The sequence below is a fragment of the Triturus cristatus genome, chromosome 7 (assembly GCF_964204655.1).
Source record: "Triturus cristatus chromosome 7, aTriCri1.1, whole genome shotgun sequence".
NCBI classification, from domain to species: Eukaryota; Metazoa; Chordata; class Amphibia; order Caudata; family Salamandridae; genus Triturus; species Triturus cristatus.
In genome coordinates this window covers 283,220,303-283,504,367 of record NC_140590.1, presented here as the reverse complement: position 1 = coordinate 283,504,367, position 284,065 = coordinate 283,220,303, and the positions used below count along the sequence as shown (strand labels likewise).

The window sequence follows — 284,065 nt, the reverse complement described above, 5'->3', positions numbered from 1 at the left end:
AGATGAAAGTTAATAGCTCACTGTTCTTTGTTAGGATTTTAACTTATAAACTGCAAGTAGCAAAAGGATCTCACTGACAAAAGCAATAACCCACTGACCTATTTACAATATGTGCACTTTGTGATGGGCACGGTACATGTTCTTAGCAGCAGGCACATTAACCCTATCTTTCCATGAGTCAAACCTGCCACTAGACAAAACTCCGATCTCGCTCTAGATAGACGTTTATTCACCGGAGTTATCATGACATTTTTATTATTGCCGAAAATTGCTGTAGGCCAGGAAGGAGGCAGCAAGTGCTTTTAAACCCATAATATACAACGCCCCCACTCAAAGTCAGCACCCGTTACGGTCACACCGGTCGCACTGCCCTAGAGCCAGCTCTTCTCAGGGGTCCTGTGACCTCAGTGACAGAGTCACTGTTGCTCTAGAGTCTGCTATTTTGTAGGCCTGCCTGCAAGACTGGAGGTGAACTTCAGCATAGATTGTGGTGGGCAGGCCTTCAAGGTTATCCCATACTTGCCACTGCTAGGGTCCACCTGCTGGTGTTAAGACACCAGGGCTTTTCCGGATTTGCGGGGCCTTCTAAGGTCTAGCATGGGAATGTGCTCCCTCAGGAGAATGGTCTGGGGGACTGTTCATGAAAGCTGAACCTGGTTCCCCAGTTCTAAATTCGGCAGCTCTGCCCCCAGTGATACATCCGCTCCCTCACTGAACACTATACCGCCCCACCGAGAGAAATTCACACTGCCTTCAACTACAATCCAATTTGACCTGCTATAAACAACTGGATGCGACTCAATTCAAATTACGCACTAGGCAAGAGCAATATGCTGCCTAAAGGAAAAAGTAACAACATCCTGGAAAATCACTCATAGGCAATGAAAGATTAAATAAAGCATGTGAAATGTAAGCAGGAACAACATGGTGAACTTAACGCTTTTACACTCACGATTCAGAAATCAGTGAGTGCTTCTGCCTGAAACCTACAGGGCCCAGAAAGGACCCTTTTCAATGTCCACTGCTTACAAAACGTAAGCAGTATGGTTTAAAAAGACCACATTTGTGAACACAAAGCCGCCCTGCACATTTTGTTTTCCAATCCACCCATCAACCAGGTATTGCAGTACCTCCAGGTTTGGCGCACTTCCCCACCGGGGGAAAACAGCTCTTCACTGGCAAACTGAGTAAAGTGACGCTAATGTTTTTGGGGTTTGAATAAAACCGATCTGCACACTTTCAGAGAACTCCATCTTGCTTTACTTAGTTATTGATTTTTCATATGTTGAACCTTTTATATCCGTGGCTGCACTTTGGAATAGAAAATGGCAAAACGGCAATTCCAGCAAAAGTGGTTTTCTTTCTTGCATCCATTTCACAGGGGAACAAATGAACGACAGGAAGAAAGAGAGGGTGAGAACCATTTCTTGAGTGACGGTTTTCGGTAAGTGAGGAGGAGTTAGACAGACAGAGAGGGAATAAGAGTAAGAAAGAGATGGAGGGGGGCAGCTGCCAGCGGCTGAGCAGAAGCGGACACCTTCCTTGTCTTGTATGGGCAGGAAGCAAGAGACGCAGACCTTTTCGTTCTCAGCTCCCCGCCCGTCCCCGAACAGCCACTAATGCTGAGCCTTCTCTGCAGGCCTTGGATGTTTCTTACGTCCAGGGACGCATGTTCAAAATAAAAAAGTAGGGGAACGGAATGTATAGAATTAAAGAAGTAGGGGCACGCCGTGCCCTGCCGTTCCCGCCCACTTCGACCACTGGAAACACACCATAGGAAGTAGACTCTGTGAAGGGTCTAGAGCTTTCCATCGTCCACAACAGGCAGTCCTCTTTTGCGCAGGACCAACATGGGAAGGTCTCTGCACATCTCTTGTAGTAGATGCACTTTCGACGTTGCACTTTCCATATTGTGCCCCCAAGTGGAAATAGGCAGGTCACTGTGATCTGTTCAGGTGTGGACACACACCTCAGGGGCATTCACCGATGCGAATAAGGGGTCCCAAACAGTCTTCAGTGCACAAAATAAAGTTAATAGTGCCGCTTGATGGTGTCACTGGCTCCGTTAAAGCACTGCCTCAAATACAGATACAGTTGGTGCCCGCGGCAGTATAAACACTGTTAGTCTCTGTTCAGGCGAATTCCAGCTCCAGATAGATCGGTAGTTTGCCAGTCTTTATTGTCGTTGCCAATGCTAGGTTGGCACCAGACAGGAGTTTGAATATTCACAGCAAGCTGGTTAACTTAAATTCATGGAAGGAACGTGAAGCGCCCAGGGCAGGCTGTCCAGTTGGTGGAGGACACTGGTGGGGCTGGGATGGGCGTTCTTTTCCTTGATTTTGAAGTAGTTTCACTTGAAGTAGTTTCCAGTATACATCGTTTGTTTCCTGTTTGAAGTTTCTTCATCTCATGTAGATTTGTAGCCAGTCACGTAGGGTCTTTTCTTCCAGATCGTCGCCTAGGGGATTTAATCCGAAATGAGTCTATAAAATCCCTTGGACCCCCTATAACCTTTCTGTTTGTTATTGAGCAACAGGGAATCTAGGTACAACACCGTCCTGCATTTATACATTTAACACATATAAGGGCTGCAAACCCGTCAATGTGTTCCTAAGAAGCAGAAGGGAAGGGTCCGGAGAGAAGCACAGGGATCCTTTAATGGCATTATTTGCATCCTCTATATATGAAACCAAAAAGAAGACTAACAGGGCCTCGAATAAAACTATGGCATAGCCTTAACATTATGGCAACATCTGTTACAAGTCAAACAAAAACAGTTCAAATATAGTTTAAAAAAAAATAAATAACACATCGTCATCGTCCATGCTATATTGAATCCCAGAGGAAGATTTAATCTGAGCCAGTCAAGTGGCTTTAGAATTGGAACGATGTGATCAGTGTTTTTTGTGTTACAGTTGTCTCTCACTGTTGGATTTGGGACCGCTTTCAGGGGGTGAAAGGCTAGAATTGAGAACGTTTGTGAGAAGTTCAATTTTATAGCCTCGTCTAGGTACAGCTGGAGACTCTATTTATCCTCACCGGGGAGTTCTCTGGTTATTACTCCTGAATTGCCTTTTTCTGGTTCCCCACTTTCTCCCACTAGTAGTTCCTGCTCTGTTTCCCATCTTCACTCCCCCCCTCCCCCCCCCCCCCCCGCTCAAGCCTCTTTTTTACTTACCTTGGCTGCATTTCTCTCTTCTACCTGCTTTCTTCCGGGATTTCAGTTCTCCTGACTTGTGCAGATGACATAGTTGATCCTTGTTGGCCTTCAGGCAGGTGCAGGTATGAAACAGCTTCTAAGCTTGAGCGAAAGGAACAGACAGTTATGGCCCATGTGTCATAATGACGAGATGTAGCTTGGCACTAGGTGCGGCTCCTCTATTAGGGTGGAGGAGCATCGCCCCACTGCTTTCTCGCAGTGCGAGAAACAGAAATATGAAATGGTAAAACTACCATTTTATGTTTCTGCTTCTCGCACTGCGAGAAAGCAGGAGGGTTTGGTTGGGGGCGGGTGGGTGGGCGGGTCTGGTCTAGGGCAGGGGAGGAGTGGCTTGCCCACTGTTGAGGGTGCTGACTGTTTGGCCAACCAAACCAGTCATGCACACTCTGCCCTTTCTCCATGTAGGCAGCCTAAATGGAGAAATTGGCCACCCCATAGGCGCCTGGCTGGTTGGCGTCCTGACCAATCACAGCGCTGCTATTGCAGCCTTGTGATTGGCTGAGGGGAGGGGAGTGTCGTGGATGCATCAGAGTGTCAGCAGTATTACAACAACCCACTAACCTGAGCCGGCCAGCAGGAACGATGCGTGTGTTGACTGTCCCCCTTCTTCCCCCTTCCGCTAGCGCTCACCACGGTAGAAAACTTGAGCAGTGCGAGGAAGCAGGTGGGGGAGAAAAGGGGGGGAACAAGGTTCACGGCAGGAGTAGTGGAGCAGGTAAAATCCGTCGGGACTGCTGGTCAGGGACATGTTTATGGGTTTTCTTGTGCAGGGCACTATGAGCAAGAAAACAGGAGACTTGTAACAAGGCACCAGTTTTACAGGAAATCTTACCCACCCTAACTCCCCTATCTTGAACTCACTGTTATCAGAGTGTAGGTCCCCACAGCCAAGAGGCAGAGGTAATCAGCCGTTGCTGACAGTCAGGATCCTCGTTTTGTATCCAGCCCCGATGACCCTCTAATGCGTGGCAAAATCATAAAGGGTGGAAGTCCAAACACGAATACCCCGGTAATTACGAGGTAGGGAAAAATGAAAGAAGAGAGGACAAGGGAGGGCACTCCGGCCCCTTACAATCCTGCGTCTTGTCCCTCTCTTTGCAGTATGTTCCTACTTCTTGTAGGAGATGATGTGCTCGACCGCTGTTCCTTCACAGCGGGAGCACCCAAGGATACGAGGAGCTCTGGCGCTCCCCCATAAGTGCTCGACCGCTGTTCCTGCACTGCAGGAGCTCTCTAGCACTCAAGGAGCTACTAGCGCTTTCTCAATTGCACTCCTCCGCTGTTCCAGCACAGCGGGAGCACTCCAGTACCTGTGGATTCAGGGTTCTCTTTCCTGCAACCATGCGGGTTACCTGTAAATGTCGTGCAGTCTCCGTTGCCTGCCTGTCTCCACACGGTTCCTTCCTTCGGTGGCAGTCTCGGGGGAAAGGCGTCTGGTTTCTCCGTTGCTTCGAAGTCGGTGGTCGAACGCACACACGGCGCTCGCGGCGGGTTTTTCGTCGTAGGCAACACGGAAATGGGCTCAAGATTGCCAAGCGCCTCCTCTAGGAGGAGGCGGTCCTTTATGGAGCCGGTGAATGCACACATAGATGACGCGTGTCCTTCCGGCTCGCCCCAGGGTTTTCTGGGTAATGTAGTTTTTGGGCAGTGTCCTCGTGATCGCGACAGAACCCCCTCTCGAGGACTGCCGTCCCGGCGGTCGTCCCGGTTTCCCAGGATGTGCCCTGTGGAATAAGTCTAATAAGGCAGGGCAGTGGAGATTGTGTGCTGGTTCCAGGTCCTGTCCTCGACCCCAAACCGTTTCCAATCCACTAAGTACTGGACTCGACCTCTTACTGTTCGGGAATCCAGTAGTTCCTGTACTTCATACTCTTCCTGGCCCTCTATGTCTATGGGACGCGGCCTGTCTGGGAGCCTCATGCTGACAGGGCAGGGTTGTAGCAATGACACATGGAATATGGGATGTATGCACCAAGCAATGGGTAGGGACAATTTCATTGCCACAGGGTTCACGATTCTTTCTATGCTGTAGGGTCCAATGTATCTGGGCTTTAGCTTATCCACCCCTTTTAGCTAGAGATTTCGCGTAGACAGCCATACCTTGTCTCCCACTTTATACTTAGGTTCCTCCTCCCTCCTCCGGCCTGCCCATTTTTTGTGAGCTGCCTGGGCAGAAGCCAAACTATGTTTGGCATCAATCAACACTGCTCGGAGGTGAGCATTATGCTCCTGGATGCTGGGAAGCCTGGAGTGCACGGGTCAGTCAAAAGGGAGCATGTTGGGATGAGATCCGTATAGGCAAAAGAACGGTGAACAACTCAACGTGAAATGTTCAGCATTATTATACACGAATTCTGCCATCCATAGTAAGGGAAACCAATGTGTGGGGTTTTGCAATGTGAAACAACGCAAGTACTGCTCAAGAGTCTGGTTTAAGCGTTCTGTTTTTCCATCGGTTTGCGGATGGAAACTTGTAGATGTTCGTGCCTCGATGGAGAGTGATTCACAGAGAGCCTTCCTGAACCGGGAAGTGAATTGGGATCCCCTGTCCGTGATTAGTACACTAGGGATTCCATGGGCCCTGACAACGTGCTGAAGAAAAACGAGAGCTAGTTCCGCCGAAGAGGGGTGTTTTTTCAAAGGGATGAAATGCCCCATTTTCGTCAAATGATCCACCAGTACCAATACCACTGTATACCCTTCACAGGGGGGCATTTCGACTATGAAATCCATCAAGATAGTGTACCATGGTCGAGGGGGGATAGGAATAGTCCGTAGGAACCCCGCGGGTCTTCTATGAAGTGCCTTACTTTGAGCGCAGATTGAACAGGTCGTCACGTACTCATGGGTGTCTTTTCTCAACGTAGGCCACCAATAGGAGCGCTCTAGGCTCGAGATAGTTTTGTAAATACCCACATGACCCCCCAAAGGTGTATCGTGCGTCCAGGTAAGCACTCTTTGTTGGAAAAGAGGGTCTGGAATATACAAAGCGTGGGAGTGATACAGAAGACAGTCCTTTTCTTTTCTAATTTCGGGGTGTTCTGAGATCCATGCCTGTGCGTCTATTTCTGCCACTGCTACTCTCAGGTCTTCCAAGAAGTCTTGCGGGGCGATCTGTGCGATTGTCTTGACGGATACCGGCTTGTCTGGGAGGATAAAAGGAGGTTCCTTCTCTTCCGTCTCAGTGTCGCATCCTGGCTCATCAACCCTTGACAGTGCATCTGCCTTCCCATGCTGAGTTCCAGGGCGGTATTTGATGATGAAATCATAATCATCAAAAAAAAGCATCCATCTCAGTTGTCTGGGCGTCAGGGCTTTTGCAGTTTTAAGGAATAAGAGATTACGATGGTCCGTGAAGATCTCAACCGTGTGGTGGGCTCCCAAAAGGTAATGTCTCCATTCCTCACAAGCATGTTTAATCGCCAACAACTCCTTGTCAGTGATGGAATAATTGATCTCGCAAGAGGTTAGTTTTTTAGAATAATATGCCATGGGATGGAGCTGTCCTGTTTCAGGATGTCGTTGGGATAGCACCCCTCCTATGGCGTATTGTGATGCATCCGTCTCAACAATAAACGGGAGTTGAATATCCGGGTGCCTTAAGATAGGGGCTTGTGTAAACCTGTCTTTCAGAGCCTGGAAGGCTTGTTCAGCTTCCGTTCCCCACTGAAAGGGCATATGTTTTCTCAGTAACCTCGATATGGGGGTTAGGATTCTCGAGAAGTCATTGATAAATCGTCGGTAATAATTAGCGAATCCTAGGAATCTCTGTACTGCCTTGACATTGTGGGGTGCTTTCCACTCTGTGATAGCATGCACTTCGCCATGATCCATCTGAAACCCCCGGGAGTTGATGATATAACCTAGAAAGGCGACCTCTTCTGTGTGGAACAAACATTTTTCCAATTTTGCAAACAATGAATGTTGTCGTAGTCTGTCCAATACCGCCGTTACGTGCTGCACATGGTCTTCTAGTGTGGTGGAATACACCTGAATATCGTCGATGTATACCACACAAAACGTTTCCAGGATGCCTCGTAGTACCTCGTCCATAAAATACTGAAAGGCTGCCGGTCGTTACACAGCCCGAACGGCATCACCAGGTACTCATATAAACCAAACTTGGTTCTAAAGGCTGTTTTCCATTTGTCTCCCTTTTTTACTCGGACCAGGTGATAGGCCCCTCTTAAATCGAGTTTGGTAAACCATCTTGCTCCCTTGAGTTGGTCCAACAGTACTGGTATCAATGGCAGTGGGTATTGGTTTTTGATGGTGACTCGGTTTATTGCTCTGAAGTCGATACACGGACGGAGCTCCTGGCAGTCCTTCTTCGGTATAAAAAAAAGCGGGGACAAAGCGGGCGAAGAAGAGTGCCTTATTAATCCGGAGGCCAGGTTTTCAGCAAGGTATTGTTGTAAATACTTCGTTTCAGGCTCCGTGAGAGCGTATACCCTACTACACGGTATTGCGGCTCCGGGAATTAGGTCGATTCGACAATCATAGGAGCGATGCGGAGGGAGTTGCGTGGCCGTCTTTTTATCAAACACTTGGAGGTAGTCGTGGTAGACGTCAGGTAAGGTGATTGTTAGATCTGGGGGTCTCTAGTTGGCAGGGTAGGTACCACTGTCCAAGTAGGGACCCTTGCTTCTAGTCAGGGAAAGGGGGATACACTGTTAAGATAACCCCTGCTCACCCTCTAGGTAGCTTGGCCTGAGCAGTCTAGGCTATCAAAGGCAATGTGTAAAGTATTTGTACCAACACTCACAGTAACACAGTGAAAACACCACAGATTTACTCCACACCAGTTTTAGAAAAATAAGGTATCTTTACTAAAAACTTCACAAGACCAAATATTACAGACAAACCAACATATAATTCAAAAAGGTTACTTTAAGGATAGTTCAAGAGTTTGCAGAAAGTACTCCAGGATGTCAAAGTCAGTGTCCTGCACAATGCGGCTCTCAATGCACAAAATGCGACACTTTCGTGCCCAACAGTACCTGTAGTTGCGATAAGGTTCCCAAAAGCTATAACAAGGAAGATGGCAAAGGCGATGCGATGCTCCTGAGATCCTGGGGAGGCTTTGCAGCAGCCCTGCTTCACGCAGCAGAGGTGGATGCGCCGGCTCCGATCTGTAGGGGGAGGATGCGATACCTTTGGCTTTCGTTGCGTAGGTTTCTTAGGGGGAAGCTTCACGCACAGGTTCGATGCGACACTCTTCGATGTGGTGCGATGCGTGGCGCAGTGTTGCCTTCCGGCGCCGCAACTCTCGATGCGCCACGGAACGGGACTCTGCGTCGACGCACGCAGCGATTGGAGACTTTTCACGCACCGGCAGTGGTGCGGCCCGCAAACTGGTTCTGCGACAACCCTCGCAATGGCAGGAAGCTTCACGCTTCGGGACGATGCTCGACGCACTCGGCGATGCGGAGACCCTGCGTGTTGCGATGGTGCCGCGATGAAATTTTCCACGCACTCTCGTCTTGCGACACGCAATCGGATGATGCGTTGGGTACCAGTCACTCTTGTTCACGCTTCTGCTTCCCAGCTCCCTCAACACAGCCAAAACGACCTCCTGAAGCCCCAAGACTGGGCAAGCACTCCAAGGCAGGTCAGAACTCTCTCAGCAGAGTTCCAGGGGAGCTGGTGGTGAAGTCCTTTTGTTCCTGGGACTTCTTAACAGGGAGCCAGCTCTACTCAGGCCCTTGGAGATCAGAATCAAAAGAAGGGGACACAGAAAAGTCCTTCCCCTCTCCTTGGCAGCAAAGCAAAACAGCAAGCAGGCAGTCTTCTCCTCTTCAGTTTCTTCCAGCTTTCTCCTTGGCAGAGGTTTCTTCTTAGTTCCAAAGTGATCTAAAGTTTAGGTGTCTGGGGTCCTCTTCTTATACCCCTCCAAGCCTTTGTCTCTCTTTGTTCCAGTGGGGGGATTCCCCTGCTCAAACCGGTTCCTGGGTGTGCTCTGCTCTGGAGCACCTGGTTCCTTTCAGAGTGAGGGGCAGGGTCGTTAGACGCTCAGCAGGAGGTGGAGCCTTCTTTGTGCCAGCAGAGGCAGAGTCCTCAGCCTGGCCAGCAGGGGGTGGAGCCAGCTTTGTGTTTGGCAGGGACAGCCCTATTCAGACCCAGGGACTACTCCTCCCACCCATCTAAAGCAGATCTCCCTATTCACCCTGCTGCTGACTCATCCAGGCTCCTGGAGCCACCTAGCACGTCACCTGACACCAGTCAGCCAACCAGCACACAGGCACACAGGAAGGTTAAACAGGAGAATAGCTACTTTCTAAAAAGTGCTATTCTCACACAGTGAATTTAAAAACCATCTTGCTAAAAAGATGTATGATTAAATTCTGAACACAGAGATACCAAACTTGGATTTTCTATCTTGCCCTTATGGGAAGATAGGCATGTAAACAGCCTTCCCCATTCTATCCTATGGGCAAGATAGCCTCTCAGCAGTGAAAAACGAAAATGGCTGTAATTCACTACCAGGGCATGTTACACACCTCAGTACATGCCCTACCTTTCAGATACACTGCACCCAGCCCAGGGGGGTACCTAGGGCCACCATAGGGATGCCTGACATGTACAGAAAGGGAAGGATAAGGCCTGGTCAGTGGGTGCACTGGCCAGGTCGACATGGCAGTCCTGGGCTGCACATAGGCACTGCAGGCAGGCCTAAGACATCATTTTAGCGCTACTCCTGTGGGTGGCACAATCAGTGCTGCAGCCCACTAGTAGCATTTGAATCACCAGCCCTGGCACATGCAGTGCACTTTACTAGGGGCTAACAGGTGAAACAAATATATCAATCATGGATAACCAATCAATATAACAATTTATACAGAGAGCATATGCACTTTAGCACTGGTCAGCAGTGGTAAAGTGCCCAGAGTCCTATTGCCAACAACCACGGGTCAGAAAAAATAAAGGAGGAAGAAGCAAAAAGTTTGGGGATAACCCTGCAAAAAGGGCCGTTTCCAACACAACCCCCTTCCAGCCTAAAGCCAGGGTAGACCAAACGATACCTCAATGGGATTCCCTGCTTAGGGCGATAGAACACGGAAACTGGCCCAAACAGCAGGGCACTATTCCTGTTCTATGCCTTCCTGAACCCGGTTGGATCTCTCCATCCATACTCTCAGGGTCCACCACGCCAACCCATGTGGAACCCTTCTCCTCACCTGTGGACACCACCTGTGCAGCACCTAGCCTTAACTTGCTCACAGATGTGTCCCAACAGACAGACAGCAAGCCACAGTGACCACTGACAGTGGTCAGGGATGAGACCCAGGACTTATTCCTCTCAGTGCCCTCAAACCCCTGTGGCGTCAGAGGGTGGGGGGCGGTAGCCCCAGGTGCTTGGCACCCTTTGTCCACTCCCTTCCCTGTCAGGTCGGGTCTGACAACCTGGCACTGACCGACCAGCTCCGGGCCTGTATCCGGTGGCTGGACAGGAGGCTGGGGTAGGCTTTTCCATACCCAGTCCTCCTCTTCCTTGGGGCTTTGTACCCTCCCACCTGGAGCGGTACCCCCTTCTAGAATAGTCAGGGCACCTGTGGCAGGTGTCCTGCACCATTCACCCACCAGTTCAGGGGTTCTATCCTGCAACTGGGATCCCAGGTCAGGGGGGACACCCCGGACCTGGCCTTCCAACCTAGGGTCTACACCCTCCAGGTGAACCGGGGTCAGAGGCGAGGACTCCCTCCCTCTGCACCCCCTTCCAGAATTCTGCACCCTCCTACTCGGAGCGGTACACCTCAAAGACAAACTGGTAGAGACACTGCTTACAAATGTCCCTCCCTCCAGTTCAGGACCTCTCTCCAGCAACTGGTCTCCCAACCTAGGGTCTAAACCCTCAGGTTGCACCGGGGTCAGAGGCGAAGACTCTCCCCTTCTGCACCCCCTTCCAGAGAGCTGCACCCTCCCCACTGGAGGGGTACCCCTGGAAGCCAAACCGGTCAGGACACAGCTTACAGATGTCCTTCCCCCCAGGTCAGGCAGATCCTGAACCTGGCCTCCCAACCCAGGGACTAAACCCTGCGGTTGCACATCTGCCTGGCATGCCAGGACTTCTGGGGACTCACACAGTATCTCCCCGAGGGTGACATATGACCCATGTGTCTCGTGACAGTCTGCCTGGCGCAGATCTCCCGGCCCCTGTCCACCTGACAGTGCGCGAAGATCCCCCAGGACAGAAGCGGTGTCACCATGGTCACTCCTAGGGGACTCAGCCCTTCTGGCTGGTCCCTGACCCACTGGTTCTCCCACTGGGAAACACATCCCCCTCTCACCCCTCAGTCTGGACTTTTGCACCCTCCCAACTGGAGCGGTACCGCCAGACACCAGAACCACTGGAGCTCTGTTTACAGAGGCTCCGGGTTCTCCTGACACTAGGAGATCCTCCTCAAATGGCCTACTAGCACTGTCTAGGCCCCCAACCTGGTGTTCCCTTAAGAAACCCTCCAGGCCCTGAGACTGGGTTTCGGGCACCTTGGGACCCACAGTCCCACACTCACCCCTTCTCCACTGAGACAGGACGTGAGCCCCTACACCCCTCCCACTACACTGGGACCTAACTGGGCTACACTGAACCTCTTCCACCTCACAGGTCTGGAAGATGTCCGGGCCACTCCTTTTGGGATCACTCCCCAATGCCTCTCCAGACCTTCTGGCATCCAACCAAAGGTCTGCCTCCAACGCAAGCTCTCTGGAACCAGAGAACTCACACTCCACCGGGTGTTGGCATAGCTCTGGAAAACAGGGACTTAAAATATGCTCTCCAACAAATGAATCACACAGCCCCCCACAGTTGTTAACCAAGCTACCGTTTGCCTCACCCTCCAGTGCCTAACACAAGTACCTCACACCACTCTCCTGAGATTGGCAAGACAGTACCTGACTGTCTCTGTCACACAACTCACACTCTTCTGGGTGGTCTTCACACTCACACACCAAGGTTTCTACCCGGGGGGAACCCCTCTCCCTGTACCTCTCATCTAGGGTCAGTAGAGTGTCCCTCCCACCACTAGGAATATGGTCCCCTGTGCCAGTTCCCCAATCCACTTCAGGGATACTGCACTCCACTGGAACTACATCATAAACCTGAACCCCCTGGTGTATGTCAACCCCCTCCCTCAAGTTAGGCGCCACATCTCTGGGTGTTTGTACCTCTCCCTCAGCACTAGAAACTACAATCTTGCTGCCACCATCTGAGCTGGACTCCACCTCCAACTCAGCAAAGCTCACTTCCTGAGCTAACCTTTCTTCTTCAGCTGAGACACTCATGGCCTCAAGCCTCTCGAGCTCCATATCAAGCTCCCTCATTCTTAATTCATGTGCCAAGGTCAATTTCAATTCTTCCAAGGCACACATCTTCTTGCTCTCTTCTATTTTGTTTTGGGTTTCCATTTCCATCAGCTTCAACTCAAGCCTCATGACTTCTAACTCATGATCTCTGGCCCTTTGATTCTCCTCCAACTCCTCTGGAGTGAGACTCCTACTGGAATGGGAGCTGCCAGCCCTTGAGACTGGTCCGACCACGGGCAGAGCTTGGGGAACAAAACCATTCTCTTCATCTGCATCATCTTCCTCTTGAGCCTCCCACCAGGCCTTCAAGACTCTTTGTAGCACATCCCTTCTAGATCCGCTTTTCACAGGGCAACCAAGGTCTTTGCAGAATTGCTTGAGCTCCTCAACTTTGTACGAATACAGATCCTCCATGGAAAACTCCAATTCTGCCCTCTCACTTGTTGCCACCTGAGACATGATGCTCTTGAAGAGTTACTCCAAAATAGAATCAAACATAATACAGTATGTGGTTGTCTATTGGTCTGCACTTAAACTAGTGATGTACACCAATTACTGTGGGTCAAGTACAAATACAAGTTCAATCCTCACCGCTGACCACCAATGTTAGATCTGGGGGTCTCTAGTTGGCAGGGTAGGTACCACTGTCCAAGTAGGGACCCTTGCTTCTAGTCAGGGAAAGGGGGATACACTGTTAAGATAACCCCTGCTCACCCTCTAGGTAGCTTGGCCTGAGCAGTCTAGGCTATCAAAGGCAATGTGTAAAGTATTTGTACCAACACTCACAGTAACACAGTGAAAACACCACAGATTTACTCCACACCAGTTTTAGAAAAATAAGGTATCTTTACTAAAAACTTCACAAGACCAAATATTACAGACAAACCAACATATAATTCAAAAAGGTTACTTTAAGGATAGTTCAAGAGTTTGCAGAAAGTACTCCAGGATGTCAAAGTCAGTGTCCTGCACAATGCGGCTCTCAATGCACAAAATGCGACACTTTCGTGCCCAACAGTACCTGTAGTTGCGATAAGGTTCCCAAAAGCTATAACAAGGAAGATGGCAAAGGCGATGCGATGCTCCTGAGATCCTGGGGAGGCTTTGCAGCAGCCCTGCTTCACGCAGCAGAGGTGGATGCGCCGGCTCCGATCTGTAGGGGGAGGATGCGATACCTTTGGCTTTCGTTGCGTAGGTTTCTTAGGGGGAAGCTTCACGCACAGGTTCGATGCGACACTCTTCGATGTGGTGCGATGCGTGGCGCAGTGTTGCCTTCCGGCGCCGCAACTCTCGATGCGCCACGGAACGGGACTCTGCGTCGACGCACGCAGCGATTGGAGACTTTTCACGCACCGGCAGTGGTGCGGCCCGCAAACTGGTTCTGCGACAACCCTCGCAATGGCAGGAAGCTTCACGCTTCGGGACGATGCTCGACGCACTCGGCGATGCGGAGACCCTGCGTGTTGCGATGGTGCCGCGATGAAATTTTCCACGCACTCTCGTCTTGCGACACGCAATCGGATGATGCGTTGGGTACCAGTCACTCTTGTTAACGCTTCTGCTTCCCAGCTCCCTCAACACAGCCAAAACGACCTCCTGAGGCCCCAAGACTGGGCAAGCACTCCAAGGCAGGTCAGAACTCTCTCAGCAGAGTTCCAGGGGAGCTGGTGGTGAAGTCCTTTTGTTCCTGGGACTTCTTAACAGGGAGCCAGCTCTACTCAGGCCCTTGGAGATCAGAATCAAAAGAAGGGGACACAGAAAAGTCCTTCCCCTCTCCTTGGCAGCAAAGCAAAACAGCAAGCAGGCAGTCTTCTCCTCTTCAGTTTCTTCCAGCTTTCTCCTTGGCAGAGGTTTCTTCTTAGTTCCAAAGTGATCTAAAGTTTAGGTGTCTGGGGTCCTCTTCTTATACCCCTCCAAGCCTTTGTCTCTCTTTGTTCCAGTGGGGGGATTCCCCTGCTCAAACCGGTTCCTGGGTGTGCTCTGCTCTGGAGCACCTGGTTCCTTTCAGAGTGAGGGGCAGGGTCGTTAGACGCTCAGCAGGAGGTGGAGCCTTCTTTGTGCCAGCAGAGGCAGAGTCCTCAGCCTGGCCAGCAGGGGGTGGAGCCAGCTTTGTGTTTGGCAGGGACAGCCCTATTCAGACCCAGGGACTACTCCTCCCACCCATCTAAAGCAGATCTCCCTATTCACCCTGCTGCTGACTCATCCAGGCTCCTGGAGCCACCTAGCACGTCACCTGACACCAGTCAGCCAACCAGCACACAGGCACACAGGAAGGTTAAACAGGAGAATAGCTACTTTCTAAAAAGTGCTATTCTCACACAGTCAATTTAAAAACCATCTTGCTAAAAAGATGTATGATTAAATTCTGAACACAGAGATACCAAACTTGGATTTTCTATCTTGCCCTTATGGGAAGATAGGCATGTAAACAGCCTTCCCCATTCTATCCTATGGGCAAGATAGCCTCTCAGCAGTGAAAAACGAAAATGGCTGTAATTCACTACCAGGGCATGTTACACACCTCAGTACATGCCCTACCTTTCAGATACACTGCACCCAGCCCAGGGGGGTACCTAGGGCCACCATAGGGATGCCTGACATGTACAGAAAGGGAAGGATAAGGCCTGGTCAGTGGGTGCACTGGCCAGGTCGACATGGCAGTCCTGGGCTGCACATAGGCACTGCAGGCAGGCCTAAGACATCATTTTAGCGCTACTCCTGTGGGTGGCACAATCAGTGCTGCAGCCCACTAGTAGCATTTGAATCACCAGCCCTGGCACACGCAGTGCACTTTACTAGGGGCTAACAGGTGAAACAAATATATCAATCATGGATAACCAATCAATATAACAACTTATACAGAGAGCATATGCACTTTAGCACTGATCAGCAGTGGTAAAGTGCCCAGAGTCCTATTGCCAACAACCACGGGTCAGAAAAAATAAAGGAGGAAGAAGCAAAAAGTTTGGGGATAACCCTGCAAAAAGGGCCGTTTCCAACAGTGATGGAACAGCAGAAACCTGTCTCTGCGCAACCGGACGCCAGAAGGTGAGCTTGTGTCTTTTCATTCTCCACCTGACAAGCGACTTGGTTAGTGCAATGTTCCTTGCAATAGGCGAATTGCAAGGAGACGGTACGTGCAGCCCAATGAATGACGGGATCATGCAAGGTCAGCCAGGGCATACCTAATATGAGCCTGAAGTGAGGTGCGTCAATGAGATCAAAACAAATGTATTCATAGTGGTCACTACCGAATCTCATGAGAAGAGGTGGCGTATGATATAAGACTGGTCCAGAGGACAGTGCAGTGCCGTCCACGGCCTTGACTTCCTCTGGGCGTTTCTTCTTTTCTTGTGGGACCCCAATGGTATTGGCATATTTCAGGTCCATGTAATTTCCTGTTGCACCCAAATCCAACATTGCAGGGATGCCCAATGGGGTATCAGGGTAAATCCAGAGGGTAATCCCCACGTTGAGATGTGCTACCGCAGGTTGGATAGTATTAGCGACGGCGGGGGAGATCACTGCTTGTTTCCCACCCGGCCCAGGGATCTCCTCCTGACTCGGGTGTGCTAGTTTTCCGACGTCTCCTCCTGGTGCACAGAGGACACTTGCATTCTTGGGTTGCTGGTTTTCTCAGGGAGTCGTGTTCTTGTTCGGCATTCCCGTATAAAATGCTCGCTCTTACCGCAGTAGAGGCAAAGTCTCATCTTCCGTCTTCTTTCGCGTTCTTCTGTGGTTAAGGGTCCCTTGATCGCTCCAATCTGCATAGGGTCCGAGGTATCCGTAGGTTTATGAGAGTCATCTGAGGATAGCTTAGGTCGGACGTAAGGAAGGCGGTTTTCACCCCTACTTCTGTCTCCCTTCCGTTCTTGGAGCCGATGCTCCAATTGGACCGTGAGCGTGATGAATTCCTCACAGGTTGGAGGGAGTTGCACCACCTTGGAAAGAACGTCTTTTAACTTCCCTCTCAACCCTTGATAAAAAAGGGAGGTGCGCTTTTCCTGAGGCCAATCCGTCTCAACCACTAGACGATTGAAAGTGGTGATGTAAGTAAGGAGATCCTGAGATCCCTGCTTCAGCGTCATCAATTCCTTGTCCAGTGTAAGCATGTGTGACTTTCGATCAAACAGCTTTCTCATCTCTACGCAAAAGTCTGAGAAGCGATGTAACACTGGGTCTTTCCTTTCCATTAGGGGTATGGTCCAACTGGCTCCGTTCCCTCCCATGTAGGACATCGTGAACGCTGTTTTTGCCGCTTCATCCTGGAAAACCGCAGGTTTACAAAGACAATGCAATCTACACTGATTGAGGAATGTCTCAAACTTCTTCGGATCTCTGTAGAACCTTTCAGGGGGTGCCAGTGGTATACTAGTGTTCTGTAACACATGTACAGTGGGGACGGTTTCAGGGACGGGATTAAGGCCCTGAGGGGAAAAGACTCCACTCTCTTTTGGCTGTTCCTGTTTGTGTCCCATACCAGGAGGGAGCGTCCATTCCTTTATGTAACCACTCGCTCCTCTTGATTCGGGTTTGCCTTGGCGGGATAAACCCGCTACTTCTCTACGTAGGGTACCTAGTTCGTTTTTTAGGTCTCGGTTTTCAGAGCGGGAGGCCTGTACCTCTACCTGAAGAGCAGCTAGGCTCTCCAGAAGGGAAGCGAGAACAACGTTGGTATCCATCTTTCGGGCTGGGATGCAATCTTGGACTTGGCAATCTGTCGTGGATGTCAGAGTGTCAGCAGTATTACAACAACCCACTAACCTGAGCCGGCCAGCAGGAACGATGCGTGTGTTGACTGTCCCCCTTCTTCCCCTTTCCGCTAGCACTCACCACGGTAGAAAACCTGAGCAGTGCGAGGAAGCAGGTGGGGGAGAAAAGGGGGGGGAACAAGGTTCACGGCAGGAGTAGTGGAGCAGGTAAAATCCGTCGGGACTGCAGGTCAGGGACGTGTTCATGGGTTTTCTTGTGCAGGGCACTATGAGCACCAGTTTTACAGGAAATCTTACCCACCCTAACTCCCCTATCTTGAACTCACTGTTATCAGAGTGTAGGTCCCCACAGCCAAGAGGCAGAGGTAATCAGCCATTGCTGACAGTCAGGATCCTCGTTTTGTATCCAGCCCCGATGACCCTCAAATGCGTGGCAAAATCATAAAGGGTGGAAGTCCAAACACGAATACCCCGGTAATTACGAGGTAGGGAAAAATGAAAGAAGAGAGGACAAGGGAGGGCACTCCGGCCCCCTACAATCCTGCGTCTTGTCCCTCTCTTTGCAGTATGTTCCTACTTCTTGTAGGAGATGATGTGCTCGACCGCTGTTCCTTCACAGCGGGAGCACCCAAGGATACGAGGAGCTCTGGCGCTCCCCCAAAAGTGCTCGACCGCTGTTCCTGCACTGCGGGAGCTCTCTAGCACTCAAGGAGCTAATAGCGCTTTCTCAATTGCGCTCCTCCGCTGTTCCAGCACAGCGGGAGCACTCCAGTACCTGTGGGGTCAGGCTTCTCTTTCCCGCAACCATGCGGGTTACCTGTAAATGTCGTGCAGCCTCCGTTGCCAGCCTGTCTCCACACGGTTCCTTCCTTCGGTGGCAGTCTCGGGGGAAAGGCGTCTGGTTTCTCCGTTGGTTTCTCCGTTGCTTCGAAGTCGGTGGTCGAACGCACACACGGCGCTCGCGGCGGGTTTTTCGTCGTAGGCAACACGGAAATGGGCTCAAGATTGCCAAGCGCCTCCTCTAGGAGGAGGCGGTCCTTTATGGAACCGGTGAATGCACACATAGATGACGCGTGTCCTTCCGGCTCGCCCCAGGGTTTTCTGGGTAATGTAGTTTTTGGGCAGTGTCCTCGTGATCGCGACAGGGAGGGAGGCTGCCTGCTTCCTGTTCCTGCCAGAGGCAGGAGAGCAGGAAAACGCGGGACCCGGCGAAAGGTAGGTGTTTTAAATTTATTAACTCCCCCTGCTCCGCCCGACCGTCCCACATGACCCCTCCGCCCGCCCCCTCACCACACGAGATTAATGCCGGCCTCAACTGACTAGAACCCTGGACACACTGAACTGCAAGGGATGGGTATTCCCAGACGTGGGACCCGTGCTCACTACGCCACTGGAGTCAAGCTATCCTGGCTGATGACGGCTGATAGCCAGAAACCGGTCCTAGGATGCTTGATTCCGGTCCAGGGAAGACATGGCTTGGCAGTTCGGGCTGGACTGTTCCCATGAGGCACAGGGTCAAGACTGATTTGCATATGGCCATGTCTAAACTGGGGTGGTGTAGTGGGCAAAAGAACGATGCATTTAACCCAGATCTCTTGACTGGGGGAGAATGTCTGCATTGTCAGCATTCCGTCCATCATTTGTTTGTTGTAACACAGACTGCAAAACAGCGTGGTCTCAAGAGCCTACCCTGACCATGCTGGAGTGTCACCACTGCTGAGTCCTGCAATCGGTAAGTGCCGCAGCGTTCTTTGCCCTGTTCAAGTCTCCTGTGCATTGATCTCTTTGCACAACCACATCTCATGAGAGCGTGACCATCTGGCGGTAATTTTAAAGTAAGGCGAATAGGCCTATTAGCTTAGTGGGAGCCCCGGCAGCCATCTTAAAGTCAGGTGCCATGACTAATTGCTTTTTACTGAAGCTGCACTCTTTGTATTTGGAAGTATAAGTTAATGGGCACTGTGCTTGCAAAGGGTACCTACAAGCATATCAGCAACAAGCACTGCACACTGCCTCACGTGCTTGCAAACTGCTTGCTACTGCTATGGTTGACGAACGCAATGAGAGCATGACCCTGAGCTCGATCTTCCAATGTCCTCTGCCTTTTGATCTCTCTGACTCTCAAATGAAGGGTGCCCTATGGGGGAAATGGATCAGGCACTTCGAACACTATCTGCGCATCACCTGCAAAAACTACACAGAAGGCCAGGGATATGTTCTTAAAGGACACGACACCATGCCTCTCCTGAAGCGTATCTGAAGATCATGCATATTGGTCACATAAAAACAGCAGCCCCACTGTCAGGCATATCAATTTACCGTTGTGAGTTTTAGCAACTTTTTGTGACAAGTGAAAACACAGGGCTTTACAATGTGACGCATCTCCCTAGATGCGTCAAGTTGTAAATATGTTGCATAGTGCCGCATTGTTTATGATGCCGCTGCGTCACAGAAGTGACGCAACAATGTCGTAAAGATGTCGCAAGGGGCTTGTAAATCTGCCCCCCAGTTTCTCAGTAGGAGTAAGCAGGGAGTGTGTCAATGTATCGCAAAGCAAGTTAAGATCTGTTTGAATCCAATTTCTAGAAGAGATCCCCGAACATGAAGCGGATTTCAGCCAGGAAAAGGCTTTCAAAATGTGATGGGGAGACAGAAGGATTGGAAATAGTTAAAATGTAAGACCAGACCTGGTCTAAGTAGTGTCCTTTAATATGTATGGGTACATACACAGGTTGATCAAAGTTAAGACTGGTAAGTGTGTCAGTCAAATCTAGGGCCGTTTGGCTGTCAGTATCCTCATTTGCCCAGTAATTGGAATTTCCAAGAAATAGGATTTTTGCATGATAAATAAAGAGGCTAGTGAATCTGCCAAAAGTTGAGGGAATAGATGCATATGTCCCCAGGGGTCTATAGTTGAGGACAAATAGCGGAGGGACGGTGGAGGAATTTAATTTAATCAAAATATTTTCAACCATAGGCATCTATATATGGGTGAGTTTGTAAAAGATGAGATTTTTTTAAAACAACAGCAACCCCTCCTCCTTTTTTTCTATGCACCTATTAGTGTAGAGTAGATAAACATTTTCAGGGAGGGCTGCTAGGATATCTGGCACAGATTCATCTGTTAGCCAGATTTCTGTCATGAGCAACATATCTGGAGATTCTGAGGTACGCAAGTCAAATATCTCTAGTTGGTGCTTAACCAACGAATGCGTATTGAGGTAGATCATTGTAAGGTGGTCAGTGTTCTGATTATTCAGCGCAGAAGCAGGTTTATTGATAGGCGTCAGGATACACTTATTCTCAACATAGGAGACGACAGTTGTTGTCTGATTAGGAGATGAAATCACCGGTGAGTTCTGATTGAGTATGCCTAGTTTTCTCTGTTTAAGCAATAGAGGAAGGTCCAGTTGATGGCTTCCAGAAGAGAAGATACATTTCTAAGGTCCCCAGATGTGTAGACCACTTTACGGGCATAGTGGCTGGCCACTGGACCCGGACGGTCGCAGACTGGCTTGCCTTTGGCGTGCCCGCGGCACGCAAGCATTGCACCTGCACTGCAGCCAGTGTTTTGTTGGGCAGGAGCTCTAACTGACTGCGTCTACCTAATATCTGATGGGTTTACCTCAGCCAATGAGAAACGCAACCAGTATGTACTAACCAGCATCAGCAAGGCTCAGCGGCAATTTTAAAACAATTTTCAGGTATTCTGACGTGATAAACAATAATGATTGAAAAGCGTTATTCTAGCGATATTTTATGGTGCAAGCTGCATACAGAAATAGTGTGAACGCAGCCAGAATATTACGTGGCACATTGTCAAGGAGAACTTCTTGTCTTAGTCTTAAAGGGTTTTGAACTGGAACAAAGTGGGATAGTACAGGTTCCACTTTTATACACAGCTTCCAGACAGGGGATCAGGATGCATTGCCTCAAACTGCAGAAACAATTTCAGGTGGTTCTTTTTTCATGTATCCTTTCCAGGCTATTCTCCAGACACACCCTTTATAAAGTGAGTCACAGCAGGTAGCACTGGGCCATTCTCCATCCTGGAGCACCCATATAAGAAGCACAAAGAGCTTTCTGCACCTTACTGTCACTGGTCCAACTGAAAGAGTAATCGGGGAAAGACAAGCGAGCAGGCCTCGCCTAGACACTTCCTTACCTGCCACAACCCAGTCTGAAGTCCCCCCCCCCCCCTCACCCCTTTCAACCACCAAATGGCAGTGCTCAGGAAGACTAATCAGCAGCTTCTTGCTAACAAAAGGCTCATAGAATTTCCAAAGGCAGCTTTGTCTCCTTATCCCACATCATTAGCAAGATAAACATGTCCTTAACTCACCCACAACATGAGAAATGAGTTTTGAAAATATAGGTAGCGTTGTCTTGAAGACCATCGTAAGAGGGATTAACACATTCAGGTGCAGCAAGTAACTTGCAAGCAAGGCCAGGCTTCTGAAAGCCACTTAAGTCATGTGGGCTATGTTAGTGTCACTTACCAGTAATTGCCCCAGAGTATAAATACATGAAGATTTACTGAAAAGGAAAGGAGCCTCCTTACATGACCAATGAAATTGATCCCAGCAATGTAGAAGGTATGTTTCATATATTGGTTCATAACACTCCATAGAAGTGTGCCATGTACGGCCTTAAAAGTGAGATATAGCAACTGCCAGTGAAACAGCCCCATGTATCAACTACATTAGATTAGTATCATCAACTGGGGGAAAAGGTGTCCCTTCTCTTGAAGAGACAACGATTACAGAATGCTAGGAAGCACTGACACGAAGGTGGGTTGTATGGTTCAAAGAGCGCAGGGGCATTAAACAGGGCAGCCTATGTGACTTATGAGTTTGAAAAGCCCATCACAACAGTGTAATTGCATGTCTGAACTTGTTCTTGATGTAGTATGTATGCTTTCTTTAATCAACTTTAAGGCGGATGATGAAATAGTAGAGATTGAATAAATATGTTTCGATAGTGTACTAAAACTATCATCTAGGTCAAAAACAGACCCTGCAGCACTTCTATATCCATACCCCTGAAACGGATAACTGCCTCCTTCTCAGAATAAGCAGCACTCTCCTGTATCAAACAATAAATTAAATAAGAAAGGAAGCTACTCCTTCTCATTAGAGCTGGACTTAAAACAAAATCAGTAAAATGTATGTCATCATGCATTTTTAACATGTACTTTTTCACCAAATTAAGATCACATTTTGATGACCATTGTTGGCAGTGCTTGCCAAAATTATAGGTGGGAACTGTAACAGGTGAGTAGCTGTAATAAGGCCTGCTTGCTGAATGAACAGAGGTTTTCGACAAAAACTTTTTGTATACACTGGTTTGTATAGTCTGGCTATGATGTTGCTCCATTTGAAGCCTATGATGACATAATAAATGTCCATGTTTAATTACCTAATTAATTTTATTATTAGACAGTGCTCTACCCCATTTCCAATCTGTAAAGTGTGTGTAATTAGATTGTCGAGCTAATGGAATTTTTAAATCTTTCTATAAGGCAAAACCCAGGTTTGTAGATTCCAAACATTTAATTGAGAAAAATAAAATTCCTTGGCTATAAAAACCAAGCAAATAATTTGTCAAATCCCTAAAGGATCCAGGATTGAGCGCCCAAAATACTTACACTGAAATGGGTTTATTCCGATTTGTATGGGCTTGTTTTAAACATTCAGCATAATATATGACTTTATGCTGTGTTTCCAAAATTATTGGCAATAATTCAGGATATAAAAATAATCAGGTTGTCAGAAACCCTTTCAGAGGGCCATGGGGCATGCAGGGATTACTGGGTTGAGGCCTTTTACTTGTAATGTCCCATGGCACGACCTACTGTGGATCCAGAGCTACTGGGCCAAATACACCCTCTCAGTGGTACCTGAGGTCGAGCAGTAAAGCCTCCCTCGGGGGGAGTGTAGATACTGGTTGCTGAAAACGACTCATAACTCAAAGGGCACACAGTACGACAATAAAATATTTGCTTTTACATATTAACAAAACAAGAATTTTATTTATAACCCTACATATGGAAAGGTATGTAATATTCAGAAGGAACAACACAATCTCCCTTGAGGTCAGGGCTTTAGAATTTGTCAGAAAAATCCCTGTCCCACCAGCCTTCATGTAACATTTTTGGGGTTATTCCTCATTGACTAGTGGCCAGATCTGGAGAATGCACACTATTAGGCCACTGTTCAGGATTTTAGTAAAAATGTCTATGGTGCTGTTGCACCATAAACAGCGAGTCCCCAGGGATACGGAGGAGTTTGGCGAATCAGCAGGTGCCCATGGAGTGAGCCCCCATGAATTCTGCTCAATTTTAGAGAAGTCAAGCTGCTCGCAGCCCATGCGGCAGTATCCGGCGGTGCAGGGTCTCTCTCCTGAGCAGCACTGCCCGAGTCTTTCTCTTGTCAGAGCAGCTCCCAGCTCGTGAAGATGCAATAAGTTAGTTTTATCCAGCAGGGGGGTTGTGGGGGATCCTTCCTTTGCTCCCAACTAGAGCACAGTGAGTGTTCGATGTTGTCCATGGCATTTTTGGTACCTCTCCGGTCAGTCAGGTGCAGTTTGCTCGTAGTGCGGGTCCAACTCGCAGAACATAGCCTCAGTCTAGCCTTCGGGTAACAACACAAATCCTTTGCCATTTTAGTAACGTCAGCTCCTCCTGGTATACCGGGTTGGTGCGGCACTTGGAACAACATGAGCATAGATTTTCTTGGTGCAAATGCCCACACCGAGCCGACCATGGGTCCCAGCAATTCTTCAGTGATAACTTTACCGGTGGCCTCCTGTGGCATACGGGGTCACAGTAGCACAGCAGTACGAGTTCGCCAGGCCTGCACATCCCTTTACTTTTGGCTCAGTCTCTCACGGCCCTCTCCTGGCATATAGGGGTTGCAGTGCCGACATAAGACATGGGCAACACCTAGATTGGTGCACAGGCTCTCAGCTCACTCAGGGAATCTTCTTGCAGGGTTCACCATTTGGTCTCGCTCCCTGCGACACTCTCCTCTTCCTCAAAGGGCACACTGGTCTTGGCAAACAGGTAGGCGTTGGTGCTTCAAGCTCCTGGGCAGTTGATCTTGGTGTTCTGAGTGATGCCCCCTCACCTAGCAGGCCTTTGCCACCAGTCCCGGTCACAGGCAGAAGTTTTGCAGAGCTTTCCCTTCTCACACAGCTCATCTGGCTACTTGGCAGAGAAAAGAGTTTGGGGTCTCAACCTCCCCTTCTTAAAGTCCATTTCCAGACACTAAAATGTAATTGAGAGTCTGAATCTTTGATATTTTATGTTGAGATTCCGCTTCTTTTGAATTGGACACTTCTCATTTTCTTCTCCCCTTATAAAAGACTATCACAGCAGGAATGACTCTGAAGCTGCACAGCACAATTCATGGTAATGACCAGAGTACATACCTGGAAGTGAGCCACAGTGATATGTGCATCAAAAGGTTAATCACAGACCCCGCCCTACTCTTTATGATTCCCTTATCAGCCTCATCTCCCATCCTGAGATATGTCCAGGCCCCTTTCTTGTGATCTGTCACTGAATCAAGGAGTAGTCTTTTGTATTGCAAAGGGAGTTTCTTCCTTTTTCCCTCCAGTGTTTGTGTCCCACGCAGCTCACAGGAATGCAGCAATATACAAATGTGTCTGGGGGGGATTCTCCTCCTCCTCGTGTCTTTATCAGACAGACCAAGGCTTCCCAAAATGGAACCAAGAGCCCTCCATGTAATGTATCATTGCAGGCACACTTACTCGGTGGACATTCACAGCACACTTACCCTCTAGCACAGTTACCTTCATACATTGTACCCTTTCATGTAGACATGCATTCAGTACACACACTCAGTTTGCACACACTGTTCAGCGCTGAAGCTCTTCTATATTTATCCAGGGTGTGCTGTGCGTTTGGATAACATGAACTGTGCATTTGGTGGCAGATTGATTCCGAGCACCCCCACCGCGTATGTTAGCCTGTTTACATTAGCTAGCTCACAGTGCCACTAGAATCTCCTCTTATAGGGGAGAGAATAGTTTCTGGCAACCTTAGAACATGACAACCCTGATCCCCCAGGATCGTGGAAACAATTTACTACTTTTCGCTCAATCACCCGTGCTCACTTATTCGGTCTCAGAGAGGCACACAGAAGAAACAGTCGGGCGTGTTACAATAAATATTTATTGCTCAGTTGTTCTTCTGGGGTATAATATATATGAGCTGCGACAACCGTTAGACAGTAGCAGATATATATGATCAGCAGTACAGTGAATATAAAATGATAGTACAGTTCTACCATTTTGCAATAGTCATGAACACATACATGGATATAAAATGCATGATAAAAGAAAGTGCGTACTCCTATGATGCCTATCTAGATGTACCTATGTGTACCTAGCATGTGAGTAGGTGTGAAGCCAAGAATCCCTCTAGGTTTAGTCTTACCCCATTACCTGAAGCAAGAGAGTGTGGAACCCCATCCTGGTCTCGAGTTGGACAACCCGCAAGGGATGTTTATACCACTGTCAGCTGGAGCGTCTGCATGCAGGAGCTTCAGCGTCTCTGGTCAGTGTGTCGGCCTGGAAGTCTCGGTTCCCTCTGCCTAATACTTAGCAAGAGGTGCTGTATTTATACAGAAAAGTATTCTAGGGTGCCTTTGTCCCTTGTTTCATGTATTAGCCATTGTTGGGTATGAGGATGAGGTATGGGATGAACCTTGTACGTAGATATTATGCAGGTGGATGTAGCCCCTGCCTGGTTTCCAAGAACCCTTATGAATTTTCATTCATACTGTGTCATTCTAAAGATGAAGTCATAGAACGTTATTGTTCAGGGAAACCCTCCTTCTGCGCCCAGGACTATAACTAGGTAAAGATTCAATCCTAAAAGGCCCACTACTGTGTAGTGTAGGGGAGGTGATGTAAGTGAAAGGGTATGATGTTACCCGGGTCTATATTAGGGTACCTATATGAAACATAACACCCACTCCTCTTCCGAATAGTCAACAATAATAAAATGCTAGCGAACCACTCATTTTTTACTAGGTAGCAGCAAATAAAATTATCAGTGAGCCACATAAAAACATTTTTAAAACTTTAAAATCCATTTTAAAAATAGTTTCAGAGGGGAAAAAGTTTTCTGAAAATTAGTTCTTGAATTGTTCAGTAAGTCAAAGTACTAGTCGAGTTCGTTTATGTAATTCAAACCCTTACAAGCGTTTAGAAGGCCATGCTCTTCTAGTGAAAATGTCAATTTTAGGAAATGTTCCAATTTTAGTCAAGTTTGAAATGAAAAGGAAAATCCGAATTCTTTCCCAGCACACGATGAGCCAATTATAGATTAAGTGTCCTGGCTGGGAGACGCAACATCGTCGTTGCTTGCTGCCTCAGGGGCGGACCTTGTAGCATCTCGCAGAGCACAGATGATATTCAGACCTGTCGATAGCTGGTGCAGAAGCAGCTGGTGCTGTAGTCAATTCATGAGTGCTAGTGGAAGAGCTAATGCTCAATCCCGTTGTAGCAAAAGGCACCTGAGGGTTCTCTAGGAATGCAGGTATCAGTATAGGAATACGCTGGGGACATTGCCGATCATGGGACCTCAAGGGTTCCAGCGCGGTATTCAAATCCGCAGGCGTGTCCAATGCAAGTGTCAGACATAGATCCAACATGCATTCTTCACTGCAAAACAGTCATCGAAGAACAGGTAAGATGCAGTCCATCCAGACTGGTCTAAAGGATAGGAACCAAGAGGCACTCAGTTCCCGTAGGTGAGGTGTGCCCAGATGTTGTACCATGCGTTCACGGTATTTCCGCTCCAGGAGCGCTTTTGCCATCTCGTTGGTGATTGGGCCGTCCATTGCATAGCAAATAAATGACAATCAGGATTCCTGCTATTGAGAGCAGGATTAGAGGTAGACCTCCAAAAATGCTTCCAAATAAGGAGTGTATAAAATTTGGAATAACTCAGAGGATTGTCTGAAAGGTGCTTAGAAATCCTGACCCTATGGTCTTAATAAGGTGTACAATACTACTCGTGTCAGACATATTAAAGATACGACCCACCATTTCTGTGAATTGAAAGGGGCAGTTTGTACGTATAAGTGCCTGTATCTCAGTCCAGGTCCTTGCGATTTGAAGGTCAAAGGTCTCTCGAGCGGAGGTTAAGGGTACGGTTTGCTGTAAAAGCATGGCTTTCAGTCTGCTCAAAGTATCAAACTGTATAAAGGAAACATTCAACGAAGGCCATAACAGTGCCTCCCTGACTGTACTTGTTGGGGGAATCAATTCTTGCATATAGCAAGTAACCCTGGAGTTCACAGTGACCAGATAGGCAATGCCCGGAAGCATCGGACAGCAACCTTGTTTGTTCAGCATCAAGTAACTCCCATTCGAGAGCAGCTCGAATACCGGTGTAATCACGGCAGCTGGAGTCCCTTTCATTGGGCAAGACAAATTCGCTGCCGAACCATTACATGCTCCGTGCAGTGAAATGTCCTGGCACATGAGAGAACCGCTTAAAGCGTTCTTGCAGTTTGTACCACTTAGAAACACTTCTCGATCCCCACTACGGCATCAAAATCTATATGGTAATTCCCAGGATTCCTTAATGTATTCCTTACCCATTTTTTCATATTTGCCTGCCTTTGCTCAAGGCAATATTGAAACTGAAAAGTAGTGACTGGTAGAGTTATGTGGCCATGGATTAGCCATTCTGTAGATGGTGATTCTGCCACTGTAAGTGGTAGTCTATCCAGTTTTTCAATACGCAGCATTGTATATTGAGCTCCCCTTTGTGCCATTTCAATATTGAGCTCCCCTTTGTGCCATTTCAACTTGTTTATCTGTTAGATTATATTCAGAACACAGAGACGTACTGTTGATAAAACGCCAAGGCACATAGCCTTCATGCAAAGATTGCAGCGTCCAGTTTAATAACATAATAGAACGTAACTGAGATTGCCCGTGTTTTAATATGGCCAAATCTTGTTCTAGTATGTCTATTGCAGAAAACACAATGTTGCCTAAAGAATATATCTTGGAGGTCAAAGTTTTTAACCCATTGTCTACCACAGCTAACGATTTTTCTAAGTTAATACGGTCTATTTCATGCATTCTCTCTGCGGCCTCTTGTTGGGATATTTTCCAAATTTCATTGTAGGCAGCATAAATACCAGCATATATGAAACGTTTCTGACAAGGTTTCCAGGGACCTTGAAAGAATCCTTAAGATCCATGTCTTGTGAGAGTAAGGATAAGAGTTGTTTCACCTCTGTGAGTGTTGAGGTTTCTAGCCAATCAAGGCACAACTTCCCAACACTGTAGGATATCACTAACCCTGGGTGTTCTCTTTGTACATAACGTGGGTCTGGCCTATGGATACTGTACCCTTTGGTGATATCCAAGAATCTTTTATGACATCTGTTTGTGTCTAAGGGTCAAACGAACCATTCTTTCCAATTAGGGTCTGTTTTATTGTACTGTAAAATGTCCTCTACTGTTGCCCCTTCCTTTGCCGTCGAATTTTGCTACCCCTGTGATGGTGTTGGAAACCGAGGTGTGTTAAGGTCCTTGTTCTTGTCTAATCCAAGACAGGATGTCTGTTGCACAGTGTCATTTAGAAATATAATCTGCTGTGGAATGAGGTATCCTCTAAATGGTGCTTTTGTTCTCTGGACTTGCCAGTCCCCAGATCCCCAGACCAATTTTAAGCTTATTGTGTCCTTCCATACGTCAAAACCCTGTTCAGGCAATTCGGCAATAAAGGAAGCAAAGTAAATCTTTTTGGTGTTAGACAGCATAATTTTCAGTGCCGATGTTGGTGTAACCTTATAATAATAAGAGGCCGGGTCAGTGGTGTTAAACCCTGAAAAATATGAAAATTTCTGTGCAAATGTTTGCGAACTACTTTTTGGTGGTGCAGGGCAATGTTCCCATTGGTGATACTCAAAAACATTTCTAGGTGTTATAGATTTGTGCAAAAAATTATGACATAATGTTGGTAACAGTACAAAGCAACATAGTCTGAAGTACCTTCTAGCATATCAGTCTTCGGAAATGCGGCAGTTTTCACTAAATCAGACATCATGTTATTAACAGTTTCAGTGTCCCAATCATCAGATAATGTACTGGAGGTAATTATATCATTAATGAAATTTCAAATACATGAGCAATTTTTAAAAGTTCAGTCGGACCAAATATATTTAAATCAACCTAGTCCCAATCTATACCATCCGGTATAGGAACTGCTGTGATGTTCGCTGATGACAAGTCTCTTTGTTCACGATGTGACGACTGATTTGGCTTCAGAATCAGGCTAACCTTTTGGGCTCTAGAGCTTTGTTGAAGGTATCACCCATTAATAAGTATGCTAAAAGTTATAACTAAGCCTAGCCAGAAAAGAAAAACCAGTATCCCAGTAATTACCAAGAGTTCTACCCAAGGCGATACCAGGTATGTCTTTTTGAGAAAGTGCAGAAAGTTCTTGATTTGCTGCTTGCGTGTTTGTTGGGCTGGCATAGTTTCCGGTTCACTTGGATCCAAGGAAAACATATCAAAGTTCATGGAGTAGCCAGAGGCAGTTCGATCAGTTGTTGGAATTACAGCGGGATTTGTTGAAATGCTTTTTCTTCTTGTCGAGGCATGTTGACGTAGACGTCTGCATTAGGTCTAATTGCAACCTAGTTATTATTTTGAGTTTAATTTTGAAGTTGAACTTCGGGTTCAAGAGGAACGAGTTCTATTGCATTGTTGCATAGTCCTTCATTCCGTACAGGAGGCTCTTCAAACGTGATGAGTCTTTCTGTTTGAACTTCTTGGATTGTAGCGAGAGAAGGGCGTCTGCTACTTGAGAGTCCACGAGGCCTACTGCTTGGTATTGGCCACATAGTGTGGTTTGATTAAGTCAATTGAGACAAATCTTTTCTCCTATTTCCCGGCAAGAGGCGGCCAAAGTACAGTTCTTGTTCCTTGAATTGCTAGGACAGGTACAGGCTTTCTGTATGATGGCCCAAATTCTTTTTTGTCCGCTATTTTCTCTCTGACCAGATCCCTGATTTTTGGGATCCAGACAGGTCTTGCCGTGACTGCCTTGACTTCCCCAGTGGCGGTCTGTTTCATGGCGCTGGTTGCCTGTGTGAAGCTGTGTTCAATGCTCGCCAGGAGAGGACCATTGATTGTTACTTGAGTGATCTTAACTAATTTTACAGTTTTTATCACAGTTTTCTGCTGCTAAACTTGCTGCTTACTTTGCCATTTTGCACAAGGGAAGGTGAAGGGAGGGAGGAGGATCGAACCGGCGAGCTGCCATCTTGACTGTTAGCGGTCTAATCGCCGGACGCTAGGCTATTTAACCTGCACGCTGACGCGGACACGCAGCTGATGCGCACAGCGGGCGTGCTGCTGGTGCGCCAAAGGCGCGCCTGAGGCAAGCCCGTCTGCGCCCATCCGCACTCGGACCGGGGTCAGGGCCAGTCACCCTGGCTTTTTACCCACAAATATCAAGAGCTATACCAAAGAAGAGCTATGCAGGCTGAATCCTGGTAAGGGAATGCAAAGCTGCCCCCCTATCTCCCTAAAGGCCGCTTACAAAGGCATGGAAAGCACTTGCCCCAGTTGCCGGCTATACCTCCCCCATGTCCTTGACTTGCCGGCCACTGGTCCAGGTGTTAGACTAGTCAAAAATGCTAATGCAGCCGATGCAGGACCCTTAAAATGCATTCTACTAAACGCCAGATCATTAATCAAACATAGCTCAGAATGTGCGCTATTACTGGAGGAACTTGAGATAAAGCTGGCCTTTGTTACTGAGTCATGGACAGATAGTGCGTCTTGAGCAGATTTATTGAAGGCAACTCCTCCATGTTTCAACTGCTACACACTGGATAGGCCACACAAAAAAGGGGGAGAGCTGGCAGTTATCTACCATGACTCAGTGGAGCCTATTTGTCATACTGCCTCCAATACTTCCTGTGAGGCCTCAGCCTTTAGTATTCACACGGCGCATTATAGGACCTTTAATGGTATACTGCTTTACCATCCACCTGGCCCTAAAAGCGGATTTCTGGACACATTAGGCACCCTGCTTGAGGAAGGGCTATGCCTAGACACCTACATAGTGTTGGGAGATTTGAACTTCTATCTGGAGGCCCCCCAGGATCCAGATACCACTCGACTGGAGCAAATTATGGGGCAGGAGATCTCAAGCAATTGGTGAAGGTCTCAACCCATGAAAAAGGGCACACCCAGGATGGGATATATTCCAATAACCGTCACTTAGTCTGCACCTCAGTTCTCCCTCTTTCGTGGTCTGATCACTGTGCCAATCAATTTGAATTGAAGTCATGGGGGCCATTTGGCCAGTACAAAATCAACCCAGGAAATTGCAATTAGGGCCTGGGGAAGAGTGGACACTAAGAAACTTGGAGATACCCTGAGGTGTTCAATGTGTCCTCTTCCTCTGGATGAGGAAGAGGCCACACTAGCCTATACACAATGGCTAGGCAGATCTTGCAACCATTTAGCCCCTGAAAAAAGCGGACTACCAAACGGACTCAACCCTCAGCACCCTGGAACTCTTAGGAACTCCGAGCTAAAAAACTGGCCTGTAAGCAATTGGAACGGGCTTGGCGCAAAAGGTACACAGAAGCGGATAAGGAAAGGTATAAACACAGTATTACCATCTATAAACAGCTACTACTAGAAGCCCCAAAAAGTTTTTCACAACACAAATAGCACTAACCAAATCGAATTCTAAGGAACTTTTTAAAACTATCAAAAAACTTGCCACCCCAAACGTCCCAAAGACTCAGAGTAATCCTGAACTTTGTGATAAACTAGCCGACTTTTTTAAACAAAAAGTAGAAATAATTTTTACTTTGTTCACTCTAGCTGACAATAAGGGGCATGTACACCTGTATACGGATGGATTGAACAGTTCCTGCCTTCCACCGGTGTTAGAACAATTTAAACCCCTAGGGATACCAGAAACAACCAAACTTCTGAATTCTATCCGCCCTGGAGCCCCCACCGATCCTTGCCCAGTGTGGATTGTCAAGCGAATTCCAGAAGTTATTGGAACAACACTTACACCCCTGCTGAATGCTATATTCAGATCAGGCATATTCCCTAAAATATGGAAAAAGGCCTCTGTCCTTCCTTTATTGAAAAAACAGAGATCCTAACTACTATAGGCCAATCTCACGGCTCCCATTCCCTGCCAAAATTTTGGAAAAGGCCATGAACACCCAACTCAGTGCGTTCCTTCAGTCCAACAACTCTCTTGACCCATCTCAATATGGGTTTAGAGCAGAGCACAGCACGGAGTAGGGTTTACCTAAATCCACAGAGGACATTAGAGAGGCCTTGGGTGGCAATGCTGTGCTGATCCTGCTGGATCTGTCGGCGGCCTTTGACACGGTCCATCATGAAGTGCTGATGGACCGATTGTCTGATATAGGAGTAGAAGGGCGAGCATGGAAACTCCTGCAATCATTTCTAGCTGACGGATCACAAACTGTGGATCTGGATGGCAACAGGTCCAAACCTTTTTCCCTTCTATGTGGGGTGCCACAGGGCTCGTCACTAAGCCCAACACTTTTCAATATCTATGTGGCACCCCTAGCAGGAGTCATTATTTAATTTGGCTTCCAACTTACTTCTTATGCCAACGACACTCAAATAGTGTTGTCATTGACTGAGGGAATGGAAAAGGAAACGGGGACACGTTTCCATGGCTGTATGGGTGCCATCTCGGGCTGGATGTCCTCCAACTGCCTAAAATTAAATTCCAGCAAGACCGACGTCATAAAGTTTGGAAACAATCCACGTGTATGGACACCCGAATGGTGGCCAGAAGATCTTGGTTCTTGCACCCTACCTACTAAGAAAGCAAAACACTTGGGGGTACTGATGGACAACATGCTCACTATGGGTGGCCAAATAAACATGGTGATCTCTGCCTTCTTTCTGGCCCTAAGAATTATAAGAAAAATTAAGTTCTTCCTGTCTGAAAGCAGCCTCAAGACAGTGACAACGGCCCTCATAATGTCGTGCTTGGACTATTGCAATGGCCTATATCTTAATGCTCAAAAGCAGCATATAAATCAGCTCCAACTAGCCCAAAACGCTGCAGCCAGATTGCTGTCAGGAACTCTGAAATCTGTCTCTGTAAAAGAGGAGCTGAGGCAACTTCATTGGCTCCCGGTGAAACAAAGAGTACATGTTAAGGCACTTTGCTCCGTCTTTAAGGCCATTAATGGAGCAGAACCCGACTTCCTTAGGCGTACATTCCAATGGTACGTCCCTGGAAGAATGTTACGCTCCACAGGAGCTAAACAAGTTCAAGTCCCCCCTTTTAAAAGAGTCAATTGGGGAGGCAGGAGCTTCATCAATTGTGCTTCCAGGGCAGGGAACAAGCTCCCTTTTCATCTCAGGAACGCCCCGGATCTCCTCTTCTTTAGAAAGGGGTTGAAGACATGGCTCTTCTCCCAGTAGTACACATCCTTTTGCTCCATAGCAACCAGTGCTTAGCGCCAGGACACCCAAGGTTAACAGTGCGCTCTACAAGTGCGATTAACATAACATAACATGTGGACGTTACTTTGTTGTGTCCTGGATTCATTTAAATCCTGTAAAACAGCCAACCCATCATGGATATCAAATGATTTTTCATCCGCCACCTCGCCTTCACAAGCAAGATCAGGTACCCACATTCTCGTCCCAAATAAGACTTCGTATGGAGTGACACCCCCTAGAGAACTTCTTGGCTGGTTGTTGAGGGCTCTCTGTACCCCATATAAGTGATTGGCCCAACTACCGCCCTTGCCTAATACCCTAGCTGTTAAAGATTGCTTTAAGTCTCAGTTTTTCCTCACAACAACCAAATTTCCCTCACGATGGTACGGAGAGGAGTACCGCAATGTTACGCCCATACTTTCCTTGGCCTCTTTGTACGCCTGAAATCTAAACGCCAGGCCACCGTCAGAATTTAACATGCCAAATGTGAATGTCCCTATAAAGACTCGCAAATCTTTGATAACAGTTCGAGCGTCAGCTGAGCGCTGAGGCCAAACCCATAGGAATCTTGAGCATGAATCCACTGCCACCAAGATATACTTGTAAGCCCCATTGGATTGTAAGGGGCCGCAGTGGTCCAGATACACACAAGCGAAAGGTTTGTCTGATTTTAATAACGGTGTCTGTGCCGGGCGTGTTATGGTGGAGCCATTCATCTGCTGGCAGATGTCACATTTCAAGACATAGTCTTTAGTTTGCTTTGTTAGACCTGGCCAAAAATAGCACTGTTTCAACAATGAAATAGTCGCTGTAACACCTGTATGCGCAGAGCCCAAACCCTCGTGTACTGCAACAATCAAACTTTGTCTACGATCCATATTTGGTATTACTCTATCCCCCACTCCAGGAATCGGAGCATATGGAATATTGTTTGCATCTAACTTGTAGGAGTACTTGCGTGGCAATTTCTTTGGTACAGCTGAGCTGCCCCTGTGTGAAGCAATGACAGCAACCTTAATATCACCGTCTATCCTCGTTTTTGAACGAGCGATTGAAGCTACAGAAGCTGTGCGTACAGCCCCCTTCACGGCTTCATCAGCCAAGGAATTGCCTTCAACGTGAACGCCATCAGTTGATGACTCAGTGTATGAATCACGTGAGCCCGTGATAATTTGTTTTTCAACTCAACTACCTGTTCCCATAGCATTTTATGCTTCATTGTGCCACCTTTTGCGTCTTTGAACCCATTCTGTTCCCAATGATGTAAATTATTATTGGATGATTGCACACAGTAAAAAGAATCAAACACTATCAGTGTGCGGAATTCGTGATCCGTATTCTCCAGTGCCAGTATCAATGCTTTTAATTCTGCCAGTTGTGCCGTACTGTCCCCTAGAGACTGTGTTTTCGTGCAACTTGGATAGAACTTTCCATCCCGCATACAACCTTTAACAATTGTGCATGCCGCACTGTATTACTGCTTACTCCATATGGCCGGCTGAGCAGATCCGTCAGTGTCAATGATATATTCATACTGATCGAGAGGCATGATTTCATTTGGTAGAGAATATTCTTGTTCGTATTGCAGGAATGGTTGTGTTTTTAGATTTGGATCAAATCTGTATTCAACATCCGTTGCAGCAAGAGAATTAGCCCATTGTATCCATCTAAGATGTAATACTTTTGCATTCGGAATGCTAGCCTTTGTAACAGCTTGTAAAGCCAGTACTGGGGTTACGACAATTATGCGTTTCCCCTGAGCCAGTGCTCTTTCTCTTGCTACAGCGGTCTGAACTGCTGTCAGGATTTTCTCTGTTGAAGTGTAACACATTCTGTGATTGTGTACAGGTGTGATTTGTATGCGATTGGTACTGTTTCCCCTACATTAAAGGTTAAGTAGGTGTACCTGCATTGACCCACTATTACACGGATAACCAAGTGGCGTACGTTTATGCGTGTTTGTAAGTGTTTTGAAGCTATCATGTCTTCTTGTAGTGAACGTGGGATGTTTGTATGCTCCTGTGTCCAATGTCTAACTGAAAAGTCAGGTTTTATTAAGTCGTAGAAAGGTTTTACTCTTTCTGTGTAATCCATGTATGTTCTGCCAAAATTTAGGAATCCCAGTATTGATTGTTCATTTTTTGATGATTTTGGAGGTTGGAGCAGCGCCCACTTTTCTTAGTTAGCTGCCAGACTTTTCACTTCACTTGACAGCTCATATCCCACAAACAGGACATTGAGGTGGGTGATTTTTTATTTTTTAAAGTTAAATTTGTAGCCCTCAGAGGCGATTCCCATACGTATGGTGTTCACCCTGGTCAAGTGCCTCTCTTAGTCATCGTCCGTCAGATAAATGGCATTAACATAGGACAATGCTTCTTCATCAAATTTTTGGAGTAACTCAGTTACCCTTGCTGAAAATACCCCAGGGCTGTTCTTATACCCCCTAATGCTGAGAATGGGGTCAAATACCTGCTTTCAGGTGCTATATTTTGACAGAAAAATCCATTTGAGATATCAAGTGTAGTTTTGTATTTTTTCCGCACAATGTTATTCATTAATGCGGCACTGTGTGCATTCTGAACTGCAAATGTCTCAGTGCAAGTGTTTAAATGTCTGTAATCTAAAACTAAACGATATGTATTGTCCGGTTTTGATACGGGAAGCAAAGGTTTGTTCATTGGTGAGGTGCATGTTTCAATGACCCCTTGATATTCAAGTTGATCTAAGATCTCCCTGACCTGTTTTTTAGCTCCTTGCTTTATTGGATATTGCCTTTCTGCATTTGATGAAACTTTTAATGGGATCACGTGGTGGGTTGAATTCTCATCCCTTCCGGCGTGATTTTTGTATAATGCTGGAGCTTGGGCTACTGCCCACTCCCGTGCATATATGTGTTTAAGATGAATGGGAACAAGGTCGGAGAAGGCTGGAAAAATTATATTTTCTCCCCTAGGGCACTCCATAACGAATGCTGGCGGCCAATCATGTTCAGCGAACAGGATGTCATAACCAGATGACAGGTTCTTCCAAAAGAGACGTTTTATTTTTCTGGGCTTGTCCCCCTCCATTTGGAGTGTTATTTCATGTAACTTATGTGGGATGCTCACCCTTTTATCTGGTGTTTCTACTGTGATGTAATCATTCAAGTCCACAGGTTCTGGCGAGCTATTGTTACCTCTGCCACACTGTTGATCATCGTCAGAGCCCATTCCCCGTTCAGAAGTTGTGTCCTCAGAATTATGGGCATGTCTGATCTTCAGGCCTGCAACTTTCTTCTTTTTAAACTGAGGTTTTGATTTTGGCTTTTCTTCTTTTTTGGAAGTATAGTCTTGAGTGTGCTGCTTGTCTCTGGACTTAGTACGCTCTTGTTTGTGTTCTGACTGTCCTCTCTCTGAGTTTTTCGTTGAACCCTGAAAGGAATGAGAGGATGTGTATCAGTATCCTGATACCTGTCAGTTTTCCTAATATTATCCCTATTCCTAAGGTTGAACCTCTTTTCAGAGTGCTCCTGTGGAGGAGATCTACCTCCCGATTGAGATCTCTTTTCTGTAAAGTTTTGTTGTTTTTTTATTATCCCACTTCTTTTTAGAAGAAGCAGGTATCTGCTTAGAAGTGTCCTTTTCAGGACTGCCCATCAGTTGTGGCTTAAAGCTTTCCCACCCAAACTGTCTCTGCCTAATTCTGCATACGCAGTATTAATTATTTTGGGTAGTTCGTGTGGTTGGTCTAACGGACTGAACTCCCTTAGGCATTGGCGGATTGCCACTGACGATGCTTCCCCTTTAATATTAGCTAGTATTATGGCTGATACCTGGTCATAGTTATTTAGTAACTTCATCCCTAAGTTCAGAGCAGGCTCTGCTCCGTACTCATTCTGTATTTGTCTTAATACATCCGGTATCACCGCTAATGAAGGAATACCATGTGTCCTAGTATATCTTGCAGCAAAGACTGTACCCCAAGTGGTACAATCCTCTAATTGTGATGTTATCCCCATGGGCAAGCAGATTGTTAGCATTCTGTGTTTTTCAAATGGGGTAGTATTCAGGAATACTGCCTCTAACTGTGTTACTTTCTGAGCTACCCAGAATGGCATTTGTTCGCATTTCATGGGCATTTTGCCCATTACTGCATGAAATGTTTGTCAAGTGATTTTAGTTGCTGTACCCTGAGATTGAATTCCATTTGTTGAAACTGTAGCTGGTTGGACTGTGAAAGTCCTCATGATGAATTGCGTCATGTTTCTGTACGTTTAATTAAATCTTTGTGTTGAATGAGTAAGTCTCCTTGTGGCATTGTTTCAATGTCAGAATGAGGTGTGCAGGCTGCTAATATCGTCCATGTTGCTCCTGGTCTTCCTAACGTTCCAAGCCTTTCTCTTCCTCTTATGTGAGGTAGGGCGCCTTTAAACCAGTATTGGTGTTCCTGGTACGTGAGTGGAATCTCTATGTCCTCGAACGGACAATATTCCAATTGTGCATCTGTATAGTAGTGAAATGTCTGTGTTTGTGCATCTGCTGCTGGGAATGTAACCCACAAATAGAACACCTCTGTTTTGTTTGATTTCTGTGCCTCAATCACAAAAGCTACTAAACCTCCCCTAGGTTGTAAACCATTGTCTAATAGTTTCAGGGTGATAGTATGTCTGAGTTTAGGTGCAATTTGAATTGTGTTCAAATCTTCTTCTCCTGAGAGGTGCAGATTCACAACTGTGTCATCTACGCCCTCAGTCATTTTTGTAACAAAGACCTTTGTTCAAGGGAACTAGGATAAGGTTTTATTGCACAATTTTAGGAACTTAGGGCCATATGTAGGAAGCCCAATACCGATCGGTAACGGCCGATTTTCGGTAAAAATCCCGTTACCGACCGGTATTCAGGCTATTGGTATGTAGGGGGCACATTTCAGGATTCGGTAATTTACCGAATCGGTAAGTTTACCGATTCGGTAAATACCGAATCCTGAAATGAGATGTAGGGGGAGTGTGTGGGTGTTGTGTGGATTCGTTATTTACCACCAACTAAAAGTTGGTGGTAAATGACGATTGGCTTTGAAAATGCATTTTTTTGCACTTAGAAGTGTGCAATGTGGCAGACATATATGCCCTTAGGGCATGTATGTGTGCCACATGTGCACACATGCAGGAATCAGGGGTGCAACAGGGTGTCACTGTGAAACCCTGCCACCCTTGATTGTGCTCCCCCCATTACCGAATCGGTATTTACCGATTCGGTAATGGTAACTGGCTTCCCATTGAGGCCCATAGGAATCAATGGGAAGCCAGTTACCATTACCGAATCGGTAAATACCGATTCTAAAATACCGACCCATTCCGAATCGGTAAATATTACCGATGGATTATCTACATAGCATTTACCACTTCATAAATACCGAATCGGTAAAATTCGGTATTTATGAAGTGGTAAATGTTAGGCCACCTACATATGGCCAATGTGTCCTTCAAGCTTGATTAACCAACAGCTAATAAATAGGATTTTTCACCTACTCAGCTGTGGCGCAGTTTGTGCCCACCCACTCCAGACGTCTCTGTCGTTTTGTGAGTAGGGGTCTCTGAGAATAGCACAACTGAACTACTCAGATTCTACTGTTAAATAAGTACCCAACCAAAGTTGTGAGCCATGTCGTGTAGTTCCTATATTGCCCATGCAGGACCAGCGCATTTGGATAACATAAACTATGGGTTTGGTCGCAGACAGATTCTGAGCACCCCCACTGCGTATGTTAGCCTGTTTGCATTAGCTAGCTCACAGTGCCACTAGAATCTCCTCTTATCAGGGAGAGAATAGTTTCTGGCAACCTTAGAACATGGCAATCCCGATCCCCCAGGATCGTGGAAACAATGTACTACTTTTCGCTCAGTCACCCGTGCTCACTTATTCGGTCTCAGAGAGGTACACAGAAGAAACAGTCAGGCGTGGTATAATAAGTATTTATTGCACAGTTGTTCTTCTAGTGTATAATATATGTGTGCTGCGACAACTGTTAGACAGTAGCAGATATATATGATCAGCAGTACAGTGAATATAAAAGGATAGTACAGTTCTACCAGTTTGTAATAGTCATGAACACAAACATGGATATAAAATACATGATAAAAGAAAGCGTGTACACTAAGATGGGTCGACAAGATCATAGCGACTGATCAATCGTGCTCTTCAAAAGGGGTTGCTGTAATATTTTTAAAAAACTCAGGAGTAGAAGTAGTCAAGACTCAAGTTGATAAGGAAGGGCGGTGGGTCATAGTAGCAATCAAATAGCGGGGGGCTAAATATACAATAGTCAGCTATTATTGGCCTAATGATGACGACATCATCCCCCTGAACAATCTATGTCTTGCATTAGCGGATTTCGATTCAGCTTTGATTTTATGGGGTGACTTCAATATACTTCTGAATAATAAACTTGATAGGTCTACCCCCAGAAACCAAGTAGCATTGCCGCGGGTTAAAACCCTTCTTTTGACGATGTTGAAAAACTTTAACCTTATAGACAAATGGCGGAATAAAATGGGCGAGAAGAGAGAATACTCCTTCCATAGCAAGAAGAACTCCCACTATTCAAGGATAGACTACATGTTTATGGAGCATTCCGACCTGGAAAAAATACGCACAATGGAATATCTCCCTATACATTTATCCGACCATGGTGCTATACTTCTGAAATTGGCACTCCCTACAGAAGTACTTCCGACAAGGTGGACTTTAAATAGAAGATTCCTTTTACAGCCCTCAACTCCGGGCTTTTTAAAGTTAGAATCTGCCCGTTTTTTCCAGTAGAATGTAGGCTCAACTAAATTACATGTGGTGTGAGACACTTTTAAAGCCTGCCTGAGGGGGATATTAAAAGGCGCGGAAGTGGGCTGGGATCGGGCTGAGAAAAAAGATTTAGCCGATCTAGAAACGGACTGAGCGGGGGAAGAGACCGATCTAAAAGCTAGTGTTTCCTCTGGAGCGGATAATATAATCTTAATCAAGAAAGTTGAAGAATTACAGCTGAGGTTTAAACTGAGGTCGGAGGAAATCCTACGTCAAAAGTGGGAGATAAGTAAAATGAGGGACTTCGAACAGGGGGAGAATTGTGGCAAACTCCTGGCAATGAAAAGTAGGGTTGACAGAGCCAATAACTATATCACTAAGATTAAAAGCGGCTCTCCATTCCTGGAGGATAAGGGTAGTATAGCATCTGCTTTTACGCACTTTTTTCAGGAACTTTATGAGGATCACCTCCAGGTGTCAGAAGATCATATGGACAGATGGCTTAGAGACAAACATCTCCCTACATTACCCGCCGATAGCCATGGAATTCTCACATCAGCAATAACAAGCCTAGAGATATCAACTATCTTAGATGCTGGGAGGAAGGGGAAAGCAGCAGGTCCGGATGCAATTCCGACTGAGGTTTATATAACTTTGAGAGAGGAGATTGTGCCGGTATGGTTGGAATTGTTTAATAGCATCCTACATGGTACTTCCCCTTTGCCTGATTCCTGGAGCAATGCAGTTATTGCATTGATCTTAAAGCAAGGGAAGAATCCAGCTCAGTGTCAGTCATATCGACCAATCTTGTTGCGTAATGTGGACTATAAAGTCTTTGCTGGGGTTTTAAATGCTCGGCTCAGCAAAGTTGTTGGGTCGGTAATCCATCAAGACCAAAAGGGCTTCATGCCTGGCCGCCAGATGTCAGATTTAACACAGACCCTAATAGGTTCCATCAACCTCGCTTCGACATTGGGCTTTCCCCTTTCAATCATCACGGTTGACGCAGCCAAGGCCTTTGATCGTGTGAATTGGCTATTTTTAGATAGGGCTTTGAAGGTTTTTGGCTTCCCGGATAGTTTCAGGCTAGTGCTGAAAGAAATATATAAATCCCCACGGGCTCAGATTCTGATCAATGATCTTTCCCCGTAGTTAAGATCGGGCGGGGAACTAGGCAGGGCTGTCCCCTTTCCCCCATTTTATTTGACCTATATATCGAACCATTAGCTCAGAGCATAAGGCTAAACAAGAAGATTGCTCCCTTCGAGATTAACGGGTATACACGAAAGGTAGCATTGTATGCGGATGACTTGATCCTCCTATCATCTAATGTTAGCACTACACTCCCAGAGCTTGAGGTAGAAGCCCAAACCTTTGGTAACCTGTCAGGCTACGAGGTAAATAATGAGAAAACCGAGATCATGGCCTGGAACATCAATGATCCGACTGGGATTTTTGCTAAAGAACTCAGATACCTAGGAGTCATAATTACTCAAGACCTCGCCAAAATCTCCAAGACTAACCTAGATAGTCTCAAAAGAAGTGGATATGTTACTTAAAAGATGGCAAAGTATCCCACTATCGTTGTATGGACGAGTCAACCTAATCAAGATGTGTGTACTCCCCAAGTTTACGTATCTCTTTAATAACATCCCATTGGAGTTTCTTAAATCAGATATTCTCAAAATCCAGAGCAAGATTTCCTCCTTCATTTGGGACAATAAAGCGATCCGGTTATCTTGGAAAAAACTCAGGCGCAAGCTTCAGCGAGGGGGGGTGGCCCTCCCAGATTTCCAGTTGTATTGCTGGGCTTATCAATTAAAGAACTGTAGAATGCTATTGCTCTCCCCCGACAGTTCACCGACTGGCTGCATGTTTAAAGCTATGCTAGTAGGGGAAGAGGAGTCAGGTTTTATGTATAAATTTGGCTCTCCAAAATTTTTCACAAAAATTCGCTTAAAGACTCTGCGTTTGGCTGCTAGGCTTTGGTCAGACTGTCGAAAGTGCTTGGGACTATCGTATTATAGCGAATGGGCGCCGGTCTGGGACTCTCCTGGCACACCCGAGTGTCTTATGGATTCCCTCGCCCGTCCATTAAAAGAGGCAGGGGTTGTACTTTGGAGAGATTTGGTTCTGGGCGATAAATGCCACCCTTGGGAATACTGGAACCACATCACCAATTGTACTCTGTCTAGGTTCAAGTTTTACCAGCTTTCTTCTTGGTGTAACTCTCAATCCTGGCCAATCGTGCAGGATAACAACATAGAATGCGAGTTACAGGACCTAACTCCAAGAAAAAGAGAGGTGGCACAATGGTATAACCATCTCCTGGCAGCTACAGAGAAGAAGATGAACCAACCCTATAGAATTTGGGAGAGTGACTTGCCGAATGAAGATCTGGAAACTTTATGGCAAGTATCTTTAGACATTCTTTACCCCTTGATTAAATCTGCCGCACTCAGGAAAAAACACCTTTTTACACTTCATAGAATCTACTGGTCCCCTCTCAAGCTTTCCAAGATAAAGGGCGGCGGAGAAGCCAGCTGTACAAGATGTGGCCATCAGAACGCGGATGATATCCATATATTTGCATCTTGTCCCAAGATACAAGAATTTTGGGTAGATGTGGGTAAGACTATCTCCGGAGCCTTGGGTTGCAATATAGAGGTAAGTCTACCTCTTATATTATTTGGTCTTACTACAGCATTGGGGGGAGTGTTGGCCCCGATAGGGCCTAAACAAAGGTTGGTGTTTTATCTGATCCTATTGGCTAGGAGGGAGATTTGTAAGTTGTGGCGCCAGAAGACTCCCCCTACTTGGTCTGTTTGGTGGAGCTCTGTTAGATATTTTAGAGCATTGCACCAAAGAGTAAATGCCCATAGGGAAAGCGTAGAGAAGGGACGGTTCTGGGATTTTTTGGATCTCCTGGATAGCGGAACACCGGGTTGAGTATAGGGAGGGGACAATGACCCAATGATTAAAAACCTCTGGTCAGCTCAAGTGGTGTGTTATGGGTTCACTCCTTATAAAGAACACCAGCTGAGAGTGAATTTACCAAGCTATTGGCATAAGAAGGGTCCGGATCGAATGGGTGCCATACCTGCGGAGGTCATATGAGAAGAGTCTAATATAAAAAAAAAGCGTGTACTCCTACGATACCTAACTAGATGTACCTAAGTTTACTTAGCATGTGAGTAGGTGTGAAGCCTTAAATCCCTCTAGGTTTAGTCTAACCCCATTACCTGAAGCAAGAGAGTGTGGGACCCCATCCTGGTCTCGAGTTGGACACCCAGCAAGGGATGTTTAGACCACTGTCAGCTGGAGCATCTGCATGCAGGAGCCTCAGCGTCTCTGGTCAGTGTGTCGGCCTCTATTTTACTTCACGCAAGCACACCTACACCCAGCACATGCTATCTTTGGAGTGGGAATAGTAATTTTTACCCCTACGCTATCCAACGTTTTCCCTACTGTTGCACTCACTGGAGTGGGAATAGTAATTTTTACCCCTATGCTATCCAGCGCTTTCCCTACTGTTGCACTCACTGGAGTGGGAATAGTAATGTTTCCCTTCCCGCTATCCAATGCTTTCCCTACTGTTACAGTCTCTGGAGTGGGAATAGTAATTTTTACCTTCCCGCTATCCAACGCTTTCCCTATTGTTGCACTATTTGGAGTGGGAATAGTAATTTTTACCCCTACGCTATCCAACGTTTTCCCTACTGTTGCACTCACTGGAGTGGGAATAGTAATTTTTACGCTCTCACTATCCAACAACATCTCTACTTTCTGTACATTAATTTTAATATGTTTACATTTTAAGCTTTTTTATATTACATTATGTATGTTTTATTTAATTGTTGTTATTATTTAATTACTTTTATATTATTTTTAATACATTTAAAAAATTCGATATTATAGCTAACTATATTTTAACATTCTATATTTTGGAATCGCTATTTTAGTACTTACCTGTTTGTAGATAGGGAGTCGATATTCTGTCCTTCTATATTTTGGCGTCGATATTTTGGGCATTCTATATTATGTCCCGCGATATTTAGTCACTGAACCTATCAGCATGCTTAGAAAGATAGTATATTAACCGTGGAGAGAAATAGTTGCGCCGGAACCCTAGGTTGTCAATTAACGCATGCAGTGCTCGGCATAGAACCACGCTTTAGTCAAAACGGAGACCCTTACCTGTCCGTCGGTACCCCGGGCTCCAACTGAGCCGTGTGTGGCAGTACCTACTACAGGGCGAGTCCGTCCTTTAAGGTGGAGTCTTTCACAGGTGTAGAGCATTCTGCCTTGAATTGCGCTCAGAAATGACGTCAGTTATCTGAAAACTACAAACTGACGTCATGTATAATGGGGATTGTAGTTTTCAGTAAGATTGTCTTCCTTAAAGCTCAACGTATCGCGCATGATTTCACATAGTCTATTCAGCTCTTCTGTGTTTCGTTCTATAATGTGAACCTAAAACTAACATAATTGTCCCTCATTATTATTGGGAATCTTGACAATGGACCATTACAATTATACTGATGATAGAGATGACGTCCGCTGTCTAAAAACTACAAACTGGCGACGCGTGTAGTGGGGATTGTAGTTTACGGTAACACTGTCTTCTTTAAAGCACAGTTTATTGCGCATGATTTTACGTAGTCTATTCCGCGCTATTGTGTCTTACTCTCTAATGTGAACCAACAACGAACATAATAATCCCTCAGTGTTAGTATGAATCTTAACAATGGGACTGATTTAGTTTTACGACCTCACAGAGGCATTTTAAAGTTAGTGGCTTTGTAGAAATTATAATCTCTTGTTAAAAAATGTAACAGAATGTACTTGAATATACATAAGACGACTGGATTGACATAAAGGGAATTCAAAAGCAATGACAAATGACGCGGGAAACTCTCGCATCAATAACATTTCCAGGTGTATAGCTCAAATAAGTTGATGAAGTCATGCAGAAGTATGTTTGGATCAAATTCATTTTTTTACTTTGACGAGTGAACCCAATATATTGCTGAGAAACCAATTGTGATTCATAATGTGGTCCATGGTATCGCGTTGTTAAGCCCTTGTTTATCGCTTTGCAATTTGAAGACCCACTTCTGCTCTTTGATAAACAAGAATTAAAACACATCACTACTGTGGTTCGGTATAAATGGTTTTTCAAGGACTGTCTATGTAAATTCTTCAGCTTTGTGGTCACGGTCTACGAAGTGTTTCGTCAATCTAGTAGTCTGCTTCTTGCACCTGATAGTGCTCTTATGTTCCAATAGTCTCGATTTGACCTTACGGGTGGTCATTCCTACATATTGATATTTGCAGGGGCACGTTATCAAATAGATCAGTTTGTTACTGTTGCAGTTTGTGAGGCTCTTCTGCACCCATGGTCTATTTTTGCCAATATCTATTGTTTTAGAATGTTGAGTTTGTGGACAAACCGCACACGACACGCATGGAAAGTGTCCTTGGACCGCTGGGAGGTCCCACAGCATCCCCAAAGGTCGAGCCGGTTGTGTTTTTGGCCTGGTATGAACCAATTTGTCGCACAAATTTGTACTTCTCCTAAAAGAGAGTAGAGATAACGGGATTTTATCTCTGTCAATGTTCAGAATGCGCCAATGTTTGCAGATGCTTCGTTGGATCCCGTTGGACAGTGTACTGAAGGTATTGATGAAAGTAAGTCTACTCATTGGAGGTTTTGATGCTGGTGGATCTAGCAGTGCTTCACGGTTGTTATTTGTAGCTCGTTCCAAGGAGCGTTGTACAAATCTCTTCGGATATTTCCTAGCTTGGAGTTGTTTGGATAGTGTTCTCGCATGGTCCTCATATTTCTCCTTTATAGAACAATTCCTCCGTAACCGAAGGAATTGACCATACTGTAAATTGTCACGAAGTGACTTGGGGTGATGGCTGTCGTAACAAAGAAGGGAGTTTCTAGCCATCGGCTTCCGGTACAGTTCGCTCTCCAGGCCCGTAGGTGTAGAGAAAATTGATAAATCAAGAAACGGTAACCTGTTTTTATCAAACTCTACTGTAAACCTAAGGAAATTATTCCTAGTGTTAAGGCAAGTTTGAAACCGGAGGATGGAATCAGGGTCACCTCGCCATACGACCAGCACGTCGTCGATATAATGCTTCCATAAGCGAATGGAATCATGGAAGGGATTGTCGTCAGTCAGAATGTGTTCCTGTTCAATTGCATGCACATACAGGTTCGCCAAACTAGGCATGAAAACGCTGCCCATGCTGGTGCCCAAGACTTGGAGGTAGATGGTCTCCTCAAATCTAAAGTGATTTTCTTTCATGGCTAATTGGGCGCAAGCCATGATGAAGTGCACAGGGGTCATAGAATTGAGGTCTCTGATAGTCAGTAGTGTAGCAATGGTATCTAGAGTCTCATCTTGAGGGATGGAGGTGTAGAGTGATTCAACATCAAATGAGAGTAGGTAATCTGTATCCATGTCGAATTCTACTTGCGGAAGCAAGCGTAGGATATCTTTCGTATCTTGGAGATACGTTGGCATCTCTTTGACCATTGGCCTAAGAAAATAGTCCACAAAGGTGGACAGAGGTTCAAGAATGGAGCCTAGGCCAGATATAATGGGCCTTCCAGGTGGTGGTCTCTGTTGTTTGTGCACCTTCGGTAGTGCATAGAAGTATGGCATCACAGGGTGTGTCGTCTGCAGGAAGGCGGCCTCATGAGTGGTGATCCATCCTTCATTAGTGGCTTCCTCGACTATATCGGAGATCGCTCTTTTGATCCTCTCTGTGGAATCCTCTTTAAGGGGGAGGTAGAACCTCTTGTCCTCTAACTGTCATAGGCATTCTATACGGTACGTATTAGAATCCAAAATAACAATGGCACCACCTTTGTCCGCCGGTTTCATTGTTATTTGGTCATCCATTGTCAAGGTACGAAATGCCTGTTCTTGGGAGATTGTTATATGACCTCTTCACCATAGCACATAATGTGGTCACATCTTCCAACACTGCTTTCTCAAAGGTTAAGACCTGAGACGGCACTGTGTGCATGGGTGGATTAAAGTTCAAACGTTTTTTCAGGCCAGTATTGACATCCTCGGTTGCTGGCAATGCTTGTTCTTTATCCTTAAAAAAGTACCGTCAACTTGAGAACAAAATACATTTCATTTTTCAGGAGCTAGCACCAACCCATTTTTTCCAAGCATTCACAAACCTTTTTGTAGAACATAACGATGTTCCCCCATGATTTTAGTGAGCACAAGAATATCATCTTGGAAACACTTAACTGAATCGTCCATGTCCTTAAATCTGTAGTGCATTACCCTTTGAAATACGAATAAGGCTGATGTGAGTCCAAATGGCATACGCTTAAACCTATATAGGCTCAATAGTGTCACAGATGTTGTCAACGCTTTGAACTCTTTTGATACTTCAATTTGATTATATGCCTGCGGCAGGTCCAGAGTCAAAAACCCAGTAGCCCTATCTGACATTAAAAGTAACTCATTTATTTTTGTCAAGGGATGCATATCAATTACATTATTGGTGTTAAGAGCCCTTAAATCAACACATGGGGCTGATTCCGGTGCGGTTAGGAACGGCTCTGACACTTGGTTGGAGCCATCCTAACCGCATCGGAGTCACCAGTTTGGATTCCTTTCCGACCGAGCCATTCCAATGGGCTCGGTCGGAAAGGAATCCGACTCGGTTTTCCGGCAGGCTTCTGACGAGCTCGGAGAGCCCGTCTGCCATCCGGAAACCCTTCAGTACTCCCTCGGCTGGCTCTTTCCTGCCGAGAGAGTACGATGGCAGTTTCCCACTGCCTTTCTGTGCCGGCCTTTCCGACACAGAAAGGCAGTGGGAAACTGTCATTGAGGGCCCCCAGCAGGGCCCCCATGGATGTGAGTCCACCAAAAGGTGGCCTAGGGGCACCTATGGTGCCCCCCTGTTGATCCCTGTACCCGGTGGCAGGCACCTTAGGGTGCCTGCCACCGGGTGCAGGGATGAACGGCATCTCTGCTCTTTCAATGGGAGCATGCATTCCGTTCGGAATGCATGCTCCCATTGAAAGGTATCGGCATGTGACCGAACAGGGTTCGGTCGCATCCTACTTGCAGGTCTGGAACCAACGACAAGAGGTCATTCGGTTCCGGTTCCTGACCGATGTTGGACGGACCGGAGTCCGTCCGACATCAGAATCGAGCCCTTAGTCGCAGACTTCCATTGGTTTATATTTTGCTAGGGCTACCAGGACTATCCATTCAGATGCCTCAGTCTCCTCAATAATGTCGTCTTTGCTCAGTGACTCAAGTAGATCTTGCAACTTCTTAATGAGTACCCAATTGGTCCCAGTTTAGCTTGACCTGCCATTAAAGAAATTAAGAAAAAAGGTTGAGTGTAAAATGTTGACATATTTTGCTCGGGCTTTGATCTTCCCCAGCCCTCGAATTCTATAAGGAAGGCCTAAGAGAGTTATTGGTGCCAGGGAAGGCTACGAAAATCCCATGGCTCAAATTTATAAAAAACCTTTTGGGTAAACTGGGCCTGAAGAGATTGTGGTTAAACCCAAATTATCTGATTTCAGTGTCTAAAGCCAGTCTATAAAGCATTTAATGAGAGGGAATGGCAGTACAAAGGATCACTAGAAATATTGGCAGGCTAACCAAGGAACTTTTGTATTTTAAACCTCTTCCATGCTAGTGCCATGAGCCACGTAAACTGTATATACAGTTTAGATATAAGTCACTACAAAGGCTTTTTGTAGTAAGTGGACTTTTTGTAGCAGTCAAAGATGACTTATGTCATGTGTGCATGGAAGTCTCAGGGATGTCTACTTATGATTACGCAAGATCAAATCAGCAGACTTATCTTTACTACCAAGTCTGGCTCCCCCTTAGACCCCTGCCCTCCTTTAGTGATGGCTAACCTTAGCGAGGTGATCTCTTATCCACTTATGAAAATCTGTGACACCGCATTTCAAACTGGTCACTATCCAGATCTTTGGAAGAAGGCCGTGATCAAACCTCTCCTGAAGAAACCCTCCCTGGACCCCACAGCTCTGGCCAGCTATAGACCAATAGCGTGGCTCCCCTTTCCTGCCAAAATATGCGAATCTCTGATGAATAAACAACTCTCAGAGTTCATCGATACTCACCAACTTCTCGACGAAACGCAGTTTGGCTTTAGGAAAGGTCACGGAACTGAGACCGCTTTAATAAAAGCTTCAGATGAGATTAGAGCCATTATGGACCAGGGAGGTGCGGCTGTCCTGATTCTGCTGGATTTGTCCGCAGCCTTTGACACGGTCGACCATGATATTCTGGTCGACCGTGTCACAGCCCTGGGGATAAACGGTATGGCTAGAAATCTCATCTCATCTTTTCTTGCCTACCGTACCCAGACAGTGAAGTTGGGTAACTTTTATTCTCCTATCTCTGCACTCCCCTGTGGAGTCCCACAGGGCTCCTCGCTAAGTCCAACGCTATTTAATATCTATGTAGCAGACTTAGCGAGGGTAATAAAGGCCCATGGGCTGCGACTTACATCCTACGCAGATGACACCCAACTGGTTCTGGCAATACACAAGGACGGCCCAGCGGTGGCAGCTAATTTCCAAAGCGCCATGCTTGCTGTCAGTACCTGGATGTCCTCCAACTGTCTGAGGCTTAACTCGGACAAAACCGAGGTCATGACCTTTGGTAATCTCTCCCCGGTTTGGTCTTCTGCCTGGTGGCCTGACCAGCTGGGCTCCCCTCCTGTCCCAGTTGATAAGGCCAGAAACCTGTGAGTCATTTTTGACAGCAAACTGTCATTCAACCTTCATGTCAACAAGGTTGTGTCATCTGCGTTCTTTATTCTAAAGAAAATTAGGAAAATACTGCCTTACCTTCCCATCTCAGCTGGGAAGATCCTGGTCTCTACCCTAGTGTTTTCCAAAATCGACTATGGGAACGCCCTCTTCCTTAATACTCAGAAACTCGTTCTATCTAAGTTGCAGTCCATACAAAATGCTGCTGCAAGAATTCTTCTTGACATCCCCCGCCGCCAGCCAACTACTCCAGCCATTCGTCACCTGCATTGGCCAAGAGTAGAGGGCCGCATTAAATTCAAGGCCTTCTGCATTGCCTATAAGGCAGTGCATGGTGTCGGTCCAAAGTTTCTGATTGAAGCATTCCAGTTGTATAGCCCCAAGAGACAGCTGAGATCCGCCAACTCCTGCCTGCTTCCGGTACCTCGCACGAGAACGGCAACCTGGGGAGACAGGCGCTTCCTGGTTGCCACACCTAAACTCTGGAACATTTTGCCACTCACCATAAAAACTGCCCCCAATTTGATAAGCTTTTGTAGGCTCTTAAAGACATGGCTGTTCAATTAGTAATCCTGCGGCTCGGTCTCTCGTTTTTGTCACATGCGCCGAGACACCTTCGGGTATTTGTTTGCGCAATAAAAATCGCGAAATAAATAAATAAATAAATAAATACTTATGTATTTTTCTTAAGTCCAACTTATGTTACCCAAATAAAGAAATGGATATTACGCCTATGAGGGTCTCTGGGAACTAGAAGGTACCTGGAGGTTTTCAGAATACTTAGCAGAGACACAGCGCGAGTTATAGTGTTTGCTATTGCCAAATTATTACTGTCTATTTGGATTTGGTGCAGTAAGTGTATTTAGGTAAACAGCTAAAGTGGTCCCTCGATATGGGAAAGGTGTGCTTTTCCTTTTTACCCGCAATCCTGAGTTGGAAACCCAGTGGTTATGATGTTATTTATCATGTAATCTGGACCTTTTTAAAATATTTTAATTATAATTTTTATAATTTTTAATAGTTATACTTTGTTGAGTTTTCGCCATTATTCATTTAGAAGTACATGGTTGTTTGTAATGTACAAATAGACAACAATAGGGCTAATATCCTACACTTTATAAAAATGGCTTGTCGAAATTTTGCACCTGTTTTCTAATGAGTAACATACTTTTATGTATGTATTTATCGAACCAGGTGGTAGTATGTTAATTGCGTTTGCAGTGGCACTTTGTATTAATTGTTTACATTTTGAATTTGTATGTTAATTGCACTTGAAGGTAGCATGTTGACTGTGCTCGCACTGGTATTTTATAAAAATTGTTTACATATGGAAATGATTTAAGAGTAGTAGATATGCTTAGTCCCAATATGTGTTGGGAGGATGACAAATTGGTCTTTCAGGCATATGTAAGTGTGTGTATTTATACTTGTGTTTTGTACAATGTATGTTTTTTTTTCTATCAATCAAGCAACTCCTTATGCACACATAAAGGAACTCCTCTTACTTTTTGCGTCAGAGGTACGCAATATCCCTTTAAAATTATTTTGTGCACAAAATACTTCACTCTTCCTAAGTTCTTGTTGAATACCAGGGGACATGTTTTAACAATGTATTCCTTCATGTTCAATTCATTTACGGACAAAGCAGGCTCCAGAGAGGATGGATCAAGTATGATTTTCAAAAGTCCCTGGTCGCGTCAGCCTAACACACACACACCATGTTTGATGATGTCTATTTTAATTTCCACCACCGGCCCTTTACATTTTGCCTGTGCGAAGAAACATCCAATGAAGGCAATCATGTTTCCTTTCAATGAAACAGCTTGTATATCAGGATCTTTAAAAGAAATATCTCTGTTTGCAAACAGAGATTCAAACCTTTCCATGGTGATGAATGTGGAAGGTGATCCAGAGTCCACAAGAACTTCACAGTCTACATCAAAGATCTTCTACTCACACATGGGTGATTTAATTTTCGATTCATGACACTCTACCTTCTCATCTTGCACGACCAAAACCATGTTAGTAACAAGCTGATCATCAGACTGGCCACTGTTGTCGTGTACATGTGTAACATCATCCACCTGTGCAACCCTAGGAGCCTTATTTACATACTTTAGAGAAATGGCCAACTTTGCAACATGAATTGCAATTTCTATTTCAGGCCGGGCATCCCTTATGATTAAGATGCATTGTGAGAAAAACTGCCACAATGGAAACAATTTTATTTAGAGTTTGCCTTTTGAGTTTTAAATCCTCATGCATTTTGCTAAGGGCGCACAACTCACCAATTTTCCTGTCATCTTTGTCAGATGATACTTCCTTCATCCATGACATGGACTGTTTGATGGCTTTAGCTGAATTTACACACCTCGTATAAACTGGGATTTACCAACACCCATAGCTTCTCTTGGATTTTCTTATTGCCAGTGTTCACCATAAGTCAGTCTCCAATAATTTTGTTCGTTGCTACATCAAATTCACAGGTGATTGACAAACCTCTCAAGGCTGTCAAAAAGTCAATGGACTCATTTTTTTCTTTGCCTGCATGCATAAAAATTGAATCTTTCCGAAGTGATACTTATGGTAGGTTTGAAATACTTTTCTAAGAGTAATAATGATTCCTCTTATACATTAAACTCCTCATCACCATCAGGCATTCCCACCTTAAGAAGGGTTCTAAAAACATCTGGAACTTCTGATCCAAGACAGTGCAACAGTATGCTATACGGCGTTCCACAGACATTCTTTCTGCATCATAGTTCAAAAACTGTTCTTTCTATTTTTTCCAGGGCAGAGGTGGGTGAGCCTTATTTTGCAAAAATTTCTGATTGTGGTTCGATTGCATGTTTTAAGGGCAGATGTTTAAGAATATTACAACAACATAGCACTGGACTAAAATTGAGAAATAGGAGTTCACATGGATTCACTTAATGCACTAAGTGATGGTAAGGATACAAGAGTTCTTTCTATTCCCTCTCAATATGTTGTTTATGCTTAATTTATTATATAATACAATAATATTTTTCCTTTTGAATCCAGACTAGCACGACGTCACATCAGCAATATAATATTTTACATGTCAAGAATGAATCAACCCCCACCCCCATGATGGCCGCCAGACGAAAACGAAGCGTGAAACGTTGCTGCAGTTGTAGTGGAGACGGATTTTTAGATACACACATTGCTATGTTAGCATAAGCGTCTTAGAAGTTGGAAACGCCATCTTGCCACTTTTGCTGCCTTTGCACACGACACTGCAGAATAGATGTTATTATATGAAAACCGCTTGCCTGCTTTTTCTTCACATGAGAACTGTCTGTTGTTCACATCCCTAGACGTGCACCGCGACCTTGGTCTGAACATTGTGTGCAGAAACAGTCAGGGCCATCAAACAATGTATGCTTTTGAATTCAGGTTGATCGACCCACGCTCTAGCCATAACACGCACACAGCTGCAAATATCTGAAACTCGAGCGCCTTTATTTTGCAGTTTGCATGCATTAGACACACATTCTGGAGAAGAACTTTTCCAGGCACAGAGCAAGGCTGATCCTGTGATGTGATTCACCTAGCTGATATTTACGGTATGGGGTTCCCCATTCAAACCTAGAGACCTTCTATTAGTCTAATAATACTAGCTTACTAGCGAAGGGAGGGTGGTTGTATTCCACTGTCATTTGTAATATGATTTCTCCCTACATTTTCTATGGTATTGTAACAATGCTGATGGTTTCAATTTTAATCAGTTGTCTGCTTATGTTAGCCAAAGTACTGCATCTTAGGACACGTAGTTTATAAAATAAACGTTTTAAACTTTACTGTGTCTCTGATTACTCTTGTTGTGGACTGATATGAGAATAATAACGAACAGGTATTTCTGATTCCCACCATTCCTGAGAGTACTCTAAGTCGCATGTTCTGGGTTGTCTAATCATTGGTAGCTTGGAAATGATATGAAGAGCGAATGTGACACTGATGCTAGTCAGATAGGGGTTCTGGGTACTGAGGCGAGTTTTTGGTACACCGCAATTCACTGAGGTCCTGGTTTCCTGCGCATAGTTCTGTGCATGAGCAGAATCCCTGCAAAATGGCGCACCTAACGTTTGGTCTTACGATTGAGATGCCTTAGTAGTGCTTATATTAGTCCACGATGCCCTCACTCTTGTTTCCGGATAGCGGGAGTGACGGTTTTATCCTACCTATTCGTTCAATAGGTTCAGTCAAGCTTGTCAATCAAAAAGGTTTTTATATTTTTGAACCGTTCTGCTACTATGATATAGATTGTTTTTCTTCTCTGTGTCCTTATGGCTGCGGTCGATATTGCGGCGCATAGCCGGGCACCTCTCCGGCGTCATTTGACATAGTTCGGGATACCGGACGATGGGATGGCTGTTATTTTTGTGGTGAGTGCCGATACATCATATCCCTACGAGTTGTTTTACTCTTGGGTTACTGTGCCTGCGGTGAATGCGGACGACAGTACGTTTCACTCCTATACTCCCACGCGGGTCCCAATGAATTATACGCCATATAGGACGCAGGAGATTCCTATTTCGGCTGGCAGCATCGCATTTGGTTTAATGGTGCCCTTCCCCATACGGTTACAACGGTTCGTTTGGGCCCTTTATCAATTCCAGGGGCCACTTGGCCGGTAATGGCCGGATTTACACCTCATCCTCGTTATTTGAATGCTACGGTGGATGAGTTACGTGTCCTCCATACAGCCCTGATTACAGTAAATCGGGCTTTAGTGCAATAAGTTTCACGCAACGTCCAGGTGGGGGCACCTGTTGTTGCGGGGCAGCCCGCTGGCCCAGCCGGGATTGTCATTAGTCCCGTCATGGTTAATTCGGTAATGGGCAAGCGCCCCCAGAATAAGGACGATTTACCTTATTGGCTTGCTGAGAAATTTGACCAGCTGGAAGCAGTATTTCCGCACTCTACTCCTGTGGAGAAACATAGGATACTCACCATTAGTTTGCAGAAAGACTTAGTCCCAGAGGTGGCCAATTGTGACAACTGGGGTAAAGTTTTTGCAGCGGTCTACTCAAAGTGCTTCGGCACCCCATCTATGGCCGTGCTTCCCTCCGGTGTGTTCGACGTAGTTGCCACTCTCATCCTTGGTAACCTCAAGGGAGATGCGGTTCACTTTCAAGTGGTGAATGGTTATGCCCTCGTTGACGAACTCGATAAGCCCCGAGAGTTACCTAATATTTTTGCGGAGGCTTATAGAACTATTGGCCGCAGTAGTTTGGGGATTATGCCTACTATTGTCATTCCAGATGTACAGCAGCAAACTAAGGCGAACTCGTCTATCAAAGACGATCGTACAACTTTTCCTAAACAGAATTGGGGAACTAAGAAACAATGAAAGCAGCAACAGAAACCGGGGTCTCGTCCTGCTTCTCCGGTACAGACGTCTAGTGAACGCACATATGATTTACGAGATCGCACTAGGATTAGGTCACCTGGCAGATTTCAGGTTACTGAACAACGTTCTCCTCGTTCTTCACAGGAAACTTCGGCCTCACAGTCCGGTGGCGGAGAACGTGGCAACCCCGTCAGTCTGACGGTAAGAGCAAGCAGGACGAATTTGCACGTCAACGTCCCCCGTTTCAAAAGAAGAAGGTTGCTGCGCTAACAGCGAGGTATGCCACAGATAGTGAGAATGCAGCTTCGGACCCTGACATGGGCACTAACGCTGCTCGACATCGCAGCGGAGGTTACAGTAGTGCGGCAAGCACTGCGTCCATATCTGGAGGCGACAGCAACTGACACGTTCATTACTGTAGAAACTGCAGATACTAGAGTGGCTCCCCCTGACAGACTATATGACATAGTCCTTTTGATTGAAGGTGACATACAACGTACGATACAAGGGATTTTTTGGGATAATCTGACCTCTACATATGATATTCTATTAGCAGAGGCGGACTGGACCCCAGCTTTCATTTTGGCTGCTCCTAGAGGGGAGGAGGTAATCCTCCCGTCCTTCGCGCACACAGTGCCAAAGGATCACGCTCAACGATTTGCAGAAGAGTGGGCCCAGGTGCTTGCTTCGGCTCCGTACTGTACTCAGGTTGGGTGGGATAAATTGTCGCCAAGCCATGAGATTCATTTACGGTCTATGCCCCAGCCGCAGCCCCAATATCCCATGCACCGCGAAGCTAGATCTCACGTCGCAGAAATCCTTGAGCAATTGGAATATCAAGGTGTTATTGAAACTTGTGTGTCACCAATGAATAATCCTCTATTCACTGTAACTAAACCTGATGGGTCGTAACGCATTGTTTTGGATTAGCGGCATTTGAACTCTCATTGTCGGACTTGTGCTGTACAGAATACCCACAGTTCTGCCCTCGTTGATAGTCTCGTGAGAAAAAGGTTTAAGACCACACTTGACATATCCAATCGCTTTTTCAGCCATAATCTGTCCTCTATTAGTAGTCAGTGGACAGCGTTTACTTCTGGCGGCAAACAAAAACAGTTTAAGAAATTGGCCATGGGCTATAAAAACAGCCCTGGTGTCTTTGCCGCACGTGTAGTCTCTCTGTTAGAGAGCATTGACCCTGATGCGTACTCGTATGTTGACGATATCTATCTCACAGACGACGAATTATGGCCGCATCTGTGTCGCATTGATCGCATCATTGTTATGTTTGCGGATTTCGGTTACAAATTCAACTTTGCGAAGTCACACATCGCAGAGTATACAGTGTTGTTTTTGGGGTACGAGCTCAACAGTGAAGCTCGAGGTTTAGCCCCTCACTTCTTGGAGAAGTGCGCATGTTTGCGTGCTCCGACAACGCTGAAAAAAAATTACAGTCTTTGCTGGGTTTTCTGAATTTTGGGCGTACTTACATTCCCGATTATGCTCAGCGTATCAAGCCGCTATATGCCTTGGTACAACCTACTTTTTCCAAATCGAGCTGGCTGCCAGAGCATTCGGCTATCTTGCAATCTTTGCAGGCTGATCTTCTTGCTTCGAAATACTTACTGACATCTGATAACCACACTAACCTGGTGATAAGAATTGTGCCTGGCGCAGTGGGTTTCACGTACTTAACGTTCAATGAGGGCGACGCAGTCCCCATTGCTTACAAATCACACCTGTACACTTCGGCTGAAATGCGTTTTTCCACGGTCGAAAAAGTTTTGACTGCAGTGCAGATGGCGATTCTTAAAGAGCGAGCACTGTCACAAGGGAAACACATGTTGGTTGTCACACCGTATCCTGCTCTAGAGGCAGTGACGAAGGCCAGTGTACCGAATTCTAAAGCTTTGCATCCACGTTGGATACAATGGGCCACTTCCTTGACATCACCGGATGTCACCTATATCTTTGATGCCTCATTACAGACTCAGGAGTACTTGCAGTATGAATTTGTTCATCCAGCTCCTCTGTCTTTGCGCCCGCTTGAAGATTACCATTGTGTCATTTATACTGATGGTTCGGCGCAACCGGCGACGGAATCGAAGCATGCTTATTCAGCCACCTGCGCAATTGTAGCTGGTACTTTCGTGAATGGTGAATTCAAGTCTGATGTCGTGCATACGCAGTCATTGGGTGATTGTACCGCACAATTGTCGGAGCTACGTGCTCTAGTGCTTGCACTGGAGTTTGCTGATACTCGTGTTACTACTCTTATAGTGAGTGACTCATTTTACTGTGTTCAGTCTTTTAATGACAATTTATTCTTTTGGTCTCAGCATGAATATCGCGATTCCAAAGGTAGCACAATCAAGCATAAAATGCTTTGGGTTCGGGTGGCAGAACACAAACAGAATCTGCCTCTCGTGAATGTAATTCACACTCTTGGGCACCAGCGAGTTGGTGTCCACGCTGTCGGGAACAGCTTAGCTGACGAAGCAGCGAAAACAGCAGTGGCAACGTATCTAGTAGCAGCAGTTACAAGATCCAAAAGTAAGATTGATGATGACATCTTGGCAGCTATTGTTGCTACAGAGAAGGGAGGTAATTACCCTAGGGGTTTCCCTTCTCGGTACTCTTATCATTTAAGTCCTGATAAAGTCCCCTATGTGAGAATTAATGACGTTGGTGACAGATTGATTCCCAACGCGGACTGCAGACCTTCCTTGATAACAGCGGCTCACGAAGGTATGGCCTCTGCCCGTGCCGGCATTTCAGCGACTGTTACTCTCTAACAACAACGTTACTGGTGGCGCGGGTTGTATAAACAGACTCGTACTTATGTTCTTGATTGTGACATTTGCCAGCAGATTAAACCTTCGACTGCTGCGCGCCCACCACAAACTCAGTTGTACATATCTAATAAACCACTTGGGTGTGTTTATCTAGATCACTGCGGTCCTTTCTCCTCCGATACTGCGTACAAGTACATCCTAGTTGCAGTGGATTCGTGCACACGTTTTCTTTGGGTGTGGCCACAAAGGAGTGCTGATGCTCGAACTGTCATCAGGGATTTGCGTGTCTTTGTGGGAATTTTCACATGTGGTACCCTTCATTCTGACCAAGGCCCTGCGTTCGCCTTTAAGGCGTATAAAGAAGCCATGAGATCTTTGGGGGTCCAAGTCAAATTTTCATCTCCATACCGGCCTAAGGGCAATAGTGTTGTGGAACGAATGAACCGTGACTTAAACCAATCCCTGACAGCTAGGGTTTTAGGCACTGGCAGGAATTGGTTAGCCCATCTGTATAACTTACAATGTGCACTTAATAATCTCCCTAAAAGGTCTCTGGGTGGGCGGACCCCATACAAAATGCTCTTTGGCATAAAAATGTTTGTCCCGGACCTTGATGGTCTAGACATGGCGGCGTCAGCCGCACCCTTTGACGTAGATGATCACTGTGCTGTATTACAGAATCTACAAGAGACCAGAGACAGTCTTGCAAAGGAACACTTGCCCTCCACAACTGATTCTGCGCTTCAGATTCCGGTAGTCGGCTGGCTACCTCGAGTTGGTGACCTGGTCCGTGAGAAGGTGGAGAACAAGAAGGAGTTCGGCCCCTCTTATCGTGTACCAGTACCAGTGCTTGGCGTGCAGGGTACAAGAACAGCAATTTTACCTCCACTTCCTGGTCGCAAGGATAACAGGTACATCTCCATTGACAATGTCAAACTACAGCGAGTGGCCGATTCTTCTTAGTATGACTCCAGAGGTCTCTTGCCCTGCGATGCTGAGAAATTCTGTTTTGGCTCCGGCTTCTACCACCAGGCCTGATATTGCCATCTCATACAGTTACTAATCCTTTGTTGCCACCACCGGCTGGTGGTCCACTTGAAGATACTGAGTATACTTATCCCACAAATGTGTCGTTGCCTGTTTTAGAATCAACTGCAGTTGACCAGTCACGTTTTTCATTTGACACTAACACTATGACTTTGAATGCCCCATCGAAAATTTCTATTTTTGCTGTTTGGTTTAAAAGACATTTTTTAATTCCCCCTTGGACTTACATTTTGCTGATGCTCATAAGTATTTTTTTGTTTATGTCCATTGGATATGTGGTGGTATTTTTTCATCATGTAAATGGACACTATCTCAATGAAAGATCTACAATTAGACTAATTGATGGAACTTTGGCCCCCCACTCCTCATCACACATCATGAAAAGGGGCCAGACTTTTGTGAATATTACTGCCTGGCCTGTGTTGGATGGGATTGTGTGGGATGCTGTAAAATTTCAAATTCATGGACCCAAAGAGGTTATTAATGTCCCCAATGTACTTCGTGTTTCTATGGGTGATGTTGTGAAACAAAACATCCGCTCTGATGATTGGGACGTTCAGGCCATAGAGGCACTATTTTCTGATTTAAAATATTATGCTGCCTTTGATGCTGAAGATTTGTATTTAGACACTGCTAATTATGGGGAGCTATTTTGCTACCAAAATTATGGCAATCATTTCCTACATAAAGCCAATACCTTTAGGATTTTTGTAAATTATACGCAATGGGAACATTGTCCGGCACCAATGGAAGGCAGCTCCAGCACATTAGTGAACACATTTACATATTTTACTGATTTCAGCGTTTCGAAGCCTGAGGCCTTTTATTTTAAAGTGGCGGCAGAGTCAGCTTCAAAGGTTAGGCTGACCCACACTAAATTATTGTATTCCAAGTCCTTTATGGATGAATTGGCTGTCGGGGGTTATGAGCTGTGGAAAGATACTATTGATCTTAAATCTGTTTGGGGTTCTAAGAAATGGCAGGTGCAAGGGACTGAAGCTCTGCATCGTGCTTGCCTTATCCCAAACCACATGTTATTTTTGAATTCTACTATTTTTCGAACCACCTGTTTTGGATTGGCTACTACTAAAAAGATGAATTCCCCATCTGTTCCTGATCTGGGTGCTTATCCTAATTGGGATAATCATACAGATCTGTCCCTTGAAGAGTTGCAGTCGTACATTACTAATACATCCTTCAACATTTCCGATTTAGATCGTGAAGGATGGTTGATATGGCAGAAGAGCTCAGACTCCTGTCAACATCGGTTTCTGGGTCTACACCCTGGGTATACCCAGGTTTGAGTGGACCCCCGCTTTGAATCTTCCCATTCAGTTACTACCTACTCTGTAGGGAAGTTATGTCAGAACTGGCTGCAACATTCCACCTTGGCATCTGTTAAACTTCATTTATCAAAATTACACGACAAAATAGATTTGAATGATTTTGTTAAGGGTCCTGTGGGTGGCATGTCCAAAAGGTGGGTGTATGCTATTTATAATGAGGTTTGGAAATTATCGCAAATTGAGGCTGCTTCCAGATTGAGAGCCATTGATCAAACCAATTTGGAAAAAGTACTAGCTGTTATCGATAATAGCATTAACACCCTTTCTTCTAGAATTTACACATTAGATAATATTGTTTCATCTGTTGTGGATATTTTGCAGGATCATCTGTCTGTGTTATATCATGGTCACAATCAATTGCGTTCTATAATGCAGTTTGCATGGACTTTGCAAACATTAAAGGCTGGGAAAGTTCCCTGGGACTACATGAACACATCGTCTTTGTTCCTTCCATTTAATTTGACTGCGAAACAACAGTTTATGTCCATGAAAGATGCAACATATTCATTACTGCATATTGAAAAGTTAGAACCTTTGCCTTTCTCTGTGGCCGAATTGAACTCCGCTGTGTGGCTTATCCACGGGTTAATCACATTACCATTTCCTTTGTTTAATTTCAGTTTGAGCATGAAACATTATGCTCTAGGCAGATATGAACCGTTGGGTACTGCTTTCCTGCATGAAGTCTGGTCACTCCCATTTACATACAGGTGCATGAGAGACGGTAAAGAAGTTTATCTGAAAGGTGAGGAATGCACTTTCACACCTGATCACTCAGTAGTCTATAGGCACATCCAATTGCATGGTGCATGTAACATTCAGGCACCGAATTTAGCTTGCGTCCTGAAAGGGGTTCCAGTGCCAGCTATTACGCCCTCTTTTACATTGTTAGCTAACAGTAGTTATTTGCTTTTAAATAATGAGGCTTGCTGCGGGATGCTAGTGGGAATTCCCTACATTGTGACTGTATCGCAATGAGTAGTCTGCTGTAAAAATGTCCATTTCCCACCCCCGCATGGGCGGCTAGATGTCTCCATCTGGCCTTCCATCCCAACCTTGAAAGCAGAGTTCAACAAGATGAGCAGAATAAGGGCTCTATTGTCTCAAAAAGAAGTCGCTTTGACTTCCTCCTGTGAGACATTTGTCCTTCACGTAGCTAACACCCGCACCGAGGTGCATGCGCTTTTAAATACTGATCTCCCCCTTCATTTCGGTGCTCTGAGTCACACAATATTTAATGCCTCGTCAACAACTGGCTTGGTACATTTTTTCACAGTTGTGGGCTCCGGCCTCGTGACCTCCTTCCAAACTATTTTTGGTGTGATACCGGAATTCTTTCATTCTATTTTTTCCAGCGTCTTTGGCAGGCTCCCGTTGATTCTCACCCTCACGGCTGGTGTGCTGCTGTTGGTCTGCTTACTGCGCAATGGCTGCACAATTTGTGTCACGCGACAGCCTGTCACGGCTACACCATCTTCGTAACCGGATGCTTGAATATTATGGAACATTACCACTGGCCACCTTAAGCATAGCCTATGGATTGTCCTTCCGGTTTTCCTACTTTACTTGCGTGCAACCTGTTTTTCATTGCCTAGATTGTCCTTTCAAATGGGCTTTGGATTTGTGCTTGTCGAACTCGGTGTCTCCTGCCCCGGATTATGATTGACTGATGGGTCCCTTAGTGGCTCATGAGTTGGACTGTTCTGGTATCAGGATTATGGCCTGTGGAGCGGCACATGGAGTCCTAGGGAATTGGGACATCTCTATGGCAGCGTATGACTTCTTGACAAGAAGTTATCTTGAAGAACACGCCAGTTGTCCTCTGATTGTGCTAGAGGCTCCAGTTATGTTTGTTAACCTTGTTAGACTGGATGGCGGAAACTTTTACAGACCATTCTAATGACTTCCTCTTGGAGGCTGTCGCTACTTATTGTGCTTACACGTTGATGGATTAACTTGGATGTCGTCCAATTTTCCTTGTACAAACAACACATTTTCTTTTTTTTTGTTCGTCATTTAGGCTCGGCTGAGCTTTTGCGGGATGTTACGTATTTTGCTTTTTCTTTTTTCTCTTCATTTTTTACGCGTTTTTTTCGAACTTTCACTCCCATTTATATGGATTTACAATACATGCACTTGGTTCTGTCTCTGTCTCTGTCGATCTTGAACTCTGCGTTCCTCAATTGTATCCCTATTTGCTCGTGGTCCGATCAAGGGAGGGTGTAGTGGAGACGGAGTTTTAGATACACACATTGCTATGTTAGCATAAGCGTCTTAGAAGTTCTGAAACGCCATCTTGCCACTTTTGCTGATTTTGCACACGACACTGCAGAATAGATGTTATTATATGAAAACTGCTTGCCCGCTTTTTCTTCACATGAGAACTGTCTCTTGTTCACATCCCTAGACGTGCACCGCGACCTTGGCCTGAACATTGTGTGCAGAAACAGTCAGGGCCAACAAACAATGTATGCTTTTGAATTCAGGTTGATCGGCCCACGCTCTAGCTATAACACGCACACAGCTGCAAATATCTGAAACTCAAGCGCCTTTAATATTGCAGTTTGCATGCATTAGACACACATTCTGGAGAAGAACTTTTCCAGGCACAGAGCAAAGCTGATCCTGTGATGTGATTCACCTAAGCTGATATTTACGGTATGGGGTTCCCCAGTCAAACCTAGAGACCTTCTATTAGTCTAACAATACTAGCTTACTAGCGAAGGGAGGGTGGTTGTATTCCATTGTCATTTGTAATATGATTTCTCCCTTCATTTTCTATGGTATTGTAAAAATGCTGATGGTTTTAATTTTAATCATTTATCTGCTTATGTTAGCCAAAGTACTGCATCTTAGGACACGTAGTTTATAAAATAAACGTTTAAAACTTTATTGTGTCTCTGATTACTCTTGTTGTGGACTGATATGAGAATAATAACGAACAGGTAGTTCTGATTCCCAGCATTCCTGAGAGTACTCCAAGTCGCATGTTCTGGGTTGTCTAATCATTGGTAGCTTCGAGATGATATGAAGAGCGAATGAGACACTGATGCTAGTCGGATAGGGGTTCTGGGTACTGAGGCGAGTTTTTGGTACATCGCAATTCACTGAGGTCCTGGTTTCCTGCGCATAGTTCTGTGCATGAGCAGAATCTCTGCAACATGGCGCACCTAACGTTTGGTCTTACGATTTGAGACGCCTTAGTAGTGCTTATATTAGTCCACAAGGCCTCACTCGTTTCCGGATAGCGGGAGTGACGGTTTTATCCTACCTATTAGTTCAATAGGTTCAGTCAAGCTTGTCAATTAAAAAGGTTTTTATATTTTTGAACCCTCGTGCTACTATAATGTAGATTGGTTTTCTTCTCTGTGTCCTTATTGCTGCGGTCGATATTGCGGCGCATAGCCGGGCACCTCTCCGGCGTCATTTGACGCAGTTCGGGGCACCGGAGGATGGGATGGCTGTTATTTTTGTAGTGAGTGCCGATGCATCATATCCCTATGAGTTGTTTTACTCTCGGGTTACTATGCCGGCGGTGAATGCGGACGACAGTACGTTTCACTCCTATACTCCCACGCTGGTCCCAGTGAATTATATGCCATATAGGACGCAGGAGATTCCTCCTTCGGCTTGGCGGCATCGCATTTGGTTTAATGGCACCCTTCCCCATACAGTTACACCGGTTTGTTTGGGCCCTTTATCAATTCCAGGGGCCACTTGGCCGGTGCTGGCCAGATTTACACCTCATCCTCTTTATTTGAATTCTACGGTGGATGAGTTACGTGTCCTCCATACAGCCCTCATTACAGTACATCGGGCTTTAGTGCAATACGTTTCACGCAACATACAGGTGGGGGCACCTGTTGTTGCGGGGCAGCCAGCTGGCCCAGCCGGGATTGTCATTATTCCCGTCATGGTTAATTTGGTAATGGGCAAGCGCCCCCAGAATAAGGACGATTTACCTTATTGGCTTGCTGAGAAATTTGACCAGCTGGAAGCAGTATTTCCGCACTCTACTCCTGTGGAGAAACACAGGATACTCACCATTAGTTTGCAGAAAGACTTAGTCCCAGAGGTGGCCGATTGTGACAACTGGGGTAAAGTTTTTGCAGCGGTCTACTCAAAGTGCTTCGGCACCCCATCTATGGCCGTGCTTCCCTCCGTCATCAAACGTGTTCAAGATCAACACAGGCTGGAGGCGGCGGTCGAGTTGGGAATGAGGCTTGTCGGTGTGTTCGACATAGTTTCCACTCTCATCCTTGGTAACCTCAAGGGAGATGCGGTTCACTTTCAAGTGGTGAATGGTTTAGCCCTCGTTGACGAACTCGATAAGCTTATAGAACTATTGGCCGCAGTAGTTTGGGGATTAAGCCTACTGTTGTAATTCCAGATGTACAACAGCAAACTAAGGCAAACTCGTCTGTCAAAGACGATCGTCCAACTTTTCCTAAACAGAATTGGGGAACTAAGAAACAAGGAAAGCAGCAACAGAAACAGGGGTCTCGTCCTGTGTCCCCGGTACAGGCATCTAGTGAATGCACATAATCTCCACACAAGGAAAGCCGGACCAGTGAAGAAAACCACACCTGCAAGAGGCGGACACTTCCTCACCTCAAGTTCATAAGCATGGTCAGAGGCACGGCATGATATCACCTATAGTTGGTGAGGAGCGGGACAGTTTCGTTCACAGAAGAAATTCTTTCAACGATAAAAACAGGTGATAGCAGTCCTCTCACAATCAGTTCCGATAACGCATGGCAGGCTGTCAAGGAAGACGGCGCGTTATCATGTGATCAACCGGGCAGTATCAGTAGTCTCTATCCTGTTCCTCATCGCCAAGATTAGTTTGTAGTAATTAAAGTGAACCTCTTGGGTAATTTTGACAGGGTTATTGAGAACTGAAATATGCAAGTACAACCAGTTAGTGAACCTTGGGCATATTCTCAAGAACGTGTGATAACCATTGCAAAAGTTACTTAACGCAACCTCCAACAACGCAGTCTTTAGCGGGAAACTTATGCCTTGTTAACCAAGTATTCACAACACGGCGGTACAATGCAATGGTCACCAGATAACGTGTCAAATTGCTGCGTTAAAATCAATGCCATGCTGCAAAAATGCGAAACACGAACGCAAATTAAAGCTGCGATGAGGCCAAGCATGATACCAAAAGCTGCGCAAACCGGCCAAAGGCCTGCAATTTCCACGCGTCTGGTGGGAAAATGCACTAAAAAAGCAGAACAAGAAAAACACACCAGAAACAATCAAAAGTGCGTATCAACATGGATGTCCCCTGACTGAGTGCAGATGCCAACACGAAACCCACAAGCCCCACAGATCACCCGCAAGGTACAACGGGTTCGGGGAAGGCCAGGGAGAAGAGGGAGAGGAAGATGGGTGCAGTCCGCAGGAAAACAAGACCAGCGTCACTGACGTGACAGAACATTACCAGCATCTGACCCACAATCAGACTACCTGGAATGCAGCCGGAGTGTCGTGAAGGCCAATGGAGGAGGCAAAGAAGTGCTGGCATGACCTGAAAACCCAAACCAGGTACCAAGACGCCGCCAACAGGAAAGCAGCAACGGTGACAGGAGGTGGGAGTCTTGCGCCACAGAAGGAGCAGGAGGAAATGAGGCCAGTCATCAGTGTGGAGACGGTGCAAGGAGGTGGTAGTACGGACACAGCCAAGAGGCCCTGACAACAACAACAGGGTGAGTAATGACCAGGGACTGAGGGGACGGGGGAGATGGGCACAATGGCACACATGCACGATGATGTGTAGCTCACTGCACAACCACAATGACCCTGGATCATGTCCCTGAACCCCGTGGCACACCGAGGCACACACATAGCAATCACAGCACATCCCATGACAATGTGGCACCAAGTGCAACACCGACACTGCAAAACAGGGGACACAACTGGGTCTGCACATGCGCAGAAACAGGCCACTCACATTGAACATATCAGGAAACTGTGAGATGCATATGTACGTGTACAACTTCACATCCGTCACGTAGTCCAAATGTCCACTGTCCCACCTCAAATTGCCATCACCGCTCAAACAGTCACAATGTACATTGTCACACAGTCTGCATGTCAAACAGAACAATGCGCCAACATACATGTCAACATGCATCTCCCCTTCACATTGCAGAGGGACAAAAAATACCTCCAGCAGGTCAGACCAGACAACCCAGCAGTGATGCCCAAGACAACCACCACACCTTCGACACCGACGCCCTACAACAGCTCATGGACATCACAAGCAAACCACCACCAGGAGCAGGGCAGCCAAGCGACATCGAGAAGACCCCAGCCCCTGTACAGACCACACAGCAGGAAGCACCCGCCACCACGGCTGGCTCCCAACACTTCACCTAGGGACACATCACATTCCAATGCCAGATGTCAGAATGCCAAAAGGAGGTGGCCGAACAGGTGCAGGTGGGCTCAGAGCACATGGAAGCCGAAGTAGATCACATACGTGGGTGTTCAAGTCCCATCAGGGACCACCTACACCCCACAAAGGAGACCCACACTGTGACATAGACACATGCAGATGCACATTCCCAGCACAGAACCACGCCCAGGGGCATGTACATATCAGTCGCACACCCACATTGGCTCTGCGTACGACAGCCAATCCACTCCCCTTACGAATTGAGTGGGTGACGACAAAGTGACATTTCTAAGCTCCGACCCGCTGCCTGTGGTGACATGTCTGCGTCCGCTGTTCACAGCACAATGTAATGTTGTAGGGCCTTCATGCAAATAACAAGACCATAGGTACACACGCATATATCAAGTAGAACTGGCTACGGGCACGTGAGCCCGGCCCCTTTATTGGCAAGGCCACATGTACAGTGACGCCTGTGCTGGATGTGTGTGGGGTCCGTATAAGCCAGCCCGCACGGAGTGCTTGGTGCTGGCAACAACTTGAACAGTGGACACCAGTGCAATGGAAACAGAAAACACCTGCATAATAAGAGTCAACTGCTGAGCAACATGGAGGGAGCCAGAGCAAGGACAGAGGTCACCTAACATGTAAACAGAAGTGTCCGTGGGTTGCAGTGCACTGAGGTCGGGGCACCAGAGATGAGCGCGCTCATGTGAAAAAACTGCCAGTATTGTGTCCCTTTGGGTTGTTCCTGCTGCAGCTGTGTGTGGGGGGGGGGGTCACACCTGCATCATCGTCCTTGGTCTCCCACACTGCCTGAGGTGACATTGCCGTGTGAGCTCTCCACAGCACATAACCAAAACAGTAATGGAAGATGATTCGTGGTGCACTGAGTTAGTGGCACCTGGAGTGCTGAGCAGGGGAACAGGCAGGAGATGGCATCCACAACATGTGCGAGCAACTCCATCAGTCTGCCATTACGACTGTTTTGGCACTGGCAGTTGGCGTTTGGAGTTGGTCCTGGCGGTGGTGACGTGTTCCTCCTGCGGTGATGCGATGGCCGGTCAGGACTCAATTTGATGTGTGGGCCCTGGTGTGCCACAGTTGAGGCCGGAGGCAGCGGACAGCACAGGGCCACAGACACATGGAGTTGATGAGCCCTTGGCCAGCGCCTCAGAGACCATCCAATATCTCAGAAGAAGGGGTCCCAGACCTGACCAGCACAGAGTTAGTGGCCTCGGATGCACAGCAGCCGGCACAGGCACCCCGCCACGGGACGGTGTCTTGCGGTGCAGTCAGATGGGCCACGTGAGCTGAGCGGGTCCTCATCAATGTCGGCAGTGTGTGTGGTGGTGGGTTGCGGGGGACAGTGGAAGGTGTCCTCCAGGGCATGATGCAGTGGTTTGATGTTATCCGGAAGCAGCAAATGGGGGAGTGGAAAGCGACAGCCTCGTTGCCAACACCAATTAGGCATCAGCCACATGAGGATGAAAACTAACCCCTAGTCCATGGACTCAGACACCACCAAAGTTCAACCAGAGAGTGTCCATGAATGTCAGGAAACAGACTTAGTGGCACCGGTGCTGGGAGGAGATGCAGTCTGCGATGACGCCGGTACACTGATTTGAACTCCGCCATTGCTAAATCAAGACTCTGTGACCTACTGGACCGCAGTTTAGGCCAGAGGCAGTGGTCAGCAGTGGCCCACAGCCACGTGTCTTTGGCTCGCGATGCACAGAGTTAGTGACACCAGGGCAGTTGTCGGTAGTGTTCAATCACCTCCGTAACGATGATCCTATTCCCTCCGGACTGCAATGCGTCATCCTCTTACGCCTCTCCTTGCATGCAATGACATGTATTCTGCCTTTGAATAGTCAATGTTCAGTTCCAATTCTGTGACCTACTCGTACACAGCGTAGGCCGAGAGCAGTAGTCCGCGTAGGCCCACAGACACATGTGGTTGTAATGCTATGCACAGACTTGGTGGCACCACATCGAAGTGAGTATAGTGACATAACTTCTGCCTTAAATAGTGTTCACTGCCATGGTGTGATCAAGACTCAGTTCCAAATGTGTGACCTACTTGTCCGTAGTGTAGGACGAAGGCAGTAGTCAGCAGGGGACAACAGACATGTGGCGTAGGAATGCCATGCACAGAGTTGGTGGCACCACATTGAAGGTAGTACACTCACATAAGATCTGCAATGAACATATGTACTCTGCCATAGTGTAATCAAGACTTAGTTCCAAATGTGTGACCTACTTGACCGTAGTGTAGCCCGGGTGCAGCAGTAGAGTACGTCAATGAAAAAGAAGTAAAGCGGCCTGTGTCTTGGAGGCCGTGATGGTCTGAGAGGCTGCCAGGGTCGCGGGCCTCAGATTGGAGCTTGTGCCGGCACGGGTGGGCCCTCCTTGCAACACGCCTGTGTTGGCAGGTGATCAGTGTGGTCTGGCTGCGCAGGGATGGGCCTGACGGGTTCGGGGTCTAGCGGGCCGCTTTACGGCAGGCACACAGGATCGCAGGCAACTCCGCTCAGGAGGACGGTGTCGGCCTCGTGGTGGGGTGAGAGGCGCCGCCCTGGCAGAGATGTTGGGCATTCCAGAAGAGGACCACGCCCAGGGCTACGTGCTTTTTATTCACACCCCTACTCTGGCCTGGCATACGCCAGGCCATCCCACTCCGCTCACGCTTACGGGGGGGACGTAACAGGCCACAGTTCCGCGTACTCCCCCACTGGCTGGGGTGACATGGTTGCGTCCTCTGTCCACTACACTCCATACACCAGCGGTGTGTGTCGCCATGGATATGGGTGTGTTCTGCATACTGCGGTCTGTCCAGCACATCGCCGCTACTCTCGGCATTGTGTACTTTCACAATCATGGTTCTCCTGCCTCCTTCGCACAATGCTGGTTCCCACCTCTCCCCACATTCCGCTATTGTGTGGTTGGGGTGCCATGCCATTGATGTCTCATGTTCACAGCTTGCCCAGGTTAACATTGTAAGTTGTTCTGTCGTGTCTGGTGGGTGGGGATGTTGTTTTGCATGTTGTATGTGATTTTGTGATGTGTGCATTGCCAGAGTTGTGAGTTGCATGGTTGTGGAGTTGAGGTGTGTGGGGTATTCATTTGGAACTTGCCAAGTGGCTGTGCATTTCCCCTGGTGCCATCCTGGTAGCGCTGGTTGATGATGGACTGTTGGAGGATGAAGGAATCATGCACACTGGCTGGGTAGTTGGCGGCGACATTGGTGAAGAGTCCACTATTGCCTGTACATTGATGGGATGCTTGTACTTTCTGTTGTGGTGATTGTGTGCTGTGTCACCAGGGGGCACAAGTACGACATGTGTGCTGTGGATTGCCCCCAAACCGTGTGTGCATCCAGCTATGGTGTATGGTCCTTGCTTGGTCTCCAGCGGATCCTGCGCATTGTGGTGGACGTATAGATACTGGGGTACCAAGCTGATGAGGGCATCCATGACAGGTGTGAGGAGGGACTTGGATGCGGCAGGCTGTGAGACTCCTACGACTCTGGCGGGTGTTGGTTGGGGATACCAGAGGCCAACAGGTACATCACAGCCAGCAGCTGTCCGCTGTGTTGGTGCCATTGGACTATTGGATGATGATGGTCAGGATGCGGAGGATGGTTGTCCTTTTGAGCCTGTAGTGGACCAAAATGGCATTCTCTGGTGTTGAGTCCGTGAGGCTGGTGCGTTTCCTGTGGGTCTTTGTCCGTGCTGCCTCTGTGGTGGTCCATAGGGGGAGGGTTCCAGGGGGGGTGGGGTCTAGGGTATGGCGACGGTGGGTGTTGTTGCCCTATTGGGGCTCCGGGCTGCATGTTCAGTTGCCCGGGTGCATCTGTTGTTCTTCATGTTTGGCTTTGGGCTGTGCTCCCTTGTCTGGTGCCAGTTGTCGTCCGACTTTACACCAGGTCAGAGCAGGAGTTAGTTTCCTGGTGCTACCGTGCCTTATCGCCTGTTTTGTGATCATATCACCGATGTGGCTGGTAGTTGAGAATGTTGTGGAGTGGTGTTGTCACTGGATTTTGCTCGGGAACGCCTACTCTGCATCTCATTAGCGATAATTGCCGGGGTCATCCTTGGCAATGTTTTTTGCGGCTGCTATTGCCGGAAAACTGGGTTTATGGGCTGTTTGCACCAGCTTGTGAATGGGGTGGTAAGTTTATTGCAAATTTGGCTGCGTTAAGGTGCCGATAACTCGGCGATAGCTCCTTGAGAATATGGCCCCTCCTCTGCAATAATTTTCAACCTCTGCAAACCGAACGTTCGGAGCCCAACATTCTAGATCAAACCTAGAACAGTGAAAAAAGGTAGCTAAGAAAATCAGGGAAAGGATAAATGAGTGTAAGAAATGCATAAAGAGAAGAAAGATACAATACACCAGTCACCAACAATGAGTGCCTGTGGGCCCCACGGGCAACTACCGGCTCAAATCAAGCACTGTACATGACTGACTAAAAAAGCCACAAGTTAAACCTCTGCTGCCCCTAGAAGATACTGAGACATACAGATTCAAGAACACCTAACCACTACACATAGTCAAGAACCATTCCTCCTATATGACAACCATAAGAGCGAAAAAAGAATAATTATATTTAAAACGGAAAATAATCTCCTAACTAATGCTCAATGTGAAATGTGGATGATGGACTGAACTTTTAAAATGTGACCGCCACCATTCACACAGCTATACACCATACATGGTGAATTAGATAACACTCACATACCCTTTGTTTATGCACTGCTGCCCAACAAACAAACTGCAAATGAATATAAACTTTTAAACCACATCAAAATTAAAACTAACAACTACTCTACATGTAAAAGTATAATAGACTTTGAAGACGCAATGATACAAACAATACTTAACTATACGCGCACACAGCTATAGAAGGCTGCAGTTACCATTTCAACCAAAGCATTCAGAAACCTCTGCGAAAATCTTCACAAAGTGCACCCAGTTTGCCTTTGAAATTAAATGATTAATAGCTCTAGCATATGTACTTGTAACAGACATAGCTAACCACGACAATATGCTAATAGGATCCCAATTTTACCAAAGAAGTAAACAATAACTACTTCCATTAATGGACTTCTTCGAAGACACTTGTGTTGGCAGACTGCTACGCTCTGGACAAGACAGAAACCCAAATTTCAAATACCATAGTGGAATGTCTATGAGAGCACCGTGGCTCAACAAGACAAAACAATCAATGCACAAGTCACACTTGGAAGAACCCAACCAACAATCTACAAACTCATAGAAGCCTTACAAAATTAACAAAGCTACCAAACACTAAGGATAACTCAGTCAGTAAACCAAATCAAACCTAACATAACCAAACAAACCAGTAAAATATAAGAAATTCAATTCAAAGTCACACTCTTTGTAAATAACAAAGGAGTTCACTAACTAGAAATGTTAACTAAATCGGTATTATAGACCACCTACCTTCAAATATACTCACAACTAAAATAAAACAAAACCTAACACCCGTTCCATTTCCACTACCGAAATCCATTTCCTCGACCTCACCATTACTTCACGGGATGGCACTCTGTCCACTCACACCTATAAGAAACCAACGGATCGCAATAACTAATTTCTCTATGGGAGCCATCATCCGAAAGCCCTGAGGGATAACTTACCCTTCGGGCAGTTCCTGCGTCTCCGCAGGAATTGCAAGAAGACCACTGACTACAAGAAGTAAGCCACCGCCCTAAGCATTAACCTTACAGCACGAAACTACCCACAAACCATCATTAAAAGATCCAATAAAAGAGCACTCAACAACAACCGAGATGCTCTATTAGAACCTAAAAAAAGAAATACGGAAGAGCTAATGACGTGTGTCACCACATACACACCAGAATCTAATAAGGTGCAAAGAATCATCTGCAAAAACTGGAAAATTCTTTCCACAGGAAAGCTATTTATACCTAAACCGAGGTTTTCTAACAAACGTACTAGCAACCTACGTGACATTCTGGATGCACACTCGCCCAAGAACTACCAAGATAATCACGCAGGGGACCCTGTGGGATACTACACCGGCCAGAGGACATTACCCATGTGGCCTATGTGGAGTATGTGATCTCACCAAGGCGACTAAAGATCTTATCCTAGAAGTAGGCAAAGTCTGGACCCAAAAGAGCCATACGAACTGTAACTCAAGAAATTGCGTTTACCTCATTATATGTCCATGCAATCTAAGATATATTGGCATGACCACACGTCCTGTCAAAACAAGAATCATGAAGCACCGCAGCAATATACGATGCGGAAGATCCACTACAAAAATGAGTACACACTACCTCTCGCACCCACATGGGCTGAACGAAATGTACTGGACAGTGATCGAAAGTAATACCACCTGGTCCTCCCAAAAACTTTTCGAAACAGAACAAAGATGGATTTTTCATCTGTCCACACAACAGAGGGGCCTCAACGACGACATCCCATGGTCAGAACTAACATAAAAAATACTCCACAGTCTGGACCACAGATACATCTACATACCCTAAGTCCTTACCTATGTGACCCTTGCACCCTGGCAAAAATCCTTGACATACACCTATATTTACCAACCCGGAACATTAGGTAAATGCCCCCTTTTCACTTACAGAAACCTTTACCTAATAATCGGTGACATAGTGATTGCCCCACTGTTTTCATCCTCACTGATCCTTACAAACAATACACACTACACTTAGCCAAATCTACCCTGTTTGTCAGACCACAAGACACTGTCTGCCTTGGCAATTATAGTGGGGGTACCAGGTTACACCCCTTTGTGGGGCTCACCACCCAGGATATCTTATAGGTTTAGCGCCTATATCATTTGGATAGTTTTTTCAATGTTACATTATTTATTGCCACCCAGACCCCTTATCTTAGTCTTTCTTCGAGGAGTCAGGCACCTTCAATCGAGACAAGATGGCGCCCTTTTGGGTAATATCGTGCGATGCGCGATACTCAATGTTAGGTACTTTCTGGTTAAAAGCGTGATCGCCCGCCGATACGGTAATATTCAGGTGACGAAGAGACACCTTCAAACTCCGGCAAGCCCGCACCTACACTAGGTTTGCCCGTTCCAGTGGTCGGGCCGCTCTTCCTTCACCTATGAAGCCTCTCTCCCAACTCTACTGAGGTAAGACTTAGCTGTGATATCCCCCCGTCTTATCAATTCTCTCTGACGGGTCAGGGGTGATACTGTTGGTCCTTAGAGGACCTTTTTTACTCTCTGCGTTAGTTTATATATATATTTAATTTGCTCTTACCAACTTTCTCCTAATTTATGTTGACATTCTAGGCAGGGGACTTGGTTTTCCTCCTAGCTCAGTAATTAAGCCCTCTAATACGTATGCTTGGATCTATATTTAGATATCCTCCTCCAGCTGTTGACGTCACGTTCTTGTTTGTCCTCTCTATTTTTGCCTCCCTTTATATAGGCGGAGACTCCCTACAAGATCCCGAATTAGGAACTTGTTTACATATGGTGTAGATCCCCCCTACTTAGGTTAGCACACACAGGTCCACCACGCCTGGGGACCCCACACCTCCCAGACAGCTCGTAGGCTGGTCTCAAGTACCGACGGACAGAGCGGTGCCTCCATCTCCGAGCGGTCAGCCGGGTGAGGTGAGGCGTTTCTCCTACAAAAGGCTGGGAAAGAAGACACAGTTCTTACGTCTAAGTATGAGAGTGCCTGTCCGGTAAGGTGGCTATCGCCACATAATTACCTGACGATTGCACCTACACTGTTTAATTTTGTTGTTTCACAATTCACACATTTATGTCTATCCTGCAGTAGCTTGTATTTTTCCACCGTATGTTTTGGTCCTGAAGAAAGCCGGGTCAGCTGACCATTTCGGCTGAAACATGTCGACCCTTTAAAACTGAGTCAGGAAATAGTCTATTTTTTCAAGACTATAGGTCTTTTTAGATATGGCACCTGGACAATTCCTATTAAACATTTTTTTGCCCAGGTATTCATTTTTAATTCACACCCACACTAGAGCACTGCACATTACTGGAGTCCTCAGGGTTTGAACATACACCTTGGCAGGAGCTTGTTTTTCTTGGGAAGCATTAGGCTGTGCACCCAGCAGAGCCTTCTGGCTTGATATTGCGGGCCCAGACTTTGATTCCCTAGAGTTCCAGATGACGAAGTTCCGCCAGTAAGGGTGGGCTGATGGACTCTTAACTCCAGCCAGGTGATGTACTAACTATCTGATAAGTCTCTTGCACTCTTTCACAGTTCACAGTGGCTTGCTGTTTTCCATTAATGGACTTTGCACCTTCTGGTAGTTTTCATAGACCCCACAGATCTACCCTTGGTCCTGAAGAAGTGTCGCTCAATATTGGAGCACTGACAACACGAAACATGTTGACCTTATTCAGCTAAAGGCTACCCAAATACCTTGAATCGTTGCAGTAGCCCCACTGGTTTTACCTAGTCCCAGCCCCGACACCCGAATTAAATAAATTCATAGGGCCAAGGCCTATTTTAATCACCCTTTGATTTACAACACATATTAAGATTCACTCAATCTTCACTCACACACACTCTTCACATACGGCGATCTCAGATCAAAAGAACTCCGCTAAAGATGCCACCAGGCCTGTTGGACATTGCAGCGCCGGTCTGACGAGGTGCGCCCAATGATGAAGCATGACACCCTAACAGGTGTGTGAGGGAATTAAGATCTGAAATACAGATCCCCCGAGACCATAAACAGCAGGCAGATAGTGATCTCTATCACCTCGGCCAAAAGAGAGGAACTGTTTCCTTCGGATGAATCAGATACATACACATAGGAGCATAGGAACAGGACCTCTTTAAACAATCAGCCCTTTTGTCCCTCTGTTGATTATACGTACTTTCCCTGTTCTCCATGCAGGCTGCATTACAGCCAGCATGGAGAACAAGCCCAGGCTCCCATTCCCGAATTGAGCATCCCACCAGGATACTCAAAACCAATCACAACGCTGCATCGCAGCATTGTGATTGGTCAGGGGAGCTTTGGTGCCTACCAATCACAACGCTGCATTACAGCGTTGTGATTGGTAAGGGGAGGCTGGCTTCCTGTCCCATCACGAGAGGAGGAGCAAGGAGCAGAGACTTGGCGGTGGGACCAGAAGCAAGGTAAGTGTTGTAATTTTTTTATATTTCTTTGGGTATTTCATTGCGCTACATCATGACCGCGGCACCCCCTTCCCACGCCCGCCCTGCCACCCACGAATCATGCCGGCCGCCCCTGTATCGAGGCAAATCCTTCTCAGCTATGATGATATCACAGGATTCCGCCAAGTATGACCCATAAAGTACGTTTATCGGGCACAATATTTCAATCTCAATTTGTATTTCTACATGATGAGCTTTATCAGTAGAATTAATGTGACCATCCCGTGTTTCATTTGATTGTTTTCATCAGTAGGAGCCGTGACTAGATGCTCTTGGAGAGTCTGACAAACAATTGTTATTTCCACATTGCTAACCATAGGTGCCACTGCCCATGTCACATTCTCCAGAAAGACTCTTGTTCTCCAAGACATGTTTTTACTTTTTAGTGATTAAAGTTTTGAATCAAAACCTTATCTTCCTTCTTTACACTGTGTTCGGTATCGCAAGACTCTCTATTTTTATCTTTCTTGTCTCTTCTAAGATACTCAGTTCAGCTGCTGTCTCTCAAATTATATCCATCTCCACTGAACTCCTGGTGTCTGTGATTTCTGTTGGGTCTTCTGTTTCTTTTTTACGTTCGGCATTTTACCTATAGGCTCTCCTTCTACCTCAGCCTCAGGCTTGAATTCAGATTTTAAAAGATGAGTACCTAAGGCATCTCACCTATAGAAGTATATATTTTTAAAATAATTTTAGGCAAGTCTTGTTCCTGCTCATGTAGTGCTGTGGTAGCAAGACGCTTGTGTTTGGCCAAAAAATAGCTTTCCATGTAAGTTACTAACAATTATTGAGGAGACTGCCTCAGAGTTCCTCAACCATTTCATACCCAAAACTACCTACAGAGCAACCCCATGTTTATTTTGTACTTGTTTTAGAGCATCTCCTAATACTCCAATTGATTGTCTATATACTAGTAAAACACAAAGTCAATGCTCTATGTTTGTTTTTGGGCAATGTGTGAGGGTGGACTGCTTTCAACATAGGGCTTTATTACAATGTCGGGCGGTCGGACTGCCGATCGCTATCGCAGTGGTCAGGAAACAGCCTGACAAGCATGCGGCGGTCCGACTGCCGTATTATGATTTGACCGCCGTACTGGTGGTTGGAAAGTGCTCCATACCACGGCGGCTTGCGCTGCAGTCAAGGAAAAGGGCAGCAGCACAAGCCACCATGGTATGGAGCTCCTCCTGCACATCCATGCACCGTGTGCCATGCACCACGTCGTGCATGGCACATGGTGCATTGAGGTGAGTGGGGGCACTGCATGTGCCCCCGGGGCCACTTTACAGTTGTCCACAATGGACTGGGCCCTGTTTGGGGCCCCCAAATCCCGTTTCTGACAGCCTTTTCATGGCAGTCTTCCCGAAAAAATGCTGTCAGAAAGGGATATCGAAATCCCGATGGCGGTGCCTGGCTCAGCACCGCCCTATTCAGGAATATGATTCCAACTGCCATCCCGTCTGGATCACTGATTCTGGCAGAGGCAGCAGTCTTTCCCCCAACAGTTATGGGTCTGACCACCGGCATTGTAATCCGGCAGTCGGATCAAAGGGCTGTTGGCAGTCGGAACGACACCAACGGCCTATCGGTGTGCGGCCCGACCGCCATCGCAATAATGTCCTTATTTGTTTCGTTGGCAATCCAAAATAGTATTTTGTCTTGCTTTGCGGGCACTTTGCCCATTGCAGAATTTATATTTTGCTCACAAATTAACTGTCAAGGAGGTCCATGTGCAACTACTACAGTCTCAGCAGTTATTGCAAAATACGTTAATTCAATATTCCCAAATTCATCCCTGGCATCAAAGCGCTGCAGTCTCACAGAGTTCCTGGAATCAGAGAGTAGTGTTGGATTGAGCAGAAACCACCTGCATATTTTTTAGTAAATGGATCAGTTTATGTTCTATTAATTTGAAATAACTCTGAGGTTGAGCTAGGACTAGAATTTTCAAAGTGCAGGTCACCATGAGTGTGGGCCTCCTGGAAGCTCACATCTCGATCCCTATATTTAAATATTCTGGCTATTATAGTGTGTGGAGGGGCACCTGAGTCCTGGATAGTCTCATTAGTCTCATTAGAAAGAGGGTGTTAAGGATCAGATCCTCCAGGAAGAGACCCACACTAGGCCCCTCCCCCTCGAGGATCCCCACTACTCTGATGCTGTTTCTTCTGGCCCGTACCTCCTGATGTTCCAGTCTGGCAGTGATAATTGCGTTCTGCTTTGTCAGAGTTTGTACCTGCTCCTCCAGTCTCATGATCATTGAGTGTAGGGCGTTGATTTGGAGCTCCACCGTTTTATCTTTCTCAGATATGTTGCGGAAATCTGATTGTAGGAGATTAACATCAATCATGACGGCATCTAATTTTGGCTCTATACCACCATTCACACTCCGAGTTGCTTGGCTGGGGGCGACCATCACTGTGGCGTACTCATCGAGGTTATTAATTTTCATAGTTTTGGGACCGCAATTCCTGACCATGACTCATGGCTCCCAACCCCGTACTTCTACACAGCAGCTGCCACTGTCCTAACATTTCCACTTGTACAACTGTCTGTGGGAGCCTCCCGAGGCTACAACGTCTGTCTGCAGGTACGGTGCACAAAGTTGCCACAGGGTGCAAGTACTTTTGCCCCACTAGGAACTTTCCGGATCCCGGTGGACGTCAGCACCAGACAGGTCCCTTGATCTATGGGGATGCCTCAGTTCCTGTCCCCTTTCACCTCTGCCTGCAACATTTGTTTGTAGGCCCACCCGCCTCGCTACCCTGGGTCCTCACCGCTGCCAGTGAGAGTAGATCGGGAGGGCCCCGTGTATGTTTATGCGGGGGTCGCGAGCCTCATTGTCATACTGTGTAGGATGCTAACCCTTGGGCTCTCCAATGCTTGACCCCTGTGGGGGGTAGGGAGGGGGCTATTACCTCTCCATATGCTGGTCCCCCCTATGCCTGATGCTGGCCTATATCACCCAACAATGAAAAAAAGGATGGGCCTGCACACCTGTATTAAATTAGTTAACAAGATCAATTAATGTATGTGGTAATTGTGTTTTTTAGTGTGCTATCACGTATGAAGGAGTCTGAGCCCTGGCTCCTTAAACATGAATATGAGTACAAAGGAGGGTCGGAGTTATCCAAACCTGTGTGATGCACAACACTGGACCATTGGTCTTCATAAAAAGTTAATAAACAAATGTTGAATAAAATAAGCAACAGTGTTCTTGTAAACAAAAAGGTTGACTTATATTTAACAACAAGGTCAGTCACATAGTTCAAAACAGAAACGTTAATAATGCGTTTTTTGTTGTTGCATTATAAAATGCTAAAATCCATTTCACAATTTGAGAATGTGATGAAAACAAAAAGTCCCAATTTTTAAACAAGATCCCAATGCATTTCGGGTTAACCAACCCTTCTTCAGGGATAGATGTCATCAAAGAAGGTTATCTTAGTGGAAATCCACCACAGGGAACTACAACGAAAAGATCATGAATCAATATCCAGTGTAACTGTATACATTTATAGTAATAGGATTTGCACTCAATGCGTGAGGTGGACCTGTGTCTTAGCCCATAGTGTGCTGGATTCTACAACATGCACAATCAAAGTACAAAGAGTGACCATTCAACGGACATGCTAATTCGTGTGGGAACTGAACATAAAAAGGAAAAGGTGCACTTAAACAATTCCAAACAACTGCGGTGCAAAATAACGGTAACTGCACAAAAGATCAGTCGAGTAGAGAATTGGTGCCAGATGCAAACGATAAAAGAAAGAGGAAGAGAGAGTAAGTGCCGCGTTAAAAGAAACGTGCTTAGATGAAGGCATCAAACAAGTTCAAGGCTTACCCGGCTGTACATGGGGTGTTACCCCACCACAATATTCCACTGAAAGATGACATAAAAGAACTCAGAGTGAACAACTCTAATCAATGCGAAATGTGCAAACCCAACGTTCAATGTATCAACAGGCAAGCTTACCGACACGCCAAAATCAAAGTTGTTAAATGTGCTACAACTGGCTCACTAAAAGCTAGAAACGATAAACAAAATCAGTCCTCCGTCAGTGTCACAGAATCAACGTGTACAAAAGTAAAAATAAGAAAATAAAACGTAAAAACAACCATTCCTCACCTGTGTGGGACTATGTAAGCGTCTTTACGGGAGGCTCCAACTACAACCGCCGTGGGGCGGAACAGAATCGCGCTCAGTAATCCTCACTGACTGTGGGCCAATGTATAACGTCAGTGCGTACAAGCGTCACTGCTGTAGCCAATGGGGTAAGGTGTAGAACGGAAAGGCAGCGTCACACGACTAAAGCTGAGAGATTTTTTCTAGACAAAACTTTAGTGAAACTAAAATCCGTGACAAATGTGAATGCCCGATTCTGCGTCCAGAATCTTATGTAGGACTGTGAAATACACACGGGTTCCAGGCAATCCGTAATTATGCATCGTGAAAACGTGAAATATATATATATATAAAATAAAAAAAAATGGAAACCACTTTAACGAAACGAGTCAAAACATAAAATCTGTGGCCAGAACCAACCCAACAAAATAGTTGTGAATTGAGGGAAAAACGTATACACTGAAACATTAAATGTGAAGGCAGTAAAAATGCGCTGTCTTATATCCTCAATAGAATGTCACGTGGTGAGAGTCTAGCTTGCAAGAAAATAGGATTAAAACCAAACGCAAGTTGAGTGCAAATCCTGTACAATTGGGAATTGACAGGAGAGTATTCATAAACACACAAGAAATATTATAAAAAAGCATGCTAATTTGTAATGATCATTGAGGCCACCGGGAATAATTGTTCCTACATATTTTATCCAAATGGTCTCCTTCCGTGCTAGAGTGGTATGTGAATCTATGCCAGGTATGGTGTTTACTTTTTCTAGAATGGTATACCTCAATTGGGGTATGGTATGTGTGAATTGAATCCAATGTGCTGCTAAGCAAGATTTTAAGTTGCTATTGCGTATAGTGCTTTTGTGTTCTATTATACGGGGTTTGATTTTTCTAGACGTTCTGCCTACGTATACTAGCCCACAAGGGCCTTTTATAGCATAAATGACATACTCAGTGTTGCAATCAGAAGTGTGCCGAAGTGTGATCTTTCTGCCAGTATGAGGATGAACAAAAGTGTTCCCAAGGATAACGTTGCCACATTGACCACAGTTGTGGCATTTTCTCATTCCCTTGAAGCTAGGCTTGCTAGAACTGGGTTTGACCTTAAGAAGTTCTCTGAGGTTTTTAGACCTGTTGTGTGCAAATAGTGGGGGGTCGGGGAACAAGTCTCTAAAATCCACTTCTTATGCTAGGATCTCCCAGCGTCTTCTGATGATGGATTTGATACGTGATGATTGTGTTGAATGTTTAAGTACAAATACTTCACGTTTGGTGGACGTTTTCTTGAATTGGAGTAAAAGATCCTCACGTTTCTTCTGAGTAACTGTCATGCATGCTTTTGATAACACTTCTTCGGGGTAACCCCGCTCCTTATATCAATGGTCCATTGTTGTGCATCACACAGGTTTGGATAACTCCGACCCTCCTTTGTACCTATATCACTCAACGCCAGGGAGAAGCAAGGTTTGAGTACGTCTACCTTGCTTGTCATGTGATGGGAAGGAAGACTCCACAGTCTCCCCCTGCTGATTCCAGCGAGTCTGTGGCCCCAAAAGGGTAAGGCCTAATTTCCCAAGGACAAGGCCTCAGTGCCATCGCGTGACTGCTGCCGGCTTCTTCCCAATCTCCCTCATGCACCGGACCTCTCAGCGCCCCAACACAGCGCATCGGCTACTTCGCTGCTGGTCGGCTTCTGTTACGCCACCCGGGGTGTATTGCTGCAGGCCCCCTTTTCCCCAGGCCTGTCCTGGCCCATCACCAGGCCTCACTGTCTTCCCGCCGCAGTCTCCGGCAGTCTTATCGCCCGCACTGGTATGCATGCAACTTTTCCCCACAGAGCGCTCTCACCTCCATATCATAGCGGGCACCAGGTGGGCGAGTATAGTTGCTGGTGAGAAACCATGGGTTCCGCTGTCACAGTTCAGATCTCCACTCTGCCGTCCACCATTTTACGGCACTCCGTGAGGCTCCCAAGCCCCAGATTTTGGCTGCCACACGTCGGGGGCATCTGGACCCTCAGCAAGTCTTAAATCAACTGGCACTAGTTGGATTGTGAATGGATGATGGGGGATTCAATCACTGGCAGCTACGGAGTGTCTCAGTGTGCGGCCATCTTGGTTGGCAGTTAGTCACACCCCCATGTAAATTGTGTATAAACAGCGTTCTGCTTCGTATATTTTTCTGTACATTTTTCCACTGTTTTCCATTTTTTTAATACATTATTACAGTTTTAAAAGTATTTTTACACATAATTTTTGCACATATTGTGTAGTATATAATAAATAATTGTATATTTTTAAATTTTATTAGTTAATTTACGCTTTTCATTTCACATATTTTTGCAAACATCTTTTACATGTTTTACATTTTTTAAACATTTAGAAAAATGCTTCACATTTTAAAAACTTTTTTCATACATTTCTATTGTTTTGTATGAGGAGATAGTCTTGTTTTTTAGTTTCATTTAGTGGCCATTTCTTTACCACTGCTTTTCATTTTTTCATTGATTTCTCTACTTTTTAGTCTATTTTCCTGGAAGGATGCAGCGGTAAGGTGCTGCTGTTTGTCAGAACAGGTAGCACTTTTTTAAAGGTTTTTTGATAGTTTTGAGAGTAGGGGTATATAAGATTTATGATTGAGTTGTAGACTTTAGTTATAGTGGTGTTTTTTGGGGGGGGTGTAAATTTAGTTTTATTTGTTGTGTTGCCCTGAGTGTAGGTAGAGTTTGTTAGCAATATTCTATCAGGTTATATTATATTATGTTGCGGTATTTGATTTTTGATGAGTAAGTGTGATGTATATACTATTTTTAAAGTTACTGATATTTTGCAGGTCGGTAGTGTGTTTTACTTTGCAGGTCATCGATTGCCAATGTTTTTATGGACATTTAAAGTTAGCGTTTTCTTTCCTAAAGGAAATCAAATTGAATTTGTGGTAAAGAAATATTTTTTTTAACTTTGATTTCCTTTATTTTTTTTAGTTTTCCAAGAGTGTTTCTTTTTTAAATACTATTTCTGTTTTTTTATGGTTCATGAAGACTTTGGACAGCTTCAATGGATCGCTGTTGGATTAGTTTATTTTTGCATTTTGTGGGCTTTTTTGGAGTTTCTTTCTCCATTTTTGATCGATTATACTTTTTGATTAAATGACTATGTAGGTAGATTTCTCAGAACAGTAAGTACTGTTTAACATTTTTTTTCTGGCTAAGAAACATTATAATTTGTGAATTGTGTTACTTTTATGTGATTGATATTTGTTCAAATATATTTATGTGTTGCAATACATTTTTATTATGAGATTCCTATTTTTAATATAAACAGTATGTATAATATTATATTTATCAGTCTTATTTGAAATTATATTTTTGTTTATTTTTGGGCTGGTGTTAAAAATATGTATATTATTTACTTAAAAATAATTTTGTTATGCTGGTTTGAAGTATGTTTTTCGTTTTTGGGCTTTTTGTAGGCTATTGTTTATTTTATGATGGGGTTTTAGATATTGTTTTGAAAAAGTGTACTCCTTTTTTGTTTATAAAAAGTGTTGTTTTATATTAAAGCATGTTGTACATTCTTTTGCTTTGTTTGCAAAGTTTTGGTTTAATTTGTGTTACTAATTGTTCCATTCATAGATGTTGGTAACTTTTTTTTTTGTAGGGCTTCTATTAATTTATAGAGTGTGGGTTGGGTTCTGCCTAGTGTAGATTGGAAAACACACACCATAACATATGGGGTTACCCTTAGGGTTGGCAGAACGTGCAGAATTTCAGTTACAAAAAAACTCTTTAAGAAGATAGGCATGACGCTCTGCTCACACAGGGATTTAGTGCTAGGACTGCATTCCAAGCTGAAAAATAAGCACAAACTGCACCATGTGGAGCGCCAGAGGGTGCAGCTACTCAAGTTGATTTTGCTCCCACTCGAGTTGGTTTTCTACTTTAGTGCATTCTAATGTGACTAGTCACGACTGCCCGGATTGGGAAAATCTGCCCAGATGTCCTCCTAGGGACCGAAAATTGCACTTGGGGATGGCAAATCTAACTTAGGCTCACCAACTTACCACAGCAATTGGTGGAATTTGGCCAGCACTCCGAGTTACATGAGTAACGTGGAGTCACCAATATTCCACCAATTCCAAAATTAGAATGATATACTCTGCCCACCCCTAGTTACCCTGTGTTCCTCAGAACTTGGATCAAGTACAGTACATCATACAATGGTTCTGTCGGATTAATTTACAAAATAACTTTTACATTATCAGGGAGTGCAACTAATAGATCTTCCCATAAGGTCAAGCAGAAGTACCAATGAAAACAAATATGCTCACAGGTAACAGTATAATAAATACAGGTAAGAGTATAATTTGTCCAGTTTCAACACATTTCAATATACTTCTTCAGTATAATGCAGAGCGAAAAGACAGGTGCTCCATGTGAAGTGAATCAAAAGTGCTTGTGTGAATAGTGTTTGTGTTATTTATGAATGGTAAAATACAGATGATTTTAACATTATTCAATACACTGCCATATCATGATTTCTGAAGCAGTAGTGGCTGTATCTTCACAAATACAATAGTCAATAATAGACAGTGTTGTCAAAGGTACAACAGAAAAATAAATCATCATCGTTTTGACCCCAAACATCCAAGTCTGACCACATCCACCAGGGTCTTCATCAGGACAGCAAAGGAAAAAACATAGCAAGGCCACCTAAATAAAATGAACCAGACAACATTACTCCTATCTGCATCGGAAAACTGATATGGACAAACCAGTGTCTAGGATCAAACACTCACCACGTCTTCTGAGAGTCTCCAAGAACTAAGGTGCTTGAGGGTCATCGAAGGCGGAAATAATTACTGGCCTAAATCGACATAAACAAGTGTAATAACAACTTTTAGCTACTTCATGATTGTAGGAAAGTGCCCCTTTTTGCATGGTTGCCCCCCACTTTTTGCACGATGATGATGCTCTTTGACCAAGTGTACCCTGGCTTCCTGCCAACCAGGTACCCAGGGCCTACGTTCTTTCCCTAAAACTGTACTGTTGCAAACCTAATTATCAACTCTCTGGACACATGTAAGTCCCTTGTAAAAGGTACCATGGGTACCTAGGGTACTGTGACCAGGGCAGGCCTCTACGGACTGCATCACATATTGTGCCACCCTTAGAGGCTCTGTACCTCAAAACATACTCACTGCCATTGCAGGCTGCATGTTTTGCTGCAGAGCAAAGTGAAGAGTTGACATGGCACGCATCCCTGTGTGCCATGCCTACAGTCGATTGGTAAGCCACCCCTCTAGCTGGGTGCCCTATGCCACTGTTGAGGGTACAGGTCCACGAGCCCTGTACCCCTACAATGTCTAAGTCCATTCTTAGACATTGTAAGTGCAGTAAAGTCATAAAGAGTATATGGTCTGGGAAATCTGGGAAATTTGATACCCAACTTCTCAGCACATTAAACCCACACTGATGCCAGTGTGGGATTTAATAACAGATGCACTCAGAGGGAATCTTAGAGATGCCCCTGAAAAACAACATAACTCTAGTGTCCTGGCTGACTGACTGCTCGTCAGCTGCAACCCCCAGACATGTTTCTGAACCCCTGGGTCGAGAGCCTCCCGCTCTCAGGGTCCTGAAACAAAGTATATCCTGGGCAGAGGTGCTAAACCTCCTCCCCCAGGAGGGCAGGGTCAAGGAAGGGAAAGCTTGCCGCCTTTGTGAGCTGACCCAACCATTTGCTTCTCCCAGAAATGGACCCCCACCAGTTCTGACCCCCAATTTGGGTGGGACAATCAGCGAGAAAACCAAGAATTGAGGAAAAGAGTGCACCACTCTGCACCCGACACCCACAGCCCGAGTGGCCCAACACCACGAGGAGGTCTCCCAGGCAATCCTGACCTGGGATCTGGTAATACCTGACCTACCTCAAGCCCCCCGACGACGCCTGCAGCTTCTATCTGGAGGATCCCCCCGCCCGCGACTAGAGCTGGTAAGGAAAACCCGATGCCAAAGACACCTCTGCACCCGTTGGTCCACGACCTTGGGTGGCCCAACCAACGGTGTCCTGGCATCCCCCTACATCCCAACTTACCTCTCCAACCGGCGGTCAACTCCAGAAGATCTTCGTGCCAGAGTCTGCAGTGTTTGTTCTGACGGAGCTTCCCTATTGAAACCAAAAGGCCGCCCTTGTGCTGCTGTGGGTGCACCTTGTATGCTAACTTGGATCCCCCTTTGCCCTGAGCTTAACCCTAGGAACTTTGCCCCTCAACATTGTGGCCTGCACGTAAGAAGCCATCAACCAATGGCTTTGTAGCCCCATAGGCTAACCTTGGGCCTCCTCACTCTGCACCTGGCCGCCCCAGTGCGGCTGAGGGTCCTTTTGAGTACATCCTTGGCCCTGGCAGAACCCTTGTTTTAACCCCAGAATCTCAACCCTCAATACCGTTTACTTACCTGCAAAACGATAACCTAATTTTCCTCCATAGGATTTCATGGACTGTTATCCTCTAAAACACTTTCGAGTGTTGAGAGTATTTTGTATGGAAACCTAAGAAACTGTGTTTTGATAAAAACAGTTTTACTCACCTTTTATCTCGGAGATGTCCCAGTGTGATATCTAGGCATCGCACAGTGAGTAGAAAAAGTAATCTGAAAAGTGATCTAATAAGTAATCAAAGTAATCCAAAAGTAATTTCAACTGTAATTGAGTCTTTGCACAAACCTGTAACAAAAGTCATTCTCATCCAGCTTGCTTGTTGATCAATCTGCCTGGAAAATTACAAATCTATTAAACCTGTTCTAAACCAGCTTGGTTTTACAAATAAAATACAACAAAGAAACTTTTTTGTTACAAACAATTGATCTGAGTTCAGTCTTTGAATGTGTGACATCATTTCTTGCCTGAGTGTGTACAATAAATACTCAACACTACCCTCTGAAAAAGCCTTACTGCTCACCCACACTGCCACAAATAGAGAGTAAGGTATTATCTACTTTTACCTCTGTAAGCCTTTCGGGGGTCCACTGGACTCACTATACCTTACTTTGCTATAGTATATACAGAGCCAGCTTCCTGCAATGATAATATTTCATACAATTACTAGAGCCAAAAAAGAATGAATAGCACTAACCTTGCGTAGAGGTGAAGTTGGACATCTACACCAGGTAGCGGCTTTATAATGTGTCTGAAAAGATATGACATGTCAATATTCCAGTGCAAGTCAAGCAAACAGAAGCCCAAAACTCTGAAATACCAATGATGAACTCTAGTGAAGCAAAGTAAGGCTATAACTGGTGATAACCCTGGAGAGTAAGTAAAACTCTGTACATTCTAGAAAGATACAAAAAAGTTGAAAAATACCCACTTTACACGTTAAAGCCCAGGGTGCGGTCAGACACCAACACCTCTGATGCTGTGAGGCATCATACTGATGCCATATAAGTACATTTGCTGAATATTACAAAAAGCTCAAAGAGAGCATACAGAATTGATATATCCATCATGCTAGTGATCAATATATACTATTTTAGTTACTACAGAGATGAGAAACACATCAGCTGTACATAAATAAATATCTTAGGAGAACGTGCATGATATTACAACAAGCACCAGGAGAGCATATATGCTTGATATCTCCGTGGTAATAGTAATGAAAAAATACGATTTTAAATTACTATAAATCATGACGACACAAGCTCAGCCTTCATTAATATCTTAAAAGGACGCGCATGGTCTGAGAGATGGAATGATCTGCAGCACATATGAATAGCGCTTAAAACAAAGTGAAAACAGATTTAGCCCTCAAAAAGTATTATCTGCTATTGAAATGTGCCACTTGTCTATTCACTTAAAATCCATTAAGGCCATTTTTAAGAGAATCCAGTGTGTGTATCCATTACACTTCTTATAATTAAGAGTGACAGTCAGATTCCCTCACCTAGGAATGGATTTCACTTTCTCTAGAACCGGCCACCTTATGTCCTCCAACTGATGTTTTTCATTCACAAAATGTTCCACCAATGGAGATCCCTGAGTTCCACAACGCATCTGACTACAATGTTTTAGAATTCTGGTCTTGACTTTCTGTCGGGTCTCGCCCACGTAGATCAAGGCACATGGGCCCTTCGCCATATGGATAACATCAACAGTGTTGCAATTGGTAATATCGTTGAGGTGGAAAATCATAACCGTGTGCCTGAGTTCTTTAACCTCTTCCATCATGTCACTGGCTTTGCAATTACATCTGAAATGTCCTACAATGGGGGCCAAACCAAAACAGCTCAAGAAATCAGAACAACAAGGAGATGGGAATAGCGCCTCAAAAGCCTGTTCCCTGATATTTTTACCCCTCTTGTGGTTTATCAGAGGTGTCTAGTACATCTTGTACAAGGGTCCAACGTTGATTAATCACTTTCTGAATCTCATTGCTACAGGTGTGAAATATGCTGACACATACTAATCTGTTATTGCTGGTATTACTCACCTTCAGCTCCTAAAGGCACTCTCTGGGATAATACCAGGCCTTCTTCCTGGCCCTCTTTAACAAGCCTTTCGGATAACCCTTTTCTAGGAACTTGTTAATAAGCACATCTGACGCAGTGAAATAGTAAGTCCTAAGAGCACAATTCCTATGGATGTGTAAAAACCGCCTGAACTGCTGGGTGTCTCTCCGACGTCTGGGGTGATGGTCAGAATATCTGAGAAGTGTATTCCTCTCTGTAGGCTTACGATACATGGTAGTATATAGTTCATTGTAACTGACTATGATTGTAATATCTAATTTTTTTATCTCAGATCTATTGTACGTCACACTAAACTGAATATCAGTGCATCGATTATTAGGCCAATTTACAAAGGAATCAAGCATCATATCATCATGCGCACGTCGTATTTACCCACGCCCAAGGATAATCCTTTTCAAATGGGGTTTGCTCGGTGTATGTGTTCTCAAGATCATTTATAAACAGATTTGCCAAATCCAGAGAAAACCCTGCCCCCATTGCTACATGTTTGGACTGATAATAAAACACAATTAAAAAAATGTTTCAATCCTGGCTAATGCAATCTCCAGTAATCCTATAATAAAATCAGTAGGCACTCAAATGTGTCTTTCCTTGTGATCACAAACATTTCTGATTAACTCTAATGCTTCTTTCTGAGTGATATTTGTGTGTAATGATGATAAGTCCATCATCGCGAGAATGTGATGATTGGGATCATAAGGGTGTCCCTCTATATGTCTGATAATATCCATCACATACGTAGGGCTAGTTTGTTCTACAAGTGGTTTGATGAAAACATCAATGTATTTGTATAGAGATTCCAAACAAGACCGACATCCAGATATGATGAGGCGTCCAGGTGGTTTTTGTAAGTGTTTATGAATTTTCGGTAGTGTGTAAATAGTAGGAGTACATGGAAACTTCTTGTTAAGGAAAGTGTGTTCAGATTCACTTATATATCCTTCAGGCAAACCCATATCCGTAATGGATTTTATAAGGTAACAAACCTCCTGGGATTACTTGCAAGCTTGATGTAATGTACTTGAAAACTCAATTGTAAAAAGATCTCCTATCTGTAGTCAACACGGCTCCTCCCTTATCGGCAGGCTTAACCACTATGGTTTTGTTGTTTCTGCAAATTCAGCAGCAAAGTCTCTTCTTTTTTAATATTGTATTTCACATATTGTTTTTTGCTAATTAGTTATTAACCCTCTCTCAATACCACCTGCTAAAAAGCTTGAATCATGTGAGAGAGTAGAGTGAGCGAAGATGGGAGTCTGAGTCCACTAGCTTCACATGGAGCACCTGTCTTTTCACTCTGTATTATATTGATATATATTGAATTGTGTTGAACCTGGACAAATGTATTTATAATACTTGTACCTATGTGCATATTTGTTTTAGTATAGGTAAGAAGGCATTGTGCCTCCCTTCCACTGGGTTGTTTGTTTTGGCGTCCTGTGCCATGGTGCTGTCATAGACATTCCACCATGGTATTTGGGATTTTGGTTGATGTCTATGTCCAGAGTGATGCAGTCTGCCAATCCATTAGGGGGCTTACTTTGTGTTAATTTTGTTGATAGTAAGGATTTTCTATAAGTAAATAGCTACCTCTGTGTTGGTTGCATAAGCTAGTGCAATCATGTTTTTAAATGTAAAGGCAAATTGACTATCTGTAGCCTACGCTACACTTAGTAGCCTTATTAAGAGTACGGTGGTCCTGGGACTGTCATACTCGTGGTGGCAGTACAACCACCACCACCCATCCGCCCTATTACGAGTGTGATGACGGAACCACCACAAGATAGCCGCCTTTGCCAGGATCAAGGATCCCGCTGCGGCAGGGGTCTTCAAAGGGGCTGAATCTGCTGGTGGTGCCGATGCCAGCACTGCCGATCATATTACTACCTGCATTTTCACCGCCCATTTTATGGCAGGGACCCTGCCATGAAAAGGGTGGCAGAAATGCAGGTAAGACATCCCTACATCCCTATCTGGTCACGTTGTAATTGCACCTTCATTCCTGCACAGTTTGGTATGCATGACATGGTTCATGCCACACCGCGCAGGAACGTGCTGCAGGGTCTCTCACAGTGGAAGTATGCTTGTTAGAATCTACTATGAGCCTAACATACCGCCGCCATGAGACCGCCGCAGCCCCACCTGCCCACCCAGGATTAAACTCATAATTCGGCTGTCGGGTGCACCATGGAAAGACCGCCACACTTGTAATAAGGCTCTTGGTGCTGATTGTTGAAGATGTCTCCGAATGCTTTGAAATGGTAGTAACAGCCTTGTATTGATGTGTGTGAGTAAAGTTTTAAATTGGTTTGAAACATGACTTGTTCAAAATCTATTACTATTTTATGTGGGCAGTAGTTGTTTGTTTTAATTTGAATGTGGTTTAATAGCGAGTAGTAAGTGCTACTTTCTTTTATTAGGCAGTAGGGCATATATGAATGCTATATATGTGCTTTGATATTTACCATGTATGGGGAATATCTGAGTAAATAGATTGGGGCACATTTTGAAGATCTCATCCATCATCCATATTTGACAATAGCTTAGTTTTAGTAGTTTATCTGTTGTAGAAAATATTAGGATTTGTTTATCATTGTTAAGGTTATCATGTAAGAGGAAGGTTTCCTCATTATGTGTGATTATTAATATTTTAGGTATTTGGATATTTTGGAATCTTCCAGGGGCAAGAGGGCTGTCACAGGTGGCTTTTCTAGTTCATGCAATTAAGCATTTTAAGGTGGATATAACTGGTAGTTGGCCTGTGATGTGTTCCAGGACTTTAGGGAGTATGGGGCACGTGCATCAAGCTAATTACGGGCCGCAAACGGGCCATTTCGCAGAATCGGCCCCTTTGCGACTGGTAATTAGCCTTTTGGGATGCATCAAGCCCAAAGCCATTCGCAAAATAGATAATCGCAAAATATGCGATTACCTATTTTGCAAATGCAGTTAGGGAATCACAATTTGCGATTCCCTAAATGCAATGCAAGAAGCATTCTCAGAATGCGACTTTGCATTAAGGAATAGCAAATTGCCATCAATTTCAAGTTGATGGTCATTTGCAATTCCGATTTGGATATGGCTGAGTCTAAACTGAGGTGGTGAAGTGAGTCAAATAACGATGATGGATTCAACCCAGATCTGTGACTGGGGGTGAGTGTCTGAAAGGTTTCAGCACTCCACCCATCATCTGCTTGTGTTTGCTTTATTTGCCCTAAGTTGGCAGGGTATGCCCAGACGTGGGTCCCTTGCTCACTTTGCCACTAGATTCAAGCTAGCCTGGCTGATGAGGGGTGTTACTCTGAAACCGGTCCCAGGATGCTTGTTTCCGGTTCAGGGAAGACCTGGCTTGGCAGTTCGGCTGGACTGTTCCCATGAGGCAGAGGGTCAATACTGATTTGCATATGGCTGGGTCTGAACTGAGGTGGCGAAGTGAGCTAAAGAACGATGATGAATTCAACCCAGATCTGTGACTGGGGGTGAGGATCTGAAAAGTTCAGCGCTCCGTCCATCATCTCCTTGTGTGTGCTGTATTTACAAACAGCACATTTTCCATTGAAATGACCACTATATTTTTAAGGACATTGAGTTTTACTGATAAAACTATTTAGTGCACAAACATCATATGTAGAAATCTGCTTTCAGCAAATATCTATCATTTGCACATGACCGAGAAAAATGTATAGAATTGATTTGCTCCTATTAAAATCTTTGTTTCCATCACAATTCAGAATTACATAAAACAAATGTGCCCCTTTATGCTTTCCTAATGACTGATATATTTTTGAATATTGTACAGTTCATTTATAGGTATTAAATGTTGGGTGTTAGAATAAAATTGGCATCCGCCACTCTTTCCTTTCACACTCCCCATACCACAGCAAGACTGTCATATAGTTCACTTTACAAAGTCTTCACACTTTGCAGTCAGAGAAAGAAAGGTAAACACCAATCTCCAAGTTGAATGAATAAGCAGCAATTTGTTAGATGAAACAGCCTGACATTTGACCTCTCTTTCATTGCACAACAAATGCGAACTCCAACATGATTATTTGGGGGTTCTGCTTCACCCACACTTCTACTTCAGTGCTTATGGTGGTGGTATGTGGTACTACAACAAAGCAGTTTGTGCCACACTCTACCAAAAATCAGGTTGTTGCCAAATCCAAGGACCCAATATGGAATGCTGGGGTGAAATATGATCTAGCAGTAATCCTATTTTCCCTTTCTTTGTCCAACTCCGAGTAAATAAATCTTTTCAATTAAGGGCACAGCTGATTAAGATCCCATTACTGAACTCCAGAATAGTAGTCCCTTCATTTCAATTCCCATTGAAAGAGACTGTCAATAAGAGCTGCATTACTTCGGGGAAGGAAAGGCTGGCGGTACACTAGGAGCACAGGTGCATCTTGGTTAGTGGCCTCGCGTTGTGGGAAATATGTTGCACTTATGGTGCAGGAGCTTCTAGAGTCAGTGGTTACTACGCCTAATATTAAACCACATAGTGATGCAGCATAAGGTACAAATAAAATCTAATATCATGTACGTTCATAAACAATATGCTATTGAGTAATTAAAAAACTGTACTGTTTTGGTTTCTGAAACCCAATAAAGAAATATGAACTTCTAAAGTCAGAATTACATTTTCCATGAAGCCACAGGAACTCTCACGAGAATTGGAAATCGTGGCTGCCATTTTGGAAATCCCTAGTATATGGTAACACCATTCAGGGGGTCTTTACTAGACAATCGAGTAACTGTTGCTGTTGCTGCAGCCAAGACTATTTGCTTCCGGAGATACTTGCTGCATATTCTTGGAACTTGCTTTTCTTGGAGACTCATAGGCTTTGAAGCATTTACAGAGAAGTGCCAGAGGAATCAAATTGTGAATTATGAACTTATTTATTATTAATTTAGAATTTTATGCTATTCTTGAGACATAATTGAGGTGCAAGAAGGAGTCTTTATGAAGGCAGACATGTATTACAGAAAAAACGTATTTATGTCTCAGCTCGAAGTAGTTTGAATACCTGTAGAATGCAAATAGAAAACATTAACTAGAATCCAATGCGTGTTTGTCTAGAGAGTTGATTTAATTAGATGAAACTTGTTAAGTGATTATAAGTGTATATGTTTTCAGTTTCAAGACATTGCTCAATACTACCCTGAAGCATTGGACAGTGTGAGACATAAAGATACTGTGGATCTACATATGTTTACTAAAGGAAATGTCTTTAATATGTATATATTCATAACATGTCAGAAGGAATGCTATCTCTTTTCTTTAAGGTTAGTCACCAGCGTCAGTATACACAAAGATTCAATCAGAAGCTGAGGAGTTTGAAGAGGTGGTAACCAGTGTCTCAGTTTTCTCTCTTGTCCATTTTTGTGAACATGAAAACATACATCGCTCCTGGTGGCCCTGGGATTTAGGCTACTGCATTCTGAGAAAGAACAGTGCAACCCCCAGCACCCTCTGTTGACACTCGTCCCAGCACAAGGATCAAGCTCGTGGCTCTGGTGCCAGTGTCACTGTACCTGCTGCACCACTGGTAGCTCCGCCTCTGCAATCACTGACCAACAAAGCCTGATGTGCTCAAAGTAGCATAGCCTGGAAGTCAATGTGATTTTTTGTTACATGAACTGCTTTGCTGCCTGACTTTCATTTCGTGCTGTGACTGATACGCTCCGCCCAAAATGGCTATTCTACAGGGCTCTCAGACTCCTGTCCTGTTAATGATATTCAGGCTTCTGTTCGCGTGTATTAATGCTCTTAGATGCAATATAGAGTCCTCCAAAGGACAGCTGAGAGTCGTGTCTGCAGTGTGCAAACACACGGGCTGCTGCCTTCGGGCACACACAGTGCCCGCTGATGAGCTGGGCTTCATCGACCACTCGACATCACAAGCCAGGAGACCTCCTCCCCTGCAGTCACATCCACAGAGCCCCTACCTTTTACTCTAGCCACTTTCCCCTAAAGGGAAAGGGTCTAAAATCATGCAATAAAATAGACATTTTGAATGACTATTGAGCGATTATGCAGTGCTCCGCTGGACCGCAGTCTTCTGCTCTCAATTAACCCTGGGCGGATAACTACGCTACGCTCGCGAAGTTTGCGTAGCTTGTGCTACTTCGCGCTACGCGAATTGCACATAGCACAGTGCAAAATCGCGTAGCATAGCATTTTTTGCTCGCTCGCGGTCCTCAACGTCAAGTTGGCAACCGCGAGCGAGCAAAATGACATCCCGGCGAGACTTTTTCCTCGTCGTGATCAGCAACATCAAGTTGCCGATCGCGAGCGTGGAAAATAAACCTCCCGGCGAGATTCTCAATGCGGGGAGGTCAGGTTTCTCATTGCAAGTGGTCGCGTATGCTCGCGACCGCTCGTGATGAGAAACTACCAGTCCTCGTTGAGAAAGCTGCCGCTCGAGTAAAAATCTACACGAGTGGCAGAAAACGACCGCTTGCATTGTGCAAGATGTCGTTTGCAATGATTGCACAGTGTGGACAAGCATCCAGCACTGTGCAATCATCGCGAACAGCGTACTACGCAGTTCGCGTAGCGCTAAGCGTATCTCACGTAGTGCGAAGTGCACTTGCGTAGCTATGCGGAGCGCTACTACGCAAACTACGCCCAGGGTTACTCGCAATGCTGACAACCCAGTATGGCTTTCCTGTTGCCAAAGGATGCCACCCCCTTCAATGGCTTCTGACCTCCACTCTAGTCACAAACCACTGATGCGTTGCATTGCCATTTTCACTCCTTGGGAATTGCAATGAGTGAGAAAGTGTACATTGTGAGTCAAAGGGGCATTTCCGAGATGCAGTCTATCTGTTGTAGATTGCCAGTTGCCCTTTTGTAAGTTTTGCGGTTGCAAGAAGGCTTGGAGCACCAGGCCCTAAATGTCAGGCAAAGTGAATGGGGCGCAGCCTAGATCAGATTCTCATACATGCATGTATTACAACCTATTCAGCATTCACAACACATGCGGCTCTGTTTGAGGCTTGCCAGAGGGATACACTCTGGGAGGGTGAAAAGAGTCCATGACTATTGAAGAACTTTGAGACAAAGTCACTTTCATAAAATTAACATGTCATTCCGAGCATCCCCTGAAATCATTTTAGCTAAAAAAAAAAAAAAAAGAAATAAAAAAAGAACCTTCCTACAAACAGTTTCGTCTACCTCTTTCATTCTAAAGTAATAAAACCTTTTTTTTTTTGAAGGACTGCGATTGGACGGCTAGTGTTGGTAATCAGGAAGATAAGGGAGATGTTTACTTTCTACTGCCCTCAATCGTGGTCGAATTCCCTTTGTTTTCATTTGATCACACTTCATTTTTTCAGTCGAATTTGGTCTGCTGTGCTGCCATGCGACCACTAGGAGGCGGATGCACTCCGTGATGTAAAGTAGATGCACTCCAAGTGGGAAGACAGGAGCTGTTTGTAGGGATATCTGATAGTCTACAACATTGTTACCTTGTCTCCATTACTTGTCATTGTATCTCTGGTTTACAGTGGCCTAAAAGACAGGGCTGGAAACTAAGAAGTATCTCCAGTGCTGCAACAAGCATAAAAAACGTAACATTGGCAAAGTGATCAGGGCTGACTTTTTTTTAAATGAAAGTACTTTTTCACTGAATGACGATTTTGTTTCTGTCGTTGTGCGATTTGTTGAGTGGGTGAATGCGAAAATGAGTCAAAATGTAGATGAATGGATGAGTGACGGGTTGCATGGATGGATATTGTCTGCATATATGAATAGGTGAATGCATATTTGGATGAATGGATAAGTGAATACAAGGACATATCACTGGATAAATAGATGAGTAAATGCAAGGATGAATAGGTGAGTCCATGGATGGGTAATGGGTAAGGCGATATGTTAGTGGGCGAACGGCTACAGTCATGTTTGTGGTAAGAGCCTATAGAGGCGGCTGCCGCCTATCTAGGGTGGCAGGGCAGGCGGGGGGAAAAGGGTTGGGATCGGGTGATAATATCAAATAAAAGAAGACTTACCTACCTCTCCGCTCCCGCTGATGCTCCCGGCTGTCTTGCTGCTCTCTCATCCGGCCCGATATGGATGGGCCTCAGGGGCAGGCTCCGCACCCAATTCAGACGCTGATCTCATAGCATGAGAGCAGTGTCAGGATTGGACAGAGTGGCCTCGTTTGTCACTCAGACAGTGCCTTGGAGCCCGTGCCTTTTCTCTAACCTGGCTGTGCAAAGCATAAGTGTGCATGTCTGTTTGGCCGGCCATCCTAGGCACACTTTATAAGTGCATATGTTATGTTATGATATTTTTTAAGCGCAAACTGCTACCCGAAGGTGTCCTGGCGCTGTCTACAAAATCTCCCAAAGAGACCCACATATGAGGCCACGGATTAAACGCCAAAGAGCCAGGTTTTTAAGGCTTTCCTGAATGGCAGTAGATCCGTACTATTTCTAAGATGGAATGGGAGGGAGTTCCATGCCTTGGCTACCCCTGTCAAAAAACTCCTACCTCCCCAGCTGGCTTTTTTAGAGATAGGGACTGTTACCAATTTTGGTCCCAGAGAGCGAAGTGGTCCATTGGGGACATACCTCTGAAACTGCTGCTTCAGATGCTCTGGACCGGTCCCATGAAGAGCTCTGTAAACAGTACAGAGTGATTTGAACTGCACCCGTTTCTTAATGGGTAACCAGTGAAGTCTTGTTATGTCACCGGAGACAGAGGCAAATTTAGCTGTCCCTGTTAGCAGTCTCGCGGCCAAGTTCTGTAGAAGTTGGAGTCTATGCAGCAATCGCTCCTGAATGTTAAGGTAAAGGCTGTTCCAAAAGTCCAGACTCGTCATAGTTAATGCAGTCACTACTGTACATTGATTTTCCTTAGGTAGAAACTGTATGATTTTAAGTGGTAGCCGAGACAACTGAATTAACTTGGTCCTCAAAATTGAGTTTATCCTCAATCAGGACTCCCAAGTTTTTTACTTTCCTAGTGGGGATCGGAAGCACGGCCAGCGAATCTGGCCACCAACTTGGGGTATAGAGATTGGGGTCATTGCCAAACAGAATAACTTCTGTCTTACCAGAGTTAAGCTTTAAATAGTTTTGGGACATCCATTTACCCACTGCTTCCATGCAGTCGTGAAATAGTTTTGCTGTCCCCATCTCTTGCCCTGGTAGCAGGGACACCACAATCTGAGTGTCATCTGCGTACAATGTCAGAGCAAATCCAAAGGATTTGATCAAGGGGGCCAGAGAGGAAACATAAACATTAAAAAGCGTAGGGCTAAGAGAGGAACCCTGCGGAACTCTGCAGGGCAATGAGAAGGGTTTAGAACAGAATGTGCCGAGTGACACTGTTTGCATTCTGTCCGAGAGGAAGGACTTCAGGAGTTCCCACGTTTTACCTTGGACTCCACACCCCCACAACCGGTCCATCAGCAAGTCATGATGGACCGTGTTGAAGGCCGTGGACAGGTCCAACATAATCATTGCGGCCTTTCCTCCCTGGTCCAGTACGGCCCTGGTTTCCTCTGTGGATTTTAAAAGAACGGGCTCCATACTGTGCCCCGCTCTGAACCCGTATTGTGTTGGATCCATTACTTGCGCTTCTCGTAGGTATGTGCTTAGTTGTGCATTCATACTTTTCTCTACCAGTTTAGCTGGCAGAGGAATACACGAGATAGGTCGAAAGTTATTAGGATCCTTCGGGTCTAGGTTAGGCTCCTTGAGTAGAGGTAAAATTGATGCGGTTTTCCAGGCTTTAGGAAAATGTCCTTCCTTGAACATCTCGTTCATCATAGCGGTAAGCGTTATAACAATGGGTTCTGGGGCTAGTTTTAAAACCGCCACGGACATGGATCATAAGGGGAGCCTGATTTGGTTGACATCAGCAACTTATGAATCTCCTCGATGGATAAAGATGCGAACTCTTCAAAACTCGGATGGAGACCCGACCGAGATTTGTACCTCTTCCTGACGCCCAGTGTTCCATCTGTTGTTGGACCATTGAATGTGGTGAAGATGGCCTCCACCTTACTACAAAATAATCTGGCTATTTCATCACAGAGCTCCTGAAACGAGGGAACACTGGGTATACCAGGGTACGCTAGGCTTGTGACTATTTTGAAGAGTTCTTTAGCTGAATTTATGGCAGAATTAATTCGGTTGGCGAAGAATTCTTTCTTAGTTGTACGGAGTAGGTGTTTATAAGCCACCAGGCTTTGTTTATATGCTTCTTTTTCTGCAGCATTATATCCGTTCCTCCACTTCCTCTCTAACAATTTACACTTCAGTTTTTGATCTTTCAGTTCCTGAGCGTACCATGGGGCAGAGGGCCGTACTCTATTGGAGTATAAGACCTTTTTTGGCGCTAACTTATTGCCGGCTGCCTCGAGCCAGTTGGATTATTGAGTAGTCATCTCTTCTATGTCTACAGGCAAACAAAATGAGGTAGAGTCCAGTAAATCTTCTAACTCTTTAGCCTCAATTACTACTCCTCCTCCCTGCCATGCCGGGCCGGCCCCACCCTATACCTAATGCACTGCTCAGACAGCAATAAATAAAAGGATAATAACATTGTATTATTATCATTTTATTTATGATCTGCTGGCTCTGGGCAGTGGAGAGACGCTCCTCGGCCCTTACAGCAGAGCCGCCACAGGGAAGCTATTATCCATTTCTGCAGCTGCTGCTCACTGCCCCATGCCCTTATCTCTTTATATAGCCATGCACCTAGTCACTAAGGGGCATATCAACAACAACCGGCGATAATTATCGCTAAGCGCACTTAGCGCTAGGATAATTATCGCCGGCTAGCGTTGATTTTTATCGCTGAGATAGCGTGCTATTAGCAACGCTTATCTCAATAGCGATAACAATCATCACGCTAAGTGGCTAATGTGAGATTATCGCTGGAAACCCAGCGATAATCTCACGTTAGCTTGTTGATAGGGACAGACAAACTTAGCCATGATATCCTCCTTCCATAGGATATCATGGCTAAGTCAGAAAAATACCAGACGTAAAAAAGCAGCGTTAACCGCGGTTAGCGCTGCTTTTTTGTCTCTAACAGGGTTAGCGATATTCTTGATAATAGGAGAAATGTCGCTTAGCGACATTTCTCCTATTATTTTACTCTGGAACGCCCCCTTTGCATCTCATTAGAGATGCAAGGGGAAGCGTAGAGTAAATGGGTGCTAACATGCAAATTTGCATGTTAGCACCCTGTTGTTGATAGGGTGCTAGTTTTATCTCTGCTTTTTTGGCTTTTAAAGCCAAAAAAGCAGAGATAAAGCCCTTGTTGATATGCCCCCAAGTAATGCATCCATCCTCCCATAAAAAACCTCACATTATATGATGCACCCATTCATACAATCCAGCACAGACACACTCAACACCCCATTATTTACCAGACGCTTGCAGCAACAAATGAGTGTGCTACAGGCTTGCTCATGGGTGTTTTTTCATGATGTTCATGACAAAAACTCGGGCTGAACTAGACATAAAAGAAACAAGTCTTTACTGCTGCAAGAGAAGGCACTGCTCACTCAAGCACGTTTTTTGTATACCAAAAGCAGTCTCTCCAGCATGGCAGTAACCTGCTATTGCTGGCTGTGGTCAATATGAATCAAAGCCATCCTCCCTTGTGCATGCTTACTGGTGACTGTGCATTGTAAACTGAATTCAATTTTTGTATGAGAGGCACTAATTAACACATAGTCAATGCATTTCTATCACTATTTCAGGTTACTCTGCCAAGTTAAAGATTGACATAAATATGAAAATACAACACACACTATAGAAATAGATCAGGGGCGAGACACTAACCATCAACCAGTGTTTAAAGTATGTGCTAAAGGCAACGCTGGCCAAGCCTTTATAGAAACTGTTAGAAATGGGATTTCTGGCTGGCTAAGGTGTGCGCCAAAGCCAGGCAGAAACCACCACTCTAGTCAGGGCAAGGAAGTTACACGCCAAAGATAACCCCTGCTCACCCCCTTGGTAGCTTAGCACGAGCAGTCAGGCTTATCCCGGAGGCAATGTGTAAAGCATTTGCGCATGCACACAGCAACAACATCCCAGGCCCACCACAAAAGAAACTCCACACAAGGTTATATATAGACATAGCCTTTGTATTATCATAACACATTGGAATAGTAAGCACATATTATACAGGGTGCCACCTGGCACTAGGTCATATTTACAAGGGATTATTTACACCTGACAGGGCCCACTGGACCACTGTCAGTAACATCACAAAGTGAACTTCGTAAATGTGGAACTTATCATAAACATAGAACACCACCAGTGACTACTGGTAATCACTGTACTTAGCATTGGCCTGTAACATAAACTACATTATACACAGCATCACACCAGGCGCGAATTACCTTCTGCACCAACCCCACCATCATAAACACATGAGGCAATCATCTCACCAGTCAAAACGCGTTGGACCCTAACCTCCTAAGTATAACTACATTAGGGAATAAATCTCACTAGCATAAACCATAATATGCGAACCAACCTCATAATCATAAAACACATTTAGAGGTATCAACATAGGTGCGTAAATCATTCTACAGGAATCACATTTCCTAGCACCCAAAATCACAGTAGGACCTGGCGCCCTATAAACCTAACAATCCCCGTGGCCAACTGGCCATCCCAAAAGGGGCTCACCTGCCCTCTGTCCAAAAGTCAGGGCTGCTGCCAATGCAGCGACAGTCAAGGGTGCGCACTTTGCGCAGGCCTAAACGTAGCAGCTGGCACTAAGTGCTGCGCAGCTGTGTAGGAAGAGATGGGGGCGAAGGAGTGCGTCGCCCTCCTGACTTCAGCATGTCCCCTAAAATGAAAGACCTAAACGGTGCAGCCTCCCCCTACTTGCGGGGCAGCTGGAAATAGTCAAATGGGGCTTGGGCTCGCAATGGCCCTTTATATCAATATGCAAACTGTGGGAGCCACACGGAGCTCTGAAAGTAAATAATACCCCCAAGCACTGTGGAGCGCACTGGCGCTCAGAAACAGATCATGCCCACTGTGGGAGCCACTCGGGGCTCTTGAAGCAAATGTGCCCAACAATAAAAGCATGGCCCCTCTGGGCCTTCCTAAAATAATTATGGCCATCGTTGGAGCCAACTGGGCTCTAAAAATAAATATGCCAAACGTTGGAGCGGCCCGCTGCCATCTGGGGCCGCTCTGACTCGGGACGGTCGGAAAGGGGGCCGCGATCGGCACAAACATTGTGCCCCACTCACTGGACTGGCCTGGAGGCGCTCCTCACGTTCTCCTCTTCACCCGGTCCCTCTTCTGGGACCGGGGCTTTTGCCAGCGCCGCACATCTCGCCCTTCCCCCGGGGCTCCCGCGGCTCTCAGCTGCTCAAGGGAACCCTGCTGGGACGCGAGGCAACTTCCGGCTACCGGATTGGCTTCACCCTGTCCCCCGTCTCGGGAATGGGACTTTAGGATGGGGCCAGCGAGGCCCCAGGCTGCCTCCTTCTCTGCCGCGCTTCCACTCGTGCGGCGGGGGCAGGCACCGACAATGTGCCTCAGGCCCCCTCCACCTCCATTACCACGGGCCTCTCACTGTGGGGTGGGCTCCCGCCTGCAGCACTCCTCCTGCGGCGCGGGGCTTCCCTCTCACTCTTGGGAGCCCCGTGCTGCCATCGGCGGCCTCTGCCGCCTTTTTACTTCACCCGGGCCCCCTCCTGGGACCCGGGACTTCTGCCGCGGTGCTCGGGGAGGCGGGGTAGGCTCCCGTCCTCCCCTCGGTCTCTGCTTCTTCCGTTTTCGCCGTCGGCCCTGCCCAGAAGCAGGCGAACTCTGCCTGGCTTCCGGGTCGGCGGCCATTACTCACTCGGGCTGCGGCGGTGAAACGCGGGGTGGGCTCCCGCTTCAATCCAGGCACAGAGCGGGGTGGGCACCCGCATAAATTGAAGTATAAGTGGGGTGGGCACCCGCATGAAAATAAAATAATCGTGGCATCAAGTGGGGTGGGCACCCGCGAAATAAAGCAAAATGCGGGGTAGGCACCCGCCATTAAGGCATAATGGGGGGAATCCCTCGGCAGTGATCGCAGCCCAGCGCTGCCATGGGGAGACAGAAGCACTTCCAAAATAAACAAAGCGCTCTTCATCAGCTGGGCCCCTTCAGAGACAACGCTCCTCAGCTATCACAAAGGTGCTTCACAAAGTAAAGCCAAGCGCTCCTTCCTCCTAGGGGAAACACAACCAAAGCGCCCCTCAGATTCAGGAGCCACAGCTCCACAGCAACAGTCCAGGAGAGATTCAGGCATCCAGGGGCAGGGCAGGACCCAGGGAGGCAAGCCTTCTACTGAGCCCCAGCAGCAGCACGCCCCTGGTAGATTCAAGTCCAGAACAAGAACAATTTCATGGGGTCACAGCCCCTTCTTTTATACAGCATTTTCCTTTGTTCTGCAACTGTAGGGCAAGGGGAGAACCAGATACAACTGGTTCAGGAGCACTTTGTTTTGCTCAGCTCCCCTCTCCATTCACAGGACAGGCCAGGGACATCAGACGCACCACAGGAGGTGGAGCCAGCATTGTGAAGGGAAGGCCCAGTTCCATTCAGGTCCCAGGTGCAACTCCTCCCTCCCATCTACATGCAGATCTCTCCATTCACCACCGGGTAGACTCACCCTGGCTCCTGGAATTCCCCAGCCCTCTCAGCTCCTGTCAATCACAACCCAGACATGCAATTCACATCACACAGCACACAGAAATGCCAACTTCTAGAAGTGGCACTTCCCCACCAGTCACAATAAATCTGCGCACACCATTGCGCAGCATTTATTCTCATGAGTTCGCACATACCAAACTTGCCCCTGCACTCCTCTCACATCAGGAACTACTATGGACACACATATCCCCCATGCATTCCTATGGGAGGGCAGGCCAGTCTCACTAAATGTAACACAGAGCGCACGCACTTTACACTGGGACACAGTGCTAAAGTGCCTAGAGGCCTAAAACTACTAACACTACATAGGGAAAAAGGCCAGGATAAATGCAAAAATGTTTAGGGGTGAACCTGCCAAAAGGGCCAGGTCCAACAGAAACAGACTACACAATGAGAGTATGATAAGAAGAACAAAATGTTATAAAATGTTCAGAGGAGAAATGGGAAGTTCCAGAACCTGTTCTGGGCAGAATTTAAGCTTTAAACATGAGCAGCTAATGAGAATAACCAGAAAACTTATATTGTCTTATACTTGTCTTTTATATGTGGGCATGGCACAAATCTTGCCACACAATAGGTGGACTCAAGGCGCTGCATTTCTAGTGCTATTCCCCTTTACACTGTCATGACAGACATCGATTAATCAATAGACTAAATGTAGTACAAACAGCTCATTACCATATGCTCAGAGAAGAGATATTAAACATCAGCATGTCATTAAAATATGTGATCCAAGCAGTTCGGCCCAGGCCAAAATAACTAGCAGCTGACATCAGTCTCAAAGGACACATAACATAAGGAACCTACGACTACACATTCAGGTGGGAAATGCTGATCATCACCAGTGCCTGCTCAGAGAAAAACATAAGCAGTGCCCATGAACAGCCCTAGTGTTTACACGTAATTTAATTCTGTTTTGTGAGCATGCTCTTTCATGATGCATTCTTTTGTGAACAGTGTCTGTGTGCTGTTCATGCACATGCACTCATCAATTTAATCAGTAGCAATGAAAGCTCTTCATAGGCAGACTCACTCAACATGTGCCACTAATCACTGGATGGGCACAGATGCAGAATTTCAATTATTTTTTCTCTATACTCTGCCATGCTAATGACACAGGCAAATAAATCATTACCACAGTGGTGGTGGTATTGATGGTTTATTGGTACCACTCATGATTCTTGTATTTGTTGTTTTGGTATCACTAGTGATACTAGGTTGGTGATATTGGCGGTGGTATTGTGGCATGGTGTTGACAGTGCTAGTATTAGTTGTGGTGGTACTGGTAGTTGTTGTATTGGTTTATTAGTATTTGTGTATGTGGCAATGGTATTGTGGTATTGGGTGTGGTTCCATTGGTGATATTGGTGGTAGTTGTGGTAGTGATGGTGGTATTGGTGGTGGTATTGGTGGTGATATTGATGGTGGCATTGGTGATGTGTGTTTCATTATATGTCTCACCTGTTTAGGTGAGTATTCAATGGAGAAGTTAATCAAAGTAGTCGGACATGCTCAGTATGTTATTTTAGTTAACTCCACTCAGATCCATTTAAAGAAGAACCCTTCCTGGCAAAAATACAATATTTTGTCTGCTAGTTCAGAGATGGCAGATAGTATTGGCTTTGAATTGGAGTAAAAAAAATATATATATTTCACAGCTCAATATGGTGGGCATTTCTAAGTGAGATTTTAAGTCTTGCTAGAAGCAAATGTGCCTTGGGTTGTAGCATCCATTTAACTTTTGGTATAACAAGACGAAAACCACAGGCCTCCATGCTTCCCAATAGTTTATGATCCTGCTTGGCCAGTGTTGCTCAGGTGACGGGCATATTGTTACATTTGTTTTTAGACTTCAGGGATACTCTCTCTGGCATTTTATTATTATGTCTTCCTCTTCGTCATCTCTACTGTTTGTTGAGAAACACTAGTACTGCTTGATTATGGGTAAAATGGATTGTGATTCAAATTTGGTTATTGTGAACTATTCTTACCTTTGCACGTATGTCCACTGGGTGTTTGCTTTAAATAGCAAGGGAGAAGACATCTGCAGGGCGCCAGGAAAGGATCCATGTTTCCAGGAATTTCTCTGGTGATGTGCTCTCTACTCCCTCTGGGAAGCCCACAAATCTCAGATCTTCCATGTGAACCTCTAGTGTTTAATCATAGAGGTGAGCCGGGCAGTCGTCAAACGGAGCTCCCCAGAGGGGTCCTCCAGGGCAGAGATGTGGCACTCAGCCTCTGACACTCAATATTGTGTAGGTCTTGGTGCACAAGGGCTACATCCATGCTCAACTCTCCAATGTTGCACTCAAGTGCAATTCGGGATGCATCTATGGCCTGTAGTAGGCTCCTGGGGAGGGGGCCTGTGGGTGGCAGGTAAGCCACTCCATTTTTGTTTGGGTATGTTAGGAGGCGTGGTGTTTCTTCCCCATGGTCACTGGCTAGTCCAGGCCCAGTTGCATGCTTGACCCTCTTACACGGCTGGGCCATAACTGCTCACACGTAGCACAAGCAGTCGTCGGGAGGCCTAAGTCTACAATCAAGCTGATAGCACCATATATAGCTGAGCCCTGGTCCCCCAGAGGTCAAGCACCCCACCACAGTTTGCCCCCTCAAGAGGGGCTCCAAGGGCATCACAAGCTAGGTGGGTCGTCCCATGCTGGTGGGACGCTCCTCCAGCCTTGTCAGGGTGTGGGGGGTTAGAAAGAGGTAATTTCTGTCTATTCAGGCCCCCATCCAACAAGTCCCAGCCATGGCTCCAGCGAATGCCGACGGCCGGAGCGAGGCCCGGGGCCCTCGAGGGCAGGGCCAGCTGGGTCCAGGGAAAGCTGCCCCACAAACCAAAAGGGCAGAGCAGAAAGTGAGACACTCCCCTGTGCTAGTACCTGAAGTCGGGCTGGGGGATGCTCTGCTGTTGAAGGTGGACCCTGGGCCTCCCACAAGATCCAACCAGGCTGCCAGGCTCGCCCCGCCTCATTCCGCAGTTGCACCTGTCCCAGCCTTTCATTGGCGGTGTCCTGCAGGGTCCAGGGCAGAGCCAGGGGGCACTGCCTTGGGAAGAAGAGGATGGGGGTAACATTCAGGCACTCCCCATCAACGCTGCCAGGGGAGGCTTGTGGCTACCATCTTTGGTTTTACGCTGTGGTCCACCAGGGCCCCAGAACAGTCGACCAGTAGCTGTGGGCAAGCTGGAGCCAGGACCGCTCCTTCCTCTGCTCGATGCGAAGCGCCAGCAGCAGGATCTGGGCAGATGGCGAGGTGGGCAGAGCTTGTTAATGGGCAGGTGCCATTTTGGTTGTCGTGGCCACTCCCCTCACTTACTTGATATTTTTAAATATTAAACGGTTCAACAGCTCTCTATCTACCATTATTTCCCTGTTGACAACACTGGATGTCTCTTTACTTAAGTATCCTCCAAGTAGTTTATCCAGGCTCCTTCTCATCATCTCATCTATGGTAGGTGGTTTGTTTCTCATACCATACCCAATCTCCAGAATTTCCTTACATCTTTTGTGATGATTACATCTAGCATTTCTTCCCAGTTGCCATTAAAGTATTCCCTTTTGTACTCTTTAATAGTTTCCTTATATTTTTGCAGTAATTTACATATGTTTCCTGCCATATCACAAATCTGTACTTTCTTCATGGACCTGTTCATCTCCCTTAACTGACTCTTCAGTTTCTGACATTCTGAGTCAAACCAATGAGTCTGACCCTTGATTTTCTGCTGATTATTATCCTATTCCTTACTTTTACTGTGTTTCACTTTTATGCAATGAATCGCTTTTCCCATTATCTTGGCATACCAATTAATTAACTCCAAGAGTTCGGGCTTTTGTGGAACTTCTATGGAATCTAGTTGAATTTTTGCAAGCATTTCCATCTCTATTTCTTCTAGTCTGGTGTTTAACTTTTTTGGGAATGTAATATCTGCAATCATAATCCTTACTCCACCTATCCTGAACTTCAATTGACAATGGGCTTGCAATTGAAGATGTTCATTGCTCTCTACACACAACACCCTGAATTCTGTAATTAGATAAAAATACCAAGCTGGGACAAGTACATAATCAATTGGGAATTCCTGTGACCCAGTATGAAAGGTTGGAAGTCTGGTGCATCGCTTGGAAAAGAGCCATTTAAACAAATTTAACCTAAATTATGCAACATTCCAGTCCACGTCTCATTTTTCTTGTTACAAGTTTTGTCTGTGAAAATTGCTTCAGGGATATTGTATGCATTAAGCAGCTCATTACCACGCTGTACCTGATTTTCCAGTTTGATCCTGGCATTAAAATCATCCATTACTAGTAACAAACCCTTTGAGTGGGCATATATACCTTCCTCAATATCCTCTATAAACATATCTGCTGATTTTTGTTAGGGATCTTATCTGCCCTTTGCACGTACACATTCACCACTATGAAGTAATTGATGTCCGTGGAGTTTTGATAAAGATCTATTTTACATATTTGCAACCAAACACATTTCACTGGCTGTAGTTTTAAATATTTCAATGTCTTTACAGAAGCAAAAGTTAGTAGCCCACCTGAGGGACACCCCTGTCCATTTTCTTTAGCCTCTGCGTTAATTTGTAAGAAGTTCTCAAATTTAAACTCCACACAGCCAAGTTTCTTGCATGCAGATCACTTCATTTGCTTCTAGGATCTGATTTAGATTTCCTATATTCATTAGCCTTTCCAGTCCATGAGCATTCTAGTTCATCACTCTAAAGCTATGTAGGAGGAAGACATGCCTGGAATGTTACAGTTAAAGTGATTGTTGAACTTTTCAAGGCCTGGGAAAGAAGAGGGGGAGATATGGGCACACTCTTGCAGTCTATGTCCAGAATGAAAACGCCGCAGGTAGGTGTCATTAAAACTGCTTGGCCCTCTGGTCAAAGGGATACTATCTCCTACATAGACAGGCATGTGCGTGCAAATTCTGCAGGACAATGAGATAATGGTCTGGCTGTATATTTCCAACAGTATAAGGCAGGAGTTACCTCTGTAGGTGAGTGGCACCGTTGTACCAGGAAAGTTTCAGTACAGTTCAGTCTTGGAAACATTTCCCAATTTCGCAGCAGGGACATACCGCACTACCAGCCAGATGCTCAAGGCAGCAAGTAAAACAGTAGACCAGACACAAAGAGGAATCAGTACCAAGAAGAAAGAGTCTACCTGCAGTGGCCGGAGGCATTAATGATGAGAGGCTATTGGAGCATCATCATGTGGGGGTGGAGAAGGCAAAGGACATGGGCATGGAGACTTCAACCCACCACCACTTGAAGAGGTTGCAGTAGACACAATGCCAGTAGTCACTTTGGGAACAGGCCCAGACCCTGGATCAGTGGCAGGAGCACTGACGTCTTGAGGATGACCAACTCCTTTGCAATGAGAGGAGTGGATCTAAGTCTTTGCCTTGGTATTTAACAGCAGTGTTTGTGACAAACAAGATCTCATAAGATCCTGGCCAGCGAGGCTGTAGAGCAATCTTTCTCATCAATACGCGTATGTATAACCAATTGCCCATCTTGAACAAATGGCCAACCAGTCAGACACTCACATAACGTATCTCACACCTGAGAACGGAAACTTTAGAGATATTTATAAGCTTTCTGTATTATTGTAACACAGCATCATCATATAACTACAGATCCAGCTCTGCAGAAAACACGGGGATTTGAAGGGAGCCTCATGGGTCAGCCAATGATTATTTCATTCTGACTTAGATTAGTCTTTTGGAAAGTGACCGCTCTCAAACACAACAGGGCTGGTGGAAAGCATCAGGTCATTTTTGCTGTGTTTTTTTTTAATATATGTTAGTTATCCTTCCAGCTCCCATTACTCCTTTGCACTTTAACTACTGACTCTGATTGATAGACACAATGATAGTGCTGGTCTACTCCTAGCACCTTACAAACTGCCTGTACTACAGTAGATACGAATTGTGTTCCTTGATCGCTACTAATTGGGCTTCATATCTCAAACCAAAGGATGAAATCCCTGAGTAATCACTTAGCAACAGTATTGGCATCCATGCTGACTCAGAGGTATGTCTCCACCCATCCTGAAAACATGCACACCATGACAAGTATGTAGGAATAATTTGCACACATAGTTGATATCCAGCATTGAATGACAGGCATGTGGCACAGCACTGGCAATACCTTTGCATCCATAGGCGGCCAGTCATACATTACGTCAAGCTCATACTTTGAGTCTATGTACATAGGAACAGTCTTTTCTTTAGCTAGGATGCAGAGCCCGGTGAGTGCACTGAACTCCGCCCCTTACCAGTGCAAACAGCATAACCAGGAGCCAACACCACTCAGACATGTTATGGGTGCCCCAGGTGGGCACCCACTTTGAAAAATAAATTGCCAGCTCCTGCCAGCACCCTTTAAGGTTGCTGGCTGGGGAGCAGGCAAGGGCCACAGGGCCCTTGGGGCCCCTCGCCTCCCACAACATTTGGGTGTATGTTGTGGAGGCCCTGAGTAGGCACCGGGGCACCCACTTTATTAAACAATTGTCAGTTCCTACTGGCACCCAGTATTGGTGCTGGCTGGGGGGCCAGCAGGGGCTGCCACGGTCCCGGTTGGCCACCATTTTAAGATTTTTTTTTTTTAAAGAATAATAAATTAGTGGCATGTGAGCTGCTCATGTATTATTCGCTGCTGCATGCAAGGAGCACCCCATTATGTCCTAGGGCTTTTTTCAATTATATTTTTTATTCTCATAGGTGCCCCTAGAAGGGACACGGGCATCACCAACTCTTTTTCTTACTATTTTGGGGGAGAGCAGAGAGTGCAGCAGCCCCCGAACAACATTAAAAAATCACAGTAAGTCTCCTGGGTCATTGAATCCATGATCCCAGGAGATATTACAATTCTTTAAAGCACTCCAAGCTGGAACTGTAATCTCTTCAGCTGGACTGCAAGGACCTCTAGTGGTTGGTTCTGTGGCTGCACTTTGTGGCCTGAAAACTGATTAACAAAAAGACTCAAAGATATATTGATGCTTTTTGTTTATAAGGTTTTATTGTTATTGGAGACTTTTTAACATAATGGTGTTTTTGTATAAGGTTCTATTAAAATATTTTATGACAATCACTTTTATTAAAAATTGCAATGAGTGAATTTTATAAATATACATTTGATTTAGTTAGGGGAGACTTTTTGACAAAGACAATAAGTCTACTTTATATACGTTGATGTGCTGACCCCTTGATAAAGCCAATAGGCCAGCATCTTATATTTTGGTATTCAGACCCTTTGACAGAGTCAGTGGGTCTGCCTTACTTAAACTGACACTCTTTAAATTGTTGCATCACATAGTCAGCTGTGTGCCTGTGGCTAGGCCCTGCACTCACTGAAAAAAAAACAAAGGTTAAAGCTATGTTACAGTTAGGTGAAAATGTCAGGTCAAACATACCATTTTAAACTAACAAAACTACTGAAATTCACCAGTTATAGTTATCTCATGCAACTATAACTCATGCCCTAAAGTAACTTTGACAGGTGGCCTTGCGGGTCTGTACTGGTAGTATTGCTTTCCCTTTGGCATTTGTAGGTGCATCCTGTGCTCCTCCACTAGACCCAAGTGGAAATTAGCATCCTAAGGGTTCATCGGGCACCGTCTGATATTTCCTACAGCTGAGCCAAAGTTAGCATTTTGAAAATATGCGGGAAGAGTAATGGTTCTGATCATATATATCTATGATGGGGCTGCTCTATTCTTCCAGGGATATTTCCTATACCGTTTTTGTTTTATGACCAGCTCAATTGTTCTTAAAAGGTGAAGCCTCTCTTACATGCCCATACATTCTTGGGATGCTAAGTCAGCCAGGGTGGTTGGGGCGATGGCAACTGAAGAGCATAGCCATTTTTCACCAATGCAAAGTACCCTAGAATGTGTCTTGTCTGTCTGTTTCTGCCTAGTCCAGTTGCGGTAGTGGTTGGAATTTGGAGTGGCAGTCCACGATGACGTCATTGAGACTACTTGGCATCTGCTGAGCAATGGTTGAGGCAATTCCCAGATAATATTGGATTGTCCTTGGGTGCTTGATACTTGGAGCCACATTTAGGACTGAATTGTGTTGCCCTTGCGGCACGCATAATGGCGCGAGGGCAATGCAATCCTTAAGTCAGAGTTACCAAGCAACACAAGGCCACCTCACATGGCCTAGCTTTGCTTGGGGTAAATCTGGAGTAACATAAGCCAAAGCAAGTCACTGCCTTGCGTTACTCTGCCCGGGCAAGGCATTCCATGGTTGAGGCATTAGTGTTCCCACGCATCCATGCACGAATTCTGGTGCATTCCCAGATTCCCCAACATCGATAAACCTGGGAATGCATCAAAATGGTACACCTGCTTGATAAAGGTGTAACGAGGAGAAATATTTTTATCTCTCCTCGTTGTTTCCTCTTTCTAACTGGGCTGCTTTCTGCAGCCCACTTAGAATGAGGAAAACACCTCTAAGGATTGTTTTTATGCAGGAAGTCCCTTCGTGCACAGTAACAATCCTGCCTGCAACGCAGGCACCCTTGCACCATGATGCAAGGGTGCCTACATCGACACTCGGCTGCACTGTGTGTGCCAGTACAAGGAGAGAACAGCAAAGCACCATATCTTGATAGATATCGGGCATTCCTGCCCTCTCCAGTTGACACAGCACAGCAAGTTGTCTTGATGCCTATCGCTGCATCAATGTTTGATAAATGTAGTCCTTGCTGTTCAGTGACTGCTTGAAATCCCAGGAGGCCCTGGAAGACTCTAGTGGTCTCTACAGTGGCTGCACCAGTCTCTCAATAGCCTCTAAAACGCAGGCCATGGCAGCATGGTAGTGCCTACCTGGGTGCATATCCCCATGATCAGCAGTCCTGGCCTGCAGATGGTTTCTGGAGCAGCGCTCTGCTCCTCATGATGAGCCCTCTTAATCATGGGTACTGGTTGGATGAGATGGAAACCACTCTGGCTGGTTCTCTGATCTCTGGAGCTCCATGGGTACCTTTGGATGCTGCATAGGGAATGATGGGAGCTGCACCGCGTCAGCCTAGAGCTACACAGGGTAGGGAGCTACATAGCCTCCCTAGCCTTTTAGTTCATGCTCAAAGCATCCTGAAAGGAGCCTTAGCTGAGGATTGTAGACAGCATATGGTGCAGCGGGATGTGAATGCTTAAAGGGGGGTTAAGTAACTCCTGATGCAGATGGTTTTGGATGAATCCGATTTGACTGATATGACGTACACAAGCCCTGAGGGAGAATCTGCCAGGGGGAGTCTCCACGGAGCTGAATTCTGAAGAGATGAGCCACTGGTGCCAGGGTGCACCGATAGAATCCTATGGATGCGATTGAGTTTCCGGTGCCAATTCTTGCTTCTCAGTGAACTAGACTGGCAACCAGCGTGGGGTTATATACACCTGGTTGGGGTGCAGAACTATGTTCCGGCTGATCTCCGAGCAGAACTGGGGTGGTTTAGAGTCTGAAGAGGTTATTAGGGCAGAGAGTGGTCCCTCATGGTGCGTCTGCATTATCTTGTGCTTTTTGGGCTTTAGGGGCGAATAAGGGCATGCTCAAACACAAGGCGAGGTCTGCCACTTTCGCTTCTTTGAGTACCACAAATCCCTACTACAAACATCACACCATCGCCACATTACAGCATCCCAATTCTCATCACACTAAACCAGACCCTGCAGCACCGCACAGCAACAGACTATATAAAATCAAATCAGACCATGTAATACCACATGGACCAAGTAACACTGAATCATACCAGATAATCCCATTTAGCAGTCTCGCATCACATCTGCCAGTACACCATCCATCATCACATCATGCTGCACTGCATCACACAACACTAAACTGTAACCTGTAGAGCACCATATAATACTGTACAATGCTACAGCATGACTTACCAAACCATAGAAACCAATACCACAACACATCACAAGATACCACGTTACAATAACATGTCATACCATTTCATAGCACACAATGTAACACAGTACAGCACACCTCCCATATCACACATCATACAAATCTGCACCCACAGTCTACAAGACTGTACCACATCCTACCACACCATACAACACTCCCACCCTATCACACCACACACCTTTTCATGCTACACATGTAACCAGGGCTTTAAGTGGGAGGAAAAAACTAAGGGGTCTCCCAAAGGGGCGTGGTCAATGTAATTAAGGGCGTGGCTTAAAAACACGTAAGCTAAAAATCTGTGTTTAGCATAGTGTGCTGCCCGACTTGTATTTTGCTGTTTCTGTCATTGCGTCCAGATATATGATACAAGTCACATCATACCTACGTGTCAGGACTATTGGCTTTGTCAGTGGTTGTTAATTGCATAAGTTAAATAAGCAGCAACTATAGCTTGTATATAATATTGAAAAAGTGACACCACGACAATTTTGCTGCTCCTGAGTTTCAAAAACAGAAGGGAAATCCATAGAGAAAAAGACTCTCTTTAAAGGATTTCCCTTTCTCTACAAGGCTCACCACGCCAGGCGCGCAACACCCATTGAAATCAAAGGGCTTCAGCCCCCCCCCCCCCCCCCCCCCCCCCCCCCCTCGTGTGTGGCAGCCCGGGATGAGACCGCTTCCCGGGCAGGCACAAAGCCGCGCCCGAGCACTTCACAGGTCTTTAAAAAGACCATTTGCATGTTAATGAGGCATCGCTGTTGTTTCACCCCTTCTAAGAGCCCCTGCAGCTCCACTCTGCCTAGATTGAGCCCCCCCACCCCCCGAAATCAGCTCCACTCTGCCTACTGTTTAAAGATTCAGCCCCCCCCCGAAATTTTTGGTTAGCCCCCCCCCCCCCCCCCCCCCCCCCATATTTGGCTCTAGTTGCGCCTCTGCACCACGCGCACATCGAAGTGCTGCTGTCACTGCAGTCCGGAAAAAAAAGCGGGCCGCCTGTGCCAGGACACAAAAGAGAGCCCGATAGAGACCCGTTTCCAGGCCCCCTTAAAAAAACTGCCGGTGCTGAGACCCGGTGAGACCCGGCCCACTTAAAGCCCTGCATGTAACACTATCCTGCAGAGCACACCACACTCATTAACGCTACATATCCACCACAGTTAATAACGCTCTAATAACGCCACTCTTTTGGAATCACGAATTGGATCAGGGTGAAAGGCTGATGGTTAATGTCCTGGGTACAACAGGGCAAGCCAAGACTAGAAGCTGCTGCCAACTCTACCCCACCTCTCCATCCACATAAACAGCTCAAGCAGGGGCTGCCTTTGGTCCTCATGAGCTACATAAAACGTTAATTGGTTGATTATGGATGTCTTCTTAGGGAACACCATGATAGAGCATTGTGAACCGTAGACTGAAAAACGAGAAATTACACTTATGAGCAAAACAGAAAGGGACAAATAGAACAAGTGAGCACAAGAGAGAAAGATAAGAAAGAAAAGGTAAGGATGAGAGACAAAAATGGGTAGATAGCAAGAGCCGGAGGAGGAAGGAAAGGGGAATGGAACGGCAGAAAAAAAATAGGATGGATTCATTGAAGGAAGGGTGGGAGAATCAATGAATGGAAGAGTGCAGGTTTTATAGATGGAAGAATGAAAGCTAAATCGGAGTGTGAAAGGATCAGTAGATGAAAGCGTGAATTGATGGAAGGACGATGAGTAGACAGATACGGGAAGAGTAAACAGAAGGATGATGAAAGGGCAGAGAGATAAATGTATGTTTTGATGGGCAGGTGGGGCAAATGTGTATTAAAAAGGTTGAATGAATGGATGGGAGGATGGATGGATGGAAAGATAAAGGGATGGGCAACTAAATTGACGAGTGGATGGAACTGTGAAAGGATGATGGATAGATGGAGGAAAAGCTGATGAAGGTGAATGGAACTCTCTTGAAGAGGGTTGGCTGGGTTTGATCGCTTCGCACAGTCGGTGTGATTTGGGTATGGTCCAAGATGCGGAATTTTAATTTTCAGGCTTCTCTCTTGCCTGCCACGTTTAGTTAACACGGCGCTGGGACGAAAACCAAGAAGATAGTGAAGAACAAGTGCAGGTCGTTGTCTTTTACTGCCCTCTAGCGGACATTTGAGAAGTGCTTTTCTTTATGAAAAGAGAATGTCCGGTTCAGTGAAATTACAAAAATTAAATGGACAACTCGCGCTAAATCAACGCCCATTTCACGCGTTGCATTTTTCATTGCAGAGGAGCTTGCGACACCTCTTACTGGAGAGAGAGAGAATCTATCACTAAGTGAGAGAGATCCTCTCGGACAGGGCACAAGTCCTAAAACAAGAAGTGGGGGGACGCTGTCACCGGAAGTGACGTCACAACAGGAATCTCATGAAAAGAAGTGGGGGGGGGGGGCTGTCACCGGAAGTGACGTCACAACAGGAATCTCATGAGTATTCATATGCCTTTAGATGACGGGGCATTTCACAGCACTGCTACCCCTGGTCTGTTCCTCGATGTCCTTTGCAACCCCCCCACTCCCCCGAGGGGGTGCCCCAGTTGCACAACGAAGTGCTCAAAAGTGCACAAGATACAGAAGGACACACATTCCAAGCGTTAACCGCCAACGCCTGCTCGCTCCGCCTCCCAATCACTCCAGCCTGCACACACCACCGGTGCCTCTTAAAGTCTCCAATTACAAATTACGGGAAACTTCCCTCCCACCCGGGCTCTCTGCTCACACAATGCTGTCCAGCTTTTGGGCAGGGGGGACGGCGTCCACCCGGAAAAACCTGGTAAAATAAGTGGGGGGACGCCGTCCACCCGCGTGGTACCCCGACTCGAGCCCTGCTCTCGGATGACTCCAGGAAGAATTGAGGAGGAGAGGCCAGCGGGTCTATGGAAGATAAGGTTCACTATCTGGCCGGAAGTGGCAGGTCAGACTCTGACTGAAGAGTGGATCTATCGCAGCTCAAAATCTACAACTCGCTTATGTGGCACTGGTAAACCTTGGTATTATTGCATAGTTGTGTATACTAGTTAGTTGAGAGAATAGAGTTTCGAACTGAACTGATGGACACTGTAATCTGGCAGGGCATAAAGACAGCGAGGTAGGCGGCCGCATCGTAAAAAAGACAAGCATTAGCAAACCCAACAGGTCTCGCCTATTCGAGAGCTGTTGGCTTTGCCAATGTGTCTTAGACATGTTGTACACCTGCGTAGCTGCTGTTCAGCATGGCTAAAAGTTAGTGGGGTAAAGGAGAGCAGGTTGGAGGGGCGTGGAGTGGAGCGCCATAGAGTAGTGGTTAGTGGAGGAGAGTGGAGTAGGGTGTTGGAGAGTGGAGTGGCGTAGAATGGAATAGTGTTGTGTCGAAGAATGGAGTAGAGTGTCGTAGAGTGGAGTGACATAGACTGGAGTAAAGTGGCGTGGAGTGTCTTCTAGTGGGGTGGCATAGAATGGAGTAGTTTTGAAGAGTGGAGTGACGTAGAATGGAGTAGGGTTTCATGGTGTGGAGTAGAGTGGAGTAGTATGTTGCAGAGTGGAGTGGCCTGGAGTGTTATACAATGGAGGGGTATAGAGTGGAGTGGCTTAGAGTGGCATAGAGTGGAGTGTTATAGAGTGGAGTGGCGCATAGTGGAGTTGCATAGAGTGGAGTAAAAGTCATGGAGTGGAGTGGCATAGGGCCCGATTCACAGAACTAACTTAAAAAAAATCCTAAACTTACTACCATTTTGGTATTCACAGAAGGCACTTACTGCTTTTGGTATTCACAGAATGCACTTACTACTTTTGGTATTCACAGAATGGATTTACGACTACTAACTTTACGTCCGCACTCGGGCCGGAAATTCCGGCCTAGAGGCGGAGCTTCCGGCCCGGAGGCAGAGCTTCCGGCCCAGAGGCAGAGCTTCCGGCCCGGAAGCAGAGCTTCCGGCCCAAAGGTGGAGATTTTGGCCATGGCTAAATCTCCGCCACTGGCCGGAATCCCCACCTCCGTGCCGGAAGCTCCGCCTCTGGCCCGGAAGCTCCGCCTCTGGGTCGGAAGTTCCGCCTCCGGGTCGGAATTTCCGGCCCGAGTGCGGACGTTAAGTTAGTAGTCGTAAATCCATTCTGTGAATACCAAAAGTAGTAAGTGCATTCTGTGAATACCAAAAGTAGTAAGTGCAGTCTGTGAATACCAAAAGTAGTAAGTTTAGGATTTTGTCTTAAGTTAATTCTGTGAATCGGGCCCCATAGAGTCTAGCTTTGTAGATTGGTGGCGTGGAGTGTAGTGGAGTGTAGTGTCACATCATGAAATGGAGTGGCTCAGAATTGAATTGAGTGGCATAGAGTGATTTAAAGTGGCGTATTGTGGAGTGGTGTAGAGTGGCGTAGAGTGAAGTAGAGTGGATTTACGACTACTAACTTTACGTCCGCACTCGGGCCGGAAATTCCGGCCCGGAGGCGGAGCTTCCGGCCCGGAGGCGGAGCTTCCGGCCCAAAGGTAGAGATTTTGGCCATGGCTAAATCTCCGCCACTGGACGGAATCCCCACCTCCGGGCCGGAAGCTCCGCCTCCGGCCCTGAAGCCCCGCCTCCGGCCCGGAAGCCCCGCCTCCGGGCCGGAAGCTTCGCCTCCGGGCCGGAAGTTCCGCCTCCGGGCCGGAAGTTCCGCCTCCGGGCCGGAATTTCTGGCCCGAGTGCGGACGTAAAGTTAGTAGTCGTAAATCCATTCTGTGAATACCAAAAGTAGTAAGTGCATTCTGTGAATACCAAAAGTAGTAAGTGCAGTCTGTGAATACCAAAAGTAGTAAGTTTAGGATTTTGTCTTAAGTTAATTCTGTGAATCGGGCCCCATAGAGTCTAGCTTTGTAGATTGGTGGCGTGGAGTGTAGTGGAGTGTAGTGTCACATCATGAAATGGAGTGGCTCAGAATTGAATTGAGTGGCATAGAGTGATTTAAAGTGGCTTATTGTGGAGTGGTGTAGAGTGGCGTAGAGTGAAGTAGAGTGGAGTAAAGTTACTGATAAAACTATATAGCGCAAACCATAATGTGTGGAAATTGGCATCACTGAGTTTGTTGATTTGTTTTGATCTTTGTAAGATATTTGTTTCCACCACACTTCCGAATTACATTAAATTGCTAATTATACTATATTCTGAAATATTTGTACAGTTAATTTACAGGCATTTACATTGTGGTGTGTGCTAGATAAAAATATAACATCCTTCAGCCTTTCCATTCACAATCCTAGTACCCAGCAAGATTGTCCTTTCACTTTGCAGTCAAAGAAAGAAAGAACAGTAGAGCCTAACATTTGACCTCTGTCTTTGAGCGTACAGTAAATGTGACAAGATGAAAAAACATGTAAAGACCTGTTTATTGCTCATTCATTTCTGAACTCCAGCATGGTTATTTTGGGAGTTCATCCCCTCACTCTCCTACTTCCAGCATGGGCTTGAAATTGAGGAAGAGGATTGTTTAAGTTATGCTGTTTGTAAAGAGTACTACCGAAAAAAGAAAAGCTCGTAGACAGAACATTGTCCCTTACGAGCATGCAAGATTGATGAACTAGTAGTGGCAGAGATAAGTAGAATCAGTCCAGCACAAAGATGGGGACAGGAAAACTTTTCAAAGAAATACAGCATGTTTACTTCTTCCTGAACTAGTATACAAGGAAGACAACTGAAAATAGAGGTACTCTTGTGGAGTGCCTCACGGAAAAGAAAAAAAGAGTTCCCAGAAAGCTAGCACTGGTAGAAGAATACAAGGAGGCAGCCAGAGAGGTGGTAAATGGGCTATGCTCCTTGGGAGGCACAAAGTCATAATGGACAGCCTAAAACAAATAAAGCCAGCAAATAGAAAGCAAGCAAATATGAGTTACAATACACAAAGTCAGTGGTAAGCAATGGGCAGATCACAATGGTCTTAATGGGAAGAGGGAAGAAGGGCTCTTTGCGTTGTTTTGAAGACATAGGTAAAAGATTATTAATGAAACTGTGGGCATATTTATAAGCCCCTATCGCCACAGGTCACGTTTCCTATTGTTCTGTGACAATAGAAGCTTTGCCTTATTTGCAAGGTGGTGTTAAGCAACTTAACATGGCATAACACCGCCCTGTAAATAAGGCACCCTTTCACGCTATACTTAGCAATGGGTGTTGCAGTGGGTGTTCCACCGCAACACCCCATGATTTTGATGCTGCACCTTATTTACAAGGGTGGCGTAAATAGGAGGCAACGCCAAAATTAAGACCAAGGAAAACCTGGTTTTAACCCTTTCGACAAAGCGCAAATTCTCCCGCTGTGCGGGAGAAATAATGAGTGGTCATGTTTTGGACGGCCTTCGGCGGTCCTCCGCACACGCCCACCGTGACGTCGGACGGCTGGGGGCCGTCCTGAGCACCAAAGAGGTTAACATGGCGAAATTAGGACAAATGCTTTATTTCGCCTTATTTTTGCTGTTTATGTGTGCTGCATTGTGCAGCACACATAGAAACAGCAAAACACCATGAATGAGCACATAAACAATCACAATGCAGCACACATAGAAGTTGCAAATCGCCATTCTAGATTGTTTATGTGCAGGAAGGAACACCTTCCTGCACATAAACAATCATTCCCTCAATGCAGGCACTCATGCACTATGGGGCACTATGGGCTAAGCAGCTGAGTTCAGCCCCAGCGTTAGGTAAAATGCAGGGATGCACAGTATTGTTGTAAATATGCTGCATTTTCAGAATGAAGGAGCGCGCCGTTAGCTATTTTGGCTTAACGCTGCACTCTGCCATTCTTTTGTAAATAAGCCCCTACATGCGTTAGACTGAAAGGCATGTTGGCAGGCAGATGAACAAGTGTATGAATGATAAAGATCATTATTTTTGGACAACTATGGGAATTGTGAAGAAGTGGAGTTTACTTGTAATTTGTCAGGGGTTTAGCAGTATGGACTGGGTGGTGTGGGTGGCTTTTCTGAATATTCAGTGGCTGTAACCTGAGTGTGATGGTGATGGGGATAATACAAAAACCCAGCCTCAAACTGCAGGGGCTCCTGTTCCTGGTGGAGGAAGGTGGTGTTCAGAGAGAAGGTGGAGAATGCCAGGGGAGGGCGGAGAGAATGGCTACAATAAATTGATATATTTCGGTAAGTTAACATTAGAGATAGTGGAGGTCCAGCGAAGTAGAAGAATTCTGGGTGTTATCAGTGAAGAAATGGTAAGAAAAGCCATGGATGAAAATGATGTCATTGAGGTAGACAGTGTAGATATAGAACTGCCTCAAAGTCAACACGTTATTTAAGGCCATGGGTAAGAGCTTCGGCAACAAGGCAGCAAGAGGAAGAAGCAGAAATATCCAGGCCAAGGAGGCAATATAAGCCATCATGGCTGGGTGGTCAACTTTGCCAGATGCTTTTCAATCAATCAATCAATCAATCAATCAATCAGGGGGTTTAAAGCGCTACTCACCCGTGAGAGTCTCAAGGCGCTAGGCAGGGGGGGGGGGGTTTCAGCCGAAGAGCCAGGTCTTGAGTCTCTTCCTGAAGGTGTGCAGAGTAGGGGAGTGCCCGATGTTGACTGGGAGCTCGTTCCAGGCTTTGGCTGCGATGTAGGAGAAGGCTCTTCCACCCATTCTGGTTTTGCGGATGTACGGGGTTTCTGCAAGGGCGAGGTCGGTGGAGCTGAGGTTCCTTTTGGGTACGTGGACGGAGGCTCTTTCACTGAGGTATTTGGGTCTGATGTTGTGGAGGGATTTCTAGGTGTGGGTGAGTAGCTTGAAGGTTTCTCTGTTCTTGACAGGGAGCCAGTGGAGGTCTCGCAGGTGTTGGGTGATGTGCTCATTCAGTGGGATGCAGAGGACGAACCTGGCCATAGTGTTCTTGATGGTCTGGAGTTTGCGTAGCAGGGATTTGTTGATTCCAGCGTAGAGGGCGTTTCTGTAGTCCAGTCTGCTGGTTATGAGTGCGTGGGTGATGGTCTTTCAGGCTTCGGGGGGATACACTTGAAGGTCTTGCGGAAGATGCGAAGGGTGTTGAAGCAGGTGGAGGTGACGGTGTTGATCTGTCGGGTCATGGTGAGGGAGGAGTTGAGTATGATGCTGAGGTACCGGAAGTGGTCCGTGGGGATGGAGGGGCCGAGGGCAGAGGGCCACCAGGAGTTGTCCCACGCAGAGGAGGAGGGTCCGAGGACTAGGACTTCTGTCTTCTCCGAGTTGAGTTTCACACAGCTGCTGCTCATCCAAGCTGCTACGCCTTTCATTCCTTCTTGGAAGCTGAGTCTGGTGGTTTCGAGGTCCTTCATGAGGGAGAGGATGAGCTGGGTGTCATCGGCATATGATACAATGCTGAGTCCAAGCTTTTTGACGATGGCGGTGAGGGGGGCCATGTAGCTGTTTAAGAGCGTGGGACTAAGCAATGATCCTTGTGGTACTTCGCAGTTGATCACTGTAGGTTCGGAGAGGAAAGGCGGGAGTCTGAGCCTTTGGATTCTGCCGTCAAGGTAGGAGCAGAGCAAGTCAAGGGCGGTTCCCTATATTCCGGCATCGTGGAGTCTGGCTGCGAGAGTGTGGAGGGAGACAGTGTCAAAGGCTGCAGAGAGGTCGAGTAGGATGAGGGCTGTGGTGTGGCCTTGGTCGAGGAGCGTGCAAATGTCACCAGTGGCGGTGAGGAGGGCGGTCTCGGTGCTCTGGTTGCTGTGGAATCCAGATTGGGAGGAGTCGAGGATGGAGCTCTCTTCGACAAAGTATGTCAGCTGGGCGTTGACAATCTTCTCAGTGATTTTGGCTGCGTAGGGAAGGAGGGAGCTGGGTCGGTAGTTCTTCAGGTCTGTCTGGTCTGCAGAATGTTTCTTGAGGAGGGGCTTGACGTCTGCGCATTTCCAGTCATCGGAGAAAGTGCCGGATTCAAAGATGGCGTTGATGGGCATCGTAGCTGGGGCACTGTGGCAGTGGCGGCTCTGTGGAAGATGTACGGAGGGCTTTGATTTTCAGGTGGAAGTAGGAGCCAAGCTTGTTGCAGAGATGTTTGGAGGGGTGACAACTGTGGCTTCGCTGTGGGGCTTGGTGAGTTGCTGGATGATGTTGAAGAGTTCCTTTGAGTTGCTGGAGTTGGTGAGGATTTTGTTCCAGATGAAGGTCTTCTTTGTGGAACTTATGCATTGGTGGTAGTCTGTCATGGCGTTCTTGGAGATAGTCAGGTCTTCCATGGTTTTGCTGTTTCTCCATTGTTTTTCGAGATCTCTTTAGGAGCGCCTGGCTTCTTGGAGGTCGGTGGCCTTGAGGGGGCGTTATCTATCGGTGGTGCAGAGGGGTGCAGGGTTGTTTGCGCAGTTGGTGATCCAGTGGTGTAGTTCCTTGGCTGCGGAGTTGGCGTCAGTTGAGGTGGGGGGCTCGTGGCTGAGGGTGGAGTTGAGGGGCTCCTATGTGACCTTGCCCCAGTTCCTCCTTGGAGAGCGAGGAGAGGGATTGAGAGTGGTGGCGTTGTTGAAAGAGAAGTATACACAATGGTGGTCCGTCCAGAGGGGCTGCGTGGTGTGGCTGAAGCAGATGTTGTTCCCAACTGGGTAGATGGGGTCGAGCGCATGTCTTGCCTTGTGGGTAGGGGTGGTGATGAGCTGTTTCAGTCTGATGTTGGCAATGCTATCCAGGAGGGCGGTGGAGTTGGGGTTGCTGAGGTTGTCGAGGTGGAAGTTCAGGTCTGCGATGAACATGTAGTCCATGGAGGTGATGGCGTGGGGTGCGATGAGGTCAGCAGTAGTAGCGGTGAACAAAGCGCGGGGTCTGGGAGGTCTGTAGGTGAGGATGCCACGAAGAGTGGTTCTAGGGCTAGTCTGGATCTGGAATGAAGGTGTTCGGTGGTAGCGGAGGAGTCGCTCGTGCTGGAGGTGGAGAGTTGGAGGGAGCTCTTGTGTGGGATGGCAAGTCCTCCTCCTGGGCAGTTGGGGTGGTCCTTTCTCTGGATCTTGTAGCTGTCGGGAATGGCTGTGGTGATGTTGGTGCGGAGGAGGCATTGGTCCAGGTTTCCATGAAGAAGGCGACGTCTGGTGAGAGGGTGTCGAGGAGGTCCCAGATTTCTTCAGGATGTCTGTGCAGGGAGCGCACGTTGAGGAGGATGCACTTCAGGGCTCCGGTGGTGTTGGCGTCTGGCATGGGGGCGGCTGTGCGGAGGCTGGTGAAGGTTCAGCGGCATTTGCAGCAGGAGAACTGGCCATGGGTGGTGTTCAGCATGGACAGCTGGCAGTTATTGTTCCTTCTGGGGTTGAGTGCGAGGAGGGCAGATAAGTCGTAGCGGTGGGTGGTAGGAGAACCAGGGTCGCTGGCACTGGTCGCGGTCGGGTCTTGGACTGGCTTGCCTTTGGCGTGAGCAGCGCGCCTGCTGAGCACGTTTGCTGCATGGCCGCACAGCGGCCGTCATTAAATAGGGAAGGAGGAGGGAAGCGCAGCTGGGAGGCGGGAGCAGGAACCGGCAGGGGGGAGGGGCCGCAGGAGTGGTGGGAAAGGGAAACGGGCAGAGTAAACAGACCAAAAACAGAGAGAGACAAGGCAAACAAAATAAAAATACAGAGGCACAATACCTAAAGACAGAAAAACAGGCACAATAACAAAGACAGAGAACAAACGAAAAACGGGCACAATAGCAAGACAGAAAAACAGGCACAAAACAGCACAGACAGCAGTGGAACCAGCAGAAGAGCAATCTTACATTCTATATTCAGTGTTGTCATAGTGAGAGAATTGGGGTTCACCTTATTGTTTGAAGCCTGGACACCCAGACTCACTGAAGTAGGATTTTGTGTGAGTAAACCAGGGTCTCCAGGTGCCGGTCTGTGATAACTGGCCACCTACCTAATCACCGGTGGGTAGGAGCAAGGCTTTGGCCAGGTGCCTATTAAGGAGTCAGTAAAGGGGACTTTATATAGGAGGAATGGATCAGGCATGGCTGGCCCGATCTGTAAGATTTCTATAAGGACATTTGTCTTAACCTTGATAGAGAGTAGTTGTAGGTCCAAGACCTTAGCTGCACATCAAATTAATACTGCAAATGAAGCCACACTCCTATTTGAGGTCCAAGTTGTGAGTTTAACACTGTATCAGCTCACTCTCCCCTTTTAATTCATGTCGAAATTGCCATAGTCATAATGAGGGGCTAAATTATTCCCATCCCCAATATCATTATCTCTGGGTGGTGGCAAGGTTTGGTCAGAATCAGAGCCAATAAGGTAATGGGGCCTCTAAGGGTGCATCATCTTTAGTAGGGCCATAGAATTAGAATCAGGCAGTATGGTGACCAGTTGCAGATCCTTTGGGCTTAAGGAAAATTAAAGCGTGCCAAATAGCTACCACCTGGCCTTCTTAAATGCTTTGATCAGCTGTGGCATACTGATGACCCGGGATATATATTGTGCACCAGGACAAACTGAGGAATTGGTTCTGCAAGCAGAGATAGGAAGGGAGGCTGACTGACACCATTACACCCTGGTGCCTTCTTTTTGGATAGAGCGTCGAGTCCCACTTTACCTTTTAGTGCTTATGTTTGGACTTTGACTGGAAAGCTGACTTCTTGGAGGAGTGACCCTCAGAGCGAGCGCAAGTCCTCGCCGTCAACTTGTAGCGGGAGTGGGACTAATGCGAGGCCTGGGATTTCTTCTTGTGTTCCTGGCCCCAGTTCACCTTCAGGTGCATAAGGGTGATCTTCTCACACAATGTCGAGTCACACAAGACACACCTCATACAGATATCTGAACGATATCTGTTTTCTACAGTTGAGACATGGTTTGAAACCTGTAGTCTTAGGAGGAGGCATCTTTCCTAAGAGACTGGATTTTCTTGTATTTAAGAGTTGTTGGAAATCCAATTAAATTGGGAGCAAAGCTCCAGATCTCTATCAGAAGGCATGGAAAGAAAGTAACTGACATCAGCTTGCAGCGGTGCAACTATATGCTGCTATGGGGCATTTCTGCCATTTCTGTGGCAGCACGGAGCCAGAACAGAGCCACACGGCACTACCTAGCAGCACACAGGAGTATTTTGAAAAAGCTTCTGGATCTAGTCAGGCTCCTGTGGAATATTCTAAATCTGTGGTTTGAATTAGCCATCAAAATCAGTGCTACTTGAGAACAACATTTAACATGAAACAACCTTTGACATGTCTAACCTTTTCGTCCCCACTCTAAGAGGAGACCAGGGACACTACAGAACATATTGTAGAAAATGAGGATGTACCGGCGGCATTTAGGGATTATTCTGATGTGTTGGCAAGAAGAGGTGAATACGTTGCCGCCTCAGCGAGAGTATATGATTGCTATGTTGATCTAATGCTGGGTGGTGCCATTCCGCATGAATGAATTTATCCTCTGACCGTAAAAGAAGGATGAAATTCTAAGATACTATTTGCTAAGACATTCCATTTCACCAGCAGGCATGCCAGTAATTTTTATACCAAAGGTCCGGGATGATTGCAGATTGTGTATTGATTATCAAGAGCTAAACAAAGTTACTATTCAAAATTGATATCCTCTCACCCTCATATGATTATAACTGGATCACATTAAGTCAGCCAAGATATTGTCCAAACTAGATATATGAGGTGAATTTGAAATCGGGTCCCTTAATCATGAGGGGGTTGAGTGGAAAACAACTTTTAATACATGGAATGGACATACTGTGCATGGTTCACAAACTGCACTTTATAGTACATTTTGTCATACTAAAAATCGCAATTCACAAACTACGTGCAGAGTTTTATGACATTGCACTACTTACCACTGTGTGCAGAGATCTTCACCCCAACTGCAGAGTGTCCTGCAAATTTAAGTATACATTTTAGTAGTAAATGTGGGCGGGACTGACGGGAGTGGGTTGGAAAAGGGGCAGACGTACAACTAAAGTAGATGGGCTTTGGGACGGGTAAGAGAAGTTTAGGTAGGATGACGGAGGGGTTTAGAGACGGTCGTCACCAACACAAGTGTAATCCAACTGCATTACTCTGGGCGTGGAGACCCTTTTGTAGTCAGTTTACACTCAGAGTTTGTGAACACCGAAAGTGGTAAACTTACTACAAAGGGTAAACTTACTCAAACGTGTAACTTACCTTTGTGAATCAGGCCCTATGTGTACTTGATAATGCTCTTTCTGATGTGTAACTCTCTATTGGCTACGTTGCCGCCTCAGCAAGGGTATATGATTGCTATGTTGATCTAATGCTGGGTGGTGCCATTCCGCATGAATGAATTTATCCTCTGACCATAAAAGAAGGATGAAATTCTAAGATACTATTTGCTAAGACATTCCATTTCACCAGCAGGCATGCCAGTAATTTTTATACCAAAGGTCCGGGATGATTGCAGATTGTGTATTGATTATCAAGAGCTAAACAAAGTTACTATTCAAAATTGATATCCTCTCACCCTCATATCACTATTACTGGATCACATTAAGACAGCCAAGAAATTGTCCAAACTAGATATATGAGAGCAGTTCGTAAACTGGTCCCTTAATCATGAGGGGGTTGAGTGGAAAACAACGTTTAATACATGGAATGGACATACTGTGCCTCGTTCACAAACTGCACTTTACAGTACATTTTGTCATATTAAAAATTGCAATTCACAAACTACGTGCAAAGTTTTATGACATTGCACTACTTACCACTATGTGCAGAGATCTTCATGCCAACTGCAGAGTTTCCTGCAAATTTAAGTATACATTTTAGTAGTAAATGTGGGCGGGACTGAAGGGAGTGGGTTGGAAAAGGGGCAGACTTACAACTAAAGTCGATGGGCTTTGGGACGAGTAAGAGAAGTTTAGGTAGGATGACGGAGGGGTTTAGAGACGGTTGTCACCAACACAAGTGTAATCCAACTGCATTACTCTGGGCGTGGAGACACTTCTGTAGTCAGTTTACACTCAGACTTTGTGAACACCAAAAGTGGTAAACTTACTACAAAGGGTAAACTTACTCAAACGTGTAACTTACCTTTGTGAATCAGGCCCTATGTGCACTTGATAATGCTCTGTAGGTTGTGTAACTCTCCATTGGCATTCCAGCATTTTTTCACGTATATTCTTTATGATCTCCTGGATACCTACTTGGTGATATGCCTAGATGATATTTTGATTAGTTGCTAACTCTTTGCAACACCATAAAGCTCATGTAAGTGAAGTCTTGGCCTGCCTTCAGCAACACTCCCTCTATGCCAAGCTCAAAAAGAATGTCTTAAAGGTATCTTATAGTACCTCCTTATCATTTCAAATTTCTAGAGAGAGCACCATTATTGATACTACTATAGTGAAGACAGTCCTCGATTGGACAAGACCATATAACAAAAAAGAAATACAGGGATTAATTGGATCTGCTAACATTTATCACCACTTCATTCAACACGTTATCTGCATTGTAAACCTGATAACCCAACTCATCATAGATTAACAGCCATTTTGAGGTGGTGAGGAACAAAAGCAGCCTTTAAGACTATGAAAGCTGCCTTTATGTCTGCACCAATCCTCAGGCATCCTGACGCCCATTCATCTTTCATCACAGAAACTGATTCTTCATCTTATAGCACCGGAGCAGTTTCATCTCAATGGAATCCTTAAACTGGAGGCCTTCACCCAGAGCCCTCTCTAGCATGAAATACATTAAACTGTTTATAAGCAAGACCTACTGGCCATTAAGGACACTTTTACACACTGGCAATACTAACTTGAGGGAGTAATTCATGAAATTACTGTATGGACCAATCATAAGAATTTCTAATACCTGACATCCGTGAAGTGAGCCCATGCGTGCCATGCCTGTTGATTCTTCTTCTTCTCCCACTTCCATTACAAGATCACTTACAGCCCTGGAAATTGTCATGAGAAGGCGAATGCCCTATCTCGACATGTGGATGAGGATAGAAAGATCTCAACTCACCACTACGACGAATCAGGTTCTGGACATTTTCCTCAAAAAACTTAATCAGTGCCATCAAGGAATAGATCCAGCTGCATGGATAAAGGAAGATCCAACAAACTGATGCCGTGAAGTATCTCTCCTTATTTACCAGAATGTTTTATACATCATGGTTGAATATCTGCAATGAAAGGTTATTGGTTGCTGTCATCATGATCCAAAACCCGGGCATCTTGGACAAAGGAAAATTAAAGACTTGGAAGACTAATATTTTTCGTTGCCAAAAGTTGCTCAGCCAATACATTTTTTTACTTTTCAATGCACTATATGTGCTCAGGTCACAAGTTCCCAGATGAACAAAATTATTACAACCTCTTCTAACTCCACAACAGCCATGGGCTACGATTTCCATGGATTTCATAGTAGAACTCCCCGATTTGTTTGTCTACCTTACTCTGTTGCTGGCAGTGGATCATTTCACCAGGCTGGGACATTCTATTTCCCTTAAGAATTTACTGCAGACTAAGAAGTCTAAAAAAGAAAAAAAAGGCATCAAGGTACCCTGGATTTGGAACACCATCTCCATATCCATCAGGACCTCCCTAATGCTACTCTAATTTAGGATATAGTTGAAGACTCATCTCCTTAAAGAATACTACATCAGAATGAAGTAATAGCCCACAAACCAGCTACATCTCCTATCACTCATTTACTTTAGGCTTGACTTTGACCCTGTATAGCGCCCCACTAGCTTCTTGTTATAGAAATACCAAATACATATACATACTTGAGATGCTTTTTAATGAATCAATCATGAGAGTGGGGCAGTTGGATTCTGTTGGCAGAATTTCCCTATAACAATTCTTTACATAACTTGCTAGGCACTTCTAGATGCTATTAAAGTTTTGGGTGTCATCCACATATATTACCTTGAAGTCTAGCCCCCTCTCAGGTACATCCCATATCATAACTGTTACATCACATTCAGACTGCTGGATAGTGACTGTCTGCATAGATGCACATTTCGCTGGAAAATCGGTTCCCTCCGTTCATTAGAGAGCTTTATGCAAGATAGCCAAATAAATCAAAACACTTGACAACACTCAACAACAACATGGAGGGAGTTTCTGAGGGGGCAGGTAGAGTAAGGAATTCAGGTGAGAGCTCGACAGGTGGAGAGTGTGTGAAACATTGAGTGGAAAGTAATTAAAGAAATTGGGGGCATATTATCAAGAAGCAGCGTTAAAATTATCGCCGCTTTAGCGGCAGAAAACTGCCGCTAAAGCGACAATAATGGGCTAGATAATATGCACTTGAGAATACCCATAGAAGCACATGTTCTGGTGTCAACATGGGCTTCTATTGGAATTCTCTGAGGCTTATTATCAAGCCCATTATCGCCGCTTTAGCTGTAGTTTTCTGCCGCTAAAGTGGCGATAATTTTAACGCCGTGCTTGATAATATGCCCCTTGGTGAGGAACCAGAGTAGACTAGATTCCTATATTCTTTGGCACATACTGGGAGAACTGACTATAAGTGGAGTGGGAACTGTGGAAAACTGGGTTGTGGAAAGTGAGATCAAGAACTGGCTGCTAACCAACCTGTGTACTCACATCTGGGAAAGTAATTCTATGTTTTTGCAGCATAGGTAATGGGTACATGCTTTGGTAATGGGACTACTTAAGCCTGAAGAAAGTATGCAGTAACTACCTAGTAACTTTTCTGTTGCATGACTTCCCATTCTGGTTGGTTCTGCACCATATGATGTTTCCCCCTTTGTTATTTTATGCTATGCTATGCTAGTGATTTGTAAAGCGCATTGTTACCAGACATGCCTCCCAGCGCTAAGAGTCAAGTGCATTACATAGTGGCTAAACATGAGGCATATCATTCAAAAAGTTGTGTTTTAAGAAGTTTCCTGAATTTAATTTCTTCTTTAATCGTTCTCAAAGATAAAGCAACGAGTCCCAAAGTTTCTGGGCCAAGTAGGTAAAAGAGCACCCACCACATTTGGCTTGCTTGATTTTGGGCACAGTGAGGAGTCTCTGATCAGCAGAGCGTAGTGATCTTTTGGGATTGTACAGGGTTAGCAACTGCTATATTAGAAGAGAGCTTTTGTTACATATTGCCCAGTGGGCCAGGCAGCGATATTTAAATGTAATTCTCTTGAATACTGGGAGTCAATGCAGTGCTGCAAGGGATGAGGAGGGCCAATGATGCATAGAAATCGCTAACAGGATGTGCGCTGCAGCATTCTGAACTACTTGTATACACTTACTAGCACATGTATCAAAAATGCCATTTGCGATTCCTTATTAGCGAAAAATAAGGATTCGCTAATAAGGAATCGCAAAAGCCTATGCGTGTAGAAATCGCTTACAAAATAGCGATATCTAAATATTTCTTAATTGCGAGTCGCAAATTGCGAGTCGCAATTAAGGAATACCTCCCCATTCATTCCTATGGGCCTAGAGGCCCATAGGAATGAATGGGAGGAAGTTCTCAATTTGCGATTCTCAATTACAGAATCGCAAATTGAGAATGCAATTTCAAGGGTGCAAGGGTGTCAAAACGACACCCTGTTGCACCTCTGAAATTGATCTGTGTACAAATGTTGCGCACACACATGTCCAAAGGACACGTGTGTGTGTAACCTACCACTTTGAAAAATGCACTTTCGTGCATTTTTCAAAGTTTTTGCAAATTACCATGAAGTTCAACTTCATGGTAATTTGCGCCCCCTATCAGCGAAATCGCTAATTATTTTACTTTAATGCATTGCATTTAAGGAATCTCAATTTGCGATTCCTTAAATGCAATCGCAATTTGAGAACTCGCAATTAATTGCGAATTCTCAAATTGCGAGTGCCTTGACCCTTCATGCATCGGAAATGCTCTTTTTGCGAGCGCAAAAATAGTTGATGCATGTGCCCCTTAATCATTTACAAAGGGCTTTCCAGACACACTGAGTTACGGTAGTCAAGACAGGACAGCACTAAACCTTGGACGTCGGTTCTTCAAGTGGGTTGGGGGAGCCAGCTCAGAACCTTCCTTATTGTCCTAAGTAGGCCAAAACAACACAGGCCATATTACACACTGCTGCGCCAGCGATAGTTTTCGCTGTGCACCAGAGTATGCGCCCGATTGGTCTGTAATGCGCTGTGATGTTGGTCCAGACTTTGAACTCTGTGTTTATGTGCGTTTGCGGCTGTGTGCGCATTGTATTAGTGCACAGATGCAAACGCACATAAACACAAACCTACTCTGGCGCACAGTGACAATTAGCGCCGGCGCAGCCGTGTGTAATACGGCCCCAGGTTGCTAGTTTTTAGGTTTCGCCTGCACAGCGCTTGAGAAATCTATTGTCATTCATATAAATTTAAAAGGTACTTACATCCTGCCTCCTCTCTTTCCTGGTTTCTCATTGGTTCCTGTGCGTGGCACTTACCTTTCCTTCATTTCTATCATCAAAGGAACCCATGATGGGGTGGGGGGAGGGGCGGCCGTATTGGTCATGTTCGACCTGTCAGCAGCCTTTGATACCATGACAGGACGTGCTTTGGACTGGCTAACATCAATTCTAGCAGACAGCAGCCAGCAAGTTTGGATTCTGCCCTGTACGGCTAGCCCAAGGAAAGCGGACACAGGTGTTCCTCAAGGCTCGGCCCTAAGTCCAACACTTTTCAACCTATACCTAACACCCGTAGCATTTCTAGCAGAAGAACTGGGAGCAAAAGTGCTGTCTTATTTAGACGACACTCAATTGCTTTTCTCCTGGAGTAAGGGATCCGAGCCCAATGGCACCCAAATTAAGATCTGCCTTACCACAGTTTTTTACTGGCCAGGCAAAGCTCAACTCAAATGTAATGAAGATAAGACAAAAATTTGCTTCTTTGGGACTTTCCCACCTGACTTCCCGTCAACTATTGGGCCCGATGATGTTTCCCCACCTGGTCCCCAAAAGGACTCGATTAAAAATATGGGAATAACCTTTGATAATAAACTCTCCTTTTGTCCACAGGTCAAAAAGCTTGTGGGTAGTGGTACATGCTTTGGAATTTTGAGGTCTCTAAAGAAATTTCTGCCCCTGCTCTCCTTTTCTACTAGGAAAACAGTTATTCAGTCACTAGTCACACCTAGACTGGATTACAGTAATGCTCTTTATCTGGGGATACCAGAATCTCTTATGGGCAAATTGCAGTTGATACAGATTGCGACATCTCACCTTCTGTTGAATGTGCCAAAAAGACAACACATTAGCCCTCATCTACGGGGACTTCACAGGTTGCCCATTAGGGAGAGGATTACATTTAAGGCTCTGATACTGGCACATGATTTGAACCGGGATCCCCAGCTCTCAAGTCAGCAGTTTTGGCCGCTGTGCCACTCCCATCTTATCTGTGAGAGAGCCCTTTCCTTCTCCCGGATGATGATTGAGGAGAACAGCTCTTTATTCATTGCATAGGCAAAACCGATGCATTACTAATGCTTGTTTACTTGGGCCTCCTTGGTAAGGTGGCAGCCGATCAATAAAACCCAAACTTTCTATGTTCGTTTTACGAGGGGGTTAGTCGCCTAGATAGTCGGGCCACTGTAATTCATTCTATATGGTGGAGTTGCTACTGACAACCAACACCTCAGTTATATCTCCATTGAATTTCAGATTACTGCTAGACATTCAATCAGTGACATCTCTTAGACAGGCGTTGAGCTGGGTAGAGAGTGCTGCTGTATCTGCTGTTAGGGAGATGATTATTTGAGTATCATTGGCGTATGATACCATTGAAAATCCATGTCCCGTTATGATGTCCACCAAAGGTTGAACATAGTCATTGAACAGGGTGGGGCTCAATGATGAACTCTTTGGCACGTATATCTGTATTCCATAGCCAGCATGTTTGAGCAGATTGATTCCTCACAAACTTGAAAACTTCTGTTTCTTAGGAATGAGGTCAACCATTTGAGAGCCTGGCCGGTGAGACCTGCTACTTCCAATCTCCTATTGAGTATCAGATGCAATACTGAATCGAACGCAGTGCTTAGGTCCAGGAATATAACTGCTGCAGACCCATTTGAATCAAGGATCCCTTTAAGCTCATCAGTCACTGCTAACTAGGCTGCTTCCATACTATTACCTGCTCTGAAACCGGTTTGAGTGGGGTGGAGACCGCCCTAATTCTCCAGAAATGAGGAAAGGTTTTTATTAATGAATTTCTCCACAATTTTACTGATAACTGGAAGCAGGAAAACCGGTCTGTAGCTTACAGGTAATGAGGGGTCTAAGGTATTTTTTTTAAGTGGTTTCAGCATGGTGTGTTTCCACTTCTGGGGTACTTCATCAGTCTCTAGTGAATGATTGATTATATTGGCCAGGACTTTCAGGAAAATATTAGGGGTTGCAGAGTCCAGAGGAGATCCTGACTTGATTGACGTGAATAGGCTTTCAATATCTTCCGTATTGATCTTAGCGAAGGAAGAAAGATACTCCTTCACTTTCTCTACCTGGGGCCACATTATGGAAAGTTCCCTGGAGGTGCAATGAGCATGTGTGCCCGCTTTGCACTACCCGAGGCACTTTAGAGTTACACAAGCTTGTGCAGCCCGTTCTGTAACACACATAGCACTGGTGCACATATAGTGCAGGCGCTATCACCAGAGGGTGTTCCCTCAATTGAAAGGGAGCATTGCCCCATGTAAATGAGGGAAACCCTTTGCCTTTGCACCTACGCCCTATTATAGATGCAGGCGAAGAGGCAAAGAATTTGTTAGTAGGTGCACTGACCGTGCACCACCAAAAAGGTGGTGCACTGTCAGTGCGCCACCTGATAGGAGACCTCTGGAGGGGGGACCAGACATCCCCATGCAGGTGGGTGCAGTCACTCACTGCACCCGCCTGCAAGGGGATCTCTAATTCCCCTTAAAAGTGCAGGCGGATTCCCGCCTGCACAGTGAAACACGGAGCAGCTTCTTCAGAGCCACTCCGTATTTCACGTGAATAAGCTACTCCCAGGCAGCACGGCTTTGTGGCTACTCTGGGGGCAGCACATTCAATATAATAAGGCGCACTCTACTTGTATGCACAGGGCTCACCATTAGAAAGTTGTGCCCTGTGCAAACAAGAGAGCATGCCGTAATGGCCCCTAGTGTGTTAATGTGACGTTAGAATTCTGGGGTACAGCCCTAGGCAGGGTTGCACAGATATTGACTTTCTCCAGAAAGTACGTAGCCAGCATGCTATTGGGCCTGCTTGTGGAGTGGGCAGCGTCATAAATGAGTTGAAGGTTTTGAAAGGCTCTTTTGCTGCATTAGCAGCATTTTTAGTCTTTGTACTAAGGGACATATGTATGAAACCCATTTCCCGTTCGCAAACGGGCCGATTCTCAGAATCGGCCCGTTTGTGAATGGGAAAAAGCATTTTGGGATGTATCATCCCAAAAGTCCCTCTCAAAATAGGGAATCGCAAAACTTGCTAATATAATTTTGCTGAATGCAGATGATGCCTTGGTCTACCTCCACCAGCCTGAAGTTTTGGTCCCAATCCTTCTGTGAGTGAAGCGTAAATTCTGGTAGATCTAGGGACTTTGAGTAAATGCTCAAAAATCAACATTATTCCCGCTGTGCCTTTTAGCTAACCATCCAGTAGAATTGCTGCCACATCTTGGGCGCCGATGGGAAATAGTCAGCATTAAATACTTAGGTATTAATTTTGCACATTATGAAAAGCAATATTTTGACCTCAATATGGGGAGGGTTATTGCCAGGTTAAAATCATCCATACAATTTTGGAACTCCCTACAATTATCCCGAATGGCGAAAAAAGCACTTCTCGAAATAGTTGTACTCCCACACGGTCTGTACGTAATGCAGGACAACTTCTATGAGCTCCAGTGAACAGTATTTGATGAGCTAGACAAATGTACTATGTCACTTCTTTGGCAGGGTAGGAGATGTACGATGAGTCTAGCTACCTTGAGGTCAGAGTGGGAGAAGAGGGGCATCGAAGTTCCGGACTTTGAATTATATTATTATGCAGCACAACTACAATATGTGGTTCATTGGCTCGACAGCGATCCAAACTGGGAACGAAACCTGCTGGAGGAAACCCATCCCGGATACCTACTGGGGGAGATCCTAATGAAGGGTGCTAGGACTCCGCTGACACGCCCCCATGTGATATGACACATGGGGAGAATATGGGAGAGAGTGGTCAGACTCATACTTAGAAGAGCCCCGTCCGCCTCAGACATGGATATATAGTTGCTGGTACCCTTTGCAGAAATCACACACACAATGGCTATAGATAAAGTACAAAAGGGTGGCTGCTTAATGTTATCTGACTTATACCCTGGGAATTGCTTCATCTCCTTGCAAGAGGCCCTAGAACCATTTAACTTGGGTACAAGCCAATTCCTACAATACGCAAAGATTGCAGCAACTGCGGACAAATTTGGGCCACCTTTCCGGAGGCACCAGAGTGCACACACACACTGGTTACATTGCTAGAGATGGCAGGGGGTTGTAAATTAATAATGCATTTATACCGGGTGTGAGAAGTTGGCCTGATGTATGATGTCACTAGTTATAGTGTACACCTTATATCAGTCCAAATACCCTTATGGTGATTGGTTGTAAAGTCAACCTTATAGACCAGCTATCCTAGTGGTAGCATGGACAAGAGCAGTCTTAGGCTAAACTCTGAATGGCATGTGAAGCCAGCTGTGATACCATATATAATCCCTTGAATACCAAATGAAAGGACACCACAACAGATATATATATAAAATAAAGTGTATTTATTCTAAGCAAACCCTCAGCACTCTTTATGAGTTTAGAGGTAAGTACAACACAGTCTTATTAATGCATACAGTAAGTCACACAGGTAAGTAATACAGTTAGGCCCTAGGGGCCACGCAAACCATATACTAAATAAGTGGTATAAGAACCACTGTCACGGAAATAGAATAGGCCTAGGCCTAGGGAATCGCTGGGGCTACACTACACTAGCGTTAGTTAGGAAGTGGGAGGCCCACGGGATTCGTGTGCAGAGTGGAAACACTCACGCGTAATGCGTAAAAGTCAATAGCAATGTTACAGTTTAGAAATAGATAGATTTAGGACACTTCCGGAGTAGCTAGGAAGTTGAGACTTGAAAACTAGACACTAGGATAGTCACTATCCTGATGAGCACCGGAGTACCCAAGTTACCTAGCCCACAGGCTGCGGGTGCATAGGGGTGAAGATGCGTCGTTTTCGTCGTCGACTCCTATGGATGCCTGAAGAAAGATGCTGACAGGCAGTCAGGGGAGAGTGTCCGGTGGATCCCAAGCCTGGGATCAAGAAGAGAAGAAACCTGCAAGCAGAAGGGACAGAGTCAAGGTCACTAGCCAGTGACCACGTGGAACCAGGAAGGAACCAGGCGATGTCGTGAAGAGTTGCAGGTGAAGGTGAAGCTTGTCGCTGCAGCCAGGAGGACCAGGAAGCGTCGAGGGCGACCAGGACCAGGAGGCGAGCTGTCCCACGAAGGCTCTTGCTGTCGGCGGCGTCGAAGTTGGACTAGGACTCACCAAGCCTTGGCAAGCGGAACCCACGAAGAACAAGGGACTTGCTTCTGGTGCAGACCAGGAAGGTCTGGGGTGCTTCTTCTTTGCAGAGAAGCGGGAGCCAGTCTGGAGGAGCCAAACCAGCGCAGAAGATTTCAGGGGGGCGTCGTCACAGAGGCCACTAGCCAGCGGGCAAGCAACCGGACAGACGCGGCAAGCAGGAAAATGCTGAAGGGCCCCACGCAGGACTCGTGGAGTGTGGGGGGCTGGTCTTCGGTGCAGATGGTGCTTGGGGTTGGGGCTTCTCAATCCCCGGTGCACAACTTCGAGGGTACCTCAGAAGCTGCGCTGTAAGTTACTAGCCACTTTTCCCAGGTAGCCGGTCCCACGTCGCTCGTCGCCTCCACGGATCTCAGCTCTGCTGCAGATGTGGATGAGGGTCGGAGAAGTCTGGAAATCAAGGCTCTGGTCGGGCTCTGCAGTCGGTTCCTCGTCGAACGTTTCACAAAGCAAAGGGTAGTCACTTGATGGTGCCTGTTTGCACAGGGTAGCCACTCCTTGGCTACAAGGGAGATTCTTCAGTCTTCTTCTTTCGTCGAATGTCGAAGGTCCAGAGTTTCTGTTCAGTTTTGCAGGTTCAGGATAATCTAAAGTCTTGAGGCCCAACTCCCACTCTTATACTAATCTGGGGGGCTGGGATACCTGCTAGGTCACGCCTTATGGGTGGGACCTGGGAGGGGGTGGTTACACCCACTTCCCTTTGTCCAGTTTCGCGCCAGAGCTGGGGCTGGAGTGCCCCAGCGCCGGTTTGAACTGGACTATGCAAGGAACACCTTGTGTGCCCCAGGCATGTCTCATTCCTTTCAGCCCACCCTGCCCCAATACACTAAAGGCTGTCTGGGGAGGTGCTAGCACCTCCCCAAGCAGGAAACCTATTGTCCAGGCCTCCCTGGCTGGGATCACTCCCAGCAGCAGGAGGTCAGACTTGTGTCTGTGGCAGCAGCATCCATTTTGTGATGCTGAGGCTTTGGTTAGAGTTAAACAGCAAAGTAGGATTTTAACATGTCTCTCCCTCTAGAAGGGAGGAATAATATTCTCATCACCAGAAATGGTATGGGGGTATTATTCCAAAGTGTTAGACACCTTACACGACATGTTTTGATAAAGCCAAACCATAGTTACCATAACCGTTTAAGATTATAAGGCACTTTAAGAGTATATGGTAGGCTATATCATAGAACAGCTATAAGGACATGGTTCCGAAAGCTGCAGACAGGCTCAGCTCATGCTAGAGCACCATCTCACATGTTACCAAGCACTCTGCCTCCAGGATTGTTAAGGCCTGCCATAGGAGTGACTGATAGGTACACATGTGTCTATATATAAGGGTAGATATAGGCATACTATATCTAAGCAAGGGGTGATTACACAACCTTGCCCCAGCTGAGTGATCAGCCAGTTGTGTCTGATTGGAAGGCCAGACCAGGGGTGGCATAATACATGCTACAGCCCCTGGGAGGCCTAGGGTACACCTATGCCCTGGGTACCTAGGGTACACTGTACAGGGTCCAATAAGGTGATCCTTACCAATTGGTTATGTACCTAGGGTACATGGAGTCCATTTTACAGAGAGAGCAGACAGCCTGAGACCCTGAATGGCAGGATCTCAGGCCAACTAAGTCGAAAAACCAGCTAGACACTAGGCAAAAAGTTGGGGGTAACCATAGTCAGATATCCACCTTCCTACACAACCCCCCCCCAAACGAAAGGAGATAAGGCTGGCCTTGACAAGGTAAGCCTCTATTGCCTGAGTGGCCATATAAGGAAGAACCAGCACTGGCATGGTTACCCCCTGTCTCATGGTCCACTAAGCAATCCCTCATCCTAAAGATATCATAGGGTCTCCACCATAGGGAATCTCTACCTTTGGTGTGTCTTTGCAAAGTAAAAGGCTGGTGTTGAGATGGAGCACTGAAGTGAGTGTCCCCAAAGTGAGGCCTCAGCTTCCTCCAATCATCCTCCACCATGGATGCCTTTCTTTCTCTAACTGAGTTGCACTGTGCTCTCAGGGTCAGCCTCTGGCTACCTAAAGCTGGAGGCTGGGTCCCTTTTGTGGGCTTACTGGAGGGACAGGTCAGGTTTGGGGCCCTAAGGTCCCATGTTTGCCTGTGCCCAACAGAATCCCTCTGGGGGAGGTCCCTAACTACCTGTGAAGGGGATCCCTCAGGAATGTTTTTACCCATCACCTGGCTAGGGCAACTAACCAGGCAATCCTCATTCTTTTGAAGGGGGGGTTCTTGTGGACAGGGGCCCTCTTGGGGTCCACTGGCCTCCCTGACCTCTGCAGCCCTGGGCTGACTGAGGCAGGGTAGAGAGAGGCAGGCTACCTGCACCAGACTGGGTCCCACCTTGGAAGGGGCCACTGACATCAGAGGCTCTGCCAGGCCAGGCCTGACTACCTCTGGGGCAGTTCCTTCACAAGGGGTGAGGTCAGATCCCTGAGGAGGCTGACCTTTTCCTAATGTCTGGGGGGAGGGAGACTTTTCTTCCTCCCCACTACTCTCTGTTTGTGTGGAGTGATCCATAGTTTCAGGCTTCACTACCTCTATATCAGTCTGAGTGTGGGCTGAGACCATTACAGCCTTGCCAACCTTTTCAGGAAGGCACTCAGTTTGTGTTTGAGCTGTGACTGTCACAGCTCTGCCAATTTCTACAGGGAAGTCTGTCTGTGCCTGGGCTGTGGCTACCACTGCCCTTCCAACCTTTTCAGGGAGGAAAGCTACTTGGACAGGGGTTGTGACTGCCACAACCCCACTACCCTTTTTGGAAAGGCCTACCATTTTAGAATGGGTGTCTTGTTCAACTCCAGCCCAAGCTGAGAGTTCTAAGTCATTCCCCAGCAAGCAGTCCACAGGCAAGGTTGGAGACACTGCCACCCTTTTAGGGCCAGTGACACCTCCCCAGCTGAGACATACCTCTGCCATGGGATGACTGTTCTGTTTGCCATCAATGTTAGTTACCTGGTATGAGAAACCAGGCAAAAGCTGCTCAGAGGGAACTAGCCTATGGGCCACCATAGTGATGCTAGCTCCAGTGTCTCTGTAGGCCTCAGCTTTTCTACCATTGATGTAGGGTTCCTGTCTGTACCTACCCAAAGTGTTGGGACAGGCAGTGAAGTTGGCAAACCCCATGCCACCATCACAGACAAGAGTAGCTGCTGCAGGGGAATTGGCTAAGCCAGGATCCCCCTGTGTTCCCCAAGAAAACCCAACCAAATTTTTGGGGGCACTCCCACCACCTGGGGGATTACTGCTGACAGTAATAGGTGGTGTGACAGGAGTAGTTGGAGGAACAGTTTTGTTTTTAGCCTGTGGACAACTGCTGTCAGTTTTCCAATGCCCAGGTGTTTTACACACATGGCAGTAAGGCTTTTTAACTGTGGTAGAGGAGGGAGCTTGGGACCCACCACCCTGTGTGGAGTTTTGGGGCCCTGAGGAAGATTTCTCTTTTGCTTTATCCCCACCCTTCTCTTGAGGCTTGGTGGTATCTTTCTTTTGGTCACCACCCTGGTTTTTAGGCCTAATCCTGGTCCTGACCCATTTATCTGCCCTCTTTCCCAATTCTTGGGGAGAGGTCAAATCTGAGTCTACCAGGTGTTGATGGAGAAGCTGGTTCTGACAATTACTAAGGATCTGCTCCCTCATAATCAAGTTGTACAATCCTGTATAGTCCTGCACCTTGCTGCCAGTTAACCAACCTTCCAAAGCCTTAGTGGCACAATCCACAAAATCAGACCAGTCCTGTGTCTGTGTCTTCTGGGTGTCTCTGAACAACAACCTATATTGCTCAGTGGTTAAGCCAAACCCATCTATCAGAGCACTCTTCAGGACTTTGTAATTGTTTGCATCCTCATCACTGACTGTGAGGAGCTTGTCTCTACCTTTGTCAGAAAAGGAGAGCCACAAGATAGCTGCCCACTGACTTTGGGGTACCTGCTGTACTTTGCAGGCCCTCTCCAAAGCAGTCATCCATTTGTGGATGTCATCCCCATTCTGATATGGGGGGACTATCTTGCTTAGGTTTCTATGGTCATAAGACCTATCCCTATCTCTAGGAATGCTGCTGCCACCAGTGGGTTCTGACCCACACAATTTTTGCTCTCTAGCCAGAGCAAGCTTCTCTTTGGCAAGGGCAATTTCTTCCCTCTGAATCCTCAGATTAGCTTCCCTCATTCTGGCTTTATGCTCCTTTCTCTCAGGTGAAGTCATTCCCCTGTGAGAGGAAGCATTAGAGATGCTAGAGACATGGGAGTGGATGGATTCCCCTGAAGGGGATCTGTCCCTCCTGTTTCTCTGTGAATGCCTACTTGTGGGTCTGTATGGGGGGACCCCATGCAAACTCCCATGTAAGCTTAAGTTAGCCTGGCTAAGTCTCCTTACTTGGCTCTGGCTGTCTACCTCTTCCTCTGAAGTCCCATCTGACTCATCTGTGGTGGGTAGACCCTTATCTACAGCTATGGCACCATCCCTGGCAGCTCTTTCAGCATCATAGGCCTCCAGAAGCTCCACTAGCTGTCTAAGGGTAGGGTTTGCACCCTGTTTTATTCCTCTGGAGGTACACAATTGTCTCATCTCCTGGAATGTGAATGCATCATACCTAGAGGGAACCTGTCTAGGATTCTCCTCTCCTGAGGGAGTATCAGTGTGATCTCCATCCAGGGGCATGATTCTAGTGAGGGTGTGGTGTGTGCACCTACCTACACTAGTTGTATCTACTAAACCTTTCTAGTAGTTGTAGTCAGGGTGTGTTACTCCCTTCAACCTACAACTACAAAGTCCAGTAGGACTTAAGTATAATAATCTATGTTATATGTACCTAGACAATATCTGTGTGATCTTTCAATTTAGTATCTCAAGATTACAATGGTATTACAACAGCAAGCTCAGATCCCAACCGCTGCTCACCAATGTGAGAAGTTGGCCTGATGTATGATGTCACTAGTTATAGTGTACACCTTATATCAGTCCAAATACCCTTATGGTGATTGGTTGTAAAGTCAACCTTATAGACCAGCTATCCTAGTGGTAGCATGGACAAGAGCAGTCTTAGGCTAAACTCTGAATGGCATGTGAAGCCAGCTGTGATACCATATATAATCCCTTGAATACCAAATGAAAGGACACCACAACAGATATATATATAAAATAAAGTGTATTTATTCTAAGCAAACCCTCAGCACTCTTTATGAGTTTAGAGGTAAGTACAACACAGTCTTATTAATGCATACAGTAAGTCACACAGGTAAGTAATACAGTTAGGCCCTAGGGGCCACGCAAACCATATACTAAATAAGTGGTATAAGAACCACTGTCACGGAAATAGAATAGGCCTAGGCCTAGGGAATCGCTGGGGCTACACTACACTAGCGTTAGTTAGGAAGTGGGAGGCCCACGGGATTCGTGTGCAGAGTGGAAACACTCACGCGTAATGCGTAAAAGTCAATAGCAATGTTACAGTTTAGAAATAGATAGATTTAGGACACTTCCGGAGTAGCTAGGAAGTTGAGACTTGAAAACTAGACACTAGGATAGTCACTATCCTGATGAGCACCGGAGTACCCAAGTTACCTAGCCCACAGGCTGCGGGTGCATAGGGGTGAAGATGCGTCGTTTTCGTCGTCGACTCCTATGGATGCCTGAAGAAAGATGCTGACAGGCAGTCAGGGGAGAGTGTCCGGTGGATCCCAAGCCTGGGATCAAGAAGAGAAAAAACCTGCAAGCAGAAGGGACAGAGTCAAGGTCACTAGCCAGTGACCACGTGGAACCAGGAAGGAACCAGGCGATGTCGTGAAGAGTTGCAGGTGAAGGTGAAGCTTGTCGCTGCAGCCAGGAGGACCAGGAAGCGTCGAGGGCGACCAGGACCAGGAGGCGAGCTGTCCCACGAAGGCTCTTGCTGTCGGCGGCGTCGAAGTTGGACTAGGACTCACCAAGCCTTGGCAAGCGGAACCCACGAAGAACAAGGGACTTGCTTCTGGTGCAGACCAGGAAGGTCTGGGGTGCTTCTTCTTTGCAGAGAAGCGGGAGCCAGTCTGGAGGAGCCAAACCAGCGCAGAAGATTTCAGGGGGGCGTCGTCACAGAGGCCACTAGCCAGCGGGCAAGCAACCGGACAGACGCGGCAAGCAGGAAAATGCTGAAGGGCCCCACGCAGGACTCGTGGAGTGTGGGGGGCTGGTCTTCGGTGCAGATGGTGCTTGGGGTTGGGGCTTCTCAATCCCCGGTGCACAACTTCGAGGGTACCTCAGAAGCTGCGCTGTAAGTTACTAGCCACTTTTCCCAGGTAGCCGGTCCCACGTCGCTCGTCGCCTCCACGGATCTCAGCTCTGCTGCAGATGTGGATGAGGGTCGGAGAAGTCTGGAAATCAAGGCTCTGGTCGGGCTCTGCAGTCGGTTCCTCGTCGAACGTTTCACAAAGCAAAGGGTAGTCACTTGATGGTGCCTGTTTGCACAGGGTAGCCACTCCTTGGCTACAAGGGAGATTCTTCAGTCTTCTTCTTTCGTCGAATGTCGAAGGTCCAGAGTTTCTGTTCAGTTTTGCAGGTTCAGGATAATCTAAAGTCTTGAGGCCCAACTCCCACTCTTATACTAATCTGGGGGGCTGGGATACCTGCTAGGTCACGCCTTATGGGTGGGACCTGGGAGGGGGTGGTTACACCCACTTCCCTTTGTCCAGTTTCGCGCCAGAGCTGGGGCTGGAGTGCCCCAGCGCCGGTTTGAACTGGACTATGCAAGGAACACCTTGTGTGCCCCAGGCATGTCTCATTCCTTTCAGCCCACCCTGCCCCAATACACTAAAGGCTGTCTGGGGAGGTGCTAGCACCTCCCCAAGCAGGAAACCTATTGTCCAGGCCTCCCTGGCTGGGATCACTCCCAGCAGCAGGAGGTCAGACTTGTGTCTGTGGCAGCAGCATCCATTTTGTGATGCTGAGGCTTTGGTTAGAGTTAAACAGCAAAGTAGGATTTTAACATGTCTCTCCCTCTAGAAGGGAGGAATAATATTCTCATCACCAGAAATGGTATGGGGGTATTATTCCAAAGTGTTAGACACCTTACACGACATGTTTTGATAAAGCCAAACCATAGTTACCATAACCGTTTAAGATTATAAGGCACTTTAAGAGTATATGGTAGGCTATATCATAGAACAGCTATAAGGACATGGTTCCGAAAGCTGCAGACAGGCTCAGCTCATGCTAGAGCACCATCTCACATGTTACCAAGCACTCTGCCTCCAGGATTGTTAAGGCCTGCCATAGGAGTGACTGATAGGTACACATGTGTCTATATATAAGGGTAGATATAGGCATACTATATCTAAGCAAGGGGTGATTACACAACCTTGCCCCAGCTGAGTGATCAGCCAGTTGTGTCTGATTGGAAGGCCAGACCAGGGGTGGCATAATACATGCTACAGCCCCTGGGAGGCCTAGGGTACACCTATGCCCTGGGTACCTAGGGTACACTGTACAGGGTCCAATAAGGTGATCCTTACCAATTGGTTATGTACCTAAGGTACATGGAGTCCATTTTACAGAGAGAGCAGACAGCCTGAGACCCTGAATGGCAGGATCTCAGGCCAACTAAGTCGAAAAACCAGCTAGACACTAGGCAAAAAGTTGGGGGTAACCATAGTCAGATATCCACCTTCCTACACCGGGCGTTACGAGCTGATAAACAGTGGCAACCCCTCCGAATAGAGGATGTCTGGCAATGCCATTTTGATGATCCATTTCCTCAACGGGATTGGCTAAAAATACATACAGGGGGTGTTGGTGTGTGCTCGCTTTAAATTGATCCAATATAATTATATACACAAGACCTATCTCTCCCTCAAACGTGTACATGACATATACCCCACCAAAGACTCAAAGTGCCTGATATTGCATTTGGAAACAGCTGATTTTTTGCACATGATCTCTCACTGCCCCGTAGTGCATCCTTTTTGGGCCGAAATTTTGGATCAGCAGCGGGAACCCAGAGGCTGCAAGATTCTACAGCTGGTGAGGATGTGTCTACTGGGTCTTCTCCCTGAGAATCCCAAGAAAAAGCTCAGTAGACAATACGCTATTTTAGGCCTTCTTTTTGCAAAAAAGCAACTTGCAATTCATTGGATAATTCCCTGGGCGCCAGCTAGGGATACTTGGGAGAAGGCCCTCATGGAATGGGTAGGGGCGGAGGAGATACATATGAGGACGACACAAAGAGACCTTAAGGCGCAAGAAACCCTAACAGCATGGGCGGAGATTACCTGGAGCCTAATCACCTACACACATTCCAAGAGAGGGGCCTCACGTTAGGGTCCCAGGACGCATACATAAGACACAGGGTAGCGAAGAGGGACATCCTCCTAATTGTCGGTTAGGTATGGACACATGGGAGTTATAAGGTATTTAATGACTCTATAAGGGACAGGATCTGTGGTGACAGTCTCTTAAAGGTTACCTATCATGGAAGCTCAAGGGGAGAGGGGGGTAATCTTTGGGGGTTGAAATGTTAATTTTACAGTTTGGTCAACCAGACCTTGATAGACCGAGGGGGGAGAATCACCTGCAGGTCACGGAACGTTTGTACTTGTGGTACTGTCTCTCCTAATGTATGATCCTGAACTGTCTTCCTAATTTTGTTAAACTGAAAAAAAAGATTTAAAAAAAAGGTTTGAGCTGTACAAGGTAGGATTTAGGCAAATTGGTGAGAAGACACTTTCCACTATCTAGAAAAGACAGCACTGAAACGTGTGTGACTTACCAGAAGTCTTCTCCAGCTACTGATGCCTTTGTCTTCCTGCTCAAATGTGTTGGTATTTGATCTATATCCAGTTTTAACCTATGTGATTTTGCATGTTTATGTTTTCCGATAGATCTGGTTGACGGTACATTGTTTGATGTGTTCCCTAGATGTTTTGTCGAAAATGTAATTGGTGTTACCAGAGTAGAGGAGAAGTAGTATTGCTCTACTCAGATTCGCATTTCAGTAAAAGGACGCCAGCCAGCATTGACGTTTGGACAGGAAGGGTTTCTGCTTACTAATACCATCCAGACAAAATGCCTGATGGAAAAGACATACAGTTACCCTCCTGCAATCAGAGTCCTCGCCAGCTCTTTGTACTTCTTGATTATGTGGTGTGATAAGATTGGTCCCCGAGGCACTCGACATGTCAGAGTAGCTGCATCAACAGCAGCTAAGAGATCATGGACGGCCAGGCACCTATTGTCATATTAAAACAATCATAATTCAGAAATGAAAGAGTAGAAGTCCCTGACCTACAGTTTAAATTGCTGCAAGGCTCATAGTTCTAGTTTATGTGTGTGTGACTGTCTGTTCTTTAAATGAATTGTTCCAACCTTTTTTTCATTTTTCCAAAGATGGTACTGTACAAATAAGCATATTTTCCACATTCATGCTGGGATTTTTTTTCAGCACTGCTTTGTATGTCTTCTTCCCAAGTTATGGGGACTTTTCTTGTGAGAGAGAAGTGTGGATTATCGTTTGAACAATTTGACTGGAGCGTAAGGTACATTTTTAGAACTTTAGCTAGACTAGTTTGATGGGGATTTAAGAACATCAAGTGATCCGTTTTCCTCAACGAGTGCCCAGTGGGAGTGTCTTGTTTTTGCTGTTGACTACTTTAAGAGAAGTAGTAGGCAATATCAAAGAAGACTTTTAATGAGGGTGTGGCAGTTTAGGGTAGTATGTGCTGGAGCAGTGTTTAACTTTTGCCAAAAGAGAGTGAAGCGATTAAAGGCGTGTTAGCCTTAAGTCACCAATATCATTTAATATCAGCACTTTATTTTGCTTTCCTCCAACTTCTGAGTGTTACGTGGACTAGGTGAGCTGTGCGGTTTGGCTCTTCGATGGCTTGTAATTCAGAGACAACGCGGCTAGGTCTTCGATGCTAGTCCCCGGTGATGCCTTTGATAAGTATCTTGTCAAACTTGAGTTCAGCTTTTCCTTGGAATGCTGAATTAGGGAGATGCAGAATCATGAAAGGGACAGCTTTGTTTCAGAAGGACTCTGTTTTTGTGCAGGAATATACGGTCTTCAGGAAACATTAGTCCAGCATACTGCCCCCGGTGTCTGCAGGCATGGCACATTTTATAAAATATCCTAAAATTAGCAAATATTCTGCAATGCGGTGGTCCTAGAATTCGAATTCTCCCACTGAATATTAAAATGTTTAAGGTAGATGTGTTTTTTTAATTGTAGCTTAATTAAAGTTGCCATAAGGTATGAGCTGGCCAATGGGCGATAGTTGCCAGGTGAGAGTGGCGGTGATACCGATAACTCAGAGGACAGCTGGATACGTTCATCTTATCACTTTCTTTATTTCACTACCTTCCTGCTCTCTCCCTCCATCCCCACCAGTATTTTGCTCTCTCACTAGCCAACAGAACACCTTAAACATTCCTCAAAAAAAGGAGACCAACACACCAGGAAGACTACAAAATAGAAGCCATTTTCTTTTTCTTCATTTATTTTTCTGCCATTTCGGAAGAAGCTCCTTGGAGTAAAAACAACAGGTATGCACCGAGTGCAGCACGACTCTGCAATTTATAACACAAAATAAGTTACTAGCATGACTGCATGTAGTGGGGCTGGAGAAGAGGGGAAATAAATAAAGGACGATGGGCGATAGAAATGTGTAGTTAGAGGGATGCAAGCGAGAGGTAAGGGCAGTCCCAAGGAGTGTGAAATATTGAAAAGCTCTCCTTTCCCTGTATCTATGAGCACGGGAGAAGCGTTAGTGCTTGCAAAGGCAAAGGGGAGCTTTCAGCCATTGATTGGAACAAGCGAGACTGGCACCTTTCCTTAGAACCGAGCCTGCTTGCCAAGGTCCCAGCGGTGTTGGGGTGGCTGCCTGGCATGCCAACACATTATGGATGCTGCAAGTACTTGCCACATGCTTCTTGTTATGAAAACATCCACACTAGAGAATTAGTAAAATAGTCTAGCCTAGCATGAATAAAGGAAATTGCACTGCCATGTGCAGACTGAAAATGGCGAGGATAGGATCCTTTGAACAAAGGGATCAGGGAAAGGTAATCTGGGGATAAGGGCCAGACAGACACTACACACACCTGCAGCGATATAAAATGCCAGGCACAATCAGACTTAGGGAAGCAGCCCCGCCTCCGGGCATTAGGGCTGGCCTGCAGCTATCAAGAAGCAGATGACTTCTGGCTGAGTAGAGGTCATGAAAGGTATGGGACTGCTCTGAGATCACTCCACATAGAATTGACTGTCAGTTATTGCTCAGACTGGCCTAGAGAGGAAATTAAAACTCACACACATCATTGTTCTTTGAGGTACATTTACCCAACTTTTAAACAAGTCTCTAGCTCATTCTTGCCCGATGGCCATATTGGAAAAAGAGGTGCTGACAGTCAGTCAACACCGCATGGTGTCTTCCTTCTACATTTGTGAAATTTAAATATGTGGCGATGTGGAACATTTCGTAGGTTGTAAGTTATTCTGTACGCATTGCTTTTATCTTCTGGTTTAAGCAGTTTGCCTTGTTATTACTGTGTGATGTAATCCCCGTCAATGCCTGGTGACCGCTGATCTAGGAGAGCTGTATACAGCAAGCAAAGCTAAGACATAATTGGGCGCAAGGGGCATTTAGATGCAGATTTGAATCTAGGAAAACACTTTGCCTAAAGAGAGTCGCAGAGAGAGTCTTGTGCATTGTTCACTGGAGAGTCCGGACAGGACTCGGCCTCAGCCACGTTAAAGGAAGTCATTCACTCATCAGGACCCAAAAATGGCCTTTTCAGTGTATGGGAGCAGGAGAACGAGGGAAGAAAGGAAATCAAGGAGGGAAAGACGTAAACGTTGGGGAAGGTACCTCTGGCTTCCATGCAGTCCATAAAAAAACAGTTAACAATAAGTTACATTTCTCAATATATATAATATTTACAAATAGAATAATGGTGACTTTGAGTAGCTTAATGGATGAGGTTGGTTTTTGTGTTGTGTTTGTACAGTTTTAATGAGTCTGAGGTTTCGCTTTGTTTGCACCCACCCGCCTTCAAAGAAAGGTGTGTGTCAGATGCATCCTGGTCCTCTCTGGCTTGCCCAGCCCTACGTCCGTCCATTGCGGCTCAGCAGGGTGCAGACGCAGGCTGTGTTGATGCGGATCCAGCGCCAGCCCACCCGCTTCTCGCTGTCCATGGTGAGGGCACGCACATAGGACTGCTTGGGCTTGCACTCTGAGGTCCAGTGGCGTTTGTCCACCCCACGGCAGCCACTGCTGGTACTGCCCGTAGGATTGCACTTTGTCTCCCAGAAGTACTGCTTGAGTGGCCCAGTCAGGGTCTGAACCTCCGAGAGAACTGTCACTGTATTGCCACGTATGTCTACAGCAGTGCGTTTGTCCGCAACCCAGATGTTCATGCTATCGCACACAGAAAGCTCCCCCCTCCGCGAGGGACTGGTGTGGTCAGAGGGCTCAGCCCGCCTCACCCGGGAAGTCCTGTTGGACAGAACAGGATGGACGGATGGTTCCTCCATCAGGAATAAAAGGGGGGGGCCTGAGGGCTCCTGGCTTGAGAGGGTGACCCGGGGAGAATAGAAGTCCCACTCTGGGTGAGTCATGTCCGGGTATTTTTGGTCAAAGTCTTGAAGGATTCCATCCAGATGAAGCACAGCAGTTGGGTTTGTGTCTTTTTTGGTAGTAGCAGTGCCGTTGAGAAATTGCCTTGGGCCATACTCCCGGGGGGCGTCCTGAGTCTGGAGGGGGGCAGCGCTGATGGCACAGAGGTACGAGATCACCATGGCATAGAGGCGGACGATCATTACTTAATCCACCTCGGACAGCTAAAGAAAAGCAAAAAACAGGCACATGGTTAAACAACATCCAAATACCCAAAAGGTCAAATTCTAAATAAGGAAGACAGGGTTAGAGCAGTCATTTTAATTCACCAAGAGTAGACCATACCAACACAGCCTCACACAAGGGGAACATAACTAAATTAGCAGCATTGGCTGAGTTTGATTGTGAGATTCAAAGTCAAGTTCCTCTAGACAGATAATCAAGGGCTTTCTTTAGTCTTTAATTTTGATCAGGAATTTACTCTTTTCTCGTTAACATTCAAGTACGCTATAAGAGGAAGCAGGAGCAGCATCTTCTCTGTACCTTCTTGTAGTGCTGTGTGATGTGCTGTCAGTAATCCGTGATATCACCTTCGCTCTTAAACCTGCTGGAGCAGTCACCAGGAAGCTCCTGCATGCAACAGCAGCAAAGGCACTGAAGGTTCACCCTGCAAGGCAAAAGCTGCTGCCCCCTATAGGTTTTTATAAAGAAAGCTCCTATAGGTCTCCCGAACGAAAACCCAGAAGACATCACAGATTACTTACAATACACTAACATGTTCCACAAGATGGCATCGCCCATAAGATTCTCCTGCTTTCTATTCTGGAGAATTGTGAAGATGAAAGCAACATAGGAAGACCCGCTGTGGACAAAAGCTTGATCGCTTTATTTGTGCATAGAAAGGAATATTGTTCCTCGCGACACAAAGCTGGCTAAGCCTGGGCAGGGCTTCTTTGTCTCCTTGTGAATAATCTCCCCAGACGTAGATAATTGGCGCAATTCTGCCAAATGCTGTACTACACAGGCCTTTTTGTGCTTGGGTGGACTACAAAGGAAGTGAGAGGCAGGTTATGTGGTTCAGTTTTACACAGATAGCGATCTACCAAAGGATGAGAAGCCCCAGCTCCCCTCCCAGGAAGGCAGCACCAAGGCGGAAGGACAATGTGTGCTAAGAGCTTTGCACAATGTACTGGGACTTTAGTTGCTTAGAAGGGCGCGCTGTGGAAGAGAAGGGAGCTGAGGATTGTTGTGGGACACCACAAACTCACTGGGGCTAGGACAGTCTGTCCTTGTGCCAGCATGACCTGACTATCTGCAGGCACTTTCTGGCATGCTCTGCTAGTGCTTGCATGTCTACTAACCTTACCTACTCCTTAACATATTTCCCTCTAAACTTACTCCCTCACTCAGTGCCATCGTAATAATTTGTGGGGTCACTGCCAAACGGATTTTGGGCCTTCTGTTTGGAACCAGTTTGAATATTCTTGCCAATTTTCTACTCATTTAGGCCTGGAAAATATATATATAGGAAAAGTATTTTTTGTTTTGAAAATAACTTTGGCACCCTGTGACAAATCTTCATGAATGTTTCAAAATTAGTATGACGCTCAGTTCACCTACTGTGTTGAAATGTTTTGAAGTTATTCGTCAAGCGGGGGCTGAGAAAAAGGGGTCGGGGGTCCTAAAACGCTTTTTACCCCATTCAATTTCCCTTATGAATTTTGAAAATGACTACAGCCCAAACTGCTGGATGATAGGTTGCTGTATGGGTGGAAAGTTCTGGACTTGCGACGCTGCAGTTGTTAGGGCCCAATTTTATATGTGGCACAGTCCTTGTAAATGGCTACACCCAAGAGCCATTGAAAAGTTTAGGTTAAGAAAACGATGGAGGGTAGTGCCTTCTTAATTGGTCCACGTCAGTGGATAATCAATATCAGAGACATTGCTCGAATGAAGATCATTTGTGTTATTTTTATTTATCTTTTTATCAAAGGAGCGCAAAAATTTCAAATTGTGAAGAGAAAAACAAAAGCCGACACGTGTTTCGCCCTAGTGGCCCATTGGCCGTGGGCTTTTTCAAGGCGGTGAATATTAATCAACACAGTCTTCCTGTGAGAGTAGAAAAGACGTCTCTGCTGGATGGAATTACACCAAGTTTGGCAGAAAGGTAGGTCTTGGTTCAGAAAGCGACCTTTTTGTTATTTGGTGTAAATTTGTTCATTAGTTTTTGGGATATTAAACGAAAAAGAAATATAGATATCTAGAAACGTGGACCCTCGGCAGATCCATAGCTCCAAGCACCACTGTAAGGCCCTGATTGGCTAGCTGCAACCTGAGAGGAAAGTTGCGGGCGCCATTTTATTTGTTAGGAAACGGTCCCTGGGGCTGAACAGTAGCGTGTAAAACACAGGTAAAGGGATAAGGGTAGAGGTTCCCTGACCCAATATTTCTATAGCAGAGGTAGCAGAAGTAGAGAAGTAGTTATGTTAGGTATGAAGTCACCTAAAAACATATTGTTTCCCACATGCAAGATCCCCAGAGCCCTCGTGGCACTCAGCTCTGCCCCCGTGTAACTCCATGAATTAAAACAAAACATATATATATATATTCACACACCCACTCACAGACTAACTCAGACACTCTCACACCCACTCACAGACCCAGAGAGGCACTCAAAAAACACCCACTCACAGACCAAAATAGTCACTCTCACACCCACAGACACTCACACAGCCACACTCAGACTCACTCAGACACTCTCACACACACTCACAGGCCTAGAGAGACACTCAAAAAACAACCACTCACATACCGACAGACACTCACACACCCAGTCACACACCCACACAGCCACTCACACACCCACTCACAGACTCACTCAGATACTCTCACATCCATTCACAGGTCCAGAGAGACACTATAAAAACACCCACTTACAAACCGACAGACACTCACACACCAAGTCACACATCCACATAACCATTCACAGACCCACTCACAGACCCATACAGTCACTCACAAACCACCTGACCGACCTATGGAGCCACTCACACACCGACTTCAAATGTTAAAGTTAGTAAATAAAATTTAAAAACCTTCAAAATGTACAAAAAAACAAAGGACCCAGGGATGTTATAGTTAGGAAATAACATTAAAAAACCTTAGAAATTCACTGAAAAAAATGAAGGTTACAAGAACGTTATAGTTAGGAAATAGAATTTAAAAAACTTTAGAAATTAACTGAAAAAAACAAAGGTAATAGGAACATTATAGTTAGGCTCAGATTTCACATGAACAAAACCATGGAAACTAAGCAGTTTTAGTAACCTGAGCTAATTATACCTTGTGGTCTCGCAATGCACTGCCTATGACCTCACATATTGCATCACATCATCCAGTGAGTGTAAGTGTTTTGTAAACATTTCTGAGACTTAAATATTTATATTAAGCTACTGCATAAGTTAAATTACTATTCTTTCTGTACTACTAATGAATGATACTATTTCTAACATATGTCATATGAGTGGCTGTGTGACTGTATCAGTGTGTGAATTGGTGTCTGTATGGGTGTGTGACTGTATGGATCTGTCAGTGGGTGTGTGACTGGCTGTACATGTCTGTCGGTGGGTGTGTGAGTGGCTGTGTTGGTCTGTGAATGGGTTTATGAGTGGTTTTCTGGGGGGTATGTGAGTGGCTATGTGAGTGGTTGTATGGGTGATTGAGAGGTTGTATGGGTGTGTGAGTAGGTGTCTGAGTAGCTGTGTGGCTCTATGAATGCATAAATGGGTGTGTGAGTGATGTTATGGGTCTGTGAGTGGGTGTGAGAGTGGTTGTGCGGGTGTGTAAGTGGTTGTGTGGGTGTGTGAGTGGTTTTATGGGTCTATGAGTGGGTGTGTGAGTGGTTGTGTGGGTGTGGAATTGGGTGTGTGAGTGCTTGTAAGGGTCTGTGAGTAGTTTTGTTTGTGTGTGAGTGGGTACATATCCAGGTATGGTGGCTTAGAGGACTAATGCATCCACTTTAGGAGCCTGTGTTTGACCTCAAAGTCACAGGTTCAATTTCAGGCGTGTCCACACAGCCTTTCATCCTTCTGAGGTCAATAAAATTAGTACCATTGAGTTGGGTAACGATAAACATCAGTTATTCAGCGTCAAGAGGCCTACGGGTGAACGTGCACTTTACAAATACATATTATGTTATTATGAGAGAGTGGGTTTGTGACTCGTATGGGTGTGTGAGTGGTTGTATGAGTGTGAGAATCAGTGTGTGTTGTTTTGTAGGTCTATGAGTAAGTATGTGAGTGGTTCTGTGGATGATGTCATCAGTGATGTCATCAAGGATGTCACTGACCATATCATGAGTGATGTAATATGTGAGGCCATAAGCAGTGCATTGCGGGGCTGTAAGTTATAGTTAGCTCAGGTAACTATAGCTGCTGAATTTCTATGATTTTGTTTGTGTGTTAAATATGAATCTAACTATAACGTCCCTGTAAGTTTTTTTGGGTGAATTGATACGTTTAAAAAAAAATCTATTTCCTAAATATAACGTCCTTGTAACCTTTGTTTTTTCAGTGACTATATATTGGGGGCCCTTTAAAAGAGTGAGACGGAGTCAGAAGTTGAGGTAATGAGGTTTGATTTAAAAAAAATCAACAAAGGTAAGCTAAAGTGAGAGAAATATTACATTACCATGGGGTCCTTTGTAAGGTGGCAACCCTGTGCATTTGCCCTCTTTTCCCAAGCCTTAAAACGTCTGTGCCCCCACTATCTTTTCCCTTCTATCTAGCACTGGTCTTTCTCTCCTCTTCTGCCTCCTACCCGTATTCCAGCCTTTAACATTGCTCTTTTCCTCCTTACAACGACCCCTGAATCAATCTTTCCTCACAATGAAAGACTTAAACATTCACCCACAAACCGCATTCACATTCTGCTCTCCTTCTGCTCCCTCATTACCTCTGCCCTTCCGCTTCCCTAATTATTAAGCTCACCACCCCTACACCCTAACAATATCAATCCCGACCATTGCATCCATTAACCCATTTAACAACACCCGACCATCTTCCACTTTCTCTCTTTCTCAACATGTTCTTTCTACTCCCTTGTATCAGACTCCTTGCTAGAGGAGCAGTGCTCAGCTCTTTAATAGCATTCACTTCCACCTTTCAGCCCCTTCTAATCCTCTACCTATGTCCCTTACACACAGCCACTGTTATCATGTGGTGCGAAAGGCAGAGACAGCTGTCAAACCTCGCTGCACCCTATTGCTCCCCCGCAAAACCCTCTCTACTATATTTTCTCTTTCTCATCTTCAGCACTAACCCTTGAAAGCCCATGCCTCCTACACCAGCTAACCCACCTCCTCCCTAATCACACCCCCATCACTAACCAACACTATGTCCTAGCTTCTTCAGCCCCACTAACCAGGATAAATTGTTACCCAACCTTCTTGAGCTGGAATAAGAGCACTCGTCTAACTCTTTTTCTTCCATACCCTCTCTCTTTCAGCTCCCATCTCTCTCTCTCTCTCTTCCTCATCAAACTCTTCCCCTTTCTCCGTGCATCTACATCTCTTCCTAATCTCTTTTGCTCTCCACCTTCTGCCTGGCCTTACCTATCCTCTCTCTTGATCTGCCCCTGACTAATTCATGTACTAAGTACAAGGACCGACAAAACATATTTCACCTGATATTGGAGTTGAAGGTAGACCTACTCATTATAATAGCAATGGCGTTGCTAGGAGGGAAAGATGGGAACTGTGCCCCAACTCTATTTGTACTGCCCTCTCCCCCCCCCCCAAAATCACACAGTTATTGAATGTGCCAAGAGGTGACATAGAAAAAAACAAAGACACTGCACCTTGTTACCCACATGTATTTTTCCAACTACATTTTACTCCAAAGCAGCATTTGTTAGAGGAATATATGACCCTACATGTTTAATATTTTTTAAATTGACTTTCTATGTATGGGTATGTATATATGTGTATCAACATATACATATGTATAGATATAGATCTATACACACATCCATAGACAGATTTGAACATATATATATGTATATCGTGAACAAGGCTGCGTGTAGCAGCCGGAACGAGTGGATGTTTCATCGCTCTGTGTTGGAGAAATAAACAGCAGTGATACAATCACAGGAGTTCTGGAGTCATCTTTCTAATTAGCTAAAGGTGAAATTCTTCATATATATGTGTGTGTGTATATATATGTATATATATATATATATATATTCACTTAAAAAACCATAGGTTTCACACATGTTATAGTTAGCTGGACATTTCACTCGTAAAAACACATTGAAATTACCCCGTTATAGTTAGTGCAGGCAACTATAACTCACGCGACCGCAATCCTCTGCTGATGACGTCAGATATTACATCACTGTATTTAGACACTTATTTACCCATGTCTTCTTCCATTAATCTTTAGCTATACATATATTACAAATATTTATTTTTCATAAAGACACATATGTCATCAGTGATGTAATATCTGACGTCATCAGCAGAGGATTGCGGTCATGTGAGTTATAGTTGCCTGCACTAACTATAACGGGGGAATTTCATTGGTTTTTTACGAGTGAAATGTCCAGCTAACTATAACATGTGTGAAACCTATGGTTTTTTAAGTGAATTTGCAAGGTTTTTTAAATGCTAATTCGTAACTATAACGTGTGTGAAACCTATGGTTTTTTCAGTGAATTTGTACGGTTTTTTAAATGCTAAATTATGTATTTATTAATTATTTTTTTTTTCAGGTTTTTCACCGTGCGCCCTCTGTGGGCACTCGGTGCGCTTCGCGCACCGAGCACCCACGGTTCGCCGTGCGCGCTCCGTGCGCGCACCTCGCGATTTAAAAAAAAAAAAAATGTTTTTTTTACCCTTGGGGGTCCTTCTGTGACCCCCTGACCAAGGCTAGGGGGTCAGGAACTGTCCACTCTGCCCCCTTTTCACGTTCTCCACCTTTTTTTTCACCCCCTCAGACTGCGAGAGACAAAATGGCGGCTGACACTTCCTGGTTTCGACCGATTCGAATGTTTACCCACATCTAACAACCAATCAGAATTGCGCTCGCGCACGGCAGGGTGCGCGCACAGTGCGCGCACGGTGCGCGCGTATAGATATTGATATGCTTTTAAATGCTATTTTCTCAGGAAATACTGAACAGATATACACCAGACCTGCAAAAGGCACTTCCTTGACCTTATGGCTACCTCTCTGCCAAATTTCAAGTAATTCTGTTCAGCCGTTCGGGCTGTAGCTGTGTCTAAAGGTTCTATGGAAAAATGCATGGGGAAAACGCGTTTTGGGACCCCCCTTTTTCTCGGCCCCCGCTTGACGAATCACCCCGAGACTTAAAGGGTAGGAGCTGAACGGAGCGCCCCATTAGTTTTGCAAATTTCGCAAGGATTCGTCAACCGGCGCCAAGGTTATTCAAAATAGAATTTTGAGATTTCCTATGGAAACTAGGTTGTAACTATAACTATCTACTGGCGACCGCCAGTAGATAATATATATATATATATATAGATATATATATATATATATATCTATATATATATATTTACATCAGATTGGTCGCACACTGCTACACCTACCAGTCGTGTTCCCCCAATGAAAATGGTCCCTGAAGGTCAGCGTCGGCGGATACACCTATGCTCAAGAGTGCGTGCAAGTATGCGTGGCGTGTGCCATCCCTGGACACGTGTTTCGAGGTAGTTGCCTCTCGTCAGCAGGGAGTAGGAAAATGAGAGTGGGGTTGCTGTGTAAGCTGCTAAAAACATAATCAGGTCTAGTACCTCTCTTAGCGCGCAGGTGCGTAACCATGAGTCCGTCGACTCCACCGGCTCAAGGGAGCCTGAATATAAAGTTACATCAGATTGGTCGCACACTGCTACACCTACCAGTCGTGTTCCCCCAATGAAAATGGTCCCTGAAGGTCAGCGTCGGCGGATACACCTATGCTCAAGAGTGCGTGCAAGTATGCGTGGCGTGTGCCATCCCTGGACACGTGTTTCGAGGTAGTTGCCTCTCGTCAGCAGGGAGTAGGAAAATGAGAGTGGGGTTGCTGTGTAAGCTGCTAAAAACATAATCAGGTCTAGTACCTCTCTTAGCGCGCAGGTGCGTAACCATGAGTCCGTCGACTCCACCGGCTCAAGGGAGCCTGAATATAAAGTTACATCAGATTGGTCGCACACTGCTACACCTACCAGTCGTGTTCCCCCAATGAAAATGGTCCCTGAAGGTCAGCGTCGGCGGATACACCTATGCTCAAGAGTGCGTGCAAGTATGCGTGGCGTGTGCCATCCCTGGACACGTGTTTCGAGGTAGTTGCCTCTCGTCAGCAGGGAGTAGGAAAATGAGAGTGGGGTTGCTGTGTAAGCTGCTAAAAACATAATCAGGTCTAGTACCTCTCTTAGCGCGCAGGTGCGTAACCATGAGTCCGTCGACTCCACCGGCTCAAGGGAGCCTGAATATAAAGTTACATCAGATTGGTCGCACACTGCTACACCTACCAGTCGTGTTCCCCCAATGAAAATGGTCCCTGAAGGTCAGCGTCGGCGGATACACCTATGCTCAAGAGTGCGTGCAAGTATGCGTGGCGTGTGCCATCCCTGGACACGTGTTTCGAGTTAGTTGCCTCTCGTCAGCAGGGAGTAGGAAAATGAGAGTGGGGTTGCTGTGTAAGCTGCTAAAAACATAATCAGGTCTAGTACCTCTCTTAGCGCGCAGGTGCGTAACCATGAGTCCGTCGACTCCACCGGCTCAAGGGAGCCTGAATATAAAGTTACATCAGATTGGTCGCACACTGCTACACCTACCAGTCGTGCTCCCCCAATGAAAATGGTCCCTGAAGGTCAGCGTCGGCGGATACACCTATGCTCAAGAGTGCGTGCAAGTATGCGTGGCGTGTGCCATCCCTGGACACGTGTTTCGAGGTAGTTGCCTCTCGTCAGCAGGGAGTAGGAAAATGAGAGTGGGGTTGCTGTGTAAGCTGCTAAAAACATAATCAGGTCTAGTACCTCTCTTAGCGCGCAGGTGCGTAACCATGAGTCCGTCGACTCCACCGGCTCAAGGGAGCCTGAATATAAAGTTACATCAGATTGGTCGCACACTGCTACACCTACCACTCTTTCCTACTCCCTGCTGACGAGAGGCAACAACCTCGAAACACGTGTCCAGGGATGGCTAACGCTATTCACACTTGCACTCACGACACGAGCATAGGTGTATCCGCCGACGCTGACTACAGGGACCACAGTTCTTTGGGGTAACACGCAGGTAGGTCAGCAGTGTGCGACCATTTGGATTTAGTTATTTAGTGGCTCTTTGAGCCGGGGAGTCGACGGGCTCAGGTTACGCACCTGCGTTGCTACGAGAGGTACATACCTGATAATGATTTTAGCAGCCTACAAAGCAACCCTGCACTCTTTCCTACTCCCTGCTGACGAGAGGCAACAACCTCGAAACACGTGTCCAGGGATGGCTAACGCTATTCACACTTGCACTCACGACACGAGCATAGGTGTATCCGCCGACGCTGACTACAGGGACCACAGTTCTTTGGGGTAACACGCAGGTAGGTCAGCAGTGTGCGACCATTTGGATTTAGCTATATATATATATATATATATATATAACCCAATGGCGGTCACCACTGGGTAGTTATAGTTAGGTCAGCATTTCCATAGGAAAGGCCTTTTTGGTGCTGCTAATAACTTTGACACCGTTTGATGAATCTTCATAAAACTTTCCATAAAAGTGCTGCTTTTTGACTACTTTGTGCATGGAAAGTTTTGAGGTGATCCGTCAAGAGGGGGGCAAGAATAAAGGGTTGTCCCAAAACACAAACTCCCAATTGCATTTTCCATAGACTTTTGTCAGAAGTGTTTTCGCAAAAGCTGCTGAATAGAATTACACCAAATTTGGCAGAAAGCTAGACCTTGATCAATATACTGTGATTTTTGTGAGTTGGTGTAAATCACTTCTAGAGACATCACTGCATAACCAAAACATGGCTCTGAGATGATGCTTCACTGGTAGGCCATGAGGCATTCCTGCTAGAAAATAGATTCCATACATGTAACTGCAAGAGGAACTCCATCGGATGTTAATAATGAATAATTACAAAACGCCAAAACTGAAAAAATTCTGTTAACACATTGCAAATCTCAGCTAGTGTACTGCACACCCATCCCTACCTCCTGCACATGTAGTATAGATGGTCCAAACTGGACTTCCAAATTATATTAGGGTTTTCCCGATATCCCGTCTGCCCTATGAGTGTATACCGTTGGCCTACATGCACCAAACTCTAAGTAATCCCAAAAGTCATTTAGAATAACTGTATACCAGAGACTTCTCTCTACCGATGGTAGGTATTTGCTAGTGTGCACACCCCTTCAGAGCATTCTTAAGAAGACATGCACAATACCAAGTCACTCGACACATCTGCCTCAATTCAGTTACACACTCCCTATCCATCCTTACACTAGTATATAACATTTTAGCCTCTGATCCCATGCTCTTTTTGCCTCCATGATAAACACACAATATGGATATGGAGACAACTCTGATGTACAATATTCATAAAGGCCACATGACAGGCACAGACTTTCCATCCCTAGCACTCCCACAGAGTAACGTTCGACCCTCTACCAAATGCGCTTTGGCGCCTTGTCAGGAGTATGGACCACAGGAGTATAGATGCAGCTGTAGTACAAAAAAACATATAAGATACAGTGTCCCAGAGTGCAGCGCATGTCTGTCATAACCCCGTTGACTCAACCGACCACACTAACGTATGTTTTAGAACCAATCAACCACAGTTATCTTAAACATACCAGACCCTCACGATTACAAAACCACATCATATTTGTACACCTGCCAAAGGGTGAGATGTCCTGGACACAATCTGCACAGGTTGGGCAGTTGACAACTTTAACCAGCGTGCAACCATTAACCTCTAGGTAGAAATCCTAAACCCTTACTTAAATGGCGCCCAGATCAGGACCGAAGGCACTATACAAATGCTGATAATATTACGTCATACCATAACAGGTTAGGCATTTGACTCAAGCAAATGGCTACGAAATCATTTCAAATGGTCTAACTGTAGGGGTGTTCCCCACAGCCTTCCCAAGATTGCACAGGTTGTTGCAACAAAAGCAGTCTTGCTTCAGGGGAGAATGAGGCAGACCAGAAAGGTGGTGAGGTGGGGGAGGGTGGGTTTATAAGGACCAGCTGTCTGCAAGAACCCCACAATTCCCTCCATGCCCCCAGAGTTTATGCAGAACAGCTGTCTGCAGGGACCTGTTCCCTTACAAGCATTCCAGGTAAATTAATCTCGCATGTTACTAGCTGAACCCAGCTGTGGCACTTTTAGTATTTAAAGCAAACAAGCATTCCCTGCGCAGGCTTTCATTACTGTAGTTTGATGGGAGCAGTGGTCTTCGTCTCAGACTCACATTCCGGCGGCACATGTTTCTCCCGCCCGCTCGGGCTGTAATTATTGTTGCTTTGGATGCTTAAGACGGCGAAAGACTTTAAAACTTCAAACACAGCCTCTGCGCTGCAGAAAGCGTATTTTACCTCGAGGGGATATTCCGAAAGCGAGGGAATACTTCCAAGTCGCAAGGCATGCTGGGCCGCCGAGAGATGTGTTTAAAGCACAAATAGCTAGCACGCCGCTACATCCCAGCCCCTCACTTCTATCGCGGCGTGCACCTACCCCCCTCGACCCCTCCCCTCCACCCCGCACACCCACTCAAGACAACTACCTGCCAAGTCCCACTCACTGAGAGGTGGCTCGCTGATTTAATGAAAGATCTTATGTAACCCCGACGTCTGAGCCAAATGCTGCTAGGGCTCGAGAAAGGAATTTCGCCGCAATTAGCAAAGTAATCATCCTTAAATAAAACGACTGAAAATGATCAGATCTTGACGTGGATGGCCACCTTCTATGTCATTTCCAACTCGTCAGAAACTCACCTTTGAAACATATGTTTATTGGCATTTTACAAACAACAAAAATACATTATACAGGATAATATAACAGTTTCGATTGAGTGATAGGTAATCTGCATGTAAAATAAAGACAGTACAGGAGCAGCAAATACATGAAAATGCAAGATGTTCGTGGTCCGGCACAGGAAGTTCCAATATTATATAGCCTGACTTAAACAGATCAATGAGCCTGTCCTGTAACGTGCACGCCAGTTCAACCTAAGTAGAGCGTCTATGATTGTATAAGAATTGCTCTGTGCCGTGTGGCCTGTAGGACCTTGGGCAACGAAGGAGGGGGAGGAGGACTTGGAAAACAATATACGAAAAAAGAAAACTGAACCGTTTTATGGTGCGCATTTTCTGCAAGTATGGAGTAACCTCAGGGAACGCATAGGCAAGCGGGGGTCGCCAGGCCGGAACCTCAGGAAGGCACTGTGGTGCTGCACATCATGCGTTGCGCAAGGGGAAAAACTAGCAGACCCCTGCATGCGTAAGTGTGATCGTAGTGTCTGGCCAGACTAGGAATAAATAGCCCGGGAAAACCGGGCGTAGTCAGAGTTGAGACCACCATCATAATCGTAACTACACTGTGTGCGTGGTCTTTAACCCCTTGCATGCTCCTGACGGAACCACTCCGTCATGAGCCACGGGCGCCGTGTGCTCATGACGGAGTGGTTCCGTCATGCTGCGGCCGTTGGTGGCCGCTCCGCCCATGCGGCGCTGTCTCCCCGCCTGTGCGGGCGATCAGCGCAAGTGGGTGGAGTCATGACGGAACCACGCCGTCATGAGCACAGCTCGCCCGTGACTCATGACGGCGTGGTTCCGCCATGAGCATGGCGGCGCCGTGCTCACCCCAAACCCCCCCAGCGCTGCGGCGGAATTCGCGCCGCAGCGAAGGGGTTAATGCAAACACAGACCCTATCCGACTTCACACTACACTGGCGACGAGGGGGCCCGCGTTCACCGCGTGTGCCTCCCCTTTCATCCTGCCACCTGCGGATCACCTCGCTGTCACTGCTGGCGCTGCCCGCACCTCAGGCAGCGACCAGTGCTGCCGACGACAGACGACGAGAGCTCTCCAGCCTGCGCCGCACCGACCACAAGTACAGGTTTACACCTCAGCGTCCAAGTTGGCACTCCTTCCGCTGGGCCCGAGGGGAGAGCCCTTTTCCTCGTGACATGTGCCGGAGCCCCCCGCCTCGCCCGACGGGGCACCTTTTCCACGCAGCTGCTAGACGCCGCCCTGCTGCCCCCGGCCTTCTGGTACCCGGCCCTGGAAGGAGGCCTGCAAGGATTAGAGGCCCGACCCCGCCAGTGTTTGTGAAGGCAGTGCAGGCCCATCTGCTCCTCCCGCTCCACGTGCTCTCACCTGAGCAAGCCAAGAGTAGTGAATGGCACAGCCGCAACAATTACATTGCTGTTTCCTCACTGGGAGGCCTATCTCCCTGACCAGGCATGTGAGTTCTTCCACCCCAGCAGAAGGCATGGCGGATCTCTGGACCCAAACCCTGACCTTTTCTGCCCCAAGACTCTCTTGCTGTGATCAGCCCCAGTGGTCTCATGGCCTCTATCCCTGCACTGGAACCCTTCACGGTTACAGGGCCTTCAACCTCCCAGGCTGCCCGCTGGAAAGCATGGGTAGAGAGCCTAGAAAATTACTTTGAAGCCATCAAAATGCCCACAGATATCCAATGCTCCTGCTTCTAGGGGGCACCGATATCCACAAAATATCAAAAACTGTTGTTGAGGGCGGTGCCCCATGGAACTATGCCACAATGAGAGATGCCACCATGGCTCATTTGGAACCTTATGTCAACCCAGACTACGAACGGTTCCTTTTGCACCAAGCTCGGCTGCGCCCTGAGGAGTCAGTGGATGTCTTCCATAGTCCGCTAAGAGAACTTGCCAACACATGCACTCACCCAGATGAGGTCGATGAAGTCCCTGCCCAATTCATCCAAGGGTTTGCATCCTACAGACTTCGAGAAAGAATCCTACAGGAGCTCAATATGTTCCTGAGGGACAACCTGACGCTGGGTCGCTCCAAGGAACTTTACAAAGCTTGGGTGGCCCACATGGACCCCAACACATCAACCCCCATCAAAGAAGAGCCAGTCAACGCAGTACAAAAAGGGGCACAGACAGAGAAACCGGGATCCGCCAATCCATCGCCAGGCCCCATCAAACAAGGAGTGCATGCCCACACGTGTGGATGGTGTGGTGGCCCATACCCTCAAGCTTTGGCCTGCTCTGCCAGCAGCAAATCCTGCGGCGCGTGTGGCTAACCAAACAACTTCTCCAAAGTCTGCCGCTCATCCCAGGGAAGATGGCCCAAAGCTCCACAGAAAACAGTCCATACAGTGGAACCACACCCAGACAACCTATCCAACAGCGACATGAACGAAGACAACACGACTGATGTTCATGTACTGAGAACACTTGTTAATCTTATGGCTGCAGATGTCTACTACGGCCTGCCCGACCCACCGGCACTCCGTCACAATGTGCAAGTATAAACTTTTGGCAACCGCTCACCACTGCATCTTTGCAGAGTATTCCATGCTGACTTGGCCTCTGACTCCACCCGCCGGAGAGCGAAAGTGTATGTGTCATAGGAAGTGTCAGGATTCCTCCTCAGCTGCCATACAGCCCAGGATATCACCCTCATACAGTTTGCCTTCAGGATGCATGTGCATGGTCTAGACGCCTACTACAAGACTTTGCACCTCTGTTCGATGGGATCGGCTGCCTGGTAGGGCCAGCCATTCAACTGCACATCGATTAGTCCATCAGGAACTGTCGGTTACTGTTGAAGGGTGTCTGTTGCGAGGACTCTGGCTTCTGCTACCTGAAAGTTGGACGCAGAAAGCACCCCTCCTTGCACACAGATAGGCACAGGAACAAGGTCTGGTTCCCTGGGTTGGACCAAAAGGTAGAAGCCTTGCAACCAGCCAGCCAGACCACCCCGCACCATTCATCAAGGAGGCGTGCCCTTGAGCCCCGTGGTAGGGAGTAAGTGAAGACTTCGGCAGCCTTCCCAGTGGGGCACACATGCTGGTCATAGTGGATGACTACTCAAGTCATCCCAAGGTCGAAATTGTGGCGACTACATCTGCCTCAGAAGTCATCCCGAAGCTAGAGAAGCTCAAGGCCACCCACGGCCTGTTTGGAGAGTTCCGCACAGACAATGGGCCCCCCATTCAATAGCTCTGAGTCTGCCGATTACTTGAGCTCCCGAAACACCACATACTGCCATATAACCCCTCAGTGGCCCCAAGCCAATGGGGAGGTGGATCACCTGTTGAGAACTCTCACCAAAGTAATCCAGATTGCAGTGTCCGAAGCTATCAGGATTGAGTGTGCTCTGTACCAGTTCCGACGGGAATACAGACTCATCCCCAACCCCACGACCGGCATTTCCCCAATCAAGTTGTGTTTTGGAAAGTCCATGGTGGACACCATTCCTCATCACCCTGTGTGGGAGGATGTGCCAAACCCCCCGAACCAGTCCGACTCCAGAAGGCCCAGCAACAACGAGTACGCTTCCCAAAAGCGGCAAGCTAAGGAGAGTCCCATTAAAGTAGGCAATCAAGTTTTGGTGAAAGCCCACACCCTGGCGGGAAGTTCAGGCTACCATTTGAACTCGATCCATTGACTGTCACTAACGTCAATGGCACGAAAGTAACTGCCTGAAAGGGCACTGAGTGTGTTGCACGGAATGTATCCCAGTTCAAGAGGGTTTCTTAGAGATCCACAGCTGTACCTGCATCTACCAACCCACCAGAAGATGCTGCGGTGGGTGGCCGACCTGACAGTGAGGATGACAGTGGTCAAGACCAGGAGAGGGATGCCCACTCAGAGGAACTGTTCTCAACACCTTGTACCTTTATCGGACACACCAGACCTAACCCCTGCGGCCATCAGCAGGAACCAAGGGCTGCTGGCGCATCGAGTCCGGGAAGGTCCTCACCAGACTCCTTCGCCAGGGGTGGCCAAGGGCAGTATCTGTTGCGGCACCACCCAGAGCCATCTCAGAGGTATAATGACTTTGTGTTCGATTGACCTGGAACTGATTGTGTTTGTGAGTAATCATCCACATCCTATTGCTGAGAATATGGGAGAGAGATTAATGTTATGTTCTGGACTGGAATAATATATCTTTGTAATGTTTGATTTTGAATGTTTGATATGTTGTATCTCCTGGAAAATGAGAAATGTAGTGTTGCTGGAAGTTGGGCAACACCATATTGTGCATTGTGCAAGGGGGGAACCTAGCAGACCCCTTTGCATGTAAGTGTGGTGGTAGTAAATGGAGTACGGGCAAGACGAAGGAATAAATAGCCCGGGAAAGCCGGGCGTGGTCAGAGTTGAGACCAACATTGTAACAACAGCGTGTGCATGGTCTTTAATGCAAACACAGGGCCTATCCGTCACCACACTACAGGTATCAGGGTAAGCTCTACACATCTAGGACGCAGGGAGAGAAATGGGGGCTCAGGGGGTGCTAGTGCAACCGGAAACCACTACTGGTGGGGGCCTGGGGATAATGACTTAGGTATAGGGGGAGGCAGTCCTCATAAGTGTGTTTTTGCTCGCACTCCATCAACCGGGTCCCCGCCCTGATCTCCAGCTATTATCTCACCCTGCTCCTCGGGATCCAACCCCATCTCCACCTCTGGGTGCTCCCAGCTCTCCAACACCTCTGTCCAAAGACCAGCTATTTGGTATCTTCGCACATATGTGTTCCCTAGGGAAGACTCTCTCCTTAGCCCCAACCCAAGTGGTAACATCTCTCATCCAGGTCTCTAGAACCGGTCCCCCAACAGACTTCCATACCATTGCAATTAGTCTCTTGGCCAATATAAGGGCCAGGTCCAAAACCCTAGTGCCCACCTTCCACGCTTTGGGTCTGGGGAACTCCCCAAGAGGCAAGTCTCAAACGTGCACAGGAGTATGCGCCCCAGTGTAGCATGCAATCTGTGGACTACCGCATTCCAGAACAGCTGTAGAGTGGGGCAGCTCCAAGTCATGTGACAGTAGTCTGTATCTGGTGGCTACACCTGGTACATTCACATGGTTCCCCTCCATAAATGACGTGGAGTCTATGGGGTGTCATGTAGGTCATGTGGACATAGTTAAATTGGATGTATTTCAGTCTCGTATTTCGAATCTCGTATAAGGAGACCTACTTGGGATAGGCTATTATCCTACTCCACTCCCAATCTATGAGAACTCAACCCAACACTCCGTTCCATCCTCAGCGATGCCAAAGGTCTCAGCACCATTTCATTCAGGGCCCGATAGAACCATGTTACTAACCGCTGTGCCGACCACAGAGACAGCAGTAACTGAAGCACTGCAAGGGGCACCAGTTCTTCCCAGCCCCTGTCCGATAGGGATTCAAAGGTCAGTACCATGGCTTCATAGGTCAGGGATTACCCCAGGGGCAAAGTGTGCTGGGTCAACAGATCCTCCAAGGGAATGAGGATGCCCAGATGGTAACAGTGACCAACAGACACCAGCCCAGCCTCTTTCCAATCCGACATATGCGGGGAAGTGAAACAGGCAATGGAGTCACCGTGAGGCCGTCCCACCAAACGCAAGGTAGAGGCATAATGGGGGGGGGGGGGGGGGGGGGTGATTCTAGTTCTCACTGTGCAACGTCATCAGCATTTAGGGCCACCATCAACAGAGTGCCTGGTTGTGGTATAACCACTGCTGGTTGGAACAGTCTTGCCAGTAGCAGTCCTTGATGGGGCGCCAGTCCCATAAGGTCCAATTAGTTGCGGGGGCCTCATCAAGCCATCATGCTGCCCACGGAAAGTGGGTAGCTAGGACAGCTCAAAGTCGGGGCGCCCAGTCCCCCCCTCACCAGGTGGATGCCGCAGAACGTCAAGGGAAACTCTGTGACGTCCCTCGTCCTAGATTAGTTCTTGGTTCAGGACATCTAACTGTCAGAACCAGGCGACTGGCACCTTTACCTGGAAATTGGCAAACAAATACAGTAAGCGGGAAAGCATCACCATTTTGGAGATGGAAATCCAGGCCATGATGGGCAGCCATAACGACCGCTAGAAAGAGACGTAAGTCTTAAAGAATTGGAGTGCCCTCCTAAGTTGCCCTCTCGTAGGTCTTCTAAACTATGGTACACCCGGATGCCCAGATATTTAAAAGAAGAATAGGAACAGGTTAAGCTCGTAGGGAAGTTCAGAGGTGGCTGGGTCCCCCGAAGAGCCGGAACAGGCATATTTTGGCCCTGTTGACTTGCAGGCCCGTGAGTGTCCCAAACTCCTCCAACCATTGAAGCCCATTCCGAGCATCGGCAGGGCCATCAGTCAGATAAAGTAGGAGGTCGCCTGCATAAAGCAAAATAATGTGTTCATGGCCCTCTACTGCAATGCCACAGCCCCTGTCTTCTCGACGAAACAGTTCTGCCAAAGGCTCGACGACCAAGGCAAACAGGAGGGGGAGGAAAATGGACAAAACCAGGCAGGTGCCCCAAAATAACTCATACCGTCGGGAGATCATAGTGCCTGTCCTGTGTCTCGCCATTGGGCTAGAATACAGCAATATGACCCATTTGAACTAGCCTTTTCCCAGTCCCACTCGACGCATGACTGCAATGAGTAAGTCCCCATCGAACCGTGTTGAAGGCCTTTTGGAGATCCACCAACATGACATACCGGAATATCATATGTATGTACTTCTATTTGAAAGGACTTATATAACTGTAAAACTGTAAGTGTGACTTTTCCTGCATACTCCTTAAGGCACTCTGTCGTCCTCTTAGATCCTTTCCAACCTATAGAACAAGCCCATCCATCTGTGTTGGCTATCAGCCTTAAGGCTTTGTCAATGCTTGTTGTTTTTGCCATGGATTCTATAAAGCATTACTGTGGAAGTTGCCAGACCATCGCAAATATTTTTTTTAAAAATGGAAAAACTATTTTTGGGGGGTCTCAAAAATCACACATTGCCATAGTAGTCCCTGACACTGGCGAGAACTACTTTATGTGCGGAGGTGCTCCTTGTGAAAGGAGAGAATACTATCAACTTAACCAATGGCTGTGGTGGACTGACCCATCGCCTCAACAATGACTCTTCAGACCGCTATGGTAATATATGTTTGAGTTGCAGTATTTTTATTTCATGGTGTATTCTTTCAAGAGAATTTCCTTTTCTGGGTGCTGTGTTTCTGCAATGTTTCTTCTACAACACATGACTCTTGCATAGTGCATATTGAGAACTGAGTCACCTCTAGTTTTAAAGGAGAGTTCAAATTACGGGTGGGTGTTCAAGACTAAAACACAACAGAGAGTTCTGCTGCAATGCGCTATATATATGCACACATATATACATACACTCCTGAATGTATAAGCTTTTAAGCTCCAGATTCATTAGTCCACCCCTCGTCACTCCACTCCCTTTCTGCCGCCACACCTTGAATCCCTATTTATGGGATCCCAGAGAATATTTTGTCCATATCCAGTACTGATAACAGGAATAAACTCAGTGTGGAGGAAACCACGGGTGGGCATGGAGGAGATGTTTACATGACAGACATAATCTCAATAAAGAGGTACACACAGGCTGCGGTAAGATGTTCTCATACAATTAAGTGCCTCGACCTTATCTCTTGGTTTTGTAAAGCTAAGACGTCCTTGGCAGGGAAGTCCGTGGCCCAGGGCGAGCAGTGATCTTAGCGCTGGCTTTCCACACACTCAGAAGCTGATGACAGGGATATCTTCCGGATGAACTGGCACCTGTGCTTGCAGACTGTGCGGAACAGGTTTTCTGAGGCCGAATCCCTGCACTGCAGAAGTTACAGCACTATTTATCAATCCAAACAAAGAGTGCGTGCCAAGACCAACACAGAGGTCTAGCCGTAGGCTCTAAACCGCAGACCAGCATGCCTTTCCCGCCCGCACAGCCAGGTCCTTCTCTGTGCGCTTTTCTCTTTAATGCCCCTGGGCCTGTTATAAATGGCACTCACTGGGAACCACTGGACGGCAGCCAAGGCGGGAAACCGCTTGCGCCTGCCACAGTAAAATAACTACTACAAACCAGAAGTGTGCCAGGAGGCAGAACCCTCTCAGAGTACAGGAATGTTGTGTAAAAAATAAGAAGGTGGCCCTTTAGGATATGTGAGACCTCTAGGGGCGCCCTGATGCTGAGAGACCCTGAGATAACCTGGGATTCTGTACAATCATAGGGCTCCTTAAGATACTATGGTGTATCCCAAAAAACTGATAGACCCTGATAGACCTAAAGACATTGAGACCCATGTATAACATCCTGACAGACCTTGCAATACTGAGACTCAGGAGCACCAAGAAATAATTAAAGATCCTGATGTACTGAGACTCAGCAGCACACTAAGACACAAGAAGACCCTCAAAGATCCTAGAATAGAGAGCTATGGGGGGAATTAGATATAGGACGGCTCTGAGATAAAGAGACCAAGGAAAACCATCCAATACTGATAAAACACGAAAGACCTCAGCTATTTTAACCATGGACAATCTGACATACCGATACCCAGTATGAATGTGTACAACTGAATATGAGAAAGGATGCCCTTGGTCTTGGAATGCCTTCCCTGCACTGGAGTGAACTCACCCATTACCCCACGAAGACGATCAGTAGTTGAGCTGATGCACTAGGTGGGCAGAGAAGTGGCTCCTGTTACTGCTTTGAGATTCAAGACCACTCTAGGAGGTGGTGCGCTCTGCTTTGCTATATGATATCGCAGTCACATACTCTCTGAGTTCCCTCCTAATCCAACCACGTGATGGGGAGGAGTTCGCAAAAGCAGCGGGCAGGTCACTGAGCAACTACTTTCCAGCTTCAAATGTAAGCACACTTAAATCATCTTAATTCAGAACAAGGTAGTCCCCTCAATAATGATAAGACAAGCTGGGTGGCCACTTAAGTTAGTAAGCTAATCAGACCCACTAAGCACCACCCAAAATGAGAGGAAACTATAAGGTACCTGCTAAGCCAAGATAATGTCCTCTCAACATGCATCAAAGACCACCAACTCGCTAACAACACCACCAACACAATGACCAAGTAAATCGTCAACATAACCAATCCACCAGCGCAACACATTCAGCAATAAATTAACATGTCCGTCTACACCATGACAGGTCTAGCAACACATAGATAAGGCTATCAACATTCACAGGATCACCCATGTTGAAAGGTCATTCACCACCATTATAGTTATACCAACATTGTGACAGGACGACCAACATATAACCCCACAAAAGGTCCACTTACAGAAATATAATCCCACCAACACTGTGCCATATTCATGAGAGCCTCATCAGTGCTGACAAGCCCGCCTATGATATGACAGGTCCATCAACAATGTGACAAAACTATGAGCACCAGAACTAGTCTACTAACGCAGGCAAGCCAACCTTTACTGAGACAAGTTCACCAACACTTTAACAAGTCCATCAGTGTCACTGAAGATCTAACTAAACCATTACTGGTCCACGGACATTATGACAAGTCCAGCAAAACTGTAGGAGCGCAGTGAGGGGGTAATGCGACCTACAGTATGGTCCTTTTTTGCACCTCTCTGTGGCCCCCTTCTCTGAGGTCCTCGACACAGATTTAAGCTTAAGACTGCCTCCGTATTCCTTAAACCTTGCCTTCGGCTAAGACTATTACAGGGGTCTTAATATCAACATGGTAAGCCTAACTTAAGCCATGACCATGCAGCCTACACCAGAACAGGACAATCAATACTAGAAGAGGTTACACCGACAGGAGACATGTTTTGCCACACGAGCCAATACTAACTGATCTGATTTTATCCTCGTCCAAAAAAAGTCCATTCATGCACTGTCCCTTAGATTGTACCTCATGCCAAAACAGCTTTTAGTATCTTTTTTTCTAATATTCTGCGGTCTGGCAATAATTCATATAATGTAACCTAACTGAATGTACTACAACATTCCAGTTTACAACAATCCTAATCTCTCCAAGCAGGGTCTTGGAAAATGTCTAGGAGGATGGCACACTCACAGTGAAGCAACAGGACATGATTAAAAAAGAGTTCTTATCCCCATAAACAATCACTCTGAAACATATAGTCTACCATCAAGGGAAGTCCACTCTCTTAAGCAGGATCCAGGACCTTTGCCTGGCCATAACAGAAGAAATGAAAGATCGCTGCATAAGATACTATTTTGTAACCTACACGAGTGTCATTCGAGTCAAAATTGTCTATATTAAAATATTTAAAGTTATTTCATCCTGCTGTGCATGTCAGAAATTCTGTTGGGCTCACAATGTGTTGCTAATGATCTAAGGCATGAGGAAAGTACATGCTGTACCTATTACCATATAGTGTTACCTGGGTCAAGACACACTAATGTGACACTCCTGGCTCCAAAAGGGATTGCTGTTCATTGAAACCGCTACGAGAAAACAGTCCTGGGACCAGCTCTGGTGCTGGTGCCCCCCAACGGCTCAAATTAAGCAGTGGTGTATCTCTTTCTCAAGCCAAAGCTTAATGTTTTGTCCTTAATTCTTTTAGAATGAGATTAGAGCGTGGATGACATTTTATTTTTGGACGTTTTACATAGTACAAACCTTTACCAAGGATATAAGAGCACATACACATTTTTTGCACAGGAAGATTTGAAGGGGATTCACAGGATGCTGGGGCGAGCATGGAATTTGAACCTGGTTACCGCCGATGTAGCATGGTCGGCAGCTTTAGCTACGAGGTGACATCGCCATGTGTGAAGGCTCAGCTCGTTATGGGCTCGATGTTCTAAAAGGAGCTTGAGCTGAGCCAGAACCAGGCATCGAGCTCGAGTCTGACTAGAGATTTCAGTGGCTCGCCTACCTCTAGCTCTTTCTGAAGAAATTTGGTATCTACCACTCTCATTTTTTGTGACGTAGTTGCCTACAGTGACCTGAATGCAGAACGAGCCCTGGCTGTGCTGGTTCCGGAAATTGGTGCAATATCAAACCCTAAGTGCAATTTCACTCATCCTTCCCTTTAGCTCAGTTTTTGTGTTGGTACTGCTCGCTGCCAGTCTGGAGACTCTGATCGCTCCTTTGCTATTCAAAACAAAGCGGTATGGTCACACAGTCAAATAGTTTAAAGAATACCTCTGCCGGGAAAGAACACTAGGAACAACACATAGTAAGGAGTCAAAAGAATGGCCAACATGAATGCATTAGGTTGCATGTTAGTACCTAGAAACCCAATACACATTCCTACTAGAACATAGAAATCACTATGTTAACCTACTACTAAATCAACCTGATATGTATAAAATGCACTTAGCCTCCAATTTAAAACCATTGCTTCATTTGTACATCTATGCTGACCATAAGCCTATCCTTTACCTTACCCCCAAGTCCAACCCTGATACTTACACTCACTCTTACAATAAGCTTAATTCTAAACTAAATCCTAACCTTCATCCCATTACTCTACTTATGCAGAGCCCTTGTCATAAAAACATGCTAACCTAAACCTAACTCTATTCCTAAATCCAAAGCTAAATCTAACCCTAGCCCTAAAATAAAGGCCAATCTCACCCCTAACAATATACCTGAGCCTCACTATGGGGCCGATTCACAGAACTAATCTAATAAAATCTTAAATTTACTACTTTTGGTATTCACAGAAGGCATTTAGTAGTAGTAAAGTTAGGATTCCTAACTTTACTACAACTAAATGCTTTCTGTCAATACCAAAAGTAGTAAGTTTAGGGTTTTATCTCCGATTAGTTCTGTGAATCGGCCCTACTGATTTTTACTATCTCTCTCCGTCTAATACTACTTTAGTAGTTAACCTAACCCTAACTCTAACTCTAATCCTAACCGCAACTAAAAGCCTATGTCTAGCCCTACTACTTAAACCTTTCCCTGACTCTAATTCGAAGTCTTATTTTAAGCCTTAACCTCATTCTAAACACAACCATAGACATAAACCTATGTCTAGCCCTGCTGCCATACCACTTACCTGACATTAATTCTAACTCTAATCCTAACCCAACCTCTAAACATAACCCTAACCTTAACAATAACCCTAACCAACAACCCTATGTCTAGCGCTACCATTTAACTACTTCCCAGTCTTTCATTATAAATCTAATCCTAAACCTTACTCTAACTCTAAAAGATAAACCTAACCATAGCCACGTTCATAACCCTATGTCTAGCTCTACCAATTAAACCTGACACTCGTTCTAAATCTAATCTTAAACCCAAACCTAATTTTAAACATAACCCTAACCATAATCACACCCATAACATTATGTGTAGCTCTAACGCTTAATCCCTAACCCCAATCTTAAATCTAATCCTAAACCTAACCCCTAGCCTTAACGCTACCTGTTAACCCTACCCTAACAATGCCAATGTACTATTGTCTCTGTCTATATGTAGTAGTAGCTGATTTGAGGTAGTGTCAAGTGCCAATGTTGTTCATAGCATCATTGTAGTGAAGTCTAAGTAATGGTATGGCGTTGTAGTTAGGCTGCAGAAAGCATTATGGATAATACAATATCCAATTACGTTAGAAAATAGCTATCCCAGCAGTAGATGAAAGCTCCTAAAGGGCAACCGTGCTACTACAGAGAACTAGCTTCAACTGACTAATGAACCACTTATCATTAGCGGACTAATAACATGCATATCAATCAAACGAACTTACTAATAATGTGCACATCATCAGTTCATGCAATCCACAACATTAACTAGACACCAGAGAACAAGCCACGCCTAGGAGAGTAAAACCAGTGTGCGTCTGTATCTCATCAACATATGTTTGGTGCATCAGCGTCGGCAGATGTTTAACATTGCTATAGTATGCGATCCACAGTTCAATTGACATGAATAACCATCATCTAAATCTGAGGTAATTACCTAAACCCACCTTCCAGGGCATATTGACTGTGTCACTAGTCCACTTTCGGACTTGTGGACTCCTGGCTTTGATGATAAAGAACAACAACCTGATCTGGGGCTTTTGAAACATCTCCAAGTGCTCTCTTTTAAGCTTACTGACTAGCCATCATCTGATGGCACCATATTAAGGAGATTCTAATTAGTGACCAATGTCTGTATTGGCTATCTGTAGACCTGTACTTGGCAGGACCCTCTTTCTCCAGCATGAGCCTACTGCTTCTTATGAACACAAAGTGGCCCCGACATACCGCACAAAACCCTATTCGAGTGGGTGATGGCACAGGGTAGTCCGTATTTCATCCACTACTACTGAACCACAAATGAGCAGCAATAGTAACAATATGCGGTTGAGCCTGGGACTTACAGGTCACACTGACGGAGGGATGCCGAGAACAGGTCCTACAGGCCCCTCCACCCAGACAGACCATGGGGCATATTAGTACTACCATATAAATACTACGTGTTCATCAATAACCATATGTATATAACCAAGTGCGCTCAATAGGCGCACATTATTAGTCTAATTTTTCACCTTAATTTAGGTGTCTGCACGGAGTGGTACACGTGGGGCTAGATCCCACGCTGTCCTGAAGAAGAGGTTAGGGGATACCTCGAAACATGTTGACAAAAAAATAGGCAATATAACCACATAACAGTTATATTTTTCCTGTTATTAACCCCTTTTTATCTTACCAGCTAGGAGTAGGAATAAATTGTTAACTCACTAGTTAGGTATTTTTAACTAACACAAACACCACTCCCCCAACACTGCACAACACAGTTTCACACAAAAAAGTGCTCCTACGTAAATCTCGCAAGTCGTAGCACGCCCCAAGCAGTAGATGCTTGGGATGGCCCCAATGATGAAGCATGTCACCTAGGGGCAACCCTGGGTGAGTGAGGGGACTCGATAAAAGCATTTTTCTTTTCTAAATTGTTGAGGCTCACTAATTTGGTGAACCCACTGTCTGTTGACTAAGGCTAGTTTCTCATGATCCATTATCTATGGATCAATTGAGTGTACAGCAATAGTAACCCACATATCTTCAAGTCACTAATTCACCACAGCTCATCAACCCACATATCACCAGCCCCAAGAAACTCTTCTATTATCTGCCAATAATAACCCACATATTCTAAAACCAGAATAACCAATATATCAGCCACAAATAACCCACATATCGGCTCATAGCCCACATATACCCAGCTGAGTAACAATAATGAGCATAGTAGCATGCATTACTAACCCTCATCCTCATTCTGTTACCACCTATTCTGAATTTGGCGTTTTTACAACAAGCATTAAATACCCCACTGCAGAGTAACAGTATTTACTGGAGCATCGATTACAACTCTTGCAGAATAGGGGTGATATTTCTCACAGTTGGTGAATATGTTATCCCGGGGTGGGGTATTTACACGGTGTGGTACATATCACCTATTCCAAGTTCGGTATGGCAGAATCTGTGTTTAACAGACAGGTTGCTGCATGTTTCGCCTTTTCTGGACTTTTGCCCAGATATATTTTGCCATGCTATTTGTAGAGAAATGTGCTGGGGGAAGATTGTGGGAGTATGAAAATTCCCATAAGCAGTACTTACCCAAAGTAGTTTTTATTCTGTGCAGTATTAACATTTAGCCTACAGCCCGGAATCCCAATTTGTGTGCAAACTCCTATTTGCACATGTATCAGCATTCACCTTATTACTGTAATGTGTCCCCAAGTGCAGTAATTACTAGCCCTATTCCACACCATTCAGTAGAAAGGCCTCTGCACTCAGTATCAGCATGGTGTTGTACTCACCCACTGTTGCAAATCTCAACACCAGGCTCACAGACGCGAACGAAGCACTGTGCTGAGAGTTGGGACTGAAAGTTGCATATTACGCGAGTGCGACTGACATACACTAGTGATATTCAGACAAGGCCTGGTCCCTTCACAGAAGGAGTTTCCGAACTAGTCCTGTTTGAGTCTCAAACACAGAGGCCTTGAGTAGCAAACTTGTATAATCACTGATGCTAAAAAATAAATAGTAAATACTTAAAAAGACAATACATTGTTTCCTTGAATCATCATGTTTAAATGTCGGTCTGAATGAAAGCGACAACTTCTCATGCAGTGTAATGGAAAGTTAGTGTAAAGAGGAGTAGAAGTTCCATGTTTTTACAGCTTGTATTATGTGCCTGTTCTACGATAGCTCTTCATCCACCCAAAAGCCAGGGCTTATCACTGCTGAGAAAGTCAGATGTGAAGGGCATAGGATGATGGCTTTTGGAAAGGGAGCACACAAGCATAGGTTTCACCGGCTAGCACACCAGGTTTAGGGCCAGCCTGCTTTGCATATCACACCCTAGATATCCATCAGGCAGTGATCTGTGAAAGTGCCCATTCCCTTTCCCGTCTGCATTGGAGCTCCCTACGTTAAATTGTGCATTCTACAACAGTTTTCCTAAAATGCAGAAGGAATCTGGAAGGATGGCAGCTTGATTTGCAGAGATGGCGCGATACTTGCACAGTTGCAATAGTAACATTTCCATGTGTGATCAGACAACAACTTGCCTATACGAAGAAAGGGTGCCAGTATGGAGATAGCAATGTGTGTTGGTGGACAAGGTGTCATAAGCATGAGTATGTAGGTGTAAAGACGGGCAGAGGTTAAAGAGAGCATAAGAAAGGCAAAGGCTGGATAAAGCAAGGAATATTGCATGTGATTTCCAAATTAGGACAGCCATAGCTGAGGCAAAGCAGGGGTGAAAACATGGGCATCCATAACACTATTGCCCATCATCAGAGCCAGGAATATAACAGCATGGATTCAGGATGCAGCAACTTTTTCCAGGCGTAGATGCTTCTACCGGTGGGTTTTGAAGGATGTGAAGGAGAGGCTTGGCCATATATCACTAGGAATCTTGTTTCAAAATGTCAGTGTGAAACCAGAAAAGGAGCAAGAGAGTGTGGCGGTCTGTTACAGTGCCAGGTTTCAGACTGGTCCTTATTAGGTCTGCAGCCCCTGTTTGCACTTCCTCAAAACTCTAACCAGTATCTGTACGACAAATATAAAAAAAATGGTAGAGGTTGGCCAGCAACCTATGGGATTCCAAAGGCTGTGCCGACTGGAGTGGAAAAAGTAGTCAGTCACTAGACTGGTCATCTGTCTCTCCCTGGGGGAAAAGAATGCACGCGATCCTTTTCTACTCCCATGCTACTGAAAATAGTCCAACATTTACATTCTGTATGTGCCTGCTCCAGGCACAGAATACAAACAGGGCAGTGTGTACATTCTACATGTGTGTTTGCCTATTCAAAGAACAGCAGTATTTACAGATGGTGTGTTTGTCTGGCGACACTAAACACGACAAGCACATTGCATTTTTTGGGGTTACAGTTTGTATCTGACTTCACAAAGCGCATAGAAAATGAGATAAATAGAAAAGCTTGAATTAATAAGAACCGCTGACACTACTTTTGGTGCATTCTATGATGCTGTTTCAAAAGCTGACAGCCATTCCTGAAGAGGAGCGACCATAAGTAAAATCAGCCTTGGTCCTGCCAAAAGGGGCAGTTCTGTCAGCACCCACCTCCACCGCCCCTATGAACGTGAAAAGAAGCAAGCGCAGTAAAACAGAACTTACATCTTTATGGCACAGTGAGCAAGGAACCCATGTCTAGGTAGACCACTTAGGCAATTTAACTTAGCAAAAAATAAGTGTTGGGTATAAATGGTTACATTAATCTTAACCCGTGGTAATTACCCGGGTGAATTTCATATGTGCATTTCATATCACCATACTTAGCTGCTGCCTCTATGCCGTTAGAGAAGGGAGACTGCTCAGATGTGGGTCTCCAACTCCCTTTGTCACAGATTTTGAGCTGCACGCTGGTACCAAGTCTCGTGAAGGGTAATTCATGGGTGGGGTGGTTTATGTTGCACATAGAAAGTACGTGGCATAGTAATTCAGATTGGACTGTTAGGGCCCAGGGAGATTTGCATATGGTTCATCCCTGCCTTTGGTGGAATGTGGCCCAGGGTAATTACCAGGGCCTGAGACTTACACGAGCATTCCAATCATAACGTTTATCCTTTCACTATAAGCACACCATAAAATGGCATAACTGTGGTGCAGCTGCAGGAAGATAATGCCAGGTTGTGAGTCTCTCCTGTATGATATGCAATCAGTAAAGAAGAAAAGCTAATTAAGCAAGTATTGGTCAATACAACGGATCTAGCTTTAAACACAGGCATGTAAACACAGGCATTCACAAATGCTATTTAGATGCACACATGTTCTTACTTTAAAGACTGTGCAATTAGCTTTGCCGGTCCTGTGAAATAAGTTGCAAAAAAGGGATTGCTTTCTATACAGAGTGCATACATGCAACAAAGAACTGAATGTGGCAAAAAGCCTATTGATTGTACTTTTCAGAAGAGAATAAGTCTCACATAGATTACAATTGAAACACTTCCAGGTGGCTGGAATAATACACCAAAAAGACCACACCATAAGATGAGAGAGTGATACTCCCCTTGGTAAAGTCTTTCCCTCTCTATGAATAGTTTAAAGCATGGGTACTCACAAACATTTTCCCAGGGGCCAAAAGGTTTTGTCTGTGATGTGACCGAGGGCCAGTGGGGGTGGGGGGGGGGGGGGGGTAAATGGATGTAGGGGAAGTGAAAGATATAGATCCAGTGGCTAAATTTCACAATGTGAAACCAGAAAACCTGGGATTAATCCCAATTTCCCCACTTTACTAAACTGTGTGTTTGACCCTAGACAATTGTTTAATTTCACTTATCCTCCTTCTTCTTCATATATACATGGAGGTCAAAATACATGACTTCTGGGTGTCTATTGTACAAAACAGTCTCCTGTGTTTGTATTAATAAACTATCATGTTTTCCATGTATAATAGTAACCCAGTCCAAAGAGTGGGGGGGGGGGGAGGGGAGAATTAATGTTTTAAAATTGATGTTTGAAAACTATTGCTTTAAAAAAAAATTACTTCTCAATGCACTGATATAATGTGATGTACTAAGGAGAAACGGTTCTGCATGTCTATGAAATATGCTTTTTGAATTTTGAAGCGACCTTATCGTTATTTTTACACTTTAGCTGCAAAATGTCTTTAAAAAATAAAGGTGTTTCTACAGTTAGTGTGTGCAGGATAACTTAGTTAGTTCCTTTCTTTAACTTCAAATAATCTTCAAATAAAGGTTTGCCTGTTTATTTAACTTCTTTCTCAACGAGTCAAGAAAACAAGAGCCCAGTGTTGATGTTGACCAGGGGAGCCACATGTAAAGGTCAGGAGGACTGCATGCGGCCACCGGGCCATACGTTGAGTATCACTGGTAACAATATATGTAGCTGCACTGTCAAGCCAGACCTAAAAAACTTAGAGGAAAAATAGAACATGCAAACGGTGAAAAACAAGAATGTTTTGCAAGTACACATTTTATCATTATTTTCACATAACACCAACTTTAGTGAGACAAACAGTGGTGAGTTGACTGTTTCCATGTGAGCCTGATTATGCCAAAAACCTTATAAAAATAGTGCAGTGCTTACAGCCCGCATATGTCTGGCTACACAATGTACGTAAGTGGAAATTGTGCAGAAGGAGAGTTGATTCTATGTCTGTTGTGCCTACCCCAAGCATACAAAACAAATAACACAATGTTTACAGTCTTTTTTGTGGTTCTGATAGCACTGAACAGATGGTGTAGTGCTGTGTTTATCTGTGTTTACAGCATGTCTTTGACTCTGAACTAATGACAAGATACAACTAGTGCAATGCTTACACTCTTATCTGGTGGCTGTCTTAACTAACAACAGGGTGCAAATGGAGCATTGTTTACAATCTGCCTCTGATTGTGAAACCACATGGACAGCATGTATAGTATTTCTGAAAATTGCCCACATACCAAAGATCACAACCTCTCCTTTGAAAGTCCATGCCACTACAACCTAACAATACCTAATCTACTCAGCTCCTGTATTAACCCCTACCAACCATCTTCATGATCTCACTTACCCCTCACCAATGATGACACCTAGCATATGAAATGACTCACCCATTGCAATGACGTCAAGATCAGAAACACTGCGAAGTTCAAACTCCTGGACAGAAACCTCCAGACAGCCCCTATACCATCTACAATGCACCAAGGTGTGTTAATAAATGGTGCCGATCAGAAGCTCGTCTGCGTTACGTTTGGAAAATCGTGATGGTAAATTGGACCTTGGAGAACACCTAGCTGTGATGTGAAAACAAAAGCGCCAGCCCTTTGCAGGTGAACATTCAGCTGTACTTTAACTGTTCAAGTGCATGACCGTTACCTCTTAACACAGTCAACACGCCTCAAAATATGTAGCGGCGGAAGTGCTCTAGGTCCCAGCGAGATGGATGCGACCCTTGGCATCTTTAAACGTGGCACAATTAAAACTTAAACGGTGTGAGGATGTTGTGGCGTAACAAGCTCCTGACTTAAGCTCATAAAACAAATAAAAAGTGCTTGCTTGGCTCGCCTGCGGATCAGCGCGCGCCCTGCCCTAATCCCGGGAATGCCCTTCAGAGGCGCAGTGATGAAACGCTCTGGAATTCCTGCCGCCAGGTGAGGAGCGCCCATGACACCTGGCCCCGCCCCGCCGGGGTCAGGGCAGCCGCGCGGCCCAGGGCAGGTGCGCGGAAGCGTCGTCGCTCGCTCACGGCAGTGACTCAGAGGCGGATCAGCCCGGACCCTCTCCCACGCGGGCCCCATCAGCGCCTGCACAACTAATCCCACCGTCAACAGGATGAGGGAGCGTGCCGGCCGACGGCGGCACACGACGCCGGGCCTGCATCCTTCCGGAGACTGTTTACCGACCTGAGTCACGCCATCTTATCAAGGTGAGTCATGCAGGGAAGCCCTGGCAGCGGGAGGCCTCTGCCAGCACCAGGGTCTATGTAGTACGAGGCGAGGAAAGGAAAATGCCAAGCGAATTTAGCTGCAATGTTCGCTACAAGCTAAAGTGAAAGGAAATCGAAAAGCCACAAAAGAAAGGCTCGCTGTATGTACTCACTTTTTTAAAAGCGTACGACACCGTGATCTCCTGCATGTATTGGCCTTTAAACTCAGCACACGATGGCTCTTACAGCATAAGAAACAGGCACCTGCACGTACTAATCTACAAAGAAAATTTAATGACACCTCTCGTTAGTTGTAAATGATGCAGCAGGTGCAGTGGCACCAGGGCCCAGAGGACCACACGGAACCTTGGTCGTTGATACATTTTTACTAGGGAAAGAGTAGCCGGGGCCATATTACTTGCATGCGCTAGGGCACATGGCACCGGTGCTATCTATGCCTCTGCTTGAATCATAAGAGGCAGCATTCCCAGCACATACTATGAGCTGCACTTATGAGGCTGCCTGCAAACACCAGCATATATTGACCTCACTTGCATCATAAGAAACAGCCATGAACACATACTTGCTCCTAACGACATTTCTTACAGCATGCAAGACAAAGCCATTTTGGATATACACTAGTCTGTAAACACTGCATACTGATATATCATAAGAGACAAAGCCATTTGGTGTGCTTAGTCTAATCATTGCATAATGACATCTCTTACAGCAGAAGATAAGGAGCCATCTGCATATTCTTGTCTATAACCATTGCAAAACATCTCTTACATCATAAGAGACTGATCCACCTTTACATATCGGCTTACACCAGCACAGAACGCATCTGTAGCATCATAAAAGACAACGTTGTCAGGGTTACTGGCCTATAATTAGTCCATAAAGACGTTTCTTACATCATATCCTAACCTATATACATCACACTATGACATCTCTTGTATCATCAAAGACAGAGCCCGTGGGAAATACTAGCCTATACTCATTGCATAATGACATCTTTTACATAGCTTTGGAAGGACGTGAAAGGATTTGGGCGCGATCCCCTGCTCAAAGTGTTGTCTTCCTTTGGCCTAGCAGGAGTGGGTGAAATCTAGGCCTTTTAAGGTTGTAAAGTTTCTGCTGTGTTTGCAACCTTGATTGCTCCTCCACTTCTTTCATTGTTCATGAGCTATATTTGTAAAGTTGCAGGCAGTATCACTGCCTTCCAAAAGTGGCCATACTACTACTTGTGCCACCACCTGCCATTCTTGCCCATTAGGCATCATTTAGCTCATTTGACAGCATCTCTGTGATTGCGCATCTTGCCATATAGACTACTAGGCCGCCTTTGACTTCTCCTTTTTTCTTTGGGTACACACATACAGTAAAAAAAACCCTGTCCCTCGGGCTAAGTTGGTGCTATGTAGCTGCCAGTATGTTTTAGCCTCCTACCCATCTCCCACCAAACTGGAAGACATATAACAGATTTGTGCCTCTTTCTCCTTTCCTCTTCCATCTGCCTGTCCTCTTTCCAGACCCACAATTATTTACAGAGTGGTTGAACCAGCTGTTGTAATTATTAGCATGTGATATATATTGAAAGCAAAAGAGAAACCATGAAATAAAACCTAGGACCTTGTCGGCTAGCTGCATTTACAATCTCTGCACCTATCTCTCACAACACAACACCTCCTCCATCCCACTGCTAGGCACAGCGCACCAAGACAAAACAAGAGCACCTCTGTCGTCACTAACGCATGACATCAAAATGCTTCCTACGTAGGGTCACAAGTACAACACTACCAAGCACTCACTTCTCCAGGCTAGTAGCATGCTCCCCATCTGCTTAAGCTCTTCCGTGTCTCACAACGGGGATGAAAAACTATACAAATGCTATAATAAAATCCATAAAGACATCGCTTACATCATAAAAGACAGAGGCCGCTGGACATACTAGACTATAAATGCTGCATAATGACATCACTCATGTCATAGGAGAGATAGCATTCTGCACATACTAGATTTTTACCAGCAGATGATGTCATCTCTTACATCAAAAAAGAGAGAACCCTCTATACATTCTAACCTTTACCTGGTGCATAACTACCTCTCTCATCATAAGAAACAGAGACCTCCGCTCATGCTTGCCTATACGCAGCATATACTGGCTGCCCCTGCATCATAAGAGGGACCCCTCTGCAGCTGATAACCAGTGTATAATGATGTCTCCTGCATCATAAGATGCACCCCATGGGACGTACTAGCCTATAACCAGTGCACAATGATGATACTTACATCTTAGGAGACAGAGCCCCAGGCCCATATTAACTCTATGCATTACACACTGGCATCTGCTACACATTACAGATAGATCCCTCTACACATATAAACTCCTTCTCAGTTTCACGTTGATATAGCTCACATCATAGGAGACGGACCTTGCACATAGCAGCTTATAAGAATTAAATAATGACTTATCTTACACCAGAAGAGCCAGGTCCGTGCAAATACTAGCGCAAAATGAGCAAATAACATCTCTTGCAACATAAGAGACAGCCTATGCGCCTGTTAGCCTACAGCACCATTTCTTACATCGAAAGAGCCAGACCTTCTGCACCTTCTACTGTGTAACAAACTCACAAAGACATTTCTTCCATAACATTAAATATGCCATAAGGGGCACGGTATCATCTGGACCTTAAATGTTAACCATCTCGCAGTGATGCAGTGGAAGCTGGTGAGCCTTCACACAGGTAGGACTTAAATTCCCTACCAGAAACAAACAGTCAGCGAGCCACTCCTCATAACCCACCGGCTCTCCACAGCGGTTGAGGGAGAAGATGAAAAGGAATCTGGTTCGTTTTACAATACAATGTGCAAAGAAGCTGGTAAAAAGCCTCCGGTTTTATAGGTAGTTCTGAAGAGCCACTCGTGAAATATCCCAGTGTTCTCTTGCCTACCAACAGAAACCTCTCTAGTGGTGTAAGGGGTTCCTTTATTAACACAATCTTAATTAAATTATGTTTTTTTCTACAAAAAAACGCAAGCTTTGGATTTTGAAAGCAGCAAGTCACAATCAACAAAACAAGACTAATATATAGAAAATAGGGAATTTTAAAGTACGATTTCATGAAGAAATTAGTTAAAGTGCTGTACTCCTGTAGCACAAACAGTATGAGGATGCACTTTGGCACTGCCTCCTGGTCAAATCATGTTCCTCCACGTCTTCCTTTTATTCCTTCAAAATAAATGATCAGTATGCTGACTGGAACTACGCCATTCTGCGGCGGGGACATTTTGCATATAATTACACATTGTATCTAGACCAAACCTATCAAAAGTTACCGACAATACTTCCACACATCCTCTCTCAGTCGGAGGCCTTTTTTGGTGGAGACGGGCCACCTTACAGTTGCCGAAAACGGTTTTTAAGTGTTAGGATATTGATGACGTAAAACCTTTGACCATACAGTGGTCCTGTGTAAAAATAACAAGAGAATGAGGTAAGACTGCTTCAAAATGTACCACATTATGTCGCATAATGGTTTCCTTGCTGCTTAATTTATCAATCATGCTGCATAATTCCGTCCTCTACTGACACATAATTCCAGCGGCCCTGTCAGTCACTTGTGTCTTAAACCATAAGTGGAGGAAAGAGCAACATATGCCATGTTAAAAACACAAAACTAACAAGCATTTGCAATGCAATAGGTCTCGCATTTGTTAGAGTTTGAGTTATTGGCAACGTAAATATTATGTGAGCTCTACGACTGTGTTTGCAGTGTAGTGATTTTTTGTATATATAAATAGCTGTATGTCTTGTAGTGTGATTGCGAACTGTAATGTTATTGTTAGTTGTTGTGGCAAGAGCAATAGGTGTATATATAAATATATATATATATATATTTTTTTTTTTCAAAAACAGGCGCCCCTCCTGGGAGCTCCGCCCGTGGTCCGGTGGCGCAATGACTGCCGGTGGAGCTAAACCGGCATTAGATCCTTCAAATTCTGCAATAACACGCGCTCTCAGAGTCCCGTGAAAGGAAAGTTTATTTAAGTTTCAGGGTAACGCGTTTCGGAAGTGGACTTCCTTGATCACTCCCCGTAAACTGAACGTTTATTTAAGGTTCAGGGTAACGCGTTTCGGAAGCAGACTTCCTTGATTAAGGAAGTCCGCTTCCAAAAGACGTTACCCTGAACCCTAATAAACTTTCCTTTTACGGGACTCTGAGAGTGCGTGTTATTGCCGAATTTGAAAGATATATATATATATATATTTTTTTTTTCAAAAAGAACAAAAGCGCCGCCTCTCGACCGCCGAAATTGTTATGAAGGATGCACTCACTGGCGTGTTTTATGATTTTAGGGCGATTTTATTTCAAAAACGCTGCTTCACCCAATGCGTTTCACCTCTCATGAGGCTTGATCACGGGATGTTGTTAGATTGACACAGACATCTTTTATTTCTACATACACCCATGTGTTTACTATTTTTCGTATGGTACATTGTGGTTAATGTAGTGTGAACATCAATTAAACTGCCATTGTGCACATTTTTTTATCAAAGTTGTAATTTTAAAGTGCTTATTTTATTAGTGCTCAAGAAGTCTTCGTTCTGTGTGTGATTATTGTGTGTTTTAAAAGCCTGATGCTAGAAAATGTTCGTTTCATTCATACTCCCTCGTGAGTTTTTGTTTGTTTTATTCACAGTTTCGATTTTCGTCCTCGTTATATTTATGATTCTTTTCTCGGGCTCCTGCTTGTTGGCTAAGTTTGAAGAATTCAATATCTTCGGAGCAATTTCTACGCAGTCTTAAAAACTTCCCATTTGGAATGCTCCATTTCAGGCTTTCTTTATGAAAGCTTTCACCATGCAAAATTGCATTTGTTGCTGTTTTCTTTCTGTGTAGCGTGGTTTGAAGGGAGGTTTTTTCCACATAGATTTCTGTGTCCAAGAATTCCACTCGTTCAGAGTTGATTTTATACGTGAATTTTAGATTCATTGGACTGTTGTTCAGTTTCTCAAAGTAGGAGTTGAATTCAAGTTCGGTACCATCCCAAATGATCAAAAGGTCGTCTATGAACCGAAGCCATAGAATTATTTTTTCTCGGAATTCATAGTTTGCTGTGTTCCACGCCACTTTTTGCTCAAACCAACCCATGGTTAAATTCGCGTAGTTAGGCGAGAATGAAAAACCCATTGCACATCCTTTGATTTGCTTGAATAGTTGTTTGTTGAACAAAAAGATATTGTTGTGTAGGCACATAGAGATCATTTCATTTAGCATTACATTATGTTCTTTGTATTGAATGCTTCTTTTGCCCAGGAAAAATTTGCAGGCTTCAGTTCCTATGGTGTGTTCGATGTTCGAGTATAATGATATTACATCCATTGTTATCAGTTTATAAGTTGGATTCCACACGATTGTATCCAATTTTTTCAAAAGATCTGTTGTGTCTTTCAGATAGGAATTGAGATTTGTTACTAAGGGTGCAAGGAAATGGTCAACATAATCCGAAATTGGTTCTAGCAATGAATTGTTTGCAGACACTATTGGCCTTCCTGGAGGATTGACTTGATTTTTATGAATTTTTGGAAGGCAATAAAAAGTTTCCATGGTAGGATGTTTTCTATTCAGATAACGATATTCATCTTCATCTATTAAACCATTTTGAAACCACTTCTGCAAATTCTCTTCCAATTTATGTTGTATTTCATTGGTTGGATCTTTGTTAAGTTGTTGATCCATTAATTGTCTCTTTGCTTCTAGTATGTAGTCTTTTTTGTTGACGATAACGATGTTCCCCCCTTTATCTGCGGGTTTGATCTCAATTGTTTTATCTTCTTGCAAGCTTTTCAAAGCATCCATTTGTTTCTTGGATAGATTGTTTTTTCCTTTGCAGTTTGTTATTTTGTATAGTTCTTCTACTACTGCACGGTGAAAGACATCAATCTTGTTGCCTGCTGGTAGATTGGGGTAATATTTGGATTTCAATTTTAGACCGCTTTCGCCTGCTCCTTCTGTTAACTGGAATTCCTGTAATTCCAGGATTGCTTCACTTTCCTGGGATTCTGTTATAGTGCCCATTGTCATTAGTAGTTCTAGGTTCTTAAGGTCTTCAACTTGGAGATTATTCATGGTTTGTTTGGTGGTGCTCTTTTGTATATTGTTCGTTTTCTCTGCATAGATTTTGGCTAGCTTTAATTTGTGTGTCTATTTGTATAGGTCAATTCTTGTTTGGGCAATGTCAATATGCGATGTGGGGCAAAATTTCAGTCCTTTCTTTAGAACCTCATTTTCAGTTGGTGTTAAGGTTTTTTGTGAGAGGTTGATTCTATTTAATTCCTAGGGATTTAGGTTCATCATTCCTATTTCTGTTTCCTCGGTTGTCTCAACCGGTCCTTGGACCACGTGTCTGATTTTTGTTCCTCCCTTCCCTCTCTGCCCTCTCCTTGTCTTCCTCGCTGTGCACCTCTTCCTCTGCCTCTCCCGCCACCTCTTTTTGGTTGATTGAATTTGTTTTGTTGCTCTAAAGCCATTCTCATTTCTGTTAAAAAGTTGATCTTTTTTCTCGTGTCTGTAGGTTGTTGGGGGTCTTTCAAATCACTGAAATCAGTACTTGTTAGGGAGTCCAAGCTCGATGATTGTTGGTTGGTAGTTTCTAGTTGTGTTCTGCCCTTGCGTTCTTCATATTGCCTTCCAAACGTGAAGAATCTGCCTTCTTCAAAATCTATTTTGTCACGTAAGAATTTATGCTGTTTGCGGAGCTTCACTCGTTCCTCGGGTTTTTCTAGGTTCTTTAAAATATCTGATTTGAGTTTTTGGAGGTCCTCACTTAGGTTCATTTTATTTATTTATTCCTCCAAATTTTTCAGCTCTTTTCTTATTTCTTGGACACAGAAATCTATGTGGAAAAAAACTCCCTTCAAACCACGCTACACAGAAAGAAAACAGCAACAAATGCAATTTTGCATGGTGAAAGCTTTCATAAAGAAAGCCTGAAATGGAGCATTCCATATGGGGAGTTTTTAAGACTGCGTAGAAATTGCTCCAAAGATATTGAATTCTTCAAACATAGCCAACAAGCAGGAGCCTGCCTTCTCAATCGTAAATACCCGAAAAAAGTAATTGAAAAAAGTCTAGATAGGGTGACAACTCAGAATCGAAAAGACATCCTACAAAAACCACCAAAAATAAAGACAAAGGAACAAACGATAATAAGACTGATAACCACTCAAAGTGCAGAAAATAACAAGTTGTCAGGAATAATCAAAAAACACTGGGGAATTCTGCAACTAGACCAAACTTTATCTACAATTATTGGGAACCACCCCAACATAATATCGACAAGCAAAAAACATAGGTGATAAAATTGTACACAGCCACTTCCAGGAAGCACCCATAACAACTTGGCTCCAAAGAGAAGGTTTCTGGCCTTGCAAAGTATGCAAAATTGCAACTCTGACGAAAACACTAGACATCAGAAAAGGCAAACAATGGCAAATCAGACAACATCTGACATGCAAGAGCACCCATGTAATATACATAGTAGAATGCCCCTGTAAGAAACGCTACATTGGTAGCACAATCTTTGAAGTGAAAAAGAGAATCCTGGAACATGCCCGAGCCACTACCCACAAAGATTCAGCAAATGCCATCGCAAAACATATGGACAAATATCATGATGGCAAATGGGAGTCACTAAAATTCTGTGCTTTGGAACAAGTCCTGCAATCAGAGAGAGGCGGAGATCGAATAAAAATACTTAGACAAAAAGAGTCACGCCACATTGTAACATTTAGAACTCTTGACCCCAGAGGACTGAATCAGAATGAAGAATTATACACACATCTATAAAAGGAAAACATCGAATGAACACTTGATGAACAGTACTTAATAAAATCACCAGAGAAAAGAATCATAAATATAACGAGGACGAAAATCGAAACTGTGAATAAAACAAACAAAAACTCACTAGGGAGTATGAATGAAACAAACATTTTCTAGCATCAGGCTTTTAAAACACACAATAATCACACACAGAACGAAGACTTCTTGAGCACTGATAAAATAAGCACTTTAAAATTACAACTTTGGTAAACAAATGTGCACAATGGCAGTTTAATTGATGTTCACACTACATTAACCACAATGCACCATACGGAAAATAGTAAACACATGGGTGTATGTAGAAATAAAAGATGTCTGTGTCAATCTAACAACATCCCGTGATCAAGCCTCAGGAGAGGTGAAACGCTTTGGGTGAAGCAGCGTTTTTGAAATAAAATCGCCCTAAAATCATAAAACACGCGAGTGAGTGCATTCTTCATAGCAATTTCGGCCGTCGAGAGGCGGCGCTTTTGTTCTTTTTGAAAAATAGAAACCGGCTTGTCCCTGCTGTAATGGATGCACCGCCCTAGAGGAGAACGCCAGCGTCAAACATTGGGACACAAACGAGGTAATATATATATATATATATATATATATATATATATATATTCACTGAAAAAACCATAGGTTTCACACACGTTATAGTTAGGAATTAGCATTTAAAAAACCTTGCAAATTCACTTAAAAAAGCATAGGTTTCACACATGTTATAGTTAGGTGGATATTTCACTCGTAAAAAACCAATGAAATTCCCCCGTTATAGTTAGTTCAGATAACTATAACTCGCGCGCCCGCAATCCACTGCTCATGACGTCACATATTACATAACTCATGACATGGTCAGTGGCATCACTCATGACATCACTGATGACATCATCCTTGTGATAGAGTGGCGGTCGCGCGAGTTATAGTTATCTGAACTAACTATAACGGGGGAATTTCATTGGTTTTTTACTAGTGAAATATCCACCTAACTATAACGTGTGTGAAACCTATGGTTTTTTCAGTGAATTTGTACGGTTTTTTAAATGCTAATTTATTTATGTATTATTATTTTTTTTATATATTTAATTAAAAAAAAAAAAATGTCTGCCTTCGGGGTCCTTCAGGGACCCCCTGACAAAGGCTAAGGGGTCAGGAACTCTCTACCCTGCCCCCTTTTCACGTTCGCCACCTTCCTTTTTCACTCTCGCACTGAAAACAAACAAAATGGCGGCCGACACTTCCTGATTTCGACCGATTCGAACGTTGACTAACATGTGACCACCAATCAGAATTACGCTCGCGCACGTTAGGGTGCGCGCACCCTGCGTGCGTATAGATATTGATATGCTTTTAAATGCTATTTTCTCAGGAAATACTGAACAGATTTACACCAGACCTGCAAAAGGCACTTCCTTGACCTTATGGCATCTCCTCTGCCAAATTTCAAGTAAATCTGTTCAGCCGTTCGGGCTGTAGCTGTGTCTAAAGTTCCTATGGAAAAATGCATGGGGAAAACGCGTTTTGGGACCCCCCTTTTTTCTCAGCCCCCGCTTGACGAATCACCCCGAGACTTTCAGGGTAGGAGCTGAACGGAGCGCCCCATTAGTTTTGAAAATTTCGCGAGCATTCGTCAACCGGCGCCAAAGTTATTCAAAATAGAATTTTGAGATTTCCTATGGAAACACGGTCCTAACTATAACTATCTACTGGCGACCGCCAGTAGATAATATAGACATATATAGAAGCATGAAGAAAAAATCAAAATACGCAAGGCTTTTAAATATGCACATGATAAGGCAGACTATGAGATGGGTCAAGTTTTTACTTTCTCTCGGAAATATGATCAAGCTAGGAGAAACCGTTCAGGCAAGGCAACACAAAATGCTAATTCCCATGAAAAAGAAAAAGAAACTACGGCAAGTGGACCTACGACTGAAGCGTCAGGCTCTGACACAGGTTCGCTAACCAGCGACAATGAATCTGAAGACGGGACTCCAAGAACTAGTAACCCGGATCTGACTAATGTACTCAGTCCCTCAGAAGAGCTCACTTTTTTAGTGACAGATCGTCTGCAGACCCTAAGACCACGGACCGGGAATGCAGCGAAAACACCCGGCAGAGACGAAATCGGCGCCGGAGAGAAAGGCGCAAACTCAGGAAGAGGGAGAGCAAAAAAACAACAATGGCGCAGGAGATAAAAAATGACCCAAAAACTATCGTCAATTTATCCGACGTAGTCCTTAATGAGGCAGAAACTCAACTGCTAGCCCTAGGACTATCCTATTGTCCTGAAAGCAACTTCAACTACGGTAAAACCCGAGTAGATATCTATAAATACATCAGGAAGTTAAAATTGAAGAAATTCTTCAGGATAAAAAACAGTACTAAAACGACGGATAACACAAGCACTGAAATGACCAGTATGCCAAATCTTTCTGCATCCGATGCCACTACATTGCTTGCCCTACATGAATTGAATGATGAAAATGTTTTATCTGAAGCAGGTCTAAATGTTCATTCATCTACTCAAGATAAACTGACAGCTCTCAATCTTGTGCAAGCCAGTGCTGGTATCAGCCCTTTCAAAACCAAATCATCATTTTTTCCAATGATGCCTAAGGATGCAATCGACATATTCCACGAAAGAACTGTAGATGAAATCAAAAAACTTTATTACAATACAAACCACAGCAAAACGAGACTCAAATATAGAGATATTGAATATGAGAACCTCATCAAAAAATTAAGTAACAACAAGGATATTATCATCAATAAATCCGACAAGGGCGGAAATGTTGTCATCTGGCCGCGCAAAGAATATATAGAAGAGGCTCACAAACAATTATCTGACTCGGAATGCTATGGCATCAGTAATATTGGGGAATATAATAAGGCGAAGGAAAACTTGAAAAAAGATTTAATGAATTGGAAAAGAAATGGTCTAATATCAAACCAAGAATTCAAATACATGATGAACGAATATCCAATAATTCCTACACTATACCTAATCCCGAAAATCCATAAGGGAACTTGTCCAGTACCTTGCAGACCCATCATCTCTGCAATAGGTGGCATGAGCGAACAAATCTCACAATATGTGGATTACTTTTTACAGATACATGTGCAGACTCTCCCATCGTATATCAAGGACACTAGTGACTTCCTTGAAAAAATCACAAATATAATATGGGATGAGAGCTTTTCGCTCATTACATTGGACATTGAATCATTGTATACGAGTATTAATCATGAAAGTGGTTTGAATGCTACTAAACATTTTCTTGACACTAGACCTCTCATTTTTTACAATCATAATGAGATGCTTATTCAAATGATTAGATGGTGCCTCTACAACAACTTTTTCTTGTTTGAGAACAAATTATACTGTCAAAAACGAGGCGTGGCTATGGGAGCCTGCTTCTCTCCCAGCTATGCGTGTCTACACGTGGGCTGGTGGGAGGAGCAGGTTCTCAGGGGCTCATTGGGTTCCAAATATGAGAACAACATAGTGTACTGGCTAAGATTCATTGATGATGTGTTCCTGATATGGAGGGGGGACACCAAAAGTGCTGTATTATTCATCAATGAGATTAACATCAACAAACTTAATTTGAAATTTACATCTCACATTAGCCAAACACAGGTCTCTTTCCTAGATACTACTATCTATGTATCAGGCAACAAATTGGAATCCACACTATACAGAAAATCTACCGCAGGTAACTCCACCCTACATGCAACTAGCTCCCATCCTGGCCACCTCATTAGGAGTATCCCCTATGGGGAACTTTTAAGGCTTAAAAGAATTTGCAGTACAGAAAATGAGTTCACAAAATGCAATGTAGAGGCACTGGCAAGATTTAGAGCTAGAGGCTATAGTGAGTCTGTTCTCAAACAAGCGAGTGATAAAGCAGCACTGAAAACTAGAGAAGAACTACTAGGCACAAATGCTAGGCCATGTACTACGAGAGAGAATGGAGATGAGGAGAATGCTCCACGTCTCATAATGACTTTTAACAGACAACATAGACAGCTGAGGGCAATTATTAACAAAAATTGGCCCATCTTAAAAACCGATGGTGTACTGGCGCCTTTCTTATCAGACAAACCGTCTATTACATATAGACGTGCTACATCCATGAGAAGCCAGCTGGTTAAAAGCAGCCCAGAGAATGTATCCAACAGTACCTGGCTACAACCAAAGAAAGGTTTTTACAAGTGTACATCTTGTAGAGCATGCAAATTTGGGACTAACCGTACTACATATAAAACTCCTTTTAGTCCCAAGGAAACACCAATCAAAGGGCATTTTAATTGCCGTACAGAATATGCTGTCTATGTCCTTACTTGTACCTGTGACCTATCGTATATTGGTAGCACCAAACTTCAAGTTCATACTCGTATCCTTCAGCATCTGAGAGCCATTGTTAATAATGACAGCACTTATCCAGTGGCTCGTCATTTCAAAGACAAACACAACAATGACTTAAAATGTCTTAGTTACTATGTAATTGATGCCATCCCTAAATTGCGCCGAGGAGGTAATAGGGAAAGGCTACTAAGGCAATTAGAAACCCGCCTAATACTGGAAATGGATACGAAGGCCCCTTATGGGTTAAATACTACTGAAGATATGCACACCTACCTTTAAATCTGCCTAGAAGTCTGCTTGGAGAAACCTCACAAGAGCCTCTTTAACAGGAGCACTCTGGAACCAGTCTCCTGCCATATTGATTGCAATGATGTTGATATTTGCCCACATCATACACTTAGGTAACAATACTAGTATCAATAGGATCCTTTAGATCAAGTTGATCCACTTACTTGATATGAATAGACATCTAGTTTGGGATTTTTTGCCCCTCTGAAGCTTCCATTGATTTAATTTACTTATGGACACTTCTTACTTTAATTTTCTTTTTTATCTTTACACTAGTTGTGAAAATAAATAGGTATTTTATTGTACAGTTTTTTCAAGCACTTTATCACATGTACTAATATGTACCTGACAACATTGACGGTGCATTAAATTAAATTCCTATTAGAAGATCTGCACTATGCACTTTTCGCAACTTTGCACATTTGAGGGGTCAATCTAATGTTTTTATACTTTTCCTTGGTTTATGGGTGATTTTAACTATGGAGTAGAGTCTTTTTCTGTGACACCTTCATCCCTTTTTACATATACTTAGACGAGTTTTGATGGAGATTAAGATCAGGTAGATAACCACACATCCAAGACTTACTACATTACGCATTTATGCCATTATTTTAAGAAAACGATTTTAACATATAGTGAATTATATTGTATTTATACTGAAATGTATTTATGTATTTATTTATTTATTTATACGTAAATGTGTATCTAGAGGTGTATATATATGTTATTCCTTCCACTTTATGTAGTAATATGCAATTAGTGTGGAGAGATACCACCTAGTCTGTTTTCCAAAATCAAGTATGTGTAAAAATGTCGCAGTCTATTCTCCATGTCTATCAATCATGTGACACTGGGTTTGAAAGAGAAAAAAACATTTAAATTGGAGTTTTCCCGCTATGGCGTTGTTATGTGAACAAGGCCGACGGTACGGCTGAAACGCGTCATGACCAAGAGCAGTGAGAACTGAAAATAAATTTCGTTTTGCCACCTAAGAGGAGTTCGTGTCATTTCCTGATGGAGTGATTGTTGCAACATATATATATATATATTCACTGAAAAAACCATAGGTTTCACACATGTTATAGTTAGCGGAAATTTTACTGATAAAAAACCAGTGAAATTGCCCCGTTATAGTTAGTGCTGGCAACTATAACTCACGCGACCGCAATCTTCTGCTGATGCTAATACTGTATTTAGACACTTATTTGCCCATGTCTTCTTCCATACATTTTTAGCTATACATATATTACAAATATTTTTTTTTCATAAAGACACATATGTCATCAGCAGAAGATTGCGGTCGCGTGAGTTATAGTTGCCAGCACTAACTATAACGGGGCAATTTCACTGGTTTTTTATCAGTAAAATTTCCGCTAACTATAACATGTGTGAAACCTATGGTTTTTTCAGTGAATTTGCAAGGTTTTTTAAATGCTAATTCCTAACTATAACGTGTGTGAAACCTATGGTTTTTTCAGTGAATTTGTACGGTTTTTTAAATGCTAAGTTACTTTACGCCATTCGAGGCGTGCGCGCCCACTTAACGCAGTTCGTTCCGTGCACGGTTTTTATCAACTTTAATAAGCCCTGTACATTTGGTGGCCTTCGGCCACCAAAAGCACAGGGGGTGGGGTCAATGTGGATAGTGTTTTTTTTATTTCGATTTTATAATTTCATGTTGCCAAAATTTAGTTTTTTTTACCTATTAATAAGCCCTGTACATTTGGTGGCGTAAGTGTGGATAGTGTTTTTTTTTTTTTTTTTTTTTTTTACCGTACGCTTACGGTAAGCGTACGGTAAGCGTACTCGGCGAAATTGCCGAAAAAGAATAAAACCGTTTTTGCTCTTGGGGGATGTTTGGGGACTCCCTCAACATGACTATGTGGGAGGGAGTTGTCAAAACAGCCCCGTAACATGTTTTTGGCCATCTTGTTTGATAAACAACACTCAGTGCGAGAGACAAAATGGCGGCCGCCGCTTCCTGGTTTCGGCCGATTCGAATGTTTACTAAGATCTAAGAGCCAATCAGAATCGCGCTCGCGCACGCCACCGTACGCTTACGGTAAGCGTACGGTAAGCATACCGTAAGCGGGCTCAGATATATATATTGATTTAAAGGCTATTTTCTCAGAATCTACTGAACAGATTTACACCAAACCTACAAAAGGCACTTCCTTGACCTAGGGACTACCTCTCTGCCAAAGTTCTAGTAATTCTGTTCAGCCGTTCGGGCTGTAGCTCGTTCTAAAGGTCCTATGGAAAAATGCATGGGAAAAACGCGTTTTGGGACCCCCCTTTTATCTCAGCCCCCGCTTGACGAATCCCCCCGAGACTTTCAGGGTAGGAGCGGAGCGTAGCGCCCCACCTATTTTGAGAAATTCGCGAGGATTCATCGACCGGCGCCAAAGTTATTCAAAATAGAATGTTGAGGTTTTCCTATGGAAAAGGGGTCCTAACTATAACTACCTACTGGCGACCGCCAGTAGGTAATATATATATATATATATATATATACAAAGTTTATAATGTTTATTTTCTTGAAACATCGTGTGGACTTTATTGACTGTGACACTGTTATTCATAATGATCACTAAAATGGTAATTATTTGTTCTGCCCAGGGAAACTTCATGGCATAATTTATGTCAAACTAAATGTATTTTTTGGTGGCAAATGTCTTACTACTTTAGTTATTTATTGTTTAAGGCAACACCAGTCGGAAGAAAGACTCTTTTTCGTTAGCACTTTTTTTATGTTAATCGTAGTTTCACTAGTTGCTAAGCTACCTTTTGGGTTTGTGTCACATGCACTATGAATGTATAAAGCAACTTATCTGAGCGAGGTCGGACATAGTGAGCAAGGTGGACTCGTCCACCGAAACGCGTCTGGGCCACAGCTTTTGAAATAAAGAATTATCTTTGAGATTGCATCCCACGGAGTCAGCGCCTGTTTTCTAAATGTGAGAAACTGGGATTGGAAGTAATATATATATATATATATATATATATATATATAATTTTTTTTTCTTTACAAACGACCCAGGTTTCCGAAGTTCGTGGCCCATTGACAGGTGGCAAGGTTACGCCGAGCAGGTCTCCCGGCAGTATATAATCCACACAAAAGCTTCTTCAAAGAAGAACTCGCGCTCGGAAGATGTATCAAAATTTTATCAAAGGATGGTTACGCGTTTCGACAGAAAACTGTCTTGATCACACAAATATCAATGTAAATCAAGAAAGAAAACCCACCCTCACATATATATGGAAGGGCCTACAACATAGGTCCCTATGTCAAAAACACTAAATTGTGAACTGACACCGCAATCTGACTTACATAGGGTATAAAACAGAATAAAGAGTTAGATAATATGACTAGATGCAAAGATATACATTTCTGATTTATTTTATTCTTTTTTAGTTTGCATACAATATAAAGTTAATGTAAGCGAACATTTTTTGTACTTTTTTTTATAAATTGAAAACAAGTACTGAAATTCAACAAATGAGAAAAAACAATACACAGTATTGATATATCAGAAATAGTAGCATGTCCCGCTCAACATTCGATACACACATACCCACAATCATTCATCGCAACTCAATAAACATGACTGATCACTGGACGTACACCCGGCAGGACTTTGACGAATGAATGATACGGCTCGAGCATATCAGAGACGACCCGCTAGCCAGAAGCTCGTGCCATACATCCTTAGACCTTCCCTGTTTGCTGAACACGCTTTGACTATTAAACAACTGATTGATTTTAATACCACGACGACGCTCCTTATTAACAGACATACCAGCATCCATCACGGGAGTTCAAGTTCGCGTCTGCTACCTAACTTAAAGCCTACCAGCTATTATCCGCCTTGTGGTCTTTTGAGCACTTCATTCAGAAATCAGTCATTTGACCGTCCCGGCCCTGAGAAGAACCACTCAATCGAGGCTCACTCTCCCTCTTTAGTGACATATATTTAAACCTCCATTGTTGAGGGCGACGCTTCAATCAAAACACGTATCGCGCATGTCCCCCTCTGCCTATCTATTTGCGCCCTGATGAAGGTGTGACCCCGGTTCGTGGTCTTACACCGAAACGCGCGTTGGCGCTTGTACTCCTGGTACTACAGTATTCCACTTGTATGTGTTCCACCTGGATGACACATCTGTTCATCTCTCATACAACCTTCGTATTGGAATCGTGCCACCTCCACTGTTTTATGTTTATTGAGTTGCGATGAATGATTGTGGGTATGTGTGTATCGAATGTTGAGCGGGACATGCTACTATTTCTGATATATCAATACTGTGTATTGTTTTTTCTCATATGTTGAATTTCAGTATTTGTTTTCAATTTATAAAAAAAAGTACAAAAAATGTTCGCTTACATTAACTTTGTATTGTATGCAAACTAAAAAAGAATAAAATAAATCAGAAATGTATATCTTTGCATCTAGTCATATTATCTAACTCTTTATTCTGTTTAATACCCTATGTAAGTCAGATTGCGGTTTCAGTTCACAATTTAGTGTTTTTGACATAGGGACCTATGTTGTAGGCCCTTCCATATATATGTGAGGGTGGGTTTTCTTTCTTGATTTACATTGATCTTCATACCCCGCTGTTCCCGCCCTCCATCTGTCCTTTGAGGTCCCCCTTCTTAATTGGATTGATCACACAAATAACCATAGAGTCAGGAAGACAATACATAGGTACCGGTAAAAAAGAGAGAATGGACTCTTAATTGACAAGTAGTGGTAGAAACCACGGCGGCCATTACTAAGTGTGCAAAATAACACAAATAGTTACATTCTGCTTACTTTATACATGATCTTATGATTCTAAGCAAAAAATTGCATTGTTTCATTTTCTTTCAAAAATTTGCCCAATTATGCTGCCAGCAACAGTACGCTGTTATGTAACCCGGGTTTCACTGTGAAGTTGCTGTGTACTTATTGGCACTGGTATGTCCCGTATATAGCGACTCTGCGCGACGCATTTTCTTCCCCCTTACTTTACTCCCAAGCTGCGCGTAGATGGTAAGAGTGAAGATGTTGCCATAGCAACCCAATGTAATAGCGCGTAGCCACAGGGGTGTAACGAGAAGGCTCCTTCCACTTTGGCGTGTACTTGTTCACAATTGTTAGTCTAAAAATTTCACGGACATAACAAAAGGCGCAGAATGTGGTCTACAAATGAAAGCACTTTGCTTTTAGGGGCTAATTTACCAGGAACAATAGATGGTGTTATATATAAGACTGAGAGACGTGCCTCCCAGACACTAAACAAAGTACTAGAGGGCATGTGTCTGCCTGGGAAGAAGCAGATCGGTAGGAAAACAGTTAACACATGGTGACATCAACATTGCAAAGGTCCTGAGGGTACCTCAAAAGGGGAATTAGAACTTCTGCACATATAAAAAATTGCATACCGCTCCATAGCGCATTGTATGTGACAGTAGCTGTATTGTTTGTAAACACTACTGTGGCAGGATTCCACATGTTTGCGCGATGCTCCCCCGCCACCCTAAATGTGCTATTGGCATTTATCACATGTAACCAGTGCTGGTTCTTTAGGCTGTAGCAAAATGAACACATACATGCGGTATGGAGACGAAACAAACAAAACATAGACTTCCTTATAATGTATTTATGACCAAATAAACCAGATGGTTTATTTAAATTAAATAAGGGCAACACCGAGCATGAATAAAAAGCAAAGTAAAAAGAAGTCACACGCCAGGCATGAAAAATGTAAAGGTTTTATTTTTGTATATACTATACTGCTAATTGCACTGATACTTTGTAGAGTACTGTATATAAGTAGTTAAGAGCCACACACAGTAGAACAGAACAACACAGGACCGTAGCATGACACGACCTGCTACAATGGCTGTTGCGTGCAAAACAAAGACGCTCTATAAATGTCAAAAGCCCAAAACTAAAACCAAAGCGCCGCGAATTGTGAAAAGTGAAAGCGGCATGAGATCGAACAGTTTGCTATTTAAAACGATTGAACGAGATATGGGGTAATGCAAGTGCCAGAATTATTGAAGAAGGCACACATCAAAGTCTAAAATTCCAAGATGTCTGCCATGGAGACGCTTTTGTTTGCTATTAGAACAAACATTAGCAATGCAATAGGTCTTGCATTTACGCATGGTTGAGCTATTGACATTGCAAATAACAATGCTTTTTATTTTCAAAACATAAATAAAAGGCATTGTCATTTACAATGCCAATAGCTTAAGCTCGCGTAAATGCGAGACCTATTGCGTTGCAATGAGAATGGAATGCCAGCTTCCGGAGCCAAAGATGACCGCAAATCTGTGAGCAGCAATCCTCTCGTGGTTCTACTCTTTCTTATCCATTATAACGCATGGTTTGCGGCACTCCTTTCTGTAAAAGCAGGTGAAATATTTTTTTGCAAAACCATGTGTAATTTTGATGTTACATTTTTAAATGCTAGCTTCAACTATTGCAGTCTGAGTTAATACAGTTTTAACTTTCTGGCGTGCAAATATTGTTTTCAAGCAATTAAGACGAGGGAAACTGTTGTAATCTTCTCTATGTTAAGTCCTCTCTCCTTCTTTCTCCCTCATCTTTTCTTAGTCTCTTTATTCTTATTCTCCATTTATCTTCTTCCTTTTGATTTCATCTATTTGTATAAGAGGAGAGGATGTGTTGTAATCATCTTTATGTTAAGTTCTCTCCTAGCGTGGAGTGTGGAGCACTGTGCCTAGTGCATTCCACGTTCCATCTAGGAGTGGGAGATTCTGAACTAGGCGGTTGATGACTGGCTGGCCTAGGATGAGCATCGCTTTCCACGCAGGCTACTAACTTCAATAAAGAGCTACATTACTTGTTACCTGTGTTCTTCTGATGATTGAAGTTACCAGCTTAACAGAAACATAAAAAAATATTAGCAATGACACCCATCAGCGAGGACCAAGTAGTTGTTTTCAAACAGGGTCAACCGGCACCTTAGTGGCTCACCCCAGGACATAAAATGGAATTAGTGCATCTGACAAATGCTGAAAACGAAGTAGCACAGTGAGCAGACACTGCTGTGTGGCAGTTCGGAATAAATGTGATCATGAAAGTGCGGCGCGCTAAGGTGTCTAAAAATATATTTTTATGAGACAGCATTATAAACTTTCAAATTATACTTCACTGTAGGCTAGGCAGCGAAGGCAGCAATTCCGTAGCCAGCCTCCACTTACGGTCGACTTGGACTTCTGGCCCGACTTTGTAACTGGTGTACAGTTTCAGGCACGAGTTAAAAAAACAAACCCACGTGAGTCGCTCGGGGGGGGGGGCGCGGAAGGAGGCATCATCATTACTGTGGTGCAAGAAGCAGCAAGCTGCGCAAGATTGCACCTCTCAGTGAGCAGCCATAGTTAGTTAATACATAAAAGAAAGTGGACTCCTAAGTCTAATTTTAACCAGAGCCGTGCTCCGAGACTCCCGATCCACACGTGCAGGAATGGACAAAGAACAAAACAAATGCGTGCAGCCGCAATACTTAGATGAGGCTGCGGCTCGAGCGTGAGGCAAGGACACAACGCGCGAGCAACAGACGACGGGTGGGCGGGGTCGCTACCAGAAAGCTGTTTCCCGTCCAGGCGCCTGCACATCTCCTGTCTTGACTCGCGAGCAACAGATGACGGGTGGGCAGGGCCTAAGGGAGACAGGGCGGACACCAACCCCGCTTCCAAAGAAGTCGGACAGAAAAGCAACAACTATAGATCTCGCCAAGGCGAAGCAGAGCATGCGCTGCAACGCAAGCGAGACCTAAAAATGGCACAAAAAGGATAAAACTCTTACATGGGAAAATGCAGCGGCACACTCCGCTAAAATAATTGCGGCTTGATAAACATAAACCGAAACCAAAGCACTGCGCGCCCTTAAAAGGAAATCGCCATCATATCAAAGAGACTGCTACCTGAAAGCTGTTTGTTGTGATGTGGTAAGAAACCCAAACCAAAGGGCTGCGCCCTCTCAAAGTGTAAGCGGCATGAGAGTAAAATTGGCATAACAACCAGAAACCCAAACCAAAGTACCGCGCTCCCTAAAAGTGAAAGCGCCGTGTGATTTAACAGCCCGATAGAGCTTGCTACCACAAAGCATGCAATGCGAAAAATGCAAGAGCTAAAGCGCCGCACTCCCTCAAATGCAAAGCGGCATCACAGCCAAGAGACCGCCACCAATGGGCTGTTTGGCGTGATGAAGTAAAATCGGCATAACAACCCAAGCCAAACCAAAGTGCTGCGCTTCCTCAAAGTGAAAGCGGCATGAGATCTAACAGCCCGCTAGAACCTGCTACCACAAAGATGTTTTGCGCGATGCAAGCTACGTATATAAATAGTAAATGCAGCATGACAACATAGAAACCGGCATTTGAAATAATGTGCGCCACGGCTCAGTGTCAGTTGTGCTTGAGACTGCTTTGTTGCATTTTTGAGGGATTGGCAATTTTGTGCTGTTGGGCTAGTCACAAACCTCAGCCTACCTGCTGTCCTTATGTTGGATTGCACAAAATGTCCAGAGACAGTTGCCATCTGGTTGTTCTTTTGGTAGCTTGAGCCCCAGGGGGGATTTGTTTCCCTGTACTGGTTTTCCCAAAGAGGTAATTAATGACCAACTTCATGTCAATATACATGAAAGTTAGGTCTCTTCCTTTTCTTCTGTAATGTATTATACTTATGGCTGAGAAAAATAATAATTAAAAAAAAGAAAGTTATGTAGAACATATGTACTTGAAGTGACTTACAAGCTCTCCATCTCATACCTCACCAGGACTAACATGCCGTTGAAAGGTTAAAAAACAGTGAAGAGCAGGAAAGTGAGTCCTTAGAACATCCTCACTAGATGCAGAGGGTCTAAGAAATTTGACATTGTGACCTCGTTACAGATTAATGAGAATTAGGGGCTGTTAATAGTTATGAAGTCTTGAAATATAATGTAATAATTAAGGGTTGGCGTAATTGGCGGAGTGCTACTACGCGGAATTTCACGAAGTTGAACAAAAACTCCGTGACCTACGTAACTTCTGTTCCGTCAGACTCCCAACTAACAGAAACCTCATATACTTTTGGTAAAATAACAGGGATCTCTGTCTTTACATGCTTCAATGCATATAGTCATTTCACAAAAGTAAAATTGAAAGTTTAGCAAGCAGTGAGAGAGGTGATGATTTTGGGATCCTCCCTAACCTAGGGGGAGAACCAATCAGATGCCTCGAAAACAAAGAGCACATCTTGCTGAACGATTCGGTGGTGATCCCAGCCTCTCAAGACCACCCCAAGCAAAAGTTATGGGCAAAAATTCAATCTCAACCAAAGGCCCTGCAAAGCATTATGGGATGAGATTAGCAGTGGGCAGTGAATATTATAGTATCCAATATCAAAATAATTCTATAAAGAGCTCCAGTTCAACTAGTCGCTACTAGGTGTCCCTCCCGAGTCAAATGCAAAAGCATTGAAATTATTACATCAAGCTGCAGTTCCACTAGTCGTAACTAGGTGTCCATCACAAGTCAAATGCAAAAGCATTGAAACCCTTTCATGAAGCTGCAGTTCCACTAGTCGTTACTAGGTGTCCCTCACGGGTCAAATGCAAAAACATTGAAACCCTTTCATTAAGCTGCAGTTTCACTAGTTGTTCCTAGGTGACCCTCATGAGTCAAATGCGAAAGCATTTGACTTGAGGGACACCTAGCAACGACTAGTTGAACTGCAGCTTGATTTAATAATTTCAATGCTTTCGCATTTGACTCGTGAGGGACACCTAGTAACAACTAGTTGAACTGCAGCTCTTTGTAGAATTATTTTGATATTGGATACTATAATATTCACTGTCCACTGCTAATCTAGTCCCATAATGCTTTGCAGGGCCTTTGGTTGGGAATGTATTTTTGCCTATAACTGTGCTTGGGGTGGTCCTAGGAGGATGGGACCACCACTGAATCGTTCAGCATGATATGCTCTTTGTGTTCAAGGCATCTGCTTGGTCCTCCCACTAGGTTAGGGGGGACCCCAATTTCATCCCCTCTCTCATTGCCTGATATTTTTCATTTTCAAAGTTCACTTTTGTGCATTGGTTATATGTTTTTTAGTGGAACGGAGTTTTCACATGAATTCCGTGGTTTAAATGGAATTTGTAGATAACAAATCTCCGCAAAGATTCCGGGAGCGGACTTCATTGCCCAGGCCTAGTAATAATTAAGCTTTATAATTATTATGAAAGTTAAATATCTTGTTGTTAGGCTTGCTGTTTATCTATATAGAGTTGCCTCAGAACATCCGTTCTCATCTCATATTAGACACCATCACTGTAGTCAAGGAGAGTTTGTAAGGAAACCCTATAGCCCTCATGAATGATGTTGTGGACTGCGTGTTGAGCTGCAGGAATGGGATGGTCTGACCATGTTCGAGGCAAAACCAAACCTCCAGATCAGCCAGGCATTGATTATGGAACGGTTCAATCAAAGATGAACCATTAATTCATGCAATGAAGGCCTAGAGGTTGTGGGCATGGCACCTCCCTGATAAGAGCATTTGTGTGAGAACGTGCCTCTTTTGACATGGTTACCCCCCCACACACACACTAAGGCCTGAAAATGTATGTGGTTTAGAGTGTAGTGCACAGGGTCCCCGCCAACCAGGTCCACTGTGCCAGTGCTTCTTCCCTAAAACTGTTCAACAATTGACCCTTCAGGCCCTCTGTAAGTCTGTAGTAAATGGTACCTAGGTATGCAGGGCATTGGGACTGAAGAGGGTCCCCTAGGGACCCCTCACCTAAACCATGCAGACTGACACTGTGGCATGCATGCCCTGGTGCACATAAAAATGACAAAGTCAACATAGCACACTGCTTGTGTGCCACGCCAACCAGCACTTCCTAAGGTATAGGTAAGGCACCCCTCTTGCAGGTCTTACAAGGTCTAAGGCAGGGTGCCCAATATCTCAGGTGTGGGCATATCTGCATGAGCAGATATGCCCCTACAATATTTAGGTCTATTCCCTAATATTGTAAGTGCCAGGGACGCCATAGAGAGTACTTGGGCTAGAAACTCGACAACTCGAGTTCCACAGGCCTATGATGGCTTCTCTAACACAGGAGTGTTTGGTATCAAACTACTCCCCTCAATGAACTCACACTGATGCCAGTGTGTGATTTATTGAAACATGTAATTAGAGGGCACCTCAGAGTGCCCCCTGAAATCCTACCAACCCTGGTGTGGTCACAGACTGGCATTAGGCAGCCTGCCACCACCAAACATGTTCCTGGACCCCTGGGTCCAGATCCTCCGCTCTCTGGGACCAGAAACAAAGCGCATCCTAGGCGGATGTGTCACACCTCCTCCCACAGGTTGGGCACAGTGCTCAAGAGGGAAGCTTCAAAGGCCTGCCACCTTTGTAATGCGACCTCTAGCCTCTGCTGCAGGCATTCATGGCCGCCCTTGGTTTAGACCACCACTTTGGGAGGGAAAACCGGCAGGAAAAACTAGGATGCCAACTCCATCCCTAAGTTGCTGGAGGTGAGGTGAAGCACACCTCTGAGTCTCTGCCATCATGAAGATGGGGGGACTCCTCCAATCAGGGCTAGGACTATGTGCCCTCCCACAAGAGGGTGGCATAATTGAGGGTGTAGACACCCCGGGTAAGGTGCCCATTAGCCCTTCATGTCACTCCCTTAAAATGCCCCTGAATCTAGTATTTAGGTGGCTGCCCCAGACCCTGAAACTAGTTCCTGCTCACATAAGAAGAAGGATGAAGAAAACTCTGTGCAGAAAATACTGTTGAAGCCCACTGACTTGGCCCCAACCCTACTGGCCTGTTTGCAGCTTCAAAGACCCTGCCAAAAGAGCAATGCCTGTCCTGCAGCCAGCAACCCCCACAACCCCTGGGAGGACTGCCTTCCTTTGAAGAAAATCAGAACTCCCGAGGACAGTGGCTCTGTCCACAAGAAATCAACCCAAAGGACTCTGGTGCCCTCCGGATCCACAATCCCTAATCACTCTGCACCCGATGCCTCAGGCTTGTGTCCAGGTGGCCCACTGATCCAGAAAAGGTTCCCCAGCGATTCTGAGTCCAAGTCCAGCATTGGCTGACCCCTCCTAGGCTCCACGACGACGCCTGAAGTGTGAATCCAAAGGCTCCCACCGACTAGCTCTGGTAAGTGAAACCGGAATTCAAAGGACACCCCTGTACCCGAAGCCCCTGGGCCTTGAGGATATCAAACTTCGGTGTCCCTATGACCTACAGCATCTCAACTTACCTCTGCTGTTGCTGGTTTCCTTCGTACAGCCTTCAGTTTGTCACCTGGAGCCTGTTTTCCAAACCGAGTTTCTCCATTGAAGTGCATTGGGTGCCCGACACCATGCTTGCACCTTGCACCCGGCCGGCCTTGTCCCGCTGGTGGTGTATGGTTAGTGCTGTCTTGTGGCCCCACCCCGTGCTTGCCTAAACTTCCAAAGCTTGAGCACTGCAGCCACTTTACTTACCTTCAAGCAGTGTGTCTTCAAGCACCCCTAGTCTCCTTTGGGTAACATTGGCCCTGATCTTCAACTTTGACCTCTGCACCTGGCCGCCCCTGTGCCACTAGTGGTGCAGTGTTTGTGCTTGCCTAAACCTGGCCTATGTTGACCCTGCAATATAAAGACTGGAAAAGTAAGAGGTATACTTACCTGTAAAACCACATTGTTGTTTTCCTTCATAGGTTAACATTGCAAAAACTGGAAATTGCACTAAGTGTCCACTGTTAAAAACTGAAATGTACTAGAATGTACTTATTTTTTTTCGATGAACTTTGTCTTAAAATAAATCTTGAGCAAAGCATATCTTTTATTAAATTGGTGTGGATCTCCTTTTTGAGTCATGTGCCATTTATTGGTCATTGTGTACACAAAAAGTGTCTTACACTCCTCTGTGTTAGGCCTAAGGCTGCTCGCCCACACTACCACAAATAAAGCACTTTGGGTTTGTATTGAGCCCTTTACACTTCTGGGGGAATCTCTGGACTCTGTGCATGGTATAACTACCTAGCGGTATACCATATACAGAGCCAGCTTCCTTCAATTTGAACAAATGGTCTTTTCCTTACACTGACCTTCCAGGTCAACCAATGTAAACCACAACACCACCAAGAGGATATGGCTATACTCTTTGAGGAAAAGGAGGAAAAAAGGAGGAGGGACAGAGAAAGAGAGCTCAGTTAAGGGAGGATCATTCATTTAACGAAAATACTGCACAGCTTTGCTGAGATGAGTCCTCTGATTCACTTCCGTTGACTCATGTTTCATCCACAATATTGAGACAGCCAGCATTGCCATATCGAAGATATACCGGATGTCAGGCAAGGTTTGTAACGGGTCAGAGCTGACAATTATGGGGTAATTGAGCTCTGTCATAGTCCCAGGGCTATCCAGGTCAAATTCATTTAAAAGAGATGTTGACAGACCCAAGATTCAACCCATTTCAGACTGCTGGGGTCAAGGCTTATGAATACCCAAAAATCCAGAATAGTTCAGCAGCTACTGGAAGCACGGGACATATTGTGCTAGAATTTACACTTTTTTAACTCCATTAGGGGCTCATGTGTTAATCGAATTAAACTCCTTTATATTGAAGCACTTCAAATCTTGGTGCTCACATTTTTCGACTTTGCCCAGTGGGGGCTGAGTCTATGGAAGTCTTCTTCGGGACTGCCTAGTTGTTTGGATAAGATGAGTTTCTTTATTAGAAGCACTTCTTTCTTGAGACTGTCTTTTTTTTAAATGGTAGATGTTATATCTATCTTAGTTTTCATTTTGAGGGTCCACTGTTTCCTCTTTTTGGTGCCCTGCATTGTCTATCATGCTGGGTAGTGGCACAGCAAACTCCTTCTCTTGTTTTTTATTCGTTAAAATCCATGTTATTAAGTTTTGTTAACAAAATAACCCATAATCCCACCTACATCCGTTTGCTGGGTAGCTGGCAAAGCTGGGGGAAAAGGGGAAGAGGTGGAGAGAAAATAGGGGGGGGGGAGGGACACCACAGAGTGGGAATGGGGGACAGCAGAGGAAGCAAAACAGGAAACCAAACACCCCTTTACTCACCAGCATCGACATCCAGTTGAAGACAAAGAGCTTGCCTTAAGTCTGACAGACATAGGTCTAGACACACCGCTGCGGATTAGTGCAGGTACGTGAGGAGCAAAACTCGTAGGTATCTGCGGCAGGTGAGCTCTCGAAACTCGTTAAGGAAGCTCACACCAGGGTCCCATTGTTTCTCAAACTGTCGCAGCTGGCAATTGATAGTGGCAGAAATCTTCTCCACGCCCAGAGTATCCCATAATTAGGGCTCCCAGTTTTCCGTTTTTAAGATTTCTACAGATAAATACAAACAGAAAACAAGGTGTTTCCTGTCTGTATTTATTTTTAAAAGCAGAAGAATACAGAAAATTGTGCTTCTTGTAATTGACTTTCGACACTTTCCTTCATGAGTCAACATCTGAGCAGATAAACAGCATTTGGAGTTAAAAACCAGGATGAGATTTCCTTAAATGTAGGCATATGCGAACATATATTTGTGTATATATTGCTAATATGTACATGTGGGTATAGTGTTCTGCTATATTGCCTGCTTACTTTGCTAAAACGCAACAGGCATCAAAGTATGAGTGCATATTTATCAGTTAAATAACTGAAAATACACCATGTTACCACTCCATTTTTCTTAAAACACAAATTAAATATGGATAAATACCAATAAGAGGGGCAAAAAATAAATATGGATAAATACAGACGGAAATGTTGAAAAATTAAATACCATAAAAGCAGGAGCCCTACCCATAGTCTATGGAGCCAGTCGATGTATTCCGGCACATACTCCATTCCCCGGTGGGCCACGAGGACCTGCCGGGCCGCACACAATGCTAAGGTTATTGCCTTGCACTTAGGAGAGTGAAGGGGGTATGTAAGGGCATAAGGTAGGCCAAGATGATGTAGCTAAGGAACCACGGAAGATCTGTATCAAAGAAGCTATCTACGTTGGCCAACATTGCTTCCCAGTGGGGTTTTCTTCCTTTTTTGTCTTGGCTCATTCCCAAACGTCCAAGAACTTTGCAACTGACGGTTGTGCATGGATCAGTGCTGCGGTGTAAATCACGATGTACAACGTGGTGAACCGAAAATAAGACAAAGTCTGGAAAGAATAAGATTCAGCATGTGCCACTCTAAAATAGGGCCTCTAGAACGCACTGCTTTTCCTAAAGAAACTGATTCTTATCCATGACCATCTTCGTTTCACACCATGAAGTTGAATTCATTTAACAAATTAGGCACCAATGAACTTAAAAAGTGACAATTCTAGAACGGTACAGACTGAGCTTCTACCACCCTCATTGGCTACATTATTTGATTTATGCATGCATTAACAGAACTTTTATGAGTAAAAAAGCAAGGCAAACTGAATATCACATCACTGCTTTTTTAAACATAAAACGCTTTTTAATTGCATCATGAATGTTTTATTTTTAGAGTTTGAGCTTTTCTGTAAGGTTGATCATGCGAGTCACTGAACAAAAATAAAAGCTGATAACTTTAATAGTGTAAATAAAGGTCGTTTTGCGATACAATAATCTTCCACACCCAAACTAAAATAAACAAGCTTTTGTAATGCAATGGGTCTCGCATTTACAAGAGTTTGAGCTATTGGCATTGTAAATGACAATGCCTTTTATTTATGTGTTTGTTTTTAAAACAGATAAATAAAAGGCATTGTCATTTACAATGCCAATAGCTTAAACTCTCGCAAATACGAGACCAATTGCATTGCAAATGCGTTTGTGCTATAAATCTTTTTTTAAAGCGTTAGGAGCGAGCGTGTCCTGCCAGGACAAAGCTATTTGAGAAAATAGTGCTTGAAAGCTGTAATTAAAGCCTATCAAGTAACAACACACGTGACAGGGGGTGTCAATATGGGAGGTTACAAAATGAGACAATACGGTACTAAGGAGAGACTTCTAAGCCTTTTGACCAATGAACAGCCATAGTTTACAGTGGACAATGACACAAGCCAATGGAAAATTTGGGTGGAGAGTGGGCGGAGCTTCAAGTCCCTACCTGAATACAACATGCCCCGCAGAGCAGCGCATGCGCTGCCCACGCTCGACCTAAAAATGAGTAGATAAGGACTTTAAATAGGCATGTGCGCTTTTTACAATTGAAGGAAAATGCAGTTATGACCTACTCAAGACCTAAGATTCTATGCAGTCTGCTGAGGCTTTATGCTGTCACCATATAAGTGCCTACCTTATTCTGTGAGCTGATCGAGGTATGCATATAAAATATGGGGCACAAAATATTGTGAGGCCTAAATTTCAAGAAGCAAAATATCGTGTAGGTAAGTGTATATAGATAGGTATAGGTTTACTGTACTTAATTTTAGATATATGTATCATAACCATATATCTTCAGTATACATACATGCATGTACCTGCACGATGTTTTAGTTCTCGATATTTAGTCAACGCTGGCCAGTGGTTAGCAGAATGCCCAACAGTTCCAATGTGAAATTTGTGTTCGCGACACCAGAAGGACTGACCCAGTTCTCTGTGATGTGATTTGGTTTAAAGAGATTGTTTACAACATTCCAGAGGTTACTGAATCACTTCCTCACTGAGCTGTGTGTCTTCTTTGTCCACCACCTAGACGACACAGCTGTGCTCAATGCCAAGTATGGCATTAAGGCAGCCAAGTGGAACAAAGATCAGTGGTCTACCTTGGCACTAGAAAGATGGCAGGAAGGTACACCTTTGCAGACAAAGAATCAAATGAGCATTGATTGGGAGCCCCCCAAATCCTAAAGGCATATACAGTCCTTCTTAAGTTTCAACAGGCATTACCGTAAGTTTATTGAGTACTGTGGTAGAATAGTTGCTCTGACTGTAATCCAAGAAGCTGTTCAAGATTCATTTGAACTCAGGAATGTGTAGAAGCGATTCAGAAGATGGAACAGACTCTTTGACACATCTGTTCTACAGCCAACTGATTTCATCCAACCACGCGTCATGAAAAATTGCACATCTGACCACAGGGCATGAGAGAATTCTCCTTATCAGAACAAAAGGTCACAGAACAGTCAATGATCCTCCTCAATTGGCCATTACTGCCCATGAATAGGGCTGAGTCAGCACAGAGAAAGACTACTATGCAACTGCTTGCCCTTTAGCAGGTTCAGAACCTATCTGGCGGGCCATCCATTGCGCTGCAAACTGAACACAAGCCACTTAAGTAGCTTATGGTCATGAAGGGCGAAATACCAAAACAGTTACCATGGCCTGAGTCCCTCCAGAGTTGGGTTCACCATTGACCACAAAGCACTAGCGCCCTATGAAAATGCAGATGGACTTTGTAGTAAGTTCAGCCGATTTGAAAATGGACACTTACCTTGAGGACATTAGCTGGCTGCTCTAGTCTACTCAGAATTGAGAAAGCTTTGATGAGTCCCTAAAACACACCTATAGTTTCTTTAGGTTATTCCTCTTTCACCCATCCATTTTCAACCCTTAGCCTGCCAGCTTTGAGACGGACGACCAGGTTGTGAGCTCCTAATGTGACCCACAGTAGCTTATGCTACTTGGTAAGCTTTTAGTCTCGTTCACAAATACTATTAAAATATATGACACAATTGAAATGCTTTTATTTAAAAGAAATTCACGAATAAAATGGCCACATAGGTCAATGTTTAGATATATAAACTTTGTAATGCAAAAAATATACATATTTGTGACACATTATTGGAATAAAACATACAAAAATATCCTTTACACCAGCATGTCAAGCCCATTGGCTTTGTCAATGCTTGTTTAAAAAAACGATGGGAGAAATGCAAAAAGAATAAATGGGGCAGATCTAAGGCTTTAATTTTTTATAGGTCTCACAAAATGTGAAAATATTCAAAACTAATTTGCTCTTCAAGTGCCTTCTCTTGATGCATTACTAACATCCTCCATCACCTTCATCTATAAAGTGGACAGGTATCCTATTGTTTCTGACAGCCTGTCATACAAGTGACTGCCAGGGGCTGGTGAAGTCTCCCAGCATGGTAGAAAGTGAGACTCGCGCTGCTGCTGCTGCCCCTCACATTCTTTATCCAACTTAAAGCCATTTTCACTTAACTTTAGTTTAACTTAAAACTGGAAGGGTCCCAACACACAAAAACTTACAGTTGATTTACCCCGATCTGGAATTGTCCGCCAGTATAACTTTCAAGGGAGACCTCAGCAACAGGTAAAGACAGTTAGTTATTGATAGCCCACAAGCAAAAGGGTGTGCTAGTGAGTTAAGTGCTTGCAAATGAGTTATGCATTTCTCAGCAGATCACAGTTTAGAACCCCAGCAAGGTGGACTCGGCCTTCCATTCTTCCGAGGTCAGTCAATTGAGTAATCCTAAACTGGGTATTGCATTGTTCTTTCACTTTTGTATAACGCCTAATATTGCCCATAATAACTTCCTATGGGCGCAATGCCCCCTTGTATTATTGCAATTTCTGCCACAATCTAGGGTAACGTATGACAACTGGTGTGAGATCAGCATGGAGAAATGTTGTTGTATTGCAGTTTCTTGGCATAAGATTCAGGCAGAGGAGAAAAATGGCCTTAGGATAGTATTTGGGATAGGGCAGGATTCGGTGAAAAGCAAGATCCCGTATATGACAGGATTCCTCATACACCAGCATTCGGTGTAAGGTAAAATTCGGGCTTAGGCAGGATTTGACGTACGACATTATTTGGATATAGGCTGGTTTATTCGGCCATCATCAGAAATGAAAAGGCCAAGACTGCATTTTGACAGCCAAACATTTCTGTGATTGATCCCAATGAATAAACATGCATTATGATACCAGAGTTAGCACATTGTCACAGTAGGCTGGGCAAAAAACAATCTGTCCTTAACATTTGGAAATGTGTGAACTTCATGTAATGTGAGTCTTTGTCCAGGGAGACTGGTTTGCACAGAAGAGGGCCTGAGGGAGGCATAACATGCACAAAGCATTCTGCTGCTAGCATTTCATGTGACTTTTGAATATGGGCTATGCCCTTGCATTCAATTCTCAGTAAAGATAGCAGCAAGTGAATTTGCTAACTTTCAATAAATTTAACAAAGTAAAAATGTAATTTTTTGTCCCAGTGATGGTAAATTAAGGGAGGAGTTGGAAGTACTCACACGTTCTGAAGAGAAAGAGTCAATGGTGCCTAGTATTGAAAGGTCTGTGATTCAGTCCTACACTGATGATTAGAGGGAGAAGCTGAAGACGCTTTAACAATATGTGGAGTCAATGGTGCCAGAACCGAAAGGTTCAATGTTTCGTCCTAATAGCAGGAATGGAGGAAGAGGTTGAAGACATCGTCATATTCGGAGGAGTCACTGGTGTTTGCATTGGAAGATTGTGCGGTTCGCAACAACAGCGGTGACCAGAGGAGGTTGAAGACGTCATCATATTCTGAGGAGTAAGCAGTGCCCACACCGCAGTGTTCTGTGGTTAGTGACGCTCCCTCCATCCGTAATAAATAGTGGGATGGACTGCAGTGGGCTTTTCACAACAAAGAATCCTTTTATCAGTGGCTGTATAAAGAACTATGCAACACAAAGGCTGGAGGCTCAGTGCGTCTGTTGATCTTTTCGACCTTTGTGCAGTCTTCTGTGCTATACCAGTGAGGGAAGCTTGCACAGTCACTGCTGGAAGTACCAAGCTAACCCGCAGCTCTAACAGTCCATTGTAATAAGCTACATACCATGCCCCTTGGGGAGAGCCTCATGCCATCGATAGGGAGTCAGAGCCCAAAGCTGTGGATGAGGGTCACCATATTCATCATTAACACCATGACCCTCCCAGACACCCGTGTGCCGGGGTCAGAGGACGGACATGCTGCCGTCCTAATGATGGAACCTAAGCTCTAAACCACTACCAGTGAGAATGTGCCCCGTGTGGCGCTTGTAGGGACACGGGGAGCAGTACGTGGGGAACTGCACTTCTTTAGCACACTCTGCAAACCAATGTGTTTCTCTACGACTGACAGATGCTCTGCTAGTGCCAAGAAAGCTCTGTGAAAATGCGCCCAAACAAATAAACATCGAGATAACAAACAATGCCACAGATGTGTTTGCAGAACTCACTGTTACGCCGTGAAAAGATCTCCTGTGACTACTGAGAGATAAAACACGGTTGTTCTTACCCAACGCAGTGGTGCTCCTTTTATTGACCGCGGAAGGGTAAAAGACAAAGTGGACCTAGAAGGATTCAAACCTATGACCATGGGTTTTCATACAGATGCCCTAAGCGTATGCATTAGTTACTAAGCCTCACATGGCTGAAACTAGCTGTCTCCTAACAACCAAACGCTAAAACAGCATACCTAGTGGAACGCTATAGCAGCAGACCCGCAGGAGACCGCGGGGATACCTACATGTTAGTGCTGTTTAACCTCTGAGCATCATTCAGTACAATTTAACACACTGTGCTTATTGCCAGGCTAAAATATATTGGCTGTCATGAGCAGGAGCTTCAGTGATGCGTAGTCCCTTCCCAGTACATATTATTTCCCCTTTCAAACAAGCCTGTCTCCAGGAACTTTTATTTGGGTGGGCCAATGGTGCATTTGGGTGGGCCACTGCGGGCCCAATTTGACGCTTGTATGTCTAGCCAGGCCTGCTTCAGGGCCCTCCTATATCTCTTCTTAGTCTTACAAGGCCCATTAAAATGTACTCTTTTCCAAATCTTTTTCTAAATGTTATCACTCTCAAAAAGTGTTTTTTTTCCATTTAATGTCCCTTTGATGGGAAGAGGAGGTTTCTAAGGTGGAAGTATCAGGCAAGTGACACTACTCGGGCTCCCTCTGTGCGAGCCTTCAGGGAGAATCCCTCTTCATACTACCTACACCAGACCCCGGACTCTGTAACGCACTCTCTTACAGGCTTTATTATCCACTTTTTTACTATCCCTCTCCATTGCACCATATCTCACAGCTGACCTTGGGCCCCAGCCCCATCTCAGCCACCATCTGGTTCCACTTTCATTATTCCCGGTAAAAAACATTAGTAAAATCACCTTCAAACTTGAAACATTGAATATAGCAGTAAATGTAATTTTTTAAAGTACGCTCCACAGTTGTCCTAATCACCTGTTAATTAAATAAAGGAAAACAGAAAGGCCATGACAGGTCCAGCTTTAGTACTCGTGCGAAAGTCTTTTTTCGCACCCCACCAATGACCTCTTTCTCCGTAGATACCTGTACTACCACCCTCCAACAGTGCCCTTCATCTCTCTGTTGCCCCTCCGCTTATGACCTCCTCCTCGGATCCCCTCACTGCCACCCTCCACTAGTGCCCCTCCTCTCTCTATAATTCCCCCTCACCCCATGACCTCCTCCTCGGATTCCCTCACTGCCACCCTCCACCAGTGCTCCTCATCTCTCCGTAGTTCCCCTCCCCACCCCATGACTTCCTTCTCGGATTCCCTTACTGCCACCCTCCGCCAGTGGCCCTCATCGCTCCATAGCCCCTCCCCCATGACCTCCTCCTCGGATTCCCTCACTGCCACCCTCCATTAGTGCCCCTAATCTCTCCGTAGCTCCAACCCCACCCCATGACCTCCTTCTCGGATTCCCTCACTGCCACCCTCCACTGGTGCCCCTCATCTCTCTGTAATTCCCCCCCACCCCACCCGATGACCTCCTCCTCAGATTCCCTCACTGCCACCCTCCACCAGTGCCCCTCATCTCTCCGTTGCCCCTCCTTCATATGCATTTCATTTGTTGTATAGCGCTACTCATATCAGTGTAGGGTGTCGCAGTAGTTTACATCACGCACACATTATGCAGAGACAATAAAACGGTCTACGGGGAAAGTCACATAAGCCAATGAGGATCATAAGGTGTCGAAATCACTTCATCCATACTGGTGGGCAATATATTTTAGGGGGGTTTGGTCTGGAGAAGCACAAACTCAGGATTTAAAGAGTACTCCAGTGGTTGGGGGTTGGCTTTACTGACAAAAATGTAAAACTGCCCAAACAAACTCTTTTTAGCAACATTAGAATAATGAAAGACTGTAGAAGTTCTAACTATATCACAACACAAGAAAGCGAAGTTTCTATGCAGCTCTTTAATGACAGTTCATAGGCCACTCTCCTGTTAGGATAGTAACTTCTGAACAGCAAGTAACACAAGGATCTCTGTGACAAAGGTAGTAACCCACTGAGCTATCCACATAAAATTCAGTTTATCTGCACTTCAAAACTACCAACAGCCTAATGATTGCTCTACAGCAGGATCATAAATCACCAGTTATCTGAACATTTTTTCTTGTTGTACATTGGTGGCAGATTCACTGCCAGGGCCAAGGCTCATGTTTGGGTGGGCCAGACTCATGTTTGGGTGGGCCTGGCCCACCTGCTAGAACCGGGCCTGCTTTCAAATGTGATGCTAAACTATGGGTCTACGGAGTGCCTCATTTTTTGCCCCCTTCTCTTTAACATCTTTAAAGCACCCTTGGCTTTTCTACGACTGCACCAGCTATAAGTGCAATTCTTCATGTGCCACGATGGCGTGCAACTCGTGTTAAAGCAACAGATTTCCAAGCAGCCCTCGGTAAATCCCATAACACACCGTTCAAATCTGGCACGTGTGCTCATAACCGTCCGACACTGATTTATCGAGATTTTTTCAAAACTAAATGTAATAAAAACTCAGATTCTTTGTATAAAAATCTCAATAAAATGTGTTGTAAAAATAAATAAATCAGATTCTTAACCCAAATCAGCAAACCAGAGCACCTAACCTGAGTGTCCCCTTTTCCAGTACTTCTGAGCTGGTTTGCAAAAGGTGGTGGAAGTGGGGGCCGGCCCCTTTAAGGGCGGGCCGCTCCTGGTGGCAGTAGACACTTGCACGAAGAGCCTGCCCTCTAACTGCAGCAGACACTGCTGAACCCGTCTAGTGACTGCGGAAGACTATAGCCACCTTCAAAAATAAGACACTTTCGAGAGACTCGGCAGTGACAAAACTAAAATACATATCAATGAACCTGACTCTTTGGAAAAGCTGGATTGCTCAAGCATCATTCACATATACAGGTCAAACCTCCCAAACAAATTCAGAGCAAATGGTCTAGAAGGCTGGTACTGCCTCAGCTCTAATTGCTGTTTAGAAGCAAAGCCTGCTTGGCAACTTTTTACAAGTTTCAAAGTTACGGGCCTGACGTGACTGACCCTCCCCCAGTCCTGGCATCCTTTCCTCGCCAATCTGCTCCTCTTATTTCCTATTCCAGCACCTCCCTCTAGATGCCCATAGACATGCTGGCTGCAGAGCAGGGCACACAGGTGCCAGGCAGTCTCCAGACTCTGACTTGCATTCACACACTGTTCTATTTGGAAAGCTTCTTACTGGCACTAGAGACTGGAGTCCTGAGGTCAACAACTTTCTCCCCTGAGGTCAAGCCTGGAATCCGATGCATGACACAGGGCCAGCACAGCAGCCCACGGGGCAAACACCAGCGGAGGAGCTCCGGTAGCCACGGGGAGAGGCAGTTAGACAGAGCACCAGGCCTTGATCCCTGCGCGTGTAGTGCTTACATAGCAAGGGCTACTGCAGGGCAACCATGAGGTGCATTGGCAGAGCTGTGCATGGATCCCGATAGATGAGTGGTAGGGAGCAGTGCATGTAAGGATTGAGGTGAATGAGCAGAGCTGCAGTGGAATGATAGGGGAGGCTGCGTTGCAGAGCGGTGGGCATGTCTCAGTACCGTAAGGAGAGGGGATCGTCTGAACAGAGGTGCATTGGCAGAGCTGTGCATGGATCCCGATAGATGAGTGGTAGGGAGCAGTGCATGTAAGGATTAAGGTGAATGAGCAGAGCTGCAGTGGAATGATAGGGGAGGCTGCGTTGCAGAGCGGTGGGCATGTCTCAGTTCTGTATGGAGGGCGGATCGTCTGAACAGAGGTGCATTGGCAGAGCTGTGCATGGATCCCGATAGATGAGTGGTAGGGAGCAGTGCATGTAAGGATTGAGGTGAATGAGCAGAGCTGCAGTGGAATGATAGGGGAGGCTGCGTTGCAGAGCGGTGGGCATGTCTCAGTACCGTAAGGAGAGGGGATCGTCTGAACAGAGGTGCATTGGCAGAGCTGTGCATGGATCCCGATAGATGAGTGGTAGGGAGCAGTGCATGTAAGGATTGAGGTGAATGAGCAGAGCTGCAGTGGAATGATAGGGGAGGCTGCGTTGCAGAGCGGTGGGCATGTCTCAGTTCTGTATGGAGGGCGGATCGTCTGAACAGAGGTGCATTGGCAGAGCTGTGCATGGATCCCGATAGATGAGTGGTAGGGAGCAGTGCATGTAAGGATTGAGGTGAATGAGCAGAGCTGCAGTGGAATGATAGGGGAGGCTGCGTTGCAGAGCGGTGGGCATGTCTCAGTTCTGTATGGAGGGCGGATCGTCTGAACAGAGGTGCATTGGCAGAGCTGTGCATGGATCCCGATTAGATGAGTGGTAGGGAGCAGTGCATGTAAGGATTGAGGTGAATGAGCAGAGCTGCAGTGGAATGATAGGGGAGGCTGCGTTGCAGAGCGGTGGGCATGTCTCAGTACCGTAAGGAGAGGGGATCGTCTGAACAGAGGTGCATTGGCAGAGCTGTGCATGGATCCCGATAGATGAGTGGTAGGGAGCAGTGCATGTAAGGATTGAGGTGAATGAGCAGAGCTGCAGTGGAACGACGGGAGGCTGCGTTGCAGAGCGGTGGGCATGTCTCAGTTCTGTATGGAGGGCGGATCGTCTGAACAGAGGTGCATTGGCAGAGCTGTGCATGGATCCCGATAGATGAGTGGTAGGGAGCAGTGCATGTAAGGATTGAGGTGAATGAGCAGAGCTGCAGTGGAATGATAGGGGAGGCTGCGTTGCAGAGCGGTGGGCATGCCTCAGTTCTGTATGGAGGGCGGATCGTCTGAACAGAGGTGCATTGGCAGAGCTGTGCATGGATCCCGATAGATGAGTGGTAGGGAGCAGTGCATGTAAGGATTGAGGTGAATGAGCAGAGCTGCAGTGGAATGATAGGGGAGGCTGCGTTGCAGAGCGGTGGGCATGCCTCAGTTCTGTATGGAGGGCGGATCGTCTGAACAGAGGTGCATTGGCAGAGCTGTGCATGGATCCCGATAGATGAGTGGTAGGGAGCAGTGCATGTAAGGATTGAGGTGAATGAGCAGAGCTGCAGTGGAATGATAGGGGAGGCTGCGTTGCAGAGCGGTGGGCATGCCTCAGTTCTGTATGGAGGGCGGATCGTCTGAACAGAGGTGCATTGGCAGAGCTGTGCATGGATCCCGATAGATGAGTGGTAGGGAGCAGTGCATGTAAGGATTGAGGTGAATGAGCAGAGCTGCAGTGGAATGATAGGGGAGGCTGCGTTGCAGAGCAGTGGGCATGTCTCAGTTCTGTATGGAGGGCGGATCGTCTGAACAGAGGTGCATTGGCAGAGCTGTGCATGGATCCCGATAGATGAGTAGCGGTGAGAGGTGCAGGTAAGGATTGAGGTGAATGAGCAGAGCTGCAGTGCAATGATAGGGGAGGACGCATTGGAGAGCGGTGGGCATGTCTCACTACTATATGGAGGGCGACACGTCCGGGAGGGGGAGGTGGAGTCCTATTTGCACTCCCTAAGTGTGCATATGTATATGGCCAGTTGTCTCAGGCCGACCAAAACACACATGCACACTTAGGCTTCTCTAGCCTGCCTGTTCATGTTAGAGAAACCCAACAGACTCCCCGACCTGAGCGGAGCGTCTTCCCAGCCCGCTCAGGCCAATCCAGGGAGTCTGTGACGTAGTCACAGTGTCTGCAGGGAGTAGGAAGTCCCAGCACCGACGCCGGACGCGGGAGGCTGCTGACAGCAGGTATGTTTAACTTCTTTATTTTTTCATTTATTATAGCCACCTTTCCCCCTCTCCTCCCCCGCACTCCCTAACCCCGCACACCACTTTTTGTATGTGGTGGCCACCACTGATTAACATGCGTTTCATACCTGTAAATGCAAATCCTGGACCACTTGGGAAGCCTTGGTGGAATCATGTTTGAAGTATTTTAGGATTACTCAAATATGAGATCCTTTACTAGGATTCCCCTGTGATTAACTGGGAGGCATTAACTGGAATCAAGGAGGCCTATTGGCAGGATAAAATCAAAATGTATATGACTCTAGTAAGAATGGTCCTTTGGTACAAGGATTTTTATAGCACAAAACCCTCGCTGGTTTTCAACCCTACCCAGATGATGTCTACCCTGAGGTACGGCGTTCACTATATGTTAAGTTGTGTCTGAGGACTCTTTCCTCTCTAGACGGATTTTAATTTGTATTACTCTAGCTACTATTATTTGAGCTGTTTTATGCTTTTTGTAAATTATTATATTGCTAAGTTAGTCAAAAGGGGTGGACGTCAGAGTAGATTTTTTATCTTGTTTTATAGATGACTTGTAATGATTCAGTTGCCTAGTGCTGGGTTGCATTTAGGTAAATAGTTATATTTATATGTGTTATTGTGTTTTAATGTTGCATGGTGTATTTTTGTTAGACAAATGCCGAGAACAAAAATTAAAAAAAATTATTAAATGCAAATTAAATTTCATTTCAGAGTGTTGTCTAAAGTGAAGTGTATTGTCGACAATTCTGAGTAATTTAAATTCTTTAAACCACATCATAATCTTAATCCGAATTTCAGATACAGCAATGCAAAGATTTATTTAGGCATATATAAACAAATTAACCCCCTTTATACCCTTCTGTTGTGACTCGTGTTCAATAAAAATTACAAATAAATGGAACAAAAGTCAGAATCTCCACTCCATGCACAAAAAGAATGCAGTGGGAAAGTCCATTACAAGCAGGAGCTCTCGCCTTTAGCACTCCTTGTTTCCTACCATGAGATATAGTGTAGGAACAGTAAAACAAACACTGAAAACCACCGGAAGAGCTCCCTCCCACCACCCAGTAGAGACTGGACCCATTACCCCACATGAGACAGGTTTTTATTCTACCTGTTGTACTCCGGCCCGGACAGGCCTATTACTCCATCGGGCGTTTCCCCGGTGGGCTGGAGTCCTTAAGGCCGGTTATGAAAGGCCAGGGCCGCTTCTGGTGCCTCTGTCACTTTCCCCAATGTCTGGAGATGCGCTGCATCAGGCACAGGGAGCCTCAAAGACGGGGAGAGAGAGAGAGGAAGGAGTGAGGAAGGCAAAGAGAAATCAGGGAGGGAGAAGAGAGAGAGTGAGAAGGTGAGAGAGAGAAGGTGAGAGAGAGGGTGTGGATGGTTGAAAAGAGAGATAGCAGGAGGTGTAAGGAGCAGGCTGGTTCAAGCATGTTCCCTAGACTGCTTTTTGTCCCCCAGTCCGACCCTTTATTGGTCTCCCTCTTGCTCTGCCAATAAATGGAGTCAGTGAGGGACTCTCTAGTTTCCTTCTTAGTTGCCAAAAGAACGGGCAACTCCTCTCAGTATCCATAATGTCACCCCAGACGTCACATACCCATGAAAAGAGTCAAGGAGAGGGTCTCAGTTAGAAGGAAAATTCACAAAGGGCAAAAACCTCCATGGCAATATTGGTATTCCTTCATTGAAGGTAACAGATGAAACAGGAGTTGACAAGCATGGCACCAAAACAACCCTGAGCGTCCAGCATAGGTCTTTCAAAAGAAAGAACCCAACAATCACCCTCCTGCTGATGAGGAAAGTAAACATGAGGAAAAAAGTGCTTCAAAGAGGGCAATAACTGCAGCAACAAAAAAACCAGAGAATGTAAAAGTTCTGATGCATAGTTTTCTAACCAAAGTCTCTATATCTAGATAAGGCAGGAAATGACATCACATGAAAAGAGGTCGACACATTTGAACTATTGGGAACTTCAGGTAACAAACACCAGGAAGGAATCAGTCTTGATAGGAATAGATTTCAGGCGGCACTGCACTACAAGAATGACCCCAGAATTGTCCCGCCGTGGGAAGAAGAACCCCATGTTTGACATACAACACTCCATGCTTCCCTTCTCTGCAAGCCATTTCTTTAGCATGGCATTTCACACAACTTGCATCTAAACTCTGTGGTTCGGTGCAGAAATGCTGACATTGGCTAAGTGAAATGAAAGAAGACTCTTGAGCACACATCAAGTGCAAGGACCTGAAATGTGTCTCTTTTCTTCAATGGACGAGAGGTCAAGAGAGCGCGCCACCGCCGGTGTAACAGTCTGTGATCTCTCCGTGCTGCAAGGTGTTTTTATGCCATGTTCACTCTGACAGCAATAGATTATTTAAATACATAACGATTAAATACATTTACTCTCACAGTATCACTGCATGCAATAAATAGCAAGTGTAGGTTGGAAATTCAAATATTTTAGCTAGAAAATCTTAAAGTTCTAATCTAAAAAAGTGAAACTTTTAGTTCGTCCTTTAATACTCCATGTATTTTGAATTTAGTTTTTAAGTTGAACCTTTAAAACTATGTTTATTTTTACTGCATTATCCCTTTCCCTGAAGCAACATACTCCCAACACCCACCTCTTTGATTTAACTATAACCCTGATTCACCCCCTACACCCCAAAATAACCCACGTTTTAACTCTCCTCTGACAACTCTTACCCTAGCTTTAAATCCCTGTTGCTATCCCAGAAAATCGATGTCAAAAATATATTCTGACATAAATATTGGTGCCTAAATATCGTTTACTAAAATATGGGAACATTAGGAGTAGATTTTCTATTATTAACTTCAATTGGGAATTATTTTTATAAACAATATTTACAACACATTATTTCTGCCAGTTGATATTTTAGGCCATGACATGCTAGTACCATATGCTAAAGCCCCACCTTCTAACCCTAACTGTACCTTGTGGATATTTCAATGATGTGACGCAAACTAACCTCTAACACTAATCTCTCCACTTACTGCATATCAATCTCTTACTCTAACCTTAACACTTGCACTATATCTTATGGAAAGTCTTACACTTTTCCTTACTCTACCCCCAAACATACCCCTAAAATTTCATCCTACCTCCACACTCTCACTGGTCACTATCGATTTTCCGAATTCCACTGAAAACTGAACGTTTATCCTTCGTCTTTGATGACAAACTAAACAAGCATTGGCAAAAGCATTACATCTCATCTATGTGAGAGCTATTGGCTTTGTCAATGTCTTTTAGCCATGTTATATAGCAGCGTGGCTGCTTCTCAGCATGGCTAAAAGTTAGTGAGGTGGCGCAGAGGAGAGTGGCGCAGAAGAGAGTGGCGTAGAGGAGAGTGGCGCAGAGGAGAGTAGAGTAGAGAGGAATGTCGTGGCAAAAGTAGTGTGGCATACTGCAGAGTGGCATGGATTGTCATAGAGAGAGGTGGCACAGAGGGAAATGGAGTTGCAGGAGTGTAGCGGCAGAGCACAGTGGCATAGAGCGGAGTGGCGTAGAATAGGGTAGAATGCCATAGAGTACGAAAAGTCAAGTGATCTAGAGTGGCCAATAGAGTGGCGTGGATTGGCAAAGAGTAGAGTGGCGTGGAGTGATGCAGAGTAGAGTGGCGTACAGTAGAGTGGCATAGAGTGGGATGGTATGGAGTAGAGTGGAATAGAGTAGCATACAGTAGAGTGGCATAGAGTGAAGTGGCAGGGAGTAGAGAGACATGGAGTAGATTGTCGTAGAGTGGAGTAGCGCACAGTATAGTACAGTCGCGTAGAGTACTTGGAGTGGGGTGAAGTGGCATAGAGTGGCAAAGAGTAAAGTGGTCTATAGTGGCGTAGGGTGATGTGATGTGAAGTGGCGTGGAGTGTAGTACAGTAGAGTAGCATACAGTAGAGTGCATAGTGTGGAGTGGAGAGGAGCTGAGTACATTAGAGTTGCATGGAATGGATGGTGAGGAGGAGAGTTGCATTGAGTAGAGTGTGTGGAGTGGAGTAGAGTTGGGTGAAGTTATGTAGAGTGGCAAAGGGTAAAATGGTGTGAGGTGGAGCAGAGCAGAGTGGAGTGGCATAGAGCTTTGTGGCATAGAATGGCGTGGAGTTGCATAGAGGAAAGTGGTGTAGAATTGAGCGGCATTGAGAGGCATAGAGTAGAGTGGCATGGAGTGCCGTAAAGTGGTGTCGATTGGCGTAGAGCGGAGTGGCATAAATTATCATAAAGTCGCATTGTGTGGAGTGGCTTGGAATGGAGAGCCATAGAGTGGAGTGGCGTAATGTAGATTGGCATAGAGTGGTGTAGAGTATAGTGGAGGGGAGAAGTGTAGAGTACAGTGGCATAGAGTGGTACAATTGTGGGAGTAGAAAATTAAAGCATTGATAGAGAAGGCACATAGGGTAAAAGCACAACAATAAGAAGTTATAAAAGATCCCAAAATTTAAAAGTGCTGGAAAGACTTGTAAAAACATGTAGTATGTCATAAATTGATTCATTAAAAAAAGCAATGTAAAATAAAAAGGCATCTTTTGAAAGCAAGGAAACCCTAAGTAAAATAAAAGTGATCTTTTGAAAGCATTTTTCTAAATAAAAGTGCATCTTTTGAAATCATTTGTCATCCTTGTTTTCGAAATACAGAGCATAGTTTAATGTGGCCAAGTGGTGTCTCAATATTCAGTAAAGACAGCGCAAAGGGTGAAACCAACATAAATAAGAAGCCATATACCTGTGTCAAAAGCAGGAAAGCACATTACACATTCAGAAATATCGAAACGCTAATAAAAATTAAAAACAATTGCAAATATACAAGGAAGAACACGTGCACTTGGTCCATCCTCCAAGGAGAAGCTAACACAAGAAAGGAAAGGTAGTCTATGGGAGCTAAGCAATCACAAGACTGCAAATGACAGTGACAACGAAAACCACTAATGCTATGCTGTGGGCAGGTTGTAAGCCCCCTGAATAGTAAACAATACATCTTGCAGCGCACTCACTCTGTAGGCGGCACCTAAAAAGACCAAGCACTCTCTCACTCTAACAACAAGCATTTGCAATGCAATAGGTCTCGCATTTACGTAAGTTTAACCTATTGGCATTGTAAATGACAATGCCTTTTATTTATGTTTTAAAAACGAAAACAAAAATAAAAGGCATTGTCATTTACAATGTCAATAGCTCAAACTTGCGTAAAAGCGAGACCTATTGCATTGCAAATGCTTGTTCCAGTTACTTTTGTTTCTGGGATTTTCCAACACGCGGTCTCCGCTATGTGCAAAATCGTCAGGGCGCACTTCCTTGTTTCTGACTCTGAGTGGTCACATGCCCGGCCAATCAAGTGACCAGGCACCGAGTTCCAGCTCTGAGGTTTTATTCAAGGAGTCGTCGCTCGCGCTGGTGCTTGTGTTGAGCCACAGAGAAGGTAAAATCGGCTTCTGTTTCTTAATTAGAATGTGTATTTGGCAGTCAGTTATGGGTGTCTACAGTTCTACCGCGGAGACCCCGTAATTAACCACAATGCTAGTAGTTTACAGAAGAGGACGTGGGCCGTAAATTGTGCTGTGATATAAGGCTTTTCCTGAATTAGTTGAACATAGTCCCCCCTCCCTTCTGGGTCCAGTACCTATGGCGGGCGCCATCCGTGCATAGCAATAGCAGTGGCGCAGTCATGGAGGATGCTGTGGGTCACATTGATTTTTTACTGGGGGAGGTGGGGGTAGTAGGGTCTCATTGGGACAAGCCGGGTGGAGTAGAGGCTTGAGAAGGGTTGAAGGTGACATTGGGGTGAAAAGTAATTACTTTCTCGAAGTTCTAAGACAATACCGAAGTATCAAAGCGTATGTTGCATAAAAGATGGAGGGAAGGCTGCAATAATTGGCGCATGCCGCGGAAACATTGGTCAGTTGCAGGTCCGAGGTTCCGATCCCAATGAGGGTTTAGCAGGTTGAGTGTCTGCTACAGTGATCGGTCTGTATCCTGGATTCAATGCAAATAAGCTGTGTCCGCGGAGCCAACGGGGAGAATAGAATGTGAAAGTGCATGAGGCTGCTGAAGGCAGAAGGGGGACAGGAGATGTGCATGCCGCGTGGCTGTACGTGCGCGTTCACAGCCTCCAATCGCCCTGCGCGTGCCCATCTCCTGTCCCACTTCCGAGGCAAGTCAGCAACAATAGATCTCGCTGGCGACAGCGCTTTCGCGCTGCGTTCGCCAGGCGAGACCTAAAACGTGACATATCATTAGTCCCTCCACCCCTCAAAGTGACAAGGACATGGCCATCTTTTACAGAGATAAGTGAGGATGATTTGAGACCTTCCTCCCTTTTCTCGCATCCTGTTTCAGCCAATCTTGTTTGTCATCAACCCCTCCCTCGCTCCGTCCTGAACGTATGTGATCAATGATTCTCTGAGTCAAAGAACAGTCTGGCTGCCTGGAAATATGAATGTTGCACAGCTGCTCAAAAAGCACAATGCAGACCGTGATAGCCTGAACAATTTCAAGTAGTCAAATAATTGCAGGACAGTTTCTACCATCCCTTTCATTGCAAAAGCTTCTGATAGTTATGTGGTTATGCAGGTGGCACTATTTATTTATGAAAATAACCTATTTCATGATTCTCACAATGCTTAATTTGAGCCGGTGTATTCCGCCCACTCTCTGCCCTTAATTTTCATAAGCTTGTGTCATTGTCCTTTATAAACTGTGGCTTTTCATTGGTCTATAGGCTTAGTAGCCCCTCCTTAATACTGCCTTGTCTCATCTCTATAACCTCCTTAAGGACTAGGCCTCTTACTTGTGTTATTACTCCGTAGGCTTTAATTACAGCCTCCGAGCACTATTTCTTTAAATGGTTTTCACTTGCCTGCTGTTGCAGGCAAGACGTGCTCTCTCCTAACGCTTTATTATTATTTTTCTAATAGCACGGCACGCCACAGTGGCAGCCGCGCCTTTGCTTTATTTGCAGCGCCGAACACAGCTGAATGTTTTTTTCCCCTTTTCTTCCCTTTTCTTTTGTTTAGAAACGTCCCATGCTGCGCTTTCACGTAAATAGAGGCCACGCCCCTTTCATCAAACAAGACACGTTTAAAGAAAGATCCGTGGCAGCTATTAAAGTGAAACCACGGCATGGGGTGCTTTTACACAGAAAATGCATTTATTTGTCAACTTGACAAACAAATGCTTTGTTTTGTAAAAGCGCCCCGTTCGGCGCTTTTACTTTAATGGCGGTCACAGACCTTCCTTTAGATGCGGTTCGTCTAAAAAAAGGGGCGTGGTCTCTATTAACGTGAAAGGAATTTGCGAGAGTTTAAGCTATTGTCATTCACAATGCCAATAGCTCAAACTCTTGTAAACGTGAGACCTATTGCATTGCAAATGCTTGTTTTTCTAGACCTGTCAGCTGTATTTGACACAGTAAACTATTTATGACGTTTAGAAGACGGGATGGGTTTCAAAGATGCAAAAATTATGCCATTACATTCATATGTCAAACCCTTTTTCCAGCCTCCCCAAACTATTTCAAGGTGTTCCACATGGCTCCTTACTTTCCCTGACACTTTTCAGTCTATACATGGCACCCCTTAGACGTCACTGGAGACATCATTACATTTCCTATCATTCCTATGTTGATGGTACTCAGTTATACATTAAATTCTCTTCCCCTTAAGAGATAAATGCACTTACTGAGACTCTTGACTTTGATTTGTAACTGAACAGCCAGAAAATGGAGTTACATTTGATCTCTCCTGCTATTGGTGTACAATGGTACAATCCTAGCTTGTTGTACGCCATCTATCGTCAAATGTGCAAAATACTTTGGCTTAATTCCAGGCAGGAACATGAATCTGCATTATCACTTCAATGCACAGTCTATCTAGGGGAGCTCAATTTCAAATCGAGCTCTTCCATAGTAATAACCACTTTATTCCTGCTGAAGACTTGAAAACACTAGTAAATCATTTGTACTCTCAGTGATTGACTTTGGAAACTCTTTAATGATGGGTATCCCCAAATTCCACATGATTCATTGAAATGCTGCTCTACATGCCACAGCTCTAGTATTATCTGGAACCAAGAGATCATAACACATCTCTCAGGTCCTAATTACTCTCAAATGACTTCTGATTGAAGCCAGAAACTTCGTTTTCAAATTAGCCTGTAGAGTGTGCACAATATTCACGCTGGACGACCAAGCTAGCCAGCAAACTGTCCATCTCGAGAGGCTCACTGGCTTCCAGAAGTGCTGGAAACCCCTCTCTTCAGCAATGTGAGAACCTTAAACAAGCCTTCTCAGAGAATGCTCCCATGGTTTGAAATTTCTTGCTACATACAAATTCCTCCTACACTACATTAAAAAATGATTTTAAAGTTTACTGTTTTCGTTTCACTTTGCTCCGTGTCGATCTAACGAGAACTGATGTTTCTATTCCTTTGGTAATATCCTTTGATTATGGGCAAGTTGAAAAATCAATATAGTAAAACTATCTGCTACCCTACTCGGTATAGGAGAGTCATAGAATGTATGGCGATCTGTACTCCGTGTCCTTCTTCTACTCTATTGTACTTCCAGTTGTCCCCTATACATCACACTGTATCCCAATTGCTATATGAAGCTGCAAAGCCACAACTAAAAAATAATATTTAAACGGTCACCCACCGGATTGAAGACTGTGCAGTCTTGAGCTTCAGTTTCGTAAAACACACTTTGGTACTCATTTTATTTATCTGAGGATGAGAGGATCAGTGGTTCTTACTGGAATTAAAACTTGGGACCCGAAGGTTATAACCTGCTTTCTTCAGTAGCCGCATATACCCACTGAGCAGTCTCTCCAGCGTGGGCCGGGATATGGATAACATCTTGCCTTGATTTCCGGTCCGTGTGTAACTCGCTCGCTTGCTACCTAACTTTCCCACGGGATCGTGGGAACGGTTCCAGTGTTTACTGCATTATAAAACATACCGAGCATTGATTGCTTCTAAATAAGTAGAGGTATGCCAGCTGGGTGTTCAGTACACACAGGAGGAGCAGGGTCACCGAGTGTCACTGGCAGCAGCAACTGACAAGTGATGACAAGTGGGCGGGGACACTGGCAGCTCAGGAGCTGGCGTTTGATGGGGGGAGGGAACCTGATGCATCTTGGCCTATCCCAGTGCTGCAGGTGAGTGTCCAAGCCAGGGTTGAAGGAAATCCAGAGGTTGTCCTGGCAGGCCTGTGCCTCTCAAATGACACCGAGATTAGGGAGCAGTCATCAAGCAGCAGAGCCCCAGCAAACCAACTCCAAAAATGCTGAAGCATCTTTAACGTCGCAACTCCCTCAATGAAAAACCTCCAATATCACAGTTTTCAGAATACACGACAAATCTTAGTACGAAGGGGGACCCTAAGCTAGCCGTGATGTGAGACCTCAAATAAAGGAAATATGACTGGTGTACACCTCAAGGAATGCACAAAAGCCTTCCTTTGGCACAACATACGTCTTCCTCGTCCACATAGAACAGGAAACCTTATACGGTGGACAACCTTAATATTCCACATCCCAGAATACACAGAAAACCTTTGCAGAACCTCTGCCACGATATACGATTCCCCAAATTCTACCTCTCAGAACTTAATGCTTAAGAAACATAACTCCTATAATACTCAAGCCTCAACATTCCATCTCCTAGAATGTACAGGGCACCTCAGCGCTACATCTCGTACATTCACAGGAAACCGCAGCACTACACCTCGTATAATTCAGCGCAGATCTGTAAATTCCACAACCAGAGTGCACAGGAAATTTCAGTTTGCAATGAAAAAAGTGCAGCCCAATAAATTCTACTCGCAGAATGCACAACAATCCTTAGTACCACATCTCGTGAAATGCATGACAAGGACCATCTTTGCACCTCCCTGGATCACAAGAAACCTTAGCAGAAGACTACTACCATTCACAGCAATTCACAGCGTCCCATCTCACAGAGGACACAGGAAAGTACAGACATCATGAAACCCAAGAATGCCTCTGAAAACGGAGAACTACACCACCCAGAATGCATACGCTCATGCACATCACCAGAAACCCTGAAGATTGGGCCTGTCAGACTGAACTGGCCCAACCTGTTCCTTGTGACCCGGGGACATGTCGTCTCCCCTGTGCACTTCGCGGAATGAGGTAGTGATGACAGGCAGGGTGCTCGTGGTTTGCCGGGCCTCCTCCCGCTTGTTAAGCAGTCTTGTGTTGCCTCGACTTTGGGTGTGGGCCTACACGGTAATCCATTGCCTACTTTCAGGTGTCATTGGCCTGCCTTAGCTCTCTTGTCCACAATTCTCTCCAAACTAGTTCATCTATTTCCCAGCCGAGAAAACAAATATTCATTCACGAACACCAGAGGTTTTATGTAAATTAACAGAGTTTAGCAGAAGGTGAACGTTTTATTATAGATTCCTTGAGTGACAGGTTTTCAGTAGCACCATGGGTAGGCAGCCTCAAGGCACCAGAAACAGAGAGTGTACAAGCATGTCCTACAAGGCAGGTTCTCTGTTTCAGCAATAGATACCTATCCGTTGAGGCTGTTTTGTGAGGGTCAGTCTGTGATCCTTGGCTTCAAATTGGCTGGTTCTCAATGAAAGCACCAAGTTGTGTATGATTGACCATACGTCCATCAGGCCTGAACAAGTAGCCTATCCCTCTCGGCAATTACCTGACGTCCATATACCTTTTTTAATGTTATTTTTTTTGTTTACTTTTGGTTTTAGAAAACACTCATTAACTTGGATGATATTCTTTGAATTCTCAAGTATGGAGTACAATCCCACAATAATTAGTCAGACATTCAAGTAAAATTCCTCCAATGGATGTCAATAAATAGGGAACATTCATTTAATCACGTATACTTTCTCCAGAATCAGTTACTTCAATAAGTGAGGAAGTAATTCACTATCACTGCTACACAAGTAGCACAATCACTCAACTGCAAGGTGGATGTCTCCACTGCGTTCATGTCACCTTCAAAACTATATGTTTAAATCTAATCTGCAGTGGCTTGTGATTTTTTTTTAGTATTTCAATATTTTATACTGAGAAACAAAAAAAGCATTAGGGTTGAGCTAGTAAAATGCGCGATATCAACAGTAGATATTTCAACTATCAACTGTCCACAGTTCAGCGGTTAATGATAATCTCTAGAAATGTGTCGTACTTTCAACTCAAAGGTAGCATTTAATGATTTTTAATCGTTAGAATGTTTCATTTTGAATTCAAAATTTTCAGCCATTTTAAACAAAACCCAAGATAATGATTCAAGACACTTTGTACTCCTGTTGGTATTTCTCTGTAAATATCAAAACACACAGAGCTAGGAATAGTTCTACTAAATAAACAGATTTAAAGATAGTGCAAAGACAAAGTAAACCTTATTGTAAATTCCATTTGTAATATATCAGTCAGTGTACAGTTGCACAAACCAAAGCTCTACGTCAGTGTCAATGGTTCTAATTAAACAAGCATTCGCAAAGCCAATAGGTCTCGCCTAAGGCTTTGCCAATGTCTTTTAGCCATGTTGTAGAGCAGTTTGGCGTCTGTATATATGGTGGTCATGGTGTTTAGTATGGCCCATATAAACACGATTAAAGCACAGAATTTGTGGTTCGCTCTCCGTTTTTCCCGCGGAAGGGAAGCTGATGTTCACGAAGGAATTAGTGATATATATATATATATATATATATATATATATATATATATATATTACCTACTGGCAGTCGCCAGTAGGTAGTTATAGTTAGGACCCCTTTTCCATAGGAAATCCGCAACATTCTATTTTGAATAACTTTGGCGCCGGTCGATGAATCCTCGCGAATTTCTCAAAATAGGTGGGGCGCTACGCTCCGCTCCTACCCTGAAAGTCTCGGGGGGATTCGTCAAGCGGGGGCTGAGATAAAAGGGGGGTCCCAAAACGCGTTTTTCCCATGCATTTTTACATAGGACCTTTAGACAGAGCTACAGCCCGAACGGCTGAACAGAATTACTAGAAATTTGGCAGAGAGGTAGTCCCTATGTCAAGGAAGTGCCTTTTGTAGGTTTGGTGTAAATCTGTTCAGTAGATTCTGAGAAAATAGCCTTTAAATCAATATATATATCTGAGCCCGCTTACGGTACGCTTACCGTACGCTTACCGTACGCGTACGGTGGCGTGCGCGAGCGCGATTCTGATTGGCTCTTAGATCTTAGTAAACATTCGAATCGGCCGAAACCAGGAAGCGGCGTCCGCCATTTTGTCTCTCGCACTGAGTGTTATTTATCAAACATGATGCCCAAAAACATGTTACGGGGCTGTTTTGACAACTCCCTCCCACATAGTCATGTTGAGGGAGTCCCCAAACATCCCCCAAGAGCAAAAACGGTTTTATTTTTTTTTCGGCAATTTCGCCGAGTACGCTTACCGTACGCTTACCGTAAGCGTACGGTAAAAAATAGAAATAAAAAAAACACTATCCACACTTACCCCACCCCCTGTGCTTTTGGTGGCCGTAGGCCACCAAATGTACAGGGCTTATAACATCAGTAAAAATATATACTATACAAAACAAAACTATATTTTGGCAACATGAAATTATAAAATCGAAATAAAAAAAACACTGTCCACATTGACCCCACCCCCTGTGCTTTTGGTGGCCGAAGGCCACCAAATGTACAGGGCTTATTAAAGTTGATAAAAACCGTGCACGGAACGCACTGCGTTAAGTGGGCGCGCACGCCTCGAATGGCGTAAAGTAACTTAGCATTTAAAAAACCGTACAAATTCACTGAAAAAACCATAGGTTTCACACACGTTATAGTTAGGAATTAGCATTTAAAAAACCTTGCAAATTCACTGAAAAAACCATAGGTTTCACACATGTTATAGTTAGCGGAAATTTTACTGATAAAAAACCAATGAAATTGCCCCGTTATAGTTAGTGCTGGCAACTATAACTCACGCGACCGCAATCTTCTGCTGATGACATATGTGTCTTTATAAAAAAAAATATTTGTAATATATGTATAGCTAAAAATGTATGGAAGAAGACATGGGCAAATAAGTGTCTAAATACAGTATTAGCATCAGCAGAGGATTGCGGTCGCGTGAGTTATAGTTGCCAGCACTAACTATAACGGGGCAATTTCATTGGTTTTTTATCAGTAAAATTTCCGCTAACTATAACATGTGTGAAACCTATGTTTTTTTCAGTGAATATATATATATATATATATATATATATATATTTCCGGTACTCAGTACCTGCAGTTCTTTAATTTGAAAGGTAAAGTACCTGCACTTCTCGACACAGCTGCAATACATTTAATGGGAGAGTACTGGCACTTATCAGGAGCAAATAAGTTCTCTAAGTAGGGAGTACCTGCACTTCTATATTTCCATTTAAATTCAATTTACATTATAAATTATATATATTCTCTTCGAGGGCCGCTTCCCTCGATTCCATAAATTCATAAACAGGATACAGTTCACTGTGAAAAAGGGGATAGGGTTAGCCGCAATGTGTCAGGTCCCGGGAGGGAATAAAGTGCAGTAAAATCTTCCAGTGGTGTGCCAGAACCTTTTATAGAGTGACTGGAGGCTGTTTGTGAATATCTCTATATATATGTGTATATATAAAGATAGATAGATAGATAGATAGATAGAAATCAAACTGTTGTGCAACAAGATGGACACAATGAAAGGTTTCCATATAAATAAAGAATTCAATGAAAAATGATTGCACAATATAAATATAAAATATAAATATAAGTATAATGAATTCTGCAGAATAGTAATGTCTCATCTACAAAGTGACTCATCATATGGTATGGATAATTTGTATCTATGATGCACGTTAAATTTATATTGTGAGATTAAGATATTCAAATGTACATGCCAATATCCTGTGCCAATTAGCGTTCAGCAAAATGTTTCATTATATTTGGCTATGTGTACATGTTCATAGTATTTTTAATATATTGTTGTGTTTTGAACTTTTACCTTTTAGTATGCATATACAAATTGATTCTGTGGCCCCGAAAAGAAAGCTTTCAACATGAAACACGCGTCAGACAGGAGCTGTGTTCAATGAATAAAAGTAAAAGAGGTTTTGAGAATATTTCTACTTGCTTCGTGCCCCTCGTTTAGAATTACTGCACTATTGAAGTATATTGACTGGGGATACCTAGTATAAATAGGTAGCATTTTGCCAGTCTAGGTTTTTAATTGGCCTCATAGTGAAAAAGCAAAAGAGAGCGTACCAGACAACATTTAATTTAGATCGCAGAAATAAATATGAAATAATTTCAGCACAAGGGCACAGACTTGCTGAAGGCCATGGTGACTTCTTCTTCATAGTATTTGATATATTTGCCTTTGGTAGATTAACCGGTGTATTTAAAAGAAAGTTTGATAAAATATGAATAAGCTCTGGAAGCAAGCCCAGCGGTGACACTTTTTTCTACAATATGTTTTGTTCAATATGGCTAAGGTAAATTAATTCCAGAATTCAAGAGATCTATTAATCTGATTGTTCCCAGTTTTTTCTCCATCAATCTGGTGGTCTCGAACATAAAACAGAGAAAAAAGACCCTCACATCCTGAGATAAGGCTCCCAAATTGTCAGGGTCGTTTATTTTTTTTGTTTTTCAAAAACAAACTCCTAGTTTGGTAGAGAGGCCATCTGAAAAAAGACAGCCACAATTCAAACATTCAGGGCCTTCTGAGGTTCAGTTGTTACAACAGTTCTTCTGAAGGAACAGAGATCCCTGCAGGGCCAGTGGGGCTTTCAAAACATGGCAGATAGTAGACCAACAAGAACGGCAGAGGAAATTACCTCAGCTAGCCTGTCAGACAGTAGGCCGCCCGCCAAAGTCTAAATCGGGCTCTTAGGGCCTCATTCACAAAGGTAAGGTGCACTGTAAAGTAAGTTTACAGTTTGGGTCAGTTCACTACTTTTGGTATTCACAACCCCGTCGTGTAAACTTACTACAAAAGTGTAAGCTAATTAAGCTCCACGTTTCCACTCCCAGAGTAATGCAGTTGGGTTACTCTTGTGTTGGTGGGCTACGTCCGTCACTAAACTCCTCCCTGACCCTCCCTAAACCCTTTTACTACTCCCTAATCGCACCCCCTTTGGTAATAAATCTGCCCCTTTTCCTACCCACACCCCTGTGTCCTGCCCACATTTACAACTAAAATCTTACCTACTTGTGCAGAAACTCTACAGTCGGGGTGGGTAACAGTGTACATATAAGTATAGGCAAAACTTACACTTTGTAGTAGTACAAAATGCACTTAAAAGAGCAATTTGTGAATCAGGCCCTGTATATCCATGTGTTTGACACTGTAAATATGTGTTGTGGAAATTAGTTTGTGAGGAGTCCCAGAGAAGTCAGGTGTTACTGGGCTCTAGTTTTAAGAAGTGGAGCCTTTTACCTCTAGGTGTAGGGCTGCCTTACTATTGTACCTAAAACCGAGCACCAACTACACCCTTTTAGCACACGACCCCGAAAATAACAAGGCATAATCGTCTATGGCTTACTCACTGAGGTGGTATGGAATAGCTTCTCAGGACTCATAAAAACGCTATATAATAATTAATTAATAAATGCCCAGTTAGAAAACTAATTTTATTCCACACACAGCTCAATACTACACATGAAATTACAAATGTCCACTTGAAGAATACAGGCAATGAAAAACAGGGTTTTCACCATCAACAGACTCTCTTTGATACAGCTTTTTCTCAAAATGCAGACCCTGCCTACTGTATTCACCAGAGGGGAATGTCACAATATGCAGAACCTAACTGTTGTGTTTATTATAGGGATCTGACAATGCACTAGTAGATCTTTGTCAAAAGCTGTTTGAGGTATGTTGTAATCTAAGAGTCAGCCAGACCCACTTCCAGGCTACTCTTTATAATTGGTACAACGCTTCTTTTCGTTTCTAGGCTTCATGCAAGCAGTGCAGTCGTCACAAGGTTGTCCGCGAACATCTGTGGACCTCCTTTGCACATGCACACACAGTTTCTGAGCAGAGTGGGGCAGGCAAGCACACTGAGCAGTCAAAGCCAAACGCAAGGAGGTTTCATGGGGTGCTGACATGGATTTGCCTGAAAAGGCACTGCACCAAAGCCTCCCCTCTGTGACTAAGCACCTAGTTATATTAGGTGCGATCAACTTATTTCCCTCAGCATGCTCGATCTCTGCTCCAGGCTCCAACAGACCCACGACCCCACTGGCGCACACACAGATGATCATTGGGAAGAGGAGAGGCTAAAAGAGAAGGGCACACTTTGAGAATGTGGGGATGTCCAAGTGGGAGATTAAAGTTGTTCACTGGGTTATCTCTAGGCTATGGCAGTAAAAGGGAAATAACTTGAGACCTGTAATACTTGGAAATCATTTAACGCACATAAGATATTTAATCGCGGACTAACTTCAGGAGCCCTTATCCCGGGACTCTTCACTTTTCCCACACCAAGGGCACTCACAGAGCCACTGAAAACATGGATGAAAATAAGAAGGTTCCCGTGAAGTGGTGCTCTAACCTGAATGTCTCTGCTACTGATGGGAGGATTTACAAGCAGTCTGAGGCGACTTACTCAGCTTAGCCTTATCAGGCAACATCACTCCTCACTTCCAGGCCACGAAAAAAAGACTGAGTCAGCTTAGGGTCGTGTTGAGGCCTACCATTGGCACATAATGCAAGCTAGGGGATGGAAGTGGGTGGAATGGCTAGCAATACCTGCGGGATATCTAAGGATCTTCTTTGAATCCCACGTTTTTTAACATCTATATAGCACCACTGGCAAAGGTCATAGTAATTCGTAATTAGTAGATTTATATAGCACAGCTTATCACCCATGAGGGTATCCAGGCAATGTCTATGTGCACGGGGAGATTTAGTGATTTGCCCAGAATCACAGGATATTGAGTCGACGCCGAGACTCAGACCTGCATCTGCGCCACACCCTCTCCTTTGGTCTAGAGATTCTGTCATATGTAGACGGCTCCCAATTGGTGGTCATTTAGTCAAAACATTGACTTAACAAAGGATAGTTTTGAGGCCTGCATGCATGCCATGGCTACTGAAACAGAGGTGTCTCCAACTTAATGAGGGAAAAAACAAAATTCTACTTTTTGGGAAAGTGTTTCAAAGCTTATCAGATGACTGAAGGCCCCTGGAATTGGACAATCCCCCTTGCCTACAAAAGGTGGTAAAAATCCTTGTCTTTTTAATAGACGATAATTACATTATGTCAAATCAAGTGACTGCAATTTGAGGCACCTGTTTTGGTATTTTTCCCATTTCCTTTCCTTCCATTGAGCAGCAGGAAGACTGTTATACAGTCACTTATAACTAGCCTGCTGGACTTTGGAAATGCTCTGCTGGTTGACATTAATCAGTCTCTCTTGTCACAATTACAGGTGGTTCATAACACGGCAGCGCGCTTGGTGTGCCACCTACCAGCAGGCTCTCCCTCAGGTCCGGTGCTAAGGTCTTTGCATTGACTTCTGGTCATGAAACGTGTCTCTTCGAGACATGCTGTTTACAAGTATGGACTTGAAGCTCTGCCCATTTTCCACCAATCTTTTCAATTAGCTCCTGTTACTGTCCTTTCTAAATGGTTGCTTTTGATACGTGAATAGTCTTAGTATTCCCTCCTTAGTAACACCTTTTCTCCTTTTGTATCCTCCCATGAGGACTGGCCCTCTTATATGTGTTGTTACTCGGTATGTTTTATTTACAGTCTGTGAGAACTATTTTACTAATGACTTTCTCCTACAGGCTCTTCTGCTTCACCCTGCACACATTTAGTGGGGCATGACTTCATCTTTAAAAATGGCGGCCAAGCCTTTCTTTTCTCTAGCGTGGCTAGCCAAACTCTATGTTTTCAATATTATATACTTTTAGTGAGCAGCGCGGCACAGGCAGCGGGCTGCGGTGCGTACGAAAAAACTTACAATATTTAAAAAATAGAGGTTGGTGAGCTGCGCCTTTCTTTTCATCAGCACGGCTCGCCAAACTCTATTTTTTCAATGGTGTATATTTTTCGTTAATAGCGCAGCATGCTGCGTGTGCCGCGCTGATTACTAAAAACATATAATTATTTTTAAAAAATAGAGAAATCAGTCTCCCATTACTAAAATGTTGAGCTATTGCATTGCAAATGCTTCTTTAAGCTCCTGTGTCTTACACACAAAACCCTGCATGGAGTAGGCCTGCTTTAACTTCGTTCCAGAATTAACTTTTACCAACCTGAAGGATCCTCGGATCATCTGGCACTGCACTCGCTACTCCTTGCTGTATTCGGACTACTCGGAACAGTGGTTGCTCCTTTTCTTATCTTGCCTGACTCTATTGGAACTGCCCTTTCAGTTTCATACATGCCACAACTTTATTACTTTTACACAGCTGCTTAAAACTTGGCTTTGCTAATGTCATTCCCTCTCTGAGTGATCTATTTTCAGCCCTCTGATCACTAGGCTCCAACGATGGGATACTCCATTTGGAGTGAGCATTTGTGCTATATCAAATATTTATAACATAACATAACCACAGAGTTCCTTTGTAGAACGAATCCTTTCCCCGGACCCCACAGCGTTGATGTTAGTTCTTGGTCTTTTCTGCACTGTGGTGGCTGTCTCTTCTAAACAGTATGCTTCTGCAGGGAAACACTTCCAACACCCTTTTTCACAGGAATTTGACTCTAATGCAGGTATTGGCAAAACCCCAGCAGAGTCGAGATCAATTCCCCTTGCACAAATCCTGGTCCTTAGGCAGCTGGACTAAATATGTGTACATGCACAACTCATCAATGTCCTAGACTGATGTAGCGAAGGTCCTGGTTGAGTGACGTTAGCAGACCTTTTAACAAAGAGGCCAATAGGCATCTCTCCCCTGAACATGACAGGAAAAAAGGCCTGTCTCTTCTACTAGAAATCAACACCATCACCACTGATAATCTTGCTTATGCTGGTGAAAGAACAATAATAACTATCCAAAAGAGGGGTGCACTTTTGCACCTCCCCTGACCTCAGAGCCATGCTCACCGGTCTCAATCTACTAAGATGGATAGCTGTTAGTAAACACGAAGGCAAAAATCAACAACCTACAGATGTATACCATTAATTAAATACAGGGCAACGATCTACATCTTCCAGAGCCATGCAGGCAGTGGTCGAAGTGGGAGGGATCGGAAGGGCACGGCTGCCCCTACTTCTTCAATTTCATAAAGTCCGTTCCCCGACTTCTTATTTCAAATACGCGTCCCGGACGGCAGAAATCGCCAAGGCCGATAGCTAAGGCTCGGCTTTTGGGGACGGGCGGAAAGGCCAGAAAAGGAAAAGGACTCTGTCTTTTCCTTCGTGCCCAGAGAAGACAAGGACCATGTTCACTATTTCTGCCGCTGGCAGTGGCAGCTGCCCCCCCCTTTGTTCCCCCTCTTCCCTCTCTTTCTGTCTTGCTCCTCCTCATTTAGTGAAAACCGAGACTTCAAGAGACAGGTATTACCTTCTCTTTCCTCCTTTCGTTCATTTGCTCCCCTGTGAAATGGATCCAAAAAAGAAACACTTTTGCTGGAAACTCTTCTGACATTTTTCAGTTTCTAAGTGCAGCCTCGGGGGTGGAGAGAAATAAAACATTCAAAATATGAAAAATAACTAACTAAAGCAAAACAGAGGGTCAGATGGATTTCTTCACACCTAAACACATTAGTGCCACTTTGCAGTGTTTGCCAGTGAAGCGCTACTTTTGTTTTCTCGTCGCTCTCTGAACATTGCTTTCCCTGTGTGGGAAAGTGCACTATTCCTGGAGGTATTGAAATACCTGCTTGATGGGGGAATTGGAAAACAAAATGTGTACAGCGGCTGTGTTCACGAATGTGGTCTTTTTAAACCATACTACTTATGTTTTGTAAGGATATAAGCAATAGGCATTGAAACGGGTCCCTTCTGGGCCTTTAGTCTGGCCTTAACGCAATCACTAATTTCTGAATAATGAGTGTAATAAGAAAAAGGTAACCATGTTGTTCCTGCTTACATTTCACATGCTTTAATTAATCTTGCATTCCTTATGAGTGTTTGCTTTTTTTAGGATGTTAATTGTTTTTTAGGCAGCATATTGCTCTTGTCTAATGCGTAATTTGAATTGAGTCACACCCAGGTGTTTATAGCTGGTCATTGCAGTGCAAGTTTCTCTCAGTGGAGCAGTATGGTATTCAGTGAGGGAGAGGATGTGGCACTATGGTCGGAGCTGCTGAATTTGAAACCGGGGAACCAGGTTCAGCCTTCCTGACCAGTCCACCAGATCTCTTACCCTGAGGGAGCACATTCCTATGCTAGACCTTAGAAGGCCCCACAAGATCTTAAAATCCCTGGTGTCATAGCACCAGCAGGTGGACCCTAGCAGTGGCAAGTGTGGGTTAACCTTGAAGGTCTGTCCGCCACAATTTATTCTGAAGTTCACCTCCAGTTTTGCAGGCAGGCCTATGAAGCAGCACACCATAGAGTGACTGTGTCACTGAGGTCACAGGACCCTTGAGCAGGGTGGCTCTAGGGCAGTGCGACCACACCAGGCGCTGACTAGCCGAGATCCGTGCAGGTAATGGCGGTGGGGCAGAGGGGCCAGGTAAAGGGGGATTGCGAGGGACGATGCCGAGTTCAAAATTAAATAAATAATTCATTTTCCCTTGGCATCGTCCCTCGAAATCCACCCTTACCCGGCCCCACCGCTGTTACCTGCACAGACCGCGGCTGGCACTGACTTCAGGTGGGGGCGTCATGTTTGCAAGTATAATATGGTTTTAAAAGCACTTGCTGTCTCCTTCTTGGACGCCAACAGTTTTCAGCAACAATAAAAATGTCATGATAACTCAGGTGATTAATGTTCTTAGTAGCGAGAGATGGCGTTTTGTCTAGTGGACGTTTTGACTCATGGAAAGGAAGAGCAGAGGGTTAATGTACCTGCTGCAAAGAACATGTACCATGCAGATCACAAAGTGCACATAATGTAAAAAGGTCAGTGGGGTTACTGCTTTTGTCAGAGAGACCCTATTGTTACTTGCAGTTAATAAGTTAAAATCCTAACATAGAACAGTTAGCTATTAACTGTCATGTTAGAGCTGCATGCAAACTGCAAGCTATAAATTAGAGCATTATGGTTTTTTCCCAGTCTTTGATTATCCTAAAGTTGCAATAAAGGGTTAATTTGTGTAGAAATCAATTCTGATTATTAAAGAGAACCCCCAACCATGTTATTACGTTTTAAATTCTGAGTTTTTGTTTCTCCAGAACATCACTATTAAACTATACTGCCCACTAGTATGATTGTCAGGTGACTCCTACACCTTGTAGTCCTGTGTCTTATGTAACATTTCCTATGCAGTTATTTACATATGTATGATTGACTGTCTCTATGTAATATGTGTGATGTAAAGTGCTCTGACACCCTACACTGGTATTAGTGGCGCTTTACATTTTGTGATACTTTTATTATTTTGACATTTTTACACATGCTAAAAGTCTCTGCAAAGATTTTTCCTTATTAGTACCAGTGGAACATACAACTGCAGCAGTGAGAAAGGTGACCAGCCAACCTTTGCAAAGGACCCTCCACTTCACAGCAGCACAAGTCACATTTTTAAGTAACTTTTGATCAGTTTGAGCTATAAACAATTAGTTAGTTAAAATCATCAGATTATGCAGCAGATGATGTATTATGTGGCAAATATGGCAGAGCCATAACTATGTGGAAAACATTTGCAAACTGTGATATTTTGCCATTCATGTTTGAACTGCTCTTGTGGAAAAAGGGAGGAGAAGTGCTGATAACAGAAACTCCATGGCTGGGAGACAAATGGCTTGCAATTCCACTTTTAAAGATATTTGGAACATTCCGTGATTGGAAACGTAACCCACTGTGAATGTATTTTAATGTCAATAACTCATATTAAACCTTAAATAAACATGTGTATCTATTGGTTAAATTGAATAACGTAATAAGCTGTAACCGGTTAGTGAAATGGGAAACAAATACTAAAAATTGGGATATTTTGCTCTTTCTGCCACACCTCTGACTCCGCCCACTGACCCAATCCAGGGGTTATTCCCGCCCTCTGATTCTCCGCCCACAGTTCCCCTACTTTTTTCCCCCCACATTCCAGCAGTTTTAATGTAATAAAAAATATGTGCAATCATGTGATGTAACTGTGTGCAAGGACTAAACGTGAGAGCACCATGCCACCATTGTATCAACCTGCGGTTACTACTGTTTCCGCTACATATAACTGTGTTCTAATGAATTTACACCTGGTGGACTGTGAACCATAAACCATAAAGCGCCACCTCTGATGTGCCATCAAGCACAGCTAGGGTAGGGGAGCCCTTAAAGTATTCCCCAGGGTTGGCTATGTGTGAGGGCCTGCCTGGCAGCACTGTGGTTCACATATTCTGGTACACCATTCTTTCTGTATCCAGAGGGAGAGATCTATTGCTAGGCGGTACAATCAACTCTTAGTACCAAACTTTGAATGAAGGTGAATTAGCATGAAAGCAAAATCGAACTCCAGATTGACTGGACTGCGGAGCCAAGGAGATTACCTGAAATTCAAGAGGATACTAAAAACTTGGCTTTTTGCTAGTGACTTCTAGGTTGATCTACAGCTTTGATCGTCCTTCTTTCTACAGTTCAATAAAATTTGTTCTCTGTAGAGTGTTCCAAACATTAAGAAAATTACGTGATCATTAGTGTACCAACCATGCTAGATTGGGCTTAGTAGCCCTGTGAAATGTTTTAAGAACAGGACCGTATCAGGCAGGGCGAATTCAGCACGTGAGCTCCACCCTTTCCTTTTGGTGAGCTGAGGAGTGTTCACCTCCACCCTACAATATGCTTTAGCAGTGGGGCTAAATTATTAATTTTACAGATTGATATTCAATATAGGCTAAAACACCATACGTTTTACATAAGGTTCAGAAGAAAACCTCAAATATTCCAATAATTCAATGTTCGGCGTAATACCCAAGAGCATTATTTCTCATCTGTTTTCTTAGAGCTACTTTCAAGATTACAAGAGGGGGGAAAGCCAGACCAGCCCTGTGATGAAAAGGAAAACCAAGTACATGGCTCGAGATGGGCAATTAATTTGTAATTTACAAAGCAAGTGAAAAGACAAAAGAATCCAGGTCTTTTGTACATTGTACACTATTTCTATTATCAGAATGTTTTTCTTTATGAAATGCAAAGTCACTGTAACTGCCCATGACACTTTGCAAGAAGAAACACATTTGGGGAACATTCTTCAATTTACAAGCAGCTAAACTCTACAAATCTCTTCCAGCAAAGATACAAATCATCAGAAACCACCTACAGTTTATGAAAGCTGCGAAAAAATCTGTCTGTTCCCATGGTGATGCTTTGATTAATATAGCTCATTCTGAATCTGGGAGTACCTACTAGACCAACCAAAAGGAATGATATTTCAGTACCCCCCTAACCTGTAGGACATTGGACACACAGTCTGACCTGCTACTAGAGCACTACTAAAGTACTCCCAGCAATGCTTAATGGCTCAATCTGCCACCTGCCCGGGATTCATATACCCAGGAGTCATCTACGGCCTACTCCGCATAGATACATTAGAGCATATGACGGGGCACTTATCTGCCGCTCCAGAATGAAGCATGTTCTATAAGCAATCACTATAATGCTCACTTGCATGAGTGGTGTCTCTAGTACTCCTGTATTAATCAAATGGTCTGCACTTCCTTACCTCATCACAGTGCATTTCCTAAGAACAGCAGAATGTCTGGGCACAGTGTTGGTTTGTATCTCAGACAATGAAAGCATGCACCACCTAGAGGCAGCTCACACAAGGTGTTTGCAACTGCATATGTATGGTAGAGTTGTGCAGGGCTGCATGACCGCTCCTATTCTCACATATTTCCTAAGACATGTTTATATGTGCAGTCTCTCGTTTGAAACAATATGGACTTAAACACTAGAGAGGAAAAATCTCTCCACATAAGCCACAACCCGTCCACACACTCATTCCTTTTCACTTCAGCCTCACGCTACGGCACTTTGACAAATAACGATAAGAGCACAACTCCGGTCCTAACCCACAACACCAAAACACTACCCACATAGACCATAGGGCAACATACACTCTTCCAACCAGAGCACTGCCACATAACAGCATGCCACCCATCCACCTATAAGCTTTAGCGCACTAGATGCAACTGCACTAAAACAATACAATACATGTAACCTCTTCTAACGGAAAATGCAAGAGAACTTCTAAGACCAGCACCTCCAACTCCACCTGCCTACTGCCCAGCAAGTGCTCTGAAACCATGACCATGACACCTGAGGATGGAAGCCTTTTCATCATAGCAGGGCAGCTGTTTTTTGGCCCTGACAGTGTGTTTCAGGATTGGCCTTGTACCCAGACACCGGTCTTCCACACCCTCTCCCACCTCATGAAAGCACTCTGATATGCAGAAAGAAGGGCTCAGCAGGGCGTCATTTGGGTAGGGGTTGGAGGCGGTGAGCACTGCTACATACTTTTCATCATCAGACTTTGTTGCAGGGAAAGCGAGAGAAACGTAGAAAAGTAATGAACAACGAGGAAGCGAATGACTGAGTAACAAAGGGAGGGAAAAGAACCTTCAAGTACAAAATAAGAGACAGGAAGGTTAGTGTTGTGAAAAAAGAGCATAGGTAAACTCAGAATCTGCCAACCGTGGCATGAGACAGTGCTGGTGGCGGGATCCTAACCGAAATCTTGGGTCCCTAGCTCTAATTCACCTAACGCATCAAAGGTGTCCCTATGAACATCTTTCTCAAGCCAGTACATGTACTTGGATGAGGTAAAACTGCTTTTAACCACATAATGCAGGGCATGACAAACCCCTTACATAAATAATGATAACCAAGATAACCGCAATTATTTTCTTCTAGATTTTGTTCATGATTTTTGAGGTTGTCTTTTTATTAGAATCAATAACCAGGGTATCTGTAAATAAACCACTAATCTCATCATCCAGTCACACGTTGATAACTGTGTATATTACTCTAGTGTTTAAACCCCCTCCAACCACAGTGTTGGCTATTTTCCAAATTCAGTAATGTAATGTATTTCAGCTTCAACAGAGACTGTCTTTTAAACTAGCAGTTTATTGTGAGATTACAGGTATAGCCCCATACCAATAATCTACACACAAAACTTCACCCGAAAAACAAACTGTTGTTGGCTAAATGGCCAGGATTAACTGACGGCATCACAGGTGACACGTGGCTTGTGGTCACTTGGCTTCTATGGTTGTGTGATATTCGTAATTTCTGCAATGTCAGAGGCTCAAAAAAGAGAAACAAGAAACCTACACGGGGTTCTGGTCAGTGAAAGTGAATAAAGTGCCAACTCTTCCCAAAGATACTGCTTCCCACAAAGGCTACCTCCCTCCAGGTCGATACCGACACTGTTTCCAGTCCTGGACCTTTTGTGTGATAGATTAATGCATATTAGGTGTTGCAGTCTTGTATTGCTTCAATTCAACTAATAAGGCTGACATGCATTAAACCAATGGTTTGCAGGTGAAATGATCAGGAATGGTAAGTTTGTGCATAATAACCTGGAGTTCGGTGGTCACCCTAGATGCTACCAAGTGCACTGCACGCTACTCCATTTGAAGCTTTATCATGTTTTTTAGGTCGAGCCTAGGCAGCGCGCATGCACTGTCTTCAAGATATTTTGTATTCCGTCTGTGGGCTCACAGCCCACCTTCTGCTTTCAATTTGGTTTTGTCAGTGCCATTCAAAATTCCTTGCTTCTAAGTGGCTAATGCTAGCTGTGTCCCACCTTTTTCGCAACTGTTAACTCCCATGGACTATTGCCAGAGGACTCGTCCACTTCCACTTGTGGATTTTATTTTGTGTCTTTGGAACATTTTTTAAAATTTACAACAGACACTTATGTGTGTGTGTTTGTGTGGCCGCGTGACATTTATCAGCATGGCACCATTAGCTGCTTGTATTTTTTCATATCCAGTCCCGCTTTTCTTTTGCTCTGTCCATCATTGACTGTGCATGGGAAAGGGGTGGGGGGACGTGGTTTCGGCGTGCGAGTGTGACAGACACCAACTTTGTGCTGGCGGCGTAAGTAAACATGAACATGATACTATTTTTAATGTAATTTCCATTCACATCTAATGCCTTACATCTCTCTCATATTGGACTTTTGTTTCTAAACTGTTACTGGTTTGCCTTTGGGAGTGCCATGTCAGCTTCTCTCCTCATGTCTGTTCATTATGTTCGCTGCAGACGCCAGGATCAAGGAGGCAGCCTTGGAGTGAGTCCTCGATGCAGCTGCTCCCTCCACTGGAGGCTGCCACGCACTAACGTCCCCCACCGCTTCCCCATGCAGATGCGCTCCCATAAAGTTCTGTGAAGTATTGCTTTTCCCTACTTTTGCTGCCTCTGCCACTCTCTGTGATGAAGAAAAGAAAATGGTGGCGGGAAAAGTCAGCGAGCCCGAGGAGGAGGCAGACTGCCCTAGCCTAACGGTTGGGGAGCGCGAGACCTGTGCCATCATTGACTGGTGGGTCCAGGATTACCATAGCCGGTAAGCGGTGGTCTGGCAGTTGTCTTTAGCACTGCACAACCACTGTTCGCTCCTTCCTCTGGGGAGCTGTACCCGGGGCTCCCTGTGCCGCGCTGCTGGCTGAGACACCTCTAGTGGCATCTCCTGTACACCCATCTCTCCCCTTGTTAGTCTTGTCATTGGCCCTGCATGAAGAGTGCCCTTGCAGATCATGCCTGTTCCTTCATTGCCTCTGACTGCCTCTTCTGTCCATATCTGCTCACTCTATGACTTCTGACTGACCCTTCTATCCATGCCTGTTCCCTATTTACCCATTGACTGCCCCATTTCTCCATGTTAGCATTTTTCAAGCCATGAGACTGCCCTTTCTCTCCATGTTTGTTCCATCCATGCCAGCTCCCGTCGTGTCCTCAGCCTGCCCCTTCTGTCAATGCCTGTTGCCTACCTCCTCTTGACCTATATTCCCCCACGCCTCCTACTGCCTGTCTGCTTTGCTAACCCTGTCTCTAACACATTCCCTGACAGCTTTCTGATGACACTGCCGTTTCCCTCATAGCCTGCCCTGGTCTCTTACTGCCACTTCACATGCTGACCCTCCGGGTGTCCCTTTTTGTCTGTTCCTGCTCTCTAACTGCAGGGCCTGCCATGCCCCAGCACTGCCTTGTAATTTGCTTGCTCCATGTGGGTGCTCTGCCTGTACGGCCTCTGTCTGTCTCCAACCCACTTTTGCCTCCCTTGACTGTTCCTCACCCCATAGCTCAGACCCTGCCTGGCCTTTGGTTGCCGCAGACGCCTTGGCTGCCTGTCCTCTGACTGTCCATTTGTATGTCCTCTGCTGGCCTGTGCTTGCCCCTTCCTGCCCACCAATAGTCCCTATTTGCTCGTTCCTGTCCCCTTCTGCTCCTGCCAATCCACTCCCTGCCATGGAATTGATGGGAGCGGCAGGGTGACTTCTACGCCTGCCCCTAGGGTGCGGGGGAGCAGACCTTCCACTGCTCTCTCCTGCTGGGTAGAATTGCTTCTTCTACTCTAGAGGTGGGCAAGTGAAGAAACTAGCATGCGAGCCGAGCTAGAGCCAAGGCAAGGTCTGGCTTAGCTTTAAGGGTCAGGACATGTACATGATGTAATCGTGCAGCAAACGTTGTATAAAAATATGATAAAGTCACTTTAAAATTCAAACAGCTACATTTCAGTGACAGAAGGGCGCGTTGTATCTTAATACAACAGACTAAATGACTACATCACTGAAAAGCATCTACTGAAAGTGCTCATTAACGCTTACGTAGCAATATTAGTGTCCCCCACCCTGATGATGATAATGTCCTTGCTGTATAAAGAGGCAAGTCATTTGTGCCCTTCATATGGCCTGGATTCTTAGCATGGAGAAACACTTTTTTACTCTGGCATGTGCATGCTTCTAGGCACAGATAGGCTAGGTAATGTGTTTTGATCCTACCAACTTTTCTGGTCTCTTGACAGTGTTCTATCTGTCCTCTGTCCCTGTTACACACACACTTTACTGTCCTTGCGCTGCAATGTAGTCCACTTCAGTGCCAGGACTGCTAGGCCAATCTTTGCTTTTGTTTAATTTATTTATGTGATATGTCAATTCTTCCATTGGCCCCACAGGCCAATGGAAGACGACCTTAGCTGTCTGTCAAATGAGGCCTTGTGCCCTCACTCACAATATCAAAGGCACTATTGGCCTGTACAATCTCCCTTCACAGCTCCACTGTGAGCTCACTGACTGCTCTGGCGCATGCCCACATGCACTGTGGTCCCTGCAGGCTGGCAGAACTCTGGCATAGGCACGCTTCTAGGTACAGACGGGCTAGGCAGTGTGTTTTGATCATACCACCTTGTCTGGTCTCTTGACAGTCTCCGGTCTGTCCTCGAAACCTGTTACACACACACTTTGTTGTCCGTTGTTAGATCTGGGGGTCTCTAGTTGGCAGGGTAGGTACCACTGTCCAAGTAGGGACCCTTGCTTCTAGTCAGGGAAAGGGGGATACACTGTTAAGATAACCCCTGCTCACCCTCTAGGTAGCTTGGCCTGAGCAGTCTAGGCTATCAAAGGCAATGTGTAAAGTATTTGTACCAACACTCACAGTAACACAGTGAAAACACCACAGATTTACTCCACACCAGTTTTAGAAAAATAATGTATCTTTACTACAAACTTCACAAGACCAAATACTACAGAAAAACCAACATATAATTCAAAAGGTTACTTTAAAGATAGTTCAAGAGTTTGCAGAAAGTACTCCAGGATGTAAAAGTCAGTGTCCTGCACAATGCGAATCTCAATGCACAAAATGCGACACTCTCGTGCCCAACAGTACGTGTAGTTGCGATAAGGTTCCCAAAAGCTATAACAAGGAAGCTTGCAAAGGCGATGCGATACTCCTGAGATCCTGGGGAGGCTTTGCAGCAGCCCTGCTTCACGCAGCAGAGGTGGATGCGCCGGCTCCGATCTATAAGGGGAGGATGCGATGACTTTGGCCTTCGTTGCGTAGGTTTCTTAGGGGGAAGCGTCACGCACAGGTTCGATGCGACACTCTTCGATGTGGTGCGATGCGTGGCGCAGCGTTGCCTTCCAGCGCCGCAACTCTCGATGCGCCACGGAACGGGACTCTGCGTCGACGCACGCAGCGACTGGAGACTTTCACGCACCGGCAGTGGTGCGGTTCGCAAACTGGTTCTGCGACGACCCTCGCAATGCCAGGAATCTTCACGCTTCGGGACGATGCTCGACGCACTCGGCGATGCGGGGACCCTGCGTGTTGCGATGGTGCCGCGATGAAATTTTCCTCGCACTCTCGTCTTGCGACACGCAATCGGATGATGCGTTGGGTACCAGTCACTCTTGTTCACGCTTCTGGTTCCCAGCTCCCAAACACAGCAAAACGACCTCCTGAGGCCCCAAGACTGGGCAAGCACTCCAAGGCAGGTCAGAACTCTCTCAGCAGAGTTCCAGGGGAGCTGGTGGTGAAGTCCTTTTGTTCCTGGGACTTCTTAACAGGGAGCCAGCTCTTCTCAGGCCCTTGGAGATCAGAATCAAAAGAAGGAGACACAGCAAAGTCCTTCCCCTCTCCTTGGCAGCAAAGCAAAACAGCAAGCAGGCAGTCTTCTCCTCTTCAGTCCTTTTCAGCTTTCTCCTTGGCAGAGGTTTCTTCTTAGTTCCAAAGTGATCTAAAGTTTAGGTGTCTGGGGTCCTCTTCTTATACCCCTCCAAGCCTTTGTCTCTCTGTGTTTCAGTGGGGGGATTCCCCTGCTCAAACCGGTTCCTGGGTGTGCTCTACCCTGGAGCACCTGGTTCCTTTCAGGGTGAGGGGCAGGGTCGTTAGACGCTCAGCAGGAGGTGGAGCCTTCTTTGTGCCAGCAGGGGCAGAGTCCTCAGCCTGGCCAGCAGGGGGTGGAGCCAGCATTGTGTTTGGCAGGGACAGCCCTATTCAAACCCAGGGACTACTCCTCCCACCCATCTAAAGCAGATCTCCCTATTCACCCTGCTGCTGACTCATCCAGGCTCCTGGAGCCACCTAGCCCATCACATGACACCAGTCAGCCAACCAGCACACAGGCACACAGGAAGGTTAAACAGGAGAATAGCTACTTTCTAAAAAGTGCTATTCCCACACAGTGAATTTAAAAACCATCTTGCTAAAAAGATGTATAATTAAATTCTGAACACAGAGATACCAAACTTGGATTTTCTATCTTGCCCTTATGGGAAGATAGGCATGTAAACAGCCTTCCCCATTCTATCCTATGGGCAAGATAGCCTCTCAGCAGTGAACAACGAAAATGGCTGTAATTCACTACCAGGGCATGTTACACACCTCAGTACATGCCCTACCTTTCAGATACACTGCACCCAGCCCAGGGGGGTACCTAGGGCCACCATAGGGATGCCTGACATGTACAGAAAGGGAAGGGAAAGGCCTGGTCAGTGGGTGCACTGGCCAGGTCGACATGGCAGTCCTGGACTGCACATAGGCACTGCAAGCAGGCCTAAGACATCATTTTAGCACTACTCCTGTGGGTGGCACAATCAGTGCTGCAGCCCACTAGTAGCATTTGAATCACCAGCCCTGGCACACGCAGTGCACTTTACTAGGGGCTAACAGGTGAGACAAATATACCAATCATGGATAACCAATCAATATAACAATTTATAAAGAGAGCATATGCACTTTAGCACTGATCAGCAGTGGTATAGTGCTCAGAGTCCTATTGCCAACAACCACAGGTCAGAGAAAATAAAGGAGGAAGAAGCAAAAAGTTTGGGGATAACCCTGCAAAAAGGGCCGTTTCCAACACAACCCCCTTCCAGCCTAAAGCCAGGGTAGACCAAGCGATACCTCGATGGGATTCCCTGCTTAGGGCGATAGAACACGGAAACTGGCCCAAACAGCAGGGCACTATTCCTGTTCTACGCCTTCCTGAACCCGGTTGGATCTCTCCATCCATACTCTCAGGGTCCACCAAGCCAACCCATGTGGAACCCTTCTCCTCACCTGTGGACACCACCTGTGCAGCACCTAGCCTTAACTTGCTCACAGGTGTGTCCCAACAGACAGACAGCAAGCCGCAGTGACCAGTGACAGTGGTCAGGGATGAGACCCAGGCCTTATGCCTCTCAGGGCTCTCAAACCCCTGTGGCGTCAGAAGGTGGGGGGCAGTAGCCCCAGGTGCTTGGCACCCTTTGTCCACTTCTTTTCCTGTCAGGTCGGGTCTGACAACCTGGCACTGACCCACCAGCCCCGGGCATGTATCCGGTGGCTGGACAGGAGGCTGGGGTAGGCGTTTCCATACCCGGTCCTCCTCTTCCTTGGGGCTCTGTACCCTCCCACCTGGAGCGGTACCCCCTTCTAGAATAGTCAGGGCACCTGTGGCAAGTGTCCTGCACCATTCACCCACCAGTTCAGGGGTTCTATCCTGCAACTGGGATTCCAGGTCAGGGGGGACACCCCGGACCTGGCCCTCCAACCTAGGGTCTAAACCCTTCAGGCGAACCGGAGTCAGAGGCGAGGACTCCCTCCCTCTGCACCCCCTTCCAGAGTGCTGCACCCTCCCCACTGGAGTGGTACCCCTGAAAGCCAAACCGGTCAGGACACAGATTACAGATGTCCTTCCCTCCAGGTCAGGCAGATCCTGAACCTGGCCTCCCAACCCAGGGACTAAACCCTGCAGTTGCACACCTGCCTGGCATGCCAGGACTTCTGGGGACTCACACAGTATCTCCCCGAGGGTGACACATGACTCATGTGTCTCGTTACAGTCTGCCTGGCGCAGACCTCCCGGCACCTGTCCACCTGACAGTGCGCGAAGATCCCCCAGGACAGAAGTTGTGTCACCATGGTCACTCCTAGGGGACTCAGCCCTTCTGGCTGGTCCCTGGCCCACTGGTTCTCCCACTGGGGAACACATCCCCCTCTCACCCCTCAGTCTGGACTTCTGCACCCTCCCAACTGGAGCGGTACCGCCAGACACCAGAACCACTGGAGCTCTGTTTACAGAGGCTCCAGGTTCTCCTGACACTAGGAGATCCTCCTCAAATGGCCTACTAGCACTGTCTAGGCCCCCAACCTGGTGTTCCCTTAAGGAACCCGCCAGGCCCTGAGACGGGGTTTCGGGCACCTTGGGACCCACAGTCCCACACTCACCCCTTCTCCACTGAGACAGGACGTGAGCCCCTACACCCCTCCCACTACACTGGGACCTAACTGGGCTACACTGAACCTCTTCCACCTCACAGGTCTGGAAGATATCCGGGCCACTCCTTTTGGGATCACTCCCCAATGCCTCTCCAGACCTTTTGACATCCAACCAAAGGTCTGCCTCCAACGCAAGCTCTCTGGAACCAGAGAACTCACTCTCCACCGGGTGTTGGCATAGCTCTGGAAAACAGGGACTTAAAATATGCTCTCCAACAAATGAATCACACAGCCCCCCACAGTTGTTAACCAAGCTACCGTTTGCCTCACCCTCCAGTGCCTCACACAAGTACCCCACACCACTCTCCTGAGATTGGCAAGACAGTATCTGACTGTCTCTGTCACACAACTCACACTCTTCTGGGCGGTCTCCACACTCACACACCAAGGTTTCTACCATGGGGGAACCCCTCTCCCTGTACCTCTCATCTAGGGTCAGTAGAGTGTCCCTCCCACCACTAGGAATATGGTCCCCTGTGCCAGTTCCCCAATCTACTTCAGGGACACTGCACTCCACTGGAACTACATCATAAACCTGAACCCCCTGGTGTATGTCAACCCCTCCTTCAAGTTAGGTGCCACATCTCTGGGTGTTTGTACCTTTCTCTCAGCACTAGAAACTAAAATCTTGCTGCCACCATCTGAGCTGGACTCCACCTCCAACTCAGCAAAGCTCACTTCTTGAGCTACCCATTTTTCTTCTTCAGCTGAGACCCTCATGGCCTCAAGCCTCTCGAGCTTCAAATCAAGCTCCCTCATCCTTAGTTCATGTGCCGAGGTTAATTTAAATTCTTCCTGGGCATTCTTCTTCTCCTCCTTTGCCATTTCCATTTTCATTTTCATTTTCATTACTTCCAGCTCATGTTCTCTGATTCTTTGATTCTCTTGTAACTCCTCTGCTGGGGACCCCTGCTGGAATGGTGGCTCCCCGCCCTGCTGGTGGGGCTGCCCAATGGCAAATCATCTGCCCCAAACCCATTCCCTTCATCATCATCATCTGTTCCCTCAGCCTCTTTAGCCTCCCACCATGTTTTCAGAATCTTCTGTAGCTCTTCCTTTCTAGCGTTGCTTTTTATGGGACAACCAAAATCCTTGCAGAACTGCTTGAGCTCCTCCACCTTGTATGAACTCAAATCCTCAATGGTGAACTCTAGCTCTCCTTCTACACTGGCTGCTTTCTCACTTGGAGCCATGATAATTCAAGAGTTACCTCAAAAATAGAACCAAAAATTCAACAATCAGCAGTATGTGGCTGTGTATTGGTCTGCTATCCTAGTGATGTACACCAATTACTGTGGGTCAAGTACAAATACAAGTTCAATCCTCACCGCTGACCACCAATGTTAGATCTGGGGGTCTCTAGTTGGCAGGGTAGGTACCACTGTCCAAGTAGGGACCCTTGCTTCTAGTCAGGGAAAGGGGGATACACTGTTAAGATAACCCCTGCTCACCCTCTAGGTAGCTTGGCCTGAGCAGTCTAGGCTATCAAAGGCAATGTGTAAAGTATTTGTACCAACACTCACAGTAACACAGTGAAAACACCACAGATTTACTCCACACCAGTTTTAGAAAAATAATGTATCTTTACTACAAACTTCACAAGACCAAATACTACAGAAAAACCAACATATAATTCAAAAGGTTACTTTAAAGATAGTTCAAGAGTTTGCAGAAAGTACTCCAGGATGTAAAAGTCAGTGTCCTGCACAATGCGACTCTCAATGCACAAAATGCGACACTCTCGTGCCCAACAGTACCTGTAGTTGCGATAAGGTTCCCAAAAGCTATAACAAGGAAGCTTGCAAAGGCGATGCGATACTCCTGAGATCCTGGGGAGGCTTTGCAGCAGCCCTACTTCACGCAGCAGAGGTGGATGCGCCGGCTCCGATCTGTAAGGGGAGGATGCGATGACTTTGGCCTTCGTTGCGTAGGTTTCTTAGGGGGAAGCTTCACGCACAGGTTCGATGCGACACTCTTCGATGTGGTGCGATGCGTGGCGCAGCGTTGCCTTCCGGCGCCGCAACTCTCGATGCGCCACGGAACGGGACTCTGCGTCGACGCACGCAGCGACTGGAGACTTTCACGCACCGGCAGTGGTGCGGTTCACAAACTGGTTCTGCGACGACCCTCGCAATGCCAGGAATCTTCACGCTTCGGGACGATGCTCGACGCACTCGGCGATGCGGGGACCCTGCGTGTTGCGATGGTGCCGCGATGAAAGTTTCCTCGCACTCTCGTCTTGCGACACGCAATCGGATGATGCGTTGGGTACCAGTCACTCTTGTTCACGCTTCTGCTTCCCAGCTCCCAAACACAGCAAAACGACCTCCTGAGGCCCCAAGACTGAGCAAGCACTCCAAGGCAGGTCAGAACTCTCTCAGCAGAGTTCCAGGGGAGCTGGTGGTGAAGTCCTTTTGTTCCTGGGACTTCTTAACAGGGAGCCAGCTCTTCTCAGGCCCTTGGAGATCAGAATCAAAAGAAGGGGACACAGCAAAGTCCTTCCCCTCTCCTTGGCAGCAAAGCAAAACAGCAAGCAGGCAGTCTTCTCCTCTTCAGTCCTTTTCAGCTTTCTCCTTGGCAGAGGTTTCTTCTTAGTTCCAAAGTGATCTAAAGTTTAGGTGTCTGGGGTCATCTTCTTATACCCCTCCAAGCCTTTGTCTCTCTGTGTTTCAGTGGGGGGATTCCCCTGCTCAGGGTCGTTAGACGCTCAGCAGGAGGTGGAGCCTTCTTTGTGCCAGCAGGGGCAGAGTCCTCAGCCTGGCCAGCAGGGGGTGGAGCCAGCATTGTGTTTGGCAGGGACAGCCCTATTCAAACCCAGGGACTACTCCTCCCACCCATCTAAAGCAGATCTCCCTATTCACCCTGCTGCTGACTCATCCAGGCTCCTGGAGCCACCTAGCCCATCACATGACACCAGTCAGCCAACCAGCACACAGGCACACAGGAAGGTTAAACAGGAGAACAGCTACTTTCTAAAAAGTGCTATTCCCACACAGTGAATTTAAAAACCATCTTGCTAAAAAGATGTATAATTAAATTCTGAACACAGAGATACCAAACTTGGATTTTCTCTCTTGCCCTTATGGGAAGATAGGCATGTAAACAGCCTTCCCCATTCTATCCTATGGGCAAGATAGCCTCTCAGCAGTGAAAAACGAAAATGGCTGTAATTCACTACCAGGGCATGTTACACACCTCAGTACATGCCCTACCTTTCAGATACACTGCACCCAGCCCAGGGGGGTACCTAGGGCCACCATAGGGATGCCTGACATGTACAGAAAGGGAAGGAAAAGGCCTGGTCAGTGGGTGCACTGGCCAGGTCGACATGGCAGTCCTGGACTGCACATAGGCACTGCAAGCAGGCCTAAGACATCATTTTAGCACTACTCCTGTGGGTGGCACAATCAGTGCTGCAGCCCACTAGTAGCATTTGAATCACCAGCCCTGGCACACGCAGTGCACTTTACTAGGGGCTAACAGGTGAGACAAATATACCAATCATGGATAACCAATCAATATAACAATTTATACAGAGAGCATATGCACTTTAGCACTGATCAGCAGTGGTAAAGTGCTCAGAGTCCTATTGCCAACAACCACAGGTCAGAGAAAATAAAGGAGGAAGAAGCAAAAAGTTTGGGGATAACCCTGCAAAAAGGGCCGTTTCCAACATCCGTGCACTGCAATGTAGTCCACTTCAGTGCCAGGACTGTTAGGCAAATCTCTGTATTCTTTTAATTTATTTATGTTAAGTGTTAATGTTCTTTTTTTGGCAACCATATGCATACAGCCATCGATGGCAATATTTCCTTGTCTTTAAAAGTTTAATTGCTATTACAAGTTTGTAAAAATAACCAATTAAATAAATCAAATATGCAGGTTTGCTAGTGCCTGCACTTCAATCCCTGGCGGCACAGCACCCAGGATACTGTGTTGCATAGCTAAACACTTATAATGTCCAAAAGGCGAGACCTATTGGCTGTGCCAATGCTTGTTTATATAGTACGTGTCCACCAATTAATTGTCCCCTTAGCGCTATCACTCTCAGATATACGTGTCTGTGGTTGGGAGTTTACCCACGGAGGCTCATTCACAGGGCTGTCTGTGGACACTCAATGCCTGCTATAGTGAGGATGGTGTTATGCTGGATGCTACGGTTTCCCTGCAGTTGCTCTCGGAAAATGGTGGTCTCTGTTTGGTGTATTGCAGTGGGGCTGGAAATCATTTGGCCCTCCTCCTAAACCGTGTCAGGTGTGTAAGTAGTGCATCTGCCTAGCATCTTGGCAGCAATTTTGCATTAAGGGGTACAACTGGCTGTTAGAGGAATGTTTTCTGACTGGGTGTGGGGCTGGCTGGATTACACAGTGCTTACATTGATTCTGTGATGCGACCTTTTCTATTTAGACACAACAGTGACCTGACCCAACGTCATGCAAAGCAATTTCGGCTAGTCCTAGGTTTCGACCGAGGGCACTACGCCTCGTCTCCCCGACACTAACTCCTCATCAGAGAAATTATTCTGAATACAAATTACGAATGCTGGACATGTTGTCCCGTCCCTGACCCGAGCGTGAAATGTCCTTCGAGCTGCTTTCACAACTGCCATTAGCCATGCATATTGTGTACTTGTCTAGGTGTAAGGCGCTCCTGCTCCTCTTACATCACACTGGGCAACGCCCTGGGTGAAGTAACCAGGATCTATTTTTGATCCCAGCAGTTCCTCTCCAGAACGTAGGTAAAGATGGCAGTGCCACCACCCTCGAAGGGATGGCACCAATGCCAGCATCTGTTCATTTTTAGGTCTCGCCTGAAAGAGCACGTGCTCTGTCGCTTGGAGGACATTTTATTAGCTTAAAGGGGGTTTAGAGCCCACCCATAGTTCTACTATTGGATATGTCACTGTTTTAAGCCATGTTTACAGCAGGGCGACTGCTGTGCAGCATGGTGGAGCAAACATTTCATAAATGTGTTATCATGAAGCATGCGTAGACCGTGCATTAGCACTTCTTTTTTTACTTTCAGCCATGCTGCGGTATATCATGTCGAAAAAACATTGACAAAGCCAATGGATCTTGCATAGGCGATAGCTATTTATACATGCCATGCCATGCTAAAGCCTCTGGACTGTTGTCAATACAGGTAACAGACGGAGTGTTGCTTCGAGTCCTGAGCTGTCTTCAGGTCTGTACATCTCCTGGCGCTCACACGGAGCACAAGGACATTGAGGACACGCCCTTCGAGACACAAACACTGACCCTGACAGGGCCACCTGGACACTGGCATATGGCCACCTGTTCGTGACACTCCTCCGAAGCTCTCCGAGCCAAGACGCAAACACCACCCAACAATAATGATAATAAGACCTAGAGTAGAATCCAGTTCTAGGGGCCACTTCTGCCGCATTGTCTCCAGCTCTGGAGGCTGCATGTGGACCATGAAATCCAGACCTGGAGGCCACGCCCCGAGGCATCGTGTCCAGGCTGGAAAGTGTATCTGCGGAACGAAAAAACAGACTCCACACAGTCCAGAGACAGGCGACAAAATGATCGTATCAGAAGAGGTCCGGGAAAGTGACCGGAGGAAAGGGAGACACGATAAACACTCAGATTCCCTAAGTAACACACCAGAAGAAGATTGTGCAACCGGAGGCTCGGGAGTGACAAAATAGACATCTTTATAAGAGCCTTTGTCACTTAGGGGAGCGGCCTCCCTGCAGAAGTGATGAGGAGAGATCAGGCAAAGCGCACCGGTGCTCGGTGGCTGGACCTGTGAAAGGCAATTTTGCACTAACGTTTCTACTACCGAACAATGAAAAGCAAACAGCACTTGTGTGAATGTATTTACCAGAGCAAATAAATTACCAGTCAGTTGGGAACACTTCTGGTTCAAAAGTGATATGCAATTGTTCAGCAGCAATGCAAAGTTGCCCATCATTAAGACAGCGCACGCGGTCACTAAGGTACAAATGAAAAGCATTTACATCAGCGAAGAGGTCCTGAAAGCGGAGGAGTAAAGCTGGAGCCCAGTTAGATTAGTGGGCGAGGAAGGCAGGGAATTGGCAGCCTGGCTTGACAGAGCAGGGCATAGGCAGTCCCAAAGAACCCAGCAACCCATACCAACAGACACACTGCATGCCTCTGTGCCAGGGCCCTTGGGGGCACACAGGGCACCCCCATCCATGCCACAGTGAGCGGGTCTGCCCAGATCCCACACTCCTGTAACGGGTGGTATGCACACTGCGTGGCTGAGTAGGCAGCTTGCGACCTGCACAGGCAGCAGGGCCGTGCTGCCGGTGAAGACACCAGAGGAGACAGCCATCAGAGGCACACCGGTCCACACACCAGGGAGAGTTTCTGAAAGTTCGGTAGGGCTGGAGCACAGTCTGTCACATTTTAGGCTCACCTCTGAAAGAAACGTTCGTTTTTTTTGCAGCGCAGAAGCAAACGAGGGGCTAGCGCCAGTCTTCAAGCACCGGCCAGACTACTGCGAGGCCAGCCATGCCAGGCCTGGCCTACCGCTGAAAGGCCAGCAGGACTGAGGCAGACTCGCTTACCTCAAGCTTCATTTATAAAAACGGTTAGTATAAGATAAATTCAGCATGCCAGACTCGCACCTGACAGGACAGTAGGCCTAAAGTCGGGTGGGTGAAAGGCAAAAAGACAGGGTTGTTCCTGGGCACTGAAATACGAGGGTGTTTCTTACAATATGATAAAGAAATAATGAAATAAAGAAGGAAGGCGACTGGGAAGTATGGTTAAGAAATTATGAGTGAAATGAGGAAGGAAAAAAGGACAGACTGGGTGAATGTTGACAAATAAACGGAAGCGAGGAAGGTAGTGAAGCTTGGAGGGGTGTAGGGAAGAAGGAAGAAAAGCATGACCAGGAAGGTGAAAAGTAGGGTAGGTGGAAATGTATGTTGGGAAAAGAACGAAAATGAACGAGAAGGAAGCAATATACAAGAGAAGAAAGGTACAAAGGGGAGAGGGAAGGAAAGAAGGGAAGCGAACACAAGGGGAGAAAAGAAAGAAACAAAGATGAATGAAGAACTGGCGCTTGTAAGAAAAATTGAGAAAGAAACAGTTTAAAAGTGTAAATGTAGGAACAGAGAGGAGGTTAGTGGAGGAGTGAGAAACGACAAGAGAAGGAGAAGCATGAACTGTGGCTGCAGTGTGAAACGAATACAAAAATAAAAAGTGGAGTAGGTGCGGGGCGCGGCCGGATTACAGGTAACGACGATTCGCATTCCCGGAGGATTTAAGGAGAGCACCAAGGTGTGCGTCCGCTAGGGTCCTCTGTGCCCTTCAAAGCGAAGCCCGCTCCTTCATTGAACCGCCCCTCCCTTCGCTAAATGTTAGTCTCCCCAGCCCATCCGTCTTCGAGAGCCCTCTACATTTTAGGTTCTTCACCAAAACACGCACTTACAGCACGGAGCACGTTTGTGGTATCCTCGTAAACTGTGGCCTTCATTTAATGGCGCTGCAAGAAGCCACAACCGAAACAGCACGAGTCCCGTAAAAAGATACTACACACCAAGTGTTTTCACCATTAAAGGGACAGGATCCTAGCATTAGAGAGGTTACTATTTAGGACAAACAGGAGCCATTTATACTTTTGAGCCTAGAGTGTTCAAAGTATCTGAACTGTGTGCCAAAGCAAGTCCTAAATAAAATAGGAAATGGGTAGACTAAACAAGTTAGGCAGTATGCAAGTGACATCATGGCACGTGACATCACCTTGAATGACATTAAGGCGGGTGACTTCGTACATCGAATTACAGTGGCATCACAACTCATGAACTCACAGGAAGTGACATCATAAAAAGTGACATCAGATCTTAAGACCTCACAGATGTTTAGCAGGTCTATCATGAGTACATTTGAGCGCATTACAATATTTAACAAATTTGATTTTGCGTTGGGGTTGTGCCAAAAATGTTACGCAACCCAGACCCAAAATCTGGGCCTCAATTCATACATTTATTTTTTTCAATCCTGCCACAAAAAACTGGCAACAAGGAAAAACATGGCAGTAAATCTGTTCTGATTAATTGATTGCAAACTCTGCATTTTAAAATATCTTATGGGGTTAAGGCAGATGCAGCAGAGATCTTTGTGTGCCCAGTAAATCTCAGGGAATAATAATAATGGTAAAATAACTCTGGAGGTTAACACCTTTACAGGAGAGATCTGTCACTGTATTTTGTCAAGTCCCCATTTTGAATCAAAGCAGCATAGGAGGTTATTATGTCTCTCGCAAAGCACTTCATGTAACACATAGATGACACATTTTATTTTATGTAAACAGTTAAGTGGGTTGTGCATTTAACAAAGACATCCTTTTGTTACTTGCAGTTCATAAATTGTAATCCTTCTAATGTTGCACAGTGAGCTATGAAGGACATGTGGCTCCTACACTTTATAACCTTCACTGTCTTATGTAACACACCGGACGCACTGATTTACAGACATATGGTTTATTATCAATGAATAATGTGTACGTGTGATGTAAAGTGCTCTGACACCCTGCATTGGGATGAGTAGTGCTCCCATTGTGCTATAAAACAAATAAAACAAAATAGTGGTATTAAAATTATTTGTTTAAATACTGGAACAGATTAACACATCTGACAATCTTACAGTGTATGCATATCTCTTATATACAAGGACTGAACAAAGTCAAAAATATGCCTCTCTTAAGTACCTGTGTGTGAAGTGATAAGCGGTGTGCCTTTGTTTCCCCTCGATTGCGTTTAGGTGTGAGGCTGTTGATAGCTCCCAGCCAGGATACTCCAACAAAAGGTCTGATGGCCGCTTAACTTCCGTCCTGGTTATGGTCTCAGCTGGAATCTGAGAAGCCCTCTCCCTGCCTGCATGCTGCTGCGGAAGCAGACAATGTTCAGGCTCTGCTGAATGTTTGAAAATTACACCAGGGCAAGTTTAGTATATTTCTGTGGGGCCCAACCTAATAGCAGGGTAGACGGCGTCCATCCTGCGAAAAGAGTAGGTAGACATCATCTATACCCACGTGTACCCTCAACCTATGACCTGGATAGTGATGTCATCAATTACAGGGCAACCATAAAAGCAAAAATGTCCAGGGAGCTAAGAGAACCCCACTCATTTTAGGACATGTCTTGCTTGCTTCCCTCGTTCCTACTTGAGCTCAGCAGCTAGGTGGCTTAGCCTGACCCATCTCAACTGGGTTGCAGTTATAGCATTGTAGCATTTATACTCAACTTGAGTTTTATTCCCAAAACTGTAAAGTTGTGAATTGGCATCTGACAATTTTAAATTGAAAAAGGCACAGATGTACAAAAAGTACAACTTAGCCTATAGCGGGTAATATTTCCTACCTTTAGACTAAGGATCTGATTTAGAGTTTGGCAAATGTCCCGTCCACCAGATTGTATTTAGAGTCGGAGAGCCACCAGGTTTCTAACTCGGACTTTGGGCAGTCAGTCAAATTGTGTAGACCCTCCAGCCTAAGATGTTCCAGTGTACTTTTTTCCTGTTCAGGACTGCCAGGAAAGGCTTGCCGCTCCAAATCACAAACAAGAAATGACCCCCACATGCTGGAAGAAAACTCCCAGCATGTCAGGGACATTTGTTTTTCAGTATAAAAGTCCCACTTTGGGATTTTGTTTTTGGAAAAACACAAAGCTTTGCTGAGCAGGTTCATTAAACATTGTGCACTCTTAGCAGAGATGTCAGTACATTCATGTGATGGTCCATTTACTATTCTCTGAGTGAAGGTCTAAGTACCAAAGTAGAACACCATTGCCAGGAAAACCCTTAAACCAGTCCTATGGACGTCTTCTGAGCAGCAGGAGACATTATTGTCTTTAGTCTTGTTTCCTTCTATTCAGTCTGACTCTAACTTCTGCCTCTAATTTTACTTTCTACAGTCCCAGTTAAGGTTTACATTTACCAAAGAATTGTGGTTGCTTACTAAAGGGCACAGTGGAGTCACTTGAGACATTTCAAACATAATACAAGGGCTGTACCGGTTGTTGTATGACCCTTCCCCAAGATGCATGCCTTATCAGAGTACATCAATGACTGCTGTGTTTCATCAATTCATTTGTTTCATAGTTGCCACGTAGCACCATGGAGGTGAGCAGGTGGGCGTACAAGATCAATAGGAGTAGCCAGGAGTCCAACTGGATGCAAGGTATGGACAACTATCTGGTGCTCCTATAATATGTAAGAATTGCAAGTGTATGCTGTGGAATGTTTTGTGCACTGTTGATGTCTGCTATTTGATAGCCAGGGGTATTTTTTATGATATGTAGATTCTAAGTGGCTCATTGCAAATCAAAGGGGCGAACATTCGGGCCATGTAAGTGTTGTATAAAACTCTCAAATACATAAACACTGCACATTCCCATTCTGCAAACATCGGAACTGGAGAAAACATGATCTATTAGCGTCATTTCATCCATTTATAGATCTACAACTTGGACTAGTGTGGCAATTGAACACCCGCTAACTATCGTGCTCTGCGTAAAAATTGCAGATGTTGTATTAATGCTCCAAATTTGTGCAATACTAGAATAAGCCCCTATGTAGCTAAAGTATTGTTAAAGTGGCGTCAATGTACATTATGTTACAGACCTTATGGGTGTTTATGAAATGTGGTACGACAGAAGTGTTGCCAAAAGCAAAAACAATATATGCTATGTTTTAGATATTGTCAGCGATCATTTTCTAGGCACTGCATGGTATTAACATTATCGGCATTGGCAACGTATGCTATGTAATTGTATTATAAAGGTGTGAAGTCCTAGGCATTGTCCATGCATGTTCTTAATGTTACAAGCATTGTTAATGTTACAGTTATGCTCCATGTGTACTGTGCCATAGTTGTTGTATATGTACAACATTTAATATTTTATGTTTTAAAGACCTATGCAATGTTAAATGCATTGGTGTTATGTTATATTGTTTTCATCATTACTGTATATTTGTAATGAGTCTTTATTGCAATCAGTACAACACATTTATGCATAACACAAATATTCCATAAATAAGTTCATGAAAATATAACTAGTGTATGTTATTTGATATTAAAGGCATTGATGGTGTATGTTCTTACAAACATTGCTGTCATATGTCATGAAACAGGCATCACTGATATTTGCCCTTTATTTTCATAGTTGTTGTTAATGTAGATTTGTAATAAGTATTGGCAATGCAAGTTGTTAGTGTTAATGCACAATGTCAATTCTAATGTACTTAATGTATTACTTTACACATTGCCAATAAACGTTATGTAATTGACAACATTGATTCGCCATCCATATTATTCTAGTCTCAGAATTATTCGTTTTTGTTATGTTTCTTTTTAAATCAGTTTTTTTTTTCATTTTCATCTAACACTTCAGTATCATAAACTGTACGATAGTCTTGCACATGCCAGTTAAATGCAACATGAACATGCATATGAAGTTACGAGTTCCAATTTATTGCAGGAGCTCAATACAGATAATCATCGAAAGGCTTGGCACATCATCACAGATTTAACAATCTTATGTAACAATTAATAACAAATGAAAAACAAACCTATAACTGTTTGTGATTCCGAAGTACTACATAATTATGTATAGTGCTTAAGGCTCTCTTAGCTGTTAGTGAGATGGAAGATAGACAAGGGTGGAGACAAGTGCCCATGAACAGTGTCTCTCTACACCTAGTTATAATTGGTTCGTCATGTCAGGAGGCTTAAAGTTCAATAGGATTTCATCCCATAGGTGCCCAAGCGGTTTACCGCTTGGCCCTCTTCACTCCTCCGCATGAAATGCAAGGCTTTCGGATTTGGCTCACCTGCAGAGAAGACGTCATCAGTTATTTTTCGGAGGGGGCATTCTGGCCTTCCAGTGCATGCAGTGAAACTCACTGGCTTTTTGCACACCTCTTTCCTGTGCAAGAAACTTAACTAACAAATAAAATAATTGTAGCAAAATACCTTATAGTCAGATGAGAATCCATCATCCAGTTTATGTTAATGTTTCAGATCCAAGGCTTGTTTTGTATATTATCTTATGTTAAGCCGATCTTCAAAATATGTTAATAACAATTTTTGATGCATGTTATGCTACAGTTATAAAGGTATGTTATTTATGTCAGAGAAATTATGTGTAATTATTATCACCCACTGTATGGGCATGCCATGTAATTAGCAATGTGCTGATGTGATATTAATGTTACAGGTACTACTAATGTGAGCTATGCTACAGATATTGTTCACATATGGTATACTGCAACACATGCACTGCAGATGTTCTGTCAGCATGTCATCTTATGCTATTGGCATGTTTGTTTGAATGTTATCTCACCATAGAGATAGATTTATTGTCATAGCTGTACAAACTGAGACATAAATAATGGCTACACGATATAAAGGTGGATCTCTATCTCTCTCTGGTCCCAGGACCCAGGTCCACCTGTAGGCCTCTCTATTCCTGGTGTGGTCTATCCCATGAGTCTACCATTATTATCTTCCCCTGAAGAGGTATTTCCTCTGTTTGTCTGTCTCCCCCTCTTATCTCTCTGTTTACAGGTCCACCTGTAGTCTTCTCAGCCCCAGAGGCGGCCTATCCTCTAGGTCTACCAATATTTTATATCTGCCCTTGAAGATGTGTTTCCTTTGTCTCTCTCTCCTTGGTCCCTGGTCCAACTATAGATTCATATGCCCCAGAGGCAGTCTATCCCTTCGATTTCCCATTATTATCTTCCCCTGAAAAGGTATATACTGTGTCTCCTTCTCTGGTCCCAGGTCTACCTGTTGCTTCCTCTGCTCGACTACTAATACTTTATTATTTGCCCCTGAAGATGTATATCCTCTGTGTCCCACTCCATGGCCCCTCATTCACCTGTAGCTTCATCTGCCAACAAATGCTCTATATTCTAGGTCCTCCATTATTATCTTCCCCTGAAGAGGTGTATCCTATGCCTCTCTTCTGGTCCCTGGGCCACATGTAGCTTCCTCCAACCCAAAGGTGGTCCATTCTCTAAGCCTACAAATACTATATTATCTTTCTTTGAATGCATATCCTGTCTGCCTGTCTCTCTCACTAGTCCCACGTCTACCCAATTTGATCTATCCCCTAGGTCTACCGTTGTTATCTGCCCCATAAAGGATATATCCTCTATCGCTCTCCCTAGTCCACGTGTAGCTTCCTCTGCCTCCGAGGCGGTCTGTCCTCTAGGTCTCCCAATATTTTATTACCTGCCCTTGAAGATGTGTATCCATCTCTTTCTGGTCACAGGTCTACCTGTAATATCCTGTCCCTGAAGAAGTTTGCCTTCTGTCTGTCTCTCTCTCTCTGATGGTACAATTCATATCCTTCTCAGAAGTTCAGTCAGTTTTCTCACTATTCTTTGGACTCAGTCTCATAGGCAGCCCCTGAACCTTAGCGGGGCCCCAGATAGCCCGGGCACCATTTGCTTTGCACCTTTTACCTGCTTTGTTTTCTGGCTGCCTTTCATCTTTGACCCTGTCTAAGGTGATTGACCATTGGGGCAGGCGAGGATGGGCTCCAGCTTTAAGAACCCCAGCGGGCCCCGCTCCACAGACCTGACGCCTCAATAGAAGAGTTTCTATTCTGCTAGCACCAAAGACCAGAAAAATAGAGGACGTTTCATCTTTCACATGAAAACTTAATAACTCTTGAACTAGGGGGACAGGGGCCAGATCATCTTCCCTGGCCCCATTCAACCCGAGGGGAGCTGCACAAAAAGAGATGAGTAAAAAACACTTTTATATGTTGCGAGGAGGAGGGGAAAACGCACACTTCGCCCTTTTGATGTTAACTTTTTGTGAACTCTTGTTTTTGCAAGAAAGAAAGGGGCAAAATTGCTTGTAAAGTGTATCGAATAACATGGCATCTCTCCTCATAAGCGAACCTTTAAGTAATGTAATCTGTGCATAACACACTTCTAGGGTTACCTGTACATTAGAGTGTAAAACCGTTTTTATTCCTTTTCGCTTTCACGGAGGGTGGGGTGAAATGAGGGCCTGTGGTGTACCTGAGCAAGGGGATAAACGTTTTTTTTCTTTCACAGAAGCAGAGCGAGACAAGGGCTATCAATCACAGGCAGATCAGAGGAAGGCATTCCAGTCCTGAAAGACAACTTGTCGAGAGTGGGGAAAATGTCTTCTAATGGCGCACGGAAAATGCCTGTTTGTTTTCCAGTAACCCAAGTACTTTATTTGCACAGGGCCAGGCAGACTGCGTATCACCTGTGGCGAATTTTGAGCTGGTCATGTGCAACCGGAATGCTCCACTCCCCTTTCTTCTTTATCTCTCTGTCATCCTCTGGTTGCTACATGTTTGTTTTTAATCACCTCTGTCAAACTCTATCTTCACTTCCTTATAAATGCCATGCTTCTCTTTGCATTTCCTGTCCTACTGTCGTCCCTTTACGTTTTTCACACATCTCTGTGTGTCGCTTTCCTCTCTGTTTTTGTTTTCCGAAATGTATTTTTGTTTTTAATCATGCCCTCCTATTTGATCCCCGTCTGTGTTGGGGTTTCACCTTTCTTGCTGCTTCTCTTTTCTCGTTCATACTTTCCTTTTCTTCTTTTACTCTTTTTCCGTCCTTCTTGCTTCTCTCCCTTTTCTATTTCATTTATGTTTGTTTCTCATCCCTTCTTCCTTTCCCTGTCTTTTTAAATCTTACCTGTCTTTTTTTTAGCTCCCCAGTTCTTTCATTCATATTTCCTTTTATGGCTTGTCTTCATTTATTTATTTCTCTTTTCTACTCTATACTTACATTATTTTTGTTGTACTTTTACTGTTTTCCCAAATCCCTCACATTTCCTCAGCTGGTGCTTTTTGGCTTTGTAAAGCTTCCTTCTCTGTATATTTGTGATTTTCTCCTTCCTTCCTGTCCTCTTTGTTTACTTTCTTTCTCTTTCTCAACGTGTCTTCCTTTTCTTCCTGTATGCCTCTGTTCGTTCCTCCTTCATCTCATCCGTCTTTCATTTTTCTTTTCTTCAACACTTCAAACATCCTTTTTTCTGTTGATACCTCTCTTACTTTCATGCTATTTTATGTTTCCATTCATTATTCCTCGTTTCTTTATGTCGTTTTGTGGTCATGTTGTTGTTTGTGGAACAGAAAAAAACCGAGTCCAGATCCCAGCAACACCTTGACCACACCTTGTGAGCCTGCGTCCTGGCCAAGATACCTCATCTCTCTGTTTCCTGGTTCCCTTCCCCGACCCAAACTGTGAGTGGTTAGAACATGTTCAACTCAGCCCAAAGCACTTGATTTGAAATTTAAGTCAACCTTCATTCTTTCTTTTCTGTCCTCACTTTAGTGGCTATTTTTTCTTTCTGTTGCTGACTTCTTATTCTCTGACTTAATTTGTATTTCATTTTCTATGCTTCATGACCTCCTCTATGCTTCGTGACCTCCATCATTCTCTTTATTTGGCACACTTGGTTTGTGTAATTGTTCTTTTTTATGTTTAATTATTACCCTTCTCAGCTCCTTTGTTTCATTCTTTTTTCTGTCAGTTCTTCTTCTATCGTCCCAAATTTACTTTTGCTCTCTTTCTTTGTGACATCTTTTTTCCACCCCTCTCCTTTTTTATTTATTCTCTCTTCGAATAACTCTTTTCTTTCCTATAGTTCCTGTTTTCATTTCTTCTTTGGTTCAAGTATTATTTCCAATTTTCTTCTTTTACTTTACTTCTAGACCTTCCTTACAGTGTTAATCATTTGAAGTTATCCATTTACTCTCCTGACTTGTGTTTTATTCTTTACCTCTGTTTTTCCTTATTAACTTACCACTTTATTTCTCTTATTCCTTTCTCACTTTTCCTTTTGTCTTTATTTCTAACTTCCCTGCTATGCTTCTTTTGATCTTCAGCTTTATTTCTATTTATCTGTTCTTGATTCCTTTCTTTTACATGTTCTTTCCCTTTCCTGGTCTTCCCCTTTCTTCCAAACGCTTTTTTAAATTAATCTTTATGGCAACTTCTGCCTTCCATTGTACCTTTACTCCACCTTATAATGCTTCATTTAATCCCCTTCCGACCTTTTGCCTTCCTCTTTCCGGTTTAAATTTACTGCAATGCTATTTCTTCCTTCCCTCATCCTTTCGTCCACCCCTTTCCTTTCATCCTCTCTCCTTTTCTTCATTTCTTCCCTTTCTTTCATCTTCTCCCCATTACTTAGCTTTTCTCCTGATATTCTCTTCGCTCAGAGCCTGCCCCTCCTCGAAGTCAGTTTTCCTGCTGTTGGTTACTGAATCCTTTCACCTCCTGTAACCTCTCCATGTACCCCAATTTTGTTATTACAGAACCCAGCTCGGCTTCCCGCAGAAAAGGGTTGTGGCTTCTTGTTGTCATACCCGAGACCCGGCCTTTGTGAGCGCATAAAAGGTCGTCGGCGCTCCGATTACACAGTAAAATGTCTAATTACGTTAATGTTCGTCCCCACGCGATGAACTCTCGTCAAATGGCCGATGCCTTATTGATGAAGGAGCTTCAGTTTCAAGGGCCGGCGGCGGCAGGTGTGTGATACAGTACGTGTAGCGCCAAGAAGCAGTTTAGCTACCAATGCATGCTAAACAAACGTGCATAGTGATCGAAAATATGAGTGGATTGGGCAAATAAATGCTAGGAGATTGGGCTCACGAAAAGGCTGTGTTAGGAGCCTCAGGAGCACTGAGATATTGTAGGAATTTTGGGAACATGGATAGAAAGTTGGGTAGCTTGGAGTGCATGGAAAGACTGTGAGGATCTTGGCCGGACAGACAATGTGAGAGACTGTGGCACATGGACACAACATGTGAAGTGTGTCATCCATGGAGAGCCTGTGAGAAGCTTGGAAACAAGAACTGACTGTGAGAGCAGCTTGGGGTACACAGATAACACCCATATAGCCCACTTCCACCTAAGCATCTCTAGTTTGTTTGGGAAACTTGGACATATAGACAATATATGGAGCTCGGGTACATGGACTATCTGTGACGATGTTGGTCAACAGACAAGAGTATAAGGGGAGCTTTGATCCGCAATATGAAGTGATTGGGCTCACAGACAAGACTTTAAAAAGCTTTGGGCATCTGGGGCCACTGTGTGAGAAGCTTGGGGCACACAGACAGTCTGACATGCTTGCTTTGCATGGACAGTTTACTTGAGGAGCTTCGGTGTACATGGCAGGATCTGAGGAAAGTTTTGAGGCACGCATTTTGAGAAGATTGGTGCACGTGGCCACACCTCTGGTATATGGACAGACAGTGCGAGGAGAGTGGGCAATAGACATGCTGCATGATGAGTTCCAACACATGGCAACTAGAGCTTGGAGCACCTGTAAAGACTGTTGGTGAACCATGGGGCACATAGACAGGCGGCATGAGAAGCATGGGGCACACAGAGTTAGGTTAGCTTTGTGAATATGGGCTGATTGTGGGAGGATCTTGGCAATTCTGGGAAGCATGGTGTACATTGGCCGGTCGAATACAATATAATCCTGTTTGAAGAGCTCGGGCAACATGTAGTATGTGAGGATTTTGGGGCACATAAGCTGTGGAGCTTCAGTCACATGGACAGTGGATGCAGCTCGGGTGTGCACCCAGAATATTGACTCCAGAATATCGATAGGACACCATATCGAGGACAAAATATATATAAAAAAGAATATTGACAGATACGTGTAGAATTTGTATACCTAACTTCCCATATATGTACCTATTGGTACATACATCTTCATGGTATGTAGTTGTGGAGTTAGGAATAGAAAACCATCTATCTATACTTCCCTGTATGCACTTACCTTTCAATATTTTGTCCCTCAATATTTTTCTGTCACAATATTCTGGGAGTTGATAGTCAATAATACAATCACAGCTCGGGGCTCATTGATAGCTCAGAGCTTGAAGCTCTGGGACTGGCAGGTAGTGTTAGAAGATGGTCCGATAGACAGACTGTGAAGAGCTCGGAGCTCCTGAACTGGCAGGCAGTGGAAGGAGCCTGGGCAGATGGACAGACTGTGAAGAGCTCGGAGCTCATGAACCCGCAGGCAGTATTAAGAGCTTGGACAGATAGACAGACTGTGAAGAGTTTAAGACGCTTGCACTGTCAATGTGAATATTTAGATTCCAGCTACCATCTACATGGGCTGGTGCCGAGATCATACCAATCCACAAAAAGGGTTCTCCCCTTGATCCGGCAAACTATAGGCCTATTAGCCTAATTGATGTTGCCCAGAAGATTTTCGCACGCATTCTTCTAGCGAGACTCCAAACCTGGATGGAGGATTTTAATATCTTGACCCCTCTCCAGGTGGGCTTTAGAGCCAAAATGTCGACTGTGGACCAACTGTTTAGGTTGCAAATGATCCACTGGAAAACCATTATTCTTGAAGGGGGCAGCCTTTATCTCACGTTTGTTGATCTAAAGTCTGCCTTCGATATGGTGGATCGTAGCCAGCTCTGGGAACTGTTGAGAGGGATGGGAGTACCCCTCTATCTATGTGATTTATTAGAGCGACTCCACAAAGACACCTTTGCTAGAGTTAGGTTTGGACTCAACGGAGAACTCACGCATCCGTTTCGAGTGGAAAAGGGTGTTAGACAGGGGTGTGTCCTAGCCCCAACCCTTTTTGCTCTCTTTTTAAATGGATTGGTAGAAGACATTCTGGCCCTAAGAGATATAGACGCTCCTAAGTTGGCAGGCAGGAAAATTCCTGCTCCAATGTTCGCAGACGATACTCTGCTTTTATCCAGGACTTCAATGGGGATGGTTAGAGTCCTGGACGGTTTTGCGTCCTTTTGCAGGAAAAGGAATTTAGTCATTAACGTGAGTAAGACTAAATATATGGTCCTTCATGCAGACACCACCAACTGCCCTATTCCGAAACTGGATGGTTTGCCCCTAGAACGGGTGAATACATTTGACTACCTGGGCCTGACTCTAAATAATAAAATGACTTGGGGCCCCCAGATCTCAAAAATAAACTTAAAATATGAACAGATAACTGGGGGTATTACAAAGATGTATAAAAAAAGTCAACTAAAGTTAATCAGTCCTTTGGTGGAGATCTATAAAACCCAGGCTAGGGGGGTGGTAGTTTATGGTGCTGAACTATGGGGCCATACGTCATCCCAGATTTTATCTAAGTCAGAGAACTACTTTTTTAGACAACTATTTGCACTCCCAATGAGCACCCCTATGCAGCCGCTAAGGATGGATCTAGGCATCCAATCCATTGCGGACTTGGTAGCTTCCAGGCCAGTAATGTACTGGCTTCGATTATGGAGCACCCCTGAACTCGCAAACTTTCAGGAGGAACTCAAGTCTATCTTGCTGATCCCTAAGGCAGGTGCCATTCCTTGGCTAGCATTTGTTAAGAAATCCCTGAAGGAGATAGGGAGAGAAGACCTTTGGCTCACACCTGTGGACTCATGCTCCTCTCTTCCAAAACGAACATTGACAAAAGCTTTGGAGGAACGAAACCTGACTAAAATCCTACAATCTCCTAACATCGCTAATTTGACCACGGTATTCCTTGAGGCAAAAATTAGCTATAGCTTTGAGCCTGTAATAGATTTGATCCACCCGGTTATTGCAAAAAAATTATATCTACAATTTAGGCATGGTTCTCTTCCGCTCTTTTCGAGAACGAATAAGTGGGCTGGCTCAGTCTGGCAACCCTGTCCCGGGTGTGGAGCCTCAGAAGAATCCGAGGTTCATGCCATACTCTTTTGCTCAGCTTATAAAACACCCCACCGAAAATGGATAATTCAACTTGCAAAAAACATAGGCGTTAGGAATTACAGAGATTTGTTCAGGTTGCTGAAGCATGATACTTCTCCTTTATACGCCACAGTAACAGCCAAATATCTATTCTCTATGTGGCTAATCAGAAGACGCTTACTATCCCCCTAAGGCAATTCCTGTTTTACCCTTTTGCAATAATTGTTTTCCTAGTTTCTTTTTTCTTATGAATCTGTATTTATATTTTTATTCAGAATTGTGTATTATTTTTTTCAATTTGTGGATATTGCATTTTGTGTTTTAATGAACTTTTAGGGCTGATAGCCGAAATAAAGTTTTCTGACTGACTGACTGACTGACTGACTGATTCCAGCACTTTCAATCCACCACTGTCATAGAGAGAAAGACAATAATGTTTAAGCCAAGAGTAGACTACATGCCATATTCGTGTGGTTTTACATGGTACTGACATGAATTCAGAAAAAAGACTTCCGAGCACTCACCAGCAGGCAAGAGGGAGTTCATGCCACAGGGACAGGACTGGAATGTCCCTGAGAGAGGCTGGATGTCACATAGAAATCATTGTGGTATCTCGATGAGGCAACGATTGCCTGAGGAAGAGAATTGTTTCATGGTGAGAGAATGGAATGTCAGAGAGACAACTATGATGTCAATATAAGGCCAGGGCAATGAATGTGCTGTCATAGGAAGAGGACTAGAATGTCACTGTAAGGTTAGGATTGTGACATCATGAGAAGGATCCCTTCACAAAGAAAAAAAATGTCTCATGAGAGGATTGGAAAGGCAACGAAAGAACTATGCTGTCACTATAAAGTCAGGATTATGATATGATAGGGCACTGATTGTATCACGAAAAGATGGTGATATCAAATGGAAGATTATGATGTCACTATAGAGCTAGAATGATGGGATACAGTGGGCATACAACGTCACAGGAGGATTACAAAGCAATGAAATACAGATTAGAACATCAAGGAAAGGATTATAAAGTCACTATAAAGTACGAAGATGATGATATCACATGGAAGATTGCGATGTCACTCTAAGGCGAGATTAATGGAATAGGCGCAGACACAAACTGATAGGTAGAGGATTATATTGCCATGAGAAACGGTTTAGACTTATCAAGTAAAGAACTGTGATGTCACTATAAAGTCAGATTATGATATCATAAAGGTATGATTCTTATGTCACCAAAAGATGATGATATCATATGGACGACTGTGATGTCACTATAAAGTCAAGGCGATGGGATGAGGGGGTTATAATGGCTTTGGGCTAGGTTCGCGCTATATAAGTACAACCTACATAATTACATAAAATACATGCATAAAGTCATATATAAAGTCAGGATTAAGATGTTGTTGAGTGGTGATTGTTATATCACCAGATGATATAAAAATGAAGATTTAAATTTCATGTAAAGCCAGAATCATGTCATAGGTGAAGATACAATGTTGCAGGAAGAAGACTATAAAGCTGGGTTGAGCAATGCAGGTAGTAAATCTATACATAGATACATGAGGTACGAATTAGAACATCAAGGAATGAACTATGATGCCACTAATGTCAGGGTTATGATATCCTAGAGTATGGATACTTAAGTATGGCCTGGGGGCTGCATGCGCCCCCTTCCCCCTGGCCGTTACATACGGCCGCCTAGTCCACAGGAACATTGGGCTGCAGTTTACTGGACTCAGCACTAACAATACAATTATGTTAAATAGACAGGCAATCGTTTATTTCAAGGTTAATTGCTGGTAACGAAAGGGTGTAACTAGGGAGTCCTCTGCTTAACTTTACAAACGTCTTTAATTTTAAAGACATGTTGAAGCGAAAGTTTAAAATGATGACATTCTCTACAAAATTCAAAAAGTGTATTTAATTAACATGCAGAATCTTTTCACCTTTGTGCAACTGATTATATCAGTGTATTGCGAATAATTAATTTAAAGTGATAGTTTTCAAACATTAATTTAGAAGCATTAATTCTTCCCCCTACCCTGACAACAACGTAAATTGTGAACTAAAGAGGCAAGTCAGTTCTTATGTGCACTTTTTGGGTGGCCTGGGTTCCTATTATACATGAACAACATTACAGTTTATTCAAAGCACAAACACGGAGCATACCGTGAAATCATGTATTTCGATGTCCTTTTATATGTGATAATGAAGAAAAAGGAGGGAAAGTGAAATTAAACAATTGCCTAGGATTGTAACATTTCGAAAAGAGGGGAGGCTGGGATAAATCCCAGGTTTTCTGGTTTAACATTGTTCAATTGAGCCACTAGATGTACATCCTTCGCTTCGCCTACACCTACCTTACAGCCAGTCCCCTCTCCCCCCTCCCCACCCTCACACATCCTCGCCTGACCACCATCCCACTGGCATCAATGCGGCCCACTGGCACAGCACAGATCCAATTTTTTGGCCCTTGGCAACATTTTGTGAGTACCCATGTCCCAGAGTGTCATCATTGTAAAGCGCAGCTTGTGACGTCTATTACCGCGGAGAACCTTCCACAGATGCACAGAGTGGCGAAGCCACCAGCATGTAATCCCATTACAAATAATAATATGCCTTTTCTACTCACGCTCTCTCTTTTTGGGGGAGCATGGTTGAAGACACTGATCTCATGCGGGAAAAATGCAAAGCAGAGAGAGGAGCTGGGGAAAGCAGAAAGTGATAAACAGACAAGTCTGACACTTACCATCTGCCTGCGCAGAAAGGCTGCTCCGGGCTCCAGGGGGGCATGTGATCCTGGTGGAGGGTGCACGGCAGGTCAGACTGGAAAATGGAGAGCGCCCGGCTAACTGTGCCTGAAGTGTCCCCGGACACGAGCCTCGTGCCAGAAGCCAAGGCTGCCACTGAACGTGCGAGCTCTGGTGCTGCTGGTAGGGCAGGGTTACTGGCGCTGCAGGCACGGGGGCGGGTGATGCTTGTCCTGGTACAGGTGGTACTGGAGCTAACGCGGGTGTCCCTGATCGCAGTGTTGCTGCAGCTTATAATGGTACTGGAAGAACTAGTCGCGGCGGTGCTTCTGCTAGTACCAGCAGTGCTGCGGATGCTTGTGGGACCGGACCTACTCCTCCCCCTGACAGTGGTTCTGGTGCAGGTGATACTGCTGTTGTGGCAGTACTGGCCTTAAGGGTGTTATGTCCCACGTCGTTTTCTAGACCTCTTCTCGTGGGCCAGTTTCAGATGCACTCTCCGGGCTTTACCCCCCTTCTCTCAGGAAACCTTGGTGCCGAAGTTTGGGGACAAGAGCTGGGCTCCGAGGGTACTCATTCTAAACACACGGCCCCAGCGGGATCCCGGAGGAACGAGCGTTCCGGTGTGCTGCCAGGCTGAGGGCTCTGCTGGGGTGGAATGGGATCTCCCCACTACCCGAGCGGCTTCTTAACTCGCAGAGTTCGTTGCGTCCGAGCTCCCGACCGTTCCCTGGAGATGTTCTTGACCCCCTCTGTCTTGAAGCGGATCCTTTTCAGCCGACCGCTGGGGATGATTCTGCTTCCCCTCCTGCCCCTTGGATCTGCTCTCACTTGTCCCAGAAGTTCGCTTTCCTCAGCTGCAGCAGCTCTTGCTGTGGGCAGAGCTCAGCACGTCCTGGTGACGTGTCCAGGAACCACCCCCTTCCGTGTTTAATTTTACAATTCCACCCAGTGCAGAACACCTAGGGGGCCCAGGGAGGGAGGCAGAGAGCGTGTACTAGCCCATAATTCTAAACGCCTGCCCAGAAGTGCTGGCACGGTCCCAAAAAGTATAGGAGCCCCGCTGAGAACTGCAGATACGGCCCATTTAAAGTATACAAACTCCCCTGAACAGTGTTGCGACAGCTCCTATATTCGTGCACGAGTAATGCTGAAACCTGCTGGTGCTGTCTCTTTAGTCGCACAGCTGCAATTCAGAAGGGTGCTTTTGCTGTCACTTTCACAATAAGGACAGTCCTGCAAAATACTAGCGCATCCCTTTAACAGAACAGTACTGATACCGAGAGTGGCGCGCTCTGCATGGTGGTGCACGTACTGCTTTTATGTGTTGGTGGCGTAGTACTACACTCTCCGCAAAGCATATCAGCCTTACCTGACTTGCTGAGATGCACTGACATTGTCCCTTCAAATGTACATCTCGCGCCCACACACACACACTCTACTCTCTCTCTCTCTCTCTCTAACACTCGCTCTCTCTCTGTCACACACTCTTTTTGCAGAGAACGAATAGAAACCATCAATAAACCCCGCACCGAATGGACCCATCTTCACTGACCAAACATGGCACCAGACCATGAATGAGAACTCCTAGTCTGACAGTTTCTAGACTCTGAAACAGCTACAGGGCCATTTATATGACCTAAATGCACTTTACAACTACAGACAAGATAGCATACCACAAGATGTCTGAGCAAGCTGTCCCGTTTAGTGAGCAAACAGGAGTTTGTATGTTGTGTGGAATCATTGCATGGACCTGGCGATTTTGCCAGCACAAAAATAAGACGTAGCAATATTTGTTCAGGAAAAAACGTAGGGGCTGATTCACAAACTGCATTATTGTACTACACCAATTGTAGTAGTACAGTCAGTGATGGAAAGTAGGGAGAAGCCGCCGGCAGCTATTTTCCAGGGAAACGTTGAATTTGTCCTGATGTCATTTTCCGACACCAGGGACATAATTCAGCAGCGTCCTCACCCTCTGTTGAGCAGCAACCTGCACACAGTAGGGGTGGGCGGAATTTGCGAAAGTGACTTTTGCAAATTATCGCGAAAATGTTAAAAATCTCCGCAAACATGCAGAAATATCACGAAGATGTGGAAGTTTTTTTCCCGCCCGTTCGCGGTATTTTCTGCATGGTCGCGGCTCGCCAACTTACCCATGCGGTTGCTCGCGGGCGCGGCCATCTTGTTTTCACTCTTCTCGCGGTGCATAATCGTGAGAAGAAAGACGTGATCGCGCGACCAATGACATTACTGCGGGCGCGAACTGTCGCGAGACAGCGCAAATGGCTACCAACAATCCAACATCTCGTGGAGAACGCGACCGGATTGGGAAAACTTGTCGGCGAACGCGGGGATTCAGGTAAGGCGATCGCGCGTGCGTGAGAATGTATTATTTTACAGCGCAAGCAAGAAACAAATTATCGGTAAACTGCAGAATCCGGAAATTTTGACATTTTTGCGTTCTCCGCGGATCGCGAAAATGTCAAATTATCGCAATTTCCGCGAGCGGAACGGAAATTTAGCCCAGGCCTAGCACACAGGCAGGGGGCTTTCTAGAACGGCGGGGCAAGCATCGGCCACACCAAAGGTATGGCGGTCGAGCCGGCCCCCCCTCCAGCACAGGAGGTGTGCCTGTCGCGCACTTTAGTGACGCGAAAGGCGCGCCTCCTCTCCCATAGGTCCTGGCCTGGAGGAGTGACCCGGAAGTGATTCGAATCACTTCCGGGTCGCGCGAAAGAGCAACGTCCGGCCAGTAGCCCTGGCCGGGCCATCAAGGGCTATAAAGAGCGGGGGAGCACAGGAATCTGTCTCTTCGCTCCTGGCTCCCCAGCTTGCCCCCAAGCCTCGCTAGGAGGCTTTAACTTTTGATTTGTTATTTGTTTTGCAGGTCTCCCCGTTCGTGGTCCATCGGGAGAGAGAAGGTTCCTGGTTATCAAGCAGCGGCTGCAGCGAGAGGGCGATCGCGTAGCAAGAAAGCGATCGATTGGCCGGTGGCATCAGCACTGGGGATCTGAGAAGGCGGCCGAAATCAACTTCGCCGCGAACGGAACAGTTCGGTGCGGGTCCCCGGGGTATCATTTGTCGTACGAGCAGAGGAGCAGGAGCTCCGTACAGGTACCCGGTGGGGGTGGCGCGCACCCCTGCCATCGCTGTATCGTGTCATTGCAAGTGATTGGGTTGGAAGAATTCCAGCAATTGTATGTGCCGGTAGCATTGTGCGAATAGAACCAACAGCGTTTATTCACCGCGCGTCGGCTTTGATCTTTAGCGCGCGCGTGCGGTGCTAAAGGAGACTTTCTTCCCGTTTTGAGCTCCGGGTTTCCTGCCGCGGAACACTCCGGCCCCTCCTGCTTTTAGGGACGCGTCGGCTCTGAAATTGGACGCGCGCGCGCGGGTTTAAAAGCAACGTTGGCATTTCAGCTCCGGCTTTCCAGCTGCTGAGCACTCCGGCACCCCCTGGCTTTAAGTGAAGTATCCCGGACACTAAGATCAGCCGTTTAAAGCGCGAGAGGGATTTTACTCACCGCACGGCAGCTATTTGTCAATTTCAGGCGTGATTATATCGGCAACCAGTGTTTTGTTACTTGGAGGCTTGGCATTCTGATCTGCTTTGCGTGTGTAAACCTTCGTATACTGTTCAAACTGCATGACGCTGTGTTTGCTCAACAGTTGTTTTTTGTAGCATGCTATTAACCAAAAGCTGATCAGTTGGGGGTAATCAGTTGCTTACAACACTGCCAATCCAGGACTGGTTGATTCATAGCTTTAGGGTGTCAATCAACAAAGTATATGTGTATCGTGTGATAAACAGTACAGAGAAAGGTTTTAACAGGGACATTAGGAAGCCCTGAGATCAATTTTAACAGGTGTAAGCTCAGTGTACTGTGGTTCAGAGTAATTGTGTGAATATTGAAAGTAATGGCAGGCAAAGCAAAGAGGGGAGAACAGCGCACTTGTATGGAGAGGTTAATGGAGGAGATGATGAAAAAGGTGAACGAACTCGGGTATGGCCTCGCTGATCTTAGGGAGAAGGTGGAGGGACAAGAGGGGCAGGAGGGGAGAGCGAAGCGCACTAATGTGCCCCCAAAGGCAGCTTTTCCCCCAATCCCAAAAAGGGTTAGAAGGAAGAAACCATTGGGGAAAGAGCTTACTGCACCCAACCCCCAGGTCCCTCTACTTGTGCCTCAGGATGAGGTCCCTCAGGCGCCAGCACCCGTCCCTGTACTAGAGACTCCGTTAGCACCTGTCCCAGCACCCGCTCCACCAATGACACCGCCCATCCTGGTACCTATACCGGCGATTCCAGTACTACCAGTCCTCCCTGTGATTCCAGAGTAAATACTGGCGCCATCAGGGGTGCCACACGCTCCAACACCACTGCCAGCTCCCCCGTGCCTACTATGCCCCCACCCGCAAGAGTCTCCGGCCCCACCGTAAATCCCACGCCCACGGGGGAGACACCACCGGGGGGATGGCAGGGGTCCCACAGGACATAGTGTCACATTTGGTGGCAGTCCTGCCATGGTTGGGGAGGGCAGGCATCCTCGCTCCAACTGTGGGGGCGAAGGATTTAGGTACCGATGCTTTTGCTGAAGCAAAGCGTATTGTGTCTCAATTTAATGCTCAGCCTGGGGAAAAAATTGTTGAAGGGCCAGCTGCACCATTACCTATCATTTCAGTGGGGAGTACCGGCACACTGGAGAACAAGGGATTGTCAGTTCCCAGTGCGGCAGCAGGGATACAGCAGGAGGCACCTGGGACCACGGCAGCAGGTAAGCTGCCAACATTACCAATGTTGGACGTTGGTGAGTCCCGCTTTGAGCGGGAATTTTTAGGCAGGCATGTATCTCTGGAGTTGAAGAATAGAATTTGGGCTGGTGAATATATCAATATGTTTTCATTGCTGATATGCAAAAGAGAAAGAGAGGAGGCAAGAAAGAACAAAGATTATATGCTTCCCAGGGAATGGGCTAGTCAGATGTTGAAATACAGGGTGGAAGAGACCTTACTCAAATGGATCAGAGCCTTTTCCATATTTATGGCAGTCACAGCTGGCTTGCTACCAGAACCGGATAGTTCTGGCCCATGATAAATTTGCAGGGGGGGGAGGGGGTTAGATTATGATAAAAATTTCAGGGTGGCTAAGGCATCTGTCCCATCGCTGTCATGGGACCGAATCAACACAATATCATGGTTGGGTCTTTTTGGGGGCGAGGGACATAGTAACACAAAGAGTCAATCCCCTCAGTCCCCTCACCCCTTTCAGTCCTTTCGGTCACAGGGTAACACAAGTTACACCAATAATTCAAACGGCACTGGGGGGAGGAAGGGGACGTGCTGAAATTTCAACAGACAGACTTGCACCAGACCACAGGGTCCGTGCAGGTTAAAACACGCATGTTCCATTTGTGCCAACCCATCATACCCCGAATCCAAATGCCTTAAAAAACTCAAAGGATAAAGGTAAGAAAAAGCAGGAGTGAAATGGTGACCGCGCTCAGAGCACGGTCTCCCATTGATGTAACGGCATTGACACCATGGCTCAACAAGTATCCCTGCCACCTTACTGCAAGAACTTTGTTGGAAGGTTTCAGGGACGGTTTTAGGATACCAGCGCTAAACTATGTAGGATCTCCAGAGTGCAAGAACCAACTCTCTGCACGGGCCAATCCAGGTATAGTTTCCACAAAAATTGCCAAGGAACTGCACCTGGGTAGAGTAGCCGTCCCTTTTGAGTCTGTACAGGTGGAGAATTTTGTCTGCTGGGGGTAGTGCCCAAAAAGGTAGAGGGAGAATTCAGACTCATACAGCCCCTAAGGGAAATTCACTGAATGAGGCAATTGATGAAGAGTTTTGCAGTGTAAAATACGCTATTTTTGACCAAGCGGTGGAGATGCTCAGGGGGTTGGGCCCTGGAGCATGGATGGCGAAATCAGACATTGAATCAGCTTTTCGGTTACTCCCAGTACATCCGGACGATCACCATCTGCTTGGTTTTAAGTTTCAAGGAAGTTTTTATATGGATATGTGTATGCCAATGGGATGCTCTGTGTCATGCACATATTTTGAAAGATTCAGTTCATTCTTGAAATGGGTTTTCAGACAGAAGACAGGGCATCAGTGGGTTATGCATTACCTGGATGACTTTCTTATCCTGGGGACACAGGGTTCCCCAGAGTGTGGGTGGGTGCTGCAGGAGTTTTGCGCGCTCATGCAGGCTTTTGGGCCCGGGGAAGACAGTTGGGCCAGCTACAACGATAGAGTTCCTGGGCATCGAGCTAGATTCCATTCAGAAGTGTTTTAGGTTGCCCATGGACAAAGTCTCCAAGTTCAGAGCTGCTTTGCAGCTATGTTTGAGCAAAGAGAAGGTCACACTCCACCAGCTGCAGCAGACAGTAGGGCAACTAAATTTAGCTTTAAGGGTTATTCCAATGGCAAGACCTTTCTCCCGGTCCATCTCGCAGGCCATGGCGGGGCTCAGGGAGAAACATCACCACACAAGGCTGTCAGCGGAGGTTCGGCAGGACATACAAATTTGGAAGGCATTCCTGCAGGACTTCAACGGCAGAGTAGTGTGGCCCGGTCCGCCCATTGCTTCCGCGGAGTTGGGTTTAATGACGGACGCCGCGGGCAGTGAGGGATTTGGTGGCATACTCGGTACCGAGTGGCTGGCACAACGGTGGCCTGCACGGTGGGTGGAGAGCGGCTTGATGGGTAACATTGGTTTCCTGGAGCTCTTACCCATCTGGGTGGCATTGATTGTATGGCCAGAACAACCAGTGTTTTTCTGGTCAGACAACATGATCGTCGTCGAATGCATCAAACATCAGGTGGCCCGGTGTAAGATGATTCTCCGCCTTTTGAAGGAGATTGTTTTCGGATGCATGAAGCTGAATATACAATTTAGAGCCAAACACGTACCTGGTGTCCTTAATCATGCTGCTGATGCACTTTCTCGCTTTAAGATGCAGGTTTTCAGGGCGCACCTCCCAGCAGCGGCAGCCCATGCCACACCCTTCCCAGAACGACTCTGGCAGATTGGTGCCCCCACCTACCGGACCTCGTGGCAGCTAGCCTAGCACCCAGGACCAGGAAAGCATACGAAGGGGCGTTCTGGCAATATTGTTCATTCTTGGGAATAGGGTGGGCTGAGAGATGGCACAACACTGGGGCGCTCCTTCAGTACCTGGGTTTTTTAAAGAGCAATGGGCGTTACGCTGCAGCAGCGAAGCGGCATGTGGCGGCGATCTCCTTCTTTGCCCAAATCAGCGACAAAGGGGATCCCGCTAACAGTTTTAAAGTGAGGAAGGCTCTAAAAGGTTGGCAACGCCTCCAAGGGTCGGCCCCAGACACAAGGCAGCCAATTGGGGTGGAGCTCCTGACGTCATTAATAGAGACCCTCCCCGCAATTTGCAGCACATCAGGGGAAGTACGGTTGTTCACGGCAGCATTTACACTGACCTTTTACGGAGCTTTCAGGATTGGGGAATTAGTGGCCCAAAACAAACTTGACATATACGGCGGCCTACAGTTTGACTGCCTTAGGGTGAAGGCTGACACTTTACTAATATCAATTAGGAAGTCCAAGACTGATCAGGAGGCGCGGGGCAATGGGGTAGTACTACACCGGGCACATGGTAACCCATGCTGTCCTCTTTCACATGTGGAGAGCTACCTGCAGGTTAGACCATGTGACAAAGGGGGGCCTTTGCTGATACATGCGGATGGGGTCCCACTGACACGCTTTCAATTCAAAAGAGTATTGGACATGGCAATCCAAAAGGCAGGTCTGAATCCAGGCAGTTTTGGGACCCACTCCTTTAGGATAGGTGCTGCCACTGAAGCAACAGCCAGGGCTCTGCCTAACAGCAATGTACAGAGGATCAGGAGATGGGCTTCCAATTGTTATATACGATATGTGCGATTACATATGCTGTAAGTAAGATGGTGCACAAAACACTGATGCATGTGTCTTTCTTTGCTTTCGTTACAGTTTCTCAAACCTGTCACACAGGGGGGAAACTGAGGACACCACAACAACAAAATTGGGCAACGCAAGGACCATCTACACCAAAGGAAAGACCACAGACAGTTTGGTTTGTTGGCCATTCATATGTACGGCGTCTGTCAAATTTTTTCTCTACAGGAAATCATAGGGACAGAGCACGGCAGGCAGGTTTTGAAATTACATGTCATGGGAAAGGGGGGCTCTGTTTCAGTCAGTTCAGGGGTATCATACTGGACCTATTAAGGGGGGGGGGCTCCTCCCAATATAATCATACTGCACTTGGGGGGGAACGATCTAGTAAAGCTGGGGATACGAGGGTTGGTAGAAACTATAGTCACAGAAATAGGCTGGTTAGCCAAGACTTGCCAGGGTTGCACTATCGGGTGGTCTCCGATGATACCCCGATTCCAATGGAGGGGAGGGGAATCGGTAAAGGCTTTGAATCACTCGGCGAGGAGAATAAATAATAAGATCGGGAGACTTTTCAGGGCTCCCCACTTACAGACCATCGCCCATGGATGCATTAGGGGTGAGCCGTGCTTCCCAAAAGACGGCGTTCACCTGTTCAAAGTAGGCACTGAGGTGTTCCTAGAGAATATTTTGGCGTGGTTGGGGGCCTTAGTCGCATGGGATGACCTTCTAGTGAGCGCAGGGGGGGCGAGATAGTTGGTCAACTATGCTAGCCTGTGGCGGTATGATCATGATTGGTGAGCAGTAAATTTAAGGTCCTTAGAGGGCGGCGCCATTCCTGAATGAGGTCGCCCAAGTGGGAGGGGCAAGTGGTCTCTCCTAGAACTCCAGGGGCAGTTGGGTGCGGGGGAGGAGGGAGTCACGCTTTCTCTAGGCTGGTTGGCCATCCCGCACGTGCACAACGGCGCCAGTAAATGGCACACAGCTGCAAGGGCCCATTTATGGAGATCAGGTACAGAGCGTACGGGGGTAACCGGGGGGGGGAAGTACCCTCACGGTGAACGGGCCCTCTGCGCATGCGCACTCCGGCTGGAGGGCGTGGTTAGAAATTGATAAGGATCTGACACCAGTTAGTGACCTTGCCGTAGGCTCTATTAGGATGCAGAAAATAAAGATTGTAA

General features: G+C 45.4%; 1 protein-coding gene across 4 annotated transcripts; it reads right to left on the bottom strand.

Moving 5' to 3' along the window:
* Positions 1 to 147,722: 147,722 nt before the first annotated feature.
* On the bottom strand, positions 147,723 to 275,830 carry LOC146809431 (neurotrophin-4-like). Of its 4 annotated transcripts, none has more exons than XM_085616278.1 (2): positions 274,963 to 275,830; positions 147,723 to 150,066 (listed from the first exon to the last, which is right to left on the bottom strand). In XM_085616278.1, exon 2 carries the CDS (start codon positions 150,043 to 150,045, stop codon positions 149,332 to 149,334), a length of 714 nt encoding a protein of 237 aa, XP_085472404.1. In that variant the 5' UTR covers positions 150,046 to 150,066; positions 274,963 to 275,830; the 3' UTR covers positions 147,723 to 149,331. The 4 variants fall into 4 exon arrangements, with proteins under 4 accessions (XP_085472404.1, XP_085472407.1, XP_085472406.1 ...); XM_085616281.1 differs by lacking the exon at positions 274,963 to 275,830 and adding an exon at positions 181,667 to 181,785; XM_085616280.1 differs by lacking the exon at positions 274,963 to 275,830 and adding an exon at positions 181,140 to 181,534.
* Between the last annotated feature and the right edge of the window lie 8,235 nt (positions 275,831 to 284,065).

Coding starts and splice junctions, on each gene's coding strand:
- LOC146809431 (XM_085616278.1), bottom strand. CDS start 150,045: ATGATCGTCCGCCTCTATGCCATGGTGATCTCGTACCTCTGTGCCATC.